General features: G+C 41.0%; 2 protein-coding genes, 1 non-coding gene and 1 pseudogene across 7 annotated transcripts; 1 reads left to right on the forward strand and 3 right to left on the reverse strand.

The window, feature by feature from the left end:
- Nucleotides 1–14,928: 14,928 nt before the first annotated feature.
- On the reverse strand, nt 14,929–15,802 carry LOC112627714 (annotated as a pseudogene).
- A 22,350-nt stretch (nt 15,803–38,152) lies between these two features.
- GADD45A (growth arrest and DNA damage inducible alpha) lies at nt 38,153–41,455 on the forward strand. 3 transcript variants are annotated; one of them, XM_025364922.1, is made up of 4 exons: nt 38,153–38,637; nt 39,124–39,225; nt 39,464–39,701; nt 40,779–41,455. In XM_025364922.1, exons 1-4 carry the CDS (start codon nt 38,594–38,596, stop codon nt 40,890–40,892), a joined length of 498 nt encoding a protein of 165 aa, XP_025220707.1. In that variant the 5' UTR covers nt 38,153–38,593; the 3' UTR covers nt 40,893–41,455. The 3 variants fall into 3 exon arrangements, with proteins under 3 accessions (XP_025220707.1, XP_025220727.1, XP_025220718.1); XM_025364942.1 differs by lacking the exon at nt 39,464–39,701 and having other exon boundaries at nt 38,190–38,637; XM_025364933.1 differs by lacking the exon at nt 39,124–39,225 and having other exon boundaries at nt 38,190–38,637.
- Nucleotides 41,456–54,818: 13,363 nt separating this feature from the next.
- On the reverse strand, nt 54,819–184,799 carry GNG12 (G protein subunit gamma 12). 3 transcript variants are annotated; one of them, XM_025385350.1, is made up of 4 exons: nt 184,375–184,799; nt 130,594–130,643; nt 60,926–61,044; nt 54,819–58,921 (listed from the first exon to the last, which is right to left on the reverse strand). In XM_025385350.1, the coding sequence occupies exons 3-4, from the start codon at nt 61,016–61,018 to the stop codon at nt 58,796–58,798; spliced, it is 219 nt and encodes a 72-aa protein (XP_025241135.1). In that variant the 5' UTR covers nt 61,019–61,044; nt 130,594–130,643; nt 184,375–184,799; the 3' UTR covers nt 54,819–58,795. The 3 variants fall into 3 exon arrangements, with proteins under 3 accessions (XP_025241135.1, XP_025241143.1, XP_025241151.1); XM_025385358.1 differs by lacking the exon at nt 184,375–184,799 and adding an exon at nt 182,854–183,153; XM_025385366.1 differs by lacking the exons at nt 130,594–130,643; nt 184,375–184,799 and adding an exon at nt 62,000–62,322.
- Nucleotides 127,118–127,178, reverse strand: LOC112615773. Its single transcript, XR_003117465.1, has one exon. It is a non-coding gene; the product is annotated as a U7 small nuclear RNA (small nuclear RNA).
- Nucleotides 184,800–288,358: the final 103,559 nt, after the last annotated feature.

The raw sequence follows: 288,358 nt of genomic DNA on the forward strand, positions 1-288,358 counted from the left end.
CTCCTCCCATTATCTCCCAGTTGAATCCCTTTCAGCAAAAGGTGTCAATCTTCTCTTTCTCTTACCCCTGCTCTGGTCGGCAGGTGACATCATCTCAACTTCATGTATTACATAATCTGACCTTTTCTCCTCTTCATAGTCCTCTGTTTCTCCCCTCTCTTCCTCACGCCTGCCTCCTCCAAGCCTTGCACTGTTGCATAGTCCCCCAAATCCCTCATCATCCCCTTGACTCTCTTCTCCTATACACAAAAGAAAGGTTTTCCGCTTTAGCTGTGTTTTAGATCACCTGAAGAGCCTTTAAAAAGTATTGAAATCCAAAAAGGATTGAAAAGAAGATCTTGGGGAAATATTCGTCCATCTGTGTCACAAGAGCATTATTCACAATAGCCAAAAGATGGAAGCAACCCCAGTGTCCACAATGAATGGACCAACAAAATATGGTACGCCCATACAATGAATATTATTCAGCCTTACAAGGACAGGAAATTCTGACACACAGTACAACGTCGATGAATCTGAGGATGTTATGTTAAGGAAAATAAACTAGTCACAAAAGTACAAATACTGTATGATGCCACTTATGGCAGGTACCTAGAGTAGTCCAATTCAGAAGCTGAAAGTAGAATGGTGGTTGCCAAGGGTTGTCAGGGAGGGGAGAATGGGGAGTTATTGTTTAATGGGTACAGAGTTTCAGTTTTGCAACATGAAAAATGTTCTGTGGATGGACGGTGGTGATGTTTGCATAATGTGAGTGTACTTAAGAACTCCACACTTAAAAATAGTTAAAATTAAAAACTAGCCAGGTGTGGGGGCACACGCCTGTGGTCCCAGCTTGGGGAACTGAGGTGGTACAATTGCTTGAGCCCAGGAGGTTAAGGCTGCAGTGAGCCATGATCATGCCACTGTACTCCAGCCTGGATGACAGAGCCAGACCATCTCAAACAAAACAAAACAAAACAAAGCTAGAATGGTAAATTTTATGTTGTATATATTTTACAATTTTAAGTAAATAAATAACTTTCTTTTAAGTATGGATGCCTGTTCTCCACTCCAGATCCCTTAAATCATAATCTCCAGAGTGGTGAATGTTTTCTAGTCATCCAATTGACAGTGACTCTGTGCCACGCCCTGTGCTGGGGGTTGGGGGTACAGACATGAAGCACACAGCATCCCCTTGTTGAAGAGTTCACAGCCTAGGGAAGAGAGCAAACATTTTGCATACAGTTGGCAAGATGAGTGATGAGAGAGGAGTTCTCACCCTGGGATCAGAGGCTGGTGGGTGGACAGCACCTAAGGATTCCTGGAGGCAGCATTGTTACCTCCACTTCCTGGCAATCTCTCCTGTTTTCCCTCACTCCTTGCAATCTTGCAATCTGTCTGTTAAAATATTTGACTGGTTTAAATGCTCCACCCCATCCCCATGTATATATTAACCTTTATGTGGGTTTATAATGCGTTCCTAATTGCAAAACACTGTGGTGGCATATTCCATGTGGCAGAGATAATGCTATGGTTTTGCCCACTCTTGTGTTATTTTCCTCTTTCCTGGGCACGCAGGCACAGATATTTTCTCCACCCTCCCTCTTAGATTGAGGCTATGTGCCTCACAATGACGTGTGAGGAGAAGGGATGCAGGCCACTGCTAGGCCAGACCCTTAAAAACCCCCCATCCCCTGTCCTCTCCTCCCCTTCTTTGGCATCAGTGCAGACTCTTGCTTTATAAGGACAAGCCTCGAGGTAGAGAAGGGTCTCATGACCAGAACTGGTCTTGCTGTGAGTGAAAAACAAACTTTTATTAGGTTAAACCACCTGAGAGTTTGGGGTTTTCTGTTGCAGCTGCTGGCTTTAAACACCCTAATAAATTCTCTATCTCTGTTCCTTCATTCAATCATAACTTTATTTATGATTTTTCAAATGTTTAGTCCTGGTTGTCTTCCTGGCATGTAGCTGTGGGTATTCTCATTACCCTTATTTTCTCTTCAGAATCCAGCTGTGAATTGCCCTCCTGAAATATGCTCGAAGTCTCGGCCACAGGGCTTCCGCTGATTTCCCCTTCCTCCATGATGTGCGGCATTCTCCTTTCCTCACTTATGAAACAAAGGCATTTCCCAATAGTTTTACTCTGGGTTTCTCTCCGTCTCTAACACTATTGTGTCGGTTGAAGGAGGATCAGGAGGAGGTGGGGAGAGTCTCACACAGCGGGAGGATCCCTTGAAGCCAGGAGTTCGAGACCAGTCTGAGCAACATAGTAAGAACTCATCTCTAAAATTATTAGCCGGGCTTGGTGGCGCACCTGGAATCCCACCTGTAGGAGAGGGGAAAGGAGGACTGGCTAGGAAGAGTGCCAGATTGCTGTGCACCTCTGAGCAAGTGTGGGCCAGGCTGCTGAGCTCCTGAGCAGAGTGCTTGTCAGAGGACTCCCATGTTGAGCAGGAATGACCTGGCTCTAGTACCTTTGCCATGCTCTGACGTTGGCTGGGAGCAGCCTGGGGAGTGTCGCCTCAGTAGGAATGTTGCAGTTGAACCCCAAAAGGGCAGCAGCTACAGGCTGTCAGCTACTACACTCCTCCCATTCTGGTTCTCTCTAAGGAGATCTGGGGGTGTACTCCCAGGCTGCCACATGTGTCCACTTGCCCTGCTTATTTGTTGCACTTCTCCTGTGGGAGGCTCATTAGTTCCCGAGTATCTACTAACACTTGATATCCTGGGAGAGTTAAGTGTGAGATTCAGACCACGAGTAAGAGCATACTTTGCATATGTGGCTCACTTCAATCTTTGCCTTCTCTGTGAAGCCATCCTCCCCTCACCCACCCATTCCATAACACTTGTGCGCCCGCTACCATCTCTGCACTTGCCAAATTCTGGGTTTTGAAAAATATAAACCCCACTTTCCCCAATGATTTGTGAGCATATTTGTAAAATATGTAAACAAGTAAGTTGTGGTGGCCTGCACTTGTATCCCAACTACTGGGGAGGCTGAGGTGTGGGGATCCCTTGAACTCAGGAGTTTGAGGGTTTGGTGAGCAATGTTTACACCACTGCACTTCAGCCTGGGTGACAGAGCAGACCCTGTCTCAAAATAAATAAATAAATAAATAAAAATTTAAAAAATGAAAAGAGAAAAAGGAGGCCAGGCATGTTGGCTCGTGCCTGTAATCTCAGCACTTTGGGAGGCTGAGACGAGGTGATCACTTGAGGTCAGGCAAGAGTTTGAGATTAGCCTGGCCAACATGGTGAAACCCCATCTCTACTAAAAATACAAAAATCTGTGGGGTGTGGTGGTGCATGCCTGTAATCCCAGCTACTTGTGAGGCTGAGGCAGGAGAATCGCTTGAACCCAGGAGGTGGAAGTTGCAGTGAGCCAAGATCGCACCACTGTGCTCAAGCCTGAGCGACAGAGTGAGACTCTGTCTGAAAAAAAAAAAAAAAGTAAACATATTTATCTTTGCATCCTTATAGCCTGATACTATGTGAGACATACAGTAGGAGCTCAACTGAATTGTGTGTTGAATAAATTTCAGTATTAGAAATAATTACTGGGCTTACCATGGAAAGTGTGGAAAACTGAATCAGCGGAGAGCAAAGGAGTTGCTTTCAAGTCCTAGCTCCAATGTTTAGAAGTTCTGTGAACTTGGGCAAGTTACTTAACATCTTTGACTCTCATTGTCTTGTCCATGAAAAAGGAAGTGACCTTAATGAAGTCCCCACTCTGAAGCAGGCATTTCACACATAACTCACGTAATAGGAGTGACCTGTCCCTCCCAGTGATAAAGCTATTGTGAGGCTCAGCAAAACGTCAGATGAGAAAGCATCAGGCAAATGCTAAAGCTCTGTAAGGATGTAAGATAGGACATTTTTACCATCTCTGTACACACAAATCCCAAATCTTCATTTCTAGCCCAGCCTACGTCCTGAGTTCCAGGCTGGAATCCCAGATCAAAGCAAATGTCTTATTCTAGTATTTACTTCTTGCCACATCAGACCCTAACTCATTCTTTTGGGTCCCATCTTATGCTATTTCCCTATAAGACAGACCCTCTGCAGGGTTCAAAAAGGCCTAATTCTGTGAGCAAGCCTGTACCTGCCCAGACTCTGAGTTTTTGCTCACAATTGGTCTCTGTTTTGGGGAGACGTCATCTCTCTCTCTGCCTGCAGAAATCTTGCTATATTTAAAAGCCAAACTCAGATCCTACCCCTACCAAAGTGCTGTCTCATTATTCTCACTCCTACAACAGCCACCAGTAGTACTATTAATACCACTACAATTACTAACATCTAGTTAAAAGACTGCCTGGGTTTGGATTCCTTAATTCTGCCATTTACTAGCTGTCTGACCTTGAGCAAATCGATTAACCTATGTGCATTTTAGTTTCCTCATCTGTAAAATAGGCATTAAAACCCTCCCATCTCACAGGGGTATTATGATGACCAAATGAAATAATACAGATAATATGTACTACAATGGTTTCTATTTGATAGGTGACAAAATGACTGTCTGCACCTCGAATGGAGCACTTAATTAACAAGGTATCTCCATGTGACAGGGTCAATTTTATTAAGCTTTAACTACGGTTGGTTACTATGCTAGTCATTTTACCTGTTTTATCTCATTCATGTCTTACTATGATCTAAGTCCCTACTTTTTTTAAAAAAAGAAAACGGGCCAGGTGTGGTGGCTCACGTGTGTAATGCTAGCACTTTGGGAGGCCAAGGCAGGAGGATTACTTGAGCTCAGGCATTTGAGACCAGCTTGGGCAACATAATGAGACCTCATCTCTATTTTTAAAAAAATGAATAAATAAAAATAAAAATAAAAAACAAGAAAACTGAGGCACAGAAAGTAAAGCAATTCGCTCAAGGTCATGAATCTAGTTAGTTTCTACAAACTTCAAATTTAACTCCAAATTCTGTACGTTGATACTACACCACACTGTCTCTTTATTATGTGTATGTCTTAACAACCAGATTGTTGATGGCAGGGCCTGTCTGCACTTCTTGCTACTTGAGCCTGTCTCTCAAGCACCACAATAACTATTTGATAAATACATTTTCGTTGATTGATTAGTTCATGCCACATTTATTAAGTGTCTCAGTGGCAGGCAGGCACAAAGGTAAAGCACAAGTTCTATCTAAGTAGGAAATACTATTATAGTATATTATATATTATAGTATGTATACACACATATGTATAACATATGTTATAGTACAGGATATCACAGAGTGGAAACACAGTAAAATGAGCAATCAATTGATCAATTCAGTACACATCAAATAGCACCATGTACATATGCCCAAAACAAAAACTACCCGAGAAAACACTGCTTAGCAATAGCCTACCTAGAAATATTAAATTAGCCAGCAAAACTTGCAGGTCTCCTGCGAGAAGGGTGAAGTCCTTTCTTACCCTTCTTGAATTGCAAAATGCTGTAAACAGATCTCCAGCAATGTTTTCGATGACCGATCCAGGGTAAGGAGACTGCCAGGAAGACAGCTGCCTCCTCTGCTGACTCTTACTCATTACCTACTGACGGAGCACTTCTCCACTCCAGACCACAGCCACAGGAGTAAATAACCCTCAGTCAACAGAGGCATTGAGTTGAGCTGAAGTGGGCACACTAGGTGGAAGGAAGGGCTGTTATTTACCTGGCACTAAGCATGTATTCTATGATGGGATCCTCACTGTACTCTCCGGATAGTCATTTCAAACACTTTCCTCAAACCTCCTACTCCTCCCCACTTCTACTGATGGCTTCAACTATACTTTATTGAGAAAATTAAAATCTTTAGAAGAAAATTGCTTCATCTTCCCACCACTGAGTTCCTAAGTTTAACTGAATCTGGGTCCATTTTTTCCTTCCTGCTTGTTACCATGCAGAAAGGGACCCTCCCACCAGCAAAGGCTGATCCCTTCACTTGTTCCAGAAGCCATCCTCTCTTCTCCCAGGGACTTTGCTCCTTTTTGGTTCCCTTTTTCTTCCATCATTATTCTCTCTCTCTCTCTTTCTCTCTCTCTCTCTCTTCCTCTCTCTCTCCCCGTCTGTCTAGTAAGTCATTCTTATTGGCATAACATGGTCTAGCACCTCCTGTATTTAAAAACCAACAAAAGCCTTAACATCACATTCTTTCTTAGCTGCTACCTTGATTTTCTAAGGTTGTCTACATGTGTCCATATTTCTTCTCCCCATTTGCTCATTTCTCCTTATTATTTTACATTTTCATTGAACACACAGAAAAACTACATAACCATCACCAATATTCAAGGTTCTTACAGGCATCCCTCAGATTCCATCTCCCTACATCCCCTCCAAAGGTAACCACTATCCTAAATTTTGTTTTTTTTTAATCATTCCCTTGATTTTTTTCTTAATCAGATTTGCTATCAAATAACTTATATGCAGTAAATTCACATAATTTAAAAGTACATGCTGGGCATGGTGGCACATGCCTGTAGTCCCAGCTACTTGGGAGACTGAGGTGTTTGAAGCCATCTGGGGCAACATAGTGAGACCCCATTTCTAAAAAAATACAATGCAATGAATTTTGCTAGATATATGTCATCATGTAATCACCACCATAGTCATGATCCAGAACATTTCTTTCATCCCAAAACATTTTCTCTTGCTTCTTTGCAGGTCAATTTTCTTTTTTCTTTTTTCTTTTTCTTTTTTTTTTTTGAGATGGAGTCTTGCTCTGTCACCCAGGCTGGAGTGCAGTGGCATGACCTTGGCTCACTGCAAGCTCCGCCTCCTGGGTTCACACCATTCTCCTGCCTCAGCCTACAAAGTAGCCGGGACTACAGGCACCCACCACCGCGCCCGGCTAATTTTTTGTATTTTTAGTAGAGACTGGGTTTCACCGTGTTAGCCAGGATGGTCTCGATCTCCTGACCTTGTGATCCGCCCGCCTTGGCCTCCCAAAGTGCTGGGATTACAGGCGTGAGCCACTGCGCCCGCTGCAAGTCAATTTTTATCCCTATCCTTGACCACTAGCAAACACTAATTTCTGCAACTAGTGTCTTACCTTTTTTAGGATTTTATATAAATGGAATCATATAGTATGTAGTCTTTTGTGCTTGACTTCCTTCAGTTAGCATAATGCTTTTGAGATTCATCTATGCTATTGTATGTAGTAATAGTTCATTCCTTGTGCTGAATACTATTACACTATATGGATATACTGCAATGTGTTTATCCATTTGCAGTTGAGAGACATTTGGGTTGTTTGCAGTTTTAGGTTATCATGACTAATGCTGCTTTGACTATTCAAGCACAGGTCTTTACGTGAACATATGTTTTCATGTCTCTTGGGTAAATACCCAGGGATGGGATTGTTGGGTGGTTTGGAAAGTGTATGTTTCACTTTATAAGAAATTACCAAGCTTTTTCCAAAGTGGTTGCACCATTTTTACATCTCCACCAGCAGTGTATGAGAGTTCGGGGTGCTCCTCATCAACATTTAGTATGATCAGTTTTCTTTTTTTTTTTTTGGTTTTTTAACTTTAGCCATCCTAGTTAGTATATAGTGATATCTCATTGTGGTTTTAATTTGCATTACTCTACTAACTAATAAATGTCGAACATCTTTTTATGTGTTTGTCATCCATATATTTTCTTTGATAAGGTATCTTTTCATATCTTTTGCTCATTTTTAAAATTAGATTTTTATCTTCTTGTTATTAAGTTGTAAGAGTTCTTTATATATTCTAGATACAAGTCTTATCAAATACTTGTTTTGCAAAGTATTCTCCCAGTCTGTGGTTTGCCTTTCCATTTTCTTAACAATGTCTTTCAAAGAACAAATGTTTAAAAATTTTAAAATACTATTTTTAAACATTTTTAAGTGTTATCAATTTTTTTCTTTTATGATTTTTTGTATCCCATCTTAAAAATCTTTGCCTATTTCAAAGTTATTGCAATAATCTGCTAAATTGTTTTTCCTGTAAGTTTAGTAGTTTTAGCTCTTATATTTAAGTCTATGATGCATTTCAAGTGAATTTTTGTGTATGGGATAAGTTAAGAGCCTATTGCTTTAACACCATTTATTGAAAAGATTATTATTTCCCCATTGAAATACCTTGGCACTTATGTTGAAAATCAATTGACCATATATGACCAGGCCCATTTCTGTATCTCTACTCTTTTCAGTTAATCTTTATGTGTTTCTTTATGGCAATACCATACCATTTGTAGAGTAAGTCTTGGAGTCATGTAGAGTAAGTTTGTTTTACCTTTTCAAAATTATTTGACTATTTTAGGTCCTTTGTATTTCCATCTGAATAAGCTTGTCAATTTCTACAAAAAAAAAAAAAAAAAAAAAAAATTTTCCTGGAGACTCTACTTTTTTTTTTTTTTTTTTTTTTTTTTTTTTTTGGTTGCCCTGCCTGCCCATATGTTCTGTTACAATATACAGATGACCCTCCATCTCTGTTGGTTCTGAATTCACAGACTGAACCAACTGTGGATCAAAACGATAGTTAAGTCTATGATGGTTGAGTCTTTAATGAACATGCACAGACTTTTTTTTTTCTTGTCACTATTCCCTGAACAACACAGTATAACAACTATTTACAGAGCATTCACATTGTATTAGGTATTTCAGGTAGTCTAGAGATGACTTAATACATAGAGGAGGATGTGCATAGGTTTATGAAAATACTACACCATTTTATACCAAGGACTTGAGCATCTGCAGATTCTGGCATTCAGGGGGATCCTGGAACCCATCCTGCACCTGACACTGAGGAGTGATTGTATGTTGCGAAGCAACAGAGTGACGTTTTTAGATTCCATTTTCCCCAAACTCTCCAACAGCATCCCATTTTATTTAGAATGAAAGCAAAATACCTTCCAGTGGCATATGTTTAGTTTCTGTCACCTTTCTGACGTCATCTTCTCTTCTCATCGCTTTCTGTGGCCATCCCAGGGAGACTCTACTTTCTATAATGATGGCATGGAGAAGAGGTAGAGAAGTTTCTTTCCACAGCAAACAAGTATAAAACTGGACAAAATTATTAACAACAACCATTTTGGAGCACTGGTAAATGGCCAAAGTCAAGTAACAGTTTTAGAAGTTTCACTCATGAAAATTTCACCACACCAAATAAGAAGACTGAGTTTGTGGCCTCCATTGTTCTGGACATGGCACAGGAGGCATTCCTATGCAAATATCCATGTTGAATAGCAAGAACCTACAGTTTTAATGGTTGGAGGTGGTTGTCTTGGTTTAAGAAGTGTGGCAGAACACCTAATATGGAAGAATTTTGTTAATAGACCTGAGAGAGCCATAGAAAGGCTGATATCATAAAATCTCCACATATCTCTGAATAAATGCTAAGCTATGTGTGCATCCCAAGAGCCCAGTTAAAATTAAAAGTCTGAAGAGACTTGAGAATCTGCCGTACCTTTAAATGTGCTCCTTGTCCAGGCGCAGTGGCTCGCTCTGTAATCCCAGCACTTTGGGAGGCTGAGGCGGGGGGATCACCTGAGGTCAGGAGTTCGAGACCAGCCTGACCAACATGGAGAAACCCCATCTCTACTAAAAAGACAAATTTAGCCAGGCATGATGGTGCATGCCTGTAATCCCAGCTACTTGGGCGGCTAAGGCAGGAGAATTGCTTGAACCTGGGAGGTGGAGATTGTGGTGAGCCATCGCACTCCAGCCTGGGCAACAAGAGCAAAACTCCGTCTCAAAAAAAAATAAAAAATTTAAAAAAAAAATAAAATTTTTTAAAAAGTGCTCCTCAATTGATATACTCAGATGGCAGAAAGTGAAAGTCTTGCTGGCTTGAGGTGTCTTAGCATAGCCTCCACCCAACATATTGGTTTAAGAAGAAGAAAAAGAATCCAAAATTACTGAACATGTTATTTACAATTCTACTTTTTAACCCCCATCCCCAATATAGAGAAATAGAAAAGTATGACCCCTACTCAAGATATGAAAACCAGTCAATAAAAACTAATTCCAGGCTGGGTACAGTGGCTCAAACTTGTAATCCCAGGGCTTTGGGAGGCTGATGTAGGGGGACTCCTTAAGGCCAGGAGTTCATAACCACCCTGGGCAACAGAGTGAGACCTCATCTCTACCAAATATATATATATTTGGGCATGGTGGTACATGTTCTAGTAGTTCTATCTACTCCGGAGACTGAGGTGGGAGAATCTCTTCAGTGCAAGAGTTTGATGTTAGAGTGAGCTTGATTATGCCACTGCACTCCAGCCTGGGCATCAGAGTGAGAGTCTCTCCCCCACACTGCACCCACGCCCCCCACCCAAAAAAAAAACAAAACTGATTCCAAATGTCCCCTGACGTTGCAGCTAGCAAAAAATATTTCAAAGCAGCTGTTATAAATATGTCTCAGGAATTTAAAAATATATGTGTTCAAATAATTAAGGGAAAGTATGCTAATGATGAGTGAACAAATAGGAAATCTCACAAGAGAAACAAATTTGTTTAAAAAAAGATTCTAATGGAAATGCTAGAGCTGAAAATACTCTATTGAAATGAAATTTTTTGGATGAGCTCAACAGAAGATTTGATCTGTCCGAAGAAAGTCAGTGAGCTTAAAGATAGATTCACAGAAATTACACATCTGAAGAATATAGAAAAGATAGAAGAAAAATGAACAGGATCTCAGACACCTGTATGAGATCACTAGAAACAGTCTATCCTACATGAAACTGAAATCCCAGAAGGAGAGGAAAGCAAAAGAAGCAAAAAAATGTATTTGAATGAATAAAGGCTGAACATAATACAATTAATGGTTGACTTCTTCTTGAAAACAGTGGAAGCTAGAAAACATTGGAACGACATATTCAGGTGCAAAAAAAAAGAAAAAACAACTGTCAACCAAGAATTCTATATCCAGATTATTCTTGAGGAATGAAGACAAAATAAAGACAATTTCAAATAAACAAAAATGAAGGAAACTTATTGCTAGCATATCTGTACCTACAAGAAATGCTAAAGGAAATCCATTAGGCTAAAAGAAAATGACACCAGATGGCAACTCAGAGACTCAAGAGGAAGTGTAAAGCACTGGAATTGGTACATATTTGCACAGATGTAAAAGATTTTACTGATTTATATATTTTCTCTTTTTATTCTCTTAATTTATTTGAAAGACATGACTCTTTAAAGCAAACTTTATAACACTGTACTCAAGGGTTCACAACATGTATAGATGTAATATGTATGACAATAATAACACAAAAGACAGAAATGCTACTATAACTATACTGGCAATAAGTTTCTATATTTTATTATTATTTATTGAGTTAGACTGGTATAAGTTAAAGATGCATATTGTATCTTTTTTTTTTTTTTTGAGACAGAGTCTTGCTCTGTCACCAGGCTGGAGCGCAATGGTGCAATCTTGGCTCACTGCAACCTCCACCTCCCAGGTTCAAGCGATTCCCCTGCCTCAGCCTCCCTAGTAGCCAGGACTACAGGTACATGCCACCACGCCCAGCTAATATTTTGTATTTTAGTAGAGACAGGGTTCACCATGTTGGCCAGGATGGTCTCGATCTCCTGACCTCATGATCCACCTGCCTCAGCCTCCCAAAGTGCTGGGATTACAGGCATAAAACACCGTGCCCAGCCTATCTTTTTATTTTTATTACATATGAGCTATCGCTATGTTGCCTAGGCTGGAGTGCAATGGCTATTTACAGGCACAATCCTGCCCTTAATCAGCATCAGACCTTTGACTTGCTCTATTTTCAACTTGGGCTGATTCATTCCTCCTTAGATAACCTGGTGGTTCCCTCCTTCCAGGAAGTTCCCATATTGATGCTAAGCTTAGTACAGACACCTGATCAACATAGCCCACTACAGCCCCAAATTTCTGGGCTTAAACAATCCTCCCATCTCAACCTTCCAAGTAGCTAAGATTACAGGTGTGTGCCACCACACCCAGTCTCATATGGTATTTTTAGAGGAATTACTAAAAAATAAAGCAAACAAATATAGCTATCAAGTCAGAAGAGGAATTAAACTAGAATAAAAGAATAAATTTTTCATTATTCAGCTCCCACTATAAGTGAGAACACATGGTATTTGGTTTTCTGTTGCTCGGTGAGTTTGCTGAGGATAATGGCTTCCAGCTCCATCCATGTCCCTGCAAAGGACATGATCTCAATCCTTTTCATGGCTGCATAGTATTCCATGTGTATATGTACTACATTTTCTCTATCCAGTCTATCATTGACGGGCATTTGGGTTGATTCCATGTCTTTGTTATTGTGAATAGTGCTGCAATGAACATACATGTGCACACAGAGAGGGGAACGACACACACTGAGCCTGTTGGGAGGTGCAGTGCGGGGAGGGAGAGCATTAGGAAAAATAGCTAATGCATGCTGGGCTTAATACTTAGGTGACGGGTTAATAGGTGCAGCACACCACCATGGCACATGTTTACCTATGTAACAACCCTGCACGTTCTGCATGTGTACCCCAGAATTGAAAATTAAATAAATAAATTTTTAGCACAAAAAAGAGTAAAGGAGGAACACAGGAGCAACAAGAACAAAAAGATGAAGTGAATAGAAAAACATAGCAAAATGGCCTAACTTTTCTAGCACTTGATGGTTATATTTACTGTGAATATTTACTAAATATTCTAATCAAAAGTCTGATATTGTCAGACTGGATAAAAAAAGCAAGATTCAGTATTTGGTTTTTACTTGAGATGTGCTTTAAATTCAAAGTCACAAATCTCATCCAGTGAATTTCTTACTTTGGATAATATCTAGATGTTCCATTTGGGTCTTTTTCACATTTTCAAATTCTCTTCTCATTATGGCTATGTTTTCTTCTACCTTTTGAACATATGGAATTGTTTTAATATTCTTATGCACTAGTTTCATCATTGATATCATTTTTGCATCGGTTTCTGTGGATTGGTTTTTGTCTATGTTTTGGGATATTATTTTCCTGCTTCTTTGCATACCTCATGGTTATTTATTTTTTTCTCAGATACTGGGTCTTGTGAATTTATGATGCCGGTGGCTAGATTTTCTTACATTCTTTTAATGTTGTACTTCTTTTTTTCTGGTATGCAGTTATTTGGATAACAGTTGGATCCTTTCAAGCTTGCTTTTAAGCTTTGTGGTTTTGGGTCCACAGCAGCCTCTAGTAAGGTTTTATGCTGACTATTAAGAGGTTTTACTTCGTAGTTTCCTACTGATGCGCCATATATCATGAGACCTGTTTACTCTGACTTGTGGAAGCAAGAATATTTCCCAGTGCTATATGAGGTCCAGGAATTGTTCTGCCTACTCCCTTCTGGTAGGTCTTTCCCTGACCTCAGGTTATTCTCTCTCACTCCTATTAATGCCTAGTGTTCCATTATTGGAACGCTAAGCATGTGGGAGTTATTTATATCCTACTGCTCAATGTCATCGTCAAGGTCTGATTTTTCAAATTCAAAAAATTGCAACCTCAAGTATAAGTGGGTTAAGTAGATCACTCTGCAGATCCCCGGAGCTCTCCTGTATAGCTCCTTCCTCTACAGTACTCTGCTCTGTAAATTGTGGCTGCCTTGTTCTCCCCTAACACCAATCTGCTTTCTTCATTACCACTGGATTTTGTTTGGGGTTTGGTTTTTCAGTGCTACTGCCTGAAAACTCCCTTCAGGAGGTAAGCTGGTGCAATTACAGAGCTCACCTGGTTTGTTTTCCTTCACTTACACGCTACAGTCCTGCTCTGCCTATTGTCCAATTTCCAAAAAACCACTGTTTCATGTATTTTTCTAGTTGTCAAGTTGTTAAGGCAGAAGAGTAAATTTGCTCTCTGTTCTAACATGTTGGCCAGAAGCAGGAGTTTCAGTTCTTTTGCTTTTTAAAAATACTTTTATAATATTTTTAAATTTGGGGTATTTGAAGATTATTTTAAATGCACAGTAAATAATACTGTAAGTTGGGGTTGTTTTTTGATAATTTTTTCTCCATTCAAAGTACTATTTATTTATTTTTCTACAAATTTCTCCTTTAATAAGGGCTTGTTCATTTTGTAGGGAAAATGTCCCAAACATCAGGCTGTTCACAAAAATAACCCACAATATCCACTTTATAAAACAATCTTAAGACTGATTTTTTTTTTAGAGGATGCATTTGACATGCCAACTCTCATTCACAAAAATACACTGCTACATTTGCGCTGCACTGCCCCACACAGCACACGTATGTGGGATATAACCCACATACTTCTAACTCAAAGCTGCCCTCCAGTGCTACTGAACTAAATGAGATTGCCTTTGCAGGTAGGGCAACAACTACTGAACTCATGTATGAATGAAAAGAACTGTACTCCTGCATAACAAGAGATTATTTTGGAGACAGTTGATAAAAACCATACATCCTTTTTATTGAACAGTCGTAAAGAGGTATCAAAATTAAAAGCAAAAATTACAGTGTAAGACTTAACAAAACTACTAGGAGCCTCAAAGGAAGTGATAACGAGACTAGGCTCAGAGCAATATGAATTAATGAACATGGGAAGGACAAGGATGGGGAGAACAGTGAGCATGTGCTGAAGATACTAGGGGAGAGAATCAGGTGAGGAATTTGATCTTAGACAGCCGCCTAGGTAAAGAGATAATGGGATAGGATTTCTAAACCCCATCATGTGCTTAAGAGTCGTTCTCAGCCAGGTGCGGTGGCTCACACCTGTAATCCAGCACTTTGGGAGGCCGAGGCAGGTGGATCACCTGAGGTCAGGAGTTCGAGATCAGCCTGGCCAACATGGCAAAAACCCATCTCTACTAAAAAAATACAAAAATTAGCTAGGCATGGTGGCACACGTCTGTAATCCCAGCTACTTGGGAGGCTGAGGCAGCAGAATTGCCTGAACCTGGGAGGCGGAGTTTGCAGTGAGCCGACATTGTGCCATTGCACTCCAACCTGGGTGACAGAGCAAGACTCTGTCTCAAAAAAGAAAAACAAAAAAGTCATTTCTGCCATTGGCACTGTCTCTGTCATCCTCCCCTTTCTCAGCCTCTTTTTAATCATCCTTGATTATCTCCAATTGGTCACCCCCACATTCAGTATCATCGTCATCCAGCAGGTCCTTCTCCTCAGCAGAGTCATCTGCAGCCCCTCAGACTCCTTCTTCACGTTAGTCTCATCTTACTTCATGGAGCTGCTGCTCTGCCCGTTCACATTCTTCAACTCTACTCCTTGTTGGCTCTCCTCCTTTTCAAATTTCTGCAGATTTTCCAGTAGAGAATCCACTTTTTGTTTTATCTGGGTCAATTCCTTCTTATAGCCTGAAGGTCATCTCCTTTCAATTTGGAAGATCCCCACTGCCCACTCTTAGAATTGAAACCACTTTTACCCCTTTGTGAGGTGTTTCCTGATACACGCTGGCGTTTTGAGGGCACTACAGCCCAAGCACTAGGAGGAGGAGGAGAAGCATGTGCTGGATCACTGTGCATCCTGTCATAACAATCCCTTCGAAAGTCACAGACCAAGTCAAAAGAGGAGCCGTACATCTCCGCTGCAGATCATCTCATGCCGGCTTTTCTTCAATTCACTTTCAGCTCTGCAGCCAGATTAGTATCTAAAACTTGGCTGGCAATCATTCTGCCATTCCCTCCTGCCACAGCAGCCTGGGTATTTCTCTCATGAACATAGTGAATGGAGGCAAAGCCCTTATGAACAGAGTCACCCACAATTTTGCCATACTTTGAAAAGATTGCTTCCACATCAGAATTCTTGACCACAAGCGTGTTGAGATTCCCAACGAATACTCTGGGGTTCATGGAGTGAGGATCTCACTTGTTGGTTACATTGCTAGCCATTGTGTTTGATGGAAAGTTTTCTCACAAAGCCAAAAACAGGAGTGGGAAGGGAGATTCTGTGTCTCCAACTCCAGGGTTCCATGTGGAGAAGTCAATTGCTGCTTGAGGTCAACAGCATGGCCACAATCACTCAGTATTCATCTCAAAGTATTACTTATAAGATTCATCTTCGTTGGTCTAACTACAATTCATTCATTTCACTGCTGTATAATCTTCCATTGTGCGAATACACCAAAACTTACTTATCCTTTCTTTTGTCCATGTTTGGATTATTTTAATTTTGTGCTATCATGAACAAAGAATAGTGCTATTAGGAGTATTTTATGTATGTCTCCTAGTAGGCATATGTAAGAATTTCTCTAGGTTGTATGCCAGGAGTGAAATTACTGGGTTTTAGGGTAGACAATGTCCACTTTTTAGGATAATGCCCCCCCTGCCCCGCCCCAGCCCTCCGCTTTTCATTTTTCAATCTACTAGGCTACTTTTACTTTCTCAACCTCTTCCTTTACTAGCTCAGGACCTTTGCACAAACAATTTCCTTTACTTGAAACACTTTTCTCACTTGCAACTTACAAAGCTTGTCTTTTGCATTCTTTAGATATCAGCCTAATATCATATCCACAGAGAGGCCTTCTCTGCTTACCCACCTGAAAGCAGATTGCCTCACTTTATTCTTCATGATAGCACCAGCTCATTTACAGCTTGTCTCTCACCAGGCTATAAGGCTCAGGAGTGTAGGAACAATGGTTATCTTGTTGAACATTGTTTATCTAGTGCCTAGCTCAATGCCTGGGATGCAGTAGGCATTTAAGAATATGTTTTCTGGATGAATGAATACATAAGCAAACTAATAAAAGACATTATTATCTTCACTTTACAAATAAGGATATTGAAGTTCAGGAAGGGTTGTATAACATAGTGACATGATACAGATAGTAGCTGAAGAAGCCAGGATTTGAATATAGGGTCTGTTTTTCAAGGCTTTGGATAGCATAATTAAAGTAACAGAACTTTTCAATAGTTACAAAGGTGATCTCTCTGTTAGTTTCTGGAACCCCTTCAACATCTTGTGTTCCAGGACTTTGGGGAATTTCTTAAGCAGAAACTAACTAGAATTCATCCTTAGGCTATTGGGCATCTCTTACTGTAGCATGCTAAACATGGGTATTTTATAGACTGTTGCCATATTACAGTAGGGTTTCTATGCAAGATGGAGAAGGGGGAACACTTGGATATATTCCACAAATTAAACTTGAACTATTCCACAGACTTAGTATCAATCTTTTCTGTGCCTTGAACATAAACTAGAATGAGTTTCATGAGTTCCTTGAGTATAGAAACCACATCCTTACATCTTGGTGTCCCAGATGTCTAGCAGAGTATCTAACTTATAGTGGGGACTCAGCACCTATCAGATGAGTGAAAAGTAGCAGAAGCTGGATTATGAGGGGTGACACCATTTCACCTTAAAGGTAAAATAATGCAAATGAGATTATATGCACATGTATTTTATGTAATATATAAAATATATACATAGATATATGAATGAAGTAAAATGAGATAATAGCATATTCTGAAGACTATTTCAGAAATGAGCATTATAAGTTATAGAAAAATTAAGTTACACAACAAACTAGAATATCCTGGGCATGAAGAGTATTAAAATCATGGAATTATTGGTAAAATTCTCCTATAAAGTAGAAATAAATACAACCAGCTACTACACACACACACATACACACAAACACACACTCCAAAAAGAATTCCAGCAAATGCAATTGTGGTAGAGAAATGAAAGCACAACTAAAATCTAAGTGATAGTATGTACCATTATGTTAGTTGTTATTATAGAAAGCTATGTGGCATCATCGCTAAAGACAGGGGGATGAGCATCAAACCTCAGTTCAAACCCAGCTCTGTCATTTAGTACTATAAGAACGTGGCAAATTACAACTCTGAGCTTCTGTTTTCTCAGCTGTAAAGTAAGGACGATAACACCTACTTCATACGTTTATCAGGAAGATCAAATGAGACAATACGAATGTTTAAAATTGTCATTGGCACATGTTAGGTGCTCAGGAAATGAGTGTATTACTATTGTCATCATTTTAATCATCAGTATCATCATCGTATTGGCAATTTGAGCAACACATTCTAATGGTCATCTCATGAAACTAGAGATCTATCATGTCTGTGACAGTACAGAAAGTTTTTATTCTATGTACTTGCCATTGCCTCCTTTTTCTACTCAAACAATAGACCATTGTAAAGTACTTGACCAACTGGACTGATCTGTTGTGGTAACAGTTAATGCCAGATATGCCAGATACACTGGAAATATAAATATTAATCCTATTCCAGGTGAGGAATACTAAGTCTTCCTGATTATGGAGCCTAGAAGCTCTTGATTAACAATTAAAACAAACAAACAAACACAAAGTTTGAGAGTGGGAGAATTACTCTCTTGCGCAGTAGAGGATAGACCTGCAGCTGAATCCTTGAAGCCAGATATCTTTCTGAGCACCAGTTTCTTGATTTATAAACTGGGGACATACTCACCTGTTAAGGTTTCTGTGAGGACTAAATCATACAATGTCTGCTAAATTACCTAACAGAGCAACCAGGACAAAGTGATACTAAAAAATAAAAAACTAAACAACAACAACAACAACAAAAACAGTGGTCTACTCTTTCCTTCCCAAACTTTTTGAGTGTTCTAAAGACTTGGTAAATGGAAGCTAAAAAATCCTTTTTGAGAATAAGAGGCAGCTGGATGACAGTGGGAGATCTTGTTGGAGGACTTAGAAGGCTTCCTGTTTTTACAAAAGCATGAATTAAGAGAACAATAAATAATGGAGCAGCAAAGGAAGAGGAATTAATGAGTGCCCTCTCTTTGATTTTTCCTTGATTTCTACATCTTGTCTTCCTAATATACCTTCTTAGGGTTGCATTGTAGCCTAGATGCTTTTAGAACAAAATGTTCAGGTAACACAACCATACAAATTAAGAATTGACTGTCAGAAGTAATGATAAAGATATCATACTGGCATACATCTTTATTGGTTATGCATTTTTGTAAGGACTAATAAGTTCTGTGAAGCTTCATTTTTTTCTTTCAACTCACAACTATTAAGGATCAACTATCTATTAGGAACTGTGCTAGATGTTAGTAATACAGAAAAAAACACTGTCAGTTCAAGTTGTTTGCATTCCAAATTCTTTCCTCTTACTTCCAACTCCACAAATGTGACTGCAAGAAAGAATTTTTACACAAAGACAAAACTCTTTCATCCTGATGTATGACCATTGTTAGCCTTTATAATGACAGGAAGTCACAGGGGGATAATGCCAGAATGCTACAAAGACAAAGCAGATAGACCCACAAAGAAGAGGGAAGTAATTAATCGATGGGAAATAAATTTTTAGTTTCAGTATCTCCAGTGATTCTTTTAATCATTTCTAGTAAGTATCTGAAAAATCTGTTTTTAGTCTTTTTATTTATAAAAATTAAATCAGAAATATTAATTACTTCAGTTTTGGTTTTGGTACATAATAAGAACACAAGGTCGAGCGTGGTGGTTCATGCCTATAATCCCAGCACTTTGGAAGGCCGAGGTGGGTGGATCACTTGTGGTCAGGAGTTCGAGACCAGCCTGGCCAACATAGTGAAACCCCATCTCTACTAAAAATACAAACAAATTAACCGGGTGTGGTGGTGCATGCCTGTAATCCCAGCTAATTTGGAGGCTGAGGCAGGAGAATTGCTTGAACCTAGGAGGTGAAGGTTGCAGCAGTGAGCTGAGATCATGCCACTGCACTCCAGCCTGGGCAACAGAGTGAGACTTCATCTCAAAAAAGAAAAAAAAAAAGAGAGAGAGAACTAAACTAAAGTGTTGTTTGACTTGAGTATCTTGAGATACATAATTTTCTTACACATTGTTTACTAATCTCATGCATAGATCCCATTAAATTTTCTTACATTAAAATTCTCTTTGTTCCCTCTTTTGTAGTTATTTTAAATTAACTTTTCCTCACTGTATTATTTGCATTGTTTCATGCTACCCTAAGTCCCTTTGGAATCAAGGAAAAATAAACAGAAATCTATGCCTTTGGCCATTACACTAAATGTGTTGAGGAAACAACCTCGCTTTGTGCGTTCTTTCAGAAGCACAGATTCTCACAAATTCTTTTACCAGTAACAGTTAAAAGATAATGATGGTGATAACAAATGCCAAATTTATGGGGTTTCAATTTATTTTCTTAATAAGGATAAGTCTGGTTATTTATTTGCAATAGTAGCCCACATTTCAGAGCACTTTCCACCTAGTTACAAATAAAAGATTTATTAGTAATATTTACGAAAATATATTAATATATTTATATCTAAAAAACATTGCAATTCATTTATTCCACTCATTTTCTCACTATATGTAACCAGCAGGAGGGTTAAAGGTTCAAAAAGCCCCCTGGAAGTCTTCCTTTTGGGATAGCTCCAGCGCATAGCATGAAACAATATAGCTGCATAAATTATTAACACCACTTTAATCCTCCGATTAAAACTGCAGTGTGAAGCAGACTGTTTTCCTATGTAAGCCACACCACGGGAGCATGTTAAGCACCTTTAGATGTTATTCTAATTCTTCCAGCACTTAGCACAGAGCCTCTGAGCACTATAGGCTCCATTATACATGGTTTATTTGCTGGGTTCAGATCATTTGAGTGCTATTTGATACACTAAATCATTAATAGGTAAAGTGGGATTCATAGTCAGTTCAATTCAACATTTATGGAGCACCTACTATGTAATATGATCACATCACTCCCATGCTTAAAATCTTTCAGTAATTCCCTATAGCTTTCAGGATAAAATCCAAGCTTCTTAATACAGAATAAGAGACTCTCCCTAATCCATCATAATGGCAGATATATGACATACAGACTCCCACTCCCCTCTTCTGCCCCCACAACAAAGGGAAGCAATGTATCCCATCACTATTTCCCGCTGAGACTGGCCATAGCTTCAGAATCCTTCACAACACAATGTTCTAGACAACCACCACCAAAAGACCAGAGTGAAAATCTATTTGCTAGTCCTTTCTGATGATCTAGCATTCCAGAACTTCACCAAACACCATTTGCTCCAGTCACATAGAATGACATGTAGTTCCCTAAACATGCAAGACTTTTCACACTTATGTACCTTTGCATATATTCTCTCTCCCTAGAATAATCTTCCTCCTTTTCCACGTTTAGGTAGCTCCCACTCATCCTGCATAATTCAGATGAAGCTTTAACTTCTCAGTCTGATCCCAATATCTTTCTTCTGCACTCTTGAAGTACTTGGCACTTAGCATTTTTTTTACTGGACCATGATTATTAGTGGTTCATCCCGCTCCTTGACTAAAGTTAAATTCTTTAAGAGTAAAGGATATGTCTTATTTTACCTTGTATCTCAGGAAGCCATCACAGAGCCTGGCATACAGTAGGTATTTAATAAATGTCTAAGAATAAATGTTCTAGTCACGCTACTAGGTTCCAGGAACACCATAAAGAATAATGCATAAGAACAGGTAACATTTATTCAACATTTATTATGAGCCAAGCACTGCTCTAAGCATTTTACATGTATTATCTTATTCAAACCTCACAGCACCCACCCTTCAAGGTAGATTCTGTGCTTGGAAGGACTATAATAGATGTATGTTCAATATAAAGCGGTAGCACAGAAGAGAGAGTGATTAATGTGGTAGGAGATGGAGGGACAAATGATCAGGGAAGCTTTCACTTAAGAAGTGGTATTTGCCAGGTGCGGTGGCTCACGCCTGTAATCCCAGCACTTTGGGAGGCCAAGGCAGGCAGATCACGAGGTCAGGAGTTCGAGACCATCCTGGCTAACACAGTGAAACCCCATTTCTACTAAAAATACAAAAAAATTAGCTGGGTGTGATGGTAAGCGCCTGTAGTCCCAGCTACTCAGGAGGCCAAAGCAGGAGAATGGCATCAACCCAGGAGGCAGAGCTTGTAGTGAGCCGAGATAGGCCACTGCACTCCAACCTGGGCGACAGAGCAAGACTCTGTCTCAGAAACAAACAAACAAACAAACAAAAGAAGTGGTATTCAAATTAGGTTTGGAAGACAAAGAAGAGCACAGGAAATGGAATGAAGGGAAAGATAGACTAGGCAGACAGAGGAGTGAAACAATACACATAGGAGTGAACCAATATGATGTTTGGCCAGCAGGACCCAGTGCAAAATGAAGATGTAGGGAGAGGGAATATATGCAAAGGCATCTAAGTGAGATGGGGTTCCACTGTGTTGACCAGGCTGTTCTCAAAATCCTGGTCTTAAGCAATCCTTCCATCTCAGCATCCCACAGTGCTGGGATTACAGGCATGAGCCATTGCGCCTGGCCAGCATGAAGACGTGGTTTCTTTCATGCAAGAATTAGTTCAAAATAGTTATAGCAGAGCATTAAATGAAACGGAGCCCTTCTAAACTCAGTGCCCTGTCAAACAGCATAGGTTGCACACCCATGAAGCCAGACCTGCTGGGTACCATAAATGCTTCAGTATTGCTGGAACAAGAAGTACATGGAGAATAAGTACTTTATGAGGCAGGAAATGACACCAGTGACATCAGCAAAGGCCAGATGCTATGCTATGCTAAGTAGCCTGGACTTTGTCCCATAGTTAACAAGAAGCCATAGAAGGGATCTCAGCATTGATGCAACCTGATTGCATTAATTTGTAAAAGGATACTCCTGGCAGCCTTATGGAAAGTAGACTGGAGGGTAAGAGAGGAAAACAAGGGAACAGCATGGCAGCAGTGGCCATCATGTGGGCCAGAGAGGCTCAAGCCTTGACCTTGGTCTTTTCAGTGGGGATATCCAAGAAAAGCAGTCTGAGAAATAAATAGAAGGTATGGCTTGTCAGCATTGACACTCAAGGTGCATATGAGGGAAAAGGAATAAATGAAAGGCGGAACCAAGGGTGTGGCATTCAGGAGAAAACTTTACCATTTTGCTTCAGCCTGCCAGACCAATTTAAAGTAGTGCATGATATAATTATTCAGCATCATTTATGTCAGTGACATTCCCAGCCTAGAGAAGGCTAATGCACAAACAGCAAGGAATGAAGCCGTTGTGCAGATTTCCATTTCTGTAACTTCCATAAGCAAAGACGCACATGAATAGTCTATTTATTTTTTTCTTGATCTATTTCCAAAGAACAGTGGCTTTGGGTCACTTGAGTTTTTCCTATGAAATAAAAAGAGATGATCCTTACACCCTTCCGATGGAATTTCTCAATTACCAAGCTATTCCCAAAGCTTCTTGAGTTCTCTTTGGTTTACTTGCACTATTTGAATGTGATCTCCAATATAATAAGGATAAAATTAAATAACACATTAGTTCTTTGGAGGTTCAAACACCAATATTGGCTTCATTTATACAAAAACAGTAAACACCTACATCCTTGGAGGCTGACAGTAGTTCACACAACTAAATTACCTGTTCTTAACCCTCTAATGGTACATTTTTCTGTTCAGTTGTTGAAGATTCAGTCCATTTGTGGAAAGTGTCCTAATCATGCTAACTTCCCTTTCACCTCTTTGCTCATAAAACTTAGGGAATTAGAATATCAACATACACAAATTTAAACAGTCAAAGTATTGATCTACTTATGACTCATAATCCCCTTCATTAAATAACAATTTTTAAAAATGGGAATATAGTAGATTATTTTTCTGGTTTCAGGGATAACTGACACCTTTCAAACTTTTCTTTACTGTTCTAATTGTTCCTAAAGAAAACGGCAATCATTTAACAAAATGCTAACAATGGGGTAGCTTGATGTGGCTGAAAGATTATGAGCTTTCAAATCAGATGAATGAAAGTTGGTACAGGTGTGGACAAGTTATTTAACTTCTCTCACCTTCAGTTATCCTGGGTGTAAATTGGGATTTTTATCTACATTGTAAGGTTAACAGAAGACTGAGTGAGCTCAAGGTTGTCCCTAAGCAGATCTTCAATAAAGTCAGGTTCCTGGGTAGCCTGTGCGTGTCTTTGGTAAGCAAAACTAAATGATGCTTAATACCTTTATAACTTTTCCCTCAATTTTAACTGGTTGGTTGGCTTCTGAGGGTGAGTTCCTTCCCTTTAGGTATAACCAAGTGGGAAGATCCTTCATGATCTCAGCTTCAGAACATGAAGTTCCTAAGCTGAAATCAGCTCTCCCAGGGTCAGACCCTGAGACGGCAACACCAGCATTGGGAAATTCAGAATCTTCTTCTTACAAACAAGTGGGGAGCTCTTACATTTCCTTCTTTCCACAAAATGCTTTTAGCTCTCATATTTAGTGCTTCAGTAATTTCCTCAGAAGTCTCTCCCGATCTCCCTGACCTCCTCACTTGATCATATCCCCTGCTATAAACTCTCATAGAAACCTGTAATTGTTTCTTTGTAGAACTTACCACAATTATAATTGAGCAATTCATTCTGAAGTTAGTTGTTTCAAGTACATCTCAATGTTAATTACACTGCAAATCTGTCTTGTTCAATACTGTAGACCTAGTACCTGGTGCACTCCCTTGCACCTACTAGGTGCTTAACAACTATGTATAACAAAATGAATGAATGGATGCTGGGCCCTTGTTAACTAATTTGGATAAACACATATATTATTCATACACATAATGATTTGGGTTACTTTGCTTGATTCACATGTGTAGTCTTCAAACTAAGGATTCATCTTCATATACAAGGACATTTGTGATTGGTAATCAGTGCAGAGACTTATCGAACTGCTTTGATCACAGTGGGAATGGATTTGTGCAGATCCAGGTACACTCCCCCTTAATAATTATTGTGTCCAATGGTATACACTTACAATTTGGTGAGACAAATGAAACTGGGCAAGTAAGGGTGGAACAGAGTTGAGAGAAACGCCTCTCAAATGCAATGAGGTGGTACCATTAAGCTTGTCTATAAAAGCTGAGTATACTTGAGAGTGATTTCCTGAGTCTAGAACTCTCAGCAATGCAGCCAAGCAGTGGGTGATGGGGAAAAGCAACTAATCCTGAGAAACTGCCATGTGGAAGACACTGAATCCACTGACATTGATGTATCTCCCAATTACAGTTGAAGAAATGGAGGTTGATAAATGTTAAGTAAACTTTTCAAGGTCACAGAGCTGGGATTCAAAATAAAGGCAACTTAATATGTAGAAAGTACAAAAAAATACTGGAAAAGGGCAAGGTAGAGAATATAGGGAAATAGAGAGCAATAGGATAGGTCTAACTGGCACAGGCATAAGGGCAGCCTCTTTCTCTAAGAAACTACAATTGTAACAACTGGCTCTGTGACCCATCCTTATGGCCCTAATATCCATTCCATTCCTCTTAAAAGGCAAACATGCCAGGTATGTAAGGGTTTGAGAGTTGGGAAAAAGGCATCTCCACCTTAGAGCCACAGTGATCAGTAATCACCTTAGTAGGGATGAGTTATCAGATACCGGAAAAGGACATGAGGGTTGGTGGAATAAAGAGAGGAACATGGGCAAGAGGAAGAAAAGGTAATCAGAAGAACAGGTGATGGGCACCAAATAAAAATCCTTTCAAGTCACCATTTTGCCCTGCACCAGCATTGTAAATCATTGCCTTTGCCCCAAGGTATGCAATGGATACATTATAGATCCATAGTTAGAACCATGGCCAACAGATGTCTGACCCTCACTATGGTTATTCCATAATCTTGGCCTCTATTGCATAATGATCTGCAAGAAAAAAAATTAAATGGCTCTATCATTAACCAAGTTGCTTATTCCTGGATCTGAAGTCACTTCTGATACCTCTACTCATTTATTTATCACAGCCAATCATTTGCCAAGGCTCAGTTCTACTTCTGAATATGCTTGCAGGTTCACCACGTGCCTTCCTCTTTAATCCCTCACAGTGCCATTCTATCTGTCTCTAAAAGACTTTTAATACAGTATCAGTCTTCCACAAAGATACAATTGTCCATGAGGTTAGGAACCATGTCCATCATTTTGCCATCATATCTCCCAGGCTTAGCACAATCCATGGCACACAGTAGGAGCTTAACAAATATTTACTGGAAGAGTAAATAAATATTTGCTGACTGAGTAACTAAATAAATAATACCCTTTTAATCAGTCCACAAATATTTAGTGAGTCAGTACCCTCTGCCAGGCAATGTGTAAGGCACTTAGGATACAGTGAACGAGATAAACATAGTACCTGACCTTTTAGAGCTTATAGTCTAGTAAACTTTTTACCTTTTCTATTGGAATGAAATAACAGATCTAAGCTCTTATAAAATCTTACCTGATTATCTGGCTCTTTTCTGAGTTTTCTTGAGCTACATAATTTAACCCTTAAATGCTCCGTGCTAAGCTCTCTATTATTTTTCTCATCTCTTCACCAAAAAGGTAAGATCCTTGAAGGCAGATAACTGTTTCAATTTTTGTGTGTATGTGTCCTATCTTAGTCTACACAGAAGCTTCTTTTAAGAGACTGAAAGAATGGAACTCTCTGAAGTAATGTAAACTTTATATATCTTGATAGGGGATATATCACTAATAGGGTTGTGTCCTGATTGGGCTTTATATCTTGATTGGGTTACACAAGAATATATATTTATCAAAACTCATCAGATTGTACATTTATGATCTGTGTGTTTCACTGAAGATAAATGTTACCTCAATTAAAAATATATTTAAAGTAACACACACTTATTATATAAAACATCACCAAATAAAAGTAGGCAAAAATAAGAAAATAAAAATCACCAGTAATCTCATCACTTAAAGAGGAACACAGGCTAGATGCGGTGGCTCATGCCTGTAATCCCAGCACTTTGGGAGGCCAAGGTGGGAGAACTGCTTGAATCCAGGAGTTTGAGACCAGCCTGGGCAACATAATGAGACCCCATCTCTAAAAAACATAATTAGCTAAGTGTGTGCCTATAGTCTCAGCTACTCAGGAGGCTGAGGTAGGAGGATTGCTTGATCCTGGGAGGTCAAGGTTGCAGTATGAGCTCATACACATCATGACTGGGCCACTGCACTCCAGCCTGGGTGATAGAGAAAGATCTTATCGAAAAAGAAAAGAAGGAAGGAAGGAAGGAGGGAAGGAAGGAAGAAAGGAGAGAGGGAAGGAAGAAAGTACGGAAGGAAGGAAGAAAGTACGGAAGGAAGGAAGGAGAACAAAAAGGAACACTGCTTAAATTTTGAGGTATATCCATCCACATTTTTTTTGCACACACATACACACACACTATGGATTCATATAGAGTGCAGTGCCTTCTAATTTCTTTATAAACATATACTGAGAACATACATAAAAGGTTCTTTATAATTACCTCTTGAAGGATTAATTTGCTAAACTGCATAAAAATCAGAATCCTAAATTTGTTTCCAAAACCTTTGGAGCGTACGATATTCCATCATCATTACCATCAACACTTATTGAATATCAAATGTCATCCCTAAAGAGTTTTCTTGACAAAGAATGATCTTTTGCTAATGTTGCTAAATCTTAACTGCTAGGTGATCACTAACAGTAAATTTTTAAGCTGGTACCAGATTTATGATCAGCTTCAACTAACATTCTAGTGTTCTTAGTGACCAAGTACAACAAGCATCACCTCAGAATTTATTCTTCTATTCCCCTCACATTACTAAGCTGTTATAAGATCCAATTTATGGCAAGCTGCTATTATATTCATTGTTTAATTTGGGTAGATTCTAATTTAATACAGGGACCCACATAATTGTATGGCTAGACTGTTGTGATCTACATCCTCATAAAATTTACCACAATATGAGCTCATACACGCAAATCTCACATTTATACCAGCAGTTCAAACCACATCAAACTTAAGACATAATATTTGAAGTCAGCAAAGCCACAGCCCACCTCTAACACTTCCTAAAAAAAATCCATTGCTAAATCTAGTTCACCAAGAAGATGGCATATGGGTAAATATTCTAGTGAGTCCTTTGCTGGTTTCCTGATGGTGCTACACAGACTCAGACAGAAGGAGAATTACTTGGAACTACCCAGAAAATGAGAAGAGCAAGGACTAGAAGCAAAGATTTGTGAGAAAGGGAAATGTCTTTTGCTTTACACTTTTTGGCAAATGATAAAAGGCAGCTTTAGTGACAGCAGCCAGATGGAGATCAAATGACAACTGTGAGTTCATAATGGTCTCCAGCATTCTGGCAAGCACAGGGGCAGTAGGGGAAGTGGGAGGGGTCAGCTTTCCTGGTACTACAAGTCAGTCTGGTGCACATCAGTGTTATCTGACGTCAGCTAAAACCAGTTCTGAGGCACTACATCGGGACCAGCTGTTACATACTGAAAGCACCCTGGCCTGCCTCTGTGCACTCCCTGAACTCCTCCTGCCTATAACATTTACAGGGCGCTACCAGTTAATTTATGTTCCCTACACCAGGGAGGATCCAGATGCCGAGGCTGCAGTTGCTGATTTGAAAGGAGCTCACAAATACAGGAAGCTCTCAGAGGATAAAAGAAAACATAAGAGTATTTTACAGTGAACTTGAGAAACTCATTGTTCTGTATTAAAAAAACACATACACAAGAAGGGTTTGAATAACATCAAGCCTGTTCCTTAGCATGCACAGAAACACGATTCACGTTACCAAAACTGCCTAAAAAGGCTGGTTGTGGTGGCTCACACCTGTAATCCTAGCCTTTTGGGAGGCCGAGATGGGTGGATTACTTGAGGCCAGGAGTTCAAGACCAGCCTGGTCAACATGGTGAAACCCCGTCTCTACTGAAAATACAAAAATTAGCCAGGCATGGTGGCTCGGGCCTGTAGTCTCAGCTACTCTGGAGGCTGAGGCACGAGAATCACTTCAGCCCGGGAGGCAGAGGTTGCAGTGAACCAAGGTTGCGGTGAGCCAAGTTCATGCCACTGCAATCCAGTCTGGGCAACAGAGCAAGACCCTATCTCAAACAAATAAGGAAACAAAAACAAAAAACAGCCTAAAGATCTAAAATGCACTGACGGGGGAACCTCAGTTCATCTGTAGTTAGAAAGGGAATATGTATATTGGATCTACCTGTGGCTTGCATCAAAATTCAGGGGAATTTTCACAGCAGTAGGTGAGGACCGGGAAGTCCAGTCAGCACTTTTGCCATCAGCAATGATGCCTCAAGTGTTAGAGAAAATGGAAATAAATACAATATTTTACTTAGATGAAGGAATTAAGAACAAAGAAAACTAGAAAGGACATTGGAAAATGGGTGCCATCTAATTAATATTCATGACGTCCTGCTACATGCTGTGTACTCTAAGTGCTGTGCGTATTTTGCCTCATTTGATTTTCATAATAAATTTAAGAGATAGAGAAAAGAGGCAAAAGAGCTTAGGTGGCTTGCCCAAGCCTGATTCCAGAGTCTGCATTCTGAACACTACACTCTGATGCCACGTGAACCACAGCTGTTCTAGAGGAGCATAATATGTGGTTAAGAATGTGAGATTCGCAGTCCCACAGATGTGCATTTGCATCTTGCCTTGGCCATTTAGCTATGGGTCTTTTGAGTTAGTAACTAGTTTAACCTCTCCAGTAGGCTACAGCTTACTTAGCAATAAAATGAAGATAATAGTATCTATCTCATAGATTGTTGTGAGGGCTTAGTGACATCATGTAAACAACAATTTTGCCATACTGCTAAGCATGATAAGCATTTAGCAAATTAGTATTTTTTCTTCTTTTTATATTTTAAAAATTTATTTTAATTTTTTTCAGAGATGGAGGTCTCACAGTGTTGCCCAGGCTGGTCTTGAACTCCTGGTTTATATGATGTCATGGTCTCAAGTGATCCTCCCTCCTCAGCCCCCTGAGTAGCTGCGATTATAGTCGCGAGCCACCATCCCAGCAAAAATTAATAGTCTTATTAATAAATAAGGTCTGGGGGAGGATCACTTGAGCCTGGGAGGTGGAGGCTGCAGTGAACCGAGATTGCGCCACTGGACTCCAGCCTGGGTGACAGAGCAAGACCCTGCCTAAAACAAACAAACAAAAACAAATAAACAAACAAAAATAAGGTATAGTGGGGGTAGGGGAGGAAGTGTCTTTAAAGGAGCTGGCAGGTCTTGAATCTATTACAGTGTTGAGGACAGCATAACTTCTGATTTTTCTAAACATCTCTGGAAGCCAACTCACTGCTGCACACGGATTTCATGAGAAAATCTTCTAAAGGAATGCACATAGGTTGAAGTTTTGACATCTCTGATTTTTGGAAATTATGCTGAGTGTCTTTTCATTAATTTAAACTTGGAGAAGAATGAAGGGAAATGCTCACATCATAGGTGACAACCTGAGAAAAAGTAAATTGCAGAGCACTGTAAAAACCCAGTGTTTAAGGACTCCTCATAGCTAGAACCAAATAAATTAGGATTTCCACTGTGGTTAGATTTAAGGCAAATACAGCTTTAGGATCACAGATGGACTTGTTTTGATAGTTTACATAAAAGATATAAATCCAAACTTATAAAATGGAGTAGAGGGTCCAGTTGCTAGGGATAATTAGGGACACGCCAAATTAACCAAACTTAATTCAGATGGTCATTAAACAATAACCCCACCTGGTTTTTAGTCGTTTTACCATCTGTTGCAGCTCCTTCTTCTCAGATGGGAGAGGTCGCGCTAACTCCCAGGTGCGACCTGTTTATTAAGACGCAGTGCCAAATCATACTCCATAGCATTTGGTGACCAGACAATAAATTCAGGTTAATAAGGCAAGTTGTAACATAACTTCAACCGACCTATGGAAATAGATTGAAATGTTTGAAAATTGATATCAAAGCAGAGGAGCATGAATGTTTTTTAAATTCTTTAGGCACATTATCTCGTGATTGAATTTTTAAGGCCCAGAAAAATAATTTTTTTGTGGTAAGGCAAGGTATTTGAGATTTTTCAGTGACTGTGGAAAAATATAGAGTAATTATAGAATAACAAAATTATTAAGTAAAAAATGTTAGAGCTGGAAGGGTCTTAGAGAACAAGATATCTCCCATTATGATGAGTATGCATGTCTCAGGGGTTATGGGGTATATTGCAGGAGGGGATTATGAGGGGAAGCCTAAACTTGCCAATCCCTGCCCTTCACCCCCACTGCCATCCGGCTACTGCAGCCACAACACTTCCACTTTTATCTATCTATATGTGGGGATTATGCCTACTATGGATTTTGGGGAAAGGGAGTTCCTTTCAAAATTAAAAAGAGTTCACAAATATTTGTCAAATGTGGAAACTGAGGAATAGAGAAGGTAAACAACCTGCTAAAGATTATATCATTCAAGCCACATTCTCAGAGGGACATCAAATGAGATTTATTATTGTTGACTATGTCTGAAAAGTAGCCACATAGTTCTTAATTTTACAGCTTCATTTCAAAACTTCCCTAAATATAGACCAGATATACAATATAAACAAATAAGCTTATAAACGGGCCTTCTTGTATTTGATGGCGATGCTTTCCTAAAATAGGGAGGATGGCTTGCCAAGAGGGAGTCTCCAGCTGAGAAAGCAAAATCTCTGACACATTTCTGCTTAGTGGACAATGATACTAATAAGATTCCCCCCTCCTATATCTTAAGGGAATGAGCTGGAACATATGGCAAAAATCCGTACAGGTCGACAACAGAATGTTAAACACAATCCATCACTTTGCCACAAACTGATACGGTCCACAAAGCACAGAAGTGTTCATAATGGATAGCCGGATAGCAGAGCATTCACTGCATTCTTTGGTTACTGAAAATGAGGCTACTTTGGACCTTTACAGTACAAAGTCACATGGGAGCCAGAAAGACTACTGTCACACAAACATGGCCGTGGCCCACATATAAGACCAGCTGTACAGAAATGAGCACTCCAAAAGACCATGTCCTAGACCCTCTTCAAAACATCACAGTCTTACAGAGTTTGATCCTAAATGATCTTGTTTTAATATTTAATATCTTCCAGACTCTGAGACTGACATTTTGTTGCCAAAGTACATGAGGATCAAACCAAAATATAAGAATGCATATTATTCACAGAGCAAAAAAAAAATGTTATAAGCAATTTCAAAGAATAAGTTTTACTGGCAGAAATTTCCAGTTAATCAGGATTAAATGCTTACAAGCACTAAAGCCAGAGAGAGAGGTAGAAGTTCAAATAGTAGTAAAGAGTGCTCTTATTCTCTTTTATTTCTTTTTCTTTTGTTCTCAGTCTCCTAAATATTACTTTATTTCCTTAATTTCATCTCCAATTGTGTTTCTTGCATTTTGCTTCTGCAACATAACCCATCTTTGCTTTTAAATCTCCCACTTCAAAACTCACCTTCATAAAACCTTTCAAAGTTGTTTTCCTCATCATTATAATCTCTTTATGCTACATTAAAAGAACAAGATTTGAAGCTTGACAATTAAGCACCTTTTAATCTATTGAGTTTTATATGTGTATACAGTACAGGTCAAAATCCTTAGCTTACAAAATGGGTCCGTTTATAACCCGTGAAAAAATTATAAGAAAAACAGTTGGATGGGGGTGGAGGGACTATGAGAATAATATGAATGCAGATAAGGGTGCATAACCCTCTGTACCTAAAACAATACAAGCTGTTTTCTGATGTCTTGGAGGATTGAAAAAAAAAAGCAGCAAAACAGTATTTGATCAAGACATCTTCCTTTCTAATATACAAAAAAGACCACAAAGTGTATAACTCTTATGCTCTAACTCATCAATTATATATTAAAATCTGTGTACCTTATTCATTCAATAATATCTGATTTAACAAATATTTATTAAGGGTTCACTCTATATAAGGCACTGTTCTAGTCACTTAGGGACCAATCAGTGAACAAAACAAAATTCTACTCCATACTTTTGGATAGTGGAGTGGGCAGGAGGAGAGTCAGATAACAAACAATATATATAAGTAAAATATATATGTTTGAAGGTGATTGTGACATGATCTTTTAAAAAAACAGGGTTTAAGAGATTAGTAGTGCCAGGGAAGTAGAGGTATTGCAACTCAACTAGAGTGAGCAGAGCATGGCTCATTAGGAAGGGGGCTGGAAGGCAATGAGCAATGTGGTATCAGGAGAAAAAACATTCCAAGCTTGCGGTCAGTACAAAGGCCCTGAGGCAAAAGGGAGTTCAATATGGCTAGAGAGAAATGAGCATGGGGGAACAGTATAAGATAAGATTGCTGTAGGGATCAGATTTTTATAACATCTTTATTGATATAATTCACATTCTGTACACACCCTAAATATTTTATTCAATGGGTTTTACTATATTAACTGAGTTGTACAATTGTCACCACTATCAATATTAGGACATTTTCATCATGGGCACAGTTTTTATATGGTATTTTAAGCCATAGTAAGGACTTGGGGTTTTTCTCTGAGTAAAAAGAAAAGCCACTGATAACTTTGGGTTAAAGAATTGACTGGGATCTGACTTACTATTTATAGGATCCCTTTGACTGCTGGAGGTGAAGGGAGGAAGGGCAAAAGCAGAGGGAGACCAGTTGTTATATTTTTCCAGGTGGGAGATGATGCTGGTGGTAGCGGTGATGAGAAATAGTTGAATTAGTTTACATTTTGAAGTGCAGCCTATAGGATTTGCTGATGGACTGGATGTGGTTGGTTGTGAGAAAAACGAAACAAGAATGACACCAAGATTTGGGGGCCTGAACAGTGGGAAGAATGGAGTTGCCATTGACCTATTGTATGCACAGATTTGGCCAATCAGGAGAGCAACAATTGTCATTTTAAGTTTAAGATGCTTACTATATATTGATGTAGATATGATGAATAAGCGCTGAGGTTCAGAAGAGATGACTGACCAGGTTTGAAATATGTTTGGAAGTCATCAGCATATAAATAATTAAGGCCATGAGACCAGATGAGGTCACCAAGAGAGTGAGTACAGAGAAGAGGTATAAGCATGAGCTGTTACGAAGTTAGGAAGAAGAAAACTTTGCAATGAAGTTGATGGGTGAATAGAATTGTCTTTTTTATTTCAGAGAGAGAAAACTCACAAATCAGCTGGGAGCAGTGGCTCACACCTGTAATCCTAGTACTTTGGGAGGCCAAAGTGGGAGGATTGCTTAAGCCCAGGAGTTTGAGACCAGCCTGGGCAACAAAGCAAGACCCCATCTCTTTGAAAAATTTAAAAATTAGGCTGGTGTGATGGCATGTGCCTATAGTCCCAGCTACTCAGGAGGCTGAGGTAGGAAGATTGCTTGAGCCTGGGAGTTCAAGGCTGCAGTGAGCTATGACGGTGCCACTGCACTCTAGTCTGGATGACAGAGGGTGACCTTGTCTCAAAAAAGAAAAGCAAAAAGCAAACTCACAAATCTGTTCAAGGTGCAAAAACAACCTACCAGTGGCCAATCAACAACTCAGACCACCTGTTTCCCTCACCAGTGATTAGCCTACGAAGCAGAGACTCTCAGAACATTCCTCCCGTGATAGAAGCCTTCTGATACACACTTACCAACAGAGAGGTGGGGGATTGAGGGGGTGCTGATCTTGAATAATGTTCTAGTTAGTCTCTTCATCTGACTGCTCCACTGGCTGGACCTTGCTTGACTGGTGAAATGTGAGCAGCTGGTGGCAGCGCAAGATGGCCAGCCCAAAGCTCAAATCAACACCATGATTACTACCATGATTCTTAACAGCTGAAGAGAATTTCCAGAGGGTAAGGATTTATTGAACACACAAAAAAGATGGCATTAAGAATATTATACTAGTTTTTTTTTTTTTTTGAATCGGAGTTTCATTCTTGTCACCCAGGCTGGAGTGCAATGGCACCATCTCAGCTCACTGCAACCTCCACCTCTGGATTCAAGTGATTCTCCTGCCTCAGCCTCCCAAGTAGCTAAGATTACAGGTGCCCACCACCACACCTGGCTAATTTTTGTGTTTTCAGTAGAGACGGGGTTTCACCATGTTGGCCAGGCTGGTCTCGAATTCCTGATCTCAGGTGATCCACCCACCTTGGCCTCCCAAAGTGCTGGGATTACAAGTGTGAACCACCACACCCGGCCCCAATTAATTTTTGTATTTTTAGTAGAGGTGGGGTTTCACCATGTTGGCCAGGCTGGTTTTGAACTCCTGACCTCAAGTGATCCGACCTCCTCAGCCTCTGAAATTGCTGGGATTACAGGTGTGAGCTACAGCACTTGGCCAGGAACCTTATGATTTTTAGCAAGAAAAAAATAATACAGTACAAATCTAAGTAGGTGGAAAATACATCCGTCACAGTCGAACTGATCTTATCCTTTAATGTGGACAATGATCGGTCTAATGCTGAAATAACAAGCATTATATTTCTTTCAGATGTTAAAGCATTGATTGTTTTTTGAAAGAAAGAAAGAATAATTCTGCATTATGGAACCAGTAGTAGGAATGTGTGTAGGATAAGCATGACTAAAATATCAAAAAGATCTTTAATATGCAAAGCAGATAGCAGTGCTAAAATAATTGAACAATTCTTGAATATATATTTTCATATGATTTCCAAATATAATTATTTGGCATCTTTACAAACATTACTACAAGGGCATTCTACTTCTGTGTACTTGCAGTTCTCAGAGTTACCTGTAGTGGTTTTTAAAATGACATCACATATTGGAGTTATCACACTGATTATAAAGAAATATATATAAAAAAATACTTATATAGGAAAATTTCTCTGATTTACCATTGACTACCAATGTCCTCCAGGACTAATAAACAGTTGTGATAAATCATCTATATCCATTCTAATGTATAACTACAATCTAACTGTGTAGCTAAATGCAGTTTTTACTTCCAGCCATTAGGTCCAACTTTGAAGATAATCACTGAGAAAACATTCTAGGTATACTCAGCAATCAGGCAAAATGATGTAACATATCTGAGTCAGAAAGTATGACAAATGAATATTTTCGCATACTGGAAGCCCAAGCTTATCTCAGAGAAAATCCCCAAAATACTTGGGCAAATAACTTTCTGATGAAGTCAAATATAGCATCCAGTACAATTTTTGAGTGGAGGACTAAGCCTATAATAAAAAGTAACCATTTGATATCACATTTTTACTGGATATAGTTGACTTGGGTGGGGCACTTTAGGACTGTGGTTCATTTGAATTGGTGTAAACAATACACGGGTTCTACTGTCCTAGCCTCCATTCAGACGACTGAAGTCATGGGACTTTCAGCATAGTTAGCTGATGACAGTGCATAGTATTTTGTCCCAAAATCCAGTTCAAGCGTGGACATACCAATTAGAGCCTAAGCTCTTTAAAGGCAAAGGACCAGGAATTGTACAGTTCTTGGTATAGAGGAGGACAGGAAAAAGTGTTTTTGAACTAACATTAAATGTGGAATATGTGGGAAGTCATGCAATGCACAGGACTGCAGGATTCTGATATCTTATTTAACTCTCAGATTCTATTCAACTCAATAAATCTTGACTGTGCTTCTACTAAATGTAGGTATTGTGCTAGGAGCTGAGGACACCAAACTGATGAAGTCCTTGCTGTCAAGAAACTCACATGATTCCCTAATTCTTTGTCAGCTTGCTGTGATCATATTTGCTTCCCAAGAACCTCTAAGAAATGCCTAGTGGATAGAACCTTGGAGTTCCACGGAACATATTAACAATCGTCAAATGATGACTCAGGCTAGATTGTGTAATTCAGGTTTTGTCTGCAAAACTGAAAATGCTTTGGTAACCTACCTAAATTTCAATGTTGAGGAATTCTTTAAGAAACACATCAAATGTGAAGATTTAAGGCACAGACACGAGATACATAAGCATTCTTGGGTGAATTATGCACTGACCATGACCATTTCTTTACTCAAAGGTTGTCCCTGGCTGACAACGCAGTTAAAAAATGAGTGCAAAATGACAACTCAAATATATGAACCAGAAAAACCTATCACTTTTCTTTTCTACCAAATTAAGATCAAGAGAGCTGGAGAATACTTTGTCTAGAGTGATAAAAACATAAGGGTGCAAAACTCCCAGGTGACCTTTGCAAAAAATTACTTCTGTGACCTTTGGCTGTACAGCAACCTTAATAATGCAAGCACTGTTTTGAATGCAAGCATGTGGGAGCCGTTTTCACCACTTTTAGTGACTTCAGTAGGTTTAAGAAATGTTTTTGCATTTATTGCATAAACCATAAAACAAAGGAAGGGACTTTTGAACTACTCAGTGAGAGTCTATATATTAAAGTTTGTTTTTCAAAATGTGTAACTACCATTTGCAGTTTTAAAGGTCTGCTTTCCACCTGCAAGTTGCCATTATCTCAAAGGTGAAATTTTAGCATATGACTAAAAACTTCCTATAGTTACGGCTTCATGATTCAGCATCTAACATCAATAATTCACAGTGAGATCACAGGAGGCTCTCTGTGGAAGGTAGTGACATACATACGTTAGGAAAGGAAGCTTAGGGCATATCAAGAGCATTTTGAATTTAGACTTGTGGGCTGTGTGGGTGTCAGATGGTTGTCTCTCGACTGGTGGGCGTCCAGAAGGATCCTTGTTTGGGCAAGGCTCTTTGAGAAAGGAGAATCTGGGTTGCCAGGGATTCCCACATGTGGTCACCAGCTCCCCACGCAGACCAGCTCACGATTTCCCAGTTACAGCGGGCAGGTGGGAAACCGTTCTGCATTCTGTGGAAAAGACTCCAACTTGGTTCCCTGCCATCCCTGAATACAAACGGGTTGGTTTTTCTTTTTTGAGCTTCCAACCCTTGCAGCTTTCCAAAAATAAATCAAACCAGCCATCAGGGCACCGAAATAATACTACTGCTAATAAGCAGCTTCGCCTAGACTTAGATGAACAACACTTCTGAGGTAAACTTTGCCCCGGAGGTCTGGAGACACTTTTTTAATGTAAACTGCTTACTAATAATTACTAGACTTCGGTGCATTAACCCTGGAAATAGATTTTAATAGCCACCCCTTAAAACAAAAGGCATGAAACGTTAATAAGAAAAAAGTGCCGCGACTATTATAAAAAAACACTTGGCAGCCTGCTTCAGCCCAAGCTGAGGCCACCTCCCGCCTCTGCTGAAGCCCTCCACTCCCAATGGTCCCCGCCAACCGGATAAGAGAGCGCGCGGGACCCGCCTTCCTCTCTCTGCACCGCCGCACTCCCCCGCCCCCGCCCCCCCCCCCGCCCCCGCCCCCGCCCCCGCCCCCGCCCCCGCCCCCGCCCCCGCCCCCGCCCCCGCCCCCGCCCCCGCCCCCGCCCCCGCCCCCTCGGCTTGCCTCTCGCGTGGCTCCTCCCTTTTCCGCTCCTCTCAACCTGACTCCAGGAGCTAGGGTCAAATTGCCGGAGCAGGCTGATTTGCATAGCCCAATGGCCAAGATGCATGCAAATGAGGCGGAAGGTGGTTGGCTGAGGGTTGGCAGGATAACGCCGACGAGCGGGGCCCTTTGTCCTCCAGTGGCTGGTAAGCAGTGGCTGGGAGGCAGCTGCCCAATTAGTGTCGTGCGGCCGGTGGCGAGGCGAGGGCCGGAGAGCGAGCGAACGAGCAAGCGGGGCGGGGGGGGGGGGGGCCGGAGCTGCGGCGGCTGGCACAGGAGGAGGAGCCCGGGTGGGCGTGGGGCGGCCGGACAGCGCCGGGGCCTGAGCTCCCGGCGCGGCGCCTGTGAGTGAGTGCAGAAAGCAGGCGCTGGCGCGCTCGCCGTGGCAGGAGCAGCCCGCACGCCGCGCTCTCTCCGTGGGCGACCTGCAGTTTGCAATATGACTTTGGAGGAATTCTCGGCTGGAGAGCAGAAGACCGAAAGGTAAATCGGCCTGCGGACTCTTCCGGCCCGAACTTCTCTCACCTACCCCGCGCTCCCGGGTGCAGGCGGGCTGTGGAAGGTTTGCAGGGGAGGAAGCAGAAAAGTTTGCACAGGGCAACTCCCGCCCTTGCTCCCTCGGGACTCTCCGTGTAGCGTCCGCGGACTGAAAGAGCATGCCCCGCAACCCGAACGAGCCCCGTCGGGGCCTTTGCAAAGGGCAGCAGTGGCCGTCGCTGCCCGTGCGGCTCCCGGGGCTGGCAGCCTGTGGCAGGGGCACTCTCGGGACTTCTCACGGGACGCCCGGTCCTTGGGCGTGCAGGGGTCATGGGGGGTGACGGGGCCGCGGGAGCGCCGGGTTTTCGGAGAGCCCAGGTGCGCGGTGGTGCTTGCATTCGAGAGGGAGGGGCGTGGTGCCGGGCAATGGGGGCGGCGATGGGCCCGAGGGCACCGGGGCTGACGGGACCCCTCGCCCTTGCCCGCGTGTAGGATGGATAAGGTGGGGGATGCCCTGGAGGAAGTGCTCAGCAAAGCCCTGAGTCAGCGCACGATCACTGTCGGGGTGTACGAAGCAGCCAAACTGCTCAACGTGTAAGTGGGGCCCTTGCGCGTCTCCCGTGGCACCCCTTCCCGCCCTAGCCCGGGAGGTCGCCTTGGCTGGGCGCCGCTCGCCCGGCCGCGCCACTTCCTGTCGCTTTTCTTCTGCCCCCGCGGCTGCCTGTCCCGGAGGGGAGGGGGCGAGCTGGCCGGGCGGCGACTCCCGGGGACCCAGGCAGGGGTTGAGGGCGTCCGCGCTTCTGCGCTCACTGGCCCCGCCTGCTGCCCCCAGCGACCCCGATAACGTGGTGTTGTGCCTGCTGGCGGCGGACGAGGACGACGACCGAGATGTGGCTCTGCAGATCCACTTCACCCTGATCCAGGCGTTCTGCTGCGAGAACGACATCAACATTCTGCGCGTCAGCAACCCGGGCCGGCTGGCGGAGCTCCTGCTCTTGGAGACCGACGCTGGCCCCGCGGCGACCGAGGGCGCCGAGCAGCCCCCGGACCTGCACTGCGTGCTGGTGACGGTAAGGGGCAGGGGGACTGCAGCCTGCGGGGTAGAGCCCCGGAAGGACGGGAGTCAGGGCTGGGTCGCCTGATTGTGGATCTGGGGTAGGTTTGGGTCAGGAGGGTGGCTGCCTTTGCCCCACGAGAGTGTGGCTGGACTTTCAGCCGAGATGTACTAGTTTCATCATCAGGATAATCTGTGGTACAGAACATGTCTAAGCATGCTGGGGACTGCCAGCAGCGGAAGAGATCCCTGTGAGTCAGCAGTCAGCCCAGCTACTCCCTACCTACATCTGCACTGCCTCCCGTGACTAATTCCTTTAGCAGGGCAGATTAGATAAAGCCAAATGAATTCCTGGCTCACCCCTCATTAAGGAGTCAGCTTCATTCTCTGCCAGTCAGAGCTAAAAATAGAAATTGTGTAGGAGACAAACCTTGTTAATTCCCTAGAAATACATTAAGAGGATAGAGTGGAATTTTTTTCTCTGCAATCTTGCATTTTTTTAATGGGCCTTTTTTTTTTTTTCTCTTCTGATAAAAACCTTTGGTAGGTAAGGAAGTTATGTTTTCAGGGATAAGTGTGCTACTTTTGTCTTCTAAATTTTGCTTTTTGACTGGTCTAGTCAAGTGACAGCCGGATTATTTTGCTACTCCTTAAAAGTACTACTCTGTCTCTTGGGAGTAGAGTTGATGGCAATTCCAGTTAACTGCTGTGCAGCTGTCATCTCATTGTGCACACAGCATGGAAATCTTTCTCAAAACTGTTTCACTCAGGTCAGGGCAACAAGTTTGGTAGAGCAAACCCGTGAATGATACTCTCATGCAAAACTGAACAGATATGCAAACATATGTATGTGGTTCAGCTTGGGTTGCATGGGTTCAGACTTTGCAGTGTGTAGTTTAATAGGTAATTACCCTTAACGATTTTGCACGGAACCCAACTACTTTGAAGAAACTTTAATTTTTTTGTGCTTCTAATTTGTCTCCACGTCACGTAGCCAAAATATAGAATGTTCAAGTGTCTTCTCCTCAAAAGTGTAATACTAGCAAATATCGATTTTTAAAAAATAAGTTTGTTTTTCTAAATTTGTTTCCAGAATCCACATTCATCTCAATGGAAGGATCCTGCCTTAAGTCAACTTATTTGTTTTTGCCGGGAAAGTCGCTACATGGATCAGTGGGTTCCGGTGATTAATCTCCCTGAACGGTGATGGCATCTGAATGAAAATAACTGAACCAAATTGCACTGAAGTTTTTGAAATACCTTTGTAGTTACTCAAGCAGTTACTCCCTACACTGATGCAAGGATTACAGAAACTGATGTCAAGGGGCTGAGTGAGTTCAACTACATGTTCTGGGGGCCCGGAGATAGATGACTTTGCAGATGGAAAGAGGTGAAAATGAAGAAGGAAGCTGTGTTGAAACAGAAAAATAAGTCAAAAGGAACAAAAATTACAAAGAACCATGCAGGAAGGAAAACTATGTATTAATTTAGAATGGTTGAGTTACATTAAAATAAACCAAATCTGTTAAAGTTTAAAAGTACAGCCATAGTTTGGGTATTTTTGGTTTATATGCCCTCAAGTAAAAGAAAAGCCTAAAGGGTTAATCATATTTGAAAACCATATTTTATTGTATTTTGATGAGATATTAAATTCTCAAAGTTTTATTATAAATTCTACTAAGTTATTTTATGACATGAAAAGTTATTTATGCTATAAATTTTTTTGAAACACAATACCTACAATAAACTGGTATGAATAATTGCATCATTTCTTATTGTGTGCTCTTGTTTCTTTTAACTCGTACTTTTTAAAACATTTTACTGACGCTCTGCTCTATACCAGGTCTATAGTCAGAAAGCACATGACTTAAAGGAGTTGGAGTTAGGAAAAAGGGATGGTTAGAGATTCAGCTTGCAAAATTTGAATAATTAAAGATCAATGATAGTGCCAAAATAAGATTATACACAAAAGGTTGAGGAGGCAGAGAGGACAGAGTGACCAAAGCTACCTACCAGTTTTTATTGAAGAGAGATCATTTTATGATGGTCTTAGTTTTATTTCCCTAGTTAAGGGATATTGCTAGCAGCTGCACTAGTTTGTGCAAAGGTGTGGAGGCCTGAAATACCACAACCAGGTCAGTAAAAACAGAGTGATTCTGTGTGTGCCTCTGGTGTGGAAAGATAAGGGAGCGACAGGGCTGAGAAGGAAGGTGGGGATTAGGCCCAGGCTGTGAAGGGCATTCTGTGTCACCCTTATGCATTTGGGCTTCCTTCTGTAAACTTCAGGCAGATAGCGGAGCTCTTGAAGGAAGTGGCATGATCAGTGTTCTAGGAAATTAACACCAGGATCTGTGAAAGATGATAATTGGGATGAGCAGCTGTAGGTGACAAGGCCAATTAGGAAGTGACTAAGAATCCAAGGCTGTGCATTTTGCAGAACCATTTTTACAGAGCAAACAGGGAAGTGGCCAGGCAACGTTTTTTGGTGCCCCCAGTCTCTTCCTAAAGCTTTGTGCTTTCCAGCTGACCATTTCTATGGCACTGAGGGGTCCGCTTAAATTATATCAGATGGAATAGATGGCAGAGAAGAAAAGCAAAAGAAAAGGCTTCAGTAGAACAATCATTTTTAGTTGGAACAGTCACTTGATAATTAACTCCAACAACCTTGTAGACATAGACCAAAGAAAGCAAAAATGCTTATGGAGGCAAGGCCTAGCCTTGCTTTAGTCCACAGGAATTTTCTTGTCCTATTTCTCAAACCATCCCCTTATGGCTCCCCTGCCATCTGTCTTTCATCCTAGTCATGACTACATACAATCAGGAAAACGGGTAGGGAAAACCCACTAATAGCAACAAAAAGCTCCAAGTTTCCGCATATATTATGAATACATAGGTCCATGAGACCTTCACCTTGCAAATGACTCTCTCTCCCCACATCTGCTAGAAATATTGAGTTTTTAGGCCTCGTTTAGGCTTCTTGTGTCTTTTCACAAGTGACTGTTTTTCTACATCTGCTAGAAATGTGGGTTTTTAGGCTTATGTAGGCTTCTTGTATCTTTTTAAAATCCAATGCCCACTCCAAAACATAACTGGTATTTAGTATTTGTTTCTTACATTACCAAAAGATTGAGAGCAGTGAGTTTTAAATAGCAAGGTGTTTTGCCTTCCCATTAAAGTAAGGTGTTTTCAGCCCCTTTTCACAATAACTTGGTAAAAACCCTTTTGCTGGATGAATGAATTAAAGTGGGTACAGAGTGGATAAAGCTGCTTCACTTAGTGGAACAAACACAGTAGCAGCTGGCCTTGATTAGTCCTTCTTCATCCTGTTTTACTCATGTAAAATGGAGATAAGATTACCTATCTTGCAGACTTGTGGCCACTCTTACAACTCTGCAACCTCCCTTAGGCAGGTAATATCTGCTTCATTATTGTAGCCCAGTAGTTGACACAAGTGCCAGCAAGTAGTAGGAACTGAATTAATATTTACTGAATAAATGAATGATTAGAAATAATGAATACAAACTACCTGGCACATGATAGATGCTCAATGGAGTGTGGCTATTACTAAAACCCAGGTGACAGCAATAGGAAAACTGAAGGCATCAGAGAGATCTGTGTTATGACATGTACATCTATATAACTATGTTTTTCAAAAGGAGTTTTTGAGCTTTATTCTAAATTCACAATGCTTAGATATCTGTAATATACATTCTTCAGATTGTTTTGAGGAAAATCTCAACAATTACTGCAGTGCTGTCTGGTTTCTTCAAACTTTTTAAACTCTTGTTTTTCTTTCCTGATTGAGCATAACAGAAAGTTAACACAGCATTGAAAAGCCCAATCATGAAACAGTTAATTTTAAACAAGTATAAAATTACCTGGATGGCTTCTATCTCGAATTGATGCCAATATTCTTCAGTTGTTGCCTTAAAAACCATTAAATCTACTTATTGCAAGCTATGTTACAACAAGAACAAAAATCCCCTCATCTACCTAAGGTGTATTGAATGTTGAAAAGTGGAAAATACCTATTTTTTCCACTGGCAACTTCGCCTCAGTGTCATAAATAGCATTGCTTCCTCCTCTCCACACTTAACCTAGGCTCTTAGCAAGTTAAACTTTTATAATGAAAGTAGCTAATCTCCTATAATACATACCTTAGTTCCCAAATAAAGAAAAAAGGGTCATTTTTAGGAAAGAATTATTTGTATACTGTCAGTTGAAAATATTTCCAAAGCATGTTTTGAGATGAGTTACTGGAGCCTTTGTGAAATAATGGCTTAATTCTCAATTACATAGGTTGAATTTTATTCTTCGATATATAGTAAAAGACTGAAATTTGAGAGATAGGTTTTCTTCAAATGAACAAAACTCAGTGGCATGATTTGACACCAAGCAAGTATCCCTCAAAGAAGTGAATACGGCCGGGCGCGGTGGCTCAAGCCTGTAATCCCAGCACTTTGGGAGGCCGAGGCGGGCGGATCACGAGGTCAGGAGATCGAGACCATCCTGGCTAACATGGTGAAACCCCGTCTCTACTAAAAATACAAAAAACTAGCCGGGCGTGGTGGCGGGCGCCTGTAGTCCCAGCTACTCGGAGGCTGAGGCAGGAGAATGGCCTGAACCTGGGAGGCGGAGCTTGCAGTGAGCCGAGATCGCGCCACTGCACTCCAGCCTGGGTGACACAGCGCGAGACTCCGTCTCAAAAAAAAAAAAAAAAAAAAAAAAAAGAAGTGAATACTTTTTTTCTTTTTAACAATACTTTGGTAAACATAAGAACCTCTGTGAAAAGGTTTTATTCATGAAAACCACCAAGAAATATTAAGTGAGTGCTTACTGTGGGCAAGGGACAATGCTGGTTATATTGAAGTCTACAAAAAAAAAAAAAAAAAAAAAAAAATCAGACACACACTTTGGCCTCAAGGACTTTGTATTACTACATGAATACAAAGCAGAAAATTACCCGCAACATAAGAAAGGCCCAGAGAACTGTTCCGGAAGTTCAAAGGATAGAAATCTCCAGAAGGCATACAGGAATGGAATGGAGAAAAAAGTTGTAAACTCTCTGTTCATAAGCTAGCATCGTATTTTGCAAACAGCACAAAAATGGGATCGATTGACTGACTGAATGTCGAATATAATTCTGCTATATGCTACAAAGAATACAAAGATGTAGCCTATTACAGCATTTGTCCTTAAGTTGACAATCTATAAGGAAATCATTAAGCACATTAAAGAAAAGATAAGCATGTTCATTTCAATCATGCTGTTTACTGAATGCATATCATTTTCCTGGCACTGTGTTAGGTTCCAAGGCCACAAAGGTGAAAAAGCAGCTGTCTTTAAGGATGTGTACAATTTAGTAGGGATACCTGATACCTGTAATACTAGGTGGTAAGTGATAATGAGGTATATTCAAGACCTAAGTGTTCCTGGGGCCAGGGAATGTTTGCCAGGTTCAGTGAGACCTGAAAGATGAAGAGATCTGCCAGGTGAATGTGAAGGGCATTTACTCCAGTAGGAAGAACAATAGCTCAGGAAAGTACACACTGAAGGCGTTTGGAGCTAGCTTTTGGGGGACAGCAACAGTCATACAAGACTTATTACATCCTGAGCTCTGATCTAAGCATTTTATAGACAGGAACTCATGAGCATTCTCAACAACCCTGTGGGAGTAGCTACTATTATCAGCCCCATTTTGAAAGTGAAAATACTGATACCCAGAGATCTTAATTTGCCCAGAATCATATTGTGAGCGGCAAGACCAGGATGCAAACATGTCCTCCAGTGATGGGTGATGGAGTGGCAAAGATGGTAGAAACCGGAGCATGATTTTCCTGCAGGCCAAGCTTCTTTTCTACTAGATGATAGAAAGCCATTAAAATTAATTGGCAAAAACTAAGAGAAGAGACAGATGCTGGCACCACCAAGAGACAGACAACAAAAAGATGATGCTATAGCTTACAAAGTCCTAATGTGAGGGTGGAAACTGGTAGCCAAAAGAAATGTGGATCACACAATGTTTAAAAATTTTCAAAAATCAGTTGTAAACATTTTAAAAAGGGAAAATTTCTTAGCAAAATCCAGACTTCTATTGTCTCTTGAAAATTTGCTATATTGGCAACAGTGGTTCCACACTCTGCATGGCGGCAATTGGCTGGAGCCGAGAGGAGGCCCCTCCCTTTTAGTCTCAGATTTCCAGTTTGCCACAGACCTCACCCCTCCCTGTTGTAACTCTAGTTTGCTGGACTCATGTAAGCTTCCCTCCCTAATCCTGTTAGGCATGTGAGGTCCACCCTTCGCCCCCACCCCACCGACTCAGACTGGGGCTTAAATCTTCCTGTGCAAAATGAAGTGTTTTACACTATCAGAATTTCTCAAACTGTTTGGATGATAATAAGGCCCTGGGGTGTTTGTTAAAAATATAACTCTCAAGACCTATTCCCAGAAGCTTTAGATTAAGTGGGGCTGGAATAAGGCTCAGAATTTATTTTTCCTGATTCAAGCCCCAGAAAAAGAAAACATTACGTGTGTGTGTGTGTGTATATACACACACATATATATGTATATATACATATATACACACACACATTCTCTCTATACATATATATGTATATGTATATATATACACACACACATATGTATATGTTTTTAACAAGTAATTCAGGTGATTCTTATAAGGGAAGTTTGAAAAACAATGAATGGTCTCTCGGAGCTCTGTTTACAAATCTGAGGGATTAGGGAGGGAGAAGCTTCTACATGATCAGTTTCCAGTTTCCCTTGATGTTAGCCCACCAAAAGGATGCATATTTCTCTGCGAAGATTGCAGGGATTCCCAGGAAGAGGTGTACCAGAACCATTTGCTACCTGGAGACAGAGAATTTACAAGTTAACTCAGGTGATCACTGCAAAAAAGGTAGAAGAGTCTGCAAACAGAATGGTTCTTACCTCTCCAACTGACAGATCAACCCCCACTCCCCACAGAAATTAGAAACACATCTTCTAGTTTTTCTTCACTAGTTTATTATCCTTGTTCATTCTAACTATCTTCATGTCAAGACCCTGCTTAAAAATCTCTTACCAACTACCCTTCTCCCCCATATAATTCAATACAAACTCTTGGCCTTTGTTATGTGCTAGACATGGCGCTAGGCACTTTGAAGATGAGGGAGAAGCTGACAAGCATGATTAAAATCTGTTATTGTTATACAATGAGTACTTCTCAGTGTCAGGCACATAGTAGGTGCTGAGAAGTAAGTGGGGCTTCCTGTTTTAGTTTTTCTTTTTTCTTTTCTTGGAGACCGAGTCTCGCTCTGTTGCCCAGGCTGGAGTGCAGTGGCACGATCTCGGCTCACTGCAACCTCTGCCTCCTGGGTTCAAGCAGTTCTTCTGCCTCAGCCTCCCTAGTAGCTGGGATTACAGGTGTGTGCCACCACACCCGGCTAATTTTTTATATTTTTGGTAGAGACAGGGTTTCATCATGTTGGCCAGGCTGGTCTTGGACTCCTGACCTGGTGATCCTCCCGCCTCAGCCTCCCAAAGTGCTGGGATTACAGGTGTGAACCACTGCGCCTGGCCACTTCCATTTTTCTTACAACCACTAGTACTTTCTGCCTTTCATGGATTTTCACATTTATTAATTCATTTGATTCTCTGCTAAAGCAACTGAGGCTCAGAGAAATCAAGAGACACCTCCAAGATCCCATGGAAGTGGAAGAATCAGAATTTTCCTGTGAACTCAGTCCTCTTGATGCTAGGTCAGTCTCTCAAAGAGGCCAACCAGACAGCAGAGATTAGGCTGGGGAAGAATGAAACTAATTGAATCGAATCTTTTACTTATCCAATAAGTGGGGCAGAGCCTTGGGAAAGCTAAAGGACACACAAAACAGGCAGGCGAGAATTCTAAGAATTGTCTTCTTTCATCTGAGAACTGGGAAAGTTCTAAGCATCATTGGAAAGGTGACCTTTGTGTCCCTGTATGCTTTTATGCTAATATCTTTTCTAGCATTGTCTGAGAAAGAATTTATAAGAAAAGCAGCAAACTTCTTAGTATCATCACTTAACACATGATTATATCACCATATTGTAATCATCTTACCATCATCGAAATAAGCACTCAGCAAGAAATGGGTCATCTGAGGAAGTCTTCTGATTTGATTTTGCGTCTTTATATAACTGTGAAGGACAGGGCTAGTGAAAGACAAGAACAAGAGTACAGCAGTTAAGACAGTGGCCGCCACTCCAGGCCGCTGTCTTAATACCAGCCTGTAATAACAGCACTTTGGGAAGCCTAGCTGGGAGGCTTGTTTGAGGCTAGGAGTTTGAGATCAGCTTGGGCAACATAGCAAGACCCTATCTTTATAAGAAAGAAAAGAATAAGAAAAATGAAGAAAAAAGACAGTGGACTCTTAGAGGCAGAAAGACTTGAGCTTGAATCCTGGATCCTAGCTAGAACTTGGGAAAGTTAGTGTAACTTCTCTAAGCCTCAGTTACCTCTCCTGTAAAATGAGGGAAATAAACAAGACTTACATCATTGGGTTATGGTGAAAAAGAAAGGAAACAATGCATAGGAAGAACCTAGCTCAGTTCCTAGAAGCAGTCAATATATGTAAGCGAATAATAATTGCATCTTCCATGAACTGGTGATTTTCTATGCATGTTTATATTCCATTCATATTTAATTGTTCTGTTTGCAAATTAGTTATATAAGTAAAAAAGAAACCACCCAGTAAACTACATGGCCCAACATAACTGAATTCAGCAAGACACCACCCAATTAAATTATGTTAATTTTTACTAATCTAGTTTCCCCTCTCCATTTCCATTAACTCAATTTAGTTCTTTATCTCTCATTTAGGTTATCAGAACAGTTTCTGTTCAAAATCAAGGTTGTGAGAACATAAGTACTGGGTATCAAGTACTGTGCTAGAGCTTGCTCCATAAAGATGATTATGACACAGTTTCTACCTGCAGTTTCCTGTAGGAACTATAGGAAGCTGACAGACACAGATAATTTTCAAGCCAGAGTGGTGTCATGGCAAGCGTGGGTATGCACAATGTGTGTGTGTGTTTGTGTGTGTGTGTGTGTGCGTGTGCGTGTAGGGGGTGGTCAGGAAGCCTTCCAGGAGAAGGTGATGCTTGATGTGAGTCTTAAAGTACATTTAGGAGCTCATTGGGGTGAGGGGTGTGGCATGTGTGGGGCTCTGTGGTGTTTGTTAGGGGATTAAGTATTTAATGAAGGGAGTGGAGAAAGGCAGGCTGAAGAGGTAGACAGAAACAGATCACAGAAGAGGTAAATAGCGGGTGGGGTTGGAGGAGAGTGATGCGGATTTGGAATGGAAAGGAGTTGAAGAACTAATAAAAGAATAGTGAATATCACCCCCCACTCCCCACTCCCCACAGAAATTAGAAACACATCCTCCAGTTTTTCTTCACTAGTTTATTATCCTTGTTCATTCTAACTATCTTCATGTCAAGACCCTGCTTAAAAATCTCTTTACTAACTACCCTTCTCCCCCACATAATTCAATACAAACTCTTGGCCTTTGATTATTTGACCCAACCTTCCTTCCCAGCCTTGTCCACATTCACCTTCCCATACTTCTGTTGCAAAGGTCTCTGCTACTCTGACACTCCATACTTCCTTAGATCCTGGGGCTTTTGCGCACACTCTTTTTCACTGCTGAGAATATCCTTTCCCTGTTCTTTACCAACAAACTCCTACTCGTTCTTCAAAGTCCAACTAATGTATTATCTCTTCTGTTAAATCTTTTCTGACTCATTCAGGCAGAACAATTTCTTATGATAGCATTTACCATATTTCATAGCAATTTATCTGTTTATTTCCTACTGCCCACGCCCCTCTTACCCCCCACTCCCACTATCCTTGTCTTTTCTGGGTTTATCCTAGGACATACCTACCACAGTGCTAGTAGGAGCTCAACAAATAAATACATTTCTCTTTGTTCTGTTTCTATAAACCAAATGCACTCTCATTCATATTTAATGTTTGAATGGACTATTTTTCTTTTTGTAGTTACATTTTATGAACTCATAAGGTGCTACTGACACTTTAAGTTTGTTGAAGAAGTTTGCTCACTTAATTCTGTTAGTGGTAGGCTGTCAATATTCAAAATGCTCTTCTATAATTCATTTTTCTTTAAAATTCTTTACCGACCTGTTGATGAGCCAGTAGCTGAAGTGTCAGGAGGTGATTCTTTAAATATATTTTTAATACCTATAATTATACACAACAAACCCACATGCCCTCCTCTGACTCCATATGCTAGACTTCGGTTCTTCTCCTTATTTTCAGTTCAAGGAGGAAAATGTAAAATGTCCTGGGGTGGAGATGGCAAGAGGGTTGATCTCCTCTCAGATTTACAGATTTATATAAAATTTGAAGCTAGAGGAAATGTTAAAAATTACCTAGCCTATATCTTTTTTAAAAAAGTGAATGGGGAAATAGAATCAGAGGTCATAAGTGTCCTAAGGTTGCACAGTGAATAAATAGTAATCAGTGCAGAACATGCATTTGCTGATTCCAAGATACGTATTCTTTCTCTTACGTCACACTGGCTACCCTGAAAAATGGTTTTCTGAAACCATATCCAATATACTTTTGGATGTCTCCAGGCTTCTATTTCCTAGTATGTAAAGTAGGAATAATAGGAGTAGCTGTTTCCTGGATTTGTTGTGAGAATTACATGAACTAACAGATGCAGGCCAGGTGTGGTGGCTCATGCTTGTAATCCCAGCACTTTGGGAGGCCAAGGCGGGTGGATCACCTGAGGTCAGGAGTTCGAGACCAGCCTGGCCAACATGGTGAAACCCCATCTCTACTAAAAATACAAAAATTAGCTGGGCGTGGTGGTGCATGTCTGTAATCCTAGCTACTTGGGGGGCTGAGGGAGAAGAATCACTTGAACCTGGGATGTGGAGGTTGGAGTGAGCCAAGATCTTGCCACTGCACTCCAGGCTGGGCAACAGAGGAAGACTCTGTCTCAAAACAAAAACAAAAAACAACAACCCCCTCCAAAAAAAAAAAAAAAAAGATGCAAGATGCTCAGAACAGTACCTAGTCATAGTAAATGCCTGAAATATAGCACTGTTTATTCTTAAGGCCCAGGGTATTACACCTATGATTAGTTAAGGACTTATTTGTTTACCTTACCTTTTATTTAATCTAACAATTACCAAAGTTACTCTTTTTGTTTGTTTTTTCCCTTATTCAAACCATGCTACAAATGTTAAGATAGTCCATGGGCTGTATTATCTGCCTGGGTGTATGTACTTAGGACCTGTCCTTTTATGTTGTAGGATCTAGCTTCTCTGAGCCTCAGTTTTTAACTTCTCTGAGCCTCAGTTTCCTCATCTGTAAGATGGGTTTAAATCACATCTACTTTCCTTTAAAGAGTCCTTTAAATGGGAGAACACATGCACAATGCCCAGCCTAGTGTCTGGAGTTCAGTGTTCCTCATTGCCTTGCACAGATGTCTACAAACGTTGACAGATGTTGCATGGCCAATGTTGAAATGTTACATCACCAAGGTCGGATCTAAAATGTTTATTTAGAACAAAGCACTTCTAGGGTATTGGCCACGGGAAAATGTTTCAAGGTTAACATGGGAAAATGTTTCAAGGTTAAAAGTAGAAATGTGAACCTTGTCTGCTTTACATAGGTGATTCTTTTTTTTTTTTTTTCTTGAGAACAGTGGTTCTGTCACCAGGCTGGAGTGCAGTGGTGAAATCTCGGCTCACTGCAAGCTCTGCCTTCCAGGTTCATGCCATTCTCCTGCCTCAGCCTCTCCAGTAGCTGGGACTACAGGCGCCCGCCACCATGCCCAGCTAATTTTTTGAATTTTTTAGTAGAGATGGGGTTTCACCGTGTTAGCCAGGGTGGTCTCGATCTCCTGACCTCGTGATCCGCCTGCCTCGGCCTCCCCGAGTGCTGGGATTACAGGCGTGAGCCACCGCGCCTGGCCTACATGGGTGATTCTTGGAGTTGATTCCCAAAGGGGATGCTTGGCTTTTTACTTGCTTGTATTGTAGGGCTTCATGACAATTTTTTCCATATCCAGATCAAAGGTATGCTATTATATACTGACATTAAAAATATATATAAGTTGGCTTACTTTTTATTTAAATCTATTTTAGAAGGAAACTTTCTATCACAACTTGTGCTAGTTCTGGTTTTCCTAATACATATAAAACTACCCAATTAATAAAATGTTAAAAAATTAACATGTGCACTACCTAAATCTCACATGCCAACTTTTAATTAAAGTCAGCGACATTAGTGACCAAGTCTGTCAGTGCCTGGCTTAGAGGAGGTAGCACTGCCCACAGTTGTTCAGGGAGTGACTCCTTTAGGCTTGCCCCAGTACACAAATTTATGGATCCACAGTGCCCTCGTGACATCACATATTTGGCGAATGTCTTCTGTTAGGACCATATTTAAGGTCTTTTAGCGGATGATGCCCTCCTATCCCTGAGCAGGGTGTGTGTGTGGAGGGGTTGGAGGTGGTTGGCTCTAGAGATCAGAAGTAGCAACGTGGGGCCAGGGAGCAGTGACTCACACCTGTAATCCCAGCACTTTGGGAGGCTGAGGAGGGTGGATCTCCTGAGGTTAGGGGTTTGAGACCAGTCTGGCTAACACGGTGAAACCCCGTCTCTACTAAAAATACAAAAAAAATTAGGCGGGCTTTGTGGCATATGCCTGTAATCACAGCTACTTGGGAGGCTAAGGCAGGAGAATTGCTTGAATCCGGGAGGAGAAGGTTGCAGTGAGCCAAGATCGCGCTACTGCACTCCAGCTTGGGTGACAGAGCGAGACTCCGTTTCAAAAAAAATAAAAATAAAAATAAGGCCAGGTGCGGTGGCTCACGCCTGTAATCCCAGCACTTTGGGAGGCCGAGACGGGCGGATCACGAGGTCAGGAGATCCAGACCATCATGGCTAACACGGTGAAACCCCGTCTCTACTAAAAATACAAAAATTAGCCGGGCGCGGTCCGGTTGCCTGTAGTCCCAGCTACTTGGGAGGCTGAGGCAGGAGAATGGCGTGAACCCGGGAGGCGGAGCTTGCAGTGAGTGATCACGCCACTGCACTCCAGCCTGGGCGACAGAGTGAGACTCCGTCTCAAATAAATAAATAAATAAATAAATAAATAAATAAATAAATAAATAAAAATAAAAATAAAAACTATTATTGTGCACACAGACGTCTCAGCTGCAAATTTCTTGGACTTACCTGGTATCTTCCCATTATAGATGTCAACCATTCCAATTAATTGCTTTCATCATTCAGTAGATTGTCTAGGAGGAATTAAGGGGTATAGGAATGCTTCATATGTAACATTAATTCTCAGTGATGCCTAAACTTTACTATGAACTTCCACTTCTTTGTACTAAATATCACTCTCTCCAGAGTTGTATTTGACAGTGCCAGTGGTCATCTACTGACTAATATATTAAGTTATTTGCACATGACAATAAATTTACTGGGACTGCATTTTCCTTCAGGGCAGAAAAATTTTTTGAAAAAAATGGGCAATTGAGGTGAGGGTTCCTTAGACTAACTGCACATTTACCCAGGGTTGGCCTAAAGTCAAACAACCTTCATGGATTTAAATGATCCAGATCATTCAAATAAGGAGAAGGTAATTAGAGTAACAGAGGGCTCATCTGAAGGCAAAGGTTATTTGCTACTCACAGTGGTAAAGTGGTACAGCAGCAAGTATGGCCATGCTCTGAAAACAAGCACAAGGCTCTAGCCACGCCAGGTGGTACAAAGACAGCTAGAACTGACGGTGGGACCAGGCTCCACAGACACGGTCAGAGTTTTAAGCCGAGAGATTATAAACCTGGCATATGAAGTGAGGGACAAATACTCAAAAAACGGTTGCCTAGCCCCAAATAAGCATTACAGAGCCCCAAATAAAAAGGTTTAGAGGGAAAATCCATGTGTTTATGTGTAACTGACCCTCCTGCCAGGGAAAACCTGATCATGGCACACATCCAGAAGAGGTGGAAACCCCCGTGACATGCATCTCCACTCTGAGTTCCAATCACTATCCGCAGGCCTGGGTTTCTTGTCCATGTTAAGGAAGTATCCATCTCACCTGCCTCTTCCAGCTTCATTACCTTCCCTCCTCCCGACTTTTAAAAACCCACCCCTTCCCAGTCCCATCCATCATCCCCAACTCTCCTCCACTGAGGATTACAAGAACTTGGCAATTTGGTCAGAAGCGGTAAAAAGTGCTTCTCAGTGGTTATTTTTCAAAACCAATGTATCTTAAATCCTTCAGTCTTTTACTAGAAAGGGCCCAGGGACTGTCTTTTGCCCCTACCTTTCTTGTAAGTGTGGAGTGCTGGTTCTCAGAAGCAGGGGTCATCTCTGTAGCATTCCTGGTTCCTAGCCTGGGGCTTGATGGCTGCCTCTGCCCTTGTTCTTTGATTTTGCCCTCCCCTCATCTCTGTGGGAATCCCAGCCCTGGGGGAACGGGCAGAAGAGGGGGCAGGACACCTTCAGCAAACACATGGTGAATATGAGTCACCACCAATCGAATGACCTTTCCATTTGTTATCAGTTTCCATGGCCACAGCTGGTCTCAGGATGGGACACAGCCCTCCACAGGTCAGAGTTATTACCTCACTCCTTAACAGCCTCTCTAGCCCCCTTGTTGGTTTCAGGATAGGCAAGCAGGATGGGAGGGCAGGATTGGGGGCCATCTGCACACTGGCTTCCAGTCCTCTTTTTCTCCTCCTCTCATCTCCTCCCAGGACCTCAATTCCAACGCATACTGTTCCTCTCTCACTCAGCCCAAACACCACCACCCTTGGAAGCCTTTTCAGACGGAGGTCTTTGTCAATGTGGAGCTAGTCCCTCTTTCCTCTGGGCTCTCACAGCACTCTGTGATCACCTGAGTTATGGCACTTGCCACATGATACTATGATGATTGGTTTACATATCTGTCATACCCACCCTCCTTGCTCAGACTGTGACCTTCTCATGGTCTGGTGTGTGTCTTATTCATTTGGGTGTCATGGGAGCCTGACTCTCAGCAGCTTGCTCCCAGGAGGTGCTCAGAAAATGTTAACTGAGTGAAGGAAGGGAAAGGGGAAGAGAAATGGTATTTTATTCATTTATTGAGCAAAACACAGGTAGGATGCTACAACGAGGCACTGATGCAGTAAAGAAAGCAATGGCGCTTTTAATGAAACTTCTTTCAAATCTGTGAACATGCTAGCTGTGAAGTAAATCCTTTTATTCTTTCCATAGGACATATTTCCAAACAATGATCACAGTGTTATGGTTAATAAGATGCTGGACAGATGAGTAGCCGAAGAATATTATATAACAACAAAATCTCATCAATGATATATCAAATGCAAATTTACTGAGACATCAAGAGAATATGTGTTTGTAATTACATGGCTAAAAACAAGACATTATTACAGTAACCAAGTCCATAAAACTAGAAAAAAAGCACTGTATAACAAAAAGGCCTTTTAGAAGTTATTAAATGAATAAACATTATAGATAAACCAATTTTATATCTGAAGCAGCTTATAGCACCAACACGTTGGCAGGACCAGCAGAGGGGTGGGGTCTTTGGACCAAGGCATCTGGGAACTGGAAGGGCTCTCAGCCATCATCTCCTGCAGCCCCTTGTTTTACACATGGAGAAACAGAGGCTCAGAGAGATGAAGCGCCTTGTCCAAGGTCACACAGCACAGGACAGACTGGGAAATGATCCAGGGCTACGATCCAGGCCACTGACTTCAGGTAAGTGCTCTATTTTAACACACAGATACAAGATTCTATTTGATGTGATGTATTTTTTTTCCCCATTAACAGGTCTACCATAAAAGAAAGCAATACAACGCATAATGTCCTCTGATATTGTATTTATTTCACTGAGAAACGACTGGCATGTACTATAATCATTTTGGGGGCCTGTATAGATCTTACATCAAAATTCAGAGGAATTAGTCAGATAACACTATTTTAGTTATAAACTGGTTAAGAAGGTGGCATTTGAAGAGAATATTTGGCACATCCTCCACTATGTAAGCTACCCTATGCCTCAAAATTACCAAATCATTGGTATAAAGTTTTGGTTTTTTTCCTGATAGTTTAAAGATTAGTAAAGTACAAAAACAGTTTAAATAGAGAAAAAGCAAATCAGGTCTTTCCTTTAAAAGGTAAGTATGGCACTTTTCATTTTAATAAGGTAAGTGATTTTTAAAACCTGACATTTTTTAGAAGGAAAAAAAACTAGCTATGACCCATCACTTGTGAACCATCTGATATATAAAATATTTCCCTTATTTAAAAAATGTTTCTGTAAAATACTTCGGAGTCATGAAATTTTGCCATGGTCCTGAGGCCTCAAGTGGACAGATTTATGATGAACTAATGAAGATGTAAGAATGAAAAAAAGAAAGAGATCACTGCTAACAGAAGCAGCATTAAGGACAAAGTATACTGAATATATTGAAATAGCTTCATGGAAATGAAGCCAAGAAGTTGCATGTATATACGTGAGAAAGTATATCATTACAGTGGTAGTTGGAAAAAATAACAAACCCTGGGCATTTGTCTATCATTAACATAAACCAACTGCTGCAGACAGTTAAACTGTGGCTTTGTAAGGAGAATAAAGTCTGATAAATAAAAGTGACTTCTGCATATCATATATACGTATACATATATTTTCTCACACAGACGTCTAGTTATAAGTAAATCAACATTTAGCTACAATTTTTCCCCTCTTGGGTCCAGCATCAAAAGATTTGATATTCATGAACATGCCCTACACCTGGTTAGGAAGTTACATATATATACTCATAGCCTTTATTGTATTTGACCAGGGCAAAGAAAATGAAATCTCCTGGGACCTCAAGTCCATTTCTTACCACTATAAGCATATTAACAGATATATATCAAAACATACTTGTTTACTGTTAGGTAAAAGAGCATGTTTCAGTACTAAATAATAAACTATGCCTGCTACCAATAACGTGCACATAATGGTATAATAAAAGTAATTTTTCATGAGAATATTTTGAAAGAAGCTACATTATAAATATTTAAAGAAACGTTAAAAATCAGAGTGAAAATCAGATTAGTGTTCTGAAACTGAGTAGAAAAACAGACTTATAAAAAAAGAATGTTTCATTAAGTGAAGCATTAAATGTAAAGTTGTCTTTTTAGTGTAAATTTCCAATCTCACCCTTTGAGAGGTAAAATCTTTCTCTCTCCTAAACAGGTACTTATAATTGATTTGGGAACTGGGCATATTGCAGAACGAAAAAGCAGATGACACAAGGCTAAGGGCAGTGCCGTGATTTTCACATGGCCTCAGAAAAGTGAGGGCCATTCACAAGGCTGAGGAGATAGCAACTTGGAGAAATACTGAATAAATGTGGGCAATTTAAAAACAGTAATGCATTTTGTTCACCCTAAATGAGCTAATACTCAAAGCCCAGACATTAGATTTTAAAAGGGGTTTGCTTTCCAGGACAGATTGTACAAAATTTGGGAAAATCATTGTAAATAATTGCTTCTTGGGGTTGATTCCTTTTTGAGAGGAAGTTTTTAACCTTTCCTTAGTAGTTACTTTTAACGAACTAAAGATGAATTAAAATATCAAAGGCCATGTGTATGATTTGACTGCGAAGTGACTCTCTCTTCCACTTTGATAAAGTCAAGATACCTTATTGGCCATAGGAGATTCCTCCTTTTGGGGCTACCCCTACACCCGGAAATTCCAAGGGTGTGAGGGCTGTATTTGGGCCCAGAGGAAAATCAAGGAACTCCATACACAGTTGCTGAAGCCCTTGGGCCCAAGGAGTGTACCACTGAATCCAAGGCTCTCTTGGGTAGCCTATAGGCCTCTTGGATGGTGTATGAACAAGGTAGGGATGAAACTGCAGATATCTGAAAAGAACTTAAGCATCCTGACAACTTTGCATTTTTAAAAAAAATTTTTTTTTCTCACCGTGTTCCACACACCTGCGGCTGGGGAAGGTGGTATTAATTCTGCAAACAGATGCTCTGGTAAGATAGGAAAGATACAGGGAAGGCAGAGAGAGCAAGACAGAGGGCTCAATCACAACGCTGGGACAAGGAGAGCAGCTGGTTTTCACACATTCCTGCTCCTCTCTCAGCTGGGCTCATGTTCACTCCGTTTCATTCCAATGATCAGGGTGGAGATTTCAGAGGTGCCTATCCCTAATCCAGTAGAGAACATGAGCCCTGGGAGCACAGCTGCATGGGGTCCTCCCAAGGGTCTCCTCCCTTTTTCCAGACTCAGCATCATTGAAGCCCAAAAGGGTCCTTGTAAATTAATGTCTCATATTATTGAAGGACTGTCAGTTTAGCTTGGTGCAGTTTATTGTAGCCTAAGAGGTCCAGGAAGATTTCAAGAGAGGAGAGATGACTGCATTACTTGATTACAATGAATACAATCTTTAGGATACTCTTTACTTTTTGTACAATAACGATATGAAAGGAATTTTTTCATTCTACCTATACACAGCTCAAAGTAAAGGTATAACTTCTGGAACTGAGAAACTGATGGTATGGAAAGAGGGATGTTTTCATAAGAAAATAGCTTTGATAAGTGTATACACAAAGGCATATATATACACAAAACATCCCTCTCCCTTATATACTATACAGGCTGGCACACGCCTTATAAAGAATATGATATAAAGGCTTTAGGATTTCAATTAATTTTGGCATTTTAATTTGACAGGTGCTTAGGCAATTTAGGTCCTGACATATCGGAATCCGTTGTATATTTAAAGTATATAATTATGTTTTTAAAAAGGCCCAGATCAACTTTCCTTAAACAGTAACCCAACATAAAGCTATAGTTACCAAGTGGAAAATAAGATTGTTATTCTGTATTAAATCAGTAAAGGGTATTTTAAGAGAAAGGACAACTTGGAAAATAGAGACTTCAGAGTCCGTTATTCCAAGTTGAGAACATTTTAGTTATTAGCAGTGGTTACCAAATAAGCTGAAGGTAAATCTCTTCAAGGAGCTGCTCATAATTTGCTTTGTTGAGAAGAGGCGAGGAGCTGTTTCTCTATTCCACTATAAGATGATGCAAGTTTTTTTATCCTTGAAAGGGTTTTCTGAAGTTGGTATTCCTATCAGCAAAGGGTCACTCCTGGCATGTTCCTCACAGTAGGACATGAGGTCTGCTGATGCCTTCGAAACCTAGCATGGAAATAAATCAAACAAACAAGAAAGAAAATATTTTACTTGCAGACTTTCAGAGTGTATTTGAATGCTAGGCTATTGAATGGAAGACTGATTTGAACAAGATCATCAGAGTCTCAAAGCATCACTTTCAGATACTTGTCAGGTTAAAAAAAGGTAATGGTGCCTTTAAAATGGTGCAATTTGGCAGGTAAGGTCTTTCTTAACCAGGCAACTTAACAACGATCAGACAAAGTGGCACCATGTATCCCTTCAGGAGAGTGCTGAGGACACACCACCAGCTAATGAGCTAGCATTCCTGTCCAACATTTACCTGGAGTCCAGTCAGCAAACGATCACACCTAAAGTGAGGGTGATTCTGCAAAATAAGTGGCCTGGATTCTTCAAAAATGGACTGTGTGTTAGGTATTCTTGTTAGATAATCCTGAACTGCAAATAACTTTCGAGGGTTTAAAGAAGACATTATATATGTTTTGTGTGTATGCGTGTACAGACAGATGGAGGGAGAGAGAGAGTGCAAGCAAGTACATGTGGTCAAATGTTAACAACTGGTGAATCCTGGTAAAGAGTTTATAAATGTTTGTTGTTACAACTCTTCTGCAGGTTTGAAATGTCTCAAAATAAAAAGTTAGGGGCCAGGTGAGAAAAAGCATATGTAAATCAAGGGAAGGTTGTATCTTAATTTCTACCTCCCCCCCAGCAAAAAAAAAAAAAAACAGATTGGAATGCAGAACAGACTTTAAGAACTGAACGATGGGCTTGGAGCCAAAACTCTGGAGCCAAGTCGTGGAGCTTTAAGATTTACTGTTAGAGACTGGGCTTGCGGAAGTAAAAAGAGAGACTAAACCAGCATGGGAAGAGGCAGCACCTTACTCTGGCATGAATTAAACAGGGAAAATATCATGCCCTGTTTCAGAAGTATCCTACAGAATAGGATCTCTTTGCCCTACACAAAGAGCAATGGGGCAGCTGAGCCCTGTCTAGTACAGCCCAGATAGCCTCATGCTGGAAAGACAGGTGACTATCTCCAGGCCCAGAGGAATGGATCAGGTGACTGCTTCAGTTTCTTTCTTTTTTTTGAGACCAAGTTTCGTTCTTGTTGCCCAGGCTGGAGTGCAATGGCACGATCTTGGCTCACCACAACCTCCACCTCCCAGATGCAAGCAATTCTCCTGCCTCAGTCTTCTGAGTAGCTGGGATTATAGGCATGCGTGCTCCACCATGCCTGGCTAATTTTGTAGTTTTAGTAGAGACAGGGGTTTCTCCACGTTGGTCAGGCTGGTCTTGAATTTCCAACCTCAGGTGATCTGCCTACCTTGGCCTCCCAAAGTGTTGGCATTACAGACATGAGCTACCGCGCCCGGCCAACTGCTTCAGTTTCAAGGAAGAACTAGTCATAACATTCCAGGGCACTCACTGCCTAGTTCTCTCTTGGGATTCAGGGGAAAAGACTTCGAAGTCAGGTGATCTAAGAAACGCATTCCAGTTTCTCTATGTGATCTCAACTAAAGCTGGCATTATTACTCTGGGCACAGAAAGTGGTCACTGAGGGCCAAACACATTTAAAAGCTTCATTTCCCTAAAAAGGAAACCTAGACTGTTGACTTGTTATGCGAAGCTGCCTCAGCTGCACTGATAACTCTAGAACACTACAATTCCAGAGGAATGACTAGGGTGTTGATGAAGTCTACTTGGAACCCCTGTCCCACTTTAGAACACAGGGATCAACGGACTTGACCATGTTCATTCAGGGGAGACAGGTCCTCAGGAAATCCTGTCTCCGAGTTTTACAAACAGAGAGGCTAATGCAGACACTTTTGAAGTGAGGCTCATGCTAGATAGGAAAATGAAAGTTAAAATTTTGAGACTCTCAGCCTGTTCTGGAAAAATCCTGGAAGCAAGCGAATGAAATGGTATTCTCTTCTCTGGCAAGTGGTCCAGCCTCCCAGGAGCAGGGGGAACTGAGTAGAAAGCACATGTTATCCAGTCCGGGCTTCTTACCTTTATTCTTTCAATGGAGGCTTCTAATCTTAACTGTTGCACAGTTCTCCTTGCCTGGGCTATATTGTTGGTACTTGCTGTTTTGCTGGACATCTTCAATTTTTGTTTTTACCTGAAATCTGAGGAGAATTTTTTTTTGAAGTAACAGGCATCTTTAAGTTATTTAAACATTCATAATAATATGTTCCACTTCAAGGGAAATAGATGGATTTTCCCAGTCATTGCAGCTCCTTGGAGGCAGTTACTAAAATGCCCCTTAGAAATTTGAGCGGTGACCTAGGTATCTAAGTTTGTCATCCATTTGAGCACCTACATAAATCTTTAGTTTGCAGAAACCCAGCACTAGCAGTTTAATCGATGCACCCCAACATATAACATAAAGCTAGACTTTACTAGGATTTCCTAAGAGGAAACAAATACGCAAACACTTGTAGTAGTTAGGGCACCTGTGGCAAAAGTGAGCATTTGCTATGGGAGGCACATTACATATCAGTTTAATATTATTGCTACCAACTTTCACAGAAGGTTTGATTTCATTTTTTTTGGGCTCTTGCACCCAACTATTAGGCTGATCAAAGTCCTGGCAACAGAAAAGGAGAAGAGAGCTCCTCTAGAGAACTTTGAAAAAAGGGCGCTTATTTTTAGGTACTGTCATGATGTGGAATCGTTTTCAAAGTGTTAGGCACATAAGGAAGTCTTTATTCATGAAAGAGTGAAACCTTTCAGTGGAGACTCTCTGTGATAGATACACAATAAAAGTCAAATGGGATACATGAGTAGCCTACAGTTTGAAATAATTAATGAAACTTTATTATTCCCTCCTTTGACCTCTCCCTGGTCTCATCATGATGGTCTGGGCACTTGCTAATCCTGTTATTCCATCATATGTTCGTGGATTGATTCTCCTCTCTAGCCTGGGTTGTTGGCCTCTAGGCTGCCCTGCTGCCCTCTCTCCTTAGCCACCTGGTATAAAGCAATGGAAACATCCTGGCTCTTGCTTTACAAACTGGTTGTCCAATAGCACATTGCAAGAGGAAGGCAGGCTGGGGGAAAAGTGCTGCCTGGTGCCCTGACCTATATGGCTAAGTTCATTCTCATCAGGGTGGCAACTGGAGGAAAATGCAGGGCTGGCAGGCCTGGCAGCAGTGTGGTAGTTTTATGACTCATGGGAGCAGGTGGACAGTAGGTGTGCCTCCCCGGCGCTATGTGAGGGCTCAGCAAAGTCTTAGGGCTCCATGGCGCCAGCAGCAAACTCAGGCTGACTCAACCTTTTGGAAAGGCTGCGGCTGAATAATGTAATTCTGCCATAAAGGCCAAGACCAGACAAAGCTGCAAAAAAACACTAGCAACCCAGACTCCAGGGCATCCATCATGTGGGCACCATGGTGCTCCACACTGAGTTCTACCAGACTTAGAATATTCCCAAAGGCCGAGTTCCAGGACTTGGGTAGGGCTTGTAGCCTCTGTGGTCAGAGGAACTTTTGGGTCAAATGTACAAATAAAATTGTGCTTTTAACTGCATGCAGAATTTTGAATCAGCCTAATAAGCAACCTTCACATTCCAAAGGATTTTTAGGGGGATTCACTTTACCGTTGCATATCAGTATTCTGCATAGGACCAAGACATTCCATCAACTGCAGCTGCTAGTACTTTTATCCTTGGGGGTCATATACAGCACAGTGAATTGCAATTCCCTGTCTACCTGTTTGTTCTGCACTTCCCCAACAACTGGTCAATGAGCCTCAAGGGTTCTGATTGAGCAGGCCTGGGTGGGGCTATGGGCACCAGCCCTTTTTAGAGTCCCTGGGCAATTTGCGCCACTAGTGTCAGAGTCGAATGCAAAGACTAGTGACAGCCATCACAGGATTTCCCTAGGAATAAGGAAGCTCTAGCAGTACAGAAAACTGGGAGGATGAAGCATGTGGCAGGGCAGGGTGGCCTTGCCTTGTGTTAAGGCTTGGACAAGCTCATTTAAACACACTCCCAGAGTAGCTACCTTTTCCTCAGATTCCTCAGTTATCCCTGCCCCACCCAAAAGAGAGGCCTAGGGTCTCTTAGATTCTGCTCACACCCAGTGGCCTGGCCCAACCCCTTTCTGTGCTCCCAGGCCAGCACTTACTAACAGAGCCTCTGAAATGCAACTGAGGAGGTGGGCAACCTCACCCTGAACAGTGTGCAGTGCTCTGACTCACAGCAAGTTGGACATATATACGTATTTTGTTCCCTGCAGCAAATTAAACTGGGCTCTCCTTCCAGCTGGCGCTGGTTCTGAGGCCCCCAGACTCCAGAATACGAACATGACACCCTTTCTCAGTGACCTGTGGTTTCCATGTTGCACCCTAAGGACTTTCTAAATGTTCCCTTTGCATGAGGATAAGGTCAAACATTCTCTTCTTCCCAATCTCCAGGGCATAAAGTTTCCAAGGCCTGAGCAAGTTTTCCGGTAACTGCAGAACAGTTCACACATATCAGGACTGGACCAGTAATTGCTCCCACCCGGCATGGCCATTGGCAAGCAGTCCACAGTCAGACTCTATTAATATTTATAAAATGCTCGAGTAGGTCCCTCTAAAGTTGGCGAGACACTCAGCATTTAGTACATGAAGGTCTTTCTTACTTCCTGACTATATTATAGTCAAGATTAAAAACAGCCAGCAATTCATGATTCACGCTTGCCAGCTCAGGCTTCTTGCAGCTTTCCTGCATTCTGATATCTGTGTTCAGACCTGCTTCTTCAGAGGGCTTTCTCCAACCTTGTCACTCAGAGGCTCCCTGCTCCCTTCCAATGGGGTATTCCTGCTGGTCCCAGGCAAAGTCCATACAACACATTTCTAATTGAGTGCTACTGCTACTAGGTACAGTATATTGAGAATAAATGGCTAGGACACGCACAGAGCTCCTGCCCTCACAGAGGCAACATTAAACAAGCCATCAGAGACCTCCTTCTGCTTCAGGCATAGTGGCCCCTCCTCCTGCTTTGCTACCCCTCTCAGGCTCCTAACTCGAATACAATTTCTCTGCTGAAAGTCCCTTCCCATCTGCTGGTACAAACATGGATAGCCTCACCCATAATACAAATTAAAGTTTAGGAGACAGGTAATTTTTACACCTTCATAGATTTATTAAACACAAACAACTTTCTATGAATATTGTATAGCAATTGTTTTGGGAAGTCAATTAAATGGGGGTAACTGTGATTGTAGGGGAATGAAAAATCACTTCCCTCCACCTTTCTCAGTTCTATGGCTGGGCTACAAATTAACCTGACATATAAACAGATTGACAGGAGGAAAACTGTATTTAATTATGAATGTACACATGGGAGTGCCACAAATATGAGACTCAAAGTGGTCAGATGATGAAAGCTCACATAGGATCCTGAGATACAGAAAAGAATGGGGGTACAGGGTTTCTGGGGGGGTGGTGGCGACATGAAGTACGGGAGGTAAGGGGAAGAAATAAATGGCGAATAAAGGTGGTTTTGTCAAGCACACAAAAATTCTCAGTTAACACAAGTTGTCTCACAGCAGCCCTCGGAAAAAGAGGTGACAGTCTGTCTGGGTGTGGTGTCACCTCCAGTCTCCCCTCTTGGGATCTGAGTTAATCTTTCCCAGTTGATAAGATTTCCGGGAGAAGATTCGTGACAACTGAGTTCCTTTTGGAGGATCTGTCTTTAGGCTGATAAGGAGAGCTCAGAGAATACCTCTGCCTACATCTGCTGTTCCCCAAGTGTCCTCAGTTCAAAGTAATCAGCACACCAAAGTGTTATATTTTGGGTGGCATTTCCTGAACTCCTTCATGGTCATTCTTAGAAAAAGCTGTACACTGGGCCAGTGGAAAGGAAGATAATTTCTGATCATAACATTCTTCCTATGGAGAAAGCAGATCAAAATTAGACCGTTTCAAGTTAAGGAGCCTCTGGTTCGCTGAGTTGCCACATGGCTGCACAAAGAGGGCCACTGTGTGACCCCTGAGAGGCAGAGGTGTTTACAGGAGCTGGAGGTCTAGCTAAGGACTTCCTTCTGACTTGCAGCTGCTCTGCAGCTCCTCAACAGTTGGGTTGTGCAGAACAAGACAGAAAGGCTGGGGAAACAAATATCTCCAAATATCTCTGTGCCTTTGGAGGGTTTTCTTTGGTCTTCCCTCAATGGTGAGGATGTCTGGCTGTTTGTTTGTTCTACTAAGTAGATAAAAAGGTTGCTTTATTCTTACACCGAGAATAGCTTCCAAGGCAAACAATACCTGATATTTGTATGGAACCTATGAGCACACACATTGCTTGCATATGCATTATTCCATGAAGCCTCACTATAATCCTGAAAGGTATCTTATTAGATGAGGCAATCAAAGTTAGAAAATCTTGCTTCAAAAGTTAACCCAGGCTGGGTGTGATGGCTGACACCTGTAATCCCAGCACGTTGGGAGGCTGAGGTGGGAGAATGCTTGAGTCCAGGAGTTTGAGACGAGCCTGGGCAACATAGTAAAAACTTGTCTCTACAAATAATAACACAAATATTTGCCAGGAGTAGTGGCACATATCTGTAGTCCCAGCTACTCAGGAGGCAGAAGTGGGAGAATCTCTTGAGCCCAGGAGGTTGAGGCTGCAGTGGGCTGTGATCATACCATTGCACCCCAGCCTGGGCAACAGAGTGAGACCCTCATTAAAAAAAAAAAGTGAACCTAGTTGGTAAGCCTTTTCACTCCAGAAGCCACCCTTCCCACTGCACCAAGGAAAGGATTAATTCCAATTAGTTTGATTCATACACACTCAGGGCATCACTGAATGCTCCACCATGTGGTTTTTTTTTTTTCCTCTTTTTTTTGAGATGAGTCAGGCACCTGCCACCACACCGGCTAATTTTTGTATTTTTAGTAGAGATGGGGTTTTACCATGTTGACCAGGCTGGTTTTGAACTCCTGACCTCTGGTGATCTGCCCGCCTTGGCCTCCCAAAGTGCTGGGATTACAGGCATGAATCACCACGCCCGGCCCACCATGTGGTTCTTAATCAGGGGTGACTGACACGTGGTGACCTAAAGTAGGGGGCTTGCTGATTGCCTTATGTTTGTGTAACACCTCCCTTCTCATGTATGCAAGCTAAACAAGAACATTCTCGCTCCTAGACAAGGACTGAAGTTAGTTAGCATCTGCAGATCCTGAGCCACCAAGTAGTCTATCCTACCCAGAAGGGCAAAGGCCTGTGCATGCCTGTGCAGACTGTCAGTCTGGTCACACACTGGCTATCGCTTCTGCAGCCTTGCTTTAATTTTTGCATATGGATAACAGATTTGAATAAACACATGTAGTATCTAGCTATTCAAATACTTCGCATTGGTTTTATTGCTGTGGTTCATCTGAATTCTCAGGTTCCTAGAAATTCCTAGGAACATGATGGTCCATTAGGGAAATATGGGTATTTTCATCTTCGTCAAGAGGGGCCTGAAGCAGGGAGAGCAGGGTGGGGATGGAAAGAGTGTCACAGAGCACACTCTGGGAGGAAGGCACCAGGAAGCCCCAGGGTCTGAATCACAAGTCATTATGGCCTGGCCAGTAATTGAATCACTGGAGTGAAGCCAACTTTCATGAGCAAACACACCCCTGTGGCTGTAATAAAAGAGCAGGCTAAAAGAAAAGAAAAAAAGAAAAAAGTCACTGGCTTTCACTTACTCTCTGGTCTTGCCTTCAACTTTCAATGTCTTTCTCCAGTTCTTCATTTGCCTCTTCTTCTATAAAAGAGGGACTACAATGCAGACCTCATAGCGTTGTCAGGGAAGAAACAGAAGCACCTTCCCTTGCACATACAAATGTTTACTAAATGCCGGCCCCTAGGCTCGCTAACAAGATGAAAAACATGTGCTTGGTGGGAAATGAGAAAGATTCAGGAAGCAACAGAAGAATTTCAAGGTAATGTGACCAACTTTCTAATGTGGCCTTAGTGAGAAGGCCGAGTTAGGCTCTTAAGAATAGTTCCTCTATTTTCATGAGCACTTCTTATTTATATCAAAGCCTGCAGGCTAAATCCAGGCTGCAGATGTGTTTGGTTGGGCCCCACACAGTGTTAACTCAATTTTGTGTGTGTGTGTGTTTTAACTTTAAATTGAATGTCAACATTTGAAAAATGGAGAGATTTCACTTTAAAAGGAAGAGTTCTGGAAAAATCAGAAAATCCTATAAAACTGGGCTGGATCTGAGCAGCAGCTGCCCCTTCAAGCACTTGCTGGTGCACCTGCCAGGCCCTCTATTTGAACTGTGGCACTGCCTTTACACTATGCCTTGGATATTTTAGTTCCAGGGACACATTCAGGGATTTGCTGGGGGCATCTGGGCTCACTCCTGTCCTGCCACTTCCCAGATCTAAGGCCTTGGGAGAGGACTGATAACCTATTTAAGCCTCAGCTTTCTCATTGGAAAAATGGGGTAACAATACTTTTCTATCTCAAAGAACTGTTAAAGAGCATCAGATAAAATAAGTATGTGAGTGTAATAAATACAAAGGATACTTGGTTTCTGAGTGTTTAGTACCTGCATCCTCTTATACACTGTGTGAAGTACACCCAGCACTTTGCATTCCTCAGTGGACTGCAGCCAGGCAGCAGTTCTACCCTCCTCCTAGCATGCCTCACTGGACTGCGGGGCTGGAAAGTGGAAAACTACAACTTCCAGTGTGATGGGCCAAATTGTGTCCCCCAAAAGTTATATGTTGAAATCCTAACCCCCAGTAATTCAGAACGTGACTGTACTCGGAGACAGGGTCTTTAAGGAGGTAATCAATTTAAAATGAGGTCACAGACACATGAAAAAATGCTCATCATCACTAGCCATCAGAGAAATGCGAATCAAAACCACAATGAGATACCATCTCACACCAGTTAGAATGGCCATCATTAAAAAGTCAGGAAACAACAGATGCTGGAGAGGATGCAGAGAAATAGGAACACTTTTACACTGGTGGTGGGACTGTAAACTAGTTCAACCATTGTGGAAAATAGTGTGGCGATTCCTCCAGGACCTAGAACTAGAAATACCATTTGACCCAGCCATCCCATTACTGGGTATATAACCAAAGGATTAAAAATCATGCTGCTATAAAGACACATGCACATGTATGTTTATTGCAGCACTATTCACAATAGCAAAGACTTGAAACCAACCCAAATGTCCATCAATGACAGACTGGATTAAGAAAATGTGGCACATATACACCATGGAATACCATGCAGCCATAAAAAAGGATTAGTTCGTGTCCTTTGTAGGGACAGGGATGCAGCTGGAAACCATCATTCTCAGCAAACTATGGCAAGAACAGAAAACCAAACACCACATGTTCTCACTCATAGGTGGGAACTGAACAATGAGAACACTTGGACACAAGAAGGGGAACATCACATACCAGGGCCTGTTGTGGGGTGGGGGGAGGGGGGAGAGATAGCATTAGGAGATATACCTAATGTAAATGACGAGTTAATGGGTGCAGCACACCAACATGGCACATGTATACATATGTAACAAACTTGCACGTTGTGCACATGTACCCTAGAACATAAACTCTAATAATAAAAAAAATGAGGTCATAAGTGAACCTTAATCTAAAATGATTTGCATCCTTGTGAGAAGGAGAAATTTGGACATAGATGGGGACAGAGAGAAGGCCATGTGAACGCAGAGGGAGAGAACGACTTTTTTTTTTTTTTTTTGGTTGAGACGGAGTTTCGTTCTTGTCGCCCAGGCTGGAGTGCAGTGGCGCAATCTCAGCTCACAGCAACCTCTGCCTTCTGGTTTCAAGCGATTCTCCTGCCTTAGCCTCCTGAGTAGCTGGGATTACAGGTGCCTGCTACCAGGCCCAGCTCATTTTTGTATTTTTAGTAGAGACGGGGTTTCACCATGTTGGCCAGGTTGGTCTTGAACTCCTGACCTCATGATCCACCTGCTTCAGCCTCTCAAAGTGTTGGGAATACAGGCATGAGCCACCACGCCTGGCCTTGACCATCTATTAATAAAAGCCAAGAGTGAGGCCTTGGAAGAGGCCAACCCTGCCAATGTCTTGATCTCAGACTTCTAGCTTCCAGAAATGTGAGAAAATTCATTTCTGTTGTTTAAGCCCCTGGTCTGTGGCAGTTTGTTATGGCATTCCTAGCACACTATCACACCCAGGTTATCTTGATGTTAGGGCTCCAGATGACAGTCTCTGCCAATTCAATGCATTTAGGAGAGATCTGGCAGGTAGAAGTGAGGAGGCCAGTTTCTTGATGCTTGGGTTATTTCTGCTGACAAGCAGGGTGGTGGGCAAGCTGCTTAGGGGAAGTGGAGGCATCATAGTGTCCAGTCACTAGCAACACAGGACTGAGAAGCTGCATGGCTGCAGCAGCCTCTTGAGTCTCTACTCCCCACTGGGCACCTGTGGCCAGTTCTGCAGTGGTGTCTGGGAGTTGCTCCTGGGGACAGTATCACGGGCCTGCTCCTCCAGCCCTTCCAATGATTACGCAAACACCTAATTCTCTGTATTGAAGCTCATTCTGCTAACTCTGCCAAGGGCACCTTCTGTTTGCTGTAACTGAACCTTGGCTGATTCACAATTGTTAATCTGTTGCTTTGTAAACTGCAAATAACTTATAAATATCAGCTATTATTTGGATTATTACCACGCCATCATTGCTGGACATCCCAAACTCTAAAACTTGAAGGGAGGAAGGAGTTAAGACATAAAATTCTTTCTCTTTCTCCCCAATCAAAGTTGCAGGTTATGAGGCCAGGGTGCTTGAACCTGTGGTCAGCGGCAAGTGCTGCCCTGGTCTGGTATAGTTATGAGAGCAAAGAGCAAAAGAGAACATGTTGCTGGCTTACAGGCGAGGCAAATGAGAGGGAGAGATGAGGAGGGGCTGCACAGGGAGGTGGGAAATGTGGTTTGGGGTGGGGAAGACAGAATGTCTAGAGCTTTACAAAGAGAAGTTTATATAGGTTCAGAATCTGCAGAATGAGAAAGAATGAGAACACCTCTCTCTGAAAACTTCAACAGAGCTCATTCTGTAAAAGCAGCAGACTTTCAGATTTGGAAATCCTTTTGAGGTCCCTATCTGGTGCCTTTCATTAGTTGATTTTATCTGCCATCCAGGGTACATGCCCCTAAATAATAACAATAAAGATAATAAGTTATAATGATTAATTCTGACAATTACCACCATTTACTGAGTGCTGAGTCTGTGCCAGCTAAGTAAATTCCAAGCAGCATTGCATTTAAGTCTGTCAACAACTCTAAGAGATGAATCCTTCTATCATTTCTGTTTGACAGATGAAGCAGAGAGGTTAAAAAATTCTTGCCCAAGATCACACAGATTTACATGGCAGAGCTGGGACTCAGGGCTACCTGGCTCTCAAGATCATGGTCTTACTTACGACCCTTTGCTGCCTGCCTCTGAACAGCAAGAATACAAGGAAGGGGTTGGGAGAAAGGAGGCAAGTATCAGCCAGAAGCACTGAATAAAGAAGACATGGCCTCCATTCAGGGGTTGCTGTTCACTCAGACAGGTTGTCCCGGTAGCAATGTCAGTAAGAAGCGTGAAGCTAAGTGGCTTTGCCAGAAGACCTAAGCGAAGGAGAATCAATTGTTCTTATTTATAAGAACGACTGCCCCAGATTCTACATAGGGCTGTTGCTAAAGACACAAGATGATTCTCCCGTGCCCGAGAGAAGTTGGCAAGGATCCATGAGAATGAGTCAATTCTCGGCAATAAATCCAGAGAGTGAGCTGCAGAGCCTGGGCAGCGAGTTCCTCACTTCACTGTGTGTCTAGAACACCTGGGGCACTTGTTTAAGAAAATCTGATTCAGTAGGGCTGGGAAAGGGCCCACAGATCCATATTCAAAGGCCTCCTAGATGATTCTGATATAGGTCCTCTGAAGAAATGGCTTCTAGTATGATCAGAGTCTCCGTCTCTTGATCCTCCCCCCCATGTTTATTTCTTCCTGGGGATTAAAAAATGTCAATTTAAAAGGACACTACTCTGCCGGGCACGGTGGCTCATGCCTGCAGTCTCAGCACTTTGGGAGGCCGAGGCAGGCAGATCACTTGCGGTCAGGAGTTGAGACATGCCTGCCCAACATGGCCAAACCCTGTCTCTACTAAAAATAGAAAAATCAGCCAGGCATGGTGGCGCACGCCTGTAGTCCCAGCTACTTGGGAGGCCAAGGCAGGAGAATCCCTTGAACCTGAGAGGCGGAGGTTGCAGTGACCCAAGATTGCAACACTGCACTCTGGCCTGGGCGACAGAGTGAGACTCCGTCTCCAAAAAAAAAGACACTACTTTTTTTCTATGCTTAACTTTTCAAAGCTCTGAATAAGTAAAAATTATAACTTCTTTTAATTACCTTAACCTACAGGATTAAGTGTTCTTCAGATTGAAATTTTTCTTACCATTTAACATACTTCTTTGTTACAAAAGCCTGAATCTGTAACAGCCATTGCTTTCTGAAAAGCATCTCCTCCCTGGCATCAGTGATGCTAGACTCTCCTGTTCCTGCCCTGTCCAGGGATATTCCTTTGGTACAGCTCTCGCTCCTTCTCCTGAGTAGGTATTCTCAGGGGCTGGAATTCTAGCAGAGTGATCATGGGCTTTCAGAGCCAGACAAATTCAAATCCCGGCTCATCACTTCCTACGCCAAGTTGTTTTACTTCTCTGGGCCTCATTCGCTCATTTGTAAAATGGGAAGGAATAACAATAGTACTTACCTCAAAGAGTTGTTACCAGATGAACTGAGAGAGCACATATGAGTTACTCAGCACGTGCCTGACACGCACTGGTCCTCAGGAAAGGCAGATGATGCTCTCTCCACCCTATGACTTCAGCTATGACCAACCCACTTCACATACAGCCCCGATCCTTCACCTGAATTCCAGTGGGTAAATACAGCCTGTTTGATTTTATGCTTGAATGGTCCACAGTTGCTTCAAACACAACACAGGTAAAACCCGATGAAACACCACTGTCTACCCCCAACCTGACCACCACTGTCCTGGTCACAGAGGCCTCCTTTTGCTTCTGCCCTCCTTCTAACTCCTCAGACCATCTTTGTCCTATAAAAATGTGAGCCACCTATGTGATTTAAAATTCTTTAGCAGCCACATTAAAAAAAAAAGTGAAATTAATTTTAATATATTTAGCCCAATATGAAAATAACTGACATGTAATCATTGTAAATATTATTGAAATTTTTTTTGTACTATGCCTGTGAGACCTAATATTCTATACTTGCAGCACATCTCAATTTGGACATGATAGTGGCTGCCTTATTAGACAGTGTGACCTGAAACTCTGGACTCTGAAAATCTTGAATTCTCCACTTTGACAACTCCCCCACCCATTTTAACTTTCCCCATTCTCCTGTCTTCTATTTTACCTGAGTCTTGGCTCCCTGCAGCTCACATCAGGGCTACTGCCTGAGCCTTGTACCAGCACTCTTGCCCCTAATCCTTCTTCAATCTGATCCACCCTGACCACTATGCTCAGATATAGTACCCCTTCAGCTTGGTCCTCTCTGGCTTTCCCAGGACCCCCAGGAAAAGTCCAAAGGGCTTGGTTTCATACTCAAGATCCTCTCTAATGTGTTTGCCACCATAATAAAAATCCTAATCATAAAGCAGCTAATTTCTACACAGAGCTTACTATATGCCCATCAATGTCAATACATTACCCTATTGAATCCTCAAATGGCCCTATGAGGTAGGCTCTAGTTTCATGCCCATTTTACAAATGAAGAAACTGAGGCACAGTGAGGTTAAATATGTGTCTTGTGTCAAACAGCTAGCAAGCTGCTTGGTTGGGATTTGAGACCAGGCAGGCTGATTCCAAAGGCCCGGCGCAGAACCTCTATTGCTATACTGTCATAGTGTCAGGGGAGTGTCACCCCATTTCCTGGCTTCGTGGGCTGTGTTTAAAGTCTCACTTGTGAGCCTCCATTCAAATCCTCTGTCTTCTTCTCTTGACCTATTTAAATTCTCCTTTTGTAGGCCCTAGTTCACATCACCTCTTCCAAGGAAGGTCTGTCTCCCTTTTTGCTTTTGTTTATAGTAATTAATTCCCTTCAGGAATTCCTGCTACATGCTTACATCTTATGGGTTCAAGGACTCCTGAGGGTGGGTCATGAATGCAAAAGGTAGGCAGGGGGAGTTGTGCACTAATGCCCTAGAACTGTATGCAAAATTTGTTGTGTGTGCTTATGTTTTGCTTTTTGTTTTTTGTTTTCTGGAGGATAAGATTTATAGCTACCGTCAAGCTTTCAAAAAGGTCTATAACACCATTTATTTCAATGGTTAATTGTATGTTATTTAGTGCCTACTGTGTATCAATATTGTCTTTCTACTGTTGGCTCGGTAATAATAGAGCAACTACACTTATTCATTACTATGTGCCAGCTACTGTGTCAAGTACTCTATGCAGATATTAGTTCATTTGATATTTTCTGCAACTATAGGAGGTTGGGGTTTATCACACCTATTGAGACCAAAAGCTCAGGACAGTTACATAATTTGTCCAAGATCATCCAGCTATTACATGGCAGAAAGAGGACTTCAACCCAGATATCTGACTTTAAAGCCACGCCCTAATCAGGCACCTGAGTTATCCCATGCCATCTTCTCTCTCATATTGACTAATGTGGAGAATGAGGCCTCAATTAAAACTGGATTAGATTAAGACATGCAATGTAGCAACCAACATATCAGCCAGCCTGAGTCTTGCACCCTGGGTGTTTGCGTGCCCAGTGTTTGTTTTCTTAGCAACAGGATACACCATGCTGTTCCTTCCTACAAGTATCCCGCGAAATACTGACTGTTCTGAGCCCACAGATGCTCACTTGTTTGGTGGCCTACACAACTCTGAGAAGCCTGGGTGGAGCTTCTGACGTTTCCATGCACTTGATTAGGGCCAGTTGCTGGTGCTCTGAACTTTCACCTCCAGCATGAGACAGCCACTTGAGTGGCACCAAGATTCCAAGGGACCATGCACCCTAATCCTGTGCCCCAAATAAGTTTTCAGCTGGTGAAGGCGGGCCCGTGGGGAGTAGCTCTCAGATGCAGACCCATAGAGGAGTGGAACTTGGCCCCTTCTGTGCTCTGCTGGACCAGAATCCAGTAACACACAGACGTGTGTTTACAGTCAACACTAAGAACGATGTTTACAAACAAGTTTTACTCTCTACCTAGTATAGCAAGACGGGCTGACAAAAGATTTGCTGATATCTGCATGGCTGGCTTAGGAGAGCCAGATATCTCATGTGCTTCTCCATAAATGAATAAACGAATGGACAAATTCAGCAATTATTTAATATTGAAAATAAAAGCTAACATTTAGAGTACTTTTTCTGTGCCAGGCACTGCGTTAAGGGCTTTAGGTAAAGTTATTTTATTTACTCTTCAAAACATCCCTGATAAAGGCATTACTATTATTCATTAACTAGTTTTCAAATTTTAAAAGAATATACACATGAGCAAATAATTTAAACAGTCTAAAAGGTTATACGACAAAAACTAGGTCTCCTGGTACTCCTGGCTTTCCCAGGCAACAACTGTTACCAGCTTTTCATGTTTCTTCCTGACATCCCATGCATATATAGACATGATTATGCTTATATCTGTCTTTAAAAATAGAAATGGGAGCATATTATACACATTGCTCTGAGCCTTGTCTTTATTTTGATTAATAATATATTCTTGAGACCATGGTAAAATTAGTATTATTAACCCGTTTTCCAAGTGAAGCGCTCAGGGACACCTAGTTAATAAGCTCCAGGGCTGACATGAAGCCTGGTGCTCCTAGCCATCACTCCACACTGCAGGCCTCCTGCAACCTTCAGAACGCTTCTGAGCCTACAGAGAGGAAGTGGGAATGATCAGGGAAGCAGAAGAAAAAAATGCCTGCCCTAAAAGAACTCATTGCTTTTAGGGGCAAACAATACTATATGAAGTGAGAGAATATTTCCAAACAACTTAAGAACACATCCAGGCCACAGGTTCACAGTACTCCAAGGTGCTAAGCATGTGTGAAGGAAGGAGACCTAGATTGGAGTAACTCCAGCAAGAAGTCCGCTACAGCTGTGGTTCTAAACACGTGGTGACACCAGCCAGCAGCATAAGCATCGCCTGGGAGCCCTTTAGAAATGCAAATCCACAAACCTCATCCCAGATCTACTGAATCAGAACCTCTGGGAGTGGGCCTGGCAGTCTGTTTTAACAATCCTTATGAGTGATTTTGATGCTCCCTAAAGCTTAAGAACCACCCCACTAGAAGAGGTAATTTCTAGATTAGAGCTTTTCAACAGAAGGACGATCCAGCTATGAAGTAAATTAGCATCAGTCTATTTAAGCCAAGATTGATCCATATTCTTAGCATTATCCTAGGACTAAGCTGAGAATGGGGGATACACAGACAGACCCTACATCTTAAGGAGGTTATTCCTGGCAAGGGGCATAATATCAATCTGCCTAAGGAAGGAGGCAAAATATTCCAAATTCCCTGGTTGAGGGCTCCACCTCTTATCTGCCATGAAGTGGTCTGTGGCCCTTTTGATACCTAAATCCAGACAACTTGTAACTCCCTATATGACCAACTGGGAATCCTTCCCATCAGTATTCCTGCTCCCTGCTCCCCTGGCTGAGCAGGGCTGGAGGTTGTCTGAAATGGAACCCTTTACCCTGGATATTGCCCACCATGTAGCTAATCTACCCCAGTTCTTGGTGGGCTGACAAAGCAGAAGAACAGAGAAAGAAGAAGAACAGAGATATTTATGATTCTAGGCTTAAAGCCCTAGCATCTGACCCACAATAAGAGGAGGGCATGCTTTCTAATATTGCTAAGCAAATAGGAGCTCACCCACTTCCTTAGAATGTATTTTAAAAAAAGAAACCGAAAAACCCAAACACCTTATGGGAGGGTTGAAAATGAGGCAACAGGCACATGCTGCTGCATCCATTTTAGGAGAAGAGAAATTAAATTCCTAGGGAGCCACTCCTCTGTGCTGAGTTGTGTCAGCTTCTTGAAGGGGCAGGAGAAATGGATTCAGGAGACAAAAAGGCTGAGAAAGGACAGAGAAGAGTGTGTGCAGTTCGCTGACATTTGCAGTCGCCAGCTGGGGCTGGGCTTCACCAACAAACAATGAATGTGGGCGACTGGCCTGGTGGTTAAAGGGCTTACGACTCCAGCATGATGGACTGAGTCCTGCACATAAATAAGGAATGTAAGTGGGTCAGTAAAACATACCAAAGGCAAGCAGTAGGTGCTTAGAGAAAGGATGGTCAGTGAGAACTTGAGCAGCCAGAAGACAGATGGAGGAGAGAGGTCTTAAATCCTTGAAGGGTAGGAACTTGACAGGTGGGGGCAGGGAGAATTTCAAAATCGTTACTGAGGGAAGCGGTAGAGAGCAGATTAAAGTTGACTTTCTCATGTGGAATGGGAGCCACCAAAGGTTTCTGAGCAGAAAAAGCAGGCATAAGGGAACACTGGGGAAAATGATTGAGCAACCTCCTATGCAGGGTGGAACAGAAATGGGAGACAGTGAAAGATAAAGTAGACTATTTCCACACAAGGTTCAGGAGCAGGCAACATAGTCAGGGCTTGGGGTCAGATGGAACTGGGTTCAATCCGGATTCTGCCACTTAATGTTGTATAACATTGAACAAATCACTCTCCCTGAACCCTCAGATTCTCTATCTGTAAAACAGGACTGTAATGATTAAATAATATAGAAAATAATATAGAAAAGAGCCAGCACATAGAAACCATCCACTGTTCATCTATCAATCAAACATCATTATTATTAGGAGTTAATGCATGAGATTTCAAACAGATGGAAGCAATTACAATGCAAAAAAAATTTTAACAGCTGGATGTGAGAGCTGTGAAAATGTAAGAATGAATAAGACTCCATTCTTGGGGCTGAACGGGAGTGAAAGCCCAGAAATGGCTGTTGATTTCCGAGGGGTGCATGAAGAAAAGTGCAGAGGATGGCTTTGAGCCTTTCTCACTTGGATAGGGATAGTGGGGCAGATTCAAAGGAATAGAGACGGGCTGGGGGAGGCCATCTGGACAGGGCCACATCCTCACAAAAAGGGAAAGAGAGGGAGTGTTAGGGAGGAAGCACAAGTTAATGCTGTATAAATATGTTTAGTTAAAAACATATTATACCCAGAAAACATATTAGAAGAATGTACTCCAAGATGTAGCTATTGCCAGGTTGTATGAATTTCAGGGGATTTTTAGTGTTGTTTTCTATGTACTCTGGTAGTTGTGAGTTTTTCATTTTTTGGAATTAATAGTTAATAACTTATATAGCACTCACCCTTGCCAAGCATTGTTCTAAGGGCTTTACAGATATTAATTTTCAAAACATGCTATGAGGTTATTCCTATTGTTCTTCCTAGTTTAGAATTAAGGGAACTGAGGGAGGCAGCCACTTAGAACACAGCCAAGGTCAGAAAGAAGGTTAATGGAGGAGTCAGCACTCTAATCCCGGCAGCCCGGCTCCTGATTCTATGCTCTTTAACCACATGTGATACTTTTATGATTAAGGAAAAAAAAAAAAAAGCACCTAGTAATTGTTATTCACAAAACCAGGGGGAGGAGTTATTAGTCACTTTACGGGGTAAGAGGAAGTAGAGGGCAAGAACAGCTCACAGATGACTGGGAGTTACTGGGGACTGCTGAGTAGTTTCCACAGCTTGAAGGGAATGGAGTTCAAATGATAAGGGGTTGAACACAGAACTATTAATTCAGGGACCAGGCAGTGACTATAGAGGAATATTTAGAAAAATTTGGCAGTGTAGTCAAGACAAGGAATTGTATAGACACTTTTAGGGGCAGGAGGGTTGTTTTAGAGATGGTTGGCACTGGAGCATTTCCAGAAACAGAGGAGGAGTGTTGAGAAACTAGGGAGAGTGAAGATGCGCAAAGAGGGTAACTGAGAGGGCAGAAGGGGATGAGCTCGGGACTGCATTCAGAAATTGGTCAAAAGAGGAGCTGATAAACCAGAACTGGTTATAGTGGATACAGTGGTAGAAAAGCAGGAAGGAGTGAACTGCTGATACAACACAGGTGAAATCTCTCAGATATTATATTGAACAAAAAGGCAGTTACAGAAGAGCATGCACTGTCAATTTCATTCATTCAAGACGAAGTCTCACTCTGTCGCCAGGCTGGAGTGCAGTGGCATGATCTTGGCTCACTGCAACCTCCGCCTCCCAGGTTCAAGTGATTCTCCTGCCTCAGCCTCTTGAGTAGCTGGGACTACGGGCATGTGCTACCAAGCCCGGCTAATTTTTGTATTTTTAGTAGAGATGGGGTTTCACCATGTTTACCAGGCTGGTCTCGAACCCTTGACCTCAAGTGATCCACCCACCTTGGCCCCCCAAAGTGCTGGGATTACAGGTGTCAGCCACCGTGCCCGGCCCAATTCCATTTATATAAAGTTCGGGAACGGGCAAAACTCATCTACAGTGATAGACATTATAAGAGTACAGAGTGGGTGGGGATATGGATGAAGAAAGACTGGCTATGAGTTAGTTAACTGCTGCAGCCGGGTCACTTCAACAATTAAACTGCATGAGGTTCATTTGACTTTTATATATGTTTGAAAATTAAAAAAAATTAAAAGTCTATAGTTCTAAACATATCATAACATATTATACGATAATTAACATTATCAGTTGAGATTTGTCATGAAAGAATGGAAGACATGTTAATTATTATCCACAATTTCCTTCTTTAGATCATGATGTAACAAGTATGTCCAATGTCCACAGCACAAAGGAAGCAGTTGCCTTTTGAGGGAGCATGGACAGGATTAAAAAAGCCACAATCTGGGCCCTTTGCCCATTGCACACAATGCTCAGGCTCTGGGTCACAGACACCCAATTTTTACCTGCCAGGAAGCATCATTCCTTGGAGGTACCCATGAAAAAGGAAAGGCCCAACACTGTGGTGCAGATACTCATAACCTTGACATGCCAAAAAATGCAAAATAGGATACTTAATTTTTCTTTCTTCCCTCATTTCACCTTCTCCCATAAAACGATAGCAAGGAAACATGCCCTCACCACCTTTTAAACATGTCTGGACTTGAGGAAACATGTCTATCAAACACGTCTGTACTTTGAAAAAGGTCAAAGTCTGTGGAATTTCTGGGGTGACCAACAAGGTGAACATTTTGTGTTGACTCTCATGGTTAAAGTACTTGTTTTGAGACTCACAGTATCTAAATGTTTATATATTTTCAAAGGGGAAAGGACTGATGATACAAGATGTTCCCAAGTCAACTTCTGACAGTTCTAACTCATTCCCTAAATTGATTAGAATTCTCTGTCTCTAAAAGCAAACTTGATTAACAGATTCTTTTTAAAAATGTTACTTGAGGGAAAACATGTGCCAGAAATCAAAGCAAGCCATTTAAAGTCCAAACCCAATCAGCAACAGCAATACAATTTAAATAACATGGCACTCATACGGTATGCTTATACTTTAGTTCACTGAGTTTTGTATTTCAGAATGTCTCTAGTTCATCTTAAGGAGTGACATAAAATTTCTCAGAAATATTAATTCGAGTTAAAATTTTTCTTTACATAGGTACAGAACTTGTGGTTGAGTCAAACAAAACATGACAGAGCATCACTTACAACAAATGAAAAGATGACACCAATTTAAATACTTATGTTACTATAAACAACTTGCTTGTTAAGTTTTGTTCACTCAAATTTAAGAATATCACAAAACAAGAGCATGAAGTGGAATGGAGTGGGAGGATTCCTGTCTGTAATCCCCCCAAAAGAACTTTCATGGCTATTTTCAGCCCCAGGTTTCTTGGGCCAGACCTATTTGAAATATTCTGCTTCTTTTGATGTATCAGTAACTGACCAGACCATGGGTCCCAAGCATTGACTTTTTAAAACTATAGTCAGCAGACTTTTCACAAATATTGACATCTACTTCACTCATGAGAGTCTTTAAGTCGAATCCTCTATCTGATGGTGGGCACCTCACATTATATAGTGCTTTATATCTTCCATATGCAATAGACAAAGAATAAATATGTGCTGATTTATCATGAGTCACATGGATGGTCTTGGCAGAAATGACAGCTTTGTCATTCTTCTTCATAATTCAGGAAACACAGGAACAACACATGCCTTGGGTTGGGCACAGAGTTAGAACTCAATAAACACTTCATCCAGTGAAACGATGACACAGAAATCTGTGGCAGTGCTTTAGTTGAGTGATGATAAGGGCTTGAACCCAATGCGTGAAAACCAGAATTTATGAAACAAATGATATGATGTCACATTACAAAAAGATTCCTCCAGAGAAGACTTTCCCAAATGTATTATCTATTGAATGAAAAGGTTAAGTCAAAGAAACGAATTGTTTAGCTTTTTTCTAGTTAAATATCAATTAGGAACTGTAATACACATCTCTAAATCAAAATATAACATTTTTGCACAACATCTTGCATGTTCTGAGTATAATTCTACTTAAGTTTCCAAAGTACATTACTAGTGCATGTGTTCTCATCATTCTTGTACTTGTGAAAGGGAGGGTGACACAGACTTTGGTTTTAGGCTACCTGCTACTTTTGGTTTCAAAAGCCGCTCCTCTTCTGATCTCTGTTCTTGGTGTATTAAAGACAAATACTGGAAAGTATACATGTGACCCTCCAAGCTCTGGAAAGAGAGAAGTGTGCCAAGTGCCTCCACTGCTTAAATCTGCCTGTGCAGGTCAATTAAAGTGGAGGGAAACAGGGCTGTGTCCAAGGGTAATTCATCTTATGAGTGGCACTGGGCAATTCTAATAGGTAATACAACAATATTATGCCTTTTATTTATGTACTTAATTGCAAAGTCAATTAAACTTTTCTAGTACTCAATGGGTCCAGGGATTAAACTCCTGGGAGAGATCACAGGACACCAGTATTTAGTTGTCTGTGACGAAGTAAGAGTTTCAGAAAGTTGAAGTAAATTCTATACAAAGTCTGTTCTTGGAATGTTTTCACAAGTGTGTGAGATTCGTTGAAACACTTTTATGCACAATGTAAGTCAAAATAAATGACATGTGTTTATATTACATGTAGAAACTATAAGATTGATTTTAGTAGATTGAATAAATACATGCATATAATTCTTATAAACAACCATTACCTGTCAGTGTCACCATTTACAAATCAACAGATGTGGCATTCGCATGATCTCTGGATGCATGTGCCTTCATGGGCTGGAGGGCTTTATAACTGAAAACCAATCCCAGCCGAATTCTGGGAAAACATACCTATGTGTCCCATGTAGATGCTGCCACATCTTTGTATGTCCCTTCCGCCTTTACCCAATGTAGAAATCTGGTATTGTATTTCTAATGTGGTAAGCCTGCTATAATGCCATTAAAAGATAACAATTTACAAGGTGCTTTCTCATACCATCTATATTAGATAGGGCTAATTAATTGCTTAATTTTATTTTCATTTCTACTTATGGTCTTGCCTGAACCTGTTGAATTTAGCATGCAAATTTATGTGATTAATAAGATTTTTTGGCAGTTGATTGGAAAAAACCCAGAACCTTTTGCCTCATTAAGAATCCTGTTTCTTAGTGCCCTATCAGTTGCTTCTCCTCTTTTTAGTGTATTTTCACTTCTAATAATTTCCTGGACCTTAAATAGAGGAAAATATTGTTTTTTCCCCTTTAAACAGAACCTATTTAATGATATTTTCTTAGAAGCAGATTATGCCTGTACTTAAGAGGTAGGGCAAAATGAAAGACGGAAATCACAAACAAAGCCACCAGAAGTGGATTCCTAACAGGGCTGCCTTTCAGAATCACCTGGGCAGCTAGTTCTTTTCATGCATCCAGGTGCAAGCCTCACCCCATACCTCCAGAGTCAGAATATTGGGGTAGGACTTGGCAAAAGTGCACTCAGGAAAAGTTCTGGATGAGTGTGACCTGCACTCCTAGTTAAGAGCCACGGGACTAGAACACAGCAGAATTGTCAGTCACAAGGCATGGTGTCTCCCTGATTGCTCTCTCTGGTGCCTTGGTCAAGTCACTTCTTTTTCTGGGCCTCAGCTTCCTTGTCCCCAACAAAGAAGAATAGAGATGCTTTGCACCCCTTCTTTGCTTCTCTCTGAACAGCCCTCCCTTGCTCTTCAGAACTACTCAAGCCACCAATTTAAGCTTTTGATACTTATATGTTATCATAATGATCAACACGGGGACCGTAAATGTCACTAGGGTGAACCTTAGAGGTGATACAAACAGCTGCATCTAGTGCCTGACAGAAATATGCACATGGGGAGGGGAGACGGGTCAGCACTTGACAGCTTCTGAAGCCCCAGGACACTTCACAATTGGGGACCAGCTTATGGGAGAGAGTCAGGGCAGGGCAGCTTTCTTTACCAAGGGGGCTCTAAAGCAGGCAAGCATTCGGGAGAGAAAACAGTGATAATGGATGTTTCAAGAAAACATGCCCCCACACACAGAAAGCTCTCCTTTAGCCAGAATGGTCTGGGGAAGGGTATGACAGCAAGTTGAAATTTCTGGTTGAGTTACCATGTGCAAGGGCACTACTGTAGCTAATTCAAAGAGAAACAGCACAATACACAGAAAACCTGGAACATAAGTGACAGTTAAGAGGCACTTCTGTGAAATTTCATGATTCTAGATAATGCTGAAGAACTCTTTGAACAAGTCCATTTTTTGGCACTGATACTGCTACCCTGGCCTGCTCTCATTTCAGATCCTGGCCCTCCCTTGGGCACATCTTTACATTTCTGACAGACACTGCCCCATGTCCCGGGCTGACATCTTTCCTGCTCTGAGTGCTCTAAATTCAGTTGTCCTTGAAGATTTTGCCCAAGTGCATGTTTTTTCCTCACTTTGTCATCTCTCCTGTAATCCACCTCCAAGGGCTTGCAGAGGACTCTTAGATCTATCTGTCTATGGTCCTGGGGACCTGTCTGTGAGACCCCACGCTTTCATCCAGACAGCCTGCCAGGTCCTGGAACTGAAAAAGTCGAAGTGCCTTTCCTCTACACAGGAGGCCAGTTCTTTGGACTCAGCTTCTCTCTTTCTGCTAATAAAATAGCTTTTATTACAGTTACCTAGACTCAAAACTTTAGTTTTGTTTCTGAGACCTCCATCTTCGCCTGCTCGCAACGAGAGCTGACTAGACCTACTGGTTCTATTTTCTACTCAGCACCTCCCTTCCTAGTCCCCTACATCAACCTTTCGCTCAGGCCCTCCCTTGATATGTGTTGGGAGATGATGGCAATGGCCTTGGTCTTCTTGGTTTCCCTTGTGCTCTACTCTAAGGCTTTTAATCCGTCAGACGGTTGGCAAAAGCAAAGTAAACAGGTATGAGCCAGCCTGCTCTGTTGGAGGTTGTGTGGGAAAGGGGTGGCTCAGAGCACTACTACTAACTGGCTTTCCATTCTCCCTCCCCAGTGGCAGCCTCCAAGGGGACTCTGCAGATCTTCAGGGCTACCCAAGACAATTTGAAATCGCTGCTGCAAGCCACCATAGATACCACAGCCAGATGAATCTTCCCAAAATTCAGCTCTAATGATATCATCCTCCTCAAAAATCACCAACTGGTCGGTGGGAATGTAAATTATGGCAGTACTGACTTAGGTGTTGCCATTCTAGTCCTAGGTATATTCCCAACAGTGAATGTGTACCTATTTTCACCAAAAGACAGGTATTAGAATGCTCACAGCAGCACTATTCAAAACACACCCCAAATGGAAACTGCCCAAATGACTAAAATAAGAACACAATGAGTCACTCAATAGAATATTATACAGCAAATGGCAATGAACAACTTTTAAAAACACACAATATGGATGAGTCTCACAAACATAAAATTGAGTGAAAGAAGCCAAACATAAAAGAGTGAAAAAGGAGGCTGAGTGTGGTGGTTCATGCCTGTAATCCCAGCACTTTGGGAGGTCAAGGTGGGTGGATCACATGAAGCCAGGAGTTTGAGACCAGCCTGGCCAACATGGCAAAACTCCGTCTCTACTAAAGATACAAAAAATTAGCTGGGCACGGTGGTGCACATCTGTAGTCCCAGCTACTTGGGAGGCTGAGGCATGAGAATCGCTTGAGCCCAGGAGGAAGAGGAGGTTGCAGTGGGCTGAGATCATGCCACTGCACTCTAGCCTGGTCAACAGAGCAAGACACCACAAGGGAAAAAAAAAAAAAAAAAAAAAAAGAGGAGTACATACCATATAATTCTATTTACATTAGGTACTAAAAACAGGTGAAACTGATCTATGCTGTTAGAAGTTGGGATATTGGTTTCCTTTGAAGGGAAAGGTGGGAAAGGAAATACAAGGCAGCTTCCAAGTGCTGGCTGTGTGTTTCACTTAAGGTTAAATCAATATGATTTGGGTACTTTTCTGTATAATATTTTACTTCAATAAAAAGCTTAAAACAAACAAATCATCAAATATTCCCAATTAACTGTTGCATTAAATGCAACTTTCACTGGGGCCCAGAAACCCTTTTCAATATGGCTGTAATCTACTGTTTCAGAGTACTTTTTCATTTTACTGTCATGATTCTTTTTTTTTTTTTTAATTTTTTTTTTAATTGAGATGGAGTCTCGTTCTGTTGCCCAGGCTGGAGTGCAGTGGTGCAATCTCAGCTCACTGCAAGCTCTGCCTCCTGCGTTCAAACCAGTCTCCCGCCTCAGCCTCCCGAGTAGCTGGGACTACAGGCGCCCGCAACCACACCTGGCTATTTTTTTTGCTTTTTTTTTTTTTTTTGTACAGAAGGGGTTTCATCACATTAGCCAGGATGGTCTCGATCTCCTGACCTCGTGATCTGCCCTCCTCGGCCTCCCAAAGTGCTGGGGTTACAGGCGTGAGCCACCACGCCCGTCCTACTGTGGTGATTCTTTACCCCTAAGGGGTTCAGATATTCCTACGAAATGTTGTGGGAATATACATTTTCTGGGGAGAGGCATTCATGGCATTCCATAGCATTCATCCAGAGCATCTGTCAGCTTTTCAAAGGGGTCCCGCAAACCAAAAAAGTAAAGAGCAATCACTCTCCTTGTTGCTCCTCAAATGGTCATTAGAATTTAACTCTGTGATTATTCCTATTTTGTTTTTAGTTTTTCCCCCTAGAAAGCCCTCCCCTCTCTGACTTCCTCCTCTTGAGATTCTACCTGTGCTTCTAGGGCCTGTCAGGTCACCTCTACCACCAAGTCTCTGGATTCCCAAACCAAAAATTACCCCTTCGCTTCCTGTCACAGCTATTTATAAGTGGACTGCTACGATGCTCTGGAAGGCCCTGAGGATGTACAAATACTAATCCCTGTTCTCAAGGAGCTTTCTATCCAGTAGAAGGAAAACAGGTGTAACTTTAAGCACACGTAAAATCCACATGTAACTTTAAGCAGAAAGAACAGAGAGAGACAGAGAGAAGGCCAAGAGAGAAGGCCAAGGGGAGTTCAGAGAAGAGTGATTGCTTTTGGCTGGGGGAAACTCGAGCAGGCTTCATGAAGGAGGCGGAACTGCCCTGCAGGATTTGGAGCTAGAAGGAAAGTGCATTCTAAGTGAGGGACGAAGGTAAGTGTGGTGAAACCCATGAGCCTGGGCAGGAAAGGGCAGGCAGTTTGGTTCACCCAGTGCAGAGGCACCATGAAGATCTGGAAGGGTGTGGGCTGGAAGCAGAAGGTTAGCTTTCAGGCTCTGGATTTTGAATTTTATGCTGGAGGCAACTGAAAGCCACTGAAAAAGTATAAACAGGGCATGATATGATCAGATATGTGCCTTAGTATCTCAGAGGGATTAAGATGATCTCTTCCTCCTTCGAGGGTCTAAAATGCATTGTTCTGCCTCTGTGGTACTTCACTGCCTTTTCCTTCATAATATGGTTATTTTGTACGCTTATTTTTTTTATATTCTCCACCCCAACTTGACTTGGTCTAATGGAAGACAAAAATGGTTTCAGTGCTAGCATGCTGTCTTACATGTGGTGGCACTCAACAGATATTTACTTAATGAATGTGCAATGTCCACTTAAAACCATTTATGAATGAATGAGGAAAGAAGGTGGGAAGGTGCAAAAGAAAAAACACACAGGACTAATACAAAAAAGCTGGATGAATTCAGGTATTCCGCTCAGTCTTTAGATTCCGCGTCTATGCCTAAGTGTTCACTATTCTGAATGACTGACATCTAGAGGAAAAAACTGCAGTCACAAAGGAGAATGTTTAAAGTTACTTAAGATGCTATATGAGGTGTACGTGAGGAATACTGTCCCACATCCTACGTTCTCAAGTAAACTGACTATCAGGGGACCCCCCAGACTAAAGCGACTGTTATTATCAAGAGAGGCCTATTCAATGCTTAGCACCTAGAACATGAAATCAGAAAGTCCAGCCTAACCCTTGGCCTTGTTCTCTGACTTTCCGTGGGATCTGGAAGGTGGGGAAAAGAGACCGTTCAACCTTTCAGGCCCTTGGGTTTCTTATTTTAAAAGAGGGGATCAAGTACTTTACATACTGCAAAGAAAGGGGCTCTGCCTCCAATCAAGAAAGAACAAAACACTCCATTGGGAGAGAAGTCAGCTCAGGAACTGAGTGGCAGGTCCCATAGCTCACTACAGCTAATAATATTCATGGTGCTTGTTTTCTTTGTATAACATTGCCTTTTGCTTTTGAAGCTCTTTCATGTTTATTATCACACCTCATCACTTTGTCTGGCTAGCATAAGAGGAAACTGAGGCAAACGGAGACTTAACGACTTGCCCAAGGTCCCCCGGGACTAGGGAAGGGAGCTGGGTTCCTGACCCTCAGATGAGACTCTCTCCACTCATCTCAAGGCCTTTGTAGGGGCAGCAAGTTTCCGCAGGGGTGACCAGTGATAGCTACGGCCCTCCTGGCAGTTGTGCTTGGGGTGGGCCCCTCCATTTGGTCCAGGCCCGGGTGATTAAGCGCTTTATCATGGCCAAGGGCAATACACGGGAAGTTGAACCTTGGAGGATCTGAGCAGCTGGTGTGGCTTACCCGAGGGAGGGCGTGGGAAAGGAAAAGCAAAACTTAGCACCACTTGCAAGTGCACAGGCTCCCAAGCCACACACTGCACAGCCCAGTTTAGTGTGCATGGTGCAGAGCTGACTGTGACTGCAATCAGCCCATTTTCTGATCTGAGTTTCCTTCCCTTACTGCAAAGCCCTCCAGTCAGTTAGGCAGCAACACCTATCACAAGCCACCAGTATTTAGCCCTATTTTTGGAGCTGGCTTAGTGTGTTTGCCTTTTCTTCTTTTTTTAAATAAAAAAGTGTTGAAAATTCAAACTATATGCATGTCTATAGAACACAAAGTTAAAACTCTTTTCTTTGAATTTCACTCTAAAGGGGTAACTACTGTCAATACAGTCTTTTTCTTTCCTTCCATACCCTCTTCTGGTCTTCGCAAACATACAATCATATACACATGCATGGTCTTTTAAACAAATGGAATCATATTTGCACATGGTTCTGCAATTGCATTTTTCACTCAATAATAAACACATCACATGTAACCATCCTTGCCCATACAGAGTGTTAGTGTATTTTTCTAATTTTAATTTTTTGTTTTGAAATACTTAAAATTTATAGGAAAAAAAAAAAAAAACCCCAAGGGCAACATGAAACAATACCTAAAGTGAATTTTGAAAATCTGTAAATTTCTGCAATTTCTTTCCTTCTCCCCCATGGACTTCCCCCAAATCTTCCTGGGAGTCATTGCAGGACCAACTTCAGAACACACAGGGGAGGGGAAAGAGAAAAACCCAACCAAATGTTATCTGCCTGTTGCAGGACTTCCCAACAAATAGCCCAGGCAGGCTGTGTACTGAGAGATCAGCCCAGAAGCTGAGCCTGCAGAACTGTAAGGCCCCTCATACAGCACCCATTCTCCTTGGAGGACAGTCTCAGGTGAAATGGGGCAGTGGCAATTTCAGTGAGTGTGCAATGCTTGAAGATAGTTTCTCCTTCTGGAAATCCAGGGCCAATGGTTTGCAAACGCAGCTGCCTTGCTCAAATGCAGGAAACTTGAGTTCCTTTCTCACCAGAATGTTCTTTTTGCAGATTCTGCTGGGGCCACCCACAGCGTGTGGCTAAACCTGATAGCTGTCCTGTGTCCCAGCGGGAGTGTGTGTTATTCCTGACTCAAGGGCAGGTCAGAGACCTACTGCCTAGACCTGAGCCCAGGTCTGTGCTGCTATCTGGAACAAGCAGATGGTGAGAGGCAGAGTGAGCACAGGGCAGCTAGAGTACCAGAGGAAAGGAGCGTGAGGGCATGCTTCTTCTTTGATAGGTTTTCTGAAGACTGGGCAAACAGCATTTTGGCTGTGATCAGACCTCATGGTGGTAAATGTTTTGATTCCTTCTGCTACATTTAGAACACTGACTACTTCTCTATGTGCACAACGGTGTTCCAGGTCCTTTAGATGCACTGACTAATTTACCCCTTACAGTCACCCTATGCAAGAGTGCTATATTTTTCCCACTACACAGATGGGGGAAGTGAAGCACAAGAAGTTAAATAATTTACCTAGGGTGTAGCAGATATTGGACTTGAACCCATGAACTCTGGCTCCAAAGTCCTTGTACCTAACCATAACATTATGTCGCCTTCTTTATGATTTTTAGAGATGGGGCCTTGCTCTGTCACTCAGGCTGGAGTACAGTTGCAGGATCGTAGCTTACTGCAGCCTTGAACTCCTGAGCTCAAGCAATCCTCCAGTTTCAGCCTCCTAAGTAGCTAGGACTACAGGCACACTACAGGGTCTGGCTCTAGTTGCTTTTTTAGACTAGGGTGGTGTTTCTCAAAACGTATTCCTATTTTTATTTAATATTTATTTATTTATTTCTGAGATAGCGTCGCACGCTGTCACTCAGGCTGTAGTGCAATGGCGCAATCTCGGCTCACTGTAACCTCCGCCTCCTGGCTTCAAGCAGTTCTCCTGCCTCAGCCTCCTAAGTAGCTGGGATTATAGGCATGCACCACCATGCCTGGCTAATTTTGTATTTTTTTTTAGTAGAGACGGGGTTCCATCTTGTTAGTCACGATGGTCTCGAACTCCTGACCTCAGCTGATCCACCCTCCTCGGCCTTCCAAAATGTTGGGATTACAGGCGTGAGCCACCTCGCCTGGCCTCAAATGTATTATAATTTAATAGGTATATACTGGGTTCCATGCCATATATTTTGGAAAGCCCTAATTCACTCAATGATAAGCAGGCTTCTTTCATGCAAGGCTTCTCAGGGTCTTTCCTTCACTAAGATACATTTATGATCTGGCAAGAGGCTTGTGGCTTGCAGCATTTCCCCAAACTATTTGCACATAAAAATATTTTCTGAGGAACATCTCATGAGATCAGTGTTCTGCTGATCACACTTGGAGTGAATGCTGGCAAATGGACTTGTTAGGAACAGAGCTTAAGTTCTGGTTCTTGCCATTTAACTGAGTGACTTTCAAAGTTGCTTAATTGGAGCCTGTGTGCTCATCTGCAAAAATGGGAATAACAACAGTCTCTACATCTCATGGAACTATCCGAGGATGAAATGCATACGCAAAGTGCTTAAAATTGTGCCTGCCTCCAAATATTCAATAAATGGGACCTCTTATAATGATGATAAAGACTACCAAATAATTGAAGAAAGAAATTATGAGAATTCAATTAAAAGGGGCAGAGAATCACTGTAAATACTATAATTTCTGAGTGATCTTCACTAACAACAGTGAAGCTCCTGTGAGAAAAACATAAAAAATTCTTCCATGAAAGAAAATCCTAAACCATCACACAGTACAATATTATTCTAAAGAAAGAAAAAACAAGGGAAAATATTTTTAAAAAAATTGTTCAGACAGAAAGTATCTTTGGCAAAGAGGATCTTCGGATAACATAATAGATACAAATGAAAGACAAGGGCTGATTTCCTGGGCGCTAAACCAAGTGGAGGAGTTCTCACAAGGGAAAGAGCGAGGTGCTGACCCCCCTCTGCACTAGGGAAAGAAGGAAGATACACACACACTTTCTTGCGGGGGGTAGATTCTCATCCCTGAACTGAAAACGGCTTGGCATCAACAGGATGTCTTCCTGTTCCCATCTTATGAAGTGACTCATACATCTGCCATTTCACTTGCAGTCACTGTGGGAGAAGAACTAGGAGTCTGTTCATTAGGAATCCTGGCTCCACAAAGGCACTCCCTCCCAGCCTGACACAACGCCCACCTCTTCTTCCGGTTGTGCCTGCCAAGCGTGAGAGTGTACAAAAACCAAAGCAAAACAAAAATCCCAACCCTTGAACCAAGCAGCAGGCAGGGAGAATGTTGCAGTAGAGGGCTACTGCTTCCTGATGCAAACGTGGACGCCACAGGCACAGCCCACAGTTCCAGAACCCACAGCACCTGAAACAATTTGCTCTCAGTGGGCCAGAGCGGCTCTAAACACTAGGCTGCTTCCTGTTGTGCAGCTATGTAAATGAACCCTGTGCTGGGGCCAGCGCCCAGCTGCACTCTGTGGCAGGGATGAGTGAGCAATGGAGCCACCAGGGCAGCCTCTCAGTGAAATATACTTGTGTAGCCTGCAGGCTCAGCCTCATGATGCCAGCCCCAGGAGCAGTGACCCCCTCACAGGGCACCACCTCTGCCTGGAAAACCATCCATGTGGTGGGGACAGACAATTCCTTAGAAAGCACCATCTGGATTCAGGAACCTCAGCAGATAGGGACTGAGTTGGAGGATGATTATAACCTAGGGGAGTGGGCTCCAGACTGAACTCGGAGTGGTTTCCTTGGGTCATTTCTAATCTGCCTCAGTTTCCTCATGTAAGATGAGAGGAACCCACCTCTTAGGACCTCATTTGTGCAAACACCAAATGTGTGTGCTTGCTAATGTCCACAGCGACACTGGAAAGGGAGTATCTCATTTTGCAGATGTGTAAACTGAGGGTTGGAGGAGTGAGTGAGTGTGGCCAACATCATGTAGGTACTAAAGTTGTGGAGCCTGAATTTAAACCAAGAATTGTGGATATTCAGAGGTGTCCACTCCTGAAATTCCACATAGGCTGCTAAGCTTCCTTAAAATGATGTTTGCAACTAAAACCGTCTTAATTTTCTATATAAGCAGTACTCATTGGGTAAATTATCTACTGCAAATTAAAAATCATACTTTCATCAACCCTTCTCGGGCTACTTAGTCTTTTGTATTGCCAAATGGCCTGTGCTTAGGGGATCGTAAATGGATTTTGAAACTAGCTAAAGCAAGTTTAATTCTCATATTAAATCATTATCAAAATAAATCACTAATATAATTCCATAGCCAAATGTAAATTATTTCTGTTCTAAAGCAATACCTCATTTATTGGCCTGAAGAAAGTTGGTTCTGAAAGATAAACAGTCACATGGATGGTAAGAAGAATCTGGGCCCAGAGTCAAGAAATCGAGGGTCTATCTAGGTTCAGGTGTTAGTTGGTTAACTGTGTAATTCATGCAAGTCACTCAATCCCCTTCCCTTTCCCTTTCTGCATCAGTAAAACAAAGAGCTTGGATTAGGTCAGTGTTTCCTCCTCTTTTCAATATGAAGACTTTTTTTTTTTTTTTAATGTATAAGCAGTAGCTTTTCCCTGCTCCAAAGACAGCTGTGTTTTTGGAGGCTAATGGTTATGAAAATACATAATAACAAGAAATTAACAAAAATGTTCTCTTTATTAATTGCAACAACATCTTCATATACTTTAACGAGAGTGGTGCCATTACGTTTAAGACATTGTTACTCAGTTTATTGTCAATATGTGGCCCCTGTAAACAACGGCTCACCCTTTGCAATAAACTGTCCACTCCCCTTACCATTCTTTGCCTGTACACTTTGAACCTTTGCATTAAATGGCCTCTAAGATTCTTTTCAGTGTCACGCTTTATTATAAAAGCTTTCTTTTTTCTTTTTTTTTTTCTGTCACCCAGGCTGGAGTTCAGTGGCAGGATCATGTCTCACTTCAGCCTCAACCTCCCAGGCTCAGATGATCCTCCCACCTCAGCCTCCTGGGTAGCTGGGACACGTGTGTGCCACCATGTCAGGCTATTTTTTTGTTTGTTTGTTTTTTGGTAGATATGGGGTTTCATCATGTTGCCCAGGCTGGTGTTGAACTCCTGGGTTCAGGTGATCTGCCCACCTCAGCCTCCCAAAGTGCTGGGATTACAGGTGTGCACCACTGTGCCCGGCCCTATAAGCAAATTATTTCTAAGAAACTACATACCAGATTTCCATTGTTTTGTTTTGAACAATAAAGCAAATTTTCAGTTAGTGATTTTGTTTTGTGCTAAATCACAATCACTGTGCAACAACAGCCACAGATTAATTTATTCATTAGACATACATAACTGAAATCTTGTGCTAGGTTTACAGAGGTGAATAGACTCAATCACTGTCCTCACTGAGCTTTGGTCTATATCAACTCTTTAACAATGATCCTGAGCCCTCCCCTCTTTATCTCCAGCCTCAACCTCCCCGTGGAGCTCCAGTCTCTAATTTCTACCTGACTGCTCAACATTCCACTTGGATATCTAAAATGTATCTCAAAGTTTACACGTGTAAACTTTGTAGCTCACACCCATAATCCTGGCACTCTGGGAGGTGGGAGGATCACTTGAGACCAGGAGTTTGAGACATGCTCGGGCAACATACACAGAACCTGTCACTACAAATATTTAAAAGGTTAGCTGGGCATGGTGGCATATACCTATGGTCTCAGTTACTCCTGAAGCTGGGGCATGAGGATTGCTTGAGCCTAAGAGTTCAAGGTTATAGTAAGCTATGATTGTATTACTGAACTCCATTCTGGGCAACACAGCAAGACCTTGGCTTTTAAAACAATAGAAATGGGACCAGGCGTGGTGGCTCATGCCTGTAATTCCAGCACTTTGGGAGGCCAAGGTGGGTGGATCACCTGAGGTCAGGCGTTCGAGACCAACCTAGCCAATATGGTAAAACCCCATCTTGACTAAAAATACAAAAATTAGCTGGGCATGGTGGCAGGTGTCTGTAGTCCCAGCTACTTGGGAGGCTGAGGCAGGAGAATCATTTGAACCTGGGAGGCGGAGGTTGTGGTGCGCCAAGATTGCACTATTGCACTCCAGGCTGGGCAACAGAGCGAGACTCCGTCAATTAAAACAAACAAAAACAAAAAAACCCCAGCAACAACACACTTAATACATAGAAATCTCTGGATTCCACCCTGTATGCCTGTCAAAATCCTTCTTTCTGTGGCATTCGCCATCTCTGAAATGGTAATACCATTCACCCAAATGCTCAGGCCCAAAAGACTCTTCCTGTTCTGAAATCCTCTCCCTCAAGGTGATATCTGCAGACAGTTGATCACAATGACACAGTTGATCACAATGACCAGTATGATCTTCACTCAACGTAAGTTTACTGAATGCCTACTATGTGGTAGGCCCCATATAGACACAGAAGACAGAGGGCAGGCTGACATCACACAACTGATGAGAAGTATTGGGATTGCTATATTGGAAAATCATAGAATAGGGGCTTTATCTTGTCCTGGGATCAGGGATAGGTTTTTGAAAGTGGTGTTCATGAGCTACATCTTCAGAGGAAAAGCCTGTGTCAAAGTGGTGTACTTGTAAGCTAGAAATGTACTCATGAATACTCAAAATATCTGACAGATGAACTTCAGGGTTGAGGGAAAAGTTATGTTCTCACTCCTACAAACCAGAGCAAATCAGAGCTGGGCATAAACCAGACATAGTAAGTTCAGATAGTTGAAGACCAAATGAGCTGCTTAATTTAAACGTAACGCAGCCAGGAAAGCCATTGTGAAACTGGAACTCCACAATGGGCCGAAAAGCAGTTACACTCTGTTTTAAAGCTGCTTTTCAATCCTTTTCCAAAAGCATAAAAATGTTCATATTTTTTGACCCCATAATCTGAACACAGGGAATTCATCCTAAGGAAATAACCCAAAGTATGTGTAGAGATATTCACTACAGTATTATTTACTGAAAAATTAAAAATGAAGAATAAAAATTCACAAAACACAGGCATGGATAAATTATGGCATGCCAGCTGGATAAATGTACCACTGAAGGCATGATTTTTCAAGATTGTATTGCTATATAAAATATGTTCAGGATGTTACATTAAGTAAAAAATATATAGTTTTACCCGTGCTACTCAGAGAGTATATTAGATTATATATAAAATGCATAAAGAATGAGCAGAACATAAAAAAATGAATTAATTTGCTATACAGGACTATGAATACTCTTACCACTGTTGTTTGAACAATTAAAACAATTAAAAATAGAACCAGTCTCCTATATTTCTTTCTTGCTGATCTGGGGCAGGGGTCTGTAAATTACAGCCAGTGGGCCAAACCCAGTCAGCTGATGATTTTTGTAAATAAAGTTGTATGAGAACACAGGCATGCTCACTTGTTTATGTATTACCCATGGCTGCTTTTGCCCTGCAGTAGCAGAGTTAAGTAGTTGTGATAACGACTGCATAGCCCACAAAGCCTAAAATATTTACTATTTCGCCCTTTACAGAACAAGTTTGCCAACCCCTGATCTGGAGTAAGAAAAGATCATGCTTCATTCTAAAATTTACCACATATATAACTGCTACGGTTTATATGTTTGTGTCTCCCCAAAATTCATATGCTGAAATCCTAATCCCCATGGTGATGGTATTAGGAGGTGGTGATTAGATCATGAGGGTGAAGCCTCCATGAGTGAGATTAATGCCCTTATAAAGCAGGCTCAAGGGAGCTAATTGGCCATTCCCACCATGTGGGTACACAGCGAGAAGGCACCATGTATGAGGAGGCAGGACCTCGCCAGACACCGAATCTCCTGGAGCCAATCTTGGACCTCCACTGCTCCAAAACTGTGAGAAATAAATGTTGTTTATAAGCCATCCAATTTATGGTATTTTTGTTGTAACAACCATGAATATGAATGAACAAGGATTCATCCATATTTTATATTTTTATCCACTAGTTCTTAAAAAAAACCCCAAACTAAAGAATAAAACCATTCCCCAAAATTATTCTTCCCATTTGTTTCCATTTCAGTGTATATATAAAGCATTAACAGATAGCTTGTTATCTAATTTGAAGCTCAGTTCATTTTTATAAAATACAGACTGGGGAAACGCCAACAGAGAAATGCTTCTTAAGTTAAAGATTAGTGCCAAGAACTGAAAACCATTTTTTACAACTTAAGGTTTTGTTTGCTTTTTAAAGCTTCTCTGGCCTTTGGGAAAAATAAACAAGTCAGAGTTCCCGGCCATTCTGACTGCACACCTGGACTTCATGGCCATCGCCTTCTTGTGTAAGGTCACTGACACGTGCAGACTACATGGACTTAATTCCTCCAAGCTGTTCCTCCTTGTGCTACAAAAATGCACTGACCCTGGAAGAAAGTTCACCATATTCTATCCAAAGTCCCTCACAAGTTACCAGTGCTGTTAACTGCCTGGCATCTGTTTCCTCTGTTTGCCAACAGGGGAAGGACTGATGGCTATGTTTAGGGTTAACAGCTCATTCTCAGATTCTGGGGGGGGTGGGGCTGGGATCACCCCAAACAGAAACTGATCATCAAAGGTCTTTGATTCCACCATCTTTGAGTCTATAACAAACTAGTTGTTTGATACTAGAATAAATTATTTAAAAATACTGTATAACTTGACAAAGCTCTAGAATTGGATCAAGGAAGTAAAGTCTAAGTCAAAAGTCCCAAATTGGCATTTGGAGGGCTAAATTTGGCTTGCGGACTGTTTTATTTGGCCTACAGAGAATTATTATATTTTTTAATGGAGCTAACATTCAGAAATTGGGAGTTTTCACATAAAAATCCAGATTTCTGGCTTCTTTACATAAAGCACATTCCCACGTGGCTGCTCGGTTGGAGCTGAGTAGCAGATGTTCTTGGATACGGCCTGGACTCACCCGCTGCATTGCTATACTTGCCTGGGCCCACAGGTGGCTGAGGCTGTGACCGTGGGGTAAGTCATCTTTTGGAAAGTTGTTCCAATGTTTCAAGCAGGCAGTGGGACCAACATCAAGTTTAGGAATCAAAACCTTTAAAGTGTTGAGACTGAATTTTAGTTCTGCTTTTCTACTTAGAGGGGGCATCAATTAGGGTGAACCGGCAGATTCTCTAACACCCTTTTAGAAGTGACCTAAGTAAATGCTCACAACATTCATAAAAAGACTCATCTACCACAATGTGCATTAATCAATTAATATCAAGAAATGTTTTATTCTCATGACTCAAGTTCTGTTTATTTCCCCTGACCTACTCTAAAACAATCTAATCTTCAATAATTTAATAACTATATGTTGGCATTTTCTAGAGGCAAGCTACTACACTCTACACGCACAAAGAATTCAGAAATTCTGTGGCCCCAAGGATTTGGTAATTCAGCTGGGAAGAAAACTCCCACACAGACCAAAGAGAAGCTTATAGCTCTAACTCTGTGGCAGGCACTGTGCTCAGAGCGTTCATTCTCAAAACTACTCTATGAGATAAGCACGATTATTATCTCAAAAGAGGAATAAATTTGGGGGCCTGAAAGGATAGGTGGAGTCCAAAGAAGTTGAAGAAAAGTAGCAAAGATGTGTATAAAGTGATATAAGCTATCTAAAAAAGAGAAATAAATATTTTTATTATAAATAAAGTCACTAAATTTCAGTGGAAGATCACTGGCAAATTATACCATTTGATTACTTTCTACATCAAAGAACACAATTTTCCATTCTTGGAAACATATAATAATGATTTCTGGTGGTATATGGACATACACTTATTTTAATAGAAATAGCTCATGTTTATTTTAAACGTGATAAAAAGATAAAGATTTGAAAAAGATAATTACACATCAAACTAGTGGTTTTATGGATGATACTGTTTGAGACAAGGATAAGTTAAAAAGTGAGTTGATTTAAAATGGATTTAAAGAAAAACACTAAACATCTGATACTAGATGGTATGCAGGTCTGATAAATACTCTGATGGTGGCATGCAAAATACTGGTGTTTAGAATACACTACCTTACTAGAAGAGTAAAGATACAAGCTATCTACTTACTAATCAGGAAGAATAAAGGTTTCTTTTTGACTGCTTAGTAAAAAATTCAGTTACACTGGGTTGACTAAGAAAACATTCCTAGAGTGTTACCATGAAGCCATCTTCCGGGATCTGGAGAGTAGGAGTAGGGGAAGCTGGGTGAGAATGAAATGCTATCTATTGTTTTAGGAATTTGAATCTGGAAATCTCAGCGTCAAGATTTAGTATGCACTGAAGCTAGTACCTGAAGCAGAAGCAAGGTTCTTCATGCTACTGTCAGCTGGGTGGGCAAAATAACATAAAAACAACAAATATAACAAAATGCAATACATTTTTGTTAACAATAAAAACTGCATCTAACCTCATGGCATAAATGTCTCCACACAGCAACTGACAGAGAATTTTTATTTGCTGCTAACGCAGCCAAATTCAACAGAAGTACAGAGTGAAACTCAGAAAAGCCTAGATTAGATAAAGACCGTGACAGGCCAGAATGCCTTTGCATACAGGGATTTTGCAAGACCCAGGGAAGTAAGTCAGTTTAGGTTCACTCACACCTGCCTCCATTTGAATTTGCTTCCTGACTGCCCCCTACCTCCCCTGAAAAAGCCCTATTTATGGCATATATTTTTAAAACTTCAGAAACTCAAAGAGCAATTAATTTAGGCTGCTGTAATGCTTAAGACACTTCTATATTTCTATTCATCAATAAACTGAATTCTTTGTGTTTATAAGCAGGAGGTAAGTTATGAGGAAGACCAGTCATCCAGCTTTTTACAAGGATATTGGTCTTTAAGAGATTGAGAACGTTAGTTGCATGTTAAACAATTTTCTGGAAATATATCACAATAGAGAAAATGGCATTTATTTTGTCAGTGAAGTACTGAAAATGGTTAGTAGAAATAACATATTAAGCCACTTGGGTGTGTTCCTTTGAGTGAGTTTTTGTGTGTGTGCGTGGGGAAGAGAATCCTCAAAAGGCATTGCTTGAGTGATGATGACAGTACGAACAATAAACTTAACAGTATTTACTGGATGCTTCCTATGTACCAGGCACTGGTGCTACACAAGAATTACCTCATTTACTCTTCACACTAACCCTATGAGGGAGTACTTCTATCATTCCCACTTTATGTATGGAGAAACAAAGGCATGAAGAAATCAAGTAAACTACAGCTAGCAAGTCACAGAGCTGGGATGTGATCCTAGGTAGAACAACTCCAAGCTTTTGCTCTTAAATGCTGGTCCCCCAGGTGCCTTCTAAGCAAGATTGTTCTGGGTTAAACATCAGGGATTTTGTACTGCTAACTGCTGTCTGCAACTCCAGAGCCTGAAATGAAATTCTCAGGTGTCCAAGGAAAGGCAGAGGCTACAACTGGTGTTTCCTCTCCACTGTGCCCTACAGTGTGCTCAGGCACTTCTTTAAATAACTGATTTTCAGATATATGAAGAATGTTTGTAAGAAGGAGCACCAGTTTGTAGTCTGCAGAGAGGGCCCACATGTCTTAGTCCAGCTCTATGGAAATGGACAGAGACAAGGCACGGTTCCAGAATCATGCATATGTGACTGCTACTCATGGGGCAGGAGCTAGGAGGACTCAGGTGTTTTTGTGAAAGGCCATACAGATGCTATTAATATCTCATTTCATCCTCACTAGAACCCTACAAAGTATGTAACATGTCCCATGTTACAGATAGGAATAGTGGACTTTGGTCATCTGCACCAAATTATACACTTAGCAAGGGGTAGATCCAGCATTTGAATCTCTACCTCCAATTCTTCTGTCCCTCCTAGCATATCGCCTAAGAGAGACTGTGATCCTGTTTAAAACTACAACCAAGAGTAGTGGCTAAGTTCACAGGCTGGAGCCAGAATGTCTGGGTTTGACCAGCTCTGCCACCGACTTGCTACATGACTGAGGGCAAGTCGCTTATTTTCTCTGTACCTCTTTCAGTATCTGTAAGATGCGAATAATAATTGCACCTATCCTACTGGATTGTATTGAAGAATGAATGTACTAGTATTTGTAAAGGGTTTAGCACAGTGCTTGGCACATGGTAAATATTTACTTAAGTGTGTGAAATAAATAAAAATGTAAAACTTTCTCTTACATGGGCACTTAATACACAGACGACAAATAAACCAGGGTAATAGATGTGTCATCATGGAAAACTTATATAAATCAACTCTCTTTTTTTTTTTTTTTTTTTTTTTGTATTTTTTAGTAGAGACGGGGTTTCACTGTGTTAGCCAGGATGGTCTCGATCTCCTGACCTCGTGATCCGCCCGTCTCGGCCTCCCAAAGTGCTGGGATTACAGGCTTGAGCCACCGCGCCCGGCCATAAATCAACTCTCACAGTGGCCAATGTAGTAAGCCCACCACAAACACTGCTGTGGGACCTGATAGCTTTCCATCTGAATTGCTGATGTGAAGAATACATTTGGAAGAGTCCTGGACTTTAGTCTCAGATCTGACATGAATTCCTATGTGACTTGGAGACAGCATTTCACTCTTCTGGGCCCTGCTTCTTCCCAGGTGAAAAGCTGCTCCGGTGACCAGGCAGCATGGCATGGGGAAGGAAAGAGCCGAGAAATGGCGTCCAAGCCCCACAGGGTCTGGTTCTCCCATATACAAATTTTAGAACTTTGGACGAAACTGCTTTATTTCTTTGCATCTCTATTTCTTCTAAAATGGAGAAAATGGTGTCTGTCCCCTTATTTCACAGGGTTGAGGGCAAGTAAGAAAGGGAAGGTTAGAGCCCCTTTGCAAACAGAGCTCTCCACGGGCATCTCCTTTGCTGGGCAACAGGTAGATACTTAGTAAGTATTCGTGGTTTCCAAGTCACTGTAAAAATCTAAAAAAAAAATAAATAAATACATAAATAGATGTTTGTGGAAATGACGTGCAGCACCTACCATTGTCTGATGTAGTTTTCCTTGTTTGTTACTTGTTTCTCCATCCCCCTAGAAGCTAAGGTTTCTGAAAGCAGGGACATCTCTGTCTACATCCCTGCAACTGGTAGAGTCAGTACTTAATAAATACTTATTGACTGCATTTGTGGAAAATATGAATACATGAACCAATGAATAAATGACTCTGAAGTTATATGAGAAGCAAACAAACTTACCTAAAGATATTAATGAAAGTCCAAAGTCTTAAGAAACAAGGTATGTAGGACTAAAGCTCTTGGTGTATTGTATCATCTGACTCCTCTAAATTCTTTTCTTTGGAGAGGTGGTTTGGGCGGAGAAATGGCCGAGTTAAGATACTACAGGGTTGTTAAATTAACATACTCAGCAGGTCCACAGACTTTCTAAAGCTGAATACCAACCGGGATAATTAAAGGCCAGAGCCTTCTTTTTTAATTGACTCTCCAATAAACTACCTGCTGACAAAGGCATAGTTAAGTTGATTCCTGCAAGAATAAAGAAACTTTTCTCTTCCATTCTTAATTTTTTAAAAAGTCCCCACTTTCCCCTCTAGCTCAATGAGCACTTAAATTCACCAGAATCAAAAGGAAAGTTACCAAATATATATATATATTTTAAACTAAGCAACATCCTTTCTTCCCAGCAACCAATTCATGAAGACACGGAAGTGGCTTGTGCTGAGGAAGGCATTTGGAGGGAGCTATGGGGGCGGGGGAGGTGGTCACACCAGCTCTTCCCCAAGGGACGGAGAAGTGCCCAGGAGCCTCCCTCATTACTCTCCATCCCTGTGGTCTAAAATAAAATCTGCCGTCTAAAATATACTGTTCTAAAAATAGGGAGTTTGGCTTAAATACAACAGTTGGTGTTTTGATTTTTAAATTATGTGCAAAAAATTATGCTTAAGACCCAGAGAGTATTAGTAAGTAATTCAAGGAGGTTGCCATTTTATTTTGATTCCAAAGTTCTAAAATATTTATTCTCTCAGAATCTGAGGAAAGGTGAAAAGAGACAACAGAAGGGGGGTAATATGATGTAGAAGGCTTAAATTCCAGTTTGAAAGTGAAAGGCAGCTAAACATTTCTAAAGCAAATAATACACTTTAAAAGTGTGCGTGTGTGTGTGTGTGTGTGTGTGTGTTTCGTGGTGGGGCTGTGCTATAATTCACTATAAATAAGTCGAAGAAAAACTGGCGAGTTTCACCTTAGTTACTCCTATCTTTCCTGATGTCATTTTGGGATCCAACTTCTATGCACACAAAACTGCAAATAATTCCTAACATGCAGTTTTCAAAGCATAAGGAATCTTTTTTTTTTTTTTTTTTTTTTGAGATGGACTCTCACTCTGTTGCCCAGGCTGGAGTGCAATGGCACGGTCTTGGCTCACTGCAACCTCCGCTTCCCGGGTTCAAGTGATTGTCCTGCCTCAGCCTCCCGAGTAGCTGGGACTACAGGGGTGTGCCATCATGTCCAGCTAACTTTTGTATTTTTAGTGGAGATGGGGTTTCACCATACTGGCCAGGCTGATCTCGAACTCCTGACCTCAAGTGATTTGCCCACCTCAGCCTCCTGAAGTGCTGGGATTACAGGCATGAGCCACCGCGCCCAAACCATAAAAAATCTATTGAGTGTTCGATGGCCCAAGACTGTATCATCTTTGGAATAAGAGTTTTAAAGCCTCCCTCATCAGGCATCAATCATAACCAGAATGTATTTTCAGAAAGGTGTGCTATTATAGTATCTTGATTAATGAATATTAATTTCACATGAAATTGGGCTATTTTAAAAAAGCTTTCACTTAATGAGAATGAGGTGGGTGAGTAGTGTTATAAGAAGCAAGTATTAATGCTATCTCCTTCTGGACAGAAAGACTGAAGTACCTAAAAAGTTTGATTTTACATGTGAACTTTAGCAACACAATTTTCAGCTCATCTCTAGACTATAAAGATTTGGACTTGTGTGTGGGTGGCATCATGTGTGGACCACAAAAGTCACTATCTCTCCTCCTCTGCCCGGAACAAACACCCACAAACTGATGGAGATGCTCTGAAGGTTAAACTAGATCTTCTAATTGTCCAGGAACGTATGCTATGCAAACAATGTTGGCTCCCTGTGCCAAGGCAGAGCTATTGTGGGACTTGAGGCTGCTGGCTATGAGGATGGTGGGGAATAGTTCTATTCACTGGGGCAAAGTGGGAACCCAAAAGAGGGTGGCTGAAATGTTTTATTATCCTAATCTTCAGAGAACAAATAATTACAGAACATTCTATATCAGAACAAGAGCCTGTTAGTCTGCATGGGGAAGGGGGGGCAGGGAGAGAAAAGGCAGAGGGCACAGATAAACAACTTTCCTTTCTTGGGGGCAGGGAAAGGAGAGAACCTAAAGAGTGGACTACAATTCACTTTTCGAAGGAGTTTTCTATTTGTAATATGTTTCCTTTGAAAAGTGGAAGTTCTGAGCGTTTGGGAGTTTGGTTATAGATCAAGAAATTCTTAGCTTTCCAGAGTTTGGTGGCTACCAATCAAAGGTCAATCAGATATGAAAATCAGAGTAGTCCTGAAACCATACCATAGGCTACTGGGAAGATGTAACATGCTTTATAAAAAAAAAAACTATAATCTCTTGCATGCATTTTTCTCTTCAGTGAACACAAGGGATATGAGTTCTTTAAAAGAAGTAGCAAGAAGGGCACAAAAAGCAGAAATCAGGGCTTTGGGGGACAAGAAGAAGAGAGGGTGGAGGAAGAAGTACAGCGTCTCTTGGGATGGCAGCTGTTTTATTTGCACCCTCGAAGAGTTCCTGAAATAATTAATATGCACTGCCATTCTTGTTTTTCCAGTGGTGATTTCATCCAGTCCCTATAGAAACTCAGAATTAAATGTCATGGTTTTGTGTTTTGGAAAGCAAAACTCTCCCCCCAAACAAGGGAGTTCTGAATACTGCTGAGAGCATGTGAGATCTGAAGTCTGCAGAGTGCTAATCATTAACATGCTACTTTTGGAGGCAGGACTGCCCCTTTCTTTGCTATCACATTTCCTTCTATTTGATCCTGCCCTGTCCTGGTTTACTTTCTGTTTCTCCCACTCATTACCACGCATTCTTCCGTAACACATGTGAAGTCCAGAATAGCCTCTCCCTTTCGGTTGGCCAACTCAACACTTCCCTTACAAACTCTCCTTTAAAAAAAATCATCTGACTTATTTTCCAAGGCCTTTCCCTCTTCCCGCTCCCCTGGAGGGCGGGGTGGGGGAAACAACCAAACCCTCCATTTCTTCCTGAATAATGCAGGAGAATAAAGCAGAAGTAAGGTCTATAGACATTACTTACAGTAACTGCAAATAAAAAGGTCTAAGAACAGTCTGCTAATTTGGAGGCAGACAGATTTGGGTTCACATCCTGCCTTTGTCATTTGCACATGGTGAGACTATGGATAGGTTGCTTAACCTTCCCCTAAACCTCCGTTTTTTTCACCTGCAAAATGGAACTTTACATTAGGGTAAAATTATTATTTTAAGATAACAGTATTAGGAGTTTTAATGGTAAAGAAAAGCCCTTCCAGGGCTGTAAAGGGAATTAAATGAGACAAAGCACATGGAGTGCCTGGAACACAGTAAGCGCTCAATAAATGTTTGCTGCTACTGATGATGATGCAAATTCTTTGAGGAGAAATGTCAGCCTTTCCGCCACTGCATGTATAGTAACAAGGATTCAGTGCTTCTCAAAGCTAAAAGACAGTACCAGGAGGAAGGGACTGGGTACAACTGTTCGCTGATTGCAGCCCCCAGGAAGCACGTCTCAGAGGCAGCCTGCAGAACAGAGGAAAGGGCTTATTTTAGGAGCCTCTGGTCAGGACAGACTGGTTGATCTGGATGCCACACCCGGCAAGGCAGCCTCAGCCACACGCTTCTCTCCACAGGCTATCGGCATTCCCAGCGGGATGCACCACAGCCCCAGACTCCGGGAATTTTACCCACAACTTGTTCCCCTCTCCTGATCTCCCTTCTCCCTTTTGGAGACCTCAAGGCTTGAGAGAAATGAAAAGCAACAGCTCTGCCTGACAAATAAGGTAAGGACTCTGCCTCTCAGGTGCTGAGTCACTGGTTAGGAACTGTCCCATCTACAGACTCTCCCAGAAAATTACACAAAAACACAAAGTTGGGCTCCAAACCTTGGGCACTCTGAGAAAGGCTCTGATTCACCAGGGTGTGCTTCAGAACTGAAACTCTGGGTACAGAAGGTACCCACTGCCCAGCCTGCCAGCAACCTATCTTTCTTTAAACAACAAAAACGAAGCAGAAAGAGGAAAAAAGCCTGAACCTTTCCTAATAAGGTAATACCACATGCCATTTCTAGTTTCAAATTGCTTGGCACGCCAGGATCATATGACATTCACTGCAGCTACTGCTTCATGCTTGTGTGAGGCTCTCCAGGAAAAATGAGAGAGTCTTTGGTGTGCCTCTGGGGATTATAAACGAATAGGGAACACGCTTTGCCAGTGGAACCCCACATTTTCCTGATTCACCACACTTGCCTCACATTCCTCTTTCACACTGCTGCCTGCAGGCCTCCTGCTTTGTGGGCTCAGGCATTGTAAAAGTTCTCAGGTTGCTTTGTATGCAGGTTTTCTCTCTCCAACGAGGTGCACGCTTTTTAAGGGCAGAAACACTCCTTTATTTCTTTTGTTTTACCCTGCTATGCTTATCACAGCGCAATCCACCCAGCAGTTACTCAATAAATGCTTGATGACAGACTAGTGCTGACAATTTTACAGATCAGTAGGTGATCATTTTATATCATTAGCCCCCAACTTACAAATCGGCAGGGTTTCAAAAGTTGGTTTCAAAGAAGGTATTTATGGAGCATATTTTCCCATAGAAACAGTGTTATAACTGGGGCTTAGGTTTCCAGGCCCACTTATTTCTCAGAATATCCTATACCTACTTATATGTGGTCTTACTGAGCTCTCTCATTTGCCTCAGACTCACATTAGACTGCCAGTACATGCGCAGGATGTTCTTTCAGTTACAGCAATGCTGACTTGCACAAATTTCCTTTCCCACTTATTAGTCGTATTTTCATATTTCATATTTCATGACACTATATGTAGCAGCAGGTAATAAATTATTCATCATATACTTTAAAAATAACACTAACCGGTAAGGAGTTATTTTTGTTCCTCATTAAAAAATATGCATGCACTTCTGTTTTTCCTTTTATATTAAAATATTTTTCAACAATTTTTAACCTCAGTTATTATTTGGGCCACTCCAGACTTTCCCAACCATATGCACACATTGACCCCCTCACCCACCCACCCACCCACACATCCACTCATAGTCTAATTATAGCCTCCAGGACTGCCTATTTACATGGATACACACACACACACACACACACACACACACACACACACACACAGAGTAAAATGCATTCTGGGCCACTAAAAATATTTATTATCCATTATAGAAATGAATGACATTAGCTTTCAAAGTAAAAGCTATAGTTGTTCAACAGAGAGGCAGAGTCTGTGAGCCACTTCTCACCACAGCATAGGGAGAGTGTTTAATGGTCTGCCTCTGGGAATAATACAGTATCTGAAGAAAAAAGCTTGCAGTGGCTCAGGGGGCAGGACAATCACCTTCAGTTGCCTGTCCCACAGTGAGGGTCTCCGCCCAGTCTCCTCCAGAGCCTCGAGAGTGGCAGCTCTGGGGGAACACTGTCCCTTGTCCAGGGTGGGGTCTTCAAACAGGTCAGGGTTGCTGTGTTTGGGGTTATGAGTACAAAAGAACATGCACACAAATGTTGACTGGTGTATTGGTTCTTGGATACTTAGGTAACCTGAAAAGCCATACCTTGACCCTTATTCCCATTCAATGGCATCCTGAAGAGAAATCTAAGTGATTTTCCAGCATGGCTTGCGAGATATCTCTTGTGTCTCTAAGGCTGGCGGAAAGAGTTATCATGCAGATGCGCTGGAAGAGTCAAACCCAAACAATAAGCAAACAGAAACCTCTCTCAAGCCTAATGTGCTGAACACGTGTACTAAATGAGATGAACCTCTCCCCATTTTCTGGAGTTCACAGCTGTCTTTCTAAGCTAAGTTGGCATTTAAGTGGCACAACAGAGATGCCAGGTTAATGGCTGTGAAGGATGACAAGTATCAGTATGGTTGTATTACATCTGTCTTTCAGTAAGAGTTACTACCAAGACAAGAAACTGCAGTCTCCTCCCTGCCCCATAGCACCTCATAGTTATTCAATGTGGCCCATCCTCAATTGATTACGCTGACCCTTTAATGAGAAGTTCTGATAACCATATTCTTGTTAGCAGGCCTTTTCTTTGATCAGCTGTTACAGGAAATCTAACATATACTCCTTCACTCTCCCACCATTTGGAGAAATATAACTGACTCAATGCAGTAACGAAGTACCCCATATTCATCTTTCCTTGGCGTTTCAGGATGTTGCTCTGGTTCCAGGTCTCACTTGAGAGAAGAGGGCAGCTGTATATAAGTAGCAACTATAAGAGACTGGTCTGAATGTACCAGGATCACAACAGACATTTTGAAAGTTTACTTTGATTGTTTACTTTGTCTCTGAAAAATGCCAAGCATGTAGGAGTTTGGGGTTAACAAGTCGCATGCAGTCAGATCCCCCTTCCGTTGAGCTATTATTCCAATTTAAGGAATGCAGACATGTGGCATGGAGGTTGCCTCTTTTCCTCTTGCACTCACGGTAGACATCCCTAATGGATCAGCACTCACAGCAGCTATCACTAATGAGTCATGGTGTTCTTTCCTGTTGGGCCCAGACGTGAGTTAATTAATACTTCTTTTCAACACCTCGCTCCAATCACATAAGTTGGAAACAATGAACTATTTTTGTTCTAATTGATTTCATATACTTTCTTTCCTTGAAGCAACTGATAGTTGACTAAGGTATCATTACCTTATTTTAGCAACATTCTCTCTATACTTCTTAGCTAATTCCTCCACTAATCTGAGCTATAAATAATATGGGCTATCATCCATTGCCAGACACTGTTAGACACTAAGTGCCAATTTACGTCCCTGTGTCCTTACGAAAATCTCAAGGCAGGGAAAGGTGGCTCAAATCTGACCTGTATTATGGCTTCCAGTAACCTTCCCAGGTGACTGCTACCCTGAATTAGCGGCCTCCCCTTTGCTTCCTACAGTGTCACCACTGCATTCACTTTGTGGTACTACAATGGTCTGTCCATGTATCCTCTTCCCTACTTAGCTCACAACATGTCTTACTCACCTAGAACAATGCGGAATACAGAGTGGGTGTTTGGTAATTATGTTGAAAGAATTTTTTTTTAAAGTTCTTGTTTTCAAATGCAAGTTGAGCATCCCAAATCTAAAAATCCAAAATCCTTCAAAGTCTGAAACTTTTTGGGCCCTGACATGACACCCAAATGAAATGCTCACTGAAGCATTTCAAATTTGGGATGCTCAACTGGTAAGTATATAATGTAAACATTCCCAAATCTGAAAAAAACCTGAAATCTGAAACACTTCTGGATCCAAGCATTTCAGGTAAGTGATTCTCAATCTGTACTTGCTGAGTTTCAATTCATGCCCTACAGTGAACATGACCTGTGACAAACCCTGCGACTGGACGAAATTTTACTTCCTAAAGTAATGAGTGGTGGGCAGGCCAGCTAGAATTGAGGTGAGGGCTACGGCAGCCCCAACACCTTCCTTGAATCAGCTGTTTGCATGCACCTCCTCTCCAAGCATGGAAAGCATTCACAGCTCAGCTTCTGCCTCCATGCTTCACTGCTGGGTTTGCTGTTTGCCTTTCTGTGCCTCCCACACTGGACTGTGTGCTGTATCCCTAGCACTTAGTAAAGTGTTCGGTCAGTGGTGAATAAAGATCTTTGAAGGGTCTGTACTAAAGAGACCACTGGCCTGAGACTGGAGAACGGGGAGCTACTTCTAGAACTGCCCTGATCCCCTTGGGTGGTTTCTGTCTGGGTTGTTTCTGTGGTGTCGGTGAGAGAATGCCTGCCCAGGACAGGTGGCGGGTGTTAAGCGTGGCAGTGGTATCTGAGCACTCCGCCAGGGTAAAGGTAGGCGCTCCCTTCTCCTCTTCAGGAGGCTGCCCTACACGGGCTGGTGTTGTCATTCCAGCATTCCCGCCCCTTTGCCCACTCTCCTCTGGGCCACTTTGTGCAGTTCAGTGTGACAACTTGCTGTTCCCGCTCGTGCCCAGAGGGTTGTGAGCTCCCCATCTCTGTGCACAGTATTTCCTTTCCTTCATCTCTCCTCACCTCCAACTCTGCACAAATTCCTGGGCAGATGGAGGGCAAGCTCTTGGTCTGGCCCACAGGCGCTGTGTGCTGTGACTGCTCGGTCACCTCTTCAGTTTGGTCCTGACCACGCCCACCTCCCACACACTAAGCTCCGGTCATACCTGAACTCACCATTCCTGTTACCACCACAAACCTCCGCCTACTGTTGTGGTCTCCAGTTCAGGGAGTGGCACTGTCATCTGGGCAGCTGCCCAAGCCAGACACCCCAGAGTCATTCAGGACTCCCCACACCTCCACCACATCCCTTCTTCTGCCTCTAAGTCTTGCTTAAGCCACCTCAATATTTCTCAAATTAGTGTATTTTTACCCTACTGCCCCACCCCAGTTGAGACTATAAGCAGCTGGCCACTGGATCACTGTAGCACAGCCATGGTTGTCTAGCAGGTCTCACTATCTCCCCACAGAACCCCCTCAATCCACTCTGCACACCCAGAGTGATGTTTCGGTAAAGAAAAGTTGACGTGACCCTCCTCTTTTAAAGCTCTGTCCACAGTTTAGACATTGCTTCCTGCAGGAAGCAGTGCTGATGCAGGAAGCCACAGCACCTCCGTCTCTCCCATCAGGACACCGAGCACACCTGTGGGTCTTCTGCGTTAGAGGCCACTCCGTGAGGGCTCCCTTGCTCTCCTCTGAGCAGTGGAAGGTTTTTAATCACTCATTCTGTTGCACGCACTCCAGCCTGCTACTTGACGGCCATCTACTCCCTCGTCTCTGCTGATAGAACAAGTTCACTCTTTCCTCATGTGATGAGGGTAAATCCAGATTGGTCTAGGCCACAGGGATGGCCCCAGACCACTTATGAGTGTTTAGCGGTGGGCATGTGCCCCAGTTCTGACCAGCCAGACATGAGGGGAGGTCGGCTGGGGAGTTCTGAAAGGTCTCTTCATTCATAGAGAGATGTATAAGAAACAGTTCTTTATCCGTCTGCCTTGGCGTTGTTATGAGAGGATGGGATGCCTACAACCTTTCTGTACCTAGGAGGAGAGCTTGCTGATGCTCTGAGGATAGCAGAATAGGTGGAAAGAGCTTGATGGTGCTGGGCTTCTGAATTGCTGAACTGGAAACAGACTCTACATGGACTTCTTTTTCTGTGAGATGGTAAGTCCCCTTTGGTTAAGGCCATTTTGAATTGGGTTTTCTGTTACTTGGAGTTCAAACAGATTACAGATTCTTGGGCACTTTCACTGCCTATTTTGTCTTGGAGGTACTTACTAGGTATAAATCTGTTTCTTTTTTTTAGACTGTGGTCTTTTTAAGGGCAGCATTTGCATTTTGATAGAACCTTGTATCTCCCAAAGGCTGGTGGCTTGTCCTATCCTTGAGCTTGAATGAAGAGCCAGCACCGTCTTCTGGCCTCACACTATAAGGTCTCACAACCTATAGATGGGCCTTCTTCAGGGGCTTAATTTGCTTCATTTATTTTTACAAATGTTCAATGTAGGAAGAAACATGAGCAAAATATAAAAGCTCTACAGTCCACTTTAGGAGGCAAACCTATCACATCCATCCTTACATACCTCACTGTACTCAACACATGCTTTGCGCAAAGTGGATACTCAAAATGTTTGCTAAATGAATAATTTAATTTGCCTCCGATGAGTCAAGAGCACTTAGGACTTTTATAACATCCTAAGGTCATAACGAACAGTAATTACCAACAAATAGTGCTAAATATATCCTGGTTCTAGGAGATCACTAGTGGTAAGTTTTTGTTTGTTTATATGAGAGCTTTGATCCACCAAGATGCTAAAGCCTTAAAATAGAACAAGGAGAACTAGGCTTTGTACAGTGAAGCAAAAAAAATAAAATTTGAGCAGCAGAGCTGCCCACTGGATGTGGGCTGAATGCCCATTTTACTTGGGCCTGGCCTTGGGGCTCAACCAGGTAAGACTGACCCATTTTCCCCAAGGGGTTTAGAGTCTGAGGGTGGGAGGAAGAAAAACAGACAACTTCAAAAGAGTGCAGTAAATGTTATAATAGGTAAGCTAGAGGGTGCAACAGAGATTCCAAGGCCAGACCTGATGCACTGAGAAGGTCTCTCAGAGAAGTATCTGAACACAAAGGGTAAGTCTATCATTTAGGAAGGGACAAAAATAAACAATAAAAATAAAAAGAAGAGTAGCATGATCAGGTCTGTAGTTTACAAGAAGCGGATTCTGACTGTAATATGAGGTAGAAGAGACAAGGCTGAAGTCAGGGAAGCCAGTTGAGGGGCTGCTACAGTAATTCACTGTGGAATACCACAGGTTTCTCAGGCTGGAAACAGGTTAATGACAAATAATGTCAGGCCTGGGTTTTCAAGAGCATGTGGTGCTGTGGCTGCTGCTCAAAGGATGCTGGCTCTGGACACCAGCTTCCCATCTTCCAGGTTCAGGTTGGGGAGTGGGTCTGACTTGGAGGCAACATGGTAGAATGTGATGGTTTTAACCTGGTATGAGCATGAGTTCACGTGTCTGTGCATACGTGTGTGATGTGATGCTCTGCCTCCTCATTTACCACATCCCAGTTAGGTGAGCACAGGAATGGCTCTGGTCCCAGCATGGCCACAGATTCCTCTGTGATCTAGTTCAAGGGGTCATACATCTTTGACCCCCACTTTTTCACAGGTCCTATCAAGAGGCTGGGCCACACAATGTCTAAAACCAATCAACTGGTGTGCCTGGGTCATCTGCACTGCAAGGTTTATGATTCTCTGGACCAGGGCTTCTAAGCCGGTGTACCCTGCTGAGGTTCAGGTATGCCTCAGCCCCAGGTGGCCAGGCAGGGCCTGGACCACCCAGAGCCTCCAGCTGTGGGCATCTTCCTCCATGCTATAATATGACTTTTCTAAGTGTGCCATTCAGGTGGAGCATCCCTTATTCAAAATGCTTGTCACCAGAAATCTTTTAAATTTTTGGATTTTTCTCAGATTTCGGAGTATTTGCATATACATAGTGAGATATCTTGGGCATAAGACCCAAGTCTAAACTTGAAATTCATTTATGTTTCATATACGCCTTACACACAGAGCCTGACGATAATTTTATATACTTTAAATATTGTATATGATACAAAGTTTGTACACACTGAACCATCAGAAAGCAAAGGTATCAGATGGGGAATTTCCCACTTCTGGTGTCATGTCAGTGCTCAAAAAGTTTTGAATTTTGGAGGATTTCAGATTTCTGGATTAGGAATGATCAACCTACATGAGGAAATTGGCAGGAAGCACCACTCTAGACAAGAGAAAGGAAAACATTTGCATGAGCCCAGAATCCCCTTTGGCTCATCACTCGTCTCCTTCCATCACTCAAGTGTCCACCAGCTCTTTAATGACAAAGCCAACACCAACCTGCTTCCAGCTGCATACTGGCAAGGCAACCAAAGACCGACACGGCTGGAAGGTGCCAAGCAGTAGGGCCAAAGGGACTGTCACAAATGGGAGCCTTTCCACTAGGGCTTTCTACCTCATGCCCTCCTGCCTTCTGGGGGACCTTGCACTATATTGACTGTTGCCTTCCCTCCAGAAGCTCCAAACTTCCTCTCCATCTCCTTTGATATCTGTGATTTTGGTCACAGTGGAAAAAGAATCTTGTATTTAGAGGAGAAAAATTCAGAAGGAAAAGCACCGCTTTATTTGAGAAGGCTGAACTAGGGGTCCCCAGGGACACTGGGGAGCGTTGCGAAGTTCTGAGAAAGATGTGAGATGGCTCAAGTTCTGAGAAAGATTTGAGATGGCTCAGCTCACTTAAAAAGAAAATGCAGCAATGCAGAAATGGACAGGGGTTATATAAACAAGTCTCAGGGCTCAGAATTGCAGGTCCGAAAAGGAGGTTTTAGCTTTGGGTTTCCTTTTTTTTTTCTGAGACAGAGTTTTGCTCTTGTCACCTAGTCTGGAGTACAATGTCACGGTCTTGGCTCACTGCAGTGTCTGCCTCCCGGGTTCAAGCGATTCTCCTGCCTCAGCCTCCCACCACCACGCCTGACTAATTTTTATATTTTTAGTAGAGGTGGGGTTTCACCATGTTGGCCAGGCTGGTCTCAAACTCCTGACCTCAGGCAGTTTGCCTGCCCAGGCTTCCCAAAGTGTTGGGATTACAGGCATGAGCCACCACGCCCAGCCCTAGCTTTGGGTTTCCTATTGCAGCAACACATTAGAATAAACAACCAACCAAACCCTTGGGACTAAACTATTACACCTAGAGAAGGATTATTGTGGCCTGGGTCCTGCTGTCCCTCCTCAGACTTAGTATTTCGCCATGATGATGAAATACCATCAGCTGGTAGCAGCGGCCAGCTCGCTAAGCTGGGCAGCCGACCCTCCTCTGCTTTTCATACAGCTTGGCATTGGCCTGGTGTCAGGATTGGGGAGCATGCTGGACAGGGGCTGAGTGGCTGCCATATGCACACTGGAGCACACACTGATGGTACAGCAGAGAGGGCTGGGCTCATCGCTGTTAACCCATCAGCTCTGGCTTTTAGATGCTTGAGAGATGAGGCTGGACACAACTACACCACAACAAACCTACCCAAAAAAGTCCTTGACAGAAAAACATGAAGCAAACAAAATCAGCTAAGATGCTCCCTGTGGAAGTGTGACTTGAAAACATTCGCCTTTTCCTGACTGCTCCAATGGAGGAATACCTTATTACTAACAAAAAGCTAGGAGTGATGTATGGGAGCTAAAAAAGTAGACCTCATGGAGGTAGAGTAGAATAATGGTTACCAGAGGCTGGGAAGAGGGGATGAAAAGTTGGTTAAGGGGTACCAAAATACAGTTAGGGAGAAGAAGTAAGTTCTAGTATCTGATAGTACAGTAGGAAAATTAGAGTCGACAACAATTTATTGTATATTTCAAAACAGCTAAAAAAATTGCAATGTTCCCAACACAAACAAAAGATAAATGTTTGAGGTGATGGATAGCCCAATTACCCTGATTTGATCATTATACAATGTATACATGATCAAAATATCACATGTACCCCCCAAATCTGCACGTTATACAACAATAAAAAATGTTTTAAGAAGTTAGGGGTGAAATCCAGCACATGGAACAGCATATACATCCTACAGTACTAAATGCAGGCCAGAGGGCGTGTGGCTTTCGGAGGGAGGAGCGTCAAGGTCTCTATGGTTCCTGCGTAGACAGTCTTCTCCGTGTTGGCTAACTATAGTCTGATAACTACTCACCTCAGTAAACATTCGTCAAGTGCCTAACGGCATCCAAAGTACTGTGGGAGACAATACGGTGCAGCCATTAAGAAAACGAATTCTGGGCCGGCGCGGTGGCTCGCGCCTGTAATCCCAGCACTTTGGGAGGCCGAGACGGGCGGATCACGAGGTCAGGAGATAGAGACCATCCTGGTTAACACGGTGAAACCCCGTCTCTACTAAAAAATACAAAAAAACTAGCCGGGCGAGGTGGTGGGCGCCTGTAGTCCCAGCTACTCGGGAGGCTGAGGCAGGAGAATGGCGTAAACCCGGGAGGCGGAGCTTGCAGTGAGCCGAGATCGTGCCACTGCACTCCAGCCTGGGCGACAGAGCGAGACTCCGTCTAAAAAAAAAAAAAGCGAATTCTGGAATCAGGTAGGCCTGGGTTTGTGTTTGGACTCTTTCACCCATTCTCCGTGTGACCTGAGAAAGCTATATAACCTCTCTGTGCCGTGGTTTCCTCATCTGTAAAACGAAGGTAATACTAATACTGACTTTATAGGATTATTGTGAGAATACTACTTAAAGCTCCTAGAATAATGCATGATCTCTACTAAGTACTTAGTATCTGTTGGCTGTTATTATTATAACCTTGGTGCACCTCAATTTCCCCATCTACAAAATGGACATAAGAACTGTATGTACCTCACAGAGTTGCTGTGAGGGTTAAATGAAATCATGCAAGTATGATGTTTTGTATAATACCTTATGCATAGTAAGCACGCTATAAATACTAGTCATTGTTATTCCTAGAAGTTTCCCCAAATTATTTTAAAAAGAAGGCACCTAGACCTAAATGACAGTCCATGTAACAAAGAAATCCCTTCCTTGAGCAATCTCAGTGAAGGCCATTTTTTAACGACGTTCACTCTCACTTCCCTCCACTCTGGGTCCCAGTCATGTAAAAAACACTCTGCTTTGTGTTGACTAAGCTCCACAGTGACATTCCAAGGAGCTCTGGTGTCCCTCCAAATATTTGAGGCTGCCCTTTTAACCTGATACTGATACCCTGTCCACTCTACTGTTTAAGGGGCTATTTAAAAATTTGGCTTTGTAAAACAGGGAGCAAGGCGGAAAGCCTGCAAAGCTTTAGCAGTTGGCGTGGCAAGGAACAGAAAAGCAGCATTTTACAGTATCAAATACCAGAAGCAGCCCTCATAGCCACTAACTTTGTAGTGCTCTTCCCTCACTGTGGCAAAGTGCCGAGCATGTTACATGCATTACATTACTGAAACCAAGGCCCTGTGACGTTCCAGTGTGTCCAAGGTGCTAGCTGGTATGAGCATAGCTGTGGGCTCTAATCTATGGCTTCGCTTCAAAGTCCATGCATGCAAATCCTGGGCAACTCCCTGCGTTTCCAAGGCAACCCAATCAACTCATCCAGAGGTAACTAGCTTCCAATAACTGTATAAGCTCACTCCCATCATTTGGCAGGTTGGTAGGGCAATCAGTTCAATGTATTTTTATTTTTTTGCTTTCTCTGATATTTGACCAACCACGACACCTAGTGGCCAGTGGAGCACAAACATGGGTTGCCCGAAAAGGCTGATGGACGGGTGACCTTGTTCATGATCAGGAAAAACATGATGGATCGTGTTCAAGGTGAAGAAACCAAATGAAGAAATGAAGCAACTTGCCTAAAGTTAAAGCTAATGTAGAACTGTGTGGAAATACTGAACCTTAGCGTTAGCGCTCATATTCTGATTCAGACTTGGCCTAATTTGATCCTCAGCAAGACACCTTCTTCAGTTATTCAACAAACATTGACTGGGCACCTCCAGAGTCAGGCACTGTGCCAGATGCCAGGGACATGACAGTAAGCAAGAGGACACATCTCGATCCCTGCAGTTAAATAGGAGGGGGAGGATAAACAGGAAATCCACAAGAACACCACCAGCTAATATGTATTAAGGACTCTGCTTCAAGAGTTTGATGTACACCAACTCGCTTCATCCTTGACTTGAAACGATCCTATAATGGGGGTGCGATGATTATTCTTGCTTTGAAAATGTGCAGGAGAACATTTAAGTTGTGGGTAATGAACAGGGCTCCTATGCCTTTCTAGGTCTAAGTTTCTGAAATGAAGTTGTGCCAGATACTAGAAGATTTCTAAGGCCTCTTTCCAGCTCAGTTTCCCTTCACTTCTAGGATTCTGGGGTAAAGCTGAGATTAGACCTTGGTCGGGTTTCCTGACCAAGAGTCTAGTATTCTCTCTCCATACACTGTGCTGGTCAATATTTATGAATAATAACTGGAAGTTACTGAATGCTTACTCTGTGCCATGCCCTGAATTTCTATCAGTTTATGTAATCTTCTTAAGAACCTCTGAGACAACTTTAAAGTAGAAATAATACCTGGGCAAAAAATCATGCTCTAAAATAGTTTAAAAGATTCCCAAGATAAACAGAGAGGCTTCCAACCTCACCCAGCTGTAGCATCCTGAACCTCTGTTCTGATTTTGTTGAATAGTGGATTTAAACCTTATGTACTGGCGTCCTCAGCTCTCATGATGGGAATGGATAATGGGCCCAGGCAAATGGTTCAATGATGAGTTACTGTCCAGGGAAACAGGGGGCATCTTGTTCAATGACAACATTGCTTTGGGGTAATACTGGGTCCCTAGAAGTATCTACAAAGCCTGCAAGGTCAAGTGCAGGCCAACTTGGCCCTTTGGTTTTATGATTCCAAGTGAATAAAACACATTTCCAACAATTCAGCAGGGTATATCCGAGATCGGCAAACTCTCCAACCAGGTATTCCCATTAACCCTTAGTCCCTTACCCTCCCTGAGGGTATGTGCACACCATTCGCTTTCTGTTGGGTGAGGGAGGGGGCAGCGAGAGAGGCAGGGGCAATCAGGAAAACTCTCTCAGTGATCCTGCAAATGGGGACATTGAGTTTAATCAGGGCTCTACTCCAGGACCAAAGAAAGCAACTACTGCCACCTGCAGTCAGACCACTCCCTCCCAGACCCAGGAAAGCAGACCCAGTGGGACTTGGAGCTTCTCAGGTCTTGTAAGACTCTTGGCGTCTTTGTTCAGGGCCTCCAGAACGATACTCCAGTGGGTCTTGGTGAGAACATACACTAGATATGCTGCAATGTTTAGTTTAGAATGCTCTGCTATCTTTTCCAAATGGCAAGCTCTCACTAAACTTTCTAGGTCTAAAGATCAACACCTTCTCCTTTTGCCTGACCACCACGGCTGCCCCCAACCCAAGCCTGTCCACTGTAGGAACTGCTACATTTGCCCAGTACCTAGCACAAGATTGTAATCACTGACTTGTTTATCTGCCTACCCCAAGGACTTGAAACATCTCTAAAAGATGAAGTGGGGTGGCTTAACCATCCTTACATACTCAGTACCTAGCTAGCACAGCATCTGGATTAAGGAGGTGCTGACTCCAAAAGAGATGGAAAGGAAGGCAAGGACTGCAAGGCTAGAAGATGCTTAAGAGGTCATCTCATTTATAATCCTGCCCAATATAGGATTTCCCTCACAACATATTAAAGAAAAACAAGAGAAAAGTTTAAAAGAGTATGTATTTATGTACATACATACATTTCTACATGCATGCATACATACATCCTTCTACTGGAATGGGGTATGTGGTGGTGAAGACACACAGAGTAAGATTCACTCAGATTTTTGAGTGCTAGCGTTTATCTCTTTTTAAAGTTTTTTTCCCCCTATTTTTTCATGAAATACATGCAATTTAGTGAAAAATTTGTGAAATATAATTAAAGTGAATAGAAGGTAAAAGTTAACATGCTGTTATATTTCCTTCTAATATTTTCTTGGGCGTTTTCTGTTCTTCCTTTTTAAAAAAATCAAAGGAAACCTTGATCAGATTGAGTTTTTAAGGTAGTCTAAATTATACTCTGCTACACAACTTTGTATTTTGCTCCATTCTAGCAAAAGCATTTCCCTATGTGATTATAAAGTCTTTATAAGCATCATGTTTTAATTTCTATTTTGATATAAGTTCAGACTTAGAGAATAGTCGCAAAGCACACAGATTTGGGTTCCTCAAGTGTCAACATTTTACTATATTTAACACCCCACCCTCCGGGGGGGGGGGGAAGAGAGAGAGAGAGAGAGAGAGAGAGAGAATGAATATGAATGAATACGAATACAAAGTTTTAATCCTAAATACTTCAGTGTATGTTTCCTGTGAATAAGGAGTTCTCATATATAACCACACCAATTAGTCAAATCAGGAAATTAATTCTGATATCTTATTATTATCTGATCTACAACCTTATTCAGATTTTGATGATTATCCCAATAATGTCCTTTACAGGAAAAGAAAATACAAAATTATACTTTATGTTCAATTGTCATGTCTCTTTCGTCTTCTTTACTCTGGGATGCTTCCTGAGTATGTCTTGGTATTTTATGTTACTGATATTTAAGAGTAAAAGGTGGTTATTTTGTAGAATGTCCCTCAATTTGGGTTTGCACATGTTTCTTCCTGATTTGATGCAGGTTATGCACTTTTGGTAGGGATACGCAGAAATAAATATACATCACTTTTTTTTTTTTTTTTGGTAAGAGACAGGGTCTCACTCTGTCACCCAAGTTAGAGTGCAGTGGCGCAATGATACAGCTCTGCAGCCTCAAACTCCTGGGCTCAAGCAGCCCTCCTGCCTCAGCCTCCAGGGTAGCTGGGAACACAAATTCCATTTTACACAAGCATCTCCTTGTTGTAGCATTTTAGGTTGTTTTTATAATTTTGCTATAATTCCAAATCAGCCCCCCTCCCACCCTATGAACTATTGATTGGCTTTCCACTATTAATTTTTATATTTTAGTTTATCTGTTTAAAAGAATACATTAAGATTGTTACTATATTAACAACTTTTGTCTAAGAAGCTCTGTCAATTTGCAGTCTAACAAAGGATAGAGTGTGAACTCCACGTCAGGCTAACAAGCCTTGCGCATTGACATGCTAGTATTGCATTGCTGTTTTAGTGGCCTTCACCTTAAATTGTGATTATAAAGGGCACTGCTCTTGTCATGCCTCTGAATATATTCCTTTCCTTGCTTGCTCGTTCTTTCACTCCTTCGCATTCACTCAGTAAGTATTGAGTGTATATTCTGGGCCAATAGTTTAGGTGTGAGATCAAGGTCTCAAGTAAAGAAAGAAATAAGAATATATGGATTGTGTTAAAGGATGTGAAATACACAGGCTGGTGCGACAATGAGTACCCAGAGGCAGTGCTCCAGGTAGACAGGGAATAGCCTGGTGCATACAGAAAGACAAATGAGCCAGTGAGCTGCAGCTGGGGGACCAGGAGAAAGAGGTGGGGTACCTCTTGGCATTTACCACATTTACCACAAAATTCTATCAAAATGTCTGCAAAACATTGCTCTTACTAAAAATATGAACCCTTACTCTGACCTATCCCAAGTACCCACTTCCAAAGCCTACCCTTCTCCTCTGTCAGCAGGGTCTAGTCAGCAGGGTCTAAATTTCAGCGTGTTGCAATTTGTGAATAATAATGAAAGCCTGAAAATGCTCTGAAATTAGAGGGAACTTCGATACCATCCTGATGTTGCTCAGCACTGCAATTACCTGACTTTGAGGGACAATTAATGAATGAGACTGTCTCAACGTTAGATTAATGGCCACTTTCAACAGCGGAAAGGGGACAGATGTCCAAGAAGACACAAAGGTACTAACAGCTGTGTGTATATGCATGTGGGTATATGCGTGTGTGTTCTCCTTCAATAACTGGGGTGGCGGTGACGGCCACAAGCAAGGAAGATGGGTGTTCCCGCAAAAACAATCGACCTGCCTGTGCTTTGGAGTTCGTCTGGTTTAGCAGAAACTGCAGCTCTCTAGGCCTTACCATCACCTCTGGACTTCGTCAGAGTGAGTCAAGTAGCAAGAACACAGAGGAATCCTCCAGGAACTGGACCTGGGAAAAATATATCCATCTTTCTCCAAACAAAGCCTGTTTGGTACTTCAGGCAATTGGTTTCCACACACTTGGGGCAAAAAGCAACAGATTATATTGTCAAAAAATTATTTCCTTGCATAAAAATTGCATGAGATGAAAAATGAGACAAAACATATAAGAATATATAAAAACTAAAGTAGACAAATATATAAGAATATTATCAACAGTCATTAGAAGCTCAAGTCCTGAAAAAATAACTTATAATAATCTACAAAATGTATGCACACTCTTTTCTTTTCACATCCTTCTGAGGGAAACAGTCCCCAGTAGGCAATTAATCTGACGCATGAGTAACGATCTCTTAACAATGCCATGCCCTCAAATACTGAAGTACAGCTCAGTGTTTCTAAGAGCAGAGAAAGAAAAAAACCCATTAAGACTATTACTAATATCAACACTGTAATTGTATCTTGCACTTGAGGGATGAAGATCTAGAACAATGAAGATGATAAACATATTTACCCAGAGAAAAAAGATGGTAGATAACATTTTTATTATAAAGGCTTTATTTACAGGGGACACATTAGAAGCCAAGTAATTGCGTCGGATTTGGTAATTAAAAGCAGCTGAATAATTAACAAAGGCTTAACAAAGGTGTCAGAATAAGATCATATTTTAACAGAAGATGAAATATATAGAAAGGTTTTTATGCTTCAACCCTTATCCTTCTGCTTGTTTTGCATTTTTCTTTTAAAAATACACAAAATGTATAGGAAGTAGTGAAATAACTACTACCTAGTTAACCTGTGACTGAATCAGTTGTTAGTAGCAGGTGTAAATGAAATGATGCAAATAAAGTAGCAGGACTAAATCAAAAAGATTTCAATGTGGGTGACATAACTAAAGTCTATAATTTAGGATCTCTAATACATATCTAGTTTGTGGTTGAAAATTCCTGCTTTCTAGTGGGCTTTATGTCTGCCACAACCCCAAGGAGTGAAAGGAAACTCAAGACTAACAATGACTGTCATAATTAGAAGTAGTGGTGAAAATCTGGCCAAAAAAAAGTCCACTATAAATGTAACAGCTGTGAGCCTTAAGTCTGGTGGCATTTAAACTATTTTACTCTTGATAGCTATAAGAGTATTCAACCCCAAGTTTACAATAATATCTCAAGGCAAAATCTCAAGGCAAAAACTCAAAGCAAAGCGTGCGCGCGCGCGCACACACACACACACCCCCCCACACCCCCTAAAGTCCTCTTAGACAAGCCCCTTTCACAGTCCCATCTAATTACAGGCTAACAATCTTTCCAGATTATCAATCAGTACAATAAAAATGCCTCGAGGGCTCATTTTAAACAATTCTCTGGTCCTCCTCTAGGGGGCGAAGTTGGCTCGCATTTCACTGAAAGGGGAAATTATGATTTTCGCACAGTGCTAGATACTCACATATAAAGGAGCCTTTCCGCGCTCCTGTTTCTTCTCAATACATTCCACTTGCGCTGATGAGCAAAGCAGCCCAGCCCTTCGGCGCAGTAACAGGGAGGGAATGTGATTACGGCTGAGCATGAGCAGGGCTTAATCAGCACAGCCCTGAAGGCTGGCCAGCCCATTCTCCTCAATCTTGCGATCACAGCTATGGTTTTGCCAGCGATGATACACTTTCAAGAATATATGGTTTTTGTTTTTGTTTTTTTTCCCCAGGAGAATTTTCCACTGGGGAAATTCTGAAGCCAGTTGAAGCCTCACACGGGGCTCCCTTCCACCCGGTCTCCTCTGTAGGGCCTCCCTCTGAAAAACCACAAAGCAAGCCGCTGGTGGTCTGAGTGCCTGCCCTCCCTTCCTGCATGAACGGGGCCCTTTCTACCCTAAGGATGGCATCTGGTGGCCAGGAAGGTGCCTGGACAGCAGTTCCTCGCTGGGCCTCACTTCCCCCTTACAGAATGGGTTAGGTGTCCTCTTAGGGAACGCAGGTCTAGCTACAGAAGGGGCACACACAGGCAATGCCTATTCCCAAGGGAGAATCAAATGTGAGTTTCAGCGCCCTGGCAACCATACAACAGGGCAGAAGGCTCAGAGTGTGTGTCCCTGATGCATGGATAGATCCAGTTTTTGTGAGTTCTAAGCCTTATACAATTTTGGCGGTCCTCTTTAGAAATATAATACAAAATTAGGAATACCACATTAGCTACAGGGCATTGGAAGGGGATGCTGCCAGTGAAAGATCCTGAAACTTAGGGCTCTTAACTGCTGGGCCACGCAGTTATCTTGTTCAGCCTGCCACCACTGGACTCTCCCCTGCAATAAAAACCCATGTAATCCTGCAATAAAACCCCATGTCACGTGTGCTGGCTCTGGGTCTCTTCTTGGCCTTTTGAACATGGTGCCATCTCTAACGAGGCCGATAGGGGTTCAGCACGACAGGGCCCAAGCTCCACCCGCTTACGACTGTCCATTGCCTGGAGACAGATACTGAGGTGGAGCTATTGAAAGAAACACTTGCGCTGCCCTGTGAAAGGGAACAAACTCCTCTGCCACGGGCCAGCTCTCCACACCTACCTGACCAAGCCTCAGTCACCAGTTTGGGTCATCTCACTAGTTCAGACTCCGCCTTCTTCTCCTTTTCCACCCATGGAAGGTTATGCACCCCTGCTTCCAGACCTCCTTGGGCTGCACAAAGGTGCCAACTATACTAGTCTTTACTGAAAGAGAGCAAAATCAAGTGACCTGAATTGCGAGCATTTAGCTAAACATAGTTTGTTTGCATATTTTCAGTCCTTGTAAAAATAATACGCAATTTTTTCCTTATCTGATGGCAATATCACTTACCCAAATCTTAATAAAATGAGGCAAGGCCTAAAAAAATGGAAGGTTAAGTTTAGTTAATGTAGCTTGTTTTCACATGTGCTACAGTTTGGAATGTATAAGCAAACCAGATATAAACTTTCTTCTTTTTGAACAAAACAGTAAGAACAACTTCTTACATATAAAAGTGTCTTCATAAAAGCCATTTATCACAAAAAACAGTGTTCTGCAAATTTGATTTTAAAACTTGTTTTGGAGATGGGCTCTTGCTACATTGAGAAGGCCGGACTCAAACTCCCGGGCTCAAGGGAATCCCTGGCCTCAGCCCACCAATGAGCTGGGACTACAGGCACATGCCACTGTGCCTGACCTTCTGCAAATTCTTATTTGTAAAATGGAGTGTGATGGGAAAATAATAGCCACCATTATTTGTGTCCTGTGAACTACATGTAGTCTAAACATTTCATATAGACTATTTCACTTAATCAACCTCAATAACCCTATGCAGTATTATCCCTATTTTATTGATGTGGAAATTGAGGCTTTAAGAGGTAAGCGACTTGTCCAAGGTTACAAAGGTATTTCATATAGATTTGAGGCTGGATAGGTTGAGCCTTATTCTTAAGTCCCCATGCCATGCTGCCTTTGCAGCCAAAAATCACTTTCGATACTATAAAGAACTAGTGAGTTTCACAAGAGAGTTATTTTTTAAAAGCAGATCATTGCACATATTTCGATTTTTCCCCAAATTCCTATTTGATTAAAAAGAAAAAGAGAACAGGCTGAGAAATGGGGCTACTTTTTTCCAAGGCTTTAAAAGTTTTTAGAAATCGTCATAATAGTTAAATGCAAACCATGATAATAGCTACCATTTATTGAACATGTATTATGTGACGGGCACTGGCTAAGTTCACTATATGCGCTGTTTCCTTTAATATAGCTATCTTGTGAGGCAAATGATATGATGCCCATTTAACAGATGAGGAAACTGAGACTCAGAAAGGTTAACCGTAACCACTATGTTCAAAGTGTCTCAATAGCTAAGGAAAGTTTGAACTTTAGTCTATCTGCCCACACTAAGCCACTTCCCTACTATAAAATGTATACAAATAGAAAGCATGCTTTAGCTAAGAGCCTGTTAGTTATTTCAAATATATATCTAGATCTTTGAATGGCCAACAGAAATCACTATATGCTTTCAGGCCAAGAGAGTATAGGTGAGCAGTCCCAGGGGAGTTGAGTTCTGCTATCTGAGCTTCTGTCTCTAATATCACCTCATATGATGGGTCTGGGGGAGGAAAGGAGGGAGCTGTATCTTGCCATCTTTGTAAACAGCCAGTAAAAATGAGGACATAAATCAGTTTCACATCTGGATATATGATGTTCAGTCTTGCCAAGAGACTAGTACACGATGGAACTACCCCAAATGCATTTAATACATTCTTAGGCCATTGCACCCAGAGAGACTCCAACTTTAGCTGACCCAAGCATCTTCCCAGCATGGGTCACTTGCTCATTTGAGATGCTGGCTTCACTACGGGTTGGGGGGCCTATACTCAGCGAGTGACCTAATTGTTACAGGACCCAACATCACAGTGATCCAACCGCACATGACAAAGGAGGGCATGCTGGCAGAGAGGCTGAGTTCACAGCGCTGGTGCCAGAGAAGGCAGAAAAATATGCTGACTCCAAATGTCACATGAGCATGAAAGAAAACCTACATAAGTGAGGGTGGGTCTTTGGAGGGAGGTAGGACATTCTGCAAGCTTGAATTTGCAGAGTTCATAAACCCTGCATGGAGCCCTGATCAATATGCCCCCACAAAGCACAGCAAATCAGTTCTCAGATCAAGAGAAACTATGTTAGGGTCATGAGCATGAGAAATGGCATGAGCACCGTTTCCAAATACTAGCTTTCTGCTGGAGTTACACAGGTGCATGTTGGTATGCAGGCAAAGGAAACCCACCCAGACACACAAAAGTTTCCCTGTGGGCTTAGAGAACAGGGTGTCTAAGCTTCACTTTGGAATCTGAGGCCCAGGCAAGAATTCCAATTTTCCCAAACGTTTCGCATTTTTCCAATGTCCAATTTTCCCAGACAAGGCATGCACACGTACACACACTCATACTCTCACTCTCTCTCTCTCCTGAGATCCCATTAGAGAGAAAGAACGTCATAGGAAGCTAGGTTTGGCTCGGAGGGAGCAGTATCTTTTCAACAACTCCAACTTAGCTGAAAATCTGAATGGGATGATATGAGAGGGAGGGAGGGGAGAGGGAGACAGGAAGCTCCTCACCAGATGAAGGACCACTTTTAGAGTGTTAAAAGAAGAGAAGTGTCTCACACTGGGTCTGAGGTTAAGATGCTAAAGTGGAAGTTTCCACCACCTCAAGATGTAACAGATGGGAAATTCCAAAGCAGGGGATCTGATCATTATGTGGAAATTTCTAAGAAGCTGGCTCTAAGATCCAGAAGGAGGACACAAACAGGACAGTGGAAAGCAATGGAGGATTCTGTGAGTAAGATTCTTTGGTAATGCTCTGATTCCTACGGTTTCCAAGGTGGGTGGAATGGAGAGGGCTCAGCCTTTTTTCTCCAGCCCAGAGAAAAGGGTTTCAAAAGCTGTATGTGGTGAGTTTGATATGCATCTCCTAGAGTTCCCAGGTTGATATGTGACATCTGCCTTAGGAACCAAAATGTGAGAGGTGGCTGACGTTGGCTAAGCCAGCAGGGCGGATGCCACCTCAGAAAGTGAGTACTGTCCCCTTGCCCCATGGCGGAGGGGAGGGTGAAAGCAGTATGAACCCTGGACACCCAGAGTGGCAGCCTGGGTCTCTTCGCAACAGGTTCTCCCCGAGAGGGCTTTGGCATGAGAGTGAGAGGACCCCAAAGAGAGTCCGACTGGAAACCAGAAGGTGCTGAGGGGTGGCAACAGTGGCAGGAGGAGAGAACCACCCAAATCCCAGGGGCCCCAGTGCAAGGCCCCTCAGAGGAGTCCTGGAGAAGGCCATGGAGGTGGCCAGGAGAGAAAAAAGTCCCCTTTCCCTGTCTGCCAGGCTCAGCACCAGGTGTGACAGTCGCAGTCAGGTAAAGACTTGCTGCACACTCCCCCTGACCCCACAACCTGGAGAGACCTGAGCAGTGGGCAGCTGGAGGCCGCTGGAAGAGGAAGTGGCCCTTGGTGGCTGGATGGAGGGAAGTCCTCCCTTGGAATGAATACTGACTCTTTATAGACCAAAGAGGGCATTTCAAATTTCCAAAATGAACCTGTGTGCATGTGTGTGTGCATGCTGAGAAAGAGTGAGAGAGTGAGAGAGTGAGAGAGAGTGAGAGAGAGAGAGAGAGAGAGAGAGAGAGAGAGGCAGGCTGACTTCAAGTGGCCTTAGAACTTCTCATCACCAGAAAAGTAACCAGAAAAGTCATGGGTCTGATCAAGTTATTATCCGAAATGGGGTACAACACACCTCCCTGAATAAACTTTAAAGGAACAGTGGGAGATAAGAATGAAGCTGAGTCTTAACTATGACTCGTGAGTCACGTTGTACAATATATTAGTTACATACAGTTAACCTTTGGTAAGTCCTGACTATGTGCCAGGCACTGGGCCATGGACTTCACAGACACTACCTCATTCAGTCCCTCTAACAACTCCTTGAGGCATGTATTTGACAGATAAGAAAACTGTGGCTCAGAGAAGTTAGGCACCTTGCCCAGGGTCACACGGGTAAGTAAGTAAAGTAGTAGGAACCTGTACTCAACCTCAAGCCTGACATCTATCCGTGAGCTCTCATATGTCCCGGATGAGTGGTTTTCAGCAAATTTGTGATTGAAGCAGGAAAGGGACTTGGGTCCTGCCCATCCTTCCTCCTTGGGAGTCCCTGAGCTAGAAAACCAAAAAGCAGAGTTTGAAAGCCACTGACAAGTATGATCTTATGGGTCTTGTACAACACTCTGATTTTATGATGCTATCATCTGTGGGTGGGAAGGTAGAGGAGGTGGACCCACCACAGCAGACATAGGGGAGAGGAAAAACTCAGAATTTGTATCCAGTGTTCCAGGAGAGGCAGCTGGAAGGAGCTGGTTCCAGCAGGTGGATCTGAGGTTCCCAGAATTATAATCATGTATATAAATATAGAGTTCAGAGACTGCATGTAAAGCACTTAGCACAGAGCCCGGCATTAGGTAAATGGCAACTATGATTGTGGAAAGTGTACATATGTGCCTAAAAAGCTTAACATATAATTTAACGCAACATGCTCAGCCACTGATGTCATTGTGTCTGTCCCATAAGGAGCTATGTTTATCATGGACACTACACTTTACTAATTGAGCCAAGACAAGAAAGGAACGTGTAAGATTAAGCTAGCCAAGTCTAAAACAATTAGAGTAAGTCTGAAGCAATGGTTTTTAAGCAAGGGGGGCCCAGGGGAGGGGGCAGGCATGGAGTCCTGTGACACAATGATGGAAAACATAATACTTTCTCCAATAAAAAAAAGTGCATATGTACAATTTTGCAAATAATGACAGAAGGTTCACAGATCTGTTGAAGTATATTCATAATCTCCAGATTAAGAACCACTCCTGTAGATCCTGAGGATTCAACATGAGGTCCTCAGGCCAAGAGCTGCCCACCAGATCTCAAAGTGGTGCTACCCATCCTTGTCCTCTCCACATGTTCCTTATTGCTAGTCTGGATCATGACACCAAACCTGAAGTAGGTAGTCAACGTAACTGTGCAGAATCTAATTTCCAACCTTTCAAGTTTAACAGACTCCAAATGAAGAATGTCTAAACTAGTGGACTCTGGTACCTAGAACATTTTTCTGCTTGGCATTCTCAATCTTTCCTTCCTTCCTTCTGGTAGCAACAACTCTCCTTTTTATCATTTTTTAATTTTTTAAATGTATTTAATGTGGGGAGTCTTCCAGTGAAAACAGAAAACCTGCTAGACAAATTCTAAAAGAGCTGTAACACTACCCCTCCTTTTTTTTAATGGGGAACCCATTCTGTGTAATTCTGGTGGGATTTACCCTCTCTCATGGGACACATGAACAGGCCTTAGCTAAAGTGATGCTGCTTATTGTCGACTGCCTATTTCTGGCCATGCTGATTCAGGCAGGCAATCCAATCTGGGCCGGTCAAGGTCCCTCCTTGGCACTTACTACTGCTAGAAGTATGGCAAAAGAGGCACCCATAGCTGTGAGAATAACAGAAACCCAGTTACTGATAGCTACCTCTGCCACCATGGTAAGGGAGAGCATGTCTGAGAATGAAGCTGAGACAGCTAAGTAAAGTCAAGACAGAGTGAAAGATAATGGCCTGATGATATCTTTGGAACTCCTGAATACAGCTGTGCCTGAAGCCCTTACTAGTATGGCCATCCTAATCATATAAGTCAAGAGACTAGTTTGAATTATATTTCTGTTGCTTGCAACCAAAATACTCCTAATAAACTTGATCTAAAGAAAAACAAAGTCCCAAAGGAAATTCCCCTTCATGGGTAGTCCTTGTGGAATTCTGGGCTCCTCTTTGATAACGACCCTAAATGAATTAAAATTTTTTCTTCCTATGACATTCTTGCAAAAAAGTCTAGGCTTAACATTATTCCCTATCATTCTCTGCACCAACAGTTACCAGTGCCGCCAGTCAGCAAATATCTCATTCTCCCCACCCTTGATCCTGCACTCCTGCTCACCTTCCCTACACTATCGGATACTACCTCTTGTAATAAGTATTAAGGTTACTCATTAGAAGAGGAGGGACCCAGAAATGGACAATAGTAGCCTAGTTTATAGTTCGCTACCATCAAATAGCGAGACTTGGAGTCAAGTCTCATGAGCCTCTCAAACTGCCCCCAAAAGGCACTGAACGTTCCAGTATAAGAAATGAACCTAGAACCACTGGGCTCAAAAGAGAAGGAGAGAGACATGGAGCAAGGGAAGAGGATCATGCAGGGTCAATGTAAATTCTGTGTTTCAAAAGCCACAACACAGACTGAGTCACTGTAGAATGACTTGAGAATTGAGAGAAGTAACATTCACAGAGCACTATCAGGAAGTTGTTTGTTTTTCTTTCAGAACAGGGATGGTAAGTAGATTTCAACTCACGTGTCCAATCTGGTCCATAACTAAAATGCCAAGGCTCAGCATCAAGACGGCCGTGACAATCTGAAGTCCATTACGAGGTGGGGAGGGGAGGAGGGTTGTGAATATATGTATTTGTTATTTCAGTTGAAACAATTACATTTCATCCTTGGACTAAGCAAGACCAACAGAGAAATGCACACCTGAACTAGAGGGGTTTCTCTTGGACTGCACTCAGCTGTCACATCACTCGCTTGCACAGAGGCAGTCCTCATTGTTTTACCTACAGGGATGTTGTCGGCCACTCTGTGTGGCATTCGCTTTATGAGCACTCTGAAGACATTTCTCTGAGCCTTGAATCATGATCAACCTTGCTTCTTCTGAGTAACTCGTGTGCTTTTATCTTCCAGCCACCGTAAGTTGTTAATGGAGCATGTTTTCCTTCTTATACTGACTGCTCGGAAGCTCAGAGGTAAGACTGTGGGACCTGACAGCAAATGAATAGCCTCTCTCCCATGAACTGGGGCCTTATTTTATCTCTGACTTCACCCCACTTTTCCTTCTCCACAGATTTCCTCCCTTATTTTTCTTAATCGCGTTATATTATACCTATGTTTAAAGGCCATCTCAAAAATCTTTGAAGATAGGTACATACATCAGATCAACAGTAATCAACATAAGAGGAAACAAACCAGATGGTGAGTGGAGGAGTTTTACAAATGCTGCCATGCAGTGGCAGCCACAGGGTGATGGCCTTGAACCAGCAATAGCCCTGGGCCAACTCATCAAGTCAGCAAATATCTCATTCTCCCTACCCTGGATCCTGTGTTCCTGCTCACCTTCCCTACCCTCCATCCCCCATGGGCAGCCAGTGCCCCTGGGCCATTCCTGAGCATCCACACCTACTCTCTCTTTAGTGCTACTGGTTGCTCTCCCTCCCTCAACTCCTCCCACCAAATCAAAATGCCTTCCACCTCTCTCTAGAACCTTGGGCTTGACTGTATGTTGTCAACAGTTGATAAGAGCGTAGTGTCTTTTCTTTCTCAAGGACAGGTACATTTTAACCAGGCATTTTGAAGAGGAAAAAACCCCACAGAAGTAATTCACTAATGGTGGAATATACTACAAAAGTAGTACAAAAGCAATTGAAAAGGAGATTTTTCTTGTAAATCTCAAGTAATTCTATGTAAGGCAGCACAGTACCTGGCACACAGTGCTCAATACACAGTAGCTACTCATTATTACTATTGTTGCTGTTATTGTTAATCCCACCACTACCATTTAATCACTCACTGTCTATTCCTTTTACCTCTACCAAGCAGGCTACTGCCCTTTTCAGAACACTGGCCGACTGGAGATCCACAATCAATTAATTCATTTTAATTATACTTACGATTTATAACGCACTTAGGGTAACTTGCAGGATGATGAGATACATGGCTTACTCATCATTAACACTCCACCTGACAGTCAGTGACCCCAAGAAACAAAGCCTAGCTGACATGGACCTGCAGCTACCTGCAGATACATGAATAGTCCCAAGTGAAAGGAGAAGGATCACGTAGCTGAGCCCAGCCCAAATCACCAACCCACAGAATGGTGAGATAAATAAAGCATTGTTATTTTGAGCCAGTAAATTTTGACTCAAAATGCTGGCAGTAAATTTTGGGGTGGTTTGTTATGCAGCATAAGATAACTGATACACATTGCAAATAACCACAATATTAGGGAGTAATGCTATATGAAGCCCCAGAAGTTTCTCACTTTTAAAAAGTACATTATTTTCCTAGCTCTTAAGGAAGTTTTCTACCATGGCAGAACTATTACCTGACAATAATCACATTTAGGTGAGTTAAGAGATGGGAGAAAAAAATACAGAAATAAAGAGTAGAGCCCCAGTATGTTTTATGTTGTAGCTGTGAGCCAATTTTCATTACAACACACTACAAGGGACTGTCTGAATTCCTTGGCTGAAATAACACTCTGTTGTTTTGGATACTGCCTGAAACAAGCAGACCATCAACAGGGGCCTGGAAATAGTTTCATTACCCAAAAAAGTTTTTATTTTAATAGTATTTGGCATGTAATCATGGATCTTTATCCTGCCCATGGTCTTACAAAGGAACATGGGTTGCTCTGTTTTTTTAAGGCATGGAAACATCATAAATCATTATAGAGATTAAAGAAAAGTACAAATAAATAGACATCTCATCATAGCACTGGTAGGGAAGCATCTAACCTAGAAGTGTGAATGTCATCTCAAAAATAAAGTCAAACAGTCACTTTGTTTAAGAAATGAAGAACTTACCAGTAAGACTTTGTGTGGTCCAATGTTTTCAGGTTTTAAGTGGAATGAATCTGAAATAGAATTAAATAAACATTCCATAAGTAAATCACATTTGGAAAGGGTGTGCTTTCGATCCCAAGTGACTGCCATAACATTGAGCATTTATTCATGTAGTGAAAGATGAACAAAGCTTTTTCTGGCTCCTGATGGAAGAGCGAACATTTTTTGCCAACACAGTTTAACTTCCTGAATAGAGAGAGCATGCTCTCATCTACTTTGGGGAGTGCTCAAAATCTGAGGCCAGTGTAACTATAAATGGTAGTGTTTTTTCCAAACCTCTCCAAGTCAGGGGAAGCTTCTCTAGCTGTTGCCCTTACCTTGGTCTCTCAATCTCTTTATGCTAGGACCCAGCCATGGCTCCCTCTAAGACACCACCTAAAACACTGGTGGTCCAACATAACTTGAAGGGCAGAGGAGGAGTGTACAAGACATTCTAATAGTGGCTATCTGATCATATACATAAACACAGATTTTTGTCTTAATTGATAGTAATGAGCCTAAGGTAGTGTTGTTCAACAGAAATATAACCCAAGCCACATACTATTAAAACATAATATTAAATATATTTAATAATTAGATTAATAATATAAAATTATGTATTGTATTATATATATTAATTATAACTATACATAATTATAATAAAATACATTTAATAACTAGAACATAATATTAGGTGTTCTAGTAGCCACATTTAAAAAGCAAAAAATAAATTAATTTTAATATTTAATTTAACCTAATTTATCTAGAGTATTATTGTAACACATAATACAGAAATAATTAATAAGATATTTTACTTTTTTAGACTAAATCTTCAAGATTCAGTACCTCTCAACTTGAGCTAGCCACATTTCAAGTAGTCCATGGCCACACATGGCTAGGGGCTACCATACTAGACAGCACAGGTCTAGGGAACCTATCCTTGGCCTTCAGGTATTGGCAAGGCTTCAAGAAGTCCGACGCATATGAAGATCTTATTCACCTATTTTCCTTCTCTCAGTCATCTATCATTACTCCCATTTCATGATGTCATTTTAACAGAAATCAGACAAAATGACAGCAAATACTTATATATAGCACTTACTATGTGCCAGGAACTGTTCTTGGCATGCCCCTGTGTTACCTCACTTAAACCTCACAATAACTTTATGAGGTAAATATATTATTCTCATTTTGTAACGAGGCAACTGAGGCACAGAGGGGTTACACTATTTACACAAGACTGTGAGACAGTGACAGGGATGAGATTCAAATCTAAGTCGTCTGCCTCCAGAGTCCATGCTTTTACCCACTACCCTCTCAATTAAATTTGAACAGCTCAAAATAAGATAATTACTTTCAGTTTTAATTATAACCATCAAATGATCCAAGTCTGCTCTCATGATAACATGGTTAGATAATAGCAGTGATAGCAGATGGAACAGTTACTGGATGCACTAGCAAATTAAATTTAAAACAGTTTGGGATCTGAGCACAAAAACCATAGCAGGCGGGGTCGAAAAGGCTGCACCGGGTCTGGAGGTTTGTCTGGATGACTAAGGTGGTGGTGGTCGGGGAGGTTAATGTGAGGTCCATGGAAAATCTTCTTTTGGTGATTTTTCTGAGGGAAGGGCCTAGTGCTTTCATCAGATGCTGACAGATTCTCAAACGAGTCTTTTAGATAGGTATCCCTATATCTGTCTCAGCAGGGGTAGGGAGTTAGGAAGAATCAAGTAAAAGAATTAAGAAAACACATCCTTTTCACTTTATTAATCCATAGGCCCCAAAAGAATCACACTCAGTGAGCAAAATCAGCCCGCCACATGCAAGCTTTCTGCCAAATCACAGAGACGGAGGCTGGTCACTGACATCGTAGAGCTAAGGCCACTCAAAGTGCTGCCACCCAGTCTCCCATAGAGAGCCCTGAACCTGCTGAAAATCCTTCCGTGGCTTCCTCTAGGTTTTAGGATCAAGTCCAAGCTCCTCAGACTACTCTAAAAAGCCCCTGTGGCCTCATGCCTGGACTCTCCCTCAGGCGTCTCACTGACAGGTCCCAAAATGCACACCCTGCCCCCTTCATTCCTCTATGCCTTTGTGGATTCTGTTCTTTCTGCCAAACATGTCCTTTCCCTACAGTATCAGTGGGTCTTCACATCTCAGTTCAAAAGTCACCACCTCTGGGAAGCCTGTGTGAATACTCTCGACTGGCTTAGCAACAACTTCTCTGCAGTAGTGACAGTAAGGTAGTATTCATTCGATTCAAATGGCAATTATATACTACTATAGTTATGTGTCCCTGAAGGAGGGCAATGTGTTCTGAGAAATGAAGTTTTAGGGGATTTCATCATGTGAATACCATAGGGTGTACTTACACAAACCTAGAGGGTACAGCCTACCACATACCTGGGCTACATGGTAGAGCCTATTGTGTTTAGGCTACAAACTTGGACAGCGTGTTACTGTTCTGAATACTGTAGGCAACTATAACACAATGGTAAGTATTTGTGTATCTAAACATAGAAAAGGTATAGTAAAAATATGGTATTATCATCTTTAAAATAGGTTGTTTTGTTTAAAACACATTCAGTTGGTACCAATGGTATTATAGTCTTATGGGACCACTGCCACAGATGCAGCCTATAGTTGACTGAAATTTCATTATATGCACATGAGTGTACTATTGGTAATATTAAAAGCTGGTTTTTTTAATGTGCTAGGCACTGTTCAAATGCTTTACATGCTCCTTTAATCCCCTTAGTAATCTTATGAGGAAGATTCTTTCATTATTCCGTTTAGTAGGACAGCAAATTGAGGCACAGAGGTTAAGCCAGTAGCCTAAGGTTACATGGCTCATAAGTGGCGGAGTCAAATTGTAAACCCAGACAATTTGGTTCTAGACCTCATACTCCATGCCTGCCTCCAACTAGGGTCCCCTTCCCTCTACCTTCATTGCCCCTGTACTTACTTTACTCTGGTATCTCCTATATTTTAAGATTTCCATTTATTGGTCTCTCTCCCCATGTTTGCAGAATCCCTGAAGGTTAATAATGTGTCTAGCTCATTTTTGTCTCTCCAGGACCTAGTAAGGTGCTTGGTATATGGCAGATACTCAATAAAGACACACACAGGAAAACACTGGAATAGCACTGAAAGGATAGGAGCCAAGGCTATCAACCCAGGCCTGATAAAAATGCCTTAGGATAAAGAATCTTCAAATACAGACTTTAACAAAGCAAGTTTTGACTTTATCTTTTAAATCCAGCCGGTACCAAGGAGATGGTCACTTCCTAGGCCTGTTCAGTACCAGAGGGAGGAGAAGCAACTCAGAGCTTGGCAGACTTGCTCACACCTCCAAGTTCATCAGTTTTACTTTACTTTGCATGTAGAACTAAGTAATAACGTGCTTAAGCAATAGCATACCCAGAGTCTTGGCTGGCCATTATCAAGGACTGCCAGAAAAGACACATGCTAAAAAATTTCCTTTGGCTGCCTGGACATGGCTTGGATATTTCTACCCTGGAGTTCCAGGATATATTTCTTTCCATTACTAACTAAACTCCCCTCGGATGGCTATGGAATTTGAACTTGTAGAAGAATACTTTCCTCTAACAGTGAGAAAGGCAAAAAGTTTTAAGATCTAGAACATACACTGATCTCTAGGAAGAGAAGGAGCTCTCTCTAGCCTGGTCAGAGATTGCATCAGGATTGTGGCCCAGCCTACCCACTTGCAGATAAATACAGCCAGCCATCACATCCACCCTTTATACTGCATCTAGAATGTAAAAGAATCCACCACCTTCCCATGTAAGTAGATGGATGTCAGCATCACTTGTTATTAACAACCAAACCATAAATCTGTATTGACTCTTGCCATATCATCTCCTTACATAAGAAATAGTGACATTAATTTAGTTATTATTGAGAGGTCTACTGAATGTAAATCATGTGCCAGGGATGGTTTTAGGTGCTGGAGATGCAGTGGTGAATGAAGTATAATTACATTATTGACTTGAGGCCCTTACATTGTAATGGGGGAAAGCAAACAAACACGTATGCAAATAAGTAAATAAGATCATTTTAAACAATAAGTTCTACAATTTTTTTCATACATGCAAGGAGTGAAGTGACCTAATGAAGAGTTTAACAAGGTTTCTTCAGCAGCTATAGGGAGGAACATTGAAGAGGCAATAGCGAACAAATGGTGACCAAGTGTGAGGCCATTTGATTGTTCAGGTGAGATATGGTACCTCAGATATAGAGAAGTAGATGAATTCAGTATAGGTTCCAGAGGTAAAACAATTAAGACTTGCTGATGAAGTCGATACAGGGGGTCAAGCAACTTGGTCAATGATGGTTTCATTTACTCAGGGAGAAAACAGATTGAGGGAAGAAACAAAAATCAAGAATTCTGATGTGATCTGGTTAACTTTGAGACATCCAAGGGAGGATGTCAAAAAAGCATTAAGAAGTCTAGAACCATGCTGTCCAATATAGGTACATGTGGGTCTTTAAATTTAAATACAATTAAAAACTCACTTCCCCAGTTGTGTGAGCCACATTTCAAGTGACCAAGCAGCCACAGAGGCAGCTACTCTATGGAACAGCACAGGCACTATATGGTTTCACTTGCAAATTCTGATATGTTATCTCAAAAGGCAAAAACAGATGTAAAAGGGCTTTTGACACACATAAAGGACCCTACTGTAGGGATAAAAGGTAAATGCTCCACAAAGGTGGGGCATAGTTGAGGGAAATAAACCCTATGCTTTAAGTCTATCTTACGAATTTGCCTTTATTAGATGCTTGGAGGGCTACCAACTTTGTAAAGTAATACTGTATGTGTCAAAGAATTAAATTCATTCCTGAGCTCCAAAGGTTAAAAACAGTGGGTTAAAATGCTGGCATTTTGTCCCATTGTACAAGGGCTTCTGTCCCAGAGAATGGCACACCCCAAAAGGTTGTGTGTGTGAATGGCACACCCCAAAAGGTTGAACTGGCCTACTTTAACCAAATGGTACCACCCCATTATCTCCACCTTGGGACTGGCTCTTGGCTGGAAGAGCTGGTCTAGGCTGTTCATCAGGAGAAACTCTTTTTACCTGGCTACTGTCCTAATCTACAGAGAGTTTCTGAAGACAAAGTTTTGTTTTCAAATGAGGAACTGGTGGTATATATACTCAACTAACTTGTAGATGAGTTGGGGGAAAAGTATTCTGATAATGCCAAAGACAGTATAAATTTTAAAAAATACCCATAGATTCCTATTTCATCACATTTTAAGAGAATAAGTGAAAAAGAGTAAACAAGAAATTGAAATGTTATACTCAACATAATTTTTTTCCCATTTTTGTACTGAAAGGACAATCACAGTTTTAAAAGGATGGCAAGCTTCTTTGGAATTTACCCATATTTCCAGCATCCTAGTGCTGCTATTTATTTTTGCATGTTACCTTTGATAGAAACATGTGCTTTTATGTGACTATGGCCATAGTTTATACGGTATTGGTAGTAAAGGCTTTGGAATTGGGCAGATCTAGGTTTGAATGTTGGATCCTCAACTAATGAGACACAAGTCCTTGAACAATTTATCTCTAGTGCTCAATTTCCTAACATGTAAAATGGGGCTAATATTACCTTTTGTATACACTTGCTCTAAGGATAAAAAAAGAAAATCTTAGCACAGTGCCACTAGGACAAACTCCATGAATTACGGCTACTATTTCTTTCTAAAATTTCACTTTAAATATTTTAGTATTTCTACACATAGACGTAAGTGTTTCACGTTGAAAAGCCACAATTTCCTAAATCAATCCCCTAATGCTGGATAGTTAAGTTACTGCCAGTTTTTATTATCACAAACATGATTACATTGGACATCTTCATGACTTAGCTTTTTCATTTATCTTATTTCTCTGGCTTCTCTAAATTCCTAACAGTAGAATTACTAGCTTTTGCTTTTAAAAGGATTTTTATTGGCTGGGCATGGTGGCTCACGCCTGTAATCCCAGCACTTTGGGAGGCCAAGGCGGGTGGATCACGAGGTCAGGAGATTGAGACCATCCTAGCTAATACGGTGAAACCCTGTCTCTACTAAAAATACAAAAAAATTAGCTGGGCGTGGTGGCGGGCACCTGTAGTCCCAGCTTCTTCGGAGGCTGAGGCAGGAGAATGGCGTGAACCCAGGAGGCGGCGGAGCTTACAGTGAGAGGAGATCGCACCACTGCACTCCAGCCTGGGCAACAGAGCGAGACTCCGTCTTAAAAAAAAAAAAAAAAAAAAAAAAGGGATTTTTATTAGCATACAATATCACCAGCAAAATAATGCACAGTTCCTGAGATCTTCATATTTTATACATAAAATAGTATTAAGACTGTTTTATTTTGTATTTGTAAGAGCATTAGGATCAACATTTTTACATGTTTATTGATGGTGTGTCACCTTGAAAAACAATAATTTTATATTTTTTGGTTATTCATGTACTAGGAACCTGATGGTTTTCTTGTAAGTTTGAATAAGTTCTTTGTAGTGCACAGTAATCAACAGATAATATATACATTTGCCACAAATAGATTCCCAAAACTTATGCAAGTAAGTATGAAAGTATCTTTTCACTTACATAGCATTTCATAAATAATGTGTAACAGCTATATTTTGTATAAACCTCAAGAGATATGATACTGCTTCTTGGCAAAATGTTTGGCTTTTGATTGAATTTCAAAGTCAAGTTTATATCCACGCTGATTGTCATAGCAACCTTGTGAGTGAACTGGGGAGTATAACAGTGTTGCCTGTACAGTAGAGAAAACAGATCCAAACAGGCCAGGGGACTGAGACAGGATCACTGAATCCTGCAGCTGAATCCCTCTTTCTCTGAGTCACAGGACCCCTTGTGAAAGGAAGCTTACAAGGTAAAAGTGAAGAGACGTATTTTGTGCAAAATGGATTATTATTCAAAGCACCAATTCTATATTGTTTCCTATTAGAAAGCCTTTACACACAGCATCCAAGAACCATGTTTACTTCGCTGGAGGATCTCAAGAAATGCTAGCATTATTTCAGCAAATTTACTGTAACAATGGCTCACAAAATGGATCTACCCTCACACAGTTTTTTATACAGACAAAATAATTTAAATAACTTAAACCTAAATTAAGTTTTAAGTTATTATTATTATTATTTTTTTTACCTGGCATAAATACCACTTCTTCTCCCAAGTATTCCCTCATTCTTTGGCTCAATGAAACCACTCTTCTCTTAGAATTTCTACAACCTTTTTCACCTCCTACTTTTTATCACAGATATTTGGGAATGTGCTGCACTTCTCTTACTGGGTGGTAAGGTCCCAACGGTCCATATTTTAGTCGTATCTCCTAAATCACCTGGCATCTTTCTCTGCATGGAGGAGCACTCGTTCAATGTTTTACAGAGACATGGGGGAAGAATTTTCATAGTTAAGAGACAACAGTTTTTAAAAAAATGTAATTAAAATAAGAGCATTAAAGTACAGGTTGCACTAACTGTATTCTCTTTGCTACACCATTCCTTATTTTGGCAAACATACTATCATGAGACACTTCTAATGCATTCTTAGGCTGGAGGTCTGCATTAGCCAAATAATACTAAACTACATTAAACAGAATGTCTAACAATGTTTCCAACCATGTACAAATGTGTATAAATACACAGCTATATCTGTGATGCTTTTATTTGCAAATTCAGATATAACTTATTTCTCAAAAATTCACTGTGTATACACACAGACACACAGCACACAAGCACTAAAGTCTTGGTCAGCATTTGGGAAAAACTCAGATAAAAATATGGGACATCTGTTTCCTAATACTAGGAAAATTCACAGGAAATGATTAATGTTAACTAGGGAGAAAGAAATAATCTGGATTGAATTATGAAATGAAAACATCCAAAATTTACAATTGAATACAGTATAGCCTGTGAGCCATGAGATCTTCAAAACTGGGGATGATTTAACATTTTATTGAAATACCTGTTACAGTAGAAACATTTTTATTCCGTATATACACACCAATAAACAAAAGTGAATACCCCAGCCTACACAATACTTTCAGATTCTGTATCTCCCCGCGGATATTTATGTAACCCTTGGCAGTTGAGGTTAGCTGTTTCGTGTGTATTTCCATAACGTGCCCAGTGCCTTGTGGGACAAATTAGTACCTAACACTAAATTGGACGGTGGTCCCCAGACAGAGAGGATTGGGGTCTTTTGAGAAAGATCTAGCATAGCTATATCTCCCAAGGAGAACTGGAGGGACAATGATGGACAGCCACAGAGCAAGGCCAAAGAAAACTGTAGAAGAGGGTCTGTAGCTTGTTAGCTCTTCCACCATCCTGCTGCTTATAAGTGTCTCTGAACCTACTATGTGTTTGGCAATGTGGAAGGTGGTAGGGACAAAACAGAGAACAAAATATAGTCCCTCTATGGGCCAGATGCAGTAGCTCACGCCTATAATACCAGTACTCTGGGAGGCTAAGGTGGGCAGATCATTTGAGGTCAGGGGTTCGAGACTAGCCTGGCCAACATGGTGAAAACCCATCTCTACTAAAAATACAAATACAACAACAAAAAACTAGCCAAGCATGACGGCATGTGCCTGTAATCCCAGCTACTTGGGAGGCTGAGGCAGGAGAACTGCTGGAACCCGGGAGGTGGAGGTTGCAGTGAGCAGAGACTGGGCCACTGCACTCCAGCCTAGGTGACAGAGTGAGACCCTGTCTCTCCCTTATCTCTCTCTCTCTGTGTGTATGTGTATATATATGTGTGTGTGTCTATATATATGTATATATATGTGTGTGTATAAATATGTGTGTATATATATAGTCCCTCTCCTCAAGGAACCCACAATAAGTCATATAAACAACTCATGAGGCCACCATAGCTCCAGTGGCAAATAATCTAATTACAGTAAGGACAGCTAACTCTGAGAACACAGGGGACACTTATACCGGTCTGGGATGATCACAGAAGGCTTCCAGGAGGAAGCAGAGTGGAAGCTAAACTGTACGGAATGACCAGGGTTTACCACAAGAGGAAAGGAGGGAGGTATAAGTAAGGTAGAGGGAAAAGCTCGTGCCAAAGCCTGAGAGGAAGTGAGTCCCTACGCACACTGGGGGATGCAAAGAGCTTGGTGCACTGGGGCAAAGCGTTCTCAAGTGGAGAGAGTCCTTATTAACTAACAGGCAACAGCCAGGCAAAACCTAAAGGAGGTAACTATAGTGAAAACCACAGGACCAATGGAAATGACCCAGAATCTCTAGCATCTTCACATCAGAAAGAGTTATCACAGACAGAGGGGACAGCCCAGGCCCTTTTGAGCAATAGACCTCTAGAGAGAGAGCAAGAAGATAAACTGTACCATGGCCACAACCTCATCAGAGTCAATGCCGGTTTCCAATTCCAAGGAAAAACCAATAGCCAGCTACCCAACCCAACAAAAAGGAAGAGTGCAGGCCTTCTTCACAACCCTAAGAGGATGGCAGAATTATCTCCATTTTACAGGTAAGCTGCTGGTTTTAGAAGACAGGATTTATCAATATTCCTTTCTGTTGATCGATCCAGCTTCTGATTAGGAAAAACCAACTCATCTTGCTTTGACTGGGACTTCCTAGTTTTTGTACTGAAAGTCTCATGTCCCAGGAATCCCCTCAGTGCTACGCAAGCCAAGATGGTTGGTCAGCCTACTCAGAGTTTGTGACGTACATGAAGTGGGCAATGGGATTTATGACACAGCTTTTTGTATAGGAACTGGTGCAAAGTTACACATGACTGACCTCCCAAGCTAACTTGGATCCTCTGAATGACGGAACCTTTTGGAATAACTTAGTGGCTTCTCCAAGGCTCCTATATTATTTGCCATAATTTACACTGAATAATATTTGCAAAGCAAAAGCCTAGCTGAGGGCTTAGTGATTACTATCTGTGTGCTAACATCAGATAATTGCATACTTCACAGCAATCAGCCTGAAGAGTCGTCTGAAATTAGTTGTTGTTGTTAACTGAAAGTTAACCAAACAATCTTTCAGCTTTAAGTTTTTTGATTTGTTTTGTTTTGAGACAGTATCTGGTTCTGTCATTCAGGCTGGAGTATAGTGGTGTGATCAGGTCACAGCTCCCTGCAGCCCCTATCTCCTGGGCTCACACAATCCTCTTGAGTTTCCCTAGTGGCTGGGACTACAGGGTCACTTCACCACACCCAGCTAGTTTTTGTATTTTTTTTTAAAGAGATAGTGTCTTGCTACGTTTTCCAGGCTGGTCTTAATCTCCTGGCCTCTAGCCATTCTTCTGCTTGAGGATTCAAAGCATAAGGATTTAAGGCATGAACCACTGTGTCTGGCTGGCTTTAACTTCTGACATTGAAAATCTTCCTAAAATAAATTAGTTTACTTACACAGGAAGAGTAGTATACATATTTTCATATATCTTTATTAACCAGGAATCCTACCATGCCTTACTTATTGCAATGGCTTACATTCTTACTGTTCGACAGATTTAAGAAGGTTTAGAAGACAACAAGAACGCATTATAGTTTCCAATAAATACAGTCACAATAGGATATTACTTTGTGGCAATATCTGGCAGGCAGAGAGTGGCTGACAAATCTTTATAGAATGAATGATGGTGGGAAAGTGGCCCATACAGAACTACAAAAAGGAAAATGATGAGGATAGTGAATGAGATAAAGGCTATACTTGTGCTTTTGCTACAGTGCTGTTGACTAAAGCAGCGGGAGCTCCAAGCTGAGGCACACAGTTCTTGTCCAATAAAAGGAAGCAAAAGCTCTTCAAGAGCAGTCCTTTCCTTACAAGGGTGGTAATGAATAAAATAGGTGACATGGCCTTCGGTCTGCAGAAGATGCAGAAAGACTTCAATGGAAGACCAAGGGCCCGCTATTAAGTCCTGATTCAAAAGGCATCCCCCCAGGAAGCTCAGGAAATGTCATCCAAGCTAATGCTCTTTGGTGAGAATCCTAACATAGGAATGGATGAAGATACGCGCCTTAGAATCTTTCTCCGACAAAAGCAATGATTTCTAACACATTTTTGGTTAGCTTTCGATGAAAAGATATTTCTAACATCTAATTGTGTTTGAATGGAACTATATTAAAAATACTTTTCATTAGCCTCAGAAAACTAAAAAAAAAATTAAAGAGTAAAATTTAGCAGTACTTTTTACTGGTGATATGTAACTATGAGTCCCTCTAAAAATTCTGGTTTTATTGGAGTAGTCTAGGTAACTGAGATTTTGCTATATATTGAAAATAAACATTTTGCCCCTGAGGTTTAGTTCTCTAATGCTATTACTCTTTTTGCCGACATCTTTGCATCAGACATAGAATCACAGAAGACATATTCAGGTTATGTCTGCTGCAGAGTCAGGCGGCACAAGCGGGCAGGATGCAGCCAAGGGCACTGCCCTGAGCCTGGATCAGAAAAACAAGAGCCGGAAGGGTTTGTTTCCACTCTGCCAGACCTTTGGTGTAGATGAGCGCACTTCCCCAGGCCTTGGACTCAGAGGAAGAAAATGAGGAGTGCTCATCAGGTGAGACTGTGAGCCTCCCTCCAAGACCTGCACATTCACAGATGTGTGAGGTGGGTGTGCTATAAAGTATCCCACACTGGTTTTGGGGCTTTGACTCCACAGAATAGTTTAGTCTTAAACTCTAGCTACCAAAATATGGATTAGCAAAGAAATTTTTCTGTCATTGAAAACCAAAGAAGTAAGATATACAGATTCTAAGGACTTGCTCATCTTTTCCTGTATCATCAAGAGATCAACAGCTTATTAAAAAACAGAAACAAAACACTCATCTGTGTTCAACACAGTCCACTGAAAGCCATAACTCAACAGGAAGACTATTCTGAAGAAAATCAGCATATCCAGTACAACCCACCTGTTCTTACACTTACCACCTGCTTCCTGGGTAAAGCCATCTTTGCTGCCTCTATTGTAATATTAGTTTGCACCCCCGCCCTCCATCAGGCATCCTTACAGATCTTTCCATTTTACATACATTCTGAACTACACAGACAATCTATTGCCCATCATTTAGGGAAATATACAAGCATATAATCACTGTACTAGCCAAAAAAACTCAGAGCCAAGAAAAAAAAATCTGTCATCCACTATACCACAGCAGGGAGATTTAAAGGCAGCTTAGGGCATTCAACAACGTTCTATCTGTCAAATCAGCCACTTCTGTGCCCATCCCTTTTCCTTGGATCTCCTGTTGGCCATTTATGTATCTGCATCAACAACTTGATTGTGAAGTCCCCTGACTGCATAGGCCATAGTTTATTCCTTTTTTTTTTTTTTTTGAGATGGAGTCTCGCTCTGTTGCTCAGGCTGGAGTGCAGTGGCACTATCTCGGCTCACTGCAACCTCTGCCTCCCAGGTTTAAGCAATTCTCTTGCCTCAGCCTCCTGAGTAGCTGGGATTACAGGTGCATGCCACCACCACGCCCGGCTAATTTTTGTATTTTTAGTAGGGACAAGGTTTCTCCATGTTTGTCAGGCTGATCTCAAACTCCTGCCCTCGTGATCTGCCCGCCTCGGCTTCTCAAAGTGCTGGGATTACAGGTGTGAGGCACCATGCCCAGTCCATACTTTATTCCTATATGTATTTGTTTTCCTTCCCACAAGAATTATCTCTTTACTTGAAGCGCCCTAGATTGTTAATAAATGAAAAAAACACTCTGGATGTACTTAATTATATCTAATTTTCTAAAACTGAAATGTTCACAGTGGCTCAGGGGAAGGGTAACACAAGAGTTAATTCTGAAATTCAGTTCTATTTATCTTATTTGTCAGAGCCAGCTTTTATTCCTGTGAACATGTCTCTCCTAATTCCAGGAATAATTGTGGATACTGATGATGTAAATACAGTTTTTCTTAGTCTTTTAAAATTCGCACTTATTTCTGATAACCTTATCATCCCTAATCAGATTCTGATATACCCATCCTTAGGTGTCTTAGGAAACTGTGATATGTATTTCAGTCTCCTTTGCTGAATTCTCTCCTTTTCCTCAAATCTGATGACTCTCAAATCTCTATCTCCCATCTCAGCTTGCTCTTTGAACTCCACACATACTTGTCTGACTGACTTCTTAATATCTCCCCTAGGATGCTTAATAAGGCATCACAAACAATTGTGCCCTGGCCACAATCACCTCCCACACTGCTCTCCCCTCTTGGGGCCCCCAGGGGACATCAATGGTACCAGGAGGACTCCATCATTCATGCCCTTGTTCAAGCCAAAATCTTCATTCATTTTTGGCTCCTTTCTCACCAACTGTATATCCAACCAATCTATCAGCAAATCCTGTCAGCCCTGCCTTCAAAATACCTCTAGAATCCAGTCACGCATTGGCATCTCCTCTGCTCCCATCTGGGCAAACTAGCAGCATCTCTCGCCTGGATGACTTAAAGAGTTCCCTCTGCTGATCTGGGCTTCACACTTGCTTCCCTCCTCAACCCCCCACCTAGTCTCCATCAGTCATTACTTCCTAGCTCAAAACTCTCCAACAGTTTCTCAGCATACTTAACACACTCACTCACATCCACTCCTTGGCCCATCAGGCACTATGAGAAATGGCTTTGGCTCACTGTATTCAACCACACTAGCCCCCCTTCTCCTTAAATCTGCCAAGCAATGCTCTGTCTCGGGGTCCTCACACAGGCTCTTCCTTCTGCTTAAACTTCTCACAGACACTGTAGTCCTACACATCTCACTGCCTCACTTCCTTCAGGTCTCTGGGTCAAGCGCTATCTCCTCAGAAAGGCCGTACTCTCTCTTCCCAGACTCTGCTTTGGTTTTCTTCTTGGTATGTAACCCTTCCCCCTTCCTGGCACTCTATTTTCTATCTATTGAATTATTAGCCCTCTCCTTCACTGGAATGTCAACGCCATGAGAAAAGGATGTTGTTTGTTTACCGTTGTACTCCCAGTGCCAGAGGCAACGCCTGACACAGGCTAGGCATTCAAGAAAAAATATGCATTTTTTTTGTTACTGAATGAATGAATGCATATTCTCAACTAGGCAGAAATATTTTACTGAACTTGATTTTTCTGATGTTCACATTATAAAAATAAATATTTTCCCTCTCCCCAAGTGAATCATAAGATAAGGCATGATTTTTAAACTACGTATGCCTTACCCCTTAGATTCTGATATCTGCCCATCGGGGTGTCTCAATATAGAAAACCTCATGGCTACATTCTGAATTTTTACTAAGCATCTGGCATGTTCTGTAGTCTTTTACCTCTAACTAAAGCCTTAAGGCTTTATTACCTTTAAAAAATGCTTGCAGAATTAAGCTAATAAAGACATTGTCTGCCTTACTTGTGGCAGTGGCAGCTTTTTTTGTTTTTCCCCCAGTTGTATCTGAATAAGGCTGCTCAGATTTCAATGCCAACTAGTTTGTCCCACAACTTTTGTTGTATGGTTCCATGCAGTTTGGGCCCAGCAGCCACAGAAACACTGTGGAATATTAAGATAACTCCTTGGAAGAGACTAGAAGGAAGTTCAGGCCCCTTCTGCCAGGAGTCTCCAATACATTTGGGTTTTCTGGCTGCCTGGCCAGTATTGGTGCTTTTCAGAAGAGCAGTGTTTCCTTCATGAATGAAGCCCATTTATCATGACACACTCAGTGGACAGAGTTAGCTCCCAGGGGACAGCCACTCTCCCAGCCTCTGACATTTTCCCAGTGTGACAGTGAATACCACCCCACAGAGACCCCTATTGCTCCGTGAATTCCACCTTGGACTCTTAGCAAACCTCAGCTTCAGCAAGTTCAGTCAACTGGAAATTGTCTCCTGTGTCTTTTCTCCTTTTCTTAAAGCATAATCTTTCTGGATCTTTTACATATAAGACTTTGGAATTATTGTGTAAAAACAAGATGTTCTTAATCCTGACTCATTTGAGAAATGTCAGACTCAGCTTAGTTCAAAGATCTGGTCAAATTCTAACATTAGTGATAACATAAATAGAAAACACAGATGGGTATCAGTTCTGCCCTTTTACTTGTTTAATAAATAAAATGCAGCAAATCATCTGCAAGTCTTGGTGAACTTTGATTTCCATGTATTTCTTTAAAAATTTTGATCTTTGTGATGTGAAATCTTATTTAATTGTTTGGGAATTTAAGTTGTTAGGTGGTTTGTCCAAAAGAAGAAAATGGTAGATATCAAATACTAAGTATTTGGTCATTCAAGGCAAAAGCTCCCACTCAAAGCACTTTTTTTTTTTTTAAACCACAAATCTGGCCTCCTAGAATGTTGTGCTTGTGCAGTTTAATTCTGGACTTCATTCCACTGCAGTCTGCACCCCTCTCGGGCTGTGCAAGTGGCTTTCTTCCGCTATTCTCTGAATACTGAACTTGGGAAGAGCCAACATAAACCCCATGCTGGTGACATTCTGAACGACCCCCAAATTCCTGCACTCTTCTGCAAAGCTTCACCGCCAACCCTCCTCCCTGTCCCCTCCTTCCTCAAACACTGTTTCACGTGTTTTTCTCTTCACTCACTTTGTTGGGGAAGTATTTTGTTAACAGTTCTTTGACCAGTTTCAGCACACAATTTCTGGCATTAGTCACTGTTGCAGCTTTTTAGAGGCCTACCACTGACTCCAGAAAATATTTCTCTATTTGAATTCGTTTACTCTTTTCTTTTGCCATCCAAAACGGAGCGGGGGGATAAACTCTCACGGAGAGACACAACAGTCACAAAAACCTTTCTACTCTGCATAAACAGAATCTTAAGGCACCAATTGGGGGCTCACAAATCCTGAATCCCTTAACCCAGATAATAAAGTCTTACAAGTAAACCATATCCGCTAAACTTTAATGTTGGCTTTTACTTTCCACTTAATTACTTTTGTGAAAATGTGGCCAACATAAAGTTGTCCATCCACCAACAGTCCTCCATCCACCAACAGTCCTCAACATCTCTTTGCTAGCAGAACCTGGGCTTGTTGGAATAGAGACCCTGTGAGCTCAGGGGAGATGGGAGCCGTAGTTTAAGGGTGGGCCTTTGCCCTGCTCACTCCAATGAGGTCTGACGGGAGATGACGGGAGAATGCTGGGGAAGGATTCTGCTTCCTCACAGAAGCCAGGGGTAGCGTGACCCATGCCCCCTTGATTCCCAACTTTGAAACTGGTCATGAGGCACAGAACCGTGACGGCCATTTGATGACCACGAGAAAGCATGTCTCAATTTAAAAAACTTAACACAACAAAGACGGTGGATCACAGAGATGAAAAGAGCATAAGTCTTTCAAACCAAAGAGCAGAAGCAGCTGCCTCCTCCAAGCTTTATGAAGATGTAGAGAAACAACTCCCTACTTGTTAGGGACAAATTAGTCCAGCTTTTCTGTTACTTATAGTCTTGATATATATGAGATGACAAAAGAAAGGCTTCTTAATTTGGTCTCCTCTAATGCAGAATTGAGAAAATGTTTGTTTAGCAAACTTCAAGCTAATAGGGCAAGTATGACTTGCTCCAGCTATATTTATATTATTTAGTACAGAGGCCCTTCGGCTTTCTCAATCCAGAGTGGTCACTCCATCCATCTGTCCAACCAACCAACCAACCATCCATCCACCCACCCACCTATCTGTCAACCCATTTCTTCTTTTTTTCTAACAACAACCAACTGCTGAGCCAGGCACTTCACTAAGCACTGTAGATACAAACAACCCAAAGGACAGAAAATACGATACCCATTTTAGAGATAAGGACACAGGTACACATGGTTTCAATGTTTTTCCTAAAACCTAGTCTACAAGTGTAGAGTCAGGATTCAAATCTAGGATGTGTGAATTTAAAGGCCTTGCGCTTTTTACTATCCCATGCAGCTTCAAATGTTAGTAATCTCCTTGTTGGCCTGATTTAAAAATAACAAAAACTGCACTGCTTTTTAATATTCTGCAATTTTGACTGTTCCCAACTCTGCCATCTGCAGTTAGTTACACTGCACCCTTTCTTGACATTTGATGTACCCAGACCAAAGGTCCACTTTCCACCTAGAAGTCTGATGGACACCATGCCTGCAAAATGGCAGCCCACCATGATGATCTCTTTTTCAACCGCATGCACCTTGCCTCTGCAGGCTGCTGTCTGCACCATGAGTCAGAGACCTTTTCCACCTTGCTTACCCGTGCTGAGTACACTCTGTGGCACTCACTAGGTTGTCCATACATATCTGCTGATTAAATGTATGAGAAAAAATAAGCCAAAGAATAAGATGCTGTCTCAGGAAATCCTGAATGCCAGTTCTCAGGAATCTTAATTTAATGAGTTGGTATCACTTCAAAAACCTTGGCAGAGAGTCCCATTCCAGAAGGTGTTTAATAAGCTGCTGACTAAGCTCTCTGGACACCAGGTTTATAGCAAATATGTTCTCATCTGTGAAACACTGGAAACAACCCAAATATCCAGTATTTGGATGAAAAGTTGAACCAATGGCCACTTATCAGTGCAGGAGTTTCTTTTATTGCCATTACAAGAAAAAGGATGTGGAGTGTGAGGACACAGGAAAAGGGCAACACGAATCAAGGTCAGATGCAAAGGCAGGCAGACCAACAGAGAATAATACACTGACTCCAGTTATGCAAAAATATGCACATGGAAACCAAATGGCATGAGAATGTGAAGCTGAACTCTCAAGAATACTTTCTCCTACATGTACAATAAAAATTCAGAATTTAATAATTGTAAACTGGCTCTTCTTTCTTCTGTTTAATCTCCATACCCTTCTTATGATCGATGTTACTGAATTCTTATGAAATGCAGGCTCACAATTTAACATGTGACCGATTTAGAAAAACATGTCTTCTATATGCCTATGATGAAAATAAATGCCCTACTGACAAAAGACATCCATTTATTTGTCAGGCTAAACATATCTATTTATGTAGATCTATTTATTTGTCAGGCTAAAGATATACTACATTATTCCCGGTGTCTGAATGCTGTGTGTGTGAAAAGCCCAATACACACATACTCTTTTCACATTGCACATTCAGATAACCCAATCTTTACTTTTCAAGGACAACCATTCCCTGCTGAGACTGGCACACTCAGGATGCTTTCTGCTTGAGGCCTGCTTTCCATACCTTTCTTTTAGCTAACTCTGGTTCGTTAAAGAATTCCTGAACTTGAGTGTACCTTTCTCAAATAATAAGAACGAGTACCACTTATTATTTTACTACATACTAGGTATGTCTGTAAGCACTTTCCTATGAGCTCATGTCAATCATGTTTTCCAGTATGACCTCAAACACAGATTATATGACAGATAGTAGGCACTCAATAAATACATATTTACTAGTTGGGTTATGCTTTAGTTCATGTAACTCTCATGTCCACATTATAAAAGAAGTATTATAATTATCCGTGTTTTATAGATGGGGTGCAGATAGGTAAAGTCAATTGCTTAATGGCCAATATTTTGCTAAGGTCAATAGAAATAGGGTAATGTTGTTTTGTGTTGCTATAAAGTAATACCCAAGGCTGGATAATTTATTTTAAAAAGAGGTTTATTGGGCTCACTATTCTGCAGACTGTATAAGAAGCATAGTGCTGGCATCTGCTTCCGGTTAGGGCCTCAGGAGGCTTCCACTCATGGTGAAAGGCAAAGGGGGAACAGGTGTGTCACTTGGTGAGCCAGAGAGCAAGAGAGATGTCAGGTTCTTTTAAACAACCAGCTCTTGTGTGAAGTAATTAAGTGATAACTCACTCATTACCATGGGGAGGGCACCAAGTTATTTATGAGGGATCTGCTGCCATGACCCAAACATCTCCCACTAGGCCCCACCTCCAACATTGGGGATCACATTTTAACATGAGATTTGGAGGGGATAAACATCCAAACTAAGACAGGTAGTCAGCTTCCTACCTCAGCTAACCACATTTCAATCCCTGGCTCATTTTCAATGGGATTATACTTTTATGAGTTAAAAATTAAGTGATAAAACACAGAAAATCATGCTCATCAGAATAAATTCCAAAATTATTTTTCTACTCATACCTAACTTGTCCTGCCATGACGATACAGGTTCTTGAAAGGCAGAGATCCCCTTCCCTTTGTATGTCAATGGAAGGTGGAAATACTCTCCCAAAATGCCTCACCAAGTACCACACTAGACCGTTCAGAGGCAAGAAGTCCCATGGCTTGTTGAACACTGAGATTCAAAAGCATAACTGAGTCAGGCAGGACAAAACTATAAATTAAATCACCTGTGAAAGCAAAACAACTCAAGTATGAACTACACAAAAATAAAACGTAACCCTCCACACTCACTCTGTAGAAGCCAACTAGCAGTGTACAGCTTAGGGAAAACAGTCCCTTGCTGTGATAGTTCTGACTTTTAAAAAATCCCAACTTATTTCACTCAAATGATTTCCAGTTAAACTCTACACTTTGCCAGAAGAGGTTCTGACCTAGAAAATAGGATGGGAAATGGGAAAAATAATGATCAGTCCAATTCCAGTCAACCAGGGCGCGACATATCCCTATCATGGCATGTACATAGCATTTAACGACAGAACCATCCCCTCAGAGCCAAGACCTTCCTCAGGTGACAGCGCCGGCCAGGCTTACCAAGTTCTACTGTAAACAGGGCTGAGGTGACACGCATCTCCACTGGCACCACTGGATGATCACAGTGGCCTCAAAACCAGCCTCTCTGGTTCAAATGCCCTGTCCTCAGATCCATCCTACTCATTAAACCAGTCCATCGTACTCATTAAACCAGTCCCAACTACATTTTTGCTCCTATGTTTAAGAACCTATAGGAGGTTCCTTTCACTTTCTGCCTCAGTCTGCCCTCTCCTGTTTGCTTTCCAATGCCCTACACCAGGGGTCCCCAACTCCCAGGCGTGGACTAGTATCAGTTCGTGACCTGTTAGGAACTGGGCTGCACAGCATGAGGTGAGCGGCAGGGAGCCAGCAGTACCACCTGAGCTCCGCCTCCTGTAGGCTCAGCGGCAGCATCAAATTCTTACAAAGCATGAACCCTGTGGTGAACTGCACATGCAGGGGATCCAGGTTGTACACTCCTTATGAGAATCTAACTCAACGCCTGATGATCTGAAGTGTAACAGTTTCATCCCCAACCCCTCTGTGACCGCTGGCCATGGAAAAATTGTCTTCCATGAAATTGGTCCCTGGTGCCAAAAAGGCTGGAGACCACTGCTGTATTGAAATATTATTAGAGAAAAGGAAGAGAAAAAGGTCAGACAGAAATTATGATGTATTTCCATAAAGTTACCCTGAGTCTTCCTGCCTCCCCTTCCCCCTCTGCCACCTGAGACAGCAAGACCAACCCCTCCCCTTCCTCCTTCTCCTCAGCCTACTCACCGTGAAGATGTTGAGGAGGAAGACCTTTATGATGATCCACTTCCACTTAATAAATACTAAACCTGGCCGGGCGCGATGACTCACGCCTGTAATCCCAGCACTTTGGGTGGCTGAGGTGGGCGGATCACAAGGTCGGGAGATCGAGACCATCTTGGCCAAAATGGTGAAACCCTGTCTCTACTAAAATACAAAAAATTAGCCGGGTGTGGTGGCACGAGCCTGTAGTACCAGCTACTCGGGAGGCTGAGGCAGGGGAATTGCTTGAACCCGGGAGGTGGAGGTTGCAGTGAGCTGAGATCATGCCACTGCACTCCAGTCTGGCGACAGAGCAAGACTCAGTCTCAATAAATAAATAAATAAATAAATAGTCAATATATTTTCTCCTCATGCTTTTCTTAATACTTTTCTCTAGCTTATTTTATTCTAAGAATGCATTATATAATACATATAACATACAAAATGTGTGTTAAGTGACTGTATATGTTATTAATACGGCTTGTCAGCAGTAGGCTATTGATAGTAATGTTTTTGAAGAGCCAAAAGTTATACGTACGTTTTTGATTGCATGGGGGTTGTAACCCCTAACCTCTGTGTCGTTCGAGGGTCAACTATAGTTAGGAACGTGGCTACCCATTTTTACCAAATAGTCTGAGTCTGCTTCCCTTAGCAGAAACTGGGCCTTTTAAGAAGGGGCTTATAAGGCATGGCAGACACGTTTATTTGTCTCTCCAGGGAACTGCTCTTCTTCACATCTTTACTGTACTTAGCATAATAAATCCCCAGGCGCGGCCATAAACAGCAGAGCATTGTATAGTATTCTACAATCATTTCATGTTTATTTGTTCTGACTTTGTATCTAGTTAGATAGTGCCAATGAACCCAGACCACAGTGACGTTCATGAATAAACTTTGCTAGAGGACTTAGTTTTCACATGTATACCAGCAACTAGCACTGTTTACAAACAGTTCTATCATAGTACCTCTCAAACTTTTTGTTCTCAGGACCCTAAAAAATTGATAATCCCAAAAGATTTTCAATTATTAGCTTAATCTGATATATAGTTAGAAATTGAAACCGAGAAGTTAAAAAATACTTATTAATCCATTAAAATATAATAGTAATAAATTCATTACCTCTTAGCAAAAACATTTATAAAAACAATGTTTTCCAAAACAGAAGAAATTTTAGTGAAAATTGTTTTACAGTTTTGTAACTCTTTAACTTCAACTATCTTTGCACACCTTTTAACCGGAGACAGCTGGTTTTTTTGGTTTCTGCTTCTAAATCCAATTTTTGTGATATGTTGTTGTCGTTGTAGTGTATGAACAGTCTGGCCTCACACAGATATAGATGAAAAGTCTTTTAAGATATGTGTGGATATTTTTCTTTGAAACTAAACCAAAACTTGATAAGCAGAGGCTTCTTACAGGCTGGCTGAAAGCCTTTCAATGAACTTCCCGTATTCTGCTATATTAAAATTGATTAGTCTCTGTTGCATTGGAACAGAACTTTAACCCATGCAGAGTTTTTAACATCACACATTGTTCACTGAAAAATATTGGTTCACTGAGTTATACAGGTTTTCCAAATGTTGACATATTACATTACACAATATTGAAAATGTACTCATTAATGTCATCCCTGATCTTATCAGCAAAGCCTAAGTATTGGGAAGTGGTCAAGCTCATGGTGGCAGATACAAGTATTCCAAAATTCCGAGTTTTGCTTGAAAGCATTATTTTAGCAATAAATAAATCATTTTTCTTGCAGTGACAGACTATTCTTTTTTGAGAAACTGTCTGCCAAATATCCAAGTCTGAATAATCAGAGCTTGTCAGACATTTTTCCAAGTAAAAGCAGTGTCAGGTGAAAAGGTGGCTAGTTCGACTTGCAACTGAAATAATCACACAAGTATTTTTCCTTGAGACATACTTTATTATCAGCAGAAGAGCTTTAGTTTCCCTATTATGTCACACAGAATTTTTAAAAAGTGCTCTCAAAATTATAAGACTTAATTTCTACTGCTTCAAGGACATTTTTAAGTGAAAATGGCATTTTGGTGTTTTTGAGTTTGTGGTGATAAGGGATACGACTACTGCCTTGTTTAATTAGCAGTTTTATCCACCCCTGTTTTTGTAATATCATTCCAAATGTCAACACAAGGAAAACATCAAATAGGATCTTAATATGATTTTAAAAGCAAACTTGACCTTGTGAACTCCTTGAAAGAATCATGGAGACCCCCAGGGTCTATGTACTGAAAACACTGTTTTAAAAAGTGTTTAATAAATGTTCTTAAATATCTCAATAAACAAATATAACTTCATATTATGGAGGGAGGTTCTGGGAAGGTCTAGGAGACCTTTTCAGTTGAGCCACCAAGACTACACTGGATGTTTAAAGGTAAAGGAGGTTGGAAGGAGCATGAGCCAAAGCAAAGAGCCAGAAATGGGCAGGAAACTTTCCTAGAGCAGAACAGGGAAGCACAACCTCAGTTGAGTAGCGCCTTCCACATGGACAAGTGTACTATGTGCAAATTACCTGTCGCGTCCTCACAACGTTCCCAGAAGATGGGTCTTATCTTCCTCACCTATGCATCCCTGCCAAGGAAGGCAGGGATCATGCCCATTTTCTTCACTCATGAATATGTGGAACTCTCACCCAGTGGTCAGCACATGGGAAACACCCAATAAATATTCACTGAATGAATAAATGAATGAGGCTCAGAGAAATGAATTATCTGTTCAAGGTCATACAGTTAGGAAGTGGTGGCCACAGGACTGAACCCAGGTCTTTGGGCACCAAATACCATACTCCTTCCCTACATGCTGATTTCTTCAAAGGGATAGAAACTCACGCCATACAGTGGGAGGCTTGGATGTTGGTGCAGGTAGTCTATGAACCGAGAAGTTTTTATTAAGAGGGCAACATTTGTGCTGTCGAAAGATTATACCCAGTGAGATCTGGGACGACTTGGAGTGGAGATCAAAAGGAAGAGGAGAGAGCAATTTGTGTCCTATTTCAGCATTCTCAGTGAAAAACCGTAACTTGGTGGGGAGTGTCAGACTTCACAGGTTTCCACAAATTCTCGCTTAACGGTGTGAATTTGGAGAAATTACCTTTCCTGTACGATTCTTATGTTCCCTATCCACAAAATGGGATAATAATCTATACTTTCATAGAGTTGTTGTGAGGTTTAAATGAAAAAGTGTATACAAGGCAACCAGCATCGTTCTTCGCTCAATAAATTTTGCCTACAAAAAAGTGGAAGAAAGGGAGGGAGGAAGGGAAGGGGGAAGGAAAAAAGAAGGAAGGGGGGTGAGGAAAAAAAAGGAGGGAGGTACAGAGGAGGAAATATGGCTGAGGGAAGGAAATATCTGTGGAATGCCTGGATGAACCTGGGCAGTACCAAAGGGAGAGCAAATCTATAAGCCCCGCTTGTGGTTTCTTGACCAGAGAATGGGAAAAAGCCATTAGATCATTCCACGATTTCAAGCCTGGGTGACCAGAGGAACGAACTGGTATGAAGGGGCCAAGGAGGCTGGTACTGTAGCTACCAAAGGGCAAAGACCTGAAGGTCCTCTGCAGGGAAGGAATAGATGAGGGAAGAAAGGCACAGGGTGAAGGATCAATATTTTTGTAGGACACGTGCTATTGTAAATTAGGGCAAATGGAAAAATGAGAGAAAACAGGATCTGAGAGACAAAAAGGACGCACCGACTTAAAACCTTTTAACTGGCTCCAAACCCTTGTCGGCAAGGCACATATTGGCTCTACCACCCCAACTCCAGCCAGTCACTCCTGCTGCTCTGCCAAACTTGCGATTTCATGCTTTCAGGCTCCAGACTTCTGCAAGCTCTGCTCTCACCACCTCTTTCCCAGAAGCAGAGTTTCTCAAAAAGCGGCACTTGTTATTTTTAAGGTCATATATTAAGATTATGGAAAAACAAAACAAAAAATCATTAGGGAGAGCATCATTTAAGGCCCAGGCTCTCTCACCACCCCTGAGGCAGTTGTGTCCCAGGCTACCTCTCTTTGTCCTGTTGCTGCATCCTCTATGCCCCAGCACACACACTACCCTCTGCCCCTGTCCAGACAGTCTTCGTTCATTCCTTTCTCAGGGCTCCCACTAGACGTTGCTCCTGCCCACCATTCCCTGGTTGGTTTCCTGCTATAGCAAAGCTGGGTCTCTCTCTCTCCCCCTACACATGACCCTGTCCTGGACATCTCTGCATATAGCAGCCACTCAGTCTCTGCTGTATGGTTGATGAAGCCAGGAAAACAGACATGGAGCCATAAGAGAAGCAGCAGCAAGAGGAGCTAAGAGGTGTTAAGAGAGACCAAGGATGGTAAAGTCCAGAAGAAGCTAATGTATTTCACAAAAGAAAACACTGTTGGGGGTCTAATGCGGGCATTCTCCTTGCAAGGGACATTGCCCCAACTAGGGAGTAGAAGCCGGTTCTCAGGGGATGCAAGTAAAAAAATTCTTAGATTACACTGGTCTGTGGCCCTCCAAAGCTCAATCCTACATCCCCAAAATCTTATTCCTTAATATTTATCCCATTAGGGAGAAAATTTTAATTTAAAGTTAATTGGTTGGACACAGTGGCTCATGTCTGTAATCCCAGCACTTTGGAAGCCTGAGGCAGGAGGATTGCTTGAGGCCGGAAGTTCAAGACCAGCCTGGACAATGTAGTGGACTCACCTCTATAAAATTTTAAGTTAATTTATCTTAATGTTTCTCCTTATATGGTGACAACGAAAACAAGGTTGAGAAGCACTGATCTGGAGGAACGTGATTAGGTAAAAGGGGTGGGAGAACAGCAGCCTGGAAGGACTGACTGCAGAAGCCAATCAGGAGGAAACAGTGGTGACAATGACTTTTCTCCCTTTCTTCATGGGTGAGCCTCCTGTGCCATATCTATAATTAGTGTGTACCAGGTATCAGGCCCTGTGTTAAGTGCTTTGCGAGCATTATTTTACTTTTATCTTCACAACAACCTTATGAAGTTATGTTCCCTTTTTAGAGATGCTTAGAAAATGTAGATAACATATCCAATGTCCCATAACTAGTCAGTGGTAAATGATGCAAGATGAATACTTAGCACAAGTCTGACACAGGGTAAGGGTTTAATTATCATAACCATGAGCAGAGGAGGCAGGCCTGAACACATCTGTTAGACGAGGGAACAACGTTTCTGCTACACAGCAAGTGTACCAACAAAACAAAACAAACCCACATTATTTGAATGAAACAGCAGAGAAGCAAAAAACATGCAACTGGAGAGGAGATGATGATGGGTAAGGAATCTAGGCAACAGAATGGATGGAATCCAGGCAGAAGGGCTGGCTTTGGCAAACAAGAGAGAAAGAAGAGGGATAGGGAGAAGCTGAGACAGCAGGTTAAAGGTTGTGGGCAAGAGATGAGGGCAGGGCCTCAGTCGAGAGCAGGAGGGAAGAAATCCTGTTCCCACTGGGGCCCTGCAGCTGAAGTCACATGGCATGAATTCCTGGTGGAATTAATCAACATGACAGTATTACTTTCTCCAGTAACCTCTTCAAATAAAAATCAGTTAATTAATATTACGCCTTCTTAATTCCCACTGCCCCCTAGACTGAGAAAAGGCAACCAAAGTGCTTTAGTGAAATAATTCCCCATCTTTTCTAGTTATGAAGACAACTTCGTGCCGTTAGAAACAAAACCCAAAAACTTCCCAAGCACTCGGCTGCAGAAGCTGTACTTTCAGTGCGCACTGAGAAAATGCTAGGTGCACATTAACTCTGTCCAGCTGAGACACCTGATATGACTCCATGGTGTCTTTATCATAAAAGTGCACTTGAAAAACAGACATTTAGCCAGCTGGGCACGCAAGGAGTTTAGTTGTTGTCACTCGCTCCTAACAACTAGAAAGCTGAATAAAAGGAAAAATCAACAACTTTTCTTGGATGCAGTAGAGAAGTAAGGTGACAAGGAAAAACCACTGCCCCAAAATTTGGAGAGAAAGGCAGGTGGATACAGAAAATCACAGTATACAGGATTAGAAACCTTCAAGCAGAAGCCTCCATGGGAACCAGCACTGAGGTGGAAAAACCTGAGCTGTAACCAACCAACTGCTAGAGACTTAGTGTGGACAAGCCAGGGAGTTAAAAACTTCAGGGGAATCTAGTAATGGGGGAATGGAAAGACATACGTTTGTGAGTTTTACCTCTAGAAGCTCTCTCAGGTCCTCACTGAATCAAGGGATGAAAAATCCCTTCATGCTTCCAGCAGGGGGAGGGAGAAAAAAGCATTTTAAAATATACCAGAACATTCTATTCTTAATATGGACTGTCTTCAGAGGAAGCTATTTTTCCAGAGCCTAATCTGTTTGGGTTTTAACAGAGCCTAACTTATCTGGGGAAAATAATTACCCAACTCTAGTACCCTCTTGTTATCCTGTCCCACCTAAGGGAAGAAAAAATACTGGGAAGCACTCGTGAGGTTCATAGTCCAGGGTGCAAGACTCATCTAAAGCCTCAGATCTAACCACAGAGGTACAGAACACTTCCGCTATCCCACACTTCACCTCCATGTTCCTAAAAGCCTGTTTATCACATTTCCTTCACCTGGTACATCATGTCTGCCTTTCATTCAAATTACAAGGCATACTAAAAGACAAAAAACACTGAAGGAACTGAACAAGCATCAGAACCAGAATCAGAAATTGCAGGAATGCTGAATTATCAGACCAGGAATTTTTAAAATTTAAGATTAATAAGCTAAGGACTTTAATGGAAAAAGTAGGCAACATGCAAGAACAGATGAATAATGTAAGTAGAAATACAGAAATTCTAAGAATTTTAAAAGACAGAAATAAAGAATGCCTTTGATAAGTTCATTAGTAGACTGAACAGGGCTAAGGAAAGAATCTCTAAGCTTGAAGATACGACAATAGAAACTCAAAATCTGAAAAGCAAAGAGAAAAAAGATGAAAAGAAACAAAACAGAATATCTAAGAATTATAGCATGTCTACAAAGGTGTAACATACATGTAATGAGAATGCCAGAAAAATAAAGAGAAAGAAACAGAAGCACTATCTGAGGCAATAATGACTGAAAATTCCCCCGAATTAATGTCAGACACCAAACCACAGAATTTAGGAAGCTCAGAAACACCGACCAGAATAAATACTTAAAAAAAAAGAAAAAAGAAAAACCTAGGCATAACGTATTTCAAGTTCAAAAAATCAAAGACAAAAACTTTTGAAAGAAGAAAAAACAAATCTTACCCATCCAGGACCAAGGATAATTACACTGACTTCTCAGAATTGATGTAAGCAAGAGAGTGGAATGAATCATATAAAGTACTGAGAAAAAAACCCCAGTAACCTAGAATTATGTACCCTGAAAAATTACACTTCAAAAATAAAAGAGGAATAAAAACATTCTCAGATTAAAAAACAACTGAGGGAATTTGGTGCCAGTAGACCTGCCTTGTAAGAAATATTAAAAGAAATTCTTCAGGGAGAAGGAAAATGATATAGGTCAGAAACTCAGATCTACATAAAGAAAGAAAGCATCAGAGAATGCATAAGTGAAGGTAAAATACTAACTTTAATTTTTCTTAATTTTAATTGATTTAACAGATATACTTTGTTAAAAAATAGCAACAATATATCCAATGATATACGCTTATGTCCATACATACAACTGATCCTGGAACAACCCAGGTTTGAACTGAGAAGGTCCACTTCTACTTGGATTATTTTCAAACAAGGATGGAAAATACAATATTTAATATTTACAGGATGTGAAACCCACATATTTGGAGGGCCAACTTTCCATATGTGCGGGTTCCACAGGGCCAACCGTGGGACTTGAGTATGTACAGATTTGGGTTACATGCAGGGCAGAGGGGTGGTCCTGGAACCAATCCCCTGTGTATACCAAGGGATAACTGTAAAGGGATAAAGACATATGCTAAAACTAATAGAGAAAATAGTAGTAGCTATATTAATTTCAGGCAGAGCTGACAAGGAAAGTTACCAGGAATAAAGACAGGCATCACATAATGATAAAGGGGTCAATTCACTAACAACATAACAATATTTGTCATGTATGCACCTGAGAACAGTGTCAAAATAAGCTAGGTAAAAAACTAATAGAATTTCAAAGACAAACAGATCAATTCACCATTTTAATTGGAGATTTCAATGCCCTTCTATCAGAAATGGACAGATCTATAAGGCAGACAAACATTAAAGCCAACAGTTGAACTTAATGGCACTACCAATCAATTGGATATAACTGACTTCTATAGACTACTTTATCCAAAAACAACAGAATACACATTCTTTTCAAGTTCACATGGAACAGTCACTAAGAGAGACCAAATACTGGGCCATAAAAAAACCTTAACAAATTTAAAAGAATATAAACCATATAATGTCTGCTTTTAGACAACAATGAAATTAAACTAGAATTCAGTAACAGAAAGATAATTGGAAAATCTCAAAATACCTAGTGATTAAACAACACACTTCTATAAAATACAGGAGTCAAGGAAGTAATCTCAAATTTAAAAATATTTTGAACTAATAAAAATGAAAATATACCTAACCAAAATTTATGGTCTGAAGCCAAAGCAGTGCTTAAGAGAGGGAAATTTATAGCATTAAATGTATATATCAGAAAAAAAGAAAGATCTAAAATCAGTAATTTAAGCTTCCACCTTAAGAAACTAGAAAAAAATTCAAATTAAGCATGGGCAATGATTAATATACAATGAAAAATAAAAATAAAAAATAAAAAATTCAAATTAAACAAAGAAATAATTAAAGCAAAAAAAATCAATGAAATTAAACAGAAAAAAAACAATTGAGAAAAATCAATGAAACCAAAAGCTGTTTCTTTGACAAGGTCAATAAAATTGATAAGCATCTAGTGAGGCTGAGAAAAAAAGAAAGAAGACAAATTACCAATATTAGATATAAAGGAGGGGACACTACTACGGATCCCATATGCATTAAAAGGCTAATAAAGAAATATATGCACAACTCTATGTCCACAAATTTGATAACCCAGATGAAACAGACACACTCCTTGAAAGATACAATCTGCCAACATTCACAAAACAAACAGATAATCTCAACAGGCCTATTTATATTAGTAAAATTGAATCAATAATTAATAACTGTTCAAAACAGAAAGCGCCAAGCTCAGATGGATTCACTTGTGAATTCTTCTAAACACTTAAGGATGAAATTATAACAATTCTCTAGAATCTCTTGCAGAAGATACAAGCAGAGAGAATAAATCCTAACTCATTCTACAAGGCTAACATTACCCTAAGACCAAAACCAGATAAAGACATTACAAGAAAACTTAAGAGTATCTCTCATGAATAAAGATGCAAAAATCCTCAATAAAATACTAACAAATTGAATCCAACAATGTAAAAAAGAATTACACACTGCTACCAAAGGAGATTTACCTCAGGGTAAGTAAGGCTGGTTCAACATCTGAAAATCAATTAATGGAATCCATCCCATCAAAAGGCTAAAAAAGAAAAGTCACATGATCATATCAATAGATGCAGAAAAAGCATTTGACAAAATCCACCATCTATTCATGATTTTTTTTAAAAAAAAAAACTATGTAAACTAAAAATAGAGGGGAACTTCCTCAATTTGATAAAGAACATCTACAAAATAGCCCATAATTAATAGTGAGTAACTTGGAGTTTTCCTGCTCTATGATTAGGAAAAAGACCAAGATGTCCCTCTCATCACTGCTTTTCAACTTTTTACTGCAAGTCCCAGGTAATGCAATAGTAAATAAAAGAAATAAAAGATATACAGATAGGAGAAGAGGAAATAAAACTGCCTTTTTCAAAGATGACATGAACATCTATGTAAAAACTCTGAAAAAACTGACAAAAAAATTCCTGGAACTAATAAGAAATAATAGTAAGGTTGTAGAATACAAGGTTAACATGCAAAAGTCAACTGCCTTCCTATATACCAGTCACGAACAAGTGGAATTTCAAATTAGAAACACATTACCATTTACATTAGCACCCCCAAAATGAAATGTTTAGGTATAAATCTAACAATATGTGTAAGATCTGTATAAGGAAAACTACAAAATGCTGATGAAATATATCAGAGAAGAACTAAATGAAGAGATAGTCCACGTTCATAGACAGAAAAACACAATACTGTCAAGATGTCAGCTCTCCCCAACTTGACCAATAGATTCAGTGCAATCACAATCAAAATCCCAGAAAATTATTTTATGGATATAAACAAACTGAATATAAAGTATGGAGAAGCAAAAGGCCTAGAATAGCCAACTCAATATTGAAGAACAAAGTTGGAGGACTGACGCCACTTGATTTCAAGACTTAATATAAAGCTAGAGAAATTAAGGCAGTGTGGTATTAGCCAAGAAATAGGATAAGAGGTCAACGGAACACAATAGAGCCTAGAAACAGACCCATATAGGCAGCTGATCTTCAACAAAGGAGCAAAGGTAATATAATGGAACAAAAATAGTATTTTCAACAAATAGTGCCAGAACTGGACATCCACATGCCCCCCCCCCCGCTCCTCCCCAAAAAAGAAAGAATCTAGACACAGACCTTATAACATTCATAAGAATTAAGTCAAAATTGATCACAGAGCTAAATGTAAAATACAAAACTAGAAAATTCCTAGAAGAAAACATAGGAGAAAATGTAGATGACCACGGGTATGGCAATGGGCTTTTACATACAACACCAAAGGCATGAACCACAAAAGAGAGAATAAGCTAGACTTCATTAAAATGAAAACCACCTTCTCTGCCAAAGACAATGTCAAGAGAATGAGAAGCCACAGGCTGGGAGAAAATATTTGCAGAAGACACTTTTGATAAAGGACTATTGTCCAAAATATATATAAAGAACTCTTAAAACTCAAGAATAAGAAAATAATTTGATTGAAAAATGATCAAAAGTGACCTGAACATATACCTCACCAAAGAAAACATACAGATGGCAAATAAGCATCTGAAAATAGGTTCAATATTACATCACTGGGGAATTACAAACTAAAACAACAATGAGATACCACCACACACCTACCAGAATAGTCAAAATCCAAAACACTGATGACACCAAATGCTGATGAACAAAAGCTGATGAGCAACAGGAGCTCTCACTGTGGGAATGCAAAATGGTACATCCACTTTGGAAGACAGTTTGGCAGTTAAAAAAAAATTAGACATACTCTTAACCATATAATCCAGTAATTGTACAACTTTGTATTTACCTAAATAAACTGAAGACGTATGTATGCCCGCACAAAAATGTGCACATGGATGTTTACAGCTTTGTACATAATTGGCAAAACTTGAAAGAAACCAAAATGTCCTTTAGTAAGTCAGTGGGTAAATAAACTTTGATACATCCATACAATAGAATATTATTCAGTGCTAAAAAGAAATGAGCTATCAAGCCATTAAAAGACACAGAGGAAGCTTAAATGCATATTACTAAGTGAAAGAAGTCAATATGAAAAGGTTATGTACTATAAGATTCTGACTATTTGACATTCCACTATGGAGACAGTGAAAATATCAGTGGTTGCCAAAGGGTTAGGAGGGAGAGAGGAATGAACAGGCAGAGCACACAGGACTTTTAGGACAGCGAAACTATTTTGTATAATACTACACTGGTGAATATATGCCATCATATATTAGTCAAAACCGATAGAATGTAGAATACCAAAAGTGAATCCTAATGTAAACTATGAACTTTGGCTGATAATGATGTGTCAACTTAGGTTCACTGATTGCAATAAATGTACTACTCTGGTGTGGGATGTGGACAGTGGAGGAGGCTATGCATAGGGACAGTGGGTATATGGGAACTCTCTGTACTTTCTGCTCAATTCTGCTGTGAACCTAAAACTGCTATAAAATTTAAAGTTTATTAAGACTAAAAAAAGACTGATTTGTGAGACATTTAGTCTGCCAGCAATGTCTGCTTTACATCTGGATTTGCAAACCAAAACAATAAATCTTCCCTCCTCCTCCCCACCTTGGACCACAGGTTGGGAACCATAGGTCTACAAGGAAGGCGAGTGACATTTGGGATATGGAAGGGGTCTGGCCTTACCCAGACCTGGTTCAAACTCCAGTTCTGTGATGACCACAGTGTGATGACTGGTGAGTTACCGAAACTATGTCTCAGTTTTATTCTTTGTACATGGGGACAGAAATACTTTAAAAGGTTGTCAGAACCAAATCACATGGAATTTATCACATGTAATGCAACAGGCAGTTAGTGTTAACACTTCTGTTTGCTAGAATCAGTGGTTCAACCCCCTGGACTGGCAGCATCAGCATCACCTGGAAACTGGTTAAAAATGCAAATTTTCAAGCTGCAACTCAGGCACATTGAATCCTCTGGTGGTGGGCCCAGCAATCTGTGTTTTAACAGCCCTCCAAGTGATTCTGATGCTCATTAAAAATTGAGAACTGCTGCTCTAACATCATAGTTTTCAACTTCTTTTCTTTATAAGCAGAGGAATCCTTTCTTCAAAAGGAATCTTATTCAGAAAGCTGATCTGTGGAACACATAAACTTGAACCAGTTCTGATTGAACTGGGTAGGGGGAGCTCGATGTGTGCCCTTGAGGTCCCACTTGGTTCCCTGTAGCCATCCCCAAGGGACCTCTGGGGCAGGGAAATGCTCTTTGTTCGTTACAGATACTACAATTTTTGGTGGCACCATTAACAGAATTAAAGGACTAACACAACACTTAGCGATTCGACCATAATTATAAGGCAAACCCTGCTGCGGTAAAATAATACTTCCTGGGGTTTCTAGGGGCATCCACAACTAAGCCACTCCACACTGGGTCACCCTCTAGTACCACATCCCTGGCCTGACTTGGCTATCTTACATGCTTGGAACAAAACTTTTCAGAAGTGCCATCTAGCTCTCTTTGCAACATCCTTTGTAATATCTAGCCTCAACTTGATGTTACACTGTCGCTGCCCAGAGCAAGCGGTACCCCATTCATATTGGGCCAAAAGACCTCCTTACTCTGTGGTGTCAAAAACACATTTTATGTCTCAATCAATGTTTGGTGGCATACTCCTGAAGAAAGCAGAGGCTCAGCAGCAGGCAGTAGATATGCCAGTGGAGAATCACTGTCTAGGAATTAAGTTTGAAAACTACTGATGTAGAGGATATAACCAAGGAAACAATCATGAGAAGGTTTTTGCTGTATTTGTTTACGGAAGAACATGCAGTTCCAAGTATTCAAATGAAACTTACATAAGCTGACAATGAGTAAAGGAGCCAAAGAAGGAAAATCAAGATAGATAGTCACAGTTCTCAGGAAAAGGGATCTGCTTTGGGTTTCCAGATAAACAGCTGACTATGGAGTAAAGGCTTAGGGAATGCCAAGTTAAGCAAGTTATTATAAAAGCTAGCACCCACTGATCAAATCAGTCATCCTTCATCAGTACCATGTCTCCCAGCTCATATTTCATATGGGCTGTGGGTTATTATTTCCCTACCCTGGCAATGAGGATCTGCTGCAGCTTATTGGAAAAAAAATATCTGTATCAAAACCAAAAATATTTCCAGATACCATAGATTATTTAAAAGTAAAGGTTGCAAACGGAGCTCATCTCACTGATTTTCTACTTTGAGCTTCTCCTAATCTGAGAGAGGGCAGAACGGGTGTTAATTTCAGCTGACAGATAAGGACACTGAGGTATGGGCAGACTATGTGCCCTGCTAAAGGTCACTGATGATCACTGGAGAGCCAGGTCTAAAGTCATAATGCTTCAGAGTGGAAGAGGCCTCAATGAGCCATCTACTCCACTCATGTCAATTTTACAGAGGAGCTAACTTTCATCTCGAGAGGCAGGAGGCGAGGAGATGAGACTGAGAGTGACTCTCTTGGTTTGGCACAAAGCAGCTGCACTGGAGCCATTAGAAAAGAAGGCCTCTCATTTGGTGAGAATGAGGTAGGAGATGAGGATAAGCCCTTTCCTCCTCCTAAATGTCTATAAAAGCTGAGCTACCCAAAATGGTAGCTATATATTAACAAGTTTAATTAAAATTAAATAAAGCAAAATTTAACTCCCAAGTTACAGTAGTCATATTTCATATGCTCAAGAGACACAAGTAGCTGGTGGCTACAACACCAGACAGACTTAACCTGTCCTTCATTGCAGAACATTTTGCACAGAGATACTCTTAAGTACACCGTTTATGACAAGGATATATTTGCTGGAACGGGCAGCTGGAATCAGGAATCCTGGAGCTGCCACCAATTAGCTATGTGAACTTCGCAAATCTCTGGGCATCCATTTCTTCATCTGTAAAAAGAAGTTAGGCTCCATAATGAGAATGGCCCCTTTCTGTTGTAACATCCCATAATTCTGTCCCCAAAGCTCCAGATGGCAAGCTCCCGACTCTAGCCACTCTTCTTTCCAAACTGGGCCCTTTATCAAATTAGATCAAGAGAACATGCTCTTGGACTTCATTATTTCCCATAGAAATGCAGTTACTGAATAAGAATAGCATCCTCTAATTATTTCAAGGGTCAACATAAGAAATAGCCACAAGAAAAATTTCTCTAAATATTTACCAGGAAGAACCACTTAAGATAGTGAAGAACCTATCCTCAAAGGCCCTCTCATAAGAACTTATACCTACATGATAAATCTGTTACAGTTTAGGACCAGAAAAAAAATGTATTTCTCCAGAAGAACTGGTACGCCAATTATGAATGAAAACGACATTGCTCATTACGATGTTTAGGCATTAGTTAGGGCCTAAGCATGGGAGGCCCCTGTTCCAAGGAAACTGGAACAATTGTGTCTCCAGCACAGAGCTTCTGTCTTCCTTGACCCCACTGAAAGTACATTTTCTGCAGAGGCCACACTGAACACTTTTTAAAAGTAGAGTTAAAATGTTAAGTTTTTAAATATTAAATAGTTCACTGATCTTCCCACTATACCGTACTATAGAATATAAACATGGAATACGATGAGAATAAAAACAAACATGAACCTCAAATCACTATGCTAAACAGAATTAATTATACTGGAAGAATTTGCAGAAGGCTGAATTGTGGCAACTTTTGCATCTTTTCCTCCCCCATTATCTCTATCACCTCCTCCAATTAAATTAATTAAGTTCCAAGTAATTAAAATAATGGCAAGCATTTATTGAGTATCTAGTCTATTCAGTGTCAGGCACAGTTGTAAGCATTTACATATATATATATAGTATATACACACACATATATGTAATTAAAACTTATGCCTCACAATAACCCCAGGAGGAAGATAAGGTAACTTGTTCAAGGTCACTAAGGTAGCAAGTGTCAGAGCTGGGATTTAAACCCTGCCAGTCAGGCTCCTGCTCCCTAATACTACATGAGCCCCCTTTTTAATATTGACAATGAACCTTTTCCCACCTTTAGAAGTAAAAATTTAAAATATCATTAGAAAACATTACAGAAACACATAAAGTAAACAACAACAAAACATTGTGCTTGCTTAGCAAACAGCTTTCAGATTTGTCTCTTAGCACTCTTCTACCCTGCCAGCCCTAAGCCCTTCCTGTTTAGAAATTTTGGAGAATGCCAACCCTTTAATTCTGTCATTTTTCCACCATTCTCTCTGAACTTCTTCCGCATTGTTTTCTGATGAAATAACTAAAAATCCTGCATTTAGTGTAACAGTCAACTGAAGGCATAATAACCATCAGCAAAACTGTTCCTACCTATTAGTTCCCTGTTTAACAAGGGTAGGTCACAACAATAAAAAGACAATCGAGCTGGGAACTGACAATTTCAGTCTTTGCAGCTGTTATGAGCCAGTTTAAAAATGAATTTACATAAGTGATTGCTGGGCTTTTTATAAACATGGTACCTGCCAGGAAACAGTTCCACTTTCTCTTCCCTGGACTTTCTGTCCTCTTGTAGACTCTAATTCCGTTAAGCCTCGAGCTTTACAATGCTTTATATGCTTTCATGTTTTATATGCTTATCAGAACAATCTTCTGTGAACAATAAAAGGAAACAAGTCTCTTAAAGCTATTAGAAAAGTAACACTTGAGTTATGTGTTTCTTTAGTTCTAGGAGTAGTGTAGTCAAACAGGCACAGGTTTCAATTCTGGCTTTGCAGCCTTGCACAAGTTACTGAAGCTCTCTGAGTTGTACTGCTTCTGTAAAACGAACTAATTATATTGCCCTAATGGAGCTGTAATGCCAGGTCAACAACAGACACACAACAAAGTTACTTCCCATAATCAAAGTTGTAAAAAGTTACTTTCAAAACCAAGCTGCACTTCTGAGATTCCATTTTTCATTTTTATCCAGTTTGTGGCCACAAAAGTTCCCAAAGGACTCCTTTCAGGTGCTTCTGGAAAGTGTTACCATACGAAAGACTTCTAGTTCTTAAGGCGGAATGGAGAAATATATGTGGATTGGAAATTCCATCCAAACAAAACCTCTCTAAAAAAATTTTAAATAGTATTTGTATCCAGGAAATCAAGGTCACAAATCATTTCTATGAAGGAGAACTTTACAGGTTGCCTTCCCTCACAGTTTTTCCTTCACGTATATCCCTGATAAACATAAGAAATGCTGCTGGATACAAAGCAAAATTAATGTTGACCACTAAAGCCATTTCTAATCAAAATTCAATAGCCTACATACGCCTCTTGAAAAAACAATTTGCTCCCAGGCTCCATATGATGAAGCTGGCCATGAGTAACACTCACGTCCCAGAATCCTGAGATTTAGCTTTCTCAAGAAAACTTTCCATGAAACACGACTTGCCAAGGCAAGGACTTGCAGAGGCTCCTTGTGTACCTGGGGCCCTCATCCCTAGAGTGCTGTGCTGTTACCCTGTGGGTTACTGTGTCGAAATGGAAACGGTGACGTTCTTCCTTCAGGGACATTCCTTTTGTTTTTACCTAGCAGCATACACCAATAATTTGTAAGTAGGAAGAGTTTTCTGTTTTCATTTTTTTCCTAATGGACAGATTTAGACAGCCCAAAGGTAGGGCTCGGTATGTGTTGAGGAAGGGGGGCTCAGAGGGCTGGCATGAGGGAGGATTTGTGCCCAAAGGCTTCTCACAGACTCCACAACTGGATGAGGAAATGAGCCAGGATCCACAAGACTCCTCAGCAGCCAAATCCAGAGTTCTCCTCCTGTCAATCATCTGCACTACAGAGACTTACAGTATACTCTGGCAGCAAGAAGGCTGTTCACCCAGTACTCCTACCTTGACCACGCCCTGGAGTCACCTAGAAGCTTTATTAGACTGTACCCTCTGGGCCCCAGGCCAGGGCTGGGTGCGGCTGGGGCTCCGTGATTTTCAGTCACTCCTCAGCTGATGCTAACATGCACATAAGTTTATAAACCACTGCCCTGGTCCCTTCTGTCTTCAGTTAGGTTGCAGAAGGTGCTAGAGCCTATTCTCTTGAGACTTTTTTTTCTTTTCTTCTAATGAAAGAAAAAGATAATGTATGAAATCATATATTTTGAGCTTTCCTCAAGAAAGTTTAGGTCAGAGTCCTTAGTGTGAATTTATCCCTTTGCCCCACCCACCTAATGAAGACTACAGCCAACCGCAGTGACCGGAGCACAGAACATGCTCCTGGGCAGTGTACAGGGCACCCTTTCAAAGAGGGTGGAAGGGAAATGTATTGGAAGTTTATGAAGGAGAGAAAAGAAATTTAAGAAACAGATTCACTGCCCTTTGGATATGCATGCAAGGACTTTCACTACTTTCCAAGACCCTGCCTTCATCTGGGCTCCTGTTCCTCCTGGACGCACTCATCCTCCAGTCTAGTTACAAATTACTCACTCTTAGGACAGGGCCCTCTGCCTCCAGCTCAAGCCAGCTGGAGTCCTCTGCCCTCATCCCCACCCCAGGTTTCCAGGTGGGCCCTGCCACTTAGGGTGTGACTCTTAAATACCTGTGGGGCAGCAGTGAACCAGAGGGGTGGGGAAGGGTGTAGACAGGGCTCTCTCCAGGACTGACTCCTGCCTACTCAGCCATCCTCTCAGGACAGGTAGGGCCCAGTGATAAGAGGTCCTGAGCCTGGCCAGCACCTGACAACTCCCAACTCACCAGAGTTGGATTTAATGAGGCAGCACAAAAGCAGGAAAACAAGAGGTGTGGGGCTGTAACTCCACCTTTGCCCTCTGCTAGCCCATGACCTTGCGCAAGTAACAGAAGCTTTCTAGAAAGTGCCTCAGTGTCCCCATCTGTAAAGTGGAAATTAATGTTTGACTAGACTCCTCAGAAAGCTTTTTGAAAAGTGCAAAGTGCTTAAAGTTATTTTGATACAATACAACTTCTCTAGACATTAATTGAGTCTTCTATGCATGGACACTGCCTATCACTGACAATATAAAGATGAAAAAAAGGCCACTGAATTCAAGGGGTACAATACATTCCATGCGGGAAACAGAAATGTGGTAGATAAAGCTACATAATTCAATGTAATAATTAGTATGATGGCTGAATAGCATGCTACTGGGAAGTCAGACAACAGAAAATTTACATATGTCCACAGATGGAGGAGAGAAGAGGACAAGGTGACAGACAGCAGGTAAATATTGATAGTCAGGTACTCATCTGAGCACTTTATGTATACAATCTCGAGTGAGCCTCAAAACAACCTTGTGAGGTAGGTAGGTACTGCTTTCCCCATTTTACAGATAAGGAAAGCAATACCTACCTACCTCGCAAGTTCAGAGAGGCAGTCTCTCAAAGTCATATGGCTAGTGAATGGCAGAGTTGGGCTTTGGCTGTGGGCCCAAAACCTAGATCATAATCTTTCCACACACTGTCTCCACCCTGACTATGACCCCATTCCTGACCTCCCCAGTGCCCTGCCCTGGCCCAGGCGTAGCCCAGCACACTCCTCCTCTGTGCTTCCATACTGCTGTATTCACAATGCCATATAACATGCCTATTATTCTGTCATTATTTGTTTTTGTGTCTGTCTTCCTCATTAGCTTACTGGTCCTTAGGGAAGAAAGGGAAGGCAGCAGGTGCCTAGTAAACAGTTGGTGTTTGGTGTTTAATAAATGTTAATAAATGTTTTCTTTTGTTTCTTTTCTTTTTTTTTTTTCGAGATATCTCATTCTGCTGCCCAGGCTGGAGTGCAGTGGTGCAATCATGGCTCACTGCAGCCTCAAACTCCTGGGCCCAGACAATCCTCCCACCTCAGCCTCCTGAGTAGCTAGGACTACAGGCACACGCCACTGCACCCAGCTAATGCTTTTTGTTTTTGTTTTTGTTTTTTGAGACGGAGTCTCACACTCTCGCCCAGGCTGGAGTGCAGTGGCGCGATCTCGGCTCACTGTAAGCTCCACCTCCTGGGTTCGTGCCATTCTCCTGCCTCAGCCTCCCAAGTAGCTGGGACTATAGGCACTCGCCACCACACTGGGCTAATTTTTTGTATTTTTAGTAGAGACGGTGTTTCACTGTTAGCCAGGATGGTCTCGATCTCCTGACCTTGTGATCCACCTGTCTCGGCCTCCCAAAGTGCTAGGATTACAGGCGTGAGCCACTTCGCCTGGCTGCACCCAGCTAATTTTTAAATTTTTTGTAGTGATAGGGTTTCACTGGGTTCCCCAGGCTAGTCTCAAACTCCTGGGCTCAAGCAATCCTCTCATCTCAGCCTCCCAAAGTGCTGGGATTACAGGTGTGAGCCACCGCACCTGGCCAATAAATGTTTTCTCAATGAATGAAGGAAAAAATGAAATTATGCTAAGCTTCGAGAGACAGGTAGGAATTCACTAGGTGGTTTGAGGGAAACATTCTCAAAAGTAGAGGCAGAACCTTATTCATCCTTATGTCCCCAGGGTCTTGTACTTATTACAGGTACTTAATAAATGTCTAACAAATTCTAGGCAGAGGAAACAGTGTAGGAAATCCAGAGAGATTTAAGGTTACACAGTGAGTTTGGATAACTTGGCCAATGTGAATCACATAGTGGGTATGTGGGGACACAGAAGTGCTTCTCAAACTATTCATGGGGAAAGACCAGGTTTTTTTTTTTTTTTTTTTTTTTAACTTCCAAATCAATATGGACCAAATCTTTCATAAAAATGCAGCAAAAAGGAACTGCCAAAAATGGGACAAAATGCAAGTCCAGTTCCGAATCAACAGATTCAACAGATGTAAAATGATGGTCAAACTGCTATAAAAATTACCAAACATGGACTTATCTAGCTGCAGACTGCTAACAAAGAGGTCTGTCTGCTGACCAAGCTTTTGGCACTGAGAAAGGTGGAGGTAGGGGCTATTGTGGAGAGCCACAAGAAAGACAAGCTTTAATTGTTCTACAAAGGAAAGAGAGATCCAGAATAATGTTTACTGAGGATTTCTGTGTGCCCAGCATGGTTATGAGTGCTTCACACCTATTAACTCATTTACATTTCATAACCTATCTGTGAGGTAAGTGCTATTATCACACTCGTTTTAGAGATGAGTAAACTGAGACACAGCCGTGAAAAACATTCCCAAGATTCCAGAGGTGGTAAGAAGCATCACGAGGCCTTGAACCTGGGCAGTGTGAACCTTCATTACTAGACTCCGACGCCTCTGGGGAACTCACAGACAATTTTCAGCCAGGAAGTGACCCACTGAAATTTATGTTTCAGAGAAATCATGCTGGAGGCAGTGTGCAGGGTAAAGGTCAGTTAGGAAGCCACAACAACAATCCAGGTGAGAGGCATGGGGGTACGGAGGAGCAGACATATGGGCGCTTTAGGAGATGGACCCAGGCTTTGGTTGGGGGCAGGGTGTACGAGCTAGGGAGAGATGAAGAGGAGGGAGGCGTTCCTGATGACTCAAGGGTTCAGAGCTTAGCAACCTGGGTGGATGGAAATGTCTTATGGAAAACAGGCCGGAAAGCAGGTTTTAAGGGGAAGATGATGAGATCAGTTTTCAGCAAATGTCTACCTGAATTTGAAGAGCCTAAGACAGACAATCTACAGTTGTGTCTTAGGAAAATTCTACAGACTGTGATCTTCGTTTACTGAATTCAGGTAGTCACTATTTTCACCCTAGTTCTGCCAAGCCACTTTCCTCCTCTTCTTTCCCCTTTGCACTGGTTACACTTAAAATAGTTTAAAAAGCAGCAGTTCCACAATCCTAAACTTGCCTCCCTTCAAAAATAACATAGTGTGTACGCAAAATGCCACACTCATTACAGCTTATTTCTGAACAAAAAGCAGATTTCCCTGCAAATTCTTAATTGCATTTTCATTAAATCCAGATTCTTTACAATGGCGTATGTGACCTATTCTCCGTCGACTTCTCCAAACTCATCTCCTACCACGTATTAATTCATTCATTGTTCTTTACACTCCTACCACAGGAGCCTTCTTTTTGTGCTCAAACACGCAAAGCTTGTTCCCAGCTCAGTGCCTTTGCACTGGCTGCTCCCTCTACCTGGAACGCTCTTCTCCAGAATTTAACCTGGTTGCCTCCTGCTCATTCAGCTCTCAGCTCAAATACCAGCAGAGAGATCCCAAGCGTGAAAAGGATTTGTCATAATGTTGCTAGCTCTGATATGGGCTTAAGGGCAAGGGACCAGAGGGAGGTCTCTAGGAGTTGATGGCTCCCAGCTGAGAGGCAGCAGAGAGCCAGAGGCCCTCATCCTATAATTGCAGGGAACTAGATTCCACCCACAACCTAAATAAGCCTAGAAATGAATTCTTCCCAAAGCCTCCCAATAAGAGGCCAACACCTTCAATTTGGCCGTGTAAAACCCAGAGGAGAGAAACCAGCCAAGCCCACCCTGACTTTCAACGTACAGAACTGTGAGATAATTCATATTTGTTGTGTTAGGCTGCTAAATTTGTGGTAATTTGTTATAGTAGCCATAGAAAACTAACACACTCTTACAGCTGATGTGCGTTATAGTTTAATCAGCAGCATTTTTTTTTTCTTAGTGGCACATAGAATAATGGCACATAGAATACTGGCACATCTAATCAATGACATCTTAAATTTGTTGAAATATGGTGTTATTATCTCTATTTTGCAAACGGGAAAACAGCATCTGAGAGGTCAGGTGATTTGCCCAGGAGACTGAAACTGCAAACTCAAGCTCTAAACCCGGGGTGTCCAATCTTTTGGCTTCCCTGGGCCACACTGGAAGGAGGAGAATTGTCTTGGGCCACACATAAAATACACTAATGATAGCTGATGAGCTGAAAAAAGAAATCGCAAAAAAATCTCATAATATTTGAAGCAAGTTTACGAATTTGTATTGGGTCACATTCAAAGTCATCCTGGGCCACATGCGCCCCGCATTTTGAGATTTTTTTGCAATTTGTTTGTAAGCTCATAAGCTATCGTTAGTATTCGTGTATTTTATGTGTGGCCCAAGACAATTCTCCTTCCACTGTGGCCCATCTTTTGAGCCCATGTTCAAAAGATTGAACATCCCTGGGCTAGGGTATCTTGTCAAAAGGCCAAGGAATGGCTGACATGACCTCCTTCAGGCTCATGTCTGATACAGGACCACAAAGACCCAGCTAGCTCTGGAAGCAGTCAATCCCTTCTGATCAGGCACCCAAAGGTGCTAGGTACCCTTCTAGGTACTGGACCAAGATCCTGCCCTTATGAAGCTGACACTATAGTGAGGTAGGTTAATATAACAATTGATTGAGATAAGTGCTAGAAGGAAAACAAAACATCCAGAGAACTTCAAAGCAACCTTCACAAAAGTCAGAAAGTACATATTCAGGAGCTGAAAAGAAACAGAGCACTGGGCCTGGAAGATAAAATTTTTTCTTTGGGATTTTTCATGGGCCACTCATTGCTAGTGTGGGAACTCCCAGAGACAGAGTTTTCTGTTGTGAGTTTAAAATATTTTTTTTGTTTTTTTGCTTTTTTTGTTTTTTGATGGAGATATAGGGTAACTTTATACTCAAATTCATAAGACTGCCTCTTGTGAATTTCCAAAAACAAAGCCACAGCCATCTTCCCATCAAATAACAACTTCCCTCTCTTTCAACAGCATTCAGTTTTTAAAAGATGAAAATTAATTTTATATTAAAATAACATCCCAAGAGCTGACTGAAAGAGCACTTCAAAAAGAAAGATGATTCTATGCAACTCCAATCCCATATCCTTTGTAGAATCTTGAGCTCTGGCTTGACTTCTTACATTGTGCTTTTACTTTCATCTTCTCTTTCACCCTGGAAATACAGTAGACAAAGCTCTGATGGTGAAATTAAAGGGAGAACAGGAGCCCAATTCAGAGAGTAAACAACAACAACAAAACGTGGCATGTATAACCTTCTTTCAGGAGATACTTGTAAGTGGAAAATTCTAGGCTTCTTAAAAGGAAGTTTTTAAGTTTTGCAGGAAATATTATTGAAATGTATATATTCTCAACCTCTCTCTTTTGTTTTTGTTTGAGAGGGAGAAATTCCAGGCTAGAAGATCATCTTCATCATGTTTTTTGGAGAAGCCCCAGTTTAGTAATACCATTAGCTGAAAACTATTTTTAATTCAGACATTAGCAACTGGCATAAAACCCTACTTTCCACTTCTCTTGATTTTGCACTGACAATTTGGCAGCCCACTCTACCCTTAGGCCCAAAAGAGCCATCACATTCATAAGTCTGTATTTAGGAGATTCTGACAGAGATGTATGCAAGAGGAAAGGTCAACAAATGCCCACAGGAGGATCAACATTCTGTAAAAGATGTAAGAACGGCCCCAAACCACCATCTCACTCATAATAAAAAATATTTCAATGGCTCTAAATTACTGTTGTGCAGAAACCAGATTAGCAAAAATAAGAAGAGCTGACACTTTTATGGCCGGTGGCCCTAAGGAACCAGGACATCCAATACATTCCTAATGGGAGGGCAAAATGGTTCAATCTTTCCGGAGGGGTACTACAGAGCACTGTGATTCAGCAGTCCCACTTCTGGGCATCAATCCTTAGGTACACCTTCACAAAGCAAAATGATTTATTACATCTTTATTCTTCACGGCACTGTCTGTAATAGCAAAAGACTGGGAAACAGCCCAAAGGTCCAGCAGTAGGGATTGGTCAAGAGGACCATGGTACATCCACATGATGGAAAACTTGTTATTCTATGTGTGTGTGAGAGAGATACTTGCAGAGACAGATGTCTAAAACATACTGCTAATTTTAAAAGGCAAGGTAAAGAGTATATATACCATCTTTAATGAGAGAAGGGGGAAGAATTAAAATACCATATATTCTTTTAGATTGTATTTACAAGTTGCTACTTGCAGAGAATATGGGACAGGCGTGCATGGGGATAAGATGGGAGCAAGATTTTTGAATTTGAAAACTTTTGATTTTTTGTGAATTTGCTATTTAAAGAAATCCTGGGGCTGGGCATGGTGGATCAGGCCTATAATCCTACCACTTTGGGAGGCCGAGGCTGGCAGCCTCAGGAGTTGCTTGAGCCTAGGAGTTCGAGACCAGATTGGGCAACATGGTGAAACTCCATTTTTACAAAAAACACAAAAATTAGCCAGGCGTGGTGGCAGGCACCCATAGTCCGAGCTAGTCAGGAGGCTGAGGTGGGAGGATCACCTGAGCCAGGTAAGTTGATGCTGCAGTGAGCCATGATTGTGCCACTGCACTCTAGCCAGGGTAACAGAGTGAGATCCTATCTCAAAAAAAGAAAAAAGAAAAGAAAAGAAATCTTGTAGGGAAGTCTTATAGGAAATTGTCAAAAATGTTTACCTTTATATAAGATTATAACATTTCTTCAAGATCATATATTATGTATTTTCAAAAATATAGAGGTTGCATAGGCAATTTTCCCAAAAGTATGAAGAAAGCACAAGATTGGCAGGGAAGAGATAAAGCTAAGGTGGAGTTCAGCAGCTCAGGTGGAGGAGTTGGAGAAACCTGGGTTTAGGCAGGTAGGTTCTCATGTGAAAGTCGGTCAGGGAAATCTCAGTCCAGAGTTCAGAAGGTGAGCACAGTGAGCGTGGAGAGGGTAATTTCTGCCCTGTGTTATATTACCTGCTGGATGTGGGTGGCTCTGAGCCCCCTGATATTTATTACAGCCAGAAGAAAGTCAGAGAACTGTAGGTGAATGGGAGGCAAAGACAGGAACACTAGGATTACCTCCCAGGCGGCCTGCCAGGAGCATTGATTTGCTCTTGGAAAAAGCATGCTGCTCATCAAATATTTATGTTAAAAAAGAGGGCAAGGCATGTGCTGGAATATTCTGCTTAATTTGACAGAGATATTCCTTGAAAACTTGAGACTCCTGGAATTTTGTGTAATCAAATCATACTAGAAACACAAGTGAATTAGCTATTTAAAGAAATTCTGTAAGAAATTCTTAGGAATTGTCATATTCTGCTCTTTCTGCTTTGAGAATATGAGTATGTCTGAAGATGGCTGCATTTAACCAGGTTAAATGTGAAAGGCATTCACGTTTCTGCATCTTTTGGATTTTTTCACAAGGTGTATTGTCTCCAGAAAACAGCAGATGGCCTAGGTATGAAGTACGAACCAGCACCTTGGCCCTCAGGACCACTACCTTAGCAGTTAGATTCACTAAACATGGCTGATCCTACAGGCTGTGCAAATGCCTCCCAGAAGAGGAGCCAGGAGGAGGAAGTTGATTCTGACTATAGGCTTGTCTAAAGGATCAACTTAAAAAGCATGCAAGTAGTACCAGTTGGTACTAAGAGGAACACAGACAAACCCTCTGAGTTTGTGATACCTTTGGCAACAAGACTCCGCACCCCTTAGCCTAAACTAGGAGCCTTTTTCCAGAAGTAGCAGCTACTCATAGGTAAGTTCCAAAGGCTCCTGCAACCACTGTTACTTGCATCCTGTCCCCAAGGAAAAAGGCCTATGGCTGATCAATAAATAACATGAACCCCTCTCCACATTCCCAAGAGTTACTGCTACTCCATTCCCTGCACCAGGCCAATAACACAACGGGTGCTGGTGACCCTGGCAAGTGACCCTCAGAAATAATGAATTGAAGAGAAAGAAGTTCATCATAGGCAACGTGTACCACTGAATGTTTCTTTCCTAGCATATATAATCCATACTACTTTTTTACATGTACCTTGCTGACACACACCACAGAAAACATGGTTTTATTCCTTCATTCCACTGGCATTCATGAAGTTTATACGTTTCCCAATAAAGCCCGACATGATAAACCAAATGGTTAAGTGACAGACTCTACCAGCTGATGGCATCTAGGGGACTACTGTGGCTGTAGGGGCTTTGAGCAGCAGAACTGCTGGTAGCCATATTGTGCCTTTGTGTGTGTTAAAAAAGGTAATCCCTCCAAGTACACCTAGCCTTTTGCAGGCTTGATAGCATCAGAAAGAAGTTCCCTTTTGTCCTAGCAGAGGCAATCCTACTCCAGGATGCATGTGGTTTTTGTTTGTTTAGCAGATGTGAACCTCCCATTTGCCTCCTTGCCCAGGCCCTCTTGTGCAGTGAACAACCTGTACAACAGTTCAAGGCATCCCTGCCAAGAAGTCATAATCCATTCTTTCTGCTTCTTGGCCAGACATCCAACCCTCCCATGACAACTTATCTGCACAGCCAATCATGACCTTATATACCCACATGAAGCCCCATGGTCTAATGTGCAGGCCATGGTCTAATAATTCAGGTTTCATTAGTGTAGGTATAACTCAGGCATCCAGTCTAAAGGTTACACCTTTCTAATTTGCCTGAGATTCTGGTTAAACTTGGTATGATGATGTTATCTCACTAACGTCTTCAATAAGCCTCAATAAAGTCCAGAAGGCTTTCAGATTTTGATTCCTCTTTCCATCCTTAGCTTTAGCTTATGGTGGGATTTAATGGATTTCAGTTTGAGTCTTCACTTGAGAAAAAACCTCATGTTTTTCCTCTGCAATAATTTATCCCCCCGCCCAAAATCCCACAAAATTTGACGTAACTGCAAGCTTGGGGTCTGAGTCAAAGGGTCCCAGTGGGGAGTTAAGGGTTTAGTGTCCAGTGGTCAAGGACGTCTCGGCTAGTGCCATCTGCAGCTAAATAAAAGCCTGATTATTTCACATCAGTGAAGTTAAGATGGGCTCATGTGAGTCTGGACACAGCCATTCTGAATGAAGACAATTCTCTACACACAAGTGCAGAGATGACAACTGATTCAGACTTCACTCCACTGAGCATGTGTGATCACGCAAACTCAAGTTCAACCAGAGCTTATACTTCTCTCTTCTGTCAACCAAAGGGGATCCTATGTGTCATTAACATGACCTTGCCTATAAGGGGAGTGGTGGCCTACTGTGTCAGAAAGCACACAGAATACAAAGCCTTCTGACTCTCTGGGCCCAATGTCAGCCAGTTATTATACAATCAATGAAACTGAAAATTACAGATTTTAGCAACCAATCTCTTAGAACTTTTAGCTACTAACCCTCCGGCAGAACTGAAAGTATTAAGTCTTAATAGTCTCCAACACTCCAGTATTTTTTTTTTTTTTTTTTTTTGAGACGGAGTCTTGCTCTGTCGCCCAGGCTGGAGTGCAGTGGCGCGATCTCAGCTCACTGCAAGCTCCACCTCCCAGGTTCATGCCATTCTCCTGCCTCAGCCTCCAGAGTAGCTGAGACTACAGGCGTCTGCCACCATGCCCAGCTAATTTTTTGTATTTTTAGTAGAGACGGATTTCATCATGTTAGCCAGGATGGTCTCGATCTTTGAGCCACCACGCCCGGCCAACACTCCAGTTTTTATTATACAGTAATTCTCTGAAATGCAGACTCATTAAAAGAAGACAAAAACCCTCCTTGTCACAGGATGGCAACCAGACACTTCACAACCAAGCACTTTTATGATACCCAATAAAGCCTGACATGATAAACCAAACATTTCAGTGACACCAGAAATGATTTTCAAGAGAGACTCTCCAATAAACGGAATAATCTAGCTAGAAGTTATCTTAAGTCAAATCACCTCCACTATCTGCCCTGGATCCATGCTACCTGTTAACTACTCTCCTGTCGTTCCTAAGGGAGGAAAGTGGGGAGATCATGATGTGTGGGTATCTGCTGGTTCTAGAACAGGACTTAGCAGGTCAGTTCCTTCATCTGTATTATCCAGGCCCCCTTTGGGAGTCCAGGGATGAAAGAGGTAGACTTCACAGGGTCACCAAGGACTGGACCTTTGTGTTCTCTTCAGGCCTGCTGGGTCTCAGCAGCCATTTGGAAGTGTTAACCGCTATGGCTAAAGAGTGGCAAGTCTGATGGAGAGGCACTGATGATTCTCCTCAGGTAGGTCACCTAAAAGGAGTCTCCTCCTCATGTTTCTCTTGATTTGATTTACAGTTTTTAAGCAAAACTGACTCCATAAAGCCCTCTTCACTCTCACCTCTGGCTGGATGCACCTCCACCTCTGCGCAGAAGGCATGAGATGCGGAGTTAAGATGCTTCTGGGTCAAATTCTGTTCTTGCAACTTAAGCAAGGTTCAGACTTTAGGGAACCTCAGCTTCCTCCTCTGGGCTGTTGTGAGAACTGAGCAAGACTGTATATGGGAAGGGTTTAGAAACAGCCCAGTATATAGAATACATACAATTGTGCTATAATTAGTTTTTATCTATCCAACCTTCCTGTTAAACTAAGTGCACCAATATTTGCCTCATTACTGTCTTCCTGGTGTCTGATATACTGAAGGTGCTGTAAAAGCGCAGCTCATCAATGCAGGCCTGGATCTGGGAAGTCACAACTTCCATAAAGTCAAGGTTAGTGGACTAGGTCTATATGCAGATCCTAAAAACCCACTGGTAGACTTTTCAAATATTCCTCATGAAGATCAACCTACAAGCTTCTGGGCCTTCTCTTTTACTGCTAAACAATTCTCACTGCAAAGGTTTTGACATTTAACCGAAGGACATTCAACTGCCATAAAAGTTGGTGCTTTTTCCAAAACAACAACAAAATCCTGCTATTTGTAGTTAACAAGCCAGATTTGTTTTTTAGTAACTATTACACAATTTTTTTTTTGTATTTGTAGTTAATAAACCAGATTTGTTTAGTAACTATTACACAAATGAATTATTTTTTAGTATATATATAGGCGCATTGTGGAAAATAGGGGAAAAGCAAGTTGGGGTGGGGGGAGCACCATAATCCCATCACCAATTTGTCTGTATTTTCTTCTAGCCTTTTTTTATGGTTTAAAAATAATTTTTAGGCTAGCTGTAATTGTAATAACACAATGTAACTGTGCACATTGCTTTTCCCCATTTTAAACTGTAACAGACTTCATGCATTACTGATTTTTAAAAGTCTAATGAAAAAGAAAATGGAATTGAGATTTGGAAGAATTAACTTGTTTAACAAATTACAAACCATTTCACATTCAAAAGACATAATGATGATTGCCTAACTCTCTTACTTTGTAAGTACTATTTGGCAGGACTATTTAAACTACTGAGCTTTTTTTAGATTTGGGGGAAATACTAAAATTTTGTATAGCTGTTTTCCTGTTACAAAAATAATGCATGCTCATTATACAACATGTAGAGAAAATTTCAATAATTTAATGTTAACATTTATTGAATGTGGACTATGCACCAGGCACTAATCCAAACGCTATATACATAAATTAGCTCATTTATTCCTTATAACACTTATGGAAGCATAGATTAAGTAACTTGCTCACTGTCTACTCACCTAGAAGTATGAGCCACAAATCATTATGCTATGTTCTAGGAGTGAAAAGCGTCAATAATTTACTCAATCAAATGCTTCAACTGTTTCAGAGCATAATGTCATAGGCAAGAAACAATTAATAATAACACTGTACCCTTTATAGTTATTTAAAATTATTATTAACCACATCTCTGTGTCCCAGTGGAGCAATTAGTAAAACGAGAAATCATCTGTGGCATGAGCTAAGCTCCTGGTTCAGCCCAATTCTGTGCAACTGACCTGCTAAGACAAAAACAAGAAGATTTAAAGGGTTTGTTTTAAAGACAGAGGCTTTTTTTTTTTTTTGAGACAGAGTTTTGCTCTTGTTGCCCAGGCCGGAGTGCAATGGCCAATCTTGGTTCACCGCAACCTCTGTCGCCCAGGTTCAAGTGATTCTCCTGCCTCAGCCTCCCAAGTAGCTGGGACTACAGGCATGCACCACCATGCCCAGTTTATTTTGTATTTTTAGTAGAGATGGGGGAGGGGGGGCGTTCTCCATGTTGGTCAGGCTGCTCTCAAACTCCCAACCTCAGTTGATCTGCCCACCTCGGACTCCCAAAGTGTTGGGATTACAGGCGTGAGCCACTGCGCCTGGCAAGATAAAGACATTTTAAAAATCTTTTAGATTTTAGGAAATGAGTCAACAATGTGATGAGTAGAGTCCCTGAATTAACTGAACACCCAATCTCATGAAAATTTATAAATAAAACAACCACTCACAATCAGCCTAACACTTCTTATGGCTTATCTGTTGGCCTTGGACATCAGTACATGCAAAAGTAAATAACAGGATACCCTTGGGTCACGTGTTTTCATACTTTAATTAAGAATTATACTTGGTTAAAGATGAATACTTCAGTTCCTGGCTACTTTCCTACCTAGGGTTAATAAACACAACTATTTGAAATATAAATTATCTTTAAATGTAAAGGATAATGCAATGTTTCTGTCAAAATTACTATGCAACTGTAACTTTGGCACTAAAAGCATATTAAAACTATTAATCCTTTAATCATAATTATTCATATTGTTGTGGTAGAAACACCACACACATACACATACCAGTTACTTCTGGGGAATTTGAAATTGCTCTATCTAGCATTTCCGGAAGGTTCAAGCTACCACCTTGCAATTTATCCAGTAGCCTGCTGCTTGAACAAGCTAGATTAATATCTAATAATTTTGACCATGTACTGTGTGTTAAGTCCAGTTTAAGTGTTTTCCAAAGACTGTTTCACATACTTTAAAGCCCTACAGATAGAGACCATTATTATCCCCATCTTATAAATCAGACTGAAAAGGTTAAATAGCTAATATTTTCATCTAAGTCTGTCTGACTCCAAAGCCAACACCCCAAATCACTGTTAAACAAGCTTCTCTTCCAAGTTAGGGCTCAGAAAAATTTACTTGACTTTCACAACTTGCCTTTCTAGGTTAAGCTTAAGCTGACATAAAACTCCAAATTAAAGCAAAACACAATAAATCACTTAATTCTAAATTTGATTTTTTTTCCTGCTAGACAGAAGTTTTCAACAATTAAAAAAAAAACTAATCTGATATTGGCTAACCACTTCCTCGAGTGTTCTGACCATGAAGCCCTTTGCTCTCACACTTTAATAAACCACTGATATTCTCTAACAAGTGACAACACAAATCCACAAGTCTAATTGTTAGAGAGCTTTCAAGTAAGATTGGAGCTTTCTGGACAGGAAATTTTTATAATACTATTTTTTTCAGGCTCTTGTGAATCACAGATTCACATTTTCATATATTTCTACACAAATCTAAGTGCTGTATGCCCTGTTGGGTGTTCGATATCTAGTAAATTACGTGAGTTAAAAACAGCAAAAATAGGACTGCATTATTTATAAGGTCTAACAACGCAGTAGACTTTTTAGCATTTTTTGGACTTAAACCAGGGCTTTACGGCGCTGGTTAACTATTAGAGAAGGCAAAGGGACTGAACATTTTATCTGAGAGTCCTTTTATCACTTAAGACTCTGTAAAATGTTTGATTACTTTAAAAATTGTGTGTGTGAATCATGTTAGTTTACTAGAAAAGGGGCTTGCTAGTACATATAATTGGGTTAAAAAAAAAACAAAAACAAAACAAAACAGCTCCTTACTTGAATGTGATTGTTTTGGCAATAGTAAAATTCAATCCCGTCGTTCTAGCGCTGCCTGCCTTCCTGGTTCTCCTAGGTGAGGGCCGCCATCCTGCGATAATTTACTTCGAGAGCTGAGAAGCGCTGGCAAGGGTGCAGTCTGGTGACTAGCACTTTTAAAAACAAAGCCAAACTCCGCTTTTAAAAGAGAGAAGGCACAGACGCAGACCCTGCCTCTGACGACATCCAAAAGATTCATTATAGACAGCCTATTCAGGCGAAGCTACAACCGCCCCAGGAAATATAAACTGTGTCGGCAAAGACAGCAGGGGGGAGAGGAAGTAACTGATGGGAAGGAAGCTAATCATGTGAAGTTTGTCCAACTCCACACGGTCTAATAAATTCCCGTTTGTTTCCGCTGGGAGCAGCCATTAAACGCGCCCTGACACGTGGGCGCAGGAACCTCCCTTCTACCTCTGGCGTTCAGAGATTTCCTTCTCTACCCACTTGTTTGTATACAACCACGCCCGGCAGGATGACCACCGGATGACCGGCCGCGGCAGTGCCTCCACTCAGCCCCAGCTGGGCAAAGTTTCACTCCACTGCGGCGACGTGAACAAGAATCACGGCTTCCTTACCGTGAGTTATGAATGATTTAAGCCAAGTTTACAGGACACACAAAGCGAGGGACGAGTGAGTGACGGGAGGCGCTGACAGGGTTTTAAAGTTAGCTTTTATTGATACGCCCTAATTACAATGAAAAACAGAAGTCACCCTGACCCACGGGATAACTGTCGGGGCAATAATATTTTTAAGAAAAAATCACGCAAGACTGAGCCTCAATCTCCCCCTTATCACCTGCAAATACAGTCTGCAAAAGGGCAGCCTAGGGACCCCACTCGGGGGTCCCTCGCAGGGTGCGTCATACGGGCTCTCCCCTCTGCGACCCGCTATTTCCCTGCTAGACCCCCAGCGCCCAGCGGATTCCAAGGCTGCGCTCCCGCCGGCTGGTCCCGGGAGGTAGAAAGTAGGCAGAGGGGCGTGGCGTCTCTGTCGCCCCCAGATTCCAGCCCTCCTCCAACGCCTGGCACCACCACAAGCCAGGGCTGGGAACACTGGGGGCCTCCCAATCGGGCGCGGGGCGCACGGCCGCAGGCTGGCGAGGAGGCAAGCGAGCTCGCCGGGAGACCTTTCCTTCCACCCCTAGCCTAGCCCCAGCCCCAGCCGTGGGGGCACCGGCTCCCCGCGACCTCGGGTTGCCGCCCGTCGAGGGCGACCGCGCGGTTTCTGCCTCTGGGTCTGGGTGTCCCTTGCCCCCTTCCTCCGCCTCTCCCCGGTCTCCGGCGCCCAGCGCCCCGACCAGTCCCCGCCCTCCAGGACACTCTTCCCTCCTTCCTTCCTTCCTCCGCTCCCTCCCTCCATCTCGCTTCCCAACACCCGGGACTCGGAGGCGGCCCCCGAACTCGCTGGCCGACGCCCCGCGCCGCGCCCGGACCCCGCGGGGACCCGACTCACCACCCGCGCCCGCCGCTTGGTACTCACCCGCCTGCTGGTGCGCTGCCCCGCCGTCGCCGCCGGGACTCGGTCTCTAAGGGCTCCTGGAGACGGCTCCGACCTCTCCTCCTCCTCCTCCTCCTGCTCCTCCGGGCGCCGGCTCCGCCTCGCTGGGGTGGGCGGGGCGGCGGCGGCCCCAGGCTCCTTCCTCCGCGCCGGGCCCTGCCTCCCGCCCAGACACCCTGGCTATGTTGCCCCGGGCCGCGGAGCCCGCGTTGTGGCCCGGCTGGGGGAGGGGAGAGGCCTGGGGAAGCTCGGTGGACGTCTGGCCGTCTTTGGCCATCCCCCTTCCCCTAATTCTCATGGAGGACCTGAATTTCTAGGAGTTGAGGGCTCCCACTCTACGACCCGCTCCTCCGCGGGGCCGCCCTGACGCCTCGCAAGTTTCCTTCGCGTGCGAACGCCTCGCCAGCCCCTGTGCCAGCGGTCCCCAGGGCTGTGAGGATGAGCGCTGCCAAACCCCTACACAAAAGTTTGGCTCTGCCCCAGACGCTATGGAGGAAAACACTCACAGTAACATTTAAAGGGCCCTGGGGCCACGGAGAGACGTTTCACAGAAAGTGGAGGATTATTGAATTTGTAGTACATCCACCCACCATTAGCTTCCCGTCCATCTGCCCCAACCCCCTGAAATTTGTTTCCGAATGTCCAGTACCTGGCAGAGTTCTGCCCAATGAATTAATCGGATTTGGTTGGTCTTTTCTGGAATGGTTCAAGGTCGGGTAAATGGAGGAGCCATTTCTGCTTCCACAGATTTCGTACTATTCCTTGGGCTATTCGACAAACATTACCGAGCACCCGCTGTGTGCCAAGCGCGATGCTAAAGGTGATGGGAGAGGTATAAAGATGAAATCAGACAGGGGGCTTGCCTTCTTGGAGTCCAGAAAGAATAAAGAAGCTGAATGTTCAGAAAACCACTCAGCGGACTTCTGGAGTATTTCTAGGTAACCGCTTTCTTGTTTGACAGGGTGGAGAGAAAAGAGGTGAGGCCAAAGTAGGTCACATAGAACCAGTGTGGGCAGAGTCCGCACTTGAAATGGAGTCTGAAAGCATTGGTGAGGGATGTCTGTGTATTGAGTTTCACCAACTGAAGACAAGTGGGCCCTGGGGAATCTGGAAACTAGGAACTGCAGTCAGGGCATTATATTCCCTCTTGCTTTCCTTCTGACCCCTAAGCAAGTATCAGGCTTAGTGAAATGATTTGCACATGTAGAAGAGCTGTCACAGGTAGAGTCGTGTATGAATGCATGCCTTGCCCCAGGGGTGTGATCTTAGCAAGCTGCAGATGAAGGTGGTTTTGGGGGTGCAAGTTACAGGCTACCAGCGAGGTCTTTATTTCCTGTTCTGTTCAGCATTAGGAAATGCTTGACTGATTCACAGGTACTAACAGTTCAAATGATACATCTGAAACAGAACAGCATGACACCACAGGGACTGAGAGGGTGGCATACAGGAGTTTGTATTTTTTGGCCACAGACCACAGAATAGACTCCTCTAAGCCATACTACTAATTTCCCTTCCTGGGACACTTTATAGTTTAATAAGTGCTTTCATGTACTTACTCTTACTTTTCTCTCATTAGTCTCTTGCAAAAACCTGGAAACTGGAACACCAGTAACTTAAGTGGCTTGTTGGAAGTTTTCTAGTTGAGTGCTGTTCAAAGTGTGGTTCATAGAATAGTGACAGTCTGCAAACCATTACCCATCTACAAAGGGATGAGCATAGAAATTGAAGATAAGCATGTAGAAACTTATAGCAGTTTGACAGAGTAATTTTATGTCTGTTGAATCGTTTAAAATGCGGCTTTGTATTTTATGTCTGTTTATTTCATTTTTCTCTTATGTAGAAAGGCATCAGCCTGCAACAGATTGAAAATAAAATATCACTGATAGTTTGAGAAGCACTAATCGAGTTAGTATTAGGTTGGTACGAAAGTTATTACCGCAATTACTTTTGCACCAACCTAATAGCAAGGCAGGAATGATAGCAACTAATACTTAACCAGCACTTTCTGCATGGCAGATGTTGCTTTAAGTGCTTTACATATATTAAACCTTTTACTCCTCCTAACAACCTAAGGACGTCGTCACAGTAAGGTTAGGTCATACAGAGCAAAACTGGCAGAGCCAGGATTCAAACCCTGGCTGGCTGACCTCATATTTTGTTCTTTTATCCATGCCCTCAATCCAGTGTCCTTTCTACTCTGCTGGTGTTTCCCAAACTTAAATGATTCACATTCCATTTTCATGCCACTGTAATTCCTATTTTTTATTTATATTTTTTATTGACTCACTTTTGTTATTTTGTACATGTATTACCCTGGCAGTTAGTAATTCCAAGCATGTAATCATGGGTTTGATAAGGAAGCATCAATCTTCTACCCTAGTTCATGTTAAAGTACATGCCTAATTCCAGCAGTTGCTGTCAGTGCTTGGCCATATCCCCTCCAATCCTTTTCCGGTTTTGTGCACACTGGTTCCAGGTGTGCGTTCATTCCCACCTGCCAGCACCTGCATCTTATTCTCAGAGTCCCAGCTCCAGCTGCAGGATTTGCTTTGCCTGGGCAAGGGTAGCTGGAAACGCCTAGAAATTAATGTCCTCCACCTCCATCCCTAGCCTTTAGCCAGTGTGGAGGAATAAATATTTCAGCTCCTTTGCTCATATTTGTGATAACTGGGTGGATCTACATTGTCTACAGAGTTCCCTATGCCGTTGGGCCAAATTTCATGAGCCTATTTGGTTTCTTTATTTTTTTTTCTCTACTTTTAAACTTTTTTTCTTACTTTTCTTTATGTTCTTGCTATAAAATAGTTAATGAATTATTTTCGACTCCCTCACCCAGTGGCATTCAAAACAAGTAAATCAGTTTCCTATGAAAGAGTGTCAGTGGAGTGGAGTGAAATTTATGCTTTATGAGATAAGGTCTTTGAGATTAAGTCCTGGCTTTGCCATTAACAAGTTGTGTAAATTTGGGACAGTCACTTAACTTTGCTAGGTCTCTGCTTGTCTTTAAAATAAAGGGATTGTAAGAGAATGCCTCTAAAGTCCCAATTCTATGGAAATTAAATTTTAGTTTTAAAAAGTGGCTTTCTTGGCCATTGAATCCCTCACGAGACAAACAAGAGAAGTGGTTTTATAATTCAGGACAGTTTTTTTTTTTTAATGAATTGCAATTCATATGTCAATCTACTGTGAATTTCTATTTAATATTCAATAACAACACCGTAGCTAAAGGATGAGTCAGAAAGAGATGGTGAAGAAATTAAAAAGTGAGGCAAATCAGTCAGTCTCTCGGTGATTAGGTCTCCACAGACTTCAGAACAGTTCTTTTTTTTCTTTAGAGATGGAGATCTTACTTCAGAACAACATTTTTGGGATATTAGCTTTGCTCCCTGTGGATTTTATTGGTCCTGTTGCACATGGCTTCACTTTTTGTCTGGACCTGCCCTGGAAGTCAGGGAGAACTCCCTCCTTTTGAGTAGGTCACCTGGGAATAAGTGTCTTCCAAACTGGTTTTTCTGCTCAGTCAGAGGCTGCCATATTTCCATGTAGAAGTTAGGTCAGGGAGAAGCACCCACAGTCTTGGAAATCCCCACGTAACCTGTTGAAACGTGTATTGCCATAGGCAGGAGCTATGACCAAAACTGTGGCTACAGATCAGAAGGCAATTTAGCATAGTTCCACACTCACATGGGTGGAAACCTCCAGACGCCGGGGTGGGAGTGACCCAAAATGGAGGCACCCATGCAAGTTAGTTGATTACTAACTCAATATGAGCTCTCTGACTTATTACTGCAATAGGCTCCCTAGCTCTAGGGAGTGGAAGTCCCCAGATACTGTTGTCTAGAAGTCAAAAATATGGGCTCAAGAGTTAATGAATTTCCAATCATTGGAGGAATTCAACCAGCGGTCACTTAGAAAGTGGAGATGTAGGGGATATCAGAGATGCAACCCAAATGCCCATCATAAGAGATAAGATACCTCCCTCTAAAGCACTCTGAAAAAAAAGATACGGATCTAAATATGTTCACATGAAAAGATGCCCTCAATGCATTCTTGAGCATAGATAGCAGATTGTAAACCATCATGTGGAGAATTTTCCATTCATGTATAAAAAAGCATACATACACACGAATCTCTTCTATAAGTGTATCTGCAATTATGTTTGTGAAAATAGTAACAGTGACTTTCTCAGGGTGGTGAGATTTCAGGTAACCTATCTTTTTTTATACTGCATGAATTTTTTCACTGTGAATGTGTAGCTTTTCTATAAATCATGTCTTTTTTCATATTATAAATGTATCTTTTTTCATAATACAAAACGACAAAAGGCATTGTGCAGACCAGGAGTTGGCAGATTATGACCAGAGGACAAAAGGACCACATCTTTTGTAAATAAAGTTTAATTGGAACACAACCACACTCATTCATTTCCCTATTGTCTATGGCTGCTTTTGTTTTTAGGTAAAGGTAAGAGTTGAATAGCTGTCAAAGAGCTTACGGCTTGCAAAGCCTTAAGTATTTATCTGCCTCTTTAGGAAAGAAGTGTGGCAACCTCTGGTGTAGACAATTAAACTAGAAAACGTTTTCAGTATGGCAAATTGCAACCTAGATTTTACTTTTTCAGATTTCAATTTATTTGAATTTCTATTAAAAATATGTATAGACTGTATATTTTAAAGTATATCCCAGTTCTGAGTAGTGATTATAACAGAGCAAAGTGACAATATTAGTATTTGGGTAGCTAAGGTCTGTATATTCTCCTTCTTCTTCCTCTTCCTTATTCTTTTCCTCCTCCTCTTCCTCTTCCTTGTCACTCTCCTGATAAGATCACCATCTTATTCTACGGTTTGCCCTCAGATGCTGTTCTACTTGAGAAAGTACCAGGAGGAGAACTGAGGTTTCCCTTTCCTGGCTTGGATCTCTCCAAGACAGAATAATTGAGGAAGTCCTTGACAAAATAAATTGTCCTGGCGGAAGAGAGGCAAGGTTCTCAAGAATAGACCTAGACCTGGAGGAGAAAAAACAGGGAAGCTGAAGGAGCCCAGCTGAGGAGGAGGGGAGGGTGTCCAGCTCCAGAGGAAAGGCTGGTAATTGGATGGAGTAAATCTCTCTCTTTTCCCCTTCCCTCATCAGACCCTTCCCACACGATCCATCTAGCCTCCAGATATACAGAGGAGGTTTGGGGGTTTTTGTCCTTCACAGTCAGCGGTATCCAGCATCAAAGCTCCCATCTGCAGAACTCACATGAGCAAGGCTAACTAATGCCAGTCTGAGCAATGCCAGGCCCTTGCTGATTTCCAGAACTCAGCCAGAAAAGTTGGATATTGGCCTTGATATGGAATGTACTCAGATACCAAGTAATTAAATGGTTCAACAGAAACACGCTCTTTGTCAGCCACTCACCTTATACCTTCCCTGAAGAAAACATAGGCCCCTGCAGTGTCAGAAAGAAAAGCAGCCTGTGAGATGGTTAGATTATTGGTTTACCTATAGCCTATGCTATTGGGTTTTGACTCATACACAGGCAACCCTGTGGACCTGTAAGCTAAGTTAAAAAGGGAATGGAAAGTATTTACTCTGGCACTTTGATAACAAACCTGTTAATTTCATTTAGCTTTGGATACTGGTGAGAATGGAAAGTACCAAGCCTGCAACCTCGGTGACTCCAATTTACATGGTTCCCAAAATAAATAAAATATTTTTTCAGAACATGGGGGAATCTCAGAAAATGTAATAAAAATGCTATTTTCTTTCAGTATTCTAGTATTACATATTTTAGAGTACTGAAATCCTGGCATTATTGTTGGTATTACTCATTTATCTCAGTATTTTTTAAGAATAAAAATATGAACCATTTCTGTCTTGAGACTACCCAGAGAATTACATACCACATTAAAAATTTAAAGGTAATAGAAGTGCATTCATTTAAAGAGTGTTCTGACCACATTCCTTGCCTGTTTAAATCCTCCACAGGTGTCTTATTGTTGTTTTATTTCTTATTTCCTGGATTACTAGGGAGATTGAGCACATTTTCTTCTATTTATTAGTTATCTGCAGGCCCAATACCAATTTGGGCATGGATCTACTTGCAGAGGTCTTTGATGGATTGTGCTGGATATTTCTGTATTCCTATAAATATCCTTGAGCTTTATTCTGGAATATAGTTAAGTTATTTGGAAACAGATTTGTCCTTTCAGTTCTTGCTTTTAAGATTTGTTTAGCAGAGTTGGAGCAGTTACCACTGTAGGATTTTTGCCTCTATCGAAGCAAAAGGGGATTGTGTGTCTATTCAATGCTCCATAAATCTTGAGTTTTTTTTCAGCCTGGTTGATGGGAGGAGGGACTCTTCCTGGCCCTGTGTGAGCATCAGGTATTGTTCTCTCTAATACCTTGCACACGGTTCTTTTCTCAGCCTTGGGTAGTTGCTTCGCCTGCAAGAGCCCATTATCACTCACCATACTCATGCTAGTTTCTGGGTTTTCTTTCTGTACACTCTCTTCTCTCTGGTTCTCTGTCTTAGGAATTCTAGTTGCCTTAATCTCTTCTTGTCTCCATCTCCTTAACTCAAGGAGTCCACCAGATTCTTCCTGAATTCCCCTCTCTCTGCTGCGGCCTGGAAACTCCCTCAGGGGAGGGTGCTGGGGGAGTCGTAGGACACACCTTATCTGTTTCCCATCTCTCAGGGATTACTGTCCTCTTGTCACCTGATGCACAGTGTTTTGCAAACTGTTGTTTCAATTATTTTGCCTGTTTTTAGGTTGCTACGCGTAGGAGGGCAAAACTGGTTCTTTACTCCATCTTGACTAAAAGTAGAAGTTGCCCCCTTTTAACTTAGTGTTATCTAATATTATTGCCTGCCCCCCTCATCATGCTGTAAGCTCTATGAGGGAAAGTACTATGTCTGTTTTGTTTTCTATTGCCTCCCCAGCACCTGTAATATTGCCTGACCCATAGTGGTACTCATTAAATATTGAATGACTGAATGAAAGCTAGACCAGGATGGAGATCATGAGAAAACTCGAATGATGAGCAGGAAAATTGAACAGATGTTGCTGAGAGTGGAAGCTCCTATTCTGAAACCAGAAGAATGTAGGCCAAGTTCTATTCAATTGCAAAGTGAGGACCTTGAGCACTGCAATGCTGGTGACTTTACTCAAGTTACTCTGTCTGTAAATCTGCCAAAGTTCTTGGCAGATTAGGTCACATTTTTGGAATCTGCTTGGAATTCAGGAACATGGCGGTAATAATGAATCATGATTTTGACCCTTCCTCTTAATCTGATTGGCTCTAAGCCCTTTACAAATATTAATTATGTCTCACAATGGAATTGCCACCCTGACCTCTTTTCTTAGACTGCTAACACTGGACACTGCAGTGTTCAGCCCTCCTGTCCCATAATAATGTGCCTACTCCTCCTTCCTAATAAAGGAAAGGATAGGGTGCTATTTCTATCAACATCCTTAAATTATTTAGTCAGTATCCTAAAGATGGACTTGACAATTGAACAGTTTTCTTAAAAACCTCACTTGACAATTGCAAAAGCCTCTCTACTGTTTTTTCTGACTCTAGTCTCTAAGACAGTCCTCTGAGGTGCAGGAAAAAATGTTAGAAATCACAGCTACATTTAATTTTTGTCTTTTCCTTTTGTTATTATGGTAGGTCAGGTATATAATTTACAAAGACACATATATTAGGACTACATGCTCAAAGTCCTTACCGATGAAGTATACAATCAAAAATGTTTGGACATCACAGATCTCGTCTCTGAATTCCCTGTAGTTGAGGCTGGCTTACTCTTCCTATGAGGCACCTCTAATCGTGCCCCTTTCTTCTGCAAAACAAACAAACAAAACCTCAAAACCTCTGAGGCTTAAGTATAAGAAAACAACTTTTACAGCAAGCTGAAGTTGAAGGGAGTTTTTCTATGTAGATTCAAAATCCAGTCTGCAATTATTTGTTAGTCCCCACATTTATGTAGTACATTATAATTGTATACTGCACTGAATATGGCTACAGGGCTTCTGATTTCAGAAGAACATGAGTCTTCTCTCAGCAAAGATTTGTATATATTTAGTTCTCTGTGAAGCCTCTCAGGTCCACTAAACTATGGACCCAGAACAAGTACAAGGCTGTGAATATTTCCTAGGTGCCATGTTAACAGACTGAATTGCTAAGGAGATGATAGAAATAACAAATTTTAAATATATGAAGTTATTTACCATAAAAGTAGTTTGCAGAAGTAGCAATAGAGTAAAAACGAATCTGCAATACACTATGGGGTATGTGTGTGTAGGGGTCGGAGCAGGGAACACCAAAGTGCCAGACACATGAATGAAGAAGATATTTTGGAAGAGGAACCTCTGGCCTGGACTCCCCATCTGACACCAAGTAGACTAGAAATGAACTGCTCAGTTGAGCCTTTACGGAATTCCTAACACACACACACACACACACACACACACACACACACACAGATATACAGGTAACACACACTCATGAACAAAGTAAAAAGGTTATTTTACTTCTGTAAGTTTTGGGATGGCAGACCTGAGAGTTGTACGCATCATCTGAATACTTGGATCCAACTCTGCCTGCAGCAAGACTACCCTTGGGTTTTTCAGTAAACCAGTTCATTGCTTTCAGTGTGCTCAAGCTAGCACAAGTAGAATTTCTGTCCTTTGCATCCAAAAGAATTTAGAATAATGCAGCAGCACTGTCTCTTTTAACTCAAATGCAAAAGCTTCAGCTAATCATATTTCTCAGTTGGTGACTTATGCTCATTTTTGATCTGTGCAATGGCCATCTCTTGATTGATTGATTGATGGTTTTCATTCCTATACTTTTTACGCTGTTCCTACCCCATTTCTTTCCTGTTCGTAGACATTCTAAGTCTGATGTGTATCTTAATTCTTACATGCCTCTTTTTATTTGCATGTGTCCTTATAAAACATATAAAATATATTTGTGTGTTATTTTAATGGTATTGTATACTCTATATAGGAAGAATACTTATGAATTATTCAAATTAAATGTCATGGTGGTCTATAATTTTCTTCAAAAGTTATAGATTTCTTCTGTAAGAGATATACATTTTGATAGTGTCTGTTTTTCTTGACAGTTGTTTTGTCTTCTTGGCATTTTAAAAAAGAACTTTTATTCTCTGAATACCTACTTCTTCAGCCCCACTGATTGATTCCACATATATACTTTATTTTTTAATAGTAAATATTCTGGTTATATTAATACTTTCTCATCTCTTTGAAAACATTAATTATGTATATTGGGCTTTTTTCCTGTTCTTTTTATTGTCTTTATTGTTTCTTTTGGCTTTCTTTTCTTTTGTGTGTTTTAAAACATTTCTTCTTTTTATCTGTGTCTTTCATGTTAGCAGCTTCCCTTAAATGTTGACTGATTCCTGGCTGATTCTAACTGGAATCCTTGTGTGTGTCCAGAACTTACGGAGTGGTGACAATAGGTAACAGCAGAGATTTGGCTATTTTGTCTTCAGAACTCTATTGGTTTCTATAGATTTCTTCTCTAGGGCTAGTCAGATACCCCCAAAAGGAGATCAGATACCCTACTTGGGGTTAAGGGGAGGATTTAAGCCTGACTGCCAGCATTCCAGGAGCCTGGATATCTCATCATGGTTTTTGTTTGTTTTTAATCTAGATATTCACTTAATCATCTTGTTTTCAGTACAGTACTCTGTATTCAACTGTTTGATCATTCATGTATTCATTAAATATATATTGAGTGTCCCCTTAATACTTTGGGCCAGGCACAGTTCTAGGTGCTTGGGGATACACTAGCAATCAAAACAGATGAGAATCCTGTGCTCATGGAGCTTACATTCTAATAGGATACGTGTCCAGTGTTCTGCCAGGATAAGAGAGGGATGGGTGGCTGGCTGCAAAAGGAAGTAGCAGAAATCTGGAGTTCCAAGGGGCCATCATGAAGACTTTCAAACAGTCTTCCTGCTGCGGTTTGGATATTTGACCCTTCCAAACCTCATGCTGAAATTGGATCCTCAATGTTGGAGGTGGGGCCTAATGGGAGGTGTTTGGATCTTGGGGGTGGATTCCCCATCAATAGATTAATACCCTCCTTGGGTATTAAGGGAACTTACTCATTGGTAAGTTACCAATGAGTAAGTTCCCTCTCCATTAGTTCCCCTGAGACCTGGTTGTCAAAAAGAGCCTGGCACCTCCCCCAGCTTATCTTGCCTCCTGTCTCATTATGGTGTCTCTGTATTCAGCCTGAGGTCCTCACCAGAAGCAGATCCCCAATCTTGAACCTTCTAGCCATCAGAATTGTGAGCAACTAAACTTTTTTTCTTTATAAGTTACCCAACCCCAGGTATTCCTTTATAGCAACATAAAACAGACTAAGACACCTCCTGTTTTGAGCTTTAACCCACATTCCTATTTTCAAAAGTGCTTGGTGCCTCCAATCTCTGAGCTTTTCTGGGTTTTAGTGGAATAAGCTAGCTTGCTTTTGTTGGCATTCCCCCTAACAGACTGAATTACTAAAGAGACATTTAGTAATTCAAATATTCTAGATATTTGGATTTCAACTTTCCTTGTTCTGCTAAGCCAGTTGCCTTGTCACTTGGATGTTCATCTACTTTCCATCTCTTATCTGTTCTGGTCTTCTCTCATTTTCCTCCTTCTATGGACTTATACCCTTTTTTTTTTTTCATTTCATGTTATTTTAATGAGATTTGTTTGAAAGGAGGAATAGAGATAATCCTGTGTTCAATCAACTGTGTTTAACCATGTGCCAGCAACTTTCTATACAGGCACAAAGTTATTTGCTTGACAGGTAAAAAGCGGGGGCAGCCTGGATAATGGTAGTATCAGATTCTGATTTCTGATAGTCACATCTTTGTCAAGCTGTATTGCTTGAATTGAATTTGGGATGAGATCACAGAAAGGTACATAAGCATCAATGTTTCTAGGCCTCCCATTATTATGGCTCATTTTCTTCCTTTCTCTCTTTTTCTTTCTCTTATTCTCTTGCTTTCTCTTTGTTCTTAGGACATGTTTTATTTAACTTTCTTCTCCCTCAAATTACATTTTTGTTTTCTCTTCTATTACTGACCTTCATGTTATCTCTTATTTTAAATCAATGTAGAGAGAATGTTTTTGACTAAATTTCTAGTCATTGCATGCATGTATTGTGATTTACAGAATAAAACAGTGTTTTTTAAAGAATCGAAAGAAATGATAGGAACACTAGCAGCAAACATTAAACACTTACTGTGTGCAAGGCACTATCCTAAGAGCTTTATATGTATTGCCTTATGAAATCTCTGTTATCACCTTATGAGGTATCATTTCCACTTTATGGATGAGATATCAAGTCTTACTACCTTATTTTATAAAATCTAAGCTAAGAGAGAGTAAAAACTTGCCTAAATCCTTATAGCAAATGAGTGAAATTATAACAATATTCATGAAATGAATATGTTTTATTTATTATTAGAATTATATGTATTCCTCATTAGGAGTTTGAAGTGGGGTTTGGTACCCCAAACCTCTAAGGCTCCCTGCTGAGGGAGCCACATATCTAAAGATCAATAGCTAATTACAAGACAAAGAACCAGATGTATTTGATAGAATAGCAGAGATTGTCTTGTTAGCTGTGCTGGAGGGTTGAGTCTAGAAGCCAACATGGAGTTTTCTACTCCCTTGAGTGGGGACTGGCCGAGTGTAGAATGGTTAGGCCTGCACAGCAGGTTCTAATCCACTGACCTAACCAGCTGTGCAGTAGAGAAAGGCTGGCTTGCCTCACCCACACCACTGCAGACCAGAAAGCTGGGCAGAGAGCACAGGTATTGCTAGGCTTCCCTCAAGGAGACAGCTTGTGTCCAGGTGAGATTCTCATAGGGTAACAGGATGTAGAGATGGGCCCACTACACATGGGCTCATGTAGTAGGAGAGGACACAGGACACAGACAAGGCAGCCATCAGGAAGTGATCCAGTGTGAACCAGGCGCCATCCACTGGGATTGGCATCCTCTTGCTTCCTCCTTGGGGATCTGTGAGGTGGTCTCTAGAAGTATGGGCAGGAATGTTCTCTCTCCTAGAAGCTGGGTAGAAGTGTTCTTTTTTCTATGGGTTAAGGTGGAAGTGTGAGAAGAAAAAATAGGTTCCCTTCTTAACATTTCTGTTTAGATAAAAATTTAAACATTGCTTATGGCTAGTTCTGTATTCTAAATTCAAAACAACTTTTTTTTTTTTTAACTATTGAATTATTTTTTCTATTTATTTATTTATTTATTTATTATTTATTTATTTTTAGATGGAGTCTTGCTCTGTTGCCAGGCTGGAGTGCAGTGGTGCAATCTCAGCTCACTGCAACCTCCGCCTCCTGGGTTCAAGCAGTTCCCCTGCCTCAGCCTCCCCAGCAGCTGGGATTACAGGCACGTGCCACCATGCTTGGCTAATTTTTTGTATTTCAGTAGAGAAAGGGTTTCACTGTGTTTGCCAGGATGGTCTCAATCTCCTGACCTTGTTATCCACCTGCCTCAGCCTCCCAAAGTGCTGGGATTACAGGCGTGAGCCACTGCACACAGCCTATTTTTTTCTGTCTAAAATGCATTCTGATGTTTTTTCTTCTATTTTATCTTTTAAATCAATGCTGATTGCAACCCACTCAGGGTTACTTGACCCACTAGTGAGTCAGGACCCTCAGTTTGAAAAACACTCATCTAGGAGATTTGTTGACATAATTTTGGAGCAAAAAACGGTTCTTATTTGTAAAACATATAAGTGGTCCTTTGTTTTTACATAGAGCAAGAATTAGGGCCCAGATTAGAGAGGACTGGTTGAGACAAGATGCCCAGTTTAGTCAAACTGCAAAGGATAATAAAATTGAAAAGATACTCCTCTTGGGTAGAGAGATTATTCTGAAGTTAACTGAGTCTTATTTTCCTGTGAGTGGTATGAAGGTAGTGCCAAAGATGCAATGTTAGGGAAAGACAAAGACTCTGAGGAGAGAGGGAATTAAAGGGAACACTTTGATCTTATGGAAGTGGGTCCAGTACTGAGGTCCAAATCAGTGACTGCTAAGGAGACCCTGACTGTTACCAGGGATTGGTCTATGGATACCAGGAGCAGAAATGTCTAACACTGGGTTTTGAGTGGTATTCATGCACTGCATCATAATTACCTCAGGATATCCTCATGTCTTTAGTGAGGCTGGCTAATCACTACAGTCCAGCATCAGGCTAGTGACTAAGGGAAGGAAAGGAAAAGTTGACTCTGTAGTTGAGATACCAATACAGTGTACCAGTACAAGACAAGACAAGACAGTGCAAGTCAAGACAGTAACTAATAGCCTATAGCAGCAGTTATGAGACGGTAAGAAGAGACCAGCAAACCTGGATGGAGAAGCTATCTTGAGTGCAAGGTGGCAAGTGCTAAAAAAAGATGTGTATCTTTATCAGGAAGCCTATGTCTTCTTCAGGAATCCTTTTTTTGGAAGGAAGTACTTTTTTAGAAGGGTGGTTGGATTTCTTGCTGTCACAGAGGTTTAGGGATTTGAGTTATTTATTTAGTTATTTCTAGATTTTAAAGAAATTGTGCTCTATATCTTGTTTTCCCCACTAGATCCTGTTCTGTGCCCCAGCAGCCTGACCAGCATGGACTTCACCAATGGGCTCCCTTGTCCTCTAGCTTCTGGCAGAGTTTGGCCAATGGGGGGAAATCAAAGAAAGAATAAGAGATTTGGATATTTATTGCCCTAATTTCTTCCCAGCTGAGTGTCAGTGGGTTCACTGCACCTCCCCAGTGAAAGCCATAGCTCCTGTCAGATGGCCATCTCCACACAGCTAAACTCCTCCTCTTCTGGTAACCTGTTACACCCCTTACCTCTTTAGGCCTAGGGTGGTAATGGTTCCCCTGCTTGCTAGCTTCTAGATACTACGTTATTATTTGCTGGTTTCCCTCAACACTGCCCAGTCTTTTTTTTTTTTTTTTTTTTTTTTGAGACGAAGTCTTGCTGTGTGGCCCAGGCTGGAGTGCAGTGGCCCAATCTCGGCTCACTGCAAGCTCCACCTCCCGGGTTCACGCCATTCTCCCGCCTCAGCCTCCGAGTAGCTGGGACTACAGGCGCCCGCCACCATGCCCGGCTAGTTTTTTGTATTTTTTTTAGTAGAGACGGGGTTTCACCATGTTAGCCAGGATGGTCTCGATCTCCTGACCTCGTGATCCACTCGCCTCGGCCTCCCACAGTGCTGGGATTACAGGCTTGAGCCACCGCGCCCGGCCACACTGCCCAATCTTTGTAAGTAGCCACTATTAAACTTTCATCAAATTAATGATCTGTTTCCTGCCAGATAGTACTGAGCTTAGACTCAGGAAAAAGAGGTCTCCTCTATCATGGCTCTTTAGCGTGGGCCCCCTGCATTACAGAGCCCACTAATCAAGATGAATGAGTGGAGAAACCTTTTGTAAATGTCTTAAGGAATGTACAAGGACCTCTTTCACTTGAATCTAATGCTCAGTCCTGGCCTAGTACAACCTGCGTTCATAAACATGTGCTTTCATGACTAACACTGCTCATACTTTAGGGGAAATGTTTTTCCACATCTCTTTCCTGTGTCCTCAATAGAAAAGGCCACTATGTCTGGATGTTGTGAGGGTGTATGGCTCATGCTACTGCCAGTGTTGGAGGTGGACACTGTTTTAGCGTGTGGAGATTTGAGTGATAGAAGCACTTAGGTAAGAAAAAAGACAGTTTGTCAAATCATTCCTCTCATTCATACAGTGAATTTCTGTAGGAAGTGCAAATAACTTAAGCTCTTTTGATACAACAAAGAGGGCCAGAAGGTGGGAAATAAACTCCAAAAAACTTCAGGAGCCTGCCATTGCAGTGAAATTTCTAGGGACTGGAGTGTGCTAGGGTACCCCTCACAGAGAGGACAAGATACCACAAATGGCAACTTATACCACTAAGACAGGAACACCATGTATGGAAGCCTCTTTGAAATTTTTTTTTAAATGGCGATAAGTTCTCACTGTGTTGCCCAGGTTGATCTTGAACTCCTGGCTTCAAGCGATCCTCCCACCTTGGCTTCCCAAAGTGCTGGAATTACAGTCATGAGCCACTTGGCTCTTTTTTTTTTGTCACCACCAAAGCATTAAAAGATTTTTTAATTGAAATTTTTATTGAGTTAAAAAATTTTATCTTACAGCACACAATTGTGAGAAGTAATATTAAAAGATCTCATGTGCTCTTTTCCTGGTTTTCCCCTTGCAAAGCTCTAGTATAATATTATGAACAGGACATTGATGTTAATATAGTCAATATATAAAACATTTACATCATCACAAGTATTCCTAATGTTTCCTTTTATAATCACACTCCTTTCCACTATGTCATGAACCTCTGGCGATCAGTAATCTGTTCTTCATTTCTATAATTTTGTCTCTTCAAAAGTTGTTATAAAAATGGAATAATACATTATGTAACCTTTGGGAAACAGGCTTTTTTTTTTTTTTTTTTTTTTTTCACTCTATACAATTCTCTGGAGATTTATCCGAGTTGTTGTGTGTATCAACAGTTGATTCCTTTTTTATTGTTGAGTAGTATTCCATGGGATGGATGCACTAAAGTTTATTTAACCATTCAATCACTGAATGATATATGGACTATTTCTGTTTTTTGACTGTTATCAACAGAGCTGCCATAAACATTTGTGTACAGGTTTTTGTATGAACATAAGTCTTAATTTCTCTGGGATAAATGTATATGAGTACATTACTAGGTATGGTAGTTGCATGTTGAGTTTCAAAGAAATTGCCAACAGTTTTGCAGCATTGCTGAAACATTTTACATTCCCATCAGTAATTGTGAATGATGTAGTTTCTCTGCATCCTCATCAGCATGTGTTGTTGTCATTATTTTTTATTTTAGCCATTCTGATAGAAGTGCAATAGTTTCTCATCATGTTTTAAATGTGTATTTCCCTAATAATGTTGAACATCTTCTCATGTGCATTTTCTATCTGTATATCTCTGGTGAAATGCCAACAAGGATTTTTAATAAACCACGTGTTAAAATAATGTAGAGGGTAGTATAGTATTATTCATAATAGTAGTAATATTGTTCATAGCATGATTTCTAGGGCTTTCTACCTTAAAAAAAAAAAAAACCTGTATATAACACTCTGTGCTAGGCACCAGGGATACAAAGGTAAATTGAACAGATATGGCTCTTTTCCTCATGGAACTTAATAATCTTGAAGTGGGTCAGGAGTTAGAAAACTTAGAAAAAATAGATACATGTATGTATATAAAACAAATACAAAAAGTATGTGCCCTGAAAGAAAAAGCAACCAAACAGAAAACCAAATGTCATAAAAAAAGAATAATGGAGACTCAATTTACATTGAGAGTCAAGAATTTTCAAATTGTACCTGAAAAATGAGTAGTTAATATTCAAGTGCAGTGGGAGCAAGAGGAACTCAGCCCAAGAGAGCAGCACGTGTGAAGGTCCTGGGGCAGGAAAGAGCTTGGGATGTTGTCGAAACCCAAAGAAGGGTAGTGTAGCTGGAATGTAGAGTAGCAGTGGAAGAGTGAGATGAGGTGAGTTTAGCAATGTGGGTAGGGCCCAGACCAGAAACAGAGAAATTGTATTAGTCCAAGAGATGGTACCGGGTGATGGACAGAGAAGTGGATAGTTCTGAGGTGTATTTTGGAGATAGAATTGACGGGACATGATGTGAGAAGCTGTACAGGAGAGGAGGGAGAGAAAGATGAAAGTATCAAGAATGACTCCCAGGTTCCTTGATTGAAAAACCTGGTTGATGGAGGTGACTTTAGCAAGATGGTGGAAACAAGAGGAGGACTTGGTTTGTATGGAGAGGTTGGAAATAGATGACAGTCATATTTTTAGGTGAACATAAATTCTGAAGCCTGATGCATGTCTACAATACAAATAAACCCTATTTAATTACATAGTACAAACAAGAGTCCTACAACTGAGGCCGAAAGAGCTGAGGCTAAAAGAGACAACTCAAGTTCAACATACATCACCCTTCCCTTTATTTTTAAAATTGCTCATGAATATTTGTTAAAAGTACTGGCTGGGTGTCCACCAGATGGCAACATTTCTTTAAAAAAGCCCAGATTTAGAAGCCATACCTTCTTAGCTACATTGAGGTGGATTCTTGGAGGGGCACGCAACCAGAGTCTAGTCAAAATCACTGAAAGTGCAGCCCATCCTGCTGAGTTCTTCTATTAATGTGCATAAGTGGAGGCAGTTTTATGAGAAAGATCCTTTTGTGGCCTCTTACAAGAAGGCTCATGTGTTTCAGTGGGTACCTATGTGCATGTACTATCTAGGACTTAAGCTTCATATCATGAAAAGCCCCTTAATCCTAAAGGTTCTTAGTGCAAGCACCTGAGTTGGAAGCCTTAGATAACCTCTCTGAGTCTCTTTCTTCATCTGTAGAATGTTGTATATGTATTAGTACCAACTTCATTGGGGTGTGAGTGTGAACTTAGATAATGCATGCCTATAATGTGTCTAGCAGTCCTGGGACAAAGTAAGCACTTAATACACGGTAGCTCTTATTACTACTTCCACAGTGACCCTTATCCCCACTTTCCCTGCTCTAAGACTCTATTCTTTGCCAGCCTTAGTTGTGGGCAGCCTGCCGGGCATGATCTAATAAGTGAAGCACATGAGTCATGGCAAGATGACTGACTCCCTTTCAGGTTCTCTTAGTACTTGGCTCCTGGAAGGTGCTCCTCCTTGGTAATCCTTCCTCCCAACTGCATTGACACAAGATGGAGTCTTTCTGCAATTGACTTGTCTGATTGGACAGGCAAGCCATGAAGATGGAGAGCGAGGAAGCTCCTGAATGGAATGTGGATGCTGGAAAATCACCGCCTCCTGATACACTGCAATGAATTAAATTACTCTCTATTTAGTAGCTTTTCCTCATCTATCGGAACATGTACAACTGCTATCTGTTAGGATCATATATTCCCAGCCTTCCAGGTAGGATAGGTCCGAGTGCTGTTTTGTTTGGAGCTTCACACAGTATGAATATAGCACAAATTTACCTAGGGAAGAAGTTGACTTGATGCTAGTGCCTGTGATTCAGCCACAGGGAATATTTATACAGCAAAGCCAGCCAGCTGTCCCCACTGTATTTATCTTCTTCCCTATTTCCTACTAGCTCAGGCCACCAGATACTTCACTTTCTTTTATAAAAGTCTAAAATATTTGGGCGCTTTGAAAATAGGTTTTCAGAAATGTTACCAATTAACACTATATATATATATGTGTGTGTGTGTGTGTGTGTGTATGTGTGCATGTGTATATATTTTTATATGTGTGTGTGTGTATATATATATAGTGACAGGGTCTGCTCTGTCACCCAGGCTCAAGTGCAGTGGCACAGTCATGGCTCAGTGCTGCCTTGACCTACCTGGTCTGAAGTGATCCTCCTGTCTCAGTCTCTCACGTGGCTGGAACCACAGGTACATGCCACCATACCTGGCTAATTTTTTCTTTTTTCTTTTCTTTTCTTTTTTTTTTTTTAGAGACAAGATCTCCCTGCATTGCTCAGGCTGGTGTCCAACTCCTGGGCTCAAGGATCCTCATGCCTTGGCCTCCCAAAGTGCTGGGATTACAGGCATGAGCCACCGTGTCTGGCCTAATTAATACTGTTATTATCTAATAGCATTGCTTTTCAGTGGGGGCTTTCTATTTCATGTGGGGGCTTGTGAGGGGAGGGTAATAAGGGTGTGGAGAGAAATGGATAGGAAATGTACCTTTATCATACAGGGAAGGAAACAGTTTTTTTGGTCTTTCACCTGTATTGCAAGTAGCAAAACAAATGTTCACGTTTTCAGTCTATGTGAGAGATTGCTAAGAGAGCAGGGTGCTAAAATGTGGTCATGTGAAAAGCAGGTTGTCATTCTTCCTCACGTGTGCACAGTGTAGCTCAGTTTATAAGGCACACTATTTCATTGGCCTTTTATGTAAATTTTATATTGTAGGCAGCGTTGTTTCCCACATTTTCTTCAACTGATGCTCAGAAATGTCAGGCAACTTGGCTCATTCAACACATTTGTACTGAGAGCATACTATTAATATGTGCAAGGCAGTGTTGTAAGTAGTGAAGGAAATCCCTGCCCTCATGCAGTTTATGTTTTAGTGGGGAGCACACACATAGATAAAATATGTAATATACCAGATAGTGATGAGTGGCATGGAGAAAATAAAACGGGAACTGGGAAGGGGATTGTGTGTGAGTGTGTGTTTGGAGGTGGTAGTGTTGCTAATTTAAATATAGTAGTGAGGGATTGCCTGATTGAGATGATGGTATTTTGGTAAAGACCTGAAAAAGGTGAGAGAGGAAACTCTGTGGATAGCTTGATGAAAGAGCATTCTGGGAACAGGCAAGGACAGTTGCAAAAACTTAGAGGAAGAAACATGCTAGAGCAGAGCGAATGAATGAGACAGCCAGGAAATAAGATTTGGAGAGGTTAGGAGGAAGGTTGAGGTCTTCGGGGCCACCATAGATTTTGAGGAGGGGTACATGATCTGATCTAGATATCTAAGCATCACTCAAGGTGTTGTGTTGAAGTTAGAATATAGAGGGCAAGGGTAGAAGCAGGGAGATCAATTAGGAGGCTATTGCACTAGTCCAGAAGAGATGAGGATGGCTTGGAACAGCGGGACCGTGGTGGAGGTGTGAGAGGTGATTACATCTTGAGCCAACAGGGTTTGCTGGTAGATTAGCTGAAAGAGGTGAGAGAAAGACAGGAGTGAAAGGTGACACCAAGATTTCTGGAAGGATGGAGTTGCTGTTTCCTGAATGAGAAGACTATGGGTCAGGCAGGTTTGGTAGAAGAAAGTAGAGAATAGATTTAGACATAAGTTTGAACTTTAAGTTAGACATCTCCATGGAGCTGTTGAGACTTCAGTTGGATACACGAGTCTGGGGTTCAGTGTAGGAATTCTGGCTAGATAAATAAAGTTGGCCATCTCCAGTATGCCGACATTATTTAAAACCTTGAGATTGGAGGGACTCACCAAGGGAGCGAGTATAGATAAAGTGGGAGTCTGAGGGCTGAGCCCTAGGGTCCTCTGGGACTTAAGGGTGGGGAAATGAATGGAGGATGCATCAAAGAGAAGGAACAACTGGTGAAGGAGGAGAAACCACGAGGACATGATTTCCCCAGAGCTGCGTGAAGAGCGTGTTTCTTGGAGAGGGAGTGATCAACTGTGTCAAAAGCTGTTGATGGTTTATGTAAAATGAGGACTGAAAATGAGCAACTGGATTTAGTCAAGCAGCCCCAGTTATTTTATCCCATAGCAGTCTTTTCTCCATTGACAGTATCTGAATTTTTCCCTTCCCTTCCCTTCCCTTCCCTCTTCCCTTCCCCTTTCCCTTCCCTCTTCCCTTCCCTCCCCTCCCCTCCCCTCTCCTCCCCTTTCCTTCCTTCTTTCTCTTTCTCTTTCTCTTTCTTTCTTGTTTGCCTCTCTCACTGGATAGTAACAGTAACCCCTATGAGAACAGGGACCATGACTGTTTGGGGGCATAGTGGCTGGCACTTATTAGGAATATGTTACGCAATTTATCTCTTTTGGTTTCTGTTTTGATCACATGTTGTCCATTTCCCTTTCTCATCTTTCTAATGTTCCAAATCATTTTGGGGAATTTCCACTCTTCTGTTGTGTGTGGTCTTGATGGGATGGCAAATTCTGTGTTTGCCTCCTACTGTGGAAGCCAAAGCGAGCAGATGCCGCCCCAGACCCCTACACCAGGGGGCAGACTGTGTCCATCAGAGGCTCCTGAGTTACCCATGGACAAGAGGACGAGTTGAATCCCAGCATCTCTGTCCTCACCAGAGCTCTCCTGGTGAGAGCTGTTGCCATGGTTTCCATTTCCCAGGCCTCGGTGCTCCCCTGCTTCCTGCCATCACCAAGCCTGCTGCTCCAGCCCCTGTTTCTCTGAGCTCCCAATATCCTTCCAGTAAATCCTGTTTTGCTTACATTAACCAGAGCCAGTTCCTATTCCTTTCAACTTAAAAAGTTCCCAACACCTAAGCACTCAATACACATTTGCTGAATGAATGAAAAAGTATGGTTTTCATTTCATGAATGGTGAGTCTAAAGTTCAGAGAGGCTTACCACGTGTCTAAGGCCACATGTCTTCCATCAGTTCTTCTATGCTCACTTTTCACATTCTCAGATCTCTGAAATCAGGATGCTTTTTACAATTGGCAGTGTCTTACAATCAAGTGGAAGTATTTTTCTGTTTTTAGTGGTATATAAAATAATGTATCTTATATTAGCTTAGATTCTATGAAATATGGTAGTCAATATTGAAGTCAAAATTTAAACATACTTCAAAAGTCTGTACATCTTTGCTTTTCAAGGAGTTTACTATTTAGTTGGAGAAAAAAGTAAGTAGGAAAACCCCACAAACCTTTCTCAAATACAGAGTAGGGTTTCATAAACACTGAGTGGAGGCCCTCACTAAAGCTGCAGGGGCACATGACTCTGAAGGGCTGAGTGGGGAAGCCACAGGGTAGGCATTTATGTTGATCTTGGTAAGAAAGGTTTGGATGGATGGAAATGTGAGAAGAAAGGAGAGGAAGGAGGACTAGGTTCTAGATGATGGCAAGCCTGCAGACTCTTAAATGCAGGTCTGGGCCACGAGGCTGAGTTTGGTGGAGATGGTTGCTTGGTGTCTCCCCTGTGACTCTTTCCCTTCTCCTTCTCCATGGTAAATTATTCTTCCAATTCTCCCTGTGTTTGCCATTATAACTGTTTTCTGCTGCAATCTTTTTCTGGAAAGTTCCCACCTTCCTACCTCCTGTCCATTCCTCCCAATCAGTTCAGCTCTTGTGTGTGCTGGACAGAAATCCCTCTTGGCAGCCTGGGCAACATAGCAAGACCCCCAACTCTACATTTTCTTTTAATTAGCCAGCATGGTAATGCACACCTGTAGTCTTATCTACTCTGGAGGCTGAGGTGGGAGGATCACTTGAGCTCAGAAGTTAAAGGCTGAAGTAAGCTATGATGGCACCACTGCATTCCAGCCTGGGTGACAGAGCAAGACCGTGTCTCAAAACAGACAAACAAATAAAAGAGAAATTACTCTGGGATCCAGAAATAAGGGAAAAAGTATTTCAGGGGGAGGAACAGCAATGAGCATGGAGGTGCAATGCATGATGTATGTGAGGAAGAGTGCCTGAATACCATGAAAGGGTAGGCTGGGAAGAGGGGTTTGCTCATCCATTCAATGAATATTTGAGTATACACCAGGTACTGCTCTAGGTGCTGGGGATAGAGTAGTGAAATAAAAATGATGTTTCTACCTTACAAGGCTTACATTCTAATAAGAGGAGATAAGCCATAAGCAAATAAATGTTTAAATACATATGTATATATGCCTATGGAAAAAATGTCAGATGGTATAAAAGCAAAGAAGAAAAATGTTAAAAGGGTTAAAGAACCAAGAGTGTTGGGGTGTGAGCTTCTCATTCAAATGGAAGGACCAAGAAAGTCCTTTTTGCTAAGTTAACATGTCAACAGGGATCTGAAAGAAGTGAGTCAGAGTCTTTTGAATCTTCCAGTGGAAAGTGTTTCAGGACCAGGGCACGGCAGATACAAGGGTCTGGATGGAGTGTTGTGTTTGGCAGGTTTAAAGAATAGTATTTCTACAGTGGAGTGAATGGGGGCAACACAGTAGCAAATGCATATGTGGTGGGGAGGCTAGCCAGGCCAGAACAGGTAGGCCTTGTCAGCATTGCAAGTATTTTAGATTTTATTCCAAGAGGATACAAAGCCTGTGGTGAAATTTGAGTGAAAGAAAAGGAATGAGAGATAGATGGGGCCTGATCCTTACGAAGCTGCAATGCTGTCCCAAATAGTTTGAATCCGATTTTCCTATGTTCCCAGAATTTTCATTTCTGAGTCATTTAAATTGAGCAGGAAATCTATTCTAATGAATAAATATGTGTTTTGTTTTTTTTTTATTCGAACACAGAGAGGCCTCCGCTTAGAACAGATGTAATGAAGTCATAGTTTGTTTTGACAGAAAGAGGCTACGGAAGGTTACACTTCCTCCACTCTGCCTTTGGTTGTCAAGGAGATACCCCTGGAAACCTCTTCTTTTGTAGCTAAATGTCACTGTATAGCACTTAGATTTTTCATGTTCTCCTTTTATTATGTTATTGTAAAGTTCGCTGTGTAATTTTGCTCAGGAGTTAACAATTTCATCACTGATGAGTCTATTCATTGCAAACTACCTTTTCTGGCATTCTGATTGTCTTTCTCCATCCTGAGGCTGGCTTCCAGGAAGGGGCTGCACCTGGAAACTCATCAAACCTGTCTTTAGAAACGTCCTGAGGGTCAGACAGGCTGAAAAAGGCAGATTGATTCTGAGAAGCTGATGGCAAAATGTGAACTGATGCATCAAACTCCAGAAAGATACGTGGTGCTGGGTTGCTTTTTGTGGAGAACATTATTTCAGCTGCTGACCAATCAGCTAAGGTGGATGTTGCTGTATTCAGTTTACAGAGGGGAAAACTGAGATGCGGTGGTAGGAGACTTCCTCATGTAGTTACAGTAGCCCTGGAACAAGCGTCTTCTAGTTTTTAGTGTGCTTTCTACAACACTGTGCTTTTTCAAAGATATAAGCTGGAGATGATAGGGTAATTCATTCATTCAACATGCCTTTTTACAGAGTGCCTTCTGTGGGCTGAGCACTGTTCGAAGCCCTGGGAATACTGAAGCAAAAGAGCAGAACTCCTTATCCTGTTCATACACCTCCCATGCCCAAGTAGACATTACTTTTGACTGTCAGCTGGATATAGACGTAGAATTTATTATAGATCAAGGTTGGCCCTTTAGATGAAAATCTGCTATCCCTGGCTTAGGCATACATGGTTCAGAGATCAAAAAAGCTAAATCTGAATCAGTTCTCTCTCTGAAAGGAAGTTGAGGTTTTTCAATAAGCTCCGGACTAAAAGACCCACGAAGACCGATATATACATTAAGTGGGCCATGGATATTGTTGGCCAGGGATCAGCCTCTTTCCAAAGTGTTGTTTCACAACTGATTAAATAACTCTGATGAGCGAAATGTGTTTCTCCCAGCTTTTGAAATCATGTGCTTTAAATTATTACATCTCTATGCTGTTGTGCACAATTAAGAGTAAACAGTGCATCCTGCTATCACATCTTTTCAGCACAAGGGAGGAAATAGGTTGATTTCTTTGGACTTTGTGGATTGCTTTCCCACGGTAGCAGTACTCTCTTCTTATAATGGGCAATCTTTAGGGTTCTATCTGCTAGCAATGTGCATTAATAAACATTTTTATTTACTTATTTATTTTGAGACAGAGTCTTGCTCTGTCGCCCAGGCTGGAGTGCAGTGGCGCAATCTCGGCTCACTGCAAGCTTTACCTCCCGGTTCAAGCCATTCTCCTGCCTTAGCCTCCCGAGTAGCTGAGACTACTGGCATCCTCCACCACACCTGGCTAATTTTTTATCTTTAGTAGAGACGGGGTTTCACTGTGTTCGGATAATCTCGATCTCCTCACTACGTGATCCACCCGCCTTGGCCTCCCAAAGTGCTGGGATTACAGGCGTGAGCCACTGTGCCCGGCCAGTAAACATTTTTAACTGAGGAGAGAGTGATGGAGTTTTTATATCTAAATGTCTTTCTGAAAGCTCTGTTGGTAACCACCATATTTAAAGAGAGTTATACTATTGGTTCTACTGTCTGCACATCTTAATTATTCAAGCCTTCCAGGGCTTACCTAAATTAGACAATGAGGAAATTAATGAGATATATTATAATGTTTAGACAGATCAAATGAAAATGTGTCAGATACAAATAGCTCACACTGCATTATCTGATTTTGTCCACAGCCTTTGCTTTTCAGTTAGGAATGTCTGGATATGTGTGTAATCAAGAGAGGCTTGTCTCCTCTCTGCTGTGCTGTTTCTTGAGTGGTCTTTAGTCATTTAATACAGGGCTATAGGTACCCATTATTCTGGCTTTGGGGCATGTCTGACTTTTGTGGATTAGGGGAACTTGGGAAACTGATCTGCAGGAAGATGGCAGTTGATTTGCATAAGACCCCCAGGCATTTTGAGACAAGGGACCAACATTCCAAACTGTTTCCTGAGGTCTGGTTAGGTAAAGCTTCTGAGAAAGGTTGAAGGGCTCCGTTTAAAACCAGGGCAAGGAAGGCCTATGAGGTTCCTAAAATAAAAATCAACCTCAAGGTACAGATATCTAGGCTGATGATATGGGATCAAAACCTTAAAATGTGTGAGGGAGGGCTGGTTCCGACACAATTCTTCATTCATATCAGTATCCCTTCCAGACACAGTGAAAAGAACGAAGGGAAGAATTTCTGAGAACGAGAGTATCATCTGAAAGACTTGCGACCTCAGAGTCCAGGTGAAGAGGTGAGCAGGCACAACTAGTCCCCCACAATCCACAAGGACACCAGGCAAAAGACATGCAGCCCTGGATCCATCGAACCTCTTCTCTTTCAGCTTGGTGTTGAGGGACAGGTCTGAACATCGTTGCCTTGTGTAAGCTCCAGGGAGATGGTTGGACTCGTTAGAGTTGAAGATAACCCAAGATGCCACTTTTGCTAATAGGGCATGAAGGATATTTGAGTACTCAAGTAAAAAATAAACGAGATATGGCCATATCTGTGCTCTGAATTCATACAACAGTACCTACTGGTTACAATGTGTGTGCGTGTGTGTGTGTGTGTACCTGTGTGTGTGTGTAAGAAAAGGGTTCAGCTGGAATTTTACAACGCATTGGGTACCAAATATCTGCCTCATAGATTCATCACCCCCTAGAATTGTAGCCCCTTAGTGATCGAGATAAGGGCCATCATCCTTCTTCCTCTTAGTGAGCCTTCTCTGATTGCCTTATTTAAACTTGACGTTTATGCTTCCCCTCCCCGATTGATTTCTCTCCATAGCCCTTATTATCCTCTTTGTTGTTCACTGTCTATTTCTCTACCAGGATCCAAAAGGGATTTTCACCTGTCTCTTTTTCACTGCTGCATTCTCAGGTCATATGAAAACACATTGAACAGTTCTATTGCACGGGTGCTATAGATGCAGGCAGTAGCACTGGGGCAGGCTTCCTGAGAGCCCCTGCTGAACCAGGCACACTGCCTTTGGTTGCTAGATTGTGGGAAGTCCAGAGTCCTGGGGCAAAGGTTGGGGCAGACGTGAAATAAGGGGTGAGGATGAGGGGTTTCTTAACAACCAGTGATTTTGTATTTGTGAGTCCTGACTGAATCCCCAGTGCTTAGAATGATACTCCCACATAGTAAGTGCTCAGTAACTATTGGTTGCATGAATTAACTCCCATTTTATGGATGAGGAGTCAGAGTCACAGAGAAATTAGGTAACGTGTGCAAAGACACAGCTAGTAGGTGACAGAGCCAAGCATGAGTCGTTCCCTGCACCAGAACCTGCGCTGTGAACCATTAGGCTCTGTAGTTGGAAGACAGTCCAGATGAAAAGAAAGGAAGAGGAGGGAGCTGCTATCCCATACCAGACATATCATCCTTATCAAATTCTTAAGGACCATTAAGGATTCTTAAATTTTTTCTAGGACATGGTGGAGGTCTACACAAATGAACTAAAATACCTTTCTGAAAAATTGGAAATGAAATTGATCAAGATTTTCATTTGCCTCTTCCTCTCATGTGGGTAGCTACTAGAGAATCCAGCTGTATGACACAGGATCAGACAACATTGAAAAAATTACTTCTTATAGACAAAACAATAACTATATGATACCAAATGTGGCAGGCAGAATAATGGCCTTCCAAAGATGTCCTTGCCCCAACGACCAGAACCTATGAATGTGTTACCTTATGTGGCCCAAAGGGACTTTGCCAGTGTTATTAAGTTAGGAATCTTGAGATGAGAGATTAACCTGGATTCTCTGGGTGGGTCCAATCCAATTATAATTATAAGTGTTCTCCAAAGTTGCTGGCTCTGAAGATGGAGGAAGGGGCCAGGAGCCGTGGAATGTAGGTGACCTCTCGAAGCTGGAAAAAGCCAGGAGATGAATTCTCCCCTCGAGCTTCCAGCAAGGAAAGCAGCCCTGCCTACACCTTGGTGCTGGCCCAGAAGACCTGGGCCAGACTTCTCACCTGCAGAACTGTGTTTAAGCTGCTAAGTTTGTGGTAATGTTACAGCCGCAATAAAAGATGAACGCACCACACCAAGTAAAGGTAAAGTGAAAAATTCAGTCAAGTTATCAAAGTGTTAAAAGAACTAAAAAAGACCAAACTGTTGTTTTTTGTTCAATTCATTCAAAATAATTGTATTCATATAGTATATGGATATAATTACTTAAACATTTTTAAGTGATATGTTTATTGATAGCAAATAAATCTTCCCAGTCTTTAAAAGAATGCACGATTTTCGTAAGTATTGTGTAAGGAAAATAAAGAGGAACATACTGCTATCTCAGTTAATGAATCTGTATTCCTTTATTAAATCACTCAGGGTGTCATTTATAGGAAGCAGACTTCATATAAGTAGGAGAAGATCATTGCCAGGTTTTGAGCTCCCAGAGCTCCTTCACTCTTGTGGCTTCCCGGGTAAATCTAATCAGCCTCCAACCCTATTATTTCTTCCATCACAATGATCCTTGCATCTGTTCCTTCATTTTCCTGCCACTAATTCAGGCTTCATCACTTTCCACCTGGATAGATAAAACAGGAATCTAACTGACCACTTGGCTGTTGCTTGTCCCCCTCTGATCTGTTCTGTAAACACCCTCTAGATTCACCTCTGTCAAAGCCCTTCTCCATCATGCTGCCCTCCTGGGAGAAAACACTCACACCTCTTGTCATCGGGCATAGTAGAGGTTCTCAGCCATCAGTAGGACCTGACTAGTGATGAGGGGGCTGCACCTGCACATTATTATGTGCATTCAGTCATAATGGTTAAGGTTTGAAGATTATTTATTTTTTTAAACAAATTGAGGCAGATTTATTCATTTATATCATTTCACAAATACTAAGTATTTATTAGGTGCCTGGCACTATTCTAGGTACTGGGGACACAAGGGCAAATGAGAGCGACAAGACCACATTCCAGTATGGGAGAGAGATCATGCTCAATGAAATAAACAGGAAATATCTGGGGAGTGTTAGATGTTATTCAAAACATCAGACCAGGCGAAGTGATAGAATGATGGGTCAGCTACTTTGGACTGGGTGATCAGAGAGACCTGTGGGAGGAGGTGACATTTGATCTGGTGTCTGTGAAGATCCGGAGGAAGAACATGCCAGGAAGAGAGAAGAACAAATGCAGAGAGTCTCCGGCAGCTGTGATCTTGGCATATTCAGGGAACAGAGAGGAGAGTGTGGCTGGATGGAGGAGTGCATAAACATCCAGGAAAGCAGTTGTTGGATCTTACAGGTCTCGATTTCCCTCTTAAGATGGTAGAAAGCTCCTAGAGCTTTAAATCAGGGAATTGACATATACAGTGTTTGTCTCTAAAAGCTCACTTTGGCTTCTGCAAGGTGAATGGATTATTGAGGAGGCCAGCTAGGAGGTGATTGCTGTGATCTGGGCAAGTGACTACAGTGGCTTGGGCTATGACAGTGACGGTGGCAAGAAGTGTACAGACAGATCCAGAACATATTTTAGCTTTATGACCATCAAGACTAGCTGATGGATTAGACACGTAGGATAAGGCAAAGATAGTGACTTCTGGATGTTTGGCTTGATCCACTGGTGATTGGTGATACTATTTATTAAGATGAGAAGACTCAAAATTATCATTATGAACATCTAGTATTATAATGTGCTTTCTTGGTTTATGAGGCATCCAAAACAATTTGCCCTTGCATGAAATGGCACAAGACCACTATGCTTTATAAGACTTGTTTCTATGTTTTAATAATTTTATAGTGTTTGCCTTTTTGACCAGATTCCTGCCACTAGAAGTTTCTCATTTCTTCCTAAATCTGTCCTGGGCGAGGAAACCAGATACAAATGCTCATTGAAATTGTAAGTAAAATACCAGTAAACAGGAGCTGAATGAAGAGATGAAAAATTACTTTTGAGTAAAAGATGTGCATTTTGTTTCTTGGGCTTTATGACAAAGATTGTTCAGAAACCCTTTTTGTTTACTTACTCTGTGAGAGAGACTACTGAATAAATGACCTCTGCATACATAAGGAGTTATCGTGCCTTTTCTGTGCTTATGAGGTGCCTGTCTGCCTTTCCCAGAGTGCTGTACCAACAGCTGAGCCACCTTGATCTCTATGTCAGCAAGTTTAGCCCAACTGCATCATGTCATACTTGATGCTAGTTAAAACCTGACTACGTGTCCCAGTTTGAGTTGCTGTGTTTCTACCCTGCTATTATCACTTGGTCTCCCCCAGGTACCTTGTTTCTGTGTCTGTATCTTGGCCTTGTTGTCCTGAGTGGCTGCCTAGCTAACCCAAGCTATATAGAATAACTCTTATTTTCCTTTTTAACCCTTAATCATGTTGAGATAGGCATTTTATTCCTGAACCAAAGCCTGGAAACTCCACTACTATTATCAATACTGCTAGTCCTACTAGTAATAGGATTACTAGCTAGCATTGGCTGAGCATTTATGTACCACACATTGAGATAAACACACAACATGTATGACCACACTTGATTCAGCTATCCAGTGAGATAGACTTTATTATGCAACTTTAAAAAATGATGAAACTGAAGCAAAGAGAGGATAGGTACCTTTTCTTAGATCACAAAGCTAGTTAGTGGGTGACGGAGTGATGATGAGAACCCAAAGCGACTGAAAAGTTTCTTCTTTTCATCATGATCCTATAACTGCCTATATAGACTGATACACAAACTTGAGGCCCGTGACTTGCTCAGCTATTTCCCTTTCTATGCCTCCCTGCCTGTAAGTTGATGTCCCTCTATGGTGGACCCAGATCCATGCCCCTTTACTGTCACACGCTTATTTCATTAGCTATGCTAGATGGCGAGCTGGCTATGCTAAGGGGACAATTTGTATTTTTAATTTGCTCCAAACTTTATAGATAGTAAGACAGTAGTTAATAATTGAAGAGTGCACTGGTTAGCCAGCCTCTAAAGTAGGTGTCATTATTCTTATTTTAGAAATAAGATAACAGAAGAGAGCTTGTAATTTGCTCAAGATCACGTAACTACTTTAGGATGGGTCCTGGATTTCAACCCATGTCTGGTTGATTTCAGTGTATCCTCTTAATTAATTTCTGGGAACTCTTTCCCAAATGGCTCTAGCTTTGGGGCTAACAGACTACCTATTTTACATGCAGCATTCTGTTATTTTACTTCCTATAAATAAATGTCTCTCTATGAGTTTTTATGGTAATAGAAATTTTTAAATGCATTTTAATGCTCTTGTCCAATCACTTGAAACAGTAAAATTGATAAATTGTTTGTATTCATCTCATTTTGGAACACAGTTCACCTTTTTCTTATTTTATAATTGTGCTTTTGAATGCTTGTTTTGTCTGATCCATGCCTTGAAATATTTTGTAAATCTGAATGTATTACTATCTTAGGAAAAGGGAGCTTTTTCTTAACAAAATTGAATCGTGCAATTTCTATGATAAAATTGCTTGATTATACTGAAAGTAACATAATATATCATAAGTTATGCATCATTGAACAACTTAACCACACAAATGCTCAAAACCAAGAGAAAAAGTTGTAAAGGCCAATTTAGTGGAAAACCGGAAAGGATTTAATTTTCCTAAAAGTGTTTTTTGGGAAACTCATTAGCTTCTTTAAATACTCTGTCAAAAAATGGTTTCTTGTAATACAATTTAGACATGCTCTGTATTTTATCTCCTATGAAGGATTCAGAAAATAAGATTTGCTAATTGAAGGCTCTGAGAAGTCCTACTCCTACAGTAAAGAAAATCTGATCCCTAATTAATTTTTTGTGTTGGCCATCTGTTGTTATTGCCTGCTCAGTATGTGTTCTCTTTTCTGGGAATAGCACCATAATTTTGTTCTGGGAAACTGTGCCACTTGATTTGACACAGTGTGAAGTGGGTGTTAATCAAGGGGCCTTGCCATGCCCTGGCCAAAGTATGGGCATGTGACCCAGGATGGACCAATCAAATGCTTTCTCTCTGGAATTTGTATCTTGAATGGAACAATGCAGTGATTCAATATGGTTGAAATTCATTTTTCCTGGTGATGGTGCTCCACTTACTGGATCTTTGGAGCTACTCTTCTTCTTGAGCTTTTAACATTCTGGTTTTCCAGCCTTCCTTTGTGTAATTGTACAGGCTGTGTGCTGCTTAAAGGGCACCATGTCTAAAAAGAAAGAAAACATTCACGCTGTAGATCTATATTAACTCCTGTGAGAATGGGGGTGGGAGGGACGGTGGATAATGGAGAGTCTGGGACTTCTGGCTGCATCTGGAAGTAGTAGAGGAGAGTTCCTGATGAAGTTAGGCTGCACCAGCATTCAAGAATATACATTCACTTCAGAGACCTGCATGCACACTTGTTGATGACCATGGACTCACAACCTGGTTTTGTTCCTGTGTAACCCCAAGAATTCTATGAGGTTGTTTCTGTCATCCTTCCACTGCTCTCAGATACTCTCAGAAACCTATCTAGACACAGTCCCTTTGCCTAGGGAATAGGACTGGGGGCATGGAGTGTGCCTCTGTCAACAGTGTGTATGTTCCAGTATAGGACGTGGATAAGCAGCCAGGAATGTGGGCACAAATGTGTATAGCAAGACCCATTTCTACAGAGCACCTGTAACTCTGCCTGCCAGGGCCCTTGCAGACTTTCTTTGTATGGCCTAGAAAACTAAGGGTGTGTGTCCAGGCAAGAGGCTTTAGTTTTACTTTCTCTTCGTTTACAGGTAAGGTAGTTACCTACCTGGTGTCTACTTTTCCTGGGTGGCCTGAGTATAGTGCTTGGTTGTGCAATAATATACTAATGGAACCATCTTTCATTTGAGGGAGGAACATCCTTTTAAATTTGTGCTAGTGGCAGTCTTATCTCTGAGCTGCCTTGTGTCCTTCCAATATGCTTCAGCTAGAGTCAGGTTAGGTTGCACTTTCCCAAAGCTTAGGTAATACATTCCTGTCATCTTTTAATACTCCTCAAGTTCCTCAAAACCTTTGGAAACCCTGATCCAGTGGAAATAGCACAGGACTAGGGTCCTGTGCAATAAAATTAGGTTTTATTTTATTGATGAGAAACTCAAAGCCCTTTAAAGTGAATTTCATTCAGGGCTTTCCGTAATGCAGAGTGGAGAAGATAACAAATCCTCTTTCCCAAGAACAACTGGAGAAAACTGTCCAAACCAGCCATTTTAGTCTTCTGGAAATGGACAGAGGTCAACAAGAAATTGGGAAACATTTGCTCATGGAACCCTGCTGAACTTTGGATAAGAAAAATGGGTGTCTGTGTTGTTCTTGCTTGGGGATGCCTCATAACCCTAGATCTGTTGTCACAATAGTGTTGCCAGGGTAGATCTGCTTGTGCCAGAAGGCGCTGACTTGATTTAGAGTGAAGGACATCATCAGTAAAATCAGAAAATTGGAAACACACAAGAAGAGCCTACAGCTTTGCTAACCTCGGATTGTGGCCAGAAATTCAACAGGTAGACCTTGGGAATTAGATCAGCTCTCCACGCATCACTGGTTGACTGAGAGGATATGCATGCGCAAGAAGTCCATGTGGGGCCTAACGGAAAGTAAAAGCTGGGGCTGACCTGAAACCCACCTGAAACTTGTATGCACAAAGTTTGACCCACACTCAGGTCCGTCAAGATTAGCTAGAAATCTTACTGGCTGAAGGCATCTGAGCATTTTCTGACCAATTACTGACTACTAAGCTATGCAGACACAGGAGCAACTTCTAGAAAACTAGACTAAAAAGTAAAAGTAAGAATTAAAAAATGCTTCCAGTGCTTTGGGAGACCGAGGCAGTAGGATTGCTTGAGGCCAGCAGTTCCAGACCAGCCTGGGCAACACAGCAAGATCCTATGTCTACAAAAATAAAATAAAACAATTATCTGGGCATAATGCCATTCATCTGTGGTCCTAGCTACTTGGTATATGTATTTATTTATTTATTTATTTATTTATTTATTTTTTATTTTTTAATACAGTGTTTTACTCTTGTCGCCCAGGCTGGAGTGCAATGGCATGATGTTGGCTCACTGCAACCTCTGTCTCCTGGGTTCAAGCGATTCTCCTGCCTCAGCCTCCTGAGTAGCTGGGATTACAGGCACATGCCACCATGTCTGGCTAATTTTTATATTTATAGTGGAGATAGGGTTTTGCCATGTTGGCCAGGCTGGTCTTGAACTCTCCTGACCCCAGGTGATCCACCTGCCTCAGGCTTCCAGAGTGCTGGGATTACAGGTGTGGGCCATCGTGCCCGGCCCCCCAGCCACTTGGGAGGCTAAAGTAGGAGGATAGCTTCAGCCCAGGAGTTCAAGGCTGCAGTGAGCTATGATCATGCTATTGCACTCCAGCCTGGATGGCAGAGTGAGACCCTATCTCTGAAAAAAAAAAAAAAAAGCTGAGCGGAGACAACTATGGCTGCGTACTGCAGAGGAGACAGATTCCACAGATTAAGTACAGGTAAGTTACTAAATAAAGAAAAACAAAAAATCAACAACAAGAGTTTAGAGAAATAAACCAGAAAACAAAGTTACTACAATATATTTTGATAATTTTTGATTAATGTCCAGTTGAAAAAAATTGTGAGATGTACAAATACCAGAAAGTGTGGCCCTTAGGAAAAACATAGCCAATATGCATCATACGTAAGTGAACCCAGAGGATGGATTCAGCAGATGAAGACTTCAAAATAGCTATTATAAACATGTCCAAGGAATTAAAGGAAACTACCTGTGAAGTATTTAAGGAAAATGTGATGAAAATGATTCAAAAAATGGGGAATCTCAATAAATACATAAATAGGTACTACAAAAATGGAAATCGAGAGTTGAAAAACAGAATAACATAAATGAAAAATTTGCTAGATAGGATAAATAGCAAATTTGGTATCATGGAATAAGGAACCTGGTAACTTGAAGACAGATAGAAATTATCCCATCTGGAAAACATAGAGAAGAAATATTGAAGAAAAATATCCCTCAAAGATCTGTCAGACAACATTAATTGTCAATATGCATGTAATGAAAATCCCAGAAGTCAGGGAGAGAGGAGGAAGGCAGCACAATTATTTGAAGACATAATGGCTGACAATTTTGCAAATTTGATAAAAAACATTATCTGGCGAGGCGTGGTGGCTCACGCCTGCAATCCCAGCACTTTGGGAAGCCGAGGCGGGAGGATCACGAGGTCAGGAGATTGAGACCATCTTGGCTAACACGGTGAAACTCCGTCTCTACTGAAAATACAAAAACTTAGCCGGGCATGGTGGCGTGCACCTGTGGTTCCAGCTACTCAGGAGGCGGAGGCAGGAGAATGGCGTGAACCCGGGAGGCGGAGCTTGCGGTGAGCCGAGATCAAGCCACTGCACTCCAGCCTGGGCGACAGAGTGAGACTCCATCTCAAAAAAAAAAAAAAAAAAAAAAAAATTAGTCTACAGATTCAAGAAATGCAACCATCACCAAGTAGGGTGAATGCAAAGAGATTTCCACTTAGATACATCAAAGAGAAACTGTTGAAAACCAAAGAAAACCTTGAAAACAAGAAAAATGCCTTATGTACAGGGAAACAATTATATGGTAACTAACTGACTTCTCAAAAACAATGGAGTCAGAAGGTCATGGAATACATATTCAAAGTCTTGAAATAAAAAAAGGTCAATCAAAAATCTATACTCATCAAAACTATCTGGGAGAAATAAAGGTGAAATAAAGACATTCCTAAATAAAGACGGAGAATTTGATGCTAGCAGACCTGCCTTGCAGGAAGTATTAAGGAAATCCTTCAGGCTGAAAGGTGATGATACCAGACAGTAACTGGAATCCACAGAAAGAAATGAAGGACATTAGAAATGGCAAATATAATACATACTTTTGTAAATGGCAGTATAAATACATACTTTTTAAATAAAAATTTGCTTAGAAGACATAGATTGTTAAAAGCAATGATTGTGATACTGTACGGCTGGGTTTATAAACTATGTAAGATGCCATATAGATGACAATAATAGGACAAAGGAAGAACACGGAAGTGGAGCTATATTGGAGCAAAGTTCGCTATATTTTAACAGGATTAAGTCACTGTTAACCTGAAATAGATTGTAATAAAATGGATATTGTAATCTCTAGAGCAGCCAATAAGAAAATAACTAAAAATATATAGTTAACAGGTGAGTTGATTTGCACAGGGTCATTACACCAAGCTAGTGCAAGTAAGACACTTTATCTACCTGCGTCAGTTTCTCCATATGTCATTTCAGGACATTAATACCAGCCACACATCCTCACTGTCAGGCTCTGTCCTCCCATACTAGATTTTTCTTAAATCTTTGAAGTAAGCACCCAGCATGCTGCAGACTGCTTGGCCTGTGGCCAAAGTTTAAAAAGATCTGACATGGCTGGCCAGTGAACTCTCAGTTCTTTCCTTCTCTAAGCAGGACATGGGCTTGGCTGTGCCTTCTGAAGTTGAAGGGCTCAGCGGTGATATCAGGGAAGCTAGGTTTCTCTGGGGACAATGTGAGTATCCCAGGTTTTCCATCCCTTTTCAGGGCAATGAAACCTAGTGGAGACTTTGCATTATACTTCAATCAGCTGATTCTAGCCACTTGAATTTCCTGTGGGTTCTAGTTCCCACAAAATGAATTTTAGTACTATCCCATTTACCCCATACACATACACACTGTTCCCTGTCCCCACAGACTTCACCCTCTACCTCCAAATCTTACTCTCTGTAGTCTAACATATCAAAATCTGTTCCTCAGCGTCTTAGACTTCTCCACTAGCAAGATACTACTTGAAGTTTATTACTCTGTGTAGACTAAGAGTCTCATGCCAGAGGTCAAGGCTTCTGGACTAGCCTACTTCTCACTCATTATTGTCTAGAATATAGACCAGTGTTTTGTGTATAGCAATCACCTGGGAAACTTGTTAACTACAGATCCTGATTCAGTAGGTCTAGGGAAGAGCCTGAGAGTCTGCGTTTCTAACATGGTCTCAGGTGATGGGGATGCTCTCGTGGACCATACTTTGCGTAGCTAATAGACTAGAGCATAACTATGTTCTAACGTCCTTCCTGGAGCTAATATTAACACAGCATTATTTTGAGATAAAAGATAAGAATGGAAAAGAGGATTCTAAACTATAAAAAGCAAAACATTTAACTAGGGTTCTGGACTTCAAAATGTAAAGTTTTTAAAAACCTTTAATATTAATTTGTTTTGTTCTGTTGTGTCTGAGTTTGACTATAACCCATGTTTACTCCTATCTCTCTTTCAGCAGAATTAAATATTACACAGATTCATCTTGAAGCCCTTCCAAAGGAGTGTGTTGATTGAGATAACAAAAATAACATATTTATCCATCCAACCATCTGTGCAGCCATCTGTTTAACCATCAATTTCACCATCTCTCCATTCATCTACATTTCTAGGGTCCACTGTGTTACAACTATGCTGTGAAAGATGTAGGTGTTAATGAGACACAGTTCTTGCTCCCAAGGAATTCCATCTCTTATAGAAATGACACAATTCTTGGGATATATTCCCAAGGACAGTATTAATGTAAGGCCCTACATATTGTCGAGTGCTAGTTAAGTACTTGGCTGTAAACTTGAGTCCATAAGGTCATTCAACAATACAAACAGTACTGTCAATAAGATAAACAAAATAGAATTTTATTTCCTGGATAATGAACTTACTCCTGTCTATTTTAATACTGAGTCAACTTGATTTTTTAAAAAATGTTGAAAGTGTAGCTTCTTCACTTTCAGAAAGATATATTCTTTTCTTTAGTGCAGGCAAAAATAAAGAGAATATGCAGAGGTGTCTAAAGGAGGTAGGTATTACCAGCGTAGAGGCTAGTGTTGATTTATTTGGGTCAGGAAGCTGTTTAGAGATGGCAAAAACTCTGAGGTGTTTCCAGAGTACAGAGTAGAGTTAGAAAATTTTAAAGTTCATGTCACTCATTTTCTTTCAGAGAGGTTAAGTCAAATAACCTATTGAAAGTACATTCAGGATTTCTGCTCTCAGTCTCTTCCTCCCAGAAAAATCTGTGTAGTTTAGTAGCATTTCTACTAGTATTTTTTTTAAGACTAGTCAAGTGCAGTAGTGAGAAGGGGGTCTACTAGTATTTTCATTAAGGCCAATTAATCCTAAAAATTCACACCATAGGAAGGATATGGAATCAACCTAAGTGTGCATCAGTGGATAAATGGATAAAGAAAATGTGGTATATATACACAATGGAATACTATTTGGCCACAAAAAAAGAATGAAATCTTGTCGTTTAAAGCAACATGGATGAACTGGAGAGCACTGTGTTAGTGAAATAAGGCAGAAAACAGAAAGACTAATATCACATGTTCTCACTCATATGCGGGAGCTATAAAAGTGGATCTCATGGAGGTAGAGAGTAGAATGATAGTTCAAAGAGGCTGGAAAGAGCATGGATATGTGTGGGGGCATAAAGAGGTTGGCTAATGGGTGAAAACATACAATTAGGTAGAAGGAATATGTTCTAATATTTGATAGCAGAGTAGGGTGACTATAGTTAGCAATAATTCAAAATGGCTGGAAGCAAGGACTTGAAATGTTCCTAACACACAGATATGATAAATGCTCAAGATGATGGAGATACTAAACTCTGATCATTACACATTCTGTGCATGTAAATAAAATATCACATGTACCTCATGATATGGTTTGGCTGCGTCCCCACCCAGATCTCATATTGAACTGTAGTTTGTGTAATCCCCACATGTCATGAGAGGGACCCAGTGGGAGGTAATTAAATCATGGGTGTGGTTACCTCCATGCTGTTCTCGTGATAGTGAGTTCTCACATGATCTGATGGTTTTATAAGGGACTTTCCCCCAACTTCGCTCTGCAGTTCTCCTTGCTGCCACCATGTGAAGAAGTATGTGTTTGCTTCCCCTTCCACCATGATTGTAAGTTTCCTGAGGCCTCCCAAGCCCTGCGGAACTGTGAGAGTCAATTAAACCTCTTTCCTTTATAAATTACCCAGTCTTAGGTATGTCTTTATTAGCAGCATGAGAATGGACTAATACACCCTGTATGTACAAATATGTATTAACAAAAAATGAAAAGTTAATACACAGTTGATGATATTGATCAACACCTTCTGACTTATCAATACTGCCCCCACAGGTCAACTTCCCCATCACCATTCCTTCCTTTTCCTTCACACACACACACTTTTACCTTTTATAGGTTTGTACAAATTGGAAAGTCTTAGCTCTGCAAGTAACTTCAAAGGGACAGACAAAAATGTAAATAAATATACACTCATCAAAACACTCATGATGGGGCAGAAGAAGAGACTAACACGTACTGAAGGATATTCAATAGTTCTTACCTCTCTGCTCCGCCTGGCCAGCCCCTTCTCATGTATCCTGTGATTTCTTTCCATGCTCAACCCCCTTTTCTCAACTCCTTGTTTGTTGCCACCATAGGGAGAGAAGTTAGTTTGAGTGGTCAGATTTTGGGACTGTTGGTTGAGCCATGTGGACTAGTGAGCAAGGTTACTGTACCTTAAAATACATAGACTTCTTTTTCCCTTCTCCTTCTCACAGGTGGATGAATTAGCAGATTCTAGATGACTCTGTTGTCTTACCTTCTCTTCAACTGCCTATACCAATTCTTCCTGCCTATCCCAGCCAAAGCAATAAGATGTTCAGATGGACATTTGGGGTCAAAGAGCCCATTACTAGGCATTGCAATTGGTGTTAAGCTGTGTAAACCTAGTAATAAGTGGTATTTTGATTTTTATTTATTACTCCTTTCATGGCCAGCTCCCTTAGGAACTCCAATGGAAGGGAAGATAAGCAGAACAGGATTTGGGCATTCCTGGGTCTCTGGCCATGAAAACGATTCTTATATTATTCTAACCTTGCTAATTCTGGTGGTAGAAAATACAATAGTGTATCAGTTAGGGTTCAGTGCAGGAAAGAGAGCCACTTTAGAAATTTTATGCAAGAAGTGATTTAATGCAGGAAATTAGCTGCTAGTAAAAGTCATTGGAAAGTTGGGAGGAGAAAAATCCTTGCTCCAAGAATAACACAGCAACTCCTAACCCCTGTGGAAGTTACCATCTCTGAAGCTACCCCTGGAAATTTTGAGTAGAAGTAGAAGAACTCACCACCCCATAGTCAAGGACCTGCATTGCATGATCTGAATGACATCTTCAAGGATCAGAAAGCCAGATTAAGAGGCTACAATTGCCAATGCCTCTGTTACAACTACTTTCTATACCAATGAAGCTGGATAATAGACACTGCAACCTTGCTATAGAAATAGCTCCTGTCCCCAAGATAATGTTGGCTAGAAGAAAAGCAGTCTAAAACGGCCAGGGAAAAGGCCTCTATCTTGTTTCTGCTTTCCATATTTTGCACAAGTGCATCTATATGGTGGGACAAAATTTGTATCTACACCCTAGGTGCAAAAATGTCTGGAAATGCAGCTTTTAAGCTTTCCAGATTCTGCAGTGTGGACAGGCAATCTGAAGGAGAGAAAAAAAGGAAGCAAATGCAGGATAACATGGATATGTTATTTTATACTTAAAAACATGTGCTTTATTTGTTTCATGCTCAAGAACAACCTAGAAAATAGTCAAAAGTATAAAGCATATGATAAACATCAGATGATGGTTGTCAGTAATATAAATCTTCTAAAGCAACCTGAAGTCAAAAGGGAGTACTTATGAGAAGGGCATGGGAATATCTCCTGGAATAATGAGAAAATTTAGGAGACAAGGGCAATTACCTGAGTTCTTAATGGTCTTCCAATTCTTGTTTCAGGCTGCTGTGAGGTTCTGCCATTCATCTTGTCCTCTTCCTGGGACTGAGTGGATGCTTGTGCCATTTTTCAAGATCAAGAATACAGAAAAAATGACTCCTTAGCTCTTCCTATCCCTGAGATTCCTCAACTTTGTAATCTATTAATTACACAATTGTCCGATGTTTAATAATTTTGAGCCTCAAGAAAAACATATATAACTTCAAAAATCATGCTTACATAAAGCTCAATGTTTTAAAACCAGCCAAATAAAAAATAATACAGCAGAAGTCTGGGATGGGTGAGGAGGACAGCCAGATGGTCAGTTGAAAATATAATAATTCACCCCGTCTCTACTAAAAAATACAAAAAACTAGCCGGGCGAGGTGGCGGGCGCCTGTAGTCCCAGCTACTCGGGAGGCTGAGGCAGGAGAATGGCGTAAACCTGGGAGGCGGAGCTTGCAGTGAGCTGAGATCCGGCCACTGCACTCCAGCCCAGGCGACAGAGCCAGACTCCGTCTCAAAAAAAAAAAAAAAAGAAAATATAATAATTCAGGACCAGAGAGATGGGCCTGGGAGCAGTTGGCACAGATGTGGTTTTTGGGGCCCACTGGCGCTTAAGGGAGTATTGGACCATATTTCTCTCTCTCTCTCTCTCTCTCTAAGGACCAATACAGAAATAAATACAGATACCAATAGATGGAGATCAATATATCTGTTTCAATAGTAACAAGACTGGCTTAGATCTCTTGCCACAGGGGTTTCCTAAAGCTCTCTTCTGATTTGAAATTACTAAAGTTATTCCTCAGACCTACAGTTCAGTGTAGTACATAGAGGAGAGCAGAATTTGTGATTTCCACAGGCAGGCTGGTACAAAAAGAGAGAGGACAGGCGACATGGGAACCATGGACTTTAACATTTCAACCTCTCCCCTATAAGGGACTATGTAAAAATAGGAGTCAGATAAATTAATTCTCTCATGGGAGAAAGGAGGGGTTCATTCAGTAGGGTTCTTTCAATACTATTCTTTCTTGGGAATGAAAGTTCTTTATCCTGAAACATGAGGACAGAAGCATAACATTTCCTCTAATAGAACTGTAATTATTGATGTGAATATCTGGGAAGCCAAGAATAGAAGAGGACAAAATAAAGAGTCTGGAGAAGTCTCCAAAATACACTAATACAAAACATTGACAGACCAATGTGGTCACAGAAGCAGGTGGTGAACCAAAAAGGAAACCAAAAACAAACAAAAAACAAAGCTCAAGAAATGAAGGGAAGAAAGAATTGAAGGAATGGAGGAAGTAGATGGTGGAAAGTGTGAGTTTCTATGGAAAACAGATGGTAAAGGATTAAGAAGTTTATGAGTTTAAAATCTTTAAATTTTAAAAAGAGCTGTATTGATATATACTTGACATATAATAAACTGCACATGTTAACAGCACAAGTTTTAGCCTTGAGCAGGAGTAGGGACAATTCTTCCTCTGACATAGAAATGGAGGAAATGAGGGCTAGTTCTATAAACAAGTAAGTTGAAAGTCAAGAGGAGCAGTATTAGAAGATTTGAGACTTTATGGTTTCTTTCCTAGTAAAAAGGTTGAATCATCAGATTGAAATGAGAAGCATAAGTGTGGAAATAGAGGGGCTAAGGATATGTGGTAGAGATTTTTAGAGGCTTAACCCAAATATGTTATCTTCTTCATCCTTTGTAAGAGCCTTGATTTTGTTTAGGTTGGCAACAAGCATGGTTAAAAGACTGCATTTCCCAGCTTTTCTTACAACAAAATGTCATGTGATTAAGTTACAGCCAGTGAGATGTCAACAGAAGTGTTGTATGGGACTTACATGAAGGCTTGAAGATAACTCAGCTTTCAGTGCGCCCTAATTGGTCTGTTATTATTTCACCTTCTTGCTATCTAGAATGTGAAAATGATGACTGGTGCACCGGCAGCCATTTTGGATCATGAGATCATCTTGAGGATAGAAGCCATCTGCTGAGAATGACAGAGCAAAAATATACTAGGTTCTGATGATTTTGTGGTATCTGCATAGCACACTTGAATCCAAGTATCCAAGAAATTCAGCCTCTGAATTTCTTTCAACCTGATTGGGAAATAAACTTTTAGCATATCTGGGCCACTATTATCTGGGTTTCAGTGATATGTACTCAAATACAATCCTAACTGAAATAGGACCATGTTAAAGCTATGGTGAGTGGAAAAGGTAACGTACTAGGGTCCAGTGAAGGGATTCATGAGCCGAGGCTTCAGCTGACAAAAGTCATGAATCTGCAAGGTATGTGCTTTTCTCTACTCTTGACAGTCAGGGATCAGAGGCAGAGGCACAGGCTTGCTGGATTTCCCAAGGGTTAGAGCCATTCAAGCAGATGGAGCAGAGCGATAGTTGAGAGAGGAACTGCGGAAACAGTTGTCATTGGGTTTGAAGAATTTGATCTTGGGATCCAGGCTGGACAGGAAAGAAAGTGAAGCCAGATGAGGAGTGAGGTCCTGAGAATACTGAATCCTTGAAGAGGGTTTTGGGACAGTTTTATGGTCTACAGGTAAAATTTCAGGAAATTGTGATGAGGCTGGAAGATTTTGAAGTCTAATATTTTTGTGGTGAAATCAAGGTAATGGTAATGTTGAGGCCTGGGTGTGACCATGGGAGTGAGGAGATGGCTGCAGTGGAATGGAGATGAAGCTATTAGCAGAAAGGAGGGCCAGAAGATGCGGGCCTTGTCTGAATGGAGGATGACTGTTCATAAAAATGACTCAGTGGGATATAAATTTGACATCTGTTAAGTTAACTGGTATCAAGAGGAACAACAGGTTCAGCTCTAATCTCAAAGCAGGCAGGTCTCAAGGAAAGATTTTGGGAGGAAGTTAAAAATAAACTGATAGGTGATTTAAACAGGGCAGCTAGAGGGCATGGTAAGCGGAAGGCATTAACCACCCCATCAACCAAAATCCAATGACTGAATCTCCAATTAAGCAAACGGAGCCGAAGGATGTCTAGCCAAACATCCCTGAGGTGGGCAGCGACTTTGGGAAAGGCACCGGCAAATTACATTTGACATTTTCTGTTCAGCCATTTTCTGAAACACAAACAATATTTCAATTAGTGTCACAAAGAAAGGATCATTCCTGTTAAAATAAGTGATTCTTCTATAGCTTTCAGGGATATGATGCTGAAGAAGAAAAGCACAAACCTGGAACAGTAATGCTGTGTATGTTTTTGGAGAAATCATCATTGGTTTTGTATTGATTTGTGCAAAATAAAGTGTAATTTAATGAAATACATAATGTTCTCAGCCAGGATAACACATCAGCCTGGAAATGGGGAAAAAATAGCTAGTAGATTAAATTCTACAGATGATGGCTAAATAAGTGAGTTGTGCTTCTAGAGTGGTGGCCATTAACCTTTCCATCATGAGGACACCATGTCTCAGTGTAACATGGGGATAACAGTGAGTTCTATAACCAGACTACCTGACTTTAAATCCCTGTCCTTTTGGATATTAACTAGGGGTCCCAGGGCAAGTTATCTAATTTCTACATGTCTCAGTTTCCTTATCTATAGAAGGAGAATAATAAGTCATCTTAGTGAATTGTAGAGAGTAAGTGTTCAGCTACACATCACCTATATCTATAGATCTATGTCTATCTAAACATTTTATAGATTCTAAGATGAGACTAGCTGTATATTAGGATCTCTAGACTGAGAAAATACATATAACATCTACTTCTGGTTAGATGTAAAAATAGGAACCTTCTATACCCATGGCAACTCCAGGATCAAACAGAGATCATACGTATGAACAGGACAACCAAAGAGTAGATGTAAGGAAGACTTGATGAACTGACTTCCACGGAGAAGCATTCTTCCCTGGCAAGCAGGGAGCTGCATCTGTTTCCTGGTGGTGAACTCTGGATCTGGGTATGAGTGAGAAGAGAGAAAGTTTACAAAGATCAAAAGACTGCTGGGGAGAAGAGACACCCATCAAGCTACTGGTAATGGTGGGGCAAGTATGACACTGGACTCTGAAAGTGCCCTGAATGATCAGCTGGATGCTTCTCTTCAACCCCTACCTGAATTGCTACTAATACGGCACTGGCAGAACTGGATACCAGAAGGAATTCATGGGTGATTTCCATGGTTCCTGCAAACAGGAGACTGCAGTCATGGAATCCAAGGATGAAACTGAAACCCAGCCACCCTGGCTCAAATGCTAATAAGAGCAAAGAAGTTAGGTAGCTGCTCCTGCAGCTATAGCACAACTAGGGACTGGGCTAACTATCTGAGTAAAGCCGAGGCCTATCCCAGTGAAATGTGACACTTAGTGAATACTGAATGCTCACTTCCTCATCTTAGCTACCAGACATCGGAAAGAGCTTGCACACACTAGAAAAAAAAAATCAAATCTTACAATCTCCACTATATTTTTGTATACAATACAAAATAAGACATGTGGAAAAAAAAAACCAAAATGGTCAGTAGCAGACCCATAGATGATCCACATATTGGAACTAGCAGAGAAGAATTTCAAACAACTTTTATGAATATGTTTAAAGAACTACAGGAAAAAGAAGGAAAGAATGGGTGAACAGATGGGTAGTCTCAGCAGAAAGTGGACACTATGAAGGAAAGCCAAATGAAAATTCTAGAACTAGAGATACAGTCTTTGAGAGAAAAAATAAATTGGATTTGTTTAACAGCAGAATGAAAACTGCAAAAGAAAGGATCGGCGAACTTAAAAATAGGCAAGTAAGCAGAAAATATTAAAAAAGAATAATGGCCAAAACTTTTTCCGTCTTTTATTATGGAAGACATTAATCATCAAATCCAAGGATCTCACCCTATGCAGGATAAATACAGAGAAAGTCATACCTACGTGCACCATAGTCAAACTGTTAAAATATAAGCATAAAGGGAAAATTCCAAATGAATTCAGAGAACATTCCAGGGAGCAATAAGAATGATAGCAGACTTATTAAAAACAATGCCCACCAGAATGACATATTTAAAGCATTACAAATACAATAAAGTAAGGGAAAAAGTCAAAAGATTAGAAAAGAAAAAATAAAACTGTATTCACAAATGACATGATTGTGTACATAGAATATACAAAGGAATCTACAAAACACTATTGAATCTATTAAGTCAATTCAGCAAGGTATCAGAATACAAGGTTAACATATAAAATTAAATGAATCTCACAAAATTAGAAATAAAATATGCCATTTATAATATAAATATATTTATAATAATACTAAATATTAAAAGAAACATGTACAAGACTAAATACTAAATCCTAAGTAATACTAAACATAAGAAACATGTGCAGGACCTGTATAATAAAAACTATAAAACATTTCCGAGGGACATTAAAGAAGACCTAAATAAATGGCAGTAAAATAGTAGATGGGTAATCAAAGAGGGAGATTCTGGGTGAAGGAATTTTCCAATTAGAGTCAGTATCTATCCTAGGGACATGTCAGAAATTCTTCATGAATTGCGAAATTTTCAATAGAGTGCATCAGAGCTGGGGAATGCAGACAGGGACCCTCAATGACTCATAAGACCATGAATTCTGTTACACTTCTAGCCTCAGTCCCATATTCTCATTTCAGAGTAAAGACTAGAACTAATGGATTTTGAATTTATAAGCCTTTGAGAGTGGATGATCCATCCATTGATCCAACCAACTATCCAACATGTACTTCCTGTTTCCTTTGGAGTCATTTGAAGAAGGGAGCTGAAAAGAGCTTAGCTTGTATCTACCCCAGCATCATCACTGGCCATGACTTCTAGTAGTGTAAAACTTAAGGTTTCTTAAAGGGCTGTGACCAAAAATCTGTCTCCTTGCTCTATGCCGTTTCTGAAAGCTGACACTGTACCATTGAGATTTGATTCTGTTGGGTCAAGATATTGTTCCCTGCTAGTAAATAAGTTTTCCTGTCATGATTAATATATTGATTTTACTTTAATAACTAAGGTCTACTTATATAATTTTGCAGTATACTGAGAGCACTGGTCTTCACAGAAAAACTCAGCATATTAAGAATATGTGTTTCAATATTTAAATCTATTTAAAACTAAATATTATTTTTGAATAGTTAATGACTTCCTATGGTTCATAATTTGGAAGTTCAAAATGATATATGGTAAAAATTTGCTCTCATTGTTATAGACCACGCACACTGTAGCCTTTCTCAGGGATTAGCAATGTGTTACTGGTTTTTTGTGTTTACCTCCGAACATATTCTATGCATTTAACAGTACATAGATGTTCCTTTCTCCTTTTCTTTCCTTCCTTCCTTCCTCTTTCTCTCTTTCTTTCTTTTTCTTTTCCTTCCTTCCTTCCTTTCTCTCTTTCTTTCTTTTGCTCTCTCTTTCTTTCTTTTTCCTTCCTTCCTTCTTTCTCTCTCTCTTTCTTTCTTTCTTTTCCTTCCTTCCTTCCTCCCTCCCTCCCTTTCTTCCTTTTTCCTTCCTTCTTTCCTTCCTCCCTCCCTTCCTTCCTTCTGTCTCTCCTCCTTCCTTCCTTCCTTTTCTCTTTCTCTCTCTCTCCTTTTCTTTCTCTTTCTCTCTCTCTTTCTTTCTTTCTTTCTTTCTTTCTTTCTTTCTTTCTTTCTTTCTTTCTTTCTTTCTTTCTTTCTTTCTCTTTCCCTTCCTTCCTTCCTTTCTCTTCTTTCTTCCCTTCCTTCCTTCCTCTTTCTTTCTTTCTTTTTCTTTTCCCTCCTTCCTTCCTTTCTCTCTTTCTTTCTTTTGCTCTCTCTTTCTTTCTTTCTTTTTCCTTCCTTCCTTCTTTCTCTCTCTCTTTCTTTCTTTCTTTCTTTTCCTTCCTTCCTTCCTCCCTCCCTCCCTTTCTTCCTTTCTTCCTTCTCTCTCCCTTCCTTCCTTCCTTCTCTCTCCCTTCCTTCCTTCTTTCTTTCCTTCCTTCCTCTCTTTCTCTTTCTCTCTTTCTCTCTCTTTCTCTCTCTTTCTCTTCCTTCCTTCCTTCCTTCCTTCTTTTTCCCTCCCTTCCTTTTTTTCTTGCTTTCTTCCTTTCTCTATTTTTTTTTTTTTTTGTACAAAAATTGAGCATTTTTTCTGTACCCTTTTCTAAAAAGTTAATAATACTTTCTTGGAGATCATGTCACAATGTTACACAAAGAACCTCCGCAACTCTCCTCAACTGTACTAAAACAGCTTTCACATGCATTATCTCACTGAAAATAGCTGGACATGGATTAGACATGATTTACTCTTTTTTCCCTTGTGTGACAAACTTAACCTGCTGATGTACAGTGAAGAAGTGCCAGAGCTAGGACTAGGACACAGACCTTCCAATTCCGTGTCCATTGTTCATGTCTTATCTGTGATATCAGCCTGTGTCTGAAATTGATGTGAGGATTCAATCCTTTCTTTATAATGAGCCATCTGGATGTTTACATTTAGTGGCACCGTTGCCCTAGCCCAGTGTCTAACTAAATATAATTGCTCTGTAAATGTTTGTTGTGTGGAATAGCATTGGCTAATTCATAACCCTGGGTGATGATTCACTTTTTATCATCAATCTCTCGTGTTTCCTAGGAGATATATCCTTAGCATATGTGGTGACAGAAATGCCAGGCACGGATGCAAATACAAAATGTCCTGGTCCCAGCCAAGTGCAAATTGGAAAAATTTAAACAGTCTTCCAGCTAGCACACTGGTGAGTCAGATAGCACCTTTCTGCCCTGCAAGGTCTCCAGTCTGTAAATCTGAGAAGCAGAAATAGCATCTTTAGTCTCCTGATTTTTCCTTCTTGTGATTCCCATATTTATTGGACAGAAAAGAATGAACTGGGTAAACTGTGCCCTGTTTATAAACCCTCATATTTAGGAATCTGCAAAACATGCTTGTTTCCTTGGAAAGTGATTATACAAATGCACTCCCTAGTTGTGAGCTTGTGCAAATGTGTGTAGTAAAAGGGGTGACTCTCATGTTTAGTGTGAACATATGCTTTTACATGATTAAAGAAGCCCAAGCAATGATTGTCAGTATCCTGTTTCACTCAGTTTTCTGCATGTGATGGGTAAGGCAGCCTTCTCACTCAGATTACACTTGATTAGGTTCCCTATTTGGGCAACTCGTTTTTTGCCCTTCATCAGTTTTTACTGATAATTGAGGGGTATAAGTGCATATTAGAAAACCAAGTTCTGGGGCTGGCCCGGTGGCTCACGCTTGTAATCCCAGCACTTTGGGAGGCTGAGGAGGGTAGATCACTTGAGGTCAGGGGTTTGAGACCAGTCTGCCTAATATGACAAAACCCTGTCTCTACTAAAAATATAAAAATTAGCTGGGCATGGTGGCATGCACCTGTCATCCCGGCTACTGGGGAGGTTGAGGCATGAGAATCACTTGAACCCAGAAAGTGGAGGTTGCAGTGAGCTGAGATCACACCACTGTACTCCAGCCTGGGTGACAGAGTGAGACTCTATCTCAAAACAAAAACAAAAACAAAAAACAAGCGGGGAAAACCTGAGTACCCTATTTGAGCCATGGGTTACCTAATTTCCAAGCAAGTAATTTTATATTACTAACTTTTAACTTAATTCCAGAGGATACACTTTGAATAATTCAGTACTTCAAAGTTATTTGAGGCTTGGTTTATGATACAGTTTACAAATAATTTTGATCATCCTCAAAACAACATTATGAGATATATATTATTAAAGACCCATTTTAAACATAAGGAAACTAGCACTAGAAGGGTAAGAAACTTGTTCAAGGTTGAGTTGAAATTTGAATGCTGGCATTCTGATCTTAAGTTCATTCTCTTGAACACTATGCCGTAATGCCTCCACCCACAAGAGGGGAAAACGGGCAGATTCTTAAAAAGGCACTGTGTCTAAAATCTTATGAAATCTGCTCTGAATAAAGGCCTTTACTTAGCACAGTTGAAACATACTGAACCCATTTTCAATGTTGTGTAATGGGAGGGAGGTATACACATACGTTGGTGCTTGTTGGGGTAGTGAGAAGGTTAGGTCCATGTGGGGTATGTCCACTGGTCCAGGGATCTTCATGTGAAGAAACTTAATTTAAGAAAAGAAGCCATTGAAAGAGGCAGGCTTGGGTTGAAAAAGGCAGGCTTGGGTATGGACAAACCATCCCTACTGGGGGATACTTACAATAGCAGATATCTTACTCACACTCCTATGGGTTCTTGCCTTTGCTCCAGGAATTTTTGCCCAAGACCTGGAGAGGGGAGTGGAAACAAGAATAGAGTTGCCTCAGAGGTAGGGAGTATTTTTCCACCTGGCTTGAAGCGGCCACATTTCAGAAGGATAGAATCATGGAAGACTAGGTAGTGAGCCAGACCTGGGTTACCTCCCAGGAGCTGCAGCATAGATCCTATTGAGCCTGGGAGTCACTGGCAGGTGTGTAAGAGATGCACCCATTTGGACTTCCGTTGTGCACCCCAGGAGGAGAAGGGTGCCAAGCCAGCAATGGCAGAAAAGCACAGTGGCCCAGAGACCTAGGATCTGAGCAGGAGGGAGTATCTGCTTAAGTCCCCTAAAAGTCCTCTAAGCTTGGAAATCACAGGTAGAGCCAGAGAACTACTGCTTGGTTACATGTCCCTACTTCCTCTTTAGGCTGATAAGGCCTGGGAGATAGGACATGCTGCTTGTTCTTTCTGTGAGAAGCAAAGCATCAAACTCTTGCCAAGGAGGAAGGAGAAAAGTAATACAGTATTTGTAAAACACAATTTATGCTTTTCAACACAAATTTGTTATGTAAGATATTGTAATCTATTTGTAATATAAGTTAACAATATTGTAAACTTACTTAATTCTCAAAATTCATTCTTAGCTGCTACTGGGAGTACAATTCATAAGAGTGGTTTATGGTAATGTACTTAATTGTCTTCGTATTTTCAGTCTTCAGCTTAAAGATTGTGAGTATTTAACACAATGCTTAGGATCATGGTGTTCTTGTGATGGTACCAGAACATTCATTCAGTGTTGTGTAATGGGAGGGAAGTATACACGTACAAATTAAGAAATAATCTAGATGCCTTTGAATACCTTACGTATAATTCACATGGAAAGGCTGCAAATCACCACTTGATTCTTTGTATTTTTCTTAAGATTCTTTATAGTTCATAAGGCACTTTCATATAAATTTCCCGATTTGATCTTCAGAACAACCTTAGTTATGGCAGGTCTCAATATCTTCATTTTTCTTATGGAGAAATTGAAATCCAAAGAAGTAAAATGGCATATCCAAGGTCACATAGAGGGGAGTAGAACTGGATCTGAACTCTGTTTTCTGAATTTAATTTCAAAGGTTTTTCATTTTACCTCACGTTCCCTGACCATCTGTCCGTCCGTCTGTCCATCCGTCCGTCCATCTATCCGTCTGTCCTTCCGTCCATCCATCCATCCATCCATCCATCCGTCCATCCATCCATTCATCCATCTTTTCATTATCAATTCATTCAACAAAAGTTTTTGAGTGCCTATTATTAGTCAGGCATTGCAGTGGGTGCTGACTCATAGAAATATGAGTCAGTCATAGATCCTGTTCCCAGGGACTTTTTAATATACTAGGGATATCAGCTACAGGGCTGAGTAATTCTAAATGGAGACAGAAAGTGGTGAGTACTATGAGTGAATCAGAATGCCCCACAGGAATTCTGGTGCAAGAAGGATAACTTAGAACTGGAGACAAAGGAGTAAGGGCTGGAACAGGAGGGATTTACATGGGAGGGGGCCATCTGATGGGGTGCTATGTGTAGAGACAAATCCTTTGAAATTAATTGGCTGGGAGAATGGCCCAAGCTTAACCTGAAATGACTCTTAAGAACAAGTAAAGAAGAAAAGAGACTGAACATATCTAAGATGGAACGGAAAAGGAAGACTTTTAGCCAGTGACATGACCTTTTAAAAGAATATACACAGACTTTAAAGTTCTGAACCAAAGGGAGAAAATCTGAAAAGTGGAGGAAGAGACTTAAAAGTAGGATGATCCAGAGGCACAGTGTTTCTAGACGTAGTGGGGTATTTTCTGCTGAGGCTGAATACTTGGAGCATCTTGTGGGTAAGAGCAACAGAAAATCTTGATATAGCTGCTTCCACAACAGGTTGAAGAGAATCAAAATCAACACATATACAGCAGAGTTAGAACAGCTAAGAAACTTGGAAACTCGAGCTTTTGGAAGTGGGTCCAACTGTTATGAGTGTTAAGGTAGCAGTTGTGGTGAGCAGAGTGAATGAGTTTTAGAAACAGATCACCCAGGGATTCTCAGTGTTTAGATGTGGTTTGTATATTTAATGTGAAATATATATCTTATAAAGCATTTTCTGTTAATCTATGTTTTAGTATGATGTTGTGATGGTTGTTTGCTCTGTATGTGTGATTTTTTTTTTTTGAGACATGGTCTCGCTCTGTTGCCCAGGCTGAAGTGCAGTGACGAGATCATAGCTCACTGCAGCCTCAACTTCCTGGGCTCAAGTGATCCTCCCACCTTGGCCTCCTGAGTAGTTGGGACCACAGGCATGTGCCACCACCCCCAGCTCCTTTTTAAATTTTTTGTAGAGATGAGGTCTCACTTTGTTGCTCACACTGGTCCTCCAGCTTCTGGGTTCAAACAGTCCTTCAGCCTCAGCCTCCCAAAGTGTTATAGACATGAGCTACCATTTCCAGCTGATATTTTGTATTGTGGTGAGAAAAGAAAGTAGGGAATATGCCCATGAGGAATTATCCCATGAAACTAATTGTCTCAAGGAATTAATCTAAAAACTGCCCTGACTTAAGGTAACATGTACCTGATTGAAGGTCCCAAGTCACACCTAGTAGTTCAGGAATTAGGTGAGATCAACCCCAAAAGGACCAAATGATAATATTTCCACCCTTCAATTCAACCAGGGGGGTTTGTATACAGAGAAAAAATGTGGCTAAGTTTGTATATTCCTTCATAGATAATAAAAACCTACAAAGGGAGGGACCATTTCTTGATCATCTTTGCATTGCCTATACCTAGCATTGTAACCAGAAGGTCAAGTTCTGATCACATGCATACAGCCTCGTCTGCGAGCAGCTCTGATAGTCATCACAGTTCTTTACAGACTACAGAGCTGGTGGGCCGTTTAAGTGATATAGACATTAAGTGCCACAGGAATTCACAGTAGGGGAAATCACTTCCAGCTGGGGCGGTCCTGAAAGCCTTCTTAAGAAAGGTAGGACTGAATTAGACCTGGTGAGATTTATACTGCCAAAGGGAAATGGGGAAAATGGTGTGTTCCCTCACCCTTCAGCATCCACAGGATAGCTGGGACTTCAGAGGGTGCCCACGAAGAAGATGGAGCTGGAGAAAGAGAGCTTTGCAAGTCACAGCTACCTGCCAGAATCGTGGAGTCTGTGACATATCTCTAAGGCTGTGCATCTTCAAATAGAAATGAAAATTTGAGCATGGGGAAAGATGAAAGGGAGGAAAAGAGGACCAGATCTCTGGATTAAACCTCTTGAAAGGGATGGTTAGGGAGAAGAAGTCAACTCAGTCAAATTCAGAAAGAGACGAAAGAGGATAAAAGTCCCATCCAGGCCAGAAGCAGTGCTCTGGGTGAAAGATGTTTTCAGTGAGATGGTGTCAGGGAGGAAAAGCTGATAGGGTTTACTTAGAAGGTATGGTCTTCTTAGTTCCAAGGCTAAAGTAAAAAAAGACAAAAGAGAGCATGTGAGAGGAAGCAACTAGGGAGAGAGAAAAAAAGTCAGCAGACCTCCAGTAAGGCGCTGCACACATCCTCGAGTCTGTGTCTCTGCACTTCTTCCATGTTTCCCTGTGGCACTCCCCATCTCAGAGGCTTGAGAAAGCACAGGGCCTCTGTAGTGTTGATACAGAAAAGCTGAAATCAGGGCTCACTGCCTGGGTGAATGGAGGAGGCAGGGACTTAAAAGTAGAACTATTCATAAGCCAAGGTGGGTGACATGAGGCCTTCCACAGCACTGTCAGAGGAGAGGGAAGATGCCACTCTTGAGTAACAGGAAGTTACTGTAACACCACTTTTTATGGCTACAGATGACAAAAATACTACCAATGACATTTATTTGAGTACTTACTATGGGACAGGCCCTGAATAGTTTATATATATTCATTCATCTAATACAACAACTTTATGAGTAGGCACTATCATTAAGACAGTGTACAAAAAAAATGAATTAAATAATGCAGATAAAGCAGTCCACTTTGACCACCATATACCAGCCTCCCAAAGGGTTCAGATGTTTCTCTTTTGGCATTCGATGGTTATTTAGATGTTGCCCAGTTTTTCTCCATTATAAGCAGCATGGCATTGACCATACTGGTACCTGCCTTCCTGGGAACTTGCAAGTCATTCTGCAGGATAAAGACCAAGAAGTAAAATTGCTAGGTGGGAGGCAATGTGTATTTACAAGTTTTTTTAGATACTCTAAATTGTCCTCCAAAAAAAGGCTTTTTCAATTCATATCCTCACTAACAGTGTGCAAGGTATATACCTTTTGCTACTCCTCAGGAAAACCTGCTGTTATTAATCTTCTTACATTTTGTGCTAATCTCCTGTGTGAAAAATGTCTTGCAATTATTTTAGTTTGTTTTTCTCTAATTGCTAGTGAGGCTGTGCATCTTTTCACATCTTTTAACACTGGCTCTTTGTCTTTCTTCTGTGAATTACCTTCTCATATCTTCGTTTATTTCTATTGGGGGCTATTTGTCTTTGTCTTGTTGATTTATAGGACTTCTTTACATATTCCATATGTTTGTTATTTGTTACATGTGCTGCAGGTATTTCCTCCCAGTATATAATTTCTTTTATTTTTAGTTTATGGAGCCTTCTACCATTTAAAAGCTTGATGTATCCAAATTTATTTTCCTTTCCTTTCTTGCTTCTGCATTTTGTACCTTGATGTATTTTGCTGTACTTTATACTTTCATGGGTTTGCTTTCATGTTTGGCTCTTTAAAACATCTGAAACACATTAAACATACATAAAACATCCTCTTTTCTTATCCCTAGACACAGAATATAATAAAGAAGATGCTATAATTATAGAACTGAATCCCAAAACAAGAGTTAAGTAGAAATGGCCATCATCCCATCTGGATGTGCTGGGAGGTGCTGGCAATTTGCCAGAGAGAGCTTCCTAAGGCATGCATCTCCAGTGCTCCAAACTGCTTAGAGAATCAAACTCTTCCAAAGGGATTTCTCAAGGTAAACCCTACATGGAGTATTTTCCATAATACATTAATATTCTGGGATATTAGTAAAGTATTAACAATTATCACATGAGGAAAGGCTTTTGTGGTCATATGACTGGGAAAGACTTGGTTAAACAATATTAAATGGGTTTCTTTGAAGGCTACTCAATTAATGAACATCTATTTTGGTCAGAGGCTGTAAATTGTCTTCTGATAGAAGTTTACAGTGTGTTTAAAAACCCAAGGGATCATTTAGTTCAGAGCCAAGTTTCTCAACTTTAACTACATTTTGGAATAGCCAGGGAGCATTAAAAAAAATGCGGAAATTCAAGTCTCTTAGCTTCAGGGACTGTATTTAATAGGTCTATGGTGTAGTTTGGGTATGGGAATTTTAAGTTTCCCTGATTATGACAATGGCCAACCCAAGTGAAGAACCACTGACTAGCTTCATGGCTTCATTTAGTAGACAGGGAACACAAGCCAGTTTGGGGAATAGCTGGGGCCAGATACAGATGTTTGGAACCCTAGACCTGGCCTTTCCCTCTATACTGTGCTGCCTTCCTACAACAGTTCATTAATTTGTAGGTTTCAACCCGGAACACACATTACAAGCTCTGGCTTTTTGGCATATATCAGATGCTACCTTGCATTGCTTGTTGGTTCTGAATAGCCGCAGTTTTCTTTTCTGTAAAAGGGGCCTAATACCCCATCTTCCTCATGTCATCATTATTCTTTGAATTGAATGAGCGAATGCATATGAAAGTTCTGAAAAATGTACATTATGCAAATAGAAATTAGAGTGGGCAAATAAGGTCAGGTAACCCAGTGCCAACACAGTGCTCCATTCATAAATAGGTTTGGGAGATGTTTATTGACAGTAATTGCTTGTGGGAATAAGAAGCAGCTGCTCTTACGGAATAACTTCCTCACAAACACACCTGGAATCCCTCGCATCCCAGCAAGCTGTCAGCATCACCTCCCTCAGGGAACTCTTGATTAAGGTTACCATATTTTCAGCTCCAGGCATTCAGAAAATAAATTCTACATAATTAAAATGCACATGCATATGCATGAATGTGTATATAATTTTGCATGCTGTGTTGAATAGTCTCCAACTTAATAAAGTAGTACACCCTGCGGTTGTCATACTGCGGGTGTCTCTTTCCCTGGGCTATCCCCTAATACAGAGGACAATTGTTCGGGGACCAGGGAGACTTAACTAATGGAAGGAGCTGAAAGAAGCTGTAGGCAAAGGACGAGGCATCCAGGGACTGGAATGGGAGGCCTCCATCCTGCTGACAGCAAAGGAGCAATGTGGCTTTCCCAGAGCATCGAGCAATGCTTTCCTGCAGAGGCTTTGGAAGCCTTTAGGGCTCTGTAGGAATCTGGAAATGCAACCTGCTCTGTGCTCGGGAGACCACCTCCTCCTTAGCCACAAAAGGAATTTAGAGCAGCCTGAAAGCGGCCGCCACGGACTTTCCCTTCAGCGGTAGGGAGGAAACAGCCTCACTGACAACCCAAGCAGTCGGTGTCATTTGTAATTAATTCAAAGTATGTATGTGGTAGGTCCTGTTTGTCCTGGAGACACACAGTGGGTGTTCAGACCCCACCCTTGTACTTGTGGAGAATGCAGTTGTATGGAGGATACTGACAAAAAGTCGATGGAAAAATCAAAGAATGACATTTTGTTGTGTTATGAAGGAAGCAGACGAGGGGCTGGCAAGGGTGGGGTGGGAGGGCATTTGCTTTAGTGATGATGGTCAGAGGGAGACCAGCGTGACTGGAGAGTGAGGAGGAACCTGGCAGAAAAGCAGAGGAGACCCAGGCAGGGAGCAGATTATGCCAGCGTGTGTGGGTATGCTGCATCTATTAGACAGCCATGTCCACTGCGTGGGTGATAGTCAGGGGCAATATTTAAAATAGTCAACACCTGGCAGGGGTGGACCTGGTTTTGCTTAAACATTTTGGGGAGAGGGCCTTCCTTAAAAAAGGAAATTTTAAAATGTCTGCTCAAAACTGATATGGCCTTGTAAACACATGGGTAGGGTCTTTGAAAGGTGTTTTGCATATGGAGGCCCTGAAACTTAGGCTTTGACAGATTCACAGTAAATCCACCTTTGAAAATCATTCAGAGCAGACGCCAGCAGTAAGCACTGGTACAGCTGTTCTGAGGCATTCCAGCTAAATGTCAGATGCGGATGCAGAGGTTCTTTCAGGGCTAAGGAGAAAACCTTGAAACAAGTGGGGCAAGGGTGTTAGGGATATTTGCATGGGAGTGGGGGTAATGATGCCCTCTGAACCTAAGCTGCAAAGTTACAGAAGTTATAATATATATTATTGTAATATGATATATAATAACAATGTATGCAGACAGAGGAAAATAATGGAGTCAGTGGGTTAGAGATCTTATAGAAGTCCTAGAATTGTACTAGTGGGGTGCCAGAGAAAGTGAGCTAAAATGACAATGAAAATGAGTCCTTGGAATCTAGAGGTTAGAAGTGGCCCATTTTCTGGTGATGACAAAGGACAGGAAATGACCATGCAGTGGGTGGCTGGGATGGTGTGGAGGAAATGTCATTGAAATTGAGGGTCGGAGTGTGGGATGGTTCACCCATGTGGAACTTTCAGCTACAAATGATGTCATGAGTTGGGTAGAGAGGAAGATAATGAGACTTTTTTTTTTTTTTAATTAAACTTGAGAACTCTTTATTGTGTAAGAAACAGCTATAACTCTCATTTCCTTGGTTGCTAGGTGTGCTGTCCAGGATCTGGAAAGAAAAGTGCACGCAACATCTAAATTTTTCTCCCAGTGGGAGATTCTACTGCTGGTATTAGAATCACAGGCAGACATTACTGCACTTGTTTGGGCTTGGCTGAATCCATGATCAGTTACATAGTTATAGATGTCTGCACTTTCCCTTTCCTTGCTGGAGGTGAATGCCTTTCGAATGGTCATAATCTCTATAGAGAAGTGTGTTATTAAAAAGGAAAAAAAAAACAGCAACAGATATTTTATAATATATAATCATTTTTGTCTTGCAAAAGCCTTTCACATTTATCTCATTTGATCCTCAGAACATAAAACACTGAGCATATTCCCATAAAAGACAGAAAGAAACAGTCTCAAAGAAGTTAAGCAAACCACGCAGCTTACACATGTTATAGAAACCAGAGCTGAGGCTTGAATCCAGGCATTCTGCCTCCCTATCCAGTGCTCTTTCCACCGTAGCATGGCCTCATATCTTTGTGGTGATGTTGCCATCTCAGCTGCTTCTACCAACTTGTTTGTTCCTAATGTTGCAAGCCTGTTGGTCTCAGAGAAAAGGGGCAAATGAGAGAATCCTGGGCCTGAGCCTTCAGACCCATGAGATATTTGCTTCCTCCAAGCTGGAGTTTGCTTACTAAATGAACCGTGCTGGTTGTAAAGATCATGAAGCCACCTGAAAAAGATTTATAAGCTGTTGGGTGATCATCATTAATGGGAATACATTGGAGTGTGGGCAATCTTTAATTTACCACCTTGCTTTGTGAGAGTGTGTACACTGGTATGGATACATGTACAACCCAGGCAGCCTGCTACACCAGTTTCCAAGCTGGCTTGCTTCAGTGCATTTACACACATCAATCCTGTCATTGGGACTATCCTTCTTGGCATCATTGCATGTCTCATTCAATCTCATGTCCTAGCTTAAATACTCAACTCTTTGGACCACTCCTGATTTTCCTAGATAAATGCAAAGTTTTCCTCCTCTGAACTCCCTTTCACCCTCCTGGGACCTCACTTATGGTACTTTTCATCTTGAATTAGTGGGAGGTGAAAAACAACTAGTCTTTCCTACTCTATTGTAAATGCAATACTTTAAGGCCAGGGAACATGTGTCATTCATATTTGTGTATCTGCCAGTGTTACCTTGCACCCTGATGTAAGGGAGTTTTGTTTACAGTCTGCAATGAGTGACTGCTCATTGGGCCCCCAGTCTGCACAGCAAATCTTGATTCAAGGCACCCAGAAGAGTTGACTGGGGGTGTCTGGAGCTCATGAGAGAAAGAAGGTTGAATTGTGGTCCTAAAGAGGGAAGGTAAAGTCACAGAGCGAATGAGATCACCCCAGGAAACTGTGAGGACTAGTAAGAAGTGATGCAGCCCGAGGACTGAACCTTAGGCAAACACATAAAGGGAGAAAAGAAAAAGAGGAGCCTCTGGGAAGGAATCACTGGGATGCAGGATAAAGTGAAGTCATAGGAGTCAGGAAGGAATGGTGAACAGTGGAAACATTCAGACAGATAAAATAAGATGCTTTTAAAAGTGTCCGTTGGATTGAATGACAGAGAGGCCATGATGTTCTTTGCCATGATAGCTTCTGTGAGGTGGTGGCTAAGGTGATCAGATGTCCCCCACTGCCTGGGACTGAGGGGGTTTCCAGGATGTGGGACTTGCAGTGCTAAGACCAAAAAAATTCTGGGCAAACTGATGAGTTGGTTACTGTGAGAAAAATAAAAATCAAACTCCAGGGCTGAAGAGCGAGTGTGAGGGAAGAAGCAGCAACTGGAAGTGAAGAGCAGTTTTTGGTTCACAGCAAAATTGAGCAGAAAGCACAGAGTTCCCATAGACCCCTGTTCCTGCACACACACAGCCTCCTGCCACTATCCACATCCCACACCAGAGTGGACATTTGTTCCAATCAGTGAACCTGCACTGACACATCATTATCACCCAAAGTCCATAGTGTACATTAGGGTTCACTCTTGATGTTGTATGCTATATGAGTTTTGACAAATGTACAATGCAGTTTAGAATGTCAATATGGGAGGAAATTATTAGGTGTAAACAGATTGGAAGGGAAAGGAGACATGGATACATGAAACTGCATTTGTCTGCACTTTACATAAGGTTGGAAAAGTACCAGTTGTCCGCATCAAAGAATAAAGGGTTGATGGAGATTTGGGAGGAAGTTAAACCCTGCCTCAAAGTCAACTCCCGTGTAGATCTCTAAGGAAAGGCCTATTCCTTATGCTACCTATATGAAGCTGAGATGCCAGAAACACATTGTAGCAAAAGAAACCCCATCAAAAAGTGGGCAAAGGATATGAACAGACACTTCTCAAAAGAAGACATTTATGCAGCCAACAGACACCTGAAAAAATGCTCGTCATCACTGGCCATCAGAGAAATGCAAATCAAAAGCACAATGAGATACCATCTCACACCAGTTAGAATGGCGATCATTAAAAAGTCAGGAAACACAGGTGCTGGAGAGGCTGTGGAGAAATAGGAACACTTTTACACTGTTGGTGGGACTGTAAACTAGTTCAACCATTGTGGAAGACAGTGTGACGATTCCTCAAGGATCTAGAACTAGAAATACCATTTGACCCAGCAATCCCATTACTGGGTATATACCCAAAGGATTATAAATCATGCTGCTATAAAGACACATGCACACTTATGTTTATTGTGGCACTATTCACAATAGCAAAGACTTGGAACCAACCCAAATGTCCATCAATGACAGACCGGATTAAGAAAATGTGGCACATATACACCATGGAATACTTTGCAGCCATAAAAAAGGATGAGTTCATGTCCTTTTTAGGGACATGGATGCAGCTAGAAACCATCATTCTCAGCAAACTGTCGCAAGAACAGAAAACCAAATACCGCATGTTCTCACTCATAGGTGGGAATTGAACAATGAGATCACCTGGACACAGGAAGGGGAACATCACACACCAGGCCCTATTGTGGGGTGAGGGGCGGGGGGAGGGATAGCATTAGGAGATATACCTAATGTAAATGACGAGTTAATGGGTGCAGCACACCAACATGGCACATGTATACATATGTAACAAACCTGTACTTTGTGCACTTGTACCCTAGAACTTAAAGTATAATAAAAAATAAATTCAAAAAAATTCTCAAGGATATATGGATTCTGGACTAGGTCTTTTACTCATGACTCATTTATTCCTTCAACAATGCCTCTCAAGAGGTCTTGTAAGACATTTCTTTAAGCAGAATATTAAGATGAAATTTCTGTTTCGGGAAGCATGGTATGGAAAACTAGGTGCTCTGTCTGGCTCTTACCAAAACACAATTTAAAAGTCTGGTTAAAATATTTTTTAAGAAATTAATCGCAAGCAGGAGCCAGGATGCAGTGAGAGTTTAGAGTCCTAAACCAAAGTGAATAAAAAGGAACAAACTGTTAACACATGCAACAGTATGGAGTAACTCAACACCATTGTGCTGAGTGAAGGAAGCCAGACAAAAGAGAATACATACTTTATGATTGCATTTACATAAAATTCCTGAAACTGCAAACCAATCTGTAGTGATAGGAACTAGGTCAGTGGTTTCATGAGAGTAGGAGTAGTTGGAGGAATTGTTCCAAAGGAGCAGGGGGAAGCTTTTGAAGTAATGGAAATGTTCAGTCTCTTGATTGTAAGGATGACTTCATCAATGTGTATTGCCAAAATTGATCAAATATGTGCAGTTTATGGTACTTCAATTATGCGATAACAAAGATCCTAGTAAAAATCCCAGACTACCTCAGGAAAAAAAAAAAAAAAGTCACAGTAAGAACTCAAACTTGAACATTGCTTTGAGTGGTTTTTACCTTGAGGGCATACACCAAACTCTGCTGATCCTAAGCTTCCGTCTCACATCCTGTCAGGGCAAGGGGAAAGGAGAAAAAGCCTGAAGTGGAGAGTTTAATAGGAGAGCCCCTGTAGGAAACTGGTACCTCCATGTGCTGTACTTTTAATGTAAGGATGACCAAAACATAAGCCGGTCCCTCACTCCCTGCCCGCCCAGGGGATAAGTTTTATGTTTATCTATAATTATTTTATCTTTTTTTTTGAGACAGAATCTCAGTCTGTGGCCCAGGCTGGAGTGCAGTGGCACGATCTCTGCTCACTGCAACCTCCACTTCCTGGGTTCAAGTGATTCTCCTGCCTCAGCCTCAGCTGGGATTACAGGCACCTGTCACCATGCCTAGTGAATTTCTGTATTTTTTTTTTTAGACAGATGCAGTTGCATCATGTTGGTCAGACTAGTCTTGAACTCCTGACCTCAAGTGATCCACCTGCCTCAGTCTCCCAAAGTGCTGGGATTACAGGTGTGAGCCACCGTGGCAGGCCCCTATACTTATTTTATCTTAATAGCAGACACAAGGTTTCTAGATTAGCGATCAGACCAATTATTTACTTACAGCAGTAACATTAATGGTTCTCCATGCTCCATTTACCCCTTTGTGGTGATATGATGAGAGCAGATATTCCCCTTGCATGTACAAAGGGAGTCAGTCCTTCAGGAGGGAACCCCAGAAATTATGAACCTCAGAGTTTATGAAGGAACTGCTGCCCTTTCCTCTGCAGATAGGAAGAGAAACCTTTGCTCTCTAATGTAAACCAATCCTCTATAGGAAGAGAAGGGGAAGGTCCCTAGGTGTCCACAATCCTTTGAAAGTAAATAAATAATAGTTTCAGGGAAAATAAACCTTCAAATCTCTCTGGGGTAATAAACTATCTCTAAATTCTAAGGCTTGTTTACCATTCACTCATACTTTGCCAGCAATTTTTGCTCATGCACAAACAGGGAAATAGTCACACTGTTTCTTGACAGAGGATACATGGGAACACTGCCTATCTCGAGCTTAAATACTTATTGGAGAAGTGAAATACTCAGTTGATTAATAAACATAATATGGCCTCATGTAGACTGAATTCATGTTATCTGGATTGTAATAATAAATTAAAATAGACACTTAATTGATTATTTAACAGCTGATTAGATATAGCTCAAAACAAACCTGAGAAATAAATCTAAAAAGATCAACCAGTATGCTGCAAAGAGAGACAAAAAGATGGAAAATATGAAAAAGTGGTTAATAGGTATGGGAAAGAGAATGAAAAGATCTATCATGAGTCTAAATGGAGTCTCAAAGGGAGAAAAGAGAATGGTGAACAGGCAATTTTTGAAAAGATAATGACTGCCGAATTGATGAAAGACTAATCCTCAAATTCAGACAGAGCAATGAATTCTGAGCAGATTAAATTAAAATAAATACATTCTTAGGTACATCATGGTGTATATTAAAAGCAGCAAGAGCGCTTACTCTCAAAGAACACCTAGATCACTGACCAGGAAGTCATCAGATTTTTAAAAAATTGAGATGTAATTTGCATACCATTAAATTCGCTCTTTTTAAAGTGTACAATTTAGCTATTTTAAGTATCTTCACAAGGGTGGAACCACCACCACTACCTAGTTCCAGAACATTTTCATTACCCTCAAAAGAAACTTGTACCATTTAAACAATGATTCTGCATTCCACTCCTTTCCCCCAACCCCTATCAGCTAATACTCTACTTTCTGTTTCTATGGATTTACCTACTTTTGACATTTCATACAAAGGGACTCATATAATGTGGCCTTTTGTGCCTGCTTTCTTTCACTTAGCATAATGTTTTCAAGGTTCATTCATGTTGTAACATGTATCAGTCAGTACTTCATTCCTTTTTGTGGCTGAGTAATATAATAATAATATTCTATTGTATGGATATACTTTTTCTTTATTCCTTTATCAGTTGATAAACATTTGGGTTATTTCCACTTTTTGGCTATTATTAATCATACTGTTATGAACATTCATATATCAATTTTTGTGTGAACATATGTTTTCAATTCTCCTGGAATATACCTAGAAGTGGAATTTTTGGGTTATGTGGTAACTCTATGTTTGGTTTCTAATAAAGTAGCTGCACCATTTTACATTCCCACCCGCAATGTACAAGGGTTCCAGTCTCCCCACATGTTTGCCAATGCTTGTTTTTGTCCACGTTTTTGATGATAGCCATTGTAGTGAATGTGATGTGGTATTTCACTGTGGTCTTGATTTGCATTTCCCTAATGACTAATGATGTTGAGTGTCTATTCATGTGCTTATTGGCCATTTATATGACTTCCTTGGAGAAATGTCCCTTCAAGTCCTTTGCCCATTAAAAAAAATTGATTGTCTTTTTATTTTTGATGTATAAGAGTTCTTTATATATTCTGCATTCTTGATCCTTATTAGATATGTTTGTAAATATTTTCTCCCATTCTGTGGGTTGTCTTTCACTCTCTTAACAGTGCCTATTTTTTTAAAAAAATGAACCATTGAACACCAAATTCAAAAAATTTAAAGACTATTATAGTGTTCTCCTGATTTGCTGGTTACCTCTTTTTAGTCTTCACTGGGTAACTTTGGCAAACCCAAACGTAAGCTTACCTTGGATGCCTGCCTTTCTCTGCCATCTCTGACAATTGCTTACCACTCCCCAGAAATATATTTTCTGTGGAGTGGACATACCGTAATGTTTGTAAATTCTGAGCTACTCATTTTTTCCTCAATGTCAGATATTGCCTTGTGGAATACAGAATGACTGCCCCTAGACAACAACAATTTAAGGGTGGTCAGTAAGAGGAAGTAGCAATTCAAAAATATTTGCCTCATGCATGGGCACATTTGTATGTGAGTGTGTGCATATATGTGCCTTGCAGATCCAGAGCTATTGGGATAGGTTGGTAAAATGATTGATGGTCTTCCCCAGGAGGATGATCAATATTAACTATATATGGATGGTTTTTCTCAGATTCCTCATGCTTTTTTTTTTTTTTTTTTTCCAATTTACTTTATTGGGCAAGTAGGAGAGACATGGAGTTGATCCTGTCATTTCCCTCCAAACAGGTTGAGGAATTCACCTTGCATACCTCCTGTTTACTCATACAGCCCCTCCTCACAATCCCTCTGCATCCCTTCCCTCTGCATCCTCACCCTATGGGTCACTGAGTTGCATTGATTCAGCTAACTCAGTGTCTCCTACCTAACCATGTCTTCCTTCTGTTTCCATCCACACCCATGAAGTTTAGGGCTTCATGGCTGGCAGCCTCCTAACTCACCTCCTTGTTGCAGTCCCTCAAATTCCACCCTGACCTCTGCACCACTGCCCTAGCATCCTTCTAAAAGCTTGTCGCTTGTCATTTACACTCTGGAAACCTAACAAGAGGGACCAGGTCTTCTCATCTTTAGAAAGAAAACATAAATAAGCATGTCACTTTTGTGTTAAAAATCTTCTCTGGCTCCCTTCTACCTTTCACCTGCGGTCTGAAGAACTTGGCATGGCATCCAAAGCAGCTTCCAGGTGCTGCCATCATCACACTTCCTGCCCGACTGCCCACCCTTCTCCTTTCCTCTCACACCCTGTCCTTGTCTACACCAAGGCTGCCCTGCTGTACTCTGTCCCCCATCATCGAAGGCATCCCCGTGTCTCTGGTGCAGTTCCAGCACCAACTCTTCTGTGCAGACTGCCCTGGATGCTTGACCAGGATTCTTCATTCGCTCCCACTGTGCTTTGTCTGTGTCTCCCAGACAACAGTTATCGCATGCCTCCTGTCTCCTTCCTGGAAGGCGGGGATTTTGTGAATTCATACGTATCCTCTCAGAGCCTGGCTAATCATTGATGCTCAATAAACATTTGTTGAATTGAGCTAAATTTTTAAGTGTGAACTTAACTTTAGAAAGAAAAACTCAGGGAGAAAAATCAGGAGAGGAGGTGGGTGTGGGTTTCATAGGATAACAGTCTCTTGATTCCCCAGAATTTCTAGATGTTTCAGACCCCTGCCTCATGCGGCCCTTGTTGCTGTCACTCTCTTTCTCCTCTTTCCTCAGTCTCTAGCTTGCCTGCTACCCCTCCTCCATATGGCCAATGGTTGTGGTATCTGCCTGCTTCTCCTCTGGCTTGTCTGATGGTCCCACGAAGAGCGAGGAAGGCAACTTTTCTGGGACTGTCTCCATGGGGACTTGGAATGTAATAAACAGTCTTCCTGCTGCAGGCAGGCAGGCAGGCAGGCAGGAGGGGCAGGAGAGGGAGGCAAGGTTTCACATCCCTTTGCTCACTTGCCCTGGAGTGAAATGCATGCCCCATATTCTGAGAGGAGAGAATTCAGAGCAGGTGTTTCCTCCTCTGAGAGGCAGAACATTCCTCTAGCATTTCATCTTTTCTCTGCCATCTCCAACAGTTGCTCACCAACCCCCAGAAATGTATTTCCTGTGGAGTAAAATCTAGGGTTCAGCTGAAAGACAGGAAGCAAAATCATAAAACCCTTACGTATCAAACTGTCTGACCTGCTGATGTAATTCATTTGCAAGGACACTATAAGGATGTTATACTTAGGGCTTGCGTTTGGCACCAGCTTTTGGGAATTGCTTTCTCTTTCTCTGCACATAGCAAGGACCATCCCTGTCCTTATCCTGGGGTGTGGGACCTACCCTCCTTAACCTCTGTTACCCAGTTTCTTGGCCACTTGGGGCTTCCTTCTTATAACTTCTTGTAATGACTATACTGAAACTCACATAACTTTTCTGTATAGCTTTGAAAACAGATCTCCCCATCCATCCCTTCTGCCCCTTCATGCCTTTCCTAAGCTCTCTCCACCAAAACACACACTTATAGGGCTAGCCCAGTGCATAGCATCTACCTACACAGTCCAGCATGGTATCTACTCGTTCTTGTGTCAGACCCCTATTGACTTCAATAGGGATGGCACTGTGTTCAAGAGGCTGAAGAGACCCACAGCCAGTGAATGAGACATAGGGTTTATTGAAGGAACTTACACACAGGGAGATCTGGTGGCAGTGGGTTAGAGAGGAGAACTGCCACCACTTTAAAAAAATATGCAATATGTAGCATTTTCACTTAGTATTCTTTCTCTAGCAACCTGCACCTGGTAACCTTCATTCAACCAAAAACAAAAGGCCTTGAGCCCCTGTATGAGCTGCATTCCACAGGATGGGCAGAGGGCGTGTGTCGGTGGTGGGGGGGTTTAGATGTTCCTCATAGATAAGGAATGAATCTCTGGGTTGGTCACTCCCGGATTCCTTATCTTGGAACTCTAAACACATTCTTCTTAGACCATAGGTCATTCTCAGGGTATGCTTACATTAAGGTATTGCTGTCACTTCTGTCTGCCATACATTGGTGTATGTCTGCCATACACCAATATATTGCTACTTAAATGTAAATGAAGGAAAATTTTCCTGGCCGGAGCAATCAGACAAAAGAAAGAAAGAAAGAGCATCCAAATTGGTAAAGAGGAAATTAAACTGTTGCTGTTGGCTGACGATATGATCATATACCAAGAAAATCCTAAAGATTCATCCAAAAAGCTCCTAGATCTGATAAATAAATTCAGGAAAATTTCAGGTTACAAAATCAGTGTACACAAATCGATAACACTACCAACAATGACCAAGCTGAGAATCAAACCAAAAACTCAACCCTTTTTACAACAGCTGCAAAATAATAATAATAATAATAATAATAATAATAATAATAATAATAAAATACTTAGGAATATACCTAACCAAGAAGGTGAAAGATCTCTACAATGAAACTACAAAACACTGCTGAAAGTAATCCTAGATGACAAAAATAAATGGAATCACATCTCATGCTCATGGATGGCTAGAATCAATATTGTGAAAATGACCATGCTAACAAAAACAATCTACAGATTCAATGCAATTCCCACTAAAATACCATCATCATTCTTCACAGAACTAGAAAAAACAATCCTAAAATTCACATGGAAGCAAAAAAGAGCCTGCATAGCCAAAGCAAGACTAAACAATCAACAACAACAAAACAAATCCAGAGGCATCACATTACCTGACTTCAAATTATACTATAAGGCCATAGTCACCAAAACAGCATGGTACTGGAATAAAAATAGGCACATAGACCAATGGAACAGAATAAATAACGCAGAAATAAACCCAAACACTTACAGCCAACTGATCTTTGACAAAGCAAACAGAAACAGTGGGGAAAGGACTGCCTATTCAATAAATGGCACTGGGATAACTGGCAAGACACACGTAGAAGAATAAAACTAGATCCTCATCTCTCACCTTATACAAAAATCTACTCAAGATGGATAAAAGACTTAAACTTAAGACCTGAAACCATAAGAATTCTAGAAGATAACATCAGAAAAATCCTTCTAGAAATTGGCTTAGGCAAAGACTTCATGACCAAGAACCCAAAAGCAAATGCAGTGAAAACAGAGATAAATAAATGGGACCTAGTTAAACTGAAAAGCTTCTGCACAGCAAAAGAGATAATCAATAGAGTAAACAGACAACCCACAGAGGGGGAGAAAATATTTGCAAACTATGGATCTGACAAAGGACTAATATCCAGAATCTACAATGAACTTAAACAAATGAGCAAGAAAAGGGCAAATAATCCCATCAAAAAGTGGGCTAAGGAAATGAATAGACAATTCTCAAAAGAAGATATACAAATGGCCAAGAAACATATGAAATAATGCTCAGCGTCACTAATTATCAGGGAAATGCAAATCAAAACCACAATTTGATATCACCTTAGTTCTGCAAGAACAGTCATAATCAAAAAATCAAAAAAATAGATGTTGGTGTGAATGTGGTAAAAAGGAAACACTTTTACACTGTTGGTGGGAATGTAAACTAGTACAAATGGAAATTTCTTGAAGACCTAGAAGTAAAACTACCATTTGATCCAGCAATCCCACTACTGGGTATCTATCTACACAGAGGAAAATAAGTCATATGAAAAACATGCTTGCACATACATACTTATAGCAGCACAATTCGCAATTGCAAAAATGTAGAACCAGCCTAAATGCCCATGAATCAATGAGTGGATAAAGAAAATGTGGTGTGTATATATATATATATGTGTGTGTGTGTGTATATATATATACTGCTCAGCGATAAAAAGGAATGAAATAATGGCATTTGCAGGAACCTGGATAAAGTTGGAGACCATTATTCTAAGTGAAGTAACTCAGGAGTGGAAAGCCAAACATTTTATGTTCTCACTCATAAGTACGAGGATGCAAAGACATAAGAATTACACAATGGACTGTAGTGACTCAGAGTAAAGGATGGAAGAGGGGTGAGGAATAAAAGACTACACATCAGGTACAATGTACACTGCTTGGGTGACAGGTGCACCAAAATCTCAGAAATCACTACTACAGAACTTGTCCACGTAACCAAAACCCATCTGTTCCCCAAAAACTATTGAAATTTTTAAAAAAGGAAAAAAATGAAAAAAGTTAAAATTAAAAATTTATACTAGTCACATCTTTAGAACTCAAGAGCCACATGTGGCTACTGGTCACATATTCGTCACTGTGGATTTAGGACATTTTCATCATTGCAGAACATTCTATTTGAATATAATGTCACTATGAGGAGCATGTCTGTCTTTCTGGGACATGTTCATTGAATTTTATCTGAGAAAAATGATTTTTTAATTGAAGCTTTTATTATTCATCTATTAGTTTCTTCAGAGTATCGTTTTCTTTTTTTTTTTTTACTTTTTAATTTCCACAGATTATTGGGGAACAGGTGATGTTTGGCTACATGAGTAAGTTCTTTAGTGGTGATTTGTGAGATTTTGGTGCACCCATCACCTGAACAGTATACACTGTAAACAATTTGTAGTTTTTTATCCCTTACCCCTTTCTCACCCTTTCCCCCGAGGCCCTAAGGTCCATTGTGTCATTCTTATGCCTTTGCATCCTCATAGCTTACCTTATTTTATTTTATTTTATTTTATTTTATTTTTGCAGCTATTGTAAAAGGGGTTGAGTTCTTGACTTGATTCTCAGCTTGGTCACTCTTGGTGTATAGGAGAGCTACCTATTTGCATACACTAATTTTGTGTCTGGAAATGTTACTGAATTCTTTTATCAGTTCTAGGAGCTTTCTGGAGAAGTTTTTAGGGTTTTCTAGGTAAACCATCATATCATCAGCAAACAGCAACAGTTTAACTTCCTCTTTACCAATTTGGATGCCTTTTATTTCTTTCTCTTGTCTAATTGCTATGGCGAGGACTTTCAGTACTATGTTGAAGAGAAGTGGTGAGAATAGGCATTCTTGTCTTGTTCCAGTTCTCAGAGGGAATGCTTTCAGCTTTTCCTCATTCAGTATTATGTTGGCTATGGGTTTGTCATAGATGGCTTTTATTACACTGAGATATGTCCCTTGTATGAAGGTTTTGCTGAGAGTTTTAATCATAAAGGGACGCTGGATTTTGTCAAATGCTTTTTCTACATCTATTGATGATCATTTGATTTTTGTTTTTAATCCTTTTTATGTCATGTACCACATTTATTGACTTGTGTATGTTAAATCATTCCTGCATCCCTTGTGTATGACTTGTGTGAAACCCATGATCAAGTGGGTTTCATATTGACTTGTGTATGAAACCCACTTGATCATGGTGGATTATCTTTTAGATATGTTGTTGGATTTGGTTAGCTAGTATTTTGTTAAGGATTTTTGCTCTATGTTCATTAGGGATATTGGGCTGTAGTTTTTATTAAATCATGTCTTTTTCTGGTTTTGGTATTAGGATGATACTGGCTTCACAGAATGATTTAGGGAGGATTATCTCTTTCTCTATCATGTGGAATGGTGTCAATAGGATTGGTACCAATTCTTCTTTGAATGTCTGGTAGTATTCTGCTGTGAATTCATCTGGTCTTGGACTTTTTTTGTTGGTAATTTTTAAAATTACCATTTCAATCTCGCTTCTTGTTATTGGTCTATTCAGGGTATCTAATTCTTCCTGACTTAAGGTAGGAGGGTTGTATCTTTCCAGGAATTTATACATTTCCTCTAGGTTTTCTAGTTTATACATGTAAAGGTGTTCATAGTAGCCTTGAATGATCTTTTGTATTTCTGTGGTGTCAGTTGTAATATCTCCTGTTTTGTTTCTAATTGAACTTATTTGGATTTTCTCTCTTCTTTTCTTGGTTACTCTTGCTAATGGTCTATCAATTTTATTTATCTTTTCAAAGAACCAGCTTTTTGTTTCATTTATCTTTTGTATTTGTATTTCTTTTTGTTTCAATTTCATTTAGTTCTGCTCTGATCTTGGTTATTTCCTTTCTTCTGCTGGGTTTGGGTTTGGTTTGTTCTTGTTTCTCTAGTTCCTTGTGGTGTGACCTTAGGTTGTCTATTTGTGCTTTTTCAGACTTTTTCATATAGGCATTTAGGGCTATGAACTTTGCTCCTAGCACTGCCTTTGCTGTATCCCAGAGTTTTTGATGGGTTGTGTCACTATTGTTGTTTAGTTCGAAGAATTTCTAAATTTTCATCTTGATTCCATTTTTGACCCAATGGTCGGTCATTCAGGAGCAGGTTATTTAATATCCATGTATTTGTATGGTTTTGAAGGTTGCTTTTGGGGTGGATTTCCGGTTTTATTCCATTGTGGTATGAGAGAGTGCTTGATATAATTTCAATTTTCTTAAACTTGTTGAGGCTTGTTTTGTGGCCTATCATATTGGTCTATCTTGAAGAAAGTTCCATGCACTGATGACTAGAATGTATATTCTGTGATTGTTGGGTAGAATGTTCTGTAAATATCTGTTAAGTCCATTTGTTCCATGGTATAGTTTAAATCCATTGTTTCTTTGTTAACTTTCTGTCTTGATGACCTGTCTAGTGCTGTCAGTGGAGTATTGCATTCCCCCACTATTATCATATTGCTGTCTATTTCATTTCTTAGGTCTATTAGTAATTGTTTTATAAATTTGGAAGCTCCAGTTTTAGGTGCATATATATTTAAAACTGTGATATTTTCCTGTTGGACTAGGCCTTTTATCATTACATAATGTCCCTGTTTGTCTTTGTCAACTGCTGTTGCATTAAAGTTTGTTTTGTCGGATATAAGAATAGCTACTTCTGCTAGCTTTTGGTGTCCATTTGCATGGAATGTCTTTTTCTACCCCTTTACCTTAAGTTTATGTGAGTCCTTACGTGTTAGGTGAGTCTTTTGAACACAGCAGATACTTGGTTGGTGAATTCTTATCCATTCTGCAATTCTGTGTCTTTTAAGTGGAGCATTTAGGCCATTTACATGCAACGTTAGTATTGAGATGTGAGGTACCATTCCATTCATCGTGCTATTTGTTGCCTTTATACCTTTTTTTTTCCAATTGTATTTTTGTTTTATAGGTCCTGTGAGATGTTTGCTTTAAAGAGTTTCTGTTTGATGTGTTTCCAGGATTTATTTCAAGTTTTAGAGCTCTTTAGTGGTTCTTGTAGTACTGGCTTGGTAGTGGCAAATTCTGTCAGCATTTGTTTGTCTGAAAAAGACTGTATGTTTCCTTCATTTATGAAACTTAGTTTCACTGGAAACAAAATTCTTGGCTGATAATTGTTTTGTTTAAGGAGGCTGAAGGTAGAACCCCAATCCCTTCTAGCTTTTAGGGTTTCTGCTGAGAAATCTGCTGCTAATCTTACAGATTTTCCTTTATAGGTTGCCTGGTGCTTTTGTCTCACAGCTCTTAAGATTCTTTTCTTTGTCTTAACTCTAGATAACCTGATGACAATGTGCCTAGGTGGTGATCTTTTTGCAGCGAATTTCCCAGGTGTTCTTTGAGCTTCTTGTATTTGGATGTCTAGGTCTCTAGCAAGAATGGGGAAGTTTTCTTTGATTATTCCCCAAAATATGTTTTCCAAATTTTTAGATTTCTCTTCTTCCTCAAGAATGCTGATTATTCTTAGGTTTGGTCATTTAACATAATGTGAGACTTCTTGGAGGCATTGTTCATATTTTCTGTCTTTTTTTAAAATTTTACTTTAAGTTCTGGGATACATGTGCAGAACGTGCAGATTCGTTACACAGTTATACATGTGCCATGGTGTTTTGCTGCACCTATCAACCCGTCATCTAGGTTTTGAGCCCCACATGCATTAGATATTTGTCCTAATGCTCTCCCTCCCCTTGCCCTCAACTCCCCGACAGGCCCCGGTGTGTGATGTTCCCCTCCCTGTGTCCATGTGTTCTCATTGTTCAACTCCCACTTATGAGTGAGAACATGCAGTGTTTGGTTTTCTGTTCCTGTGTTAGTTTTCTGAGAATGATGGTTTCCAACTTCATCCATGTCCCTGTAAAGGACATGAACTCATTCTTTTTTATGGCTACATAGTATTCCCTGGTGTTATATGTGCCACATTTTCTTTATCCAGTCTACTATTGGTGGGCATTTGGGTTGGTTCCAAGTCTTTGCTATTATAAATAATGCTGCAATAAACGTACATGTGCATGTGTCTTTACAGCAGAATGATTTATAATCCTTTGGGTATATACCCAGTAATGGGATTGCTGGGTCAAATGGTATTTCTGGTTCTAGATCCTTGAGGAATCACCACACTGTCTTTCACAATGGTTGAACTAATTTACATTCCCATCAACAATGTAAAAGCATTCCTATTTCTCCACATCCTCACCAGTGTCTGTTGTTTCCTAACATTTTAATGATCACCATTCTAACTGGCATGAGATGGTATCTCATTGTGGTTTTGATTTGCATTTCTCTAATAACTAGTGATGAGGAGCTTTTTTTCATATGTTCGTTGGCCACATAAATGTCTTCTTTTGAGAAGTGTCTGTTCACATCCTTTGCACACTTTTTGAGGTGGTTGTTTTTTTCTTGTAAATTTGTTTAAGCTCCTTGTAGATTCTGAATATTAGCCCTTTGTCAGATGGATAGATTACAAAAAATTTTCTCCCATTCTGTAGGTTGCCTGCTCACTCTGAGGACAGTTTCTTTTGCTTTGCAGAAGCTCTTTAGTTTAATTAGATCACATTTGTCAATTTTGGCTTTTGTTTCTTTTGGTGTTTTAGTCATGAAGTTTTTGCCCATGCCTATGTCCTGAATGTTATTGCCTAGGTTTTCTTCTAGGGTTTTTATAGTTTTAGGTTTTACATTTAAGTCTTTAATCCATGTTGAGTTAATTTTTGTATAAGGTGTAAGGAAGGGGTCCAGTTTCTGTTTCCTGCATATGGCTAGCCAGTTTTCCCAGCTTATTCTTTTTACTTTGTCTATGTTGGCTTGGGTTAATTTGAAAACTTTGTCTTTGAGCTCTGAAGTTCTTTCTTCTGCTTGTTTGATTCTACTGCTGAGACTTTCCAGGGCATTTTGCATTTCTATAAGTGTATCCATTGTTTCCTGAGGTTTTGATTGTTTTTTTTTATTTATGCTATCTATTTCATTGAAAATTTCTCCCCTCATTTCTTGTATCATTTTTTTGACTTCCTTAAATTGGGCTTCACCTTTCTGTGGTGCCTCCCTGATTTGCTTAATAACTAAGCTCTGAATTCTTTTGCAGGTAAATCAGGGATTTCTTCTTGTTTTGGATCAATTGCTGGTGGGCTAGTGTGGTTTCTTGGTGGTGTTAAAGAACCTTGTTTTGTCATATTACCAGAGTTGTTTTTCTGTTTCCTTCTCATTTGGGTAGGCTGTGTCAGAGGGAAGGTCTAGGGCTCAAGGCTGTTGTTCAGATTCTTTTGTCCCATGGGGTGTTTCTTTGATGTAGTACTCTCTCCCTTTTCCTCAGGGTGTGGCTTCCTGAGAGCTGAGCTATAGTGATTGTTATCTGTCTTCTGGATCTAGCCACCCAGCGAGTCTACTACGCTTTGGGCTGGTACTGGGGGTTGTCTGCACAGAGTCTTGTGATGTGAACCATTTGAGGGTTTCTCAGCTGTGGATACCAGCACAGTATTTGGGGTGTCTCCTGGGTCCTGCAGGAGCAATCCATTTCCTTCAGAGGATCTGTGTGTTCTGTCGGCTTTCCTCATTTATTCCTGCAGTTGTTCTGGAGCAAAAGTTCACTATGCAAGCCTGTATACACTGCTCTGTCCATCTGAGTGGGAGGGGAAATCTAGTCCTGCCTGTGGTCTGCCATGATTTCCTCCTTCTGAAGCCAGAATATCAATTTCTAAATTGGGACTTGGTTTCACCAGCATGGGTATACAAATGGAGGCAATTTAAGAGTAGCAATTATTATGTACTGCCTAATTTGTACAACGTACCATGCCAGGTACTTTCTATATGCGACTTCTGATTCTCACAGCAACCTTATGGGTTAGTTTTATTTCTATTTACATATATGGAGACTGAAGCTCCAAGAGGTAAAAAGAACTCAAAACTATACACTAGTCAGAAGTTGGGATTCCAACCCATGTCTGTTGGACTCCGAAGTCTTTTCTACTATATGTCTCAGCAACCCTCCAGCATGAAAGACCATTTTACATGAAGACTTACCCAAGCTGAAACATTTAGACTTGGAAGATTTAATACACAATCACTGTTCTCAGAGATCTTTCAGTCTAGCTAGAAAGGCAAACAACTTCACTGCGACTGTCATCACTTTGCAAACATTTGTATAACACTATAATTTACAAAGGGTGCTCTCATTCTTTTGATATTTCAGGAGGTATTGTAGAGCTGGACTTACTGAGAGAAACTGAAGTACATGCACCTGGATAATGGAGATACTTAAGAAGGAGTAATCATTAACTGTGATTGTGTGGGAGATGCAGAGATGTCTCAGGAGTTGAATCTTGATGAATAAGGAGGATTTCTATAGGCAGAAGGGTGCTCTGGGCAGAAACAGCCACATTATGAATAGTACACATCCATGCTGCAGCCTCATTGCCCTCTAATCCACCCCGCTTCCTGCAGTCAGAGTGAGCTTTCTAAAACACAGACTGTTGCTTCCTGGCTTAAAACAAACCTGGACGTTATGCACATGTACCCTAGAACTTAAAGTATAATAATAATAAAAAAAAAAGAAAGAAAGAAAAAAAGGAAAAAAAAAAAAAGATTTTCATGATTCCATTACCCTGGGATATAGTCCCAACTCCCTGGGATGGTTTGGGAGGCTGCACAGTCTGGGTGAACTATTGTTCTCACATTTCCACCTCTTTCTTATTTCCCATCCTACAGCGACTTGTTTCCTTGAATATATCAACCCTTCTCTCACCTTGGGGCTTTTAATCAGACTCTTCTTGACTTGACTGTCCTTCCTTTCACTGACCTCTTGCTTTTCTTGCTGATGCCTTTTTATTCCTTCAAGATTCAGTTAGTTGCCTCTTCGGTGGTCTGTGGATACCCCTTGCTTGCCTCTGTCATAACTGCCATCCACTTCATTGAGACAGCCTCTCCTATGTGACTCCCATATCACCCAGATGGTAAACAACTTGAGGGCAAGGACTGTGTCTTGTTCATTACATACAGAGCAGTTAGCATATTGTGAATGATCAATAAATATCTGTTGAATGAATAAATGAAAATATTCCCATTTACTAAGGATGCTGACCTGCCCTTAGGGATATATCAAGCTGGGTTTCATGGTGAATGCATAAGAAGGACCATAGAGAAAGCAGTATATTAAAAATGCATGACTCAGGATTTTACCAGAAATCAATTTGTGTCTCCCATGTTGGTGTACATTTATTCAATAGGACTAGTTCTTCCCCTACCACTGGATTTAAAAAATGGGCAGTTCCATGACTTTTTTAGTAATCCTTAGGTTATACAAATCATCTCAATTTACTAATTAGAAAATCAGCAGTGAAATCTGAGCTTCCCTGATGACTTGCTAGCCTGGTTCCTCCTGTTTAATTCCCCGCTGTTACTCTCTATGATAAGTGTCCATTTTCTTTTACCTTGAGTGTTGCCGTAGCCTCTTCACTGGCCTCCAAGTTCGTCTCTCTGATTTTATAAAGGACGGGTGAAGTTCTTTCTGCAGAAATTTTCAGTGGCTCCCAATCACCTAAAGAGTCAAATCCAAATTCTTAACTTTACATTCAAGATTCTCCATCATCTGACTCCAGCCCTTTCTCCAGTTTTATCCCCCATCAACATTATGCAGTCTTTGCTGCCGTTAAATTTCCCAGTGTTCCCTGAACATGCCTTTGCTCATGCTCTTCCATCAGCCTGGATGCCTGATTGTCTTCTTTGCCTACCAAGACTGACTCCATCCTCCAGGCTGTGGCTCAAACACTGTCTTCTCTGCGAGGCCTTCCCCAGCTCTTCAGTTAGAATTACTAAATCCTTTCTCAGTATTCCCATAGCTGCAGTAGGACTTTTTAAAAACCCAGTGTTTTCCACGTCAATGAAATACATAATTAGTAAATGCCCAATTGTAGGCAATGCATCAGCTGTTGGCTACTGTGATACAGGAGTTTTATGGGGATTAGTTGAACAGGAAATTAAGATCTGTAGGTTAGTGAACCATGAGGGCCTCCAGAATAAATAGGAAGTGACTCCCCACCTCTTTTTTGTGAGGTGGTGAGGGATATTCTGGCCATGGGTAGGTAGGGGACAAGTGCAAGAGAATGAAGATGATCACTGACTAAGGAAGTCACCATTTTCTCCCGTTGAAGGCTGCAGATATGCTGCAACCCCTGGGTTCCAATAAAAGCAAAAGAGGACAGTAGTCAGTTGATGATATGTCCCTGACACTGTGATGGTCTGCTGACCCAGAAAAGCTAAAAAGTAGGATTTCAACTCCAGTCCTATATTTCATAAGTGAAGTGAAGGGCACTCTGAAGATCAGAAAATTGGCAACATGGGGAAGTGGTTTGCCAAACATTGTACTGTTTCCTGACTTAATATCTTTATATTATTTTAGGTGGATAAAATTTTGTAATATAACTGTATGCCAAGATTACTTCCAAGATCTAGTGTGGGAGGAAAGGAGTCCTGGCTGGTTCAGTGTAATGGATGGCCCAGCTGTGTTTAAAAACCAGCAAAATGGAGCTTATACAAGCATCTTTATGGGGCCCTAGAAACAGCGAGTGGTATTCATCACCAGGCGGCACAGCACTTACTTCGTCCCACGTTTTTTAAAATATTAGTTCTGTGTAGATCTGATGTCCCATTAGACTCAACCATGGGGTCCACTTTGCTGTTCACACACACAGAATACTTTGTACGTTCAGGTTTGGGTGTTTGTTTATTGAATGATGGCTGTTTTCCTTGTTTCAACTTCTCTGCTGTTTGTGGTTGGTTCACTCAGCTTCTTGAAGTTGAGGCCTAATTAAAACAAGGCTACAAGTTCAAGCCAGGTATGAGTAGATTGACTTCATGCTGTTTTACTTTACCATTCAGGCAAAAGTTTAGTTTGCAAGCAGGGATGAAATAGCATGATGGGCATATTGAGCTATATCATTTTAGAGTTTGCATTCAAGGATTAGGATAGTCAAGTGTGGAAAGGATGACTGTATGAATAGATTTGTTATGCTACAGCATGTGTTTTTGTAATAACGTTTCATTTATAAATCATTGATTGAGAGAGAGAGAGAGAGAATGGTATCTGTATAAAGTTCAAGTTGCATTGGTTCATATGTAATTTTTCTAGGTAAGGGGAGCTGGAATAGTGGTAGTTGAATTACAACTACAGTAGCAAAGAAAAAATCCTGAGCTTGGCTGCCATTCTTAGAAGAAGCTTTCTGAGCATGTTTTGGGAAAATTACATGTGAGCATCTGCACATGGGACTTGTTTCCTGGAGATGTACTCCCTGTACTCATAAGCGCACATTGCACACATGGCAGATTACCTGTCCTCCTGTGCCTGTCTTGGTGGCAGTCTGGCTTCACTGTCTTTGTGCCTATAAGCTACTATTTGCACTCTTTTGTTCTGCACATTTGCAATACCCCCCTTAGTTGGCACAGTGTTTTGCAAATGTGATGTACTTGATGAATAAATGAAAGACTGGCCTCTGAACTTTTGTATTTAGTGGTGCTGCATTTCAGGTAGGAGTTGCCACCAGAATAATGCTTATTTGAATAAATTACCAGTAACATCGTGCTCAGTTTTTTTGATGGTCAAAAAAAAAAAAAAAAAAAAAAGCCACTTGTTAGAAGGGACAAGTTTGTTCTTATGTGCCAAGGGGAGACACAGAAGGATCTGAATTTAGTCCACTTGTGCCTTTTTGGCCTTACTCATTCAGGCATCCTGGAGAGTGGTCCTTCCTGCCTGCTCTCTAAAACCTAGTACCCCTACAGTCTTATCAGCTACTCACTTCACTTTACTCCTGAATATGTAACTTTGTACATTCAGGTTTTGGTGAGTGTTTGTTTATTATCTGTTTATTACTTGTTTCCACTAAAATGTGAGCTCACTGTTACAGTACAACTCTTAGAACAAAGCTGGTGCATGGTAGGTGTTTAATAACTTATTGCTTAATGAATAAAAATATTCAAATTCTACCCTCTGGGACAAACACTCTAGAGAATGATTTGGTACTACTTTGCACACATGAGCATATGCATACCTTGTCACACAGCAGTTTTACTCCTAGGTATGTACTTGTGGTAGAACCTTCCAGTTGTTTTCCAATATCCATTCTTTTCTTCCTCCATGAAAATAGAATTTCTAACTGGTCCTATGACTGCCCAAAATAGAGACTTCATTTCTCATTCTACGTTGCAGCCAGGTGTGGCTACATGATTTCTGACCAGTGAGATATAAGTAGAAATATATATAGTATTTTATAGGAAACTTCCTTAATGGACAATTGATGTATGTACTTTGCAGCTTACTTTTCATTTTTCCTTCTTCCCATTGGCTGAAATACAGGATCCCATCATCGTGATTGTGAGAGTGAGAGCCACACCTTAGGAATGGCAAAATTGTGATTTGGAAGGAGTCCCAGTCTCTGGGAACTTAGGAGAGCAAAGCTGCTGCACTAGCTATGCACAGCTTCCAACCTGACTTCTTTGAAGTAAGAAGAAAATACATTTCGATCTTGTTGAAGCATTGTTATTTTGGCTTTCTGTCACTCATGACTGGACCCAAGACTAACTGAGACTATACCTAGAGAAAATATTGCATATGTACAAGCATATCCTTAGCAAAATTACTCATTATGGAAATAAACAAGGATTTTTCCCAGTGTAGCCTCTTAAAAACAAACAAATAAAAAAGAAACATGGAAATGCCCAAATGTCTGTCAAAAACGAATGGATAAATTTGTTTTTATGTAAAGTCAAACAATATGCTTTACAGTAATGAAAATGGTTGAATGCCACCTACACACATCAATATGGATGAGTCTCAAAAACACATTATTAAACAAACGAATATTACTCACAGAAGAATACATCAGCATGATTTCAGGTGTGATATAAAGTGCAAAAATAGGCAAAAGTATATCCTTTGTATACACATAGAAAGCACAAGTTGAAGAGAAAAAGGGAATGATGAACATGGGTTCAGGATGATGACCACCTGTGGGTGGAGAGGGGCAATCCATTAGGTGGCGCAGAACTGATGAACTACAACGACACATCATCATCACCCAGAATCTACAGTTTACCTTAGGGAGTCACTCTTGGCATTGACATTCTATGGGTTTTGATAAATGTATAATGACATGTATCCACCATTAGAGTGTCATACAGAATAGGTTCACTGCCCTAAAAATCCTCTGTGCTCCAATTATTCATTTGACCCTCCCCCACTAACCCTGGCAACCCCTGGTCTTTTTATTGTATTCATAGTTTTGCCTTTTTCAGAATGTCATCCAGTTGGAATCACACAGGACGTAGCCTTTTCAGACTGGCTTCGTTCACTTAGCAATATTCATTTAGGGTTCCTCCATGTCTTTTCCATCCTTTTAACTATTCTGAATCATCTGAAGTGTGTCTTTTAAAAGCAGCATTTTTTTCCCTCCAGTCTAATGATCTATGTATTTCATTGAAATATTGATTATGTTTATACTTACTGCATTTGCAGATATGTTTAGGTGTACAACTATCATTTTGCCACACCTTTCTACTTGCTATGCCCTTTCCATGTTCCTTTCTCCTCTTCTTCCTTGCCTTCTTTTGAGTTATTTTTATTATTCAGTTCTTTTCCCTTTGTAAATAAGTTTCTTACACATTATTTTACTAATTTTAATGGTTACTCTAGAGATTGTAACAAGCATTACTGACCTATTAATGTCTGATATAGATTAATATTTTTACCATTTCCTGTACGAAATAAGGACATTATTTTTCGTGCTTTTTAAAAATAGAACAGTTTTAAAACATGTAGGCAAACCATTAAAAATCAAAGTAGATATATTCTACTCAGGGTAAACATTCAATACATTGGCTGATAATGGCAATAAATACTAATGTGTAAGCATGAAAAACAAGTAACTGCCCATGTAAAGCAAGTTACCTGCTCACTCACTGTTAATCAAACTCGAGTTTTCTTCAAGTTGTACTCAAATTCCTTCCTAGTAGAAAGCAGAAATGTATTAATTCATCAAATATTTAAGTATATTCCCACTGTGTTTTACATTGTTCTTGGCACTGCAGATACCAGTGTGAACAATATGGACATAATACAAAGAATGTAAAGTAATTAAGATGGTACCTTGAGTCTCATAAGCACCAACAACAGTTATGTTACCATTATTACTGCTACTACACATACTTAGCCTGAAAGCCTTGAAACTTTGAAGCATTTTAGCACCAAATTTCCCCAAGACAGCTTTTTTCCACCTTTAAAGGGTTATCTCTGTAATAGTATGTTAGTCAGATTAAGTTGTTTAATTTTACAGGATCACAACCCCCAGGGTTTTAGTAGCTTTGAACGAGAATCTTTTTCTTGTTCACATACATTCTTCTTTGTCTCTGAGCTGCTTTTCAGTGTGCCTGTCCTCCCTGTGCAGGCTCAAGACTTCAGGCATTTTGTGCTTGTGACACTTTATGTCAAGGCTTGCTCCTACAATCATCACTGTAGAGGAAGTATAGCTAGAGAGTCTTCAATCACATTTTGTTGGCTAAAGCAAGTTATTTTGACCCTTCTAACATCAAGAGGGCTGGATAAGAGCAATTCTCCTATGAGTCTGGAAGGAATCATACTATACTTTGAATGTGTTCCCTAAAGTTCATGTTTTGGGAACTGAATCCCCCATGCAACAGTGTTGGGAAGTAGGGCCTAGTAAGAAGTGATTGAGTCAGAAGGGTCTGCCTTCAAGAATGGATTAATGTCATTATCTCATAAACGGGTTAGTTATTGAGAGACCAGGTTTGTTATAAAACCAAGTTCAGCCCCCCCTTGCTTTCTGCCCTGTCTTGCCCTTCCATCTTCGACCATCGGCTGGCACAGCATGAAGGCTGTCACCAGATGCTGGTGGTGCCATGCTCTTGGACTTCCCAGCCTCCAAAACTGTGAGCCCAATAAACTTCTGTTGTTTATAAATTTCCCAGTCTCAGGTATTCTGTCACAGTAACACAAAACAGATTAAGACAAGTGGGTATCAAATACTGATGAACGATGGTGCAGCCATGGGTAGTCTAATTAAGGTGCACATTACAAATGCTCTCACATACCACCCCTACCTCCACTTAAGTTCTGAACCACCCTACAAGGAAATTATTGTTTAATTTATCCAGATGAGAGAGTACACCTTGCTCACCTGAAATCATTTTTACTATAAGAAGTAGTGAAATAGTCAAATCCTATGCTTGACAATAGTAACATTTTATTGCCCCTTTCATATCTCACATAAAGGAAGAATCACGAACATAATTTATGCTCTGCTTTACAGCTCCCAAACATTTACGTAATAAGAGTCATACGTCTTATACTTGAGGATGTTCATTAAAGAGCAACCATCTGATTGCTCCACCACACATACTGTACACTTCATTATATAGAGGAACATTATCCGACTGCTTGATCAGTGCTTACACTCCTCATTTCTTCTTGTAAAAGTTTTAAAATGCTGAGAATAGCAACCTGCCTTAGTAACTTCCATTGTACTTTCTCTCCTACTTGAAATAAACACTGGACAACAGCATGGTAGGATGAGTAATAGGCACCCGAAAAGTCCATGCCTTAATTCCAGATACCTATGAATATGTTGCCTTATGTAGCAAAAGAAAATTTGTAAATATGAGCAATTTAAGGATCTTTAGTTGGAGTGTTTATACTCAGTTATGTGGGTGGGCCCAAAGTAATCACAAAGGTCTTTGTAAAAGGGAGAGAGGAGGGTCACAGTCAGAAAAGGGAGATAGAACAACAGAGGCAGAGGTTGGAGCAATGCTCTCTGGAGATGCAGTAAGGGACCATGAGCCAAAGAATGTAGGAGACCTCTAGAAGCTGGGAAAGTCAAGGAAATAGAGTCTCCCCTGGAGCCTCCAGAAGAAGTACACCCCAGCCAACACCTTGATTTTAGCCCCATAAGACTCCACTTCAAACTTCAGACCTCCAGAACTGCTAGATAGTATATATTTATAGTTTTTGACACTAACTTTGTGAAAATTTAATATATCAACAATAGAAAACTAATACTTTAGGTAATCAGAAATGCAGCATCCTGGAGTTATGCCTCATCCACAGCTCTCCTTAAGCGATTGCTTAGTTCTAACCATACTAGTCATCTTCAAATTTCATTATTGATTCCCTTGCATCATTATTAGTCCCTCCTCTCTATTTTTTTTTAATTACCTATTACAACACAGATTGGGGATAAAAAGTATTTTTGATTCATGTTAGATATAATTGTAAGATGCTTCCTCTAGTCCATTTTAAAGAAGATAGGGTTTAAATTTTACATAAGAGGAAGGAGAAAGAGAGAAAAGAAGTCACATGGGCTTCGGAATCAGAGTTGAGCTTGAATTTAAGCACCACTGGGTATTAGCAGTGTGTATTTGGGTGTTAAGGGATGAATGTTTGTGTTTCTCCAGAATTCACATGTTGAAGCCCTAATCCCTAATGTAATGGTATTTGGAGATGTGGCATTTGGCAGGTTATCAGGGTTAGATTAAGTCATGACAGTAGGGTCCTCATTATGGGATTAATGTCTTTATAAAAAGAGAAGAAGACTGATCTCTTTCTCTACCATGTGAAAACAAAGCAAGGCAGTAACCGTCTATAAATCTGCAGGCATCTTGATCTTGGACTTCCCAGCCTCCAGAGCTGTGAGAAATAAATGTGTGTTGTCTACACTATGCAATCTATGATATTTTGTTATAGAAGTCCAAACTGACTAAGACGTTGAGCAAGTAACTTAATCTCTCTATTCGTTTTTTTAATACATAAACTTGAAAATAATGCTTTTGTTCTCAAAGGGTTAGTGTAAAAATTAGGTGATGTATAAATAGCACTCATATATACAAAAGCTTAACATGTTGCCTGGCATTATATGCTAAGTTGTGTCCCCCAACCCTACAGTTTATATGTTGAAGTCCTAACCGCTAGCATCTCAGAACATGACTGTATTTGGAGATAAGGTCTTTAAAGAAGTAATTAAGATCTCTGAATTAGGTTGGACCCTAATCCAATATGACTGGTGTCCATATACAACACAGAAATACAGACACAGAAATATAGAGGGAAGATCATGTGAAGACACAGGGAAAAGAAACATCTACAAGTCAAGGAGAGAACCCTCAGAAGAGATGAACCCTGCCAACACCTTGATCTTGGACTTCTAGCCTCCACGACTGCAAGAAAATAAATTTCTGGTTTTTAAACCACTGAGTTGGTGGTACATTGTTATGGCAGCACTAGTAAACCAATACACCTGGAATCTGCTAGACAAGTACTCAAATAAAATGTAAACTATTAATTTTGATTATTTTGTCAGTAACCTCCGCTTCCACCGCATTACAACCATCTGCTTCTGGGCTTGTCACTATTTGAAACTACTTCACCTTTGAAATTTTAAAGCAGGGGAATCCCTTTTTCTGATCACAAGATGTAACCCCTCTATCCCTTTTAAACTACTGGTCTTGTAGTCTGTCCTCTTTGAGAGGACTGAATCTCACCACAAAATGGGAGGATCTTGTGGTGTGTCAACAGTGTGTCAGCACTGGCCTGGATTCATCTCATTCTCTCCCCACCTTGGACCTAATGGCAAGGAAACTTTGTATTTTCACGATTCACTCCATTTACTCTATCATTCTCTTTACCCTACCCCTCATAAATGGTCCCCTGCTCTGGAGATATAATTTGCTTTTTTTGATTCTCAAATTATTGTGTGAATGGCCAAGAAAATTTTACAACCTTGTATCTTGGTGCCCCATCTGCTTAATGAGTGTAGAGAATGCAACAAATGCTTAGGCTCGGCTTTCACAACCATCCTATGTGACAGTTACTCTCATTTTATAGTTAAGAATAATCTCTACTGCTTAATGAGTACAGTAACTCCTCAACATTATCAACAGTTTCTTGGAAACTGCAGCTTTAAACAAAACAACATACAGTAAGTTCTCGAATAATGATGTTTCTTTCAATGTCTGTATAAAGTCGATTATTTGTGCAATTTCGTGCCCTATGTTAGGATCAACATATGGGTGATTCTCTTAATGGTTCCCGCCCTTGTTACACAATGGTTATAAGATGGCTGCTGAAGCATCCATGTTCATGGTAATAAGAGAAACTTCCACCTGACACTGTCTATTTCATGGTCTCACCTCCTTTAGTCTACCTTTTTTTTTTTTTTTTTTTTGATGGAGTCTTACTCTGTCACCAAGGCTGGAGTGCAGTGGCGTGATCTCAGCTCACTGCAACCTCCACCTCCCGGGTTCAAGTGGTTCTCCTGCCTCAGCCTCCCAAGCAGCTGGGATTACAGCTGTGTGCCACCACGCCCGACTAATTTTTATATTTTTAGTAGAGACAGGGTTTCACCATGTTGACCAGGCTGATCTGGAACTCCTGACCTCAAGTGATCTGCCCGCCTCGGCCTCCCAAAGTGCTGGGATTACAGGCGTGAGCCACCGCGCCCGGCCCTCCTTAGTCTACTCTTAAATGCTAGGGGATTCCTCTGGCTCTGTCCTTGGTTGTTTTCTGTTCTTGCCGCACACACACATACACACACTCCATGTGTGATCTCATCCCATGGCTTGTATGACCAGCCACACCATGCTAATGATTAGGCAGTCTCTGTCTCTGGCTTGATCCTCTTCCTTGAGCTCCAGCTCTTAATCTCTGCTTGAATATTCATGGGACCCTTCAGAGGGAACATGATCAAACAAGATTCTTTCTCTTTCCCTTATGACACCTGTCCTCCTCTCATATTCTTAATTAATGACGCTGCCATCATCTCATCCTCCTATGCTAGACCCTCCCAAGGTCTTCTTCAGAAACCTCACTCCACCTCACCTTTACCCTCATCAATGTCTAACAGGTCGTCAAATCCTGTCAGGTCTCCCTTAGATAGCGAGGTTCTTCTCTCTTCTCCCCACTGCTCTACTTGAGGTCAGGTCCTTACCAGCTTGTCTCTCCCCAGAAGCCTTCTCTCCCCTCCACTTGAGGGGAGGCGCTCTGCGGGGGCAGTGCCAGCAGAGTGGCCAAGTGTGAAGCTGGAGCCTGAGAGCCCAAGCTCTTATCCTGGTGTGCCACATGACCTTAGGCAAGTTGTTTAACCTCTTGTGCCTGAGTTTTCTCTTCTGAGAAACGGGGATAATAATATCACCTGCTTCTTCGGGCTACTATTGTGAAGAATAAATGAATTAATGCATCCAATGTATTTTGAAGAGTGCCTGGCTCAAATCCTGTGTTATTGTCATTACCAATGAAAATCAGGCATGTTTACAAAGTGCTTAGCCTAGTGCTGAGGTTTTAGTGAGTACTCAGCAAAGGTTAATACTATTATTAATATTTTTATCTGTGCCCTTTCTTCTACCTCTACATTCAAGGTCCTGTTGAAATGCTTCCAACTGTATTTTATAATTTATCTCTTAGCATGTCTCCCTCACTAGACTGTGTACTTCCCCCAGGCAGAACACAGACCAGGTCTTAGCCATTGCTATATGCACAGCATTTAGTACATTTGTTAGATGAATAAGTAGGAATAGCAACCAAGGCTCAGGTCCTGATGGGTGTAGGCACTCTTGATGGTTAATAAGCAAACTCCTTTTAATCTAATTCTGCCTTACTCTCAGGCCTCAAAGCTGATGTTCCTTCTCTGTGTTTTCATGGCACACTGTGCCTAATTTCTTTTATTGTAAAATGATTGCACTTTAAGGTGATTATCTGTAACTTGTTGCCTCCCTGAATAGATTGTCAATTCCTACAGGGCAGGAAGAATGTCTTATTCAACACTATATGCCCAGTGCACAGCACAGTAACTGACATATGATACTCAATTTATATCTGTTGAATAAATGCATGCATGAATTAATTCTTTCAATGCTCTGAGATAGGTATTAATATTATTGTTCTTTTAACACTGGAGGAAATCCAGAATTAATGAGATAGAATACGTTCCCAAAAGCACAGGAAGACAGGTTGAAGACATATGAATATGGATATTGAATTCATAAGCATATACATGTAGCTGCATGTGACAAAGTCCCAAAGGAACAGTGGCGTAAACAAGGTAGACATTGAGCAGGGCACAGTGGCTCAAGTCTGTAATCCCAGCACCCTGGGAGGCCAAGGTGGGAGGATCGCTTTAACCCAGGAGTTCAAGACTGGCCTGGGTCACATGGCGAAGCCCCATCTCTACAAAAAGTACAAAAATTAGCCAGGCATGGTGGTGCAAGCCTGTGATCCCAGCTACTTGGGAGGCTGAATTGGGAGGATTGCTTGAGCCTGGGAGGTGGAGGTTGCAGTGAGCTGAGATCACATCACTGCACTCCAGCTTGGGTGACAGAAAGAGAGCCTGTCTCAAAAAAAACAAAAACAAATAAGAAAAAACAAGGTAGACATTTACCTCTCGTGTAAAAGTCTGAGCTGGAATGGTAGCTCTGCTCCACAGAATCATCAGGGACTCTGCTACCTGCTGTTCTGTGGCTTTGCCATTCCTGTGGTGCTGTCCTGTTTGCATGGTCACCCCATGGCTGCAGTTCAGGCAGTGGGGAAGAAGAATGAGGAAGAGGCAAGCATGCCTCTCTCCTTGCAGAACACAATCTGGAACTTGGAAAGTTCACCCTCACTTCTGCACACATGGCCATACTTAACTATAAGGGTGGCCGTGAACTGTCATCTTTATATTGGACAGTCATGAGCCCAGCTTCAAATTCCATTACTTTGAAGAAGGAGAGAAATAATAGTGGTAACAAGTGGTCTCTGCTATGGATATTAATGCTCCCCCTTTTCTAGGTAGAGAGGGGAGGATGGAAAGGAGAGGAAATGATATTATCATTGTTTTTCTTTTTTAAAATAGCTCAACCCTTTCTCAACATGTCAATCGCCATTTTAAAAAGGGGCGGTAGGTTACTGCTCTAGATTAAAAGAAACATAAGAGCTAAACAACCAAATGTAGTTGCCTTTTTTAATATCCTGATCTGAATAAAATGACCATAAAGAAGACAATTGGAGAATTTGAAAATGATAGCATTTCAAATGTGATAACCCACTGAATTATGATGTCATACTTTGAATGAGATAGTTTAGCTCTTTCTTTCTTTTTAGAGATGCATATTTAAGTATGTAGGGACAAAATGACATGATAGCTGGGCTTTGCTTTAAAATATTTCAGCAAGGCTAGGCTCTGTGGCTCACGCCTGTAATCCCAGCACTTCGGGAGGCCGAGGCAGGTAGATCATGAGGTCAGGAGATTGAGACCATCCTGGCTAACATGGTGAAACCCTGTCTCTACTAAAAAAAATACAAAAAATTAGCCGGGCATGGTGGCACATGCCTGTAGTCTCTGCTACCCGGGAGGCTGAGGCAGGAGAATCGCTTGAACCTGGTAGGCAGAGGTTGCAGTGAGCTGAGATCGCACCACCGCACTCCAGCCTGGCGACAGAGCGAGACTCTGTGTCAATAAAATAAAATAAAATAAAATAAAATAAAATAAAATAAAATAAAAAATATTTCAGCAAGAGAAGGAGTGGGGAGAGACAAAACAATATGACATAATTATTGAATTACCTTACTTTGAGATATATTAAAAATATTTCACAGTAAGATTTTTTTTTTTTTTTTTAACTAGCTCAACCTTGTTAATGGAGAGATTTCAGTCAGAAGATAGAGGTAATAAATCAAGGCTGTTTCTCTAAAGCTCCAGGTCCTTGCCGAGCTCAGGGAATGGAGGTAAGAATCAATATCTGTGTCCTTATGACTAAGCCTCTCACCAATGGCTCCCCTAGGGGCTTGGTTTCTTCTTTTAGATTACAACAGCACTGACATTTTAGAAAAGAAAAATAGCCCCACGAAATACTTAACATGCTGGACTTGTTGCTGGCACACGCTAAGAGAGAATGGAAGAAATGATGGTTGCAGACTGTGTCTCTCTAGAAGATTGTCCTTTTTTCCTTAGAATGTGAAAATCCTCTAAAACCCAGAAGAAAAAAAAAATACTATCTGGAAAATTTGACTCACAGCAGGTCATGGCTGCTTTTTCTTCTTAAGGGGATAGCTAAATGTAATCAATGTGTATTTGTTTCTGGGGCCGCTCTGAGCTGTTTCACAATCAGCCAGGGTACAAGGGTGACATTTGCTGCCCCTCCATCTGTTTTCTTGTAGCTAAGACCAGGGCTTGGAAGTTTCAGGGCAAGCACAGCCATGAGGGAAACAATTTCCATGCTGAACAGATTACCTGTAAGTGCCTCTCAGCCTCAGCAGCAGGGCTGATTTTCTTCCTCCTGATTGCTGTGTATTGGCTTTTAGAGGAAATCAGAACCAGGAAGTACTATATTATCTGTGAAAATGATAAAAGCAGATTTTTCTGCCCGTGGCGCTAGAAATACAATAATGCAAAATGCTTATGATGAATGAAATGAATGCAGTTGCTCATGCATAGAAACCCATATGCCCATGTAAAATCAGCGATGTGTATGCATATTAAGACATTACATTTATTTTGACAAACACTTTTTTTTTTTTTTTTGAGACGGAGTCTTGCTCTGTAGCCCAGGCTGGAGTGCAGTGGCGCGATCTCGGCTCACTCAAGTTCTGCCTCCCGGGTTCACGCCATTCTCCTTTCTCAGCCTCCCGAGTAGCTGGGACTACAGGCGCCTGCCACCACGCCCGGCTACACTTTTTTTAAAAAAATTTATTTACCTTTTAAGTTCGGGGGTACATGTGAAGGTTTGTTTCATAGGTGAACTTGTGTCATGCGGGTTTATTGTACAGATTATTTCATCACACAGGTATTAAGCCTAGTATCCAACAGTTATTTTCCTGATCCTTTCCCTCCTCCTACCCTCCTCCCTCCGTTAGGCTCCAGTGTGTGTTATTCCCCTCTATGTGTCCACGTGTTCTCATCATTCAGCTCCCACTTATAAGTGAGAACATGCGGTATTTGGTTTTCTGTTACTGCATTAGTTTGCTAAGAACAGTGGCCTCTAGCTCCATCCATATCCCTGCAAAGGACATGATCTCGTTCTGTTTTATGGCTGCATAGTATATTCCATGGTGTATATGTACCACGTTTTCTTTATCCAGTCTACTATTAATGGGCATTTAGGTTGATTCCATGTCTTCCCTATTGTGAATAGTGCTGCAGTGAACATACATGTGTGTGTGTGTTTATAATAGAACAATTGATATTCCTTTGGGTATATACCCAGTGATGAGATTTCTGGGTTGAATGATATTTCTGTTTCTGTGTCTTTGAGGAATCACCATACTGTCTTCCACAATGGTTGAACTAATTTACATTCTCACCAACAGTGTATAAACATTCCTTTTTCTCTGCCACCTCACCAGCATCTGTTATGTTTTGACTTTTTACTAATAGCCATTCTGACTAGTGTGAGATAGTATTGCATTGTAGTTATGATTTGCATTTCTCTAATGATCAGTGATGTTGAGTATGCTTATTGGCTGCATAGATGTCTTCTTTTGAAAAGTGTCTGTTCATATCTTTTACCCACTTTTTAATGGGGTTGGACAAACACTTCTTGAATACCAATTTGTTCTGAGTATTGACTGAAATACTGAGGAAGAAAATCCGATTCTTGTCCTCAGGGAGCTGAATGTGTGCACTTGGTTCTTATTCTTCAAAGGTCAGTGCCACAGAATATCATAAAATTCAAGTTTACCTTTTCCTTGAGGGACACTCTGTGCCTCCCCCATCCAGGTCTGCTAATTGCCATATATGACATCCCTTACTGCTAAGTGCATTGACAGGTGGTTCTGGCCAAGGTCAAAGAATCATCTGGAAGATTTCCCCAAGTGTCTTTGACAGAAGGCCAAACCCGACAGCTGCTTCTTGAAGAAAGTGTTCTGTTGATCTAATACATACTATTCCCTTCTCTTTTAGATCCATGTGGCTTACTAACACTTTCATGTCATCCAGATTATCTACAATAAAGAAAAACATTCGACCTAGTGTTTCCCAGACTTACCTGACCTCAGAAGCCTTGCCCAAATAACTCTTTTATTTGTGTTTCATGGAACATCCTTTGGGCAATGTCAATTCAGAGGCATCTTGAACCATTGGAATTTTTGGCTCTGGTCTGAATTAAACAGAATAGGAATGTGCCCAAATAGGAACTACTTTTGTCACCTTCTTTGATTTTTGACTTGCTTAAGGCTAAAATCTAAGAGACTGAAAAGCTTATAAGATCTTTTTAATGAGTATCTTGTTATTTAGCTTTATTCAAGTTAAAAATCCGTGCTTAACTTACCTAAAGCTCTGTTTCAAAGTGAATTGAATGTTAGAGTTGAGAAACTTCAGGCAGGACCATTCACTGTATTGCATAATTCCTTGGGCAGCCTGTGAGCTGGCTCCCAGGCATATATTCATAATGTGAACAATGTTCCCTGGCTTTATGTGACACAGACAACCTGAAGATTTCCTATACATCAAAAGGCTGTGACCATGAGTGAAAGGAAGCTGATTAATCTACCTTTGAATCTCTATTGTGTAATACAGTGTCTGGTGCATAGTAGGAACTTGATAAATGAATGAATAGATTAAGGGATAGTCTAGCTTCAGGTATCATGCTCATTCATTTTTTCTTCAGAGAAACCAAGAGGTTGATGGGGTTCAGGACACACTGAACCTCAGAATATGGTACTTTGGCATATTGCATATTTTAAGCTGAAGGAATTTGAGAAACGGCAGGTGCAGGAAGAACTCTCTGATGTTTCCCTGACGTGGCCATAAGAGCCTTATGTGGGAGGTGCCCTTTCACGACTTGGAGGAAAGGAGCTTTTTTATCTCTGTGACAGAGGGATACTGAGAGGAATCAGAATGAACAGGCCCTGCCAGGTTTGTCCCCGTTTACTACATGGAGCTCATACCTTTGTCCCATCACATTCTTCCATGACTGTCCTCTCCATCAAACCTAGAATGTCAATGTTCAGTTTTAAGCTGTTAAAAGAAAATCTTCAGACAAATTTAACAGAGTTTAATTGAGCAAAGAATAATTCACGAGTTGGGCAGCTCCCAGAACCAGAATGGTAAATAAAGCTAGTTTTAAAATTGTTGGTAAAATAGGCCAGGCACAGTGGCTCATGCCTATAATCCCAGTACTTTGGGAGGCTGAAGCGGGCAGATCAGTTGAAGTCAGGTTTTCAAGACCAGCCTGGCCAACATGGTGAAACCCCGTGTCTACTAAAAAATAAATAAATAAATAAATAAATAAATAAAAATAAAATAGAAAAAAATTAGCCAGGCATGGTGGTGCACACCTGTAATCTGAACTACTAAGGAGGCTGAGGGAGGAGAATCGCTTGAACCTGAGGGTGGAGGTTGTGGTCAGCCAAGATTGCACCACTGCACTCCAGCCTGGCTGACAGAATAAGACTCTGTCTCAAAAAAAAATATTGGTAAAATAAAATAGTATATATGCATGGAGAAACCTTTAGGCCAAACTTAACATATGTAAGGAGCTAGTTTTAAGCTAAACTTGATTTAACAATTTCCCCATTTTAGACATTGATGTCACTCTGTTGCCATCATAAATGGACTTATTTGGTCTCAACTCCCTCTAGGTAATAACAGAACAGTGGATTTTGTAAGATGGGAACAAGGAAACAGAGCAATAGAAAAATCTAGTTAATACCAGGCTACTTCAGGTTACTTTTTTATAAGAGAGCAGAAAAAAACTTCCTTATTATGCTGAAATCTTCTGTTTTCAGAGAAAACAAAACTAGTCTGTTTTAGGATCTATCTGCTTTCTTAAAATTTCGATTTGATTATATGGCATTTAGCATGAGTGACTCCATTTTGTTTAGGTCTGCTTTCTTAGGCCTAATGCATGAACTCAGTTCAAAAGAATGGCCTGCCATAATTTTGTTTAACAATTCCCCCCTTTTGGTCAGGTTCTCACCTAGGTGTGGGTGTGACAGACTTAGGGCTTTAGCACTACTCTCGTTACCATCATTTTGAGTTTCCAGTCAACGTGTCATTTATAGGTTACAGGGTCCATCCACAAGATCATGCATTTCTTTGAGTTTTTGCTGTTCCAATCAAAAGAGACTATTTGGTATTCTATGGATGGCTGCATGGATACATTTCAAACTTTCAAGAGAATACAGCATACCAGGGAGACTACCATTATGACTATCAGGAGGATAACAACAAGAGTTTGGAGTATCTCCTTAGCCAGGATCTCCATGAACCAAACCCACTAAAGTCAAGTAGATCAAAGAATGAGCCAGATACAAAGTTTACTTTTTTAAAAAAATTATTATACTTTAAGTTCTAGAGTACATGTGCACAACGTGCAGGTTTGTTACATATGTATACATGTGCCATGTTGGTGTGCTGCACCCATTAACTCGTCATTTACATTAGGTATATCTCCTAATGCTATCCCACTCCACCCCTCCCCACAATAGGACCCGGTGTGTGATATTCCCCTTCCTGTGTCCAAGTGATCTCATTGTTCAGTTCCCACCTATGAGTGAAAACATGCGGTATTTGGTTTTCTGTTCTTGCGACAGTTTGCTGAGAATGATAGTTTCCAGCTGCATCTATGTCCCTACAAAGGACACAAACTCATCCATTTTTATGGCTGCATAGTATTCCATGGTGTATATGTGCCACATTTTCTTAATCCGGTCTGTCACTGATGAACATTTGGGTTGATTCCAAGTCTTTGCTATCGTGAATAGTGCCACAATAAACATACGTGTGCATGTGTCTTTATAGCAGCATGACTTATAATCCTTTGGGTATATCCCCAGTAATGGGATGGCTGGGTCAAATGGTATTTCTAGTTCTAGATCCTTGAGGAATCGTCACAACATTTTCCACAATGGTTGAACTAGTTTACAGTCCCACCAACAGTGTAAAAGTGTTCCTATTTCTCCACATCCTCTCCAGCACCTGTTGTTTCCTGGTTTTTTAATGATTGCCATTCTAACTGGTGTAAGATGGTATCTCATTGTGGTTTTGATTTGTATTTCTCTGATGGCAAGTGATGATGAGCATTTTTTCATGTGTCTGTTGGCTGTATGAATGTCTTCTTTTGAGAAGTGTCTGTTCATAGCCTTTGCCCAATTTTTGATGGGGTTGTTTTTTTCTTGTAAACTTGTTTAAGTTCTTCGTAGGTTCTTGATATTAGCCCTTTGTCAGATGAGCAGATTGCAAAAATTTTCTCCCATTCTGTAGGTTGCCTGTTCACTTTGATGGTAGTTTCTTTTGCTGTGCAGAAGCTCTTTAGTTTAATTAGATTCCATTTGTCAATTTTGCCTTTTGTTGCCGTTGCTTTTGGTGTTTTAAGGTTTACTTGTTTTAATTAAGCAACTTGTTTGTTAATCTCCTATAATTGAGTCTGCATAATATCCGATATATTTCTCCTCCATGTACAACAGAAGTGTTGGCAACTACACAGATATTTCTCTGTTTGGCCAGTAGGTAATCTAGAGCAATTTTATTATCTACTACAACTTTAGCGAGAGAATTTAAAGAAATCTGTTGTGGAACCATAGCCTTTGCAGTAGAATCTGCTCTAGAGCATATTATGAGGGATACATTTCTAACCATTGCCTCATTTATATTTATTCCAAGCCATGGCAAAAGGGATCTAAAACATGATGCCCATTCAGAAGGATGAAGGTCTCCTGGAAGTGTTCTCTTTAACTTATGATATAGGTTAAGAGGAGTGGACCAGTGTTCTGTCTCTGACTAATTATGAAACAACAAAAATACCATTCAAATTCCTAGCCCACATTGGTCCTTCATCTACCATCCATCAAGACATAAGGTTGCCCATGTATAAGGTTGGCTCTCAAGTCCTCCACAAATAAAAGTGTACCCCATGGGCATACATAAGGTCCCCTTTTCAGTTCAATTGCTCATAGGTACAGAAGAAAGGAAAAATTAAGAGAGGTAAGAGTTTGATGATGGCAGAGAAATCTTGATCCGGGAAAGCTGGCCACATCTAAGATGCCATTGTTTCTGTAGATAAACTATTCGGATTTGTTTTACTGTAAGATTTCCAATGGGCATACAGTTCCCAGAGTCTGGAGGGGGTCCTTCTAAGTTGTGAGATTACAGACCCAAGGTTTGAGGTCCTGAAGTTTTGCTGCAGTGTGGGTGGCAAGGGTGGTCGTTTTCTTATGTCATTTCCAGAAGACCCAGTGTCTGGATTCTAGATTGTGAAAGATTTGTCCACAGTCAGTGGATGATGAAAAACTTCCTCTACCTGGTGAAAATACACTTTGGCATAATACATTAAAGCCATGCAACATTTAGTTGTAATAGAGTCTAGGAGAGTGGGAGATACACGAGGTTCCATTATTAGGAGCAGAGGCCTTCCAGTGACTCTTTCATAAGTGGTCAACTTATCTTTTCCACTGGAGGTAGATCTGGTTGTCATCAATCTGCAATACCTTTGGACAAGGCAATCCAGTTCATTCAGTTAGCTTTGCCTAATTTTATTGTATTTGTATACCTTATTTAACTGTTTAACAACTTGTCCAATGAAACAAGTACCTCAATCACTGAAGATTTCTCCAGGAATGCTTCATAAAGAAAACATTTCCTAATAACTTTTTAGCTACTGTTTAGCATTGGCCTTCCTGCATGGGAAAGCTTCTATACAATTAGAAAACATGCACTGAAAATGGCAATTGAATGAAATTCCTTTATAAATGTTCACGTGGACCATCATGTAGCAGAAAGGTACCTGAAGTTTTGATTGTGTATCTTCTCAGGATTATGGGTTTGTCAAACCATACATTGGTCATAAACCATTTTAGCTATTTAGAACAGTCATCACATCAATTTTTAAAAATATAATTTGGATCATCTTATCTCTTTCATGATGAGCCATAGAGTACAAAACTTTTAATAATAGAAGCTTTGAGAACTCAGGAAGGACCAGGTGGTCATGCAGGCTGTCCCTGAGTCCATACTCAACATTAGATTTATATCCTGTTAAATACCAATTTTATTTCTCCAATTCAGGTGCATAGCACTCTTCATTAGATGGGTTATCATAGGTAATTTGACTTGGACCACGAAGTTCATTCAAATTGCATATCAAAACAATTTCAATACCGGCTAATTTAGCATGAAAATCTGGCAAAGTATTTTCTTGGTGCTCAGTTAATTCTTTTCCTGTGTGAGTTAGGAGTTTTACAAACTAGTCAGTCATTAGAGTTTGAGGATTCTTACCCAGTTCGAATAATAAAATCCTAAAGTTATCAGAAACCTGTATTCAAGAGTGCTTGTCAGGGTCCTTTGTATATTTTTCATAAACCTCCTTGAAGACACACACTTTAGAATTTTACTTACTTACAAAGAGCTTTCGGAAAATGCATCAGAATTAAGGAATTAACTGTGGAAATAAGACTTAAAACAGTATAGTTAAAAACACAATTGGCCGGGCGCGGTGGCTCAAGCCTGTAATCCCAGCACTTTGGGAGGCCGAGACGGGCGGATCACAAGGTCAGGAGATCGAGACCATCCTGGCTAACACGGTGAAACCCCGTCTCTACCAAAAAAATACAAAAAACTAGCCGGGCGAGGTGGCGGGCGCCTGTGGTCCCAGCTACTCGGGAGGCTGAGGCAGGAGAATGGCTTAAACCCGGGAGGCGGAGCTTGCAGTGAGCTGAGATCCGGCCACTGCACTCCAGCCTGGGCGGCAGCGTGAGACTCTGTCTCAAAAAAAAAAAAACAAAAAAAACAAAAAAAAAACACAATTGACAAGGAATTTGCTTATTTCTATGGCCAACAATAATTTAACATAATAACCGTAATTATGATTGATAACATATACCATGTGTTTTTTGTTTGTTTGTTTGTTTTTAGAGAAAGAGAGAGATGCGGTCTTGTGATATTGCCCAGGTTAGCCTCAAAACTCCTGGCCTCAAGTGATCCTCCCACCTTGGCCTCCCAAAGTGTAATAAAACATTGACCTAAATATAACTCAAATGTTAAACATCATTTCATATTTTATGTTAAACATCATTTCTTATTTTACAGTGCTTCCCATATGTTTTGACGTATTAAATAAGTTGGTTTATTATCTCTTTTGGATGCTTTTCGGGCCCTTTGGAACATCCCAAAGTTAGTTTAAGGTAAAAAAAAAAAAAAAGACAATTTTAAAATTTGAAATTTTATTTTGGGAAGCCTATCAAGAATGTCAAGGGTTTAAAACAATCAAAATAGGATTACAGGTCACTAGAGTAAAGTAATAGTCATTCATTTAGCCAAAGTTATAATTAAAAGGTTTTTAAGAAACAAACATCTTTACTCTTTAAGAAGAAACTCAGTTTTTCAATCAAAAGATCTAAGAAAGACAACATGACACAGAATCTGTCTCTCCTTCTCTCCTTTTTTTATTTTTATTTTTGCAGTTTGCTTAAAAGGTGAACAAAAATCTTTTACTGTCTTATTAATACTACACAAAAAATCTTGTTCAAAAGAGAAAACCAAATTTTACTTTTGTGTTAGTGTATTATCAATACCAAAACTAATTTAAATAATGCTTTATAAAATTCATTCTATCTTAGTCAACTTTTGACCACACAAGATTTCCATAAACTTTTAATTACGTCTTAAATTTTGCATTGTATTCTTTCTTTTCATACCTTTCTATGTTCATTTAGTTTTATCTATATAATTTGTATTCCCTCAATAGGAAGCAACCTTTAAATAACTCCTAAACTAGACAAAATTTTTTCCCAAATGTACATTTTATGCCTTTATATCTTTCATAATCAAAAACATATCTTGCTTTTCTTGTATACCTTGCATATAGAATTATTTCTTTTAGTTTAGTAGTTTTAATTACATATGTTAATTTGAATTTTAAATCTTAGTAACCTTAATTTCTAGTGAAAAGTTAGGAAGTAATTTCAAACTGTTTAATATGAGTATTTGTAGATGAAAATCATTTCCTAATTCTTTTTTTTTTTTTTTTTTTTTGAGACGGAGTCTCGCTCTGTCACCCAGGCTGGAGTGCAGTGGCCAGATCTCAGCTCACTGCAAGCTCCGCCTCCCGGGTTTAGCCATTCTCCTGGCTCAGCCTCCCGAGTAGCTGGGACTACAGGCGCCCGCCACTTCGCCCAGCTAGTTTTTTGTATTTTTTAGTAGAGACGGGGTTTCACCATGTTAGCCAGGATGGTCTCGATCTCCTGACCTCGTGATCCGCCCGTCTCGGCCTCCCAAAGTGCTGGGATTACAGGCTTGAGCCACCGCGCCCGGCCTCCTAATTCTTTAGAAAGATGTTTCCCCAATATTTCATTATTAACAGATCTAAATATATTAAGCTTTTCTATACCATTTAAAAATAAGATGCAAAAGTATATAAATTTAAACTTAGGTTTAATAAATAATGTTTCACTATTTTAGGTTACATAGAAATTACTCAGACATTTTATGATTATCTGTTACTTAATTTAACATGACTTTAAGATAAATTACTGAAAAGAATTTTGAAACTATGACACAGTTACCATGCCTAATATCCTCCTCTGTTGGCCTGGATATTTTGTTCCAAGTACCCACATGGCACCCAGGATGGCTGTGAAGGACAGGGCTCATCTGGATCCTAAATTTACACACCAAGTATAGAGCTCCAGACAGAGGACAGAGCTGTGTATAGGATGCCTGGAGGATTCGACTCCTCTCAGCATGGACAGGAGGCACAGCTGTGTCAGGGAGGATGGAGCCATATTGGGTTTGGCTCTCCCTTGCCCAGGTACTGTGGCCACATATATGAACCCCGGCTTCACCACGGCTGTCTAGACCCCAGAATTGAATTGGAGGACACCCAGGATTTTGCTGGGACTATCTAGGATCCAGAAGGCATGAATCATTTTTCTGTTTCTGCACTCCCACCCTGCAGCTTTCCTGGAGGCACAGACTAGGTCCCCATCTCTCTGTGGCTCTGACACATTTTCTGAGCTCCTTTTATTCTAGGAGCCATAGACCTCTCTGCCCTCCTCCTTCTCTTCCACCCAGCCTGGGCTGTCTCTTTGTGAACCGGAGGAGAGCCTTCTCCCTTCATATTCTCTAGGACAAATTGGTTATCCTGGGGAAATTTTAGGGTGATTCTGGCTTCAGTCCTGCCAAATTCTTCCCCAGAGGCAACTAGCATAGAGCTGACTACCTACTGTAATGTCAAGATATAGAGAAGTTATATGTGATAGATGAAGACATCAAAATTGCACCCCAGTTGCACAAGAATTGAGGTATGAGCAAAAAGAGAATGTCCTTTATTTTAAAAAAAGTTAACACACAACAACAAAAAAGCAGCTGCTGTCTCCTCTCTCACATGGAAGTAAACTCTGCTTGCCCCAGTCACTCTGTGGTGATATTGCCTTTGGATGCGTAGCATGAATAACTGGCTCATTCAGCATTTCTTCCCCACCACTTCCTTTCTTCATCCTCATGAGGATCATTTTCCCTCTTGTTGCTTTTTTCCTTCCTGCCATTCATTGCTTATGAACCAGTGTGCTTCATCTCAAGCCATCTAATTCTCACACGAACACACACATCGTACCCACGTTCTTTTCTGCCTCTAAACTATACCACAAAAATTATCTTTCTCTAGACTTGTCATGAACTTAAAAGTGGCCCTAATTATAAATGATGGGCATAAGGACGCTCTAATGACATACTTCAAGCTAGGAAAAAGAGAGCCATTTAGTGTGTGGGGAAAATGAAGATATTAGACTAACAGAGCCATCACTTGCAAAGTCCTCCAAAGTCCTCAGAAGCCTCCTTCAGAATCTTTGGAAAACTTTTTCTTCTGCCTCTCCATCTTTCTCTGATTGCACCAGTCCCTCCTCAAGTAGCATTATACAAGATAAGTAAATTCAAGTACCCATACCATTTTATCTCTGGGAAGGACTTTAGAGATATTTTATGCTGAGCAAACTAAGACTCAGAGAAGCAAAGTTACTTGCCAAAGATGACATGGCTAGCTGATGTTAGAGGATTTGTACAAGGCCTCCTTCCTCTGCACTGAGTTCTCATTCTGTGATTTCATGTTTTCTTCTTATACTTGGATGCTTAATTGTTGAGTCTGATTTAATTATACTGGCGGCTAATAGAATGCATCCATTCATTCAGTTAAGATTAACTGAGCCTCTACAATGTGCTAGACAATGTTTTAGGCATTGGAGGTTCAGAGGTGAACAGGGTAGACACAGCGCCTGCTCCTGCTGAGCTGACATACTTTTGGGAAAAACACAAAGAAAAACAACTAATCAATGCAGTGTATACCATGAAAATTGACAGATTGATAATGGGAATACTCAATAGTACTTACTGACAGTAAGCCTCTCAAGTAAGTGAAATGTACTTGGCAGTATTTTAGCCAGATTTAGGGTTAAGGGTTGTTTGTGGGCTACTCTAAGGACAATACAAAAATGTATTCTGAGTTGCAAAGAAGAAACTTAGAAAATGTTGGGACACAGTTTATTTTATAAGGTAAAAATGAAGCTCGTTTCCTGATGTATTCCCTATGAGGATTTGACCATAGGCATGACACAGAAAGAAGAGTCAATAATGTAGACCATAACCTGAAATTCTCAAGAGAATATACTGTCAACATTCCCTCAGGTGTCTATACACACAGACTAGCAACATAGCAGAATTCAAAAAGTATTTTAAAAAATCAATACATGGAGAAATTTCCATAAAATTTCAAATATGAATAGGTAAAAGAACAATGAGAGAAATATTTACCCTATCTTTTTACTAAAAAGGCAAGACTGGGCTATACATAGTGGCTCATGCCTGTAGTCCCAGCACTTTGGGAAGCCAAGGTGGGAGGATCACTTGAGCCTAGGAGTTTGAGACCAGTCTAGGAAATATAGCAAGACCCCAACACCATAAAAAAATAAAATAGGCCTGGCGCGGTTGCTCATGCCTATAATCCCAACACTTTGGGAGGCCATGGCGGGTGGGTCACCTGAGGTCAGGAGTTCAATACCAGCCTGACCAACATGGAGAAACCCCATCTCTAGTAAAAATACAAAATTAGCTGAGCTTGGTGGTGCATGCCAGTAATCCCAGCTACTGGGGAGACTGAGGCAGGAGAACCGCTTGAACGCGGGAGGTGGAAGTTGCCATGAGTCGAGATCGTGCCATTGTACTCTAGCCTGTGCAACAAGAGTGAAACTCTATCATAAAATAAAATAAATAAAATAAAATAAAAATAATCCAGGTGTGGTGGTGTGCCTGTAGTCCCAGTTACTCATAGGCTGAGGTGGGAGGATTGCTTAGCACGGCAGTTAAAGGCTGCTGTGAGCTATGATCATGCCATTTCATTCCAGCTTGGAGGACAGAGCAAGATGCTGTCTCAAAAAAAGAAAGGAAGAAAGAAAAGCAAGAAAGAAAGACAGAAAGCAAGCAAGCAAGCAAGAAAGAGAGAAAGAAAGAAAGGAAGGAAGGGAGGGAGGGAAGGAGAGAAGGAAGGAAGGAAGGAAGGAAGGAAGGAAGGAAGGAAGGAAGGGGAAAAAACAATTGTTTACAGTGGACTATTTTCAGTTCATTGCAAGTATATAGAAATACAAGTTATTTTTGTATATTAATTTGTATCCCACAAACTTGCTGAACTTGCTGATTAGTTCTAGTGGTTTTTTAGTGAATTCCTTAGGATTTCACTAAATTCCTTAGGCAGTGCCAGTGCAATATTGAATAGAAGAGGTGCAAGCAGGTATCTTTGTATTATTCCTGATCTTAGAGAGAAAATACGTAGTCTTTCACTATAAGTATGTTAGTAGGTGTGAGTTTTTTGTAGTTCCTCTTTATCGGGGGAGAAAATTATCTTCTATACATACATTGTTGAATGTTCCTATTATAAAGGAATGTTGAATTTTGTCAAGTCCTTTTTCTGTATCTATAGAGATGATCATATGGTTTTATGTTGTATTCTATTGAGATGATATATTAATTGATTTTCAAATATTAAACTAACCATGCATTCCTGGGATAAATCGTACTTGATCATGTTATATACTTATTTTTGCATATTGCTGGCTTAGGTATACTGGTATTTTGTTGAGAATATTTTACATCTATATTCATAAACATTGGTTCATAGTTTTCCGCTGATGTCTTTGTCTGATTTTGGTGTCAAGTTAATATTGACCTTATTGAATGACTTGAAGGTTTTTTTTTTTTTTGGAAAAGTTGTGAAGAATTGATATTAATTCTCTGAGCATTTGGTAGACTTCAGCAGTTAAGCAATCTCTACCCGGACTTTTTTTGTGGGTAACTATGATTACTAATTTAATCTTTTCACTTGTTATAATCTCTTCAGATTGTCTATTTCTTCTAAAGTCAGATTCAATAGTTTATATTTTCTAGGAATTTGTCAATTTCACCTGTCATCTAATTTATTGGCATAATATTTTTCAGAGCATTTTATAATCCTTTTTATTTCTGTAATGTTGGCAATAAAGTTATCACTTTTATTGCTGATTCTAGTAATTTTAACCTTCACTCACGTTTTCTTGGTCAGACTAGCTCAACGTTTTTCTATTTTGTTGATCTTTTCAAAGAACCAACTTTTTGTTTTATTTACTTTATTGTTTTTCCATCATCTGTTTCTTAATGCCCACTCTTATCTTTATAATTTTCTTTCTTTTGCTTGCTTTGGGTTTAGTGTTCCCTTTTTTCCCACCTATGTCTTAAGGTGGGAGGATAGGTTATTGATTTGAGATCTTCTTTCTTGATATGGGCATTTATAAATATAAGTTTCCCTCTAGGCATGACTTTAGCTGCATCCCATAAATTTTGATATGTTGTCTCTTCATTTTATAACCACTTTATCTCCAAGTGTTTTCCAGTTTTCCTTTTGATTTCTTTTTTGACCCATTTATTAATTTCTACATTTTAATTTTTTTCCCAGATTGCTGTTTTCCTTCCTTCCTTCCTTTCTTTCTTTTTTTATATGGCACGATCTCAACTCACTGCAACCTCTGCCTCCCAGGTTCAAGTGATTCTCCTGCCTCAGCCTCCCGAGTAGCTGGGATTACAGGAACCTGCCACCTCGCCCAGCTAAGTTTTGTATTTTTAGTAGAGACGGAGTTTCACCACATTGGCCAGTCTGGTCTTGAACTCCTGATCTCAGGTGATCTGCTCGCCTCGGTCTCCTAAAGTGCTGGGATTACAGGTGTGAGCCACCGCGCCCTGCCGCTGTTGTTGATTTCTAATTTCATTCCACTGTAGTCAAATAATATATTTTTTATTATATCTATCATTTAAAATTTATTGAGGTTTGTATGGTCTAGTGTATGGTCTAGTATATCCTGGAAAATATTCTATGTGTACTGAAGAAAGTGTATATTCTGCTTTTGTTGGAAGTGTTCTATCAGTGTCTGCTTATAGTTAGTTTATAGTGTTGTTTGAGTCTGTATTTTCTTATTGATCTCTGTCTAGTTTTTCTGTTCAGTATTTAAAGTGGAGTATTGAAATTTTCAACCATTGTTGAAATGTCTGTTTCTCCCTTTATTTCTGCAATTTTTTACTTCACGTATTTTGGTGCTCTGTTACTAGGTGCATATGTGTTTATAATTATTTTGTATTTCTTACGTATCAACTCTTTTGTCACTGAAAAAGGTCTCTTTTTTCCTCTAATAATATTTTTTACCATCTGTCTTGTCTGATATTAGTATAGTCACTTCAGCTTTATTATGGTTGATGTTTGCATAATGTCCTTTTTCATCCTTTTGCTTTCAACCTATTTGTGTATTTGATTCTAAACTGTTTCCTGTGAACAATATATAGTTAAAATACTTTTTAAAATCCAATCTGACAATCTCTTCCCTTTGAATGGATTGTTTTATCTATTTACATTGATATGGTTGGATTTACATCTGCCATTTTACTTTTTGTTTTATGTGGGTTTTTTGTACTAAGTGAATATTTTTTAATGTAGCATGTAAATTTCTTTAATGATTTGTTTTACCTTGCAACCTCCGCCTCCCAGGTTCAAGCAATTCTCGTGCTTCGGCCTCCAGAGTAGCTGGAATTACAGGTGCACAACACCATGCCCAGCTGATTTTTGTGTTTTTAGTGGAGATGGGGTTTTACCATGTTGGCAAGGCTGGTCTCCAACTCCTGACCTTAAGTGATCCTCCCACCTTAGCCTCCCAATGTGCTGGGATTACAGGAATGAGCCACCACACCCAGCCTGTTTTACCTTGTTCAAAGTTATTTCTTAGTGGTTGCTCTAGGACTTAACATATATTATCTTATCAGAATCAGCTTCAGGTTCATACTAACAATTTCAGTGAGATACAGATGTTACTCCTATCTAGCTCTATTCCCCGTTCTCCCTTTTTGTGGCATTATTTTTATACATATTACATCTATACATTGTAATAATTATTACTTTATATAACTTTATCTTTTAAAGAAGATAAGGTAGGAAAACTATTGAATATTTATAGCTTTTGTTATATTAACCTTCTTATTTATCATTTCTGGCTCTCTTAATTTGTTCTTGTGGATGGAAGTTATCATCTGAAGTAATTTACTTAGCTCCGTGACCTTAATGGCAACCTTCAGGAAAGTTGTAGAACATAAAATGTACAATATATGAGCACTTAGAAAATAAACTAACATTTGTGGAAC

This window comes from Theropithecus gelada, chromosome 1 (assembly GCF_003255815.1).
Source record: "Theropithecus gelada isolate Dixy chromosome 1, Tgel_1.0, whole genome shotgun sequence".
Classification (NCBI taxonomy): Eukaryota; Metazoa; Chordata; class Mammalia; order Primates; family Cercopithecidae; genus Theropithecus; species Theropithecus gelada.

What these genes read in the sequence shown, in the direction of transcription:
- GNG12 (XM_025385350.1), bottom strand. Translation starts at nt 61,018, where the DNA reads ATGTCCAGCAAAACAGCAAGTACCAACAATATAGCCCAGGCAAGGAGA. An exon ending in CCTCCATTGAAAGAATAAAG is followed by an intron (nt 58,922 to 60,925) that starts GTAAGAAGCCCG and finishes TTTCCATGCTAG; the next exon opens with GTTTCGAAGGCATCAGCAGA.
- GADD45A (XM_025364922.1), top strand. Translation starts at nt 38,594, where the DNA reads ATGACTTTGGAGGAATTCTCGGCTGGAGAGCAGAAGACCGAAAG. An exon ending in GCAGCCAAACTGCTCAACGT is followed by an intron (nt 39,226 to 39,463) that starts GTAAGTGGGGCC and finishes TGCTGCCCCCAG; the next exon opens with CGACCCCGATAACGTGGTGT. An exon ending in TGCACTGCGTGCTGGTGACG is followed by an intron (nt 39,702 to 40,778) that starts GTAAGGGGCAGG and finishes ATTTGTTTCCAG; the next exon opens with AATCCACATTCATCTCAATG.